At 28.3% G+C, this 229481-nt stretch overlaps 11 protein-coding genes, 9 long non-coding RNA genes and 2 pseudogenes across 56 annotated transcripts; 12 read left to right on the top strand and 10 right to left on the bottom strand.

The window, feature by feature from the left end:
* Nucleotides 1-7784: 7784 nt before the first annotated feature.
* On the top strand, nt 7785-122091 carry LOC146872031 (fatty acyl-CoA reductase wat-like). 2 transcript variants are annotated; one of them, XM_085664530.1, is made up of 9 exons: nt 7785-8003; nt 119582-119913; nt 120147-120395; nt 120488-120633; nt 120744-120853; nt 120924-121119; nt 121221-121460; nt 121553-121810; nt 121897-122091. In XM_085664530.1, the coding sequence occupies exons 2-9, from the start codon at nt 119602-119604 to the stop codon at nt 122000-122002; spliced, it is 1617 nt and encodes a 538-aa protein (XP_085520656.1). In that variant the 5' UTR covers nt 7785-8003; nt 119582-119601; the 3' UTR covers nt 122003-122091. The 2 variants fall into 2 exon arrangements, with proteins under 2 accessions (XP_085520656.1, XP_085520655.1); XM_085664529.1 differs by lacking the exon at nt 7785-8003 and adding an exon at nt 118250-118383.
* On the bottom strand, nt 17560-19385 carry LOC146872038 (fatty acyl-CoA reductase 1-like). The gene is made up of 5 exons (XM_085664525.1): nt 19260-19385; nt 18251-18598; nt 18041-18153; nt 17836-17937; nt 17560-17692 (listed from the first exon to the last, which is right to left on the bottom strand). The coding sequence occupies exons 1-5, from the start codon at nt 19383-19385 to the stop codon at nt 17560-17562; spliced, it is 822 nt and encodes a 273-aa protein (XP_085520651.1).
* On the top strand, nt 23813-29367 carry LOC146872037 (fatty acyl-CoA reductase wat-like). 7 transcript variants are annotated; one of them, XR_014983769.1, is made up of 7 exons: nt 23813-25216; nt 25280-25691; nt 26895-27701; nt 27794-27939; nt 28054-28163; nt 28234-28419; nt 28512-28650. XR_014983769.1 is itself a non-coding variant. In XM_085664548.1 (7 exons), the coding sequence occupies exons 4-7, from the start codon at nt 28265-28267 to the stop codon at nt 29205-29207; spliced, it is 627 nt and encodes a 208-aa protein (XP_085520674.1). In that variant the 5' UTR covers nt 27284-27701; nt 27794-27939; nt 28054-28163; nt 28234-28264; the 3' UTR covers nt 29208-29336. The 7 variants fall into 7 exon arrangements, 6 of the variants coding, with proteins under 6 accessions (XP_085520674.1, XP_085520675.1, XP_085520671.1 ...); XM_085664548.1 differs by lacking the exons at nt 23813-25216; nt 25280-25691 and adding exons at nt 28832-29043; nt 29197-29336 and having other exon boundaries at nt 27284-27701; nt 28512-28760; XM_085664549.1 differs by lacking the exons at nt 23813-25216; nt 25280-25691 and adding an exon at nt 29197-29367 and having other exon boundaries at nt 27284-27701; nt 28512-28760.
* Nucleotides 31092-33555, top strand: LOC146872036 (uncharacterized). Of its 3 annotated transcripts, none has more exons than XR_014983771.1 (6): nt 31092-31284; nt 31414-31617; nt 31825-31984; nt 32628-32785; nt 32877-32958; nt 33185-33555. It is a non-coding gene; the product is annotated as an uncharacterized LOC146872036 (long non-coding RNA). The 3 variants fall into 3 exon arrangements; XR_014983770.1 differs by having other exon boundaries at nt 32510-32785; XR_014983772.1 differs by lacking the exon at nt 32628-32785.
* Nucleotides 39807-40292, top strand: LOC146872035 (uncharacterized). Its single transcript, XR_014983750.1, has 2 exons — nt 39807-39925; nt 40105-40292. It is a non-coding gene; the product is annotated as an uncharacterized LOC146872035 (long non-coding RNA).
* LOC118450138 (uncharacterized) lies at nt 53265-55753 on the bottom strand. Of its 2 annotated transcripts, none has more exons than XR_004840603.2 (6): nt 55546-55753; nt 55213-55416; nt 54527-55003; nt 54036-54218; nt 53863-53944; nt 53265-53636 (listed from the first exon to the last, which is right to left on the bottom strand). It is a non-coding gene; the product is annotated as an uncharacterized LOC118450138 (long non-coding RNA). The 2 variants fall into 2 exon arrangements; XR_014983768.1 differs by having other exon boundaries at nt 53267-53636; nt 54919-55003.
* Nucleotides 57507-61306, bottom strand: LOC118450115 (fatty acyl-CoA reductase wat-like). 2 transcript variants are annotated; one of them, XM_085664533.1, is made up of 9 exons: nt 61227-61306; nt 59719-60050; nt 59237-59485; nt 58998-59143; nt 58778-58887; nt 58515-58707; nt 58174-58413; nt 57824-58081; nt 57507-57737 (listed from the first exon to the last, which is right to left on the bottom strand). In XM_085664533.1, the coding sequence occupies exons 2-9, from the start codon at nt 60028-60030 to the stop codon at nt 57632-57634; spliced, it is 1614 nt and encodes a 537-aa protein (XP_085520659.1). In that variant the 5' UTR covers nt 60031-60050; nt 61227-61306; the 3' UTR covers nt 57507-57631. The 2 variants fall into 2 exon arrangements, with proteins under 2 accessions (XP_085520659.1, XP_085520658.1); XM_085664532.1 differs by having other exon boundaries at nt 61180-61302.
* LOC146872034 (uncharacterized) lies at nt 65128-75050 on the bottom strand. Of its 5 annotated transcripts, none has more exons than XR_014983762.1 (6): nt 74787-75050; nt 74257-74550; nt 73651-73799; nt 66961-67279; nt 66424-66465; nt 65128-66355 (listed from the first exon to the last, which is right to left on the bottom strand). It is a non-coding gene; the product is annotated as an uncharacterized LOC146872034 (long non-coding RNA). The 5 variants fall into 5 exon arrangements; XR_014983761.1 differs by having other exon boundaries at nt 73651-73780; XR_014983759.1 differs by having other exon boundaries at nt 73651-73748.
* Nucleotides 77429-79431, top strand: LOC118450132 (uncharacterized). Of its 2 annotated transcripts, none has more exons than XR_004840584.2 (3): nt 77429-77596; nt 77985-78200; nt 78271-79431. It is a non-coding gene; the product is annotated as an uncharacterized LOC118450132 (long non-coding RNA). The 2 variants fall into 2 exon arrangements; XR_004840585.2 differs by having other exon boundaries at nt 77979-78200.
* Nucleotides 82561-83469, bottom strand: LOC146872033 (histone-lysine N-methyltransferase SETMAR pseudogene; annotated as a pseudogene).
* Nucleotides 98469-99510, bottom strand: LOC146872032 (fatty acyl-CoA reductase wat-like). Its single transcript, XM_085664524.1, has 4 exons — nt 99443-99510; nt 99246-99341; nt 98759-99079; nt 98469-98652 (listed from the first exon to the last, which is right to left on the bottom strand). Exons 1-4 carry the CDS (start codon nt 99508-99510, stop codon nt 98469-98471), a joined length of 669 nt encoding a protein of 222 aa, XP_085520650.1.
* Nucleotides 98538-184618, bottom strand: LOC118450121 (fatty acyl-CoA reductase wat-like). 8 transcript variants are annotated; one of them, XM_085664543.1, is made up of 9 exons: nt 107809-107925; nt 102041-102174; nt 100645-100976; nt 100172-100411; nt 99933-100078; nt 99709-99818; nt 99443-99638; nt 98759-99341; nt 98538-98672 (listed from the first exon to the last, which is right to left on the bottom strand). In XM_085664543.1, the coding sequence occupies exons 2-4, from the start codon at nt 102057-102059 to the stop codon at nt 100262-100264; spliced, it is 501 nt and encodes a 166-aa protein (XP_085520669.1). In that variant the 5' UTR covers nt 102060-102174; nt 107809-107925; the 3' UTR covers nt 98538-98672; nt 98759-99341; nt 99443-99638; nt 99709-99818; nt 99933-100078; nt 100172-100261. The 8 variants fall into 8 exon arrangements, with proteins under 8 accessions (XP_085520669.1, XP_085520668.1, XP_085520666.1 ...); XM_085664542.1 differs by having other exon boundaries at nt 98759-99638; XM_085664540.1 differs by lacking the exons at nt 98538-98672; nt 98759-99341; nt 99443-99638; ... (3 more) ...; nt 100645-100976; nt 102041-102174 and adding exons at nt 106656-107019; nt 107106-107363; nt 107457-107690; ... (1 more) ...; nt 108327-108472; nt 108572-108765 and having other exon boundaries at nt 107809-108004.
* LOC146872030 (uncharacterized) lies at nt 123704-126361 on the top strand. Of its 4 annotated transcripts, none has more exons than XR_014983752.1 (6): nt 123834-124072; nt 124202-124405; nt 124583-125012; nt 125268-125543; nt 125635-125716; nt 125945-126358. It is a non-coding gene; the product is annotated as an uncharacterized LOC146872030 (long non-coding RNA). The 4 variants fall into 4 exon arrangements; XR_014983753.1 differs by having other exon boundaries at nt 124583-124667; nt 125945-126356; XR_014983754.1 differs by lacking the exon at nt 123834-124072 and adding an exon at nt 123704-123827 and having other exon boundaries at nt 124583-125543; nt 125945-126361.
* On the top strand, nt 134964-163762 carry LOC146872028 (fatty acyl-CoA reductase wat-like). The gene is given in 9 exon segments (XM_085664534.1): nt 134964-135284; nt 160495-160802; nt 161599-161847; nt 161947-162092; nt 162217-162326; nt 162414-162609; nt 162728-162961; nt 163055-163312; nt 163399-163762. Coding segments are annotated over 7 exon segments (1386 nt in total). The 5' UTR covers nt 134964-135284; nt 160495-160514; the 3' UTR covers nt 163218-163312; nt 163399-163762.
* On the bottom strand, nt 144050-146710 carry LOC146872029 (uncharacterized). 4 transcript variants are annotated; one of them, XR_014983756.1, is made up of 6 exons: nt 146342-146580; nt 146009-146212; nt 145402-145831; nt 144871-145146; nt 144698-144779; nt 144053-144469 (listed from the first exon to the last, which is right to left on the bottom strand). It is a non-coding gene; the product is annotated as an uncharacterized LOC146872029 (long non-coding RNA). The 4 variants fall into 4 exon arrangements; XR_014983757.1 differs by having other exon boundaries at nt 144055-144469; nt 145747-145831; XR_014983758.1 differs by lacking the exon at nt 146342-146580 and adding an exon at nt 146587-146710 and having other exon boundaries at nt 144050-144469; nt 144871-145831.
* Nucleotides 148321-185310, bottom strand: LOC118450619 (fatty acyl-CoA reductase wat-like). 2 transcript variants are annotated; one of them, XM_085664527.1, is made up of 10 exons: nt 184990-185310; nt 152031-152164; nt 150501-150832; nt 150019-150267; nt 149781-149926; nt 149561-149670; nt 149295-149490; nt 148954-149193; nt 148604-148861; nt 148321-148517 (listed from the first exon to the last, which is right to left on the bottom strand). In XM_085664527.1, the coding sequence occupies exons 2-10, from the start codon at nt 152047-152049 to the stop codon at nt 148412-148414; spliced, it is 1656 nt and encodes a 551-aa protein (XP_085520653.1). In that variant the 5' UTR covers nt 152050-152164; nt 184990-185310; the 3' UTR covers nt 148321-148411. The 2 variants fall into 2 exon arrangements, with proteins under 2 accessions (XP_085520653.1, XP_085520654.1); XM_085664528.1 differs by lacking the exon at nt 152031-152164.
* On the top strand, nt 168004-171863 carry LOC146872027 (fatty acyl-CoA reductase wat-like). The gene is made up of 12 exons (XM_085664523.1): nt 168004-168147; nt 168245-168331; nt 168396-168471; nt 169443-169774; nt 170008-170256; nt 170349-170494; nt 170605-170714; nt 170785-170980; nt 171082-171201; nt 171307-171321; nt 171414-171671; nt 171758-171863. The coding sequence occupies exons 1-12, from the start codon at nt 168004-168006 to the stop codon at nt 171861-171863; spliced, it is 1839 nt and encodes a 612-aa protein (XP_085520649.1).
* On the top strand, nt 173565-176222 carry LOC146872026 (uncharacterized). 4 transcript variants are annotated; one of them, XR_014983774.1, is made up of 6 exons: nt 173695-173933; nt 174063-174266; nt 174444-174873; nt 175129-175404; nt 175496-175577; nt 175806-176219. It is a non-coding gene; the product is annotated as an uncharacterized LOC146872026 (long non-coding RNA). The 4 variants fall into 4 exon arrangements; XR_014983775.1 differs by having other exon boundaries at nt 174444-174528; nt 175806-176217; XR_014983776.1 differs by lacking the exon at nt 173695-173933 and adding an exon at nt 173565-173688 and having other exon boundaries at nt 174444-175404; nt 175806-176222.
* A 9477-nt stretch (nt 185311-194787) lies between the features above and the next one.
* On the top strand, nt 194788-197272 carry LOC118450116 (fatty acyl-CoA reductase wat-like; the record flags this gene model as incomplete). Its single annotated transcript, XM_085664535.1, has 8 exons — nt 194788-195018; nt 195252-195500; nt 195593-195738; nt 195849-195958; nt 196029-196224; nt 196319-196558; nt 196651-196908; nt 196995-197272. Coding segments are annotated over 8 exons (1536 nt in total), but the record flags the coding sequence as incomplete, so codon positions are not given.
* An 18026-nt stretch (nt 197273-215298) lies between these two features.
* LOC146872025 (fatty acyl-CoA reductase wat-like) lies at nt 215299-219524 on the bottom strand (annotated as a pseudogene).
* Nucleotides 219525-222317: 2793 nt separating this feature from the next.
* LOC146872024 (uncharacterized) lies at nt 222318-224702 on the top strand. The gene is made up of 3 exons (XR_014983767.1): nt 222318-223000; nt 223068-223455; nt 224631-224702. It is a non-coding gene; the product is annotated as an uncharacterized LOC146872024 (long non-coding RNA).
* Nucleotides 224703-224942: 240 nt separating this feature from the next.
* Nucleotides 224943-226380, top strand: LOC146872023 (fatty acyl-CoA reductase wat-like). 4 transcript variants are annotated; one of them, XR_014983765.1, is made up of 6 exons: nt 224943-224964; nt 225197-225437; nt 225530-225675; nt 225791-225900; nt 225971-226156; nt 226258-226380. XR_014983765.1 is itself a non-coding variant. In XM_085664526.1 (5 exons), exons 2-5 carry the CDS (start codon nt 225423-225425, stop codon nt 226027-226029), a joined length of 330 nt encoding a protein of 109 aa, XP_085520652.1. In that variant the 5' UTR covers nt 224943-224964; nt 225197-225422; the 3' UTR covers nt 226030-226373. The 4 variants fall into 4 exon arrangements, 1 of the variants encoding a protein (XP_085520652.1); XR_014983764.1 differs by having other exon boundaries at nt 225971-226188; nt 226258-226379; XR_014983766.1 differs by having other exon boundaries at nt 226232-226339.
* The last annotated feature ends 3101 nt before the right edge of the window (nt 226381-229481 follow it).

The raw sequence follows: 229481 nt of genomic DNA, 5'->3' as shown, positions 1-229481 counted from the left end.
TCGATCATGATTATAATTTGCATACTACATGTTTCTTCATGTTATTAAAACAACGATAAATCAAGATGAGGAGGAAAGATTGTAAGTCAATTATTTTCCTTTCGAACTATATAATACTATATATATTTCCAAGCTACAAATACAAGAATTAGCGGATTTTTTTTTCTCAATTCCACTTTCCACATTTTTGTGACAAAGACAATTATTCTGTAATACAGTTTCCATTATAAATAACCATTTTAATTACTAATGTCAATAGGAAATTTTTATGCTTAACGTCGAAAAATAAACAAAGTAAAAAAAATTACATAGGTTAGGCATCACCGTGCGCTACATAGCGAGTTGAATGTACTCATTATTTTTTAATCGTTTTGTGTATAAATCTATTTAAACACACAACATTATTTCATATTCATCCTGCTCCTTTACAAATGAGTGTAAAATAAGGTATATTTATATCATATTATAAATAGATTTTATCGAACGAAACTAATCAAGTACACCATCGACTTTCACTCGCCTCATTAAAACAAATCACATGACACTTAATTTTACGATTAATTAAACGATGAACGCTTGCCATTGAAAATCATTGTTCTTATCCCGTAACAGATAAAAAAAAAATATAATTATTCAATGCAAATTTTTTCATTAATCTTCTAAATAATCTAAACTTCTCTTTTGTTCCCCTAACTCATCACTATTCTTTTATAACTAAAAACATCTGACTGTTTAATTAAGTCGATTTGTTATTTACCGATTCTAATTATTATCTGAATAATCCTATAGTTCATGATTTTCTTTTCTACATGAAGATAAGATAAAAGATAAAGTAAAAAGAAATTATAAGATATGCCAAAAAAGAATAATAAAAAAATAATAAACGTACATGATATTTTTGACCTTTTTTTCTATGACCATTCATTTTGGAAGGTGACTTCTCATTAAGACATTAACGTATAAATGTTAATATCGACTGGTTATTATAGAAAAGTAGGACTATATGGTTTATTAACAAGAAGTTATAAATTCTGATTTTCTTAACAAAACATAATTACGTATTCTAGAATGCGATATGACATCAAAGTAAAGGAAAGGGCCTGAACCATAAGCCAAAAAGTTACGCTCCTTTTTACATTCGGTAACGAAACTGATCTACAAATATAATTTGAAATGTACATTTATGCATATACGTGTACAGCTTTCGAATTGAATAATTACATTTTCACAATATGAACAACAAAGGGGAAAATTAAAAGCAACGGAAAAGTGGAAGAGTGAACGTTTAGGTAAATGAATGACTTTGTTATCAAACGACGTAACTAGTAGATCGACTCAAATTCGTCCACTTATGCTCAACTAGTTATATTACATAAGCTTTCCTTCCCCTTCCGTTGTTCTTTTTCTGAATAACCATTGAAAATATTCGACTGCTTTTATTTAAATCGAAATGAAATTTATCGTATCTGATTATTGTTATGGCATAAACTCACGTGCTATCTCATATTTCGTGATTGAATTAAAATAACCTTAGTAATGTATGCGTCATTTTTTTTTTAGATAATCATCAATTCTCAAAGATTAATAATATTATTAATATTAATTTATTATGGTACATACATAAGATTACAATAAATCAGGTTATACGATATATTAGCAAGAACTTATAGAATATCATTTTCTTAATGAAACATATTTATTTAATTGGATGTTGGGAGAAGCTGAGATAGAAAAAGACAAACTATAAGAATTTATAGATGCATCTGTTTTGTTTGAGGCCCCTAATTCCAGAAATGTAAAAATGGGTCCTACATTGCAAGCTAAATGGTTTCTTATTCTAAATGATATTTATATGTCTTGTCGTAGGGTTTGTCAATGATAAATATTCATTCTAAAAGCGATATTTATATACCGTAGGATAATGAAGGCTTTAGGCCAAAAAAACAACAAATTCTTTTATTTAAATAAAAGATATAAATAGATTCTCTATTCTCTTGGATACTCGATACTAAACTTAACTATTTTTGTTCTCCTTTGCTCTTTTCTTCTTTATACTTTTCAGTGTATATTACTCATTCTCATATTTTGATCTACTCTGTACCTATTCTAATCTCTCCGCACTAATGCACCTAATTCTTTATACTAATTATCGTTTCTTTCTTTCGTTCGCCCATTATTGTTTTTCTTCTCATTATCGTAATATCTCTTTAGGATACGGATCTATGAACTATGTGTTTAGACAAAGTCCTAAACGTCACTTAATCTTCACACGTCACCACTCCATCACCGCTTGCTTCCAGCAGGTATACTTTCGCTTATAAATCGTTCGTAACACTCATATTCTACATGTCTATCTTTTTTACCATATCTACATCACTTCTGTGAAGGGTCTCACATCTCTATCTTACTAACATCATTCCCAGCACTTTCGACACCTTCCGTACATATATACATGAATATTTTTCTTAATTCTACAATACCTACAACTAAACCTATTGTATACATCTATATCGCACAAAGTTACATAAGCTTGTTTTTCTACTCGTACGAATTTTATCAATAACTTCAACTTGAAAATGCGAAGTCTACAGTTTACGTACAGTTATGTACAGAATGTACAGTTTACGAATGAACATGAATATTTTGCGATTTCAAGAGTAAAGAGAAAAATAAAAACAAAGAGATGTAGAAGAGCAAATGTTACATACAAAATTGGGGAGCATTATTCGATAGAGATCAAAACTGAAAATTTATCAAATTTAATAGGATTTAATTTCTTCTTCCACACATTTAAAAGAAAACAAACTATTGGTAATATTTACTATAGGTGATTTCAGTTATGATTTTCAAAATCATAACAATCTGCAATGAGAAAACGATTATTATGTACGAATGAAAGAGATATAACCAACACAAGTTTAAGAGGAAAGGATGATGAACTAATTTTTTTGGATCCGAAGTTACAACGATTTTATGTTTAATTCATCACTCGCCGTCTCATTTGGTATACGATCTGTCGTATTCATGATCTACGTCACTATCGTCACACGATCTAATTAGCATTTTATCGAACGGCAGATTACTTAATCAGTTTTTGTCCTCAACACTTACCAAAGTGAATAATATAGTAAGAAAAAATTTGGTTTAACATTCCATGAATAAGAAATAGCATAATTAAGTATTCAGGCGCCACAATCTAAATCGAAGTCTGTTTTGATTTTGATAGAGAAGTATTTATGATCGAAATGAACGTATGTAGGACATTCAACCGCTAACAGTAGATAAAGTACGTGTGACTGCTTTTGCGAAATAGAATTAAGAGGCAGTGTTTTCTTCTATTTTTATCAACTAAACTCGGTTTCCTTCCCTAAAAGTATATTCCAATTCTGCACGTACTGACTCTATCGAATTTTTTAAATAGTCGAAAAATAAACAAATATAGTGAACTCAATCGTAACATTTCATTTTTAAACTTTATATGAAAATATTTCAAATTGACGGAAAAATTAAAAGATAATTATAACAAATAACAAACTGTAGGTATCATTATCCATCGTTGTATATTAACTTACGGTGTAACGAATAATTTTTCTTTCACATTTTAAGATCATATATGACTTTTAAGCATTAAGAAGCAATATATTTTTACTACAATTTTTTTCTTTGACAAATCTGTATAATGATACAAATATAACTAAATTTAGTTATATTTTGGTGGAGGGAAGCTGGAAGTTTGAGGAGTATACAAAATGACTGAGTTAACATTTATCAATTCCAAACAATTTATTTATCAATTTAAAACAAATATTTTGAACAAATGATAGAATCGAAATTTGAAACAAGTGTTTAATTATTGATAAAATCAGTGGAAGCCAAAATTTTATTGTGGTGAAATAAATTTTTTTCAGTTGCATACTGCCAGTGGAATGTTATAAATTTTTAATAAGGAAACTAATTAACCTTTAAACTATAACATTACTATTAGAATGATATTTTAAAGCAAAATTCATTATTTTAATAGTTACAGTAGCTGACGCGTTATGTCTGTACTGTATGTGTATGACTGTAACAACATGTGACAAGTTTCCTGAATATATTGAGTTATTCGAAAAGTAATTTCGTTTTGTCCCGACAGAAGATTTTTATTTTCAAAGTGACCTAACTCCATTTATCTTCAAATCGAGATATTTAAGGGTTTGCGTTTCAATGAATTAAAAAATATACGTATAGGATACTAATGAGTCATACTACTTAAGTATATCTAAGGGTGTTAAATTTATAGTTCCTATTAAAATAGTGGCAATTATTAAGTGAATAATATCCGTTTTCTTATCAAGAGTGAAATTAGACAACTTTCAAAATTAACAATCAGATTCATTATAAAATTTAAAAGTGCCCAAATCCATTCAACATAATTTAAGATGCTTCGAATTGAAAACAACAATACTTAATTTATTTTACATATCTTTAAAACACTTTGAAAACAAAATTTATGCGATTCAAAACATTTTTTAACTACATAACGTACAAAATTACAAATATAAATTTATTACAGAACAATTTACTACTCATCTAGATTTTGTGTGTGTGAAAGGGATTTGAAGAAATCATGATGTTCCGGTAATATACATCGTAATAGGTCAATCATGTCCTTGAATTTTGCTGTTGTAATTTGTCTGATATTTTTATACAGTGGTGTCAATACAATATTTTCGAACTTTCTTGGTCTACCCCGACGTGGTAACAAATTCAGGACTTTAAAATTTTCATTTTCATTCATTGATGTCTTATAGAAAATTTTATACGGTTTATTTCTGACAAAACGCATCCAACATATTTTTAACCAGTTTATTGATTCTCCATCAGAATTCTTTACTCTTTTAAAAATTGCGTCTTCTAATAATTTTGTTCATACAAAATCTTCTTTTTTCATTTCATTTACAATAAAGTTATTACCTTTCCGACACTTTTTAATAACCTTGTAATAATCTTCGGGAACGAACAGTAAATTATTTTTTTTTAATGACATTTCTATCACGCCAAAATCTTTATCATTTGGTAAAAACGAATGTCCTGATATTAAAAATTTGTGGTCTATGATTTCCACATTATTTTTCAAAGTTTTTACCACATTAAAGCTACTTTAATGTTCCTTTTGCCCGGCGCACATGTCACTGTACGCTATAATTTGTCTTTCATTTCTTAAATTTTTAATATGTTTTAGGATGCATGAAACAATTTCTTGAGCACCTCTGGATGCAATAGTTTCATCCCAAACGTACATGTAAACATTATCGTTATGAAAATTGTTAATAATCCAAATTTAGAACATACATATTGCGTTTGTAATATGCTACTGTGGTAGTCAACTTGGAATACGGTAATGCTTTTTGCAAGTCGAACGAGAAAGCGAAATAATAATCTGAATTACGTGATACTTGCCCTTGATCTTGTTTTAGTGAATTCCTAGCTGATTCTGCTAGTTTTAAATGGACTTCGTGTTCTTCTGTAAGTTTATTCTTTTCTTCATCATCATTTGATGCTTTAATTTTGATGTTTAATAAGTCGCATTTTTGACATGTATCTTTGCACGATTGGTGGAAATGTAAATCAAAATCTTTTATAAATATTTTTCTGTAAGTTCGCTCATTAACGGCATTTATTTTATTTTCCTCGCAATGAAGCTTGTATAAATCGAACATTTTCCTGAGAGTTAGATCAGGATGTAGATATCTTCTATTAGGATTATGAGATCTGGTATAATGGGATTCAAATTTATCATACTACTACCAGAAAGATGGCAAAGATATTGGATCAGAATGGCCAATATATAATTTAATAAAATATTTGTTCATTATACGAAAATTGTCTTTTATTTTCACAAAAAAAACGAAATTACTTTCCGAACAACACATTAGTAGATAATACAATTAATATAACGTTGATAGTGTCACGTCTTCGTGCGTTAGTCAACCAGAAACTATAAAAGACACCTCAAAGAAGAGAAACTCTTATAGGCACGAATACGTGTGCATATGGAGAGATATCATTTTTTCAATTGTTTCTCCTCTATCTTTCCCATAAGAATAACCATCGGCAGCTTGTAGTTGATAAGTAATTTAGAACTATCTATAAGACACGTAGTAAAGAAATACGAGAAGACAAAGAAGGACAAAAAGTATGTGCAGGAATGCAGATGCGTCATACCTCTTCCACCCTTGACAGCGGAGCGCTCCCAAGAGCCACGCGTGCAGAAATAAAGCTGATCAAGAAAGTATTAGGTGTCCCAAAAGTTTCTTATTAGCCGTCTATGTCATCGGTTTGAGTCGTCCCAAAGCTATTTTACAGTACGCTTCGTTTGCACCACAGTCTCTATTAAAACTTTCATCTACAGCGTTAAACATAGAAAGAGGTGACATTTACGGCATCTTATGCTTCATTGTTTCAATAAAGGTGATAGTATAAAGAATACTGTCGACGAGATTTGTATCATATACGGGGATGGTGCTATAACTATTACAACCGTTTCTAATTGGTTTAAAAAATTTAGAGGGGGAAATTTTTAAAGATGAAGACCGCAACGGCCGCCCAAAGATGACGGATACGGGCTTTATCAAGGTCATGCTTGATGAAAATCCGCGATATAGTATGCGCGAGATAGTGAATGCCACTAGGATTCTCAAAACAACAGTACATAATCACCTAACCAAGATAGAATATGTTAATCGCTGCGAAACTTGGGTTCCGCACTTACTGACGGAAACTAGTCTTATGAATCGCATCTCTACATGCGACTTGATTCTCCAGCGATATGAAGAAGATCCGTTTCTAAAGAGGCTTGTCGCTGGAGACAAAACTTGGATTTTATATGAAAATGTCCATAGAAAACGCACTTGGTGTAAGGACAATAGTACTTCAACTGTCGCAAAGCCGGGATTACACCACAAAAAAGTTCTTTTATCCATTTGGTGAGATTGGAAAGGTGTAATTTTCTACGAGCTCCTTCCTCAAGGTGAAACAATAAATTCTACGATCAACTGAATCAATTGAAAGCTGCTATAACAAGAAATAGCCATAATAAATGAACCGACGAGGCATTATTTTTCATTATGACAACGTGAGACCACATATTGCATTAGCGGTAAGAGAAAAGCTCTTACAATTTGATTGGGATGTTTTACCGCATCTGCATACTCTCAATAATTTCGCTCCATCTGATTATTACTTCTTTCTGTCCTCAAAAATTCTCTTCGCGATAAGCATTTTAAATCCAGTCAGCGAAAAAGTGCACCACCGGGATTATCTCTTGTCCAAAACACAACAATTTCGGAAAGAAGGCATAATGAGGCTTCCTGAGAGATGGAAAAAGGTAATAGAGCAAAAGGGTTCTTATATAACAAAATAAATAATAACTTAAACAGTAAACATTGTATATTCATTTCATATTAGAAAAAAGAAACAAACTTATGGGATACCCTAATATATGCAGAAACAGTGTAACGAAATGGCTTATCGCTTGGAAATTGACGATAGTAAAATGCGCGAGAATGATTCTTGCAAGTATGTGTGTGTAGGAGAGGTATGTGCAGGCGAGGACGCAGTAGAAAAAACTTAATCGTCAACACTTCATCGTCAGGACATCATCATCCACAGTCGTCTAGATAAATTCATCACAGTTAGCCGTTAAGATAATTTTGTTGGAGTCAGTCGCTAAGCACAGTTCTTTACAATTAGCAGTTACAATACTTAAGACTTATATTATATTAAGACTTATATTATTATTCATTGTAAATTTCCATCACCGATTTTATACTAAATAAATCAATTCGTAAAAGAGAAGAAAAGTGTGCGGAATACCAAGCATCGCTTAGCCCTATTATTCCTCAGCTATCGTTAGCAAGAGAAAACCAATTCAAGGATCAGTACCAGAGTCAGGAACACACGAAAGAAGTATAGACGCGAGGAACGATATTCGGAGCCTCTATCATCGTTTCATCGAATAAGTAAGTTAAAGTAAATCTTTCCTGGCGTAGTTCGATTGCCCTATTGTGAAGAAAAAAGAGGAAAAAAGAGCCTCGCTCCCGTGTAAGATTTCGAAACGATTGACCGAAAAAGAGGCGTGTGATTAGGTTGGTGTAATTGAAAGGCTGCAGGCACTTCGGTTACTCTACAGCCATTCAAGACACAACATCAAGTTGATGTCACAATAGCGAGACGAAGTTGAACTATCTTTTGAAAAGATTAAAATCTCTCGAAGTCGTTTTCCGTAACGACTACTTCTTGTCCATCCTCTTCTAAGAGTAATTCCATCATTTCTACTGTTCCAGATCAATCTGCGAACGTGTTCGTATAGATAAACTTGTAAGTCTTTTTTACTTCTTCATCGTACGAGAAAGGTTCTTTCACTTTTCTTTTGCTCGATTTTTTTCATCCGTATTATGCAGTTGTGGAGAATTCTGCGCGAAGAGAGATTGACCTATGTTTCATTTAGGTAATGTCCGTGTGACATAAATATAAATACAAATATAGATATCTCTCTCAACCTGGCAAATAACTGGAAAGCACTCATTCAAAGATATTCTAAACCTTTTCTGCACCATGGACATATATATTATAATTACATATTAATTCAAGAAATTAATACATAGCTTTTATATATTAGTTCAAAACATTATTTATCAATTTCTTTTTTTCTTTTATGTCTACAAAATACTAAATATTTAATTATAGAGAAACTCTAGATAAGATGGCCATGATGATCAGTCGACTATCTTATATTTTATATAACATATTTCTGATATCATTAGCAGAAGGGATGAAAATTTTTAACAAGACTCATGAACAATACTATTTATTTGCTTTCAATTAAGAAATTAGGTGCTTTGTTTGCCATATAGAGGTTAAATTCAATAAAAAAAAAACGCTCGTTCTTCGTTTTATAGTTTAATAATTAACCCTTAACTAACGGAAGTATTTAAAGAAAAGATAAAAGATAACGGAACATAGATAATTCACAAAAATGACATATAGGCATCACAAAAATGGCAGAATATTTAACGCATTACTAGTACATATAACAACAATCACAGCAATAGAAATAATAAATCGGTCCTTGCCGCCATATGTGCGGCATTGGATCCAGTAAGTAAAGTACAATGCCTTTATTGTACTTTATTGTATATTTTTGATTAATTATACATTTTTGATTAATGAATAGTATCGTAGAAGAACTTGTTAAATTGAATAAGTTCTCATCTGTGATGGAATATCGAATATTTCTTATGAATTATATAATATTCGCTATTCCGGATAGTTTTGCTTTTTTTGTCTCCTTTGACATTGATTTTGAAAAACATAAATATTCATTAACAACTTGTACATATGTAGATTAAATATATTCCAAGCTGTAGTTGTTGCTGTACTTCGTGCAAGTAAATAAACAAGCCAATATATCGTCTGCGCGAGATAAATATAGATATATGTTTAGTTCTAGGAATATGTATAGGTATATGAATGTAAATGTTTCCATTGAAATGATTATTTTTCATTGCCGACGGACTATAAAATGGATTTATGGGAATATTATTCAAATAAGAGATCACTCAGCTTTCAATGCAGAGATTTTTGCGAGCAAAAACATGAATTATAATTCACACGTAAAGCATATGACTCGGTCGTGATGTATTAATTATTTTTTTTTTTTAGAATTTACAATCCTTCCTACTCTTCTTGATTTATTTTTGTTCAATATGATCAAACGGCACGAGATTCTGCAAATAATAGTCTGCTTCAGTAAATTTCAAATCGACTTAAGTAAACATTCAGACATTTTGATAAATAATTTACAGAAGAACAATAGTGAAATGGACTATCAGAGGTAAATAAAGTTTAGGTGATAAATTTAATTGAAAATGAGTGGGCGAATTTTGTCGAGTTATTTGATTTAGGTACAAACCAATTTCATTCGCTAGATCGATTAACTACATGAAACAAATTGTAAAGAAAATTGGTATAGTAACCTTATTTATTATTCAGAGGCAATGAAATTGTAGATCATTTAGTGGCGTTAAGCTTAATTATTTATTTTTAATTTAAAATTTATCTTTAATATAAAAAAATAAATTTTAATCAAGTCCATTGTCATGAAAATTTAAAAAGAATTCTATAGTAGAGTTAATCATATTGGCCTGTGAACAGATCACACAAGTTCATTGATACACTCATGCTATCGAAAGCAAATAATTTAATATTTTCCAATCTTGATTATTTATTCCATGTCCAGTCCTAACTGTTTTGTAATATAGAATATTTTGAAAAAAACTGTTTCCCGTAATATTGTACTTACTTCCATTTCACTTCTGTGAAATAATGATAATTTTTAAAAATAAATATCCATATAAATTTTACTTACTTTTTGAAAATATATTCCATTTTGCACAATTAAAATTGATGCACTTTTATCGAAATCATAAACATTTGAAACAGCATTCTTTCCTTGTGCTCACGTAGTGTAGATGTTGCTCGACTGAAGGTTTCGATTTAACTGTAAAGTAGTTAACATTACAACCTCTTACATTTCAAAGCTTAAACTAACGGAAATCAAAATGATAAAAGATTCTACATTCACAGATTAATTTTTGACGTTTTGGTCAAATTCTTGAAATATACTACGATGATGGCAGATATCATGGGTTGTTCGGAAAATAATTTCGTTTTTTTTTTTTTTGTGAAAATGATAGACAATTTTCGTATAATGAACAAATATTTTATTAAATTATATATTGGGCATTCTGGTCCAATACCTTTTGCCATCTTTCTGGTAATAGTATGATTCCACGCTGATAAAATTTTTGGTCTTTGCTGACAAAAAACTGATCGAGGTGATTATTGATTTCCTCATTTGAAATTAAGGTTTTACCGTTTAAAAAATTTTGCAGTGACCGAAATAAATAATAATCCGAAGGTGCCAAATCTGAAGATTGTGGTGGGTGTGGCATTATATCCCATTCAAGCTGTAAAAGCTTTTGGCGAGTGAGCAAATGAGGTATGAGGTCTCGCATTATCTTGGTGGAACACTACACCTTTTCTGTTGTCAATCATTCAGTTCGTTCAGCTGATGACAGTAGACTTCCGAATTAATTGTTGTGTTATCCGGTAAAATCACAAAAAAATGATTCCTTTATAATCCCACCAAACAGACAGCATCACCTTTTATTGATGGATATTGGCTTTGGAAATGCTTTGAGCGGTTTTGCTCCATAATCTTTTGCGTTTGACATTGTTATATACAACTCATTTTTCGTCGCCAGTAATGGTATGCTTTAAAAATGGATCATTTTCGTGACGTTTGAGAAGCAAATCACGGATGTCAACGCGACGACACAAATTTCTCTCCGTGAGAACATGGGGAATCCATATATCAAGCTTCGGGGTTAAACCCAGGCCTTTCAAGTGGACCTATACAGTTGAATTTGATAAATTTAACCGCTTACCGACGTGTTGTTATTCGCCGTTTTGCATCAACTAATGCCTTTATCGTGTCTTTATTAGTTAAAAACGGCCTTCCAGAACGTGGTGCATCTTCGACATCAAAATTGCCGGATCGAAATTTTGCAAACCAGTTCTGGCACTAGCGTACTGTCAACACATCTTTTCCATACACATCGGTTAATTTCTTTCTAGCTTGAACAGCATTTTTACCTTTTCTATAGTAAAAAAGTAAAATATGACGAAAATGCTGCTTATTTCTCTCTATATTTAAAATGGCACCAACCAAAAACTACTGCGTAGAATAAATTAGACTTTTTCACACACAAGCCCTGTTATATCAGCCCTCAAAACATATGATTACGCGGCTTAAGTGTAAAGTTGGTTGCAAAAAATACAATTAAATGTTCTGTCGGGAAGAAACGAAATTACTTTCCGAACAACCCAATAAATTTATAAATATGTACATTCTATAAAGCAGTAGTTATTTTTAAATATGGTTACAATTTTTTCTTTCTCTCTCTCTCTCTCTTTTTTTTTAGATCAATGCAATGTAATTTTGGGAATTTTTTTCTATTTTGAAATTAACTGTCTCTATAAATAGGTAAGATCGGGCCTAAATGTCTTAATGTTGAGAAAACATACAAAAGACAATAAAATATATTATAGTTCATACCATACATCATTTTGTGATAACATTGGAAATAACAAAAATAATTAATCTAAAGAAAATTAACAACTTCAACTATGTTAAAATATAGGATTGGTAGGAAGTAGAAGAAAGGGAGATAATAGGCGTGGCCAAATGGCGGTGTATAGACGAATGCTGGCTTATGTTCTTCGCCCAAAGTAATCTTACTGGTCCTGCTGTGTCACCATAGCGTAACATTAGCGCCATTTTTACGCGTTACTGCCATCAAATCCGAGAAGCACGAAGACATTTGCTATGAAGGACATATACAAATACGCCCTCGGAAAATGAATGTTGTAATACGAAGAATGTACAATACAATAGCTCACGAAAGTATTCGAATGCTCACTATTGAAACTTTACATGTATAATGAAAATGTTACACTTAAGCTCGGGAAGTAATATTGCAGTTATTATAGAGCATAATTATCCAGATTATGTATACTAAATTTGAAGCGAATCGAATAATATTAGTAAAAGTTATGAAACATTCATTGTAATGATCACAAAAGTATTTGAATGCTTAGATAACAAGTGGTCGAAAAATGTTTTCGTAGAGAAAACATGTGGAAAATCCAATTAATGAGTAATTTCATTAAAGTGCATATAATTAATACCGTTAAAATACTTTTATGACCCTGTTTCAATACATCTTTGCAATGAATGTTTTATATGTACTATAAATATTATACGATTCATTTCAAAGTTTGTACATATAATTTCGATAGTTATGCTTTATAGTGGTTGCATTACTTTCAAAATTTAAGTCTAACATGTACGATTTTATTATTTTAAGATTTAATACCGAGCGTTCGAATACTTTTATTAGTCATTATGTATGTATATATATGACTTCGGAAAATAAAAACGTTATTTATAAAAGACATAAAATAATTTCAAGTGAGATAAGTAATAACGCATAAGAAAATTCGATCTAATATTTTCTAAATACAGTCCAATTTTCGAATATTTGTTGGATGATAGGATTGACCATTATTAACAATTTTCAGGAACAATACACTTTGTTTATTTTCAATAAAAGAATTTATTTATAATATAAAAATTAAATTAAATCTAAAAAATTTTTCTCTTGATCGTTAAATCATAATTTATTAACGATTTATCAAAAAATGATGTCTTTTTCTGAATAGGGTGCATTAACATAGTATCTAAAAATTATATTTGCATTTATTATAAAATATTGACGTGGGATTTGTGAAAAAACAAATACAGATTACTCCCTGACTTTCCAATTAAATGGTTGGGATTTTTTCGAGGATTTTTTCGAAGTACACTCGGCTGCTTACGGAGATGAAAAGATTTTTATTCTTTGTCTTAATCATTTTTAATGACAAAAATCTATTATGATCTTTTTTTAAATGCAGAACAATAAACAGAACGATATGTCTCATGTATTTAGAGAAGATACAAAAAATCAGAAGTAAAGAAGCAGAACCTATCTGACCTGGTTGTTATGTAAGAAACACAAGAAACGAGTACAAAAGCAATCGGCAAGTGACAATGTAATAGAAAACGTAGATAATAATGTTAATGCCTAAGTTACTGATAGTTTCATATTACCCTACTTTTCGTACAGACGTGAATGATTTAATACAATAAGACAATGTAATAGCACGTTAATAACCTTCGTAATAATTTGATCTATAAAGTTGATCGAATGAATTGAGATTAGATGAGGGTGAAAAGATTAAGGGGATTGGTTACTCTAGAAGATTAAAAAAATTGTATTTTCTTTTTTTTACATTTTCATTGACTTTGAAATTTTGTGAAGAATTTAAGCCAAGGTCAATAAATTCGAAAAATTGACGAAGTTATAGGTGTTCATAGCTTGAGCCACTGCAAGTAGTGTATCGCGCGGTACGATCCGTACATACTCGTCGTGTATGACTGTTCCATTGTGTCCTTTCGTATGCGTACAGTGAAGAAAAAGTGACAAAAAAGAATGCACTAATCACGTGCAGAAAAGAGTGGCCAAACGACTTTGCAACGCAAAAGAGCAAGCAAAATTATCGATGGAAGAAGAAAACTATCTGATAAGCTAATTAACTAGTTAAGAGCATACTACAGTTTTACTATTCGAAGGTCTTCTTATTCCAAAGACGAAATGAAGCCACGACATGAAAAGCCGCAAGATGAAAATTGTTCTTCTGGAGAAAACACGTGATCTTCTTGGCAAAAATCGAAAGCAATCGGCACTTTGGATGAATATGAGTACGAAAATTTTCTACCTTCAATCGTTCACGGTGCCATTTGACCAATTTTTAAGGATCTCATTTGGGATGAATTGTTGGTGCGGTGTGAAGGAGGTTTCATTAAAAATAATCAGAGCCTCTGTTGTTTGGTCGATGACTTCTAAAAGCAATTCATCAACGATGGCTACAAAAACATCCTATAGATGATGAATTTGATGCATCTGCAAATCGGGCATCGCTACTATAAATTATGAATGTTGACAAGCAATGTTGCGAAACCGCTGAGATCCAAATACAAGAAAATACGAAAGACGCTCACCAAGCTCGAAGATCATCCGAGAGAAAATTTCAAGATACCCTATCTGCTGCTGAAGGAACATCATATGGACCAGGAATCTCTGAGTAAATATGAGCAAAAAAAAATCACTGTATCAACCAAATAACCGGGCACATTTTCTTTTGCGTTTTTCTCGAATCTACATTTTTCGATATAACCGAAAAGAAATTTCGAAAACTACAGGACTAATCGACTTGAAATTTGGACACAATACTCCCAGATACATTATCTATAAAGTAACGTATGATTTTTGCGATATGTTAATTAGTTTTTTTAATATTAATTTTTTTGTTGTCAAATATTCGTGCAAAAACAATATTTCATTTACTTATTACCCATTTCTCAAGACAGGAAAAAATCTGTATGCTAATTTATACCCATAATATTCACGAATAAGAAAATAATTTTTTTTCTTCAAATGCGCCATTACGGAGATCCACTTCCGGTCAGCAACGAGCGTTCCAGCGTAAGATTTCTACGGCATCAGCTGCAATGCGGCTATTTTTAAATACTTTAAAATAATTTTTGTATGACAAATTGTTTAAGCTACAAATCACCATGTAGCAAAAAATAATAAATGTTCGTTTGATACTTTTGAGTTTGATTTTTAAAAATAAACCCATTTTTCGAGCGCTCTGGATGGCCTGACCCATTAATATAAGCTAGTTGTCAAGCGAGAAACAGTATGCTGATATTTGTACAAAATAAAAATCAAAGAAAAATTTATTATAGTGCTTGAATATGTATATATAAAAAAGAAATATATAAAAAGGAAATAATTAAATAGGGAAGTATTGATTATCACCTTGTATATAGTGACGTTTGTGACATCAGTCTAATGAGAGTTAATTAAACTTTGTTCTTTCTTTGAGAATAAAATAAATACTCAAATGGTCGTTTCAAAACATACAATTATTTTCTAGTACAAAAATATCTTATTTTGAGAACAAAAAAAATACTCATTAATTCCATCAATCTCCATTATTTTCAGTATTTTTTTTTTCATTCATTTAATTGAAATTACCATACATACAATCTCTTATCTCTACAAAGAGCTATAAAAAAAAGAAATTACAGTAAAAAAATAATAAAATGTTTACTCGTGACCGATTAACTGAACAATGAATAACTCAAAGTGATGCTTATGGCAAATTGGGCGTCTATATGAGGGACATTCAATCTTAGTTTTCCCGTCTTTCGAACGTGGACAAATCATAAGGGTGTTGCTTTTCATATACTATAATTCGAGAGAATTCATTTGCCCAATACCAAGTTCGAGTATGCTCTTAATTCCTAATTTAAAATCAAATCAAAGAAATAGCATATAGAAACGCTCTAATATAAAGTTCTATCAGACAAGATTGAGAATTTGAACATATTAATATTTCTATTTATTATAGAATTTTGGCATTTCTATCAGCATTTTTACTTTTCAGTAATATTCTGGCATTTATAGCAACTGTATCCAACATCCCGATGAAAATTCTTATAGGCCAACGATTAATGTTACTATTAACAGTGACTGAATGACTTAACTGATCAAAAGATTCGATTTCTCCTTTATTTTCATCATATCATTCATTAATGTATAATAACTTGTTTTTCCTTCTCATTGATTGCATTTGATTCTGAAATATAACGAGACATAAGGTTAGAAAATAACTTTTACCATACTTATATATATAGGATCACGCATGACGGTAAAAAGCATGAATGGACTAAAAATCTTTAATAATAGAAAATCAAAAATTAACGCAAAACAAATTTACTGTACTCAGGAGGAATAGTACACCCAAGATTTTGCGAACTTCAATATTACTCCACCAAAATACAGCGACTGTCACAATGCGCACTGTTCTGGCAATATAAAGATACATATCTCATCTACTGACAAATGGCGGCGCTAGTCCTATTTACAAACATTTATTTGTTTTAAATTGTGTTTATAGTTGGTCTGTGATGTCCTGCACCCCAAACAGGTACAACAAAAAGGATAAAAAAAACGAGTAAAACTGCCAAAAAAGAAATAAAAATTAGCTATTGAAAAACGAATTCGAAATTTCAAGAGGACTCAGTTCTCGGAGCTGGAATTTTATATCAATTGTAAATATATTAAATATACTTAATAAAAATTTACCATAGAAGCTTACATTTCAAGTTTTAACAATATATTTCTCAAATCTAATCGCAAAAATTACAAAAAGAAAAATTACTGAATCAATTGATTTAAAACCAATGTACGTTTAAAGTATATTGAACATTTATTAATTTGTTGAAATAATTAAATTACATTTTTTTATCTCAAAGATTTGTTATTTGGAAAGTCAGCAAACTATTGAAATAATTGATATTTGATTTTCCAGAGAACAATAGAATATTTTAAATCCACGTCTCGTACATTTGTTATTTTGTGCATTTTGTACAACGTACATTTCAATAGCAACATTCGAACAGATTGAGAATTCGTTTGAAATTTATATCATTTTCTTTTTTTTTTTCAATTTGCGACCAGCGACAGATGGTCGCCATCAAGAGGGGTAGAAGAGTATCAGAATCTTAAAACTTCCATACCAGAGTTTATTGACAAAAAAACCAAAACATCTTAAAGAATGACATTTATACACTAAAAACTCGTTCGGTAAAATATATCCAAGCAAGTGAAGCCTATTTAAATTAAATAAACATTTAAAAAATATAATGTTTTTAATATTCATTAAAAATCCGTCACTTCATAAAGACCAAACTATTATATTCGAATAAGGATGAATTAATTTAATTTGTTCTAAAATCATTATTTTATTCAATCGTGAACGATATCATTTAACGCTACCTTAGATTATTAGCAATGCCCAGGCACTAGGAATTAATCCATTAATCGTCAGATCTCCGGGAACAAGTTCACTTTCATCGATACATCGCAATGATGAATTCGCATTATTCCCATTAAAACACTTGCTGTAATTCCTATAGGTCCGTACATATTATCTACTCATCCTTGAATAGGTTCTCGATACGTGGATATCACTGGATATCAGGAATATTAAATTGATTAACATACACCATTTATTGTTTTATTTTATAATTTATTACATATATTACATTACTACCAATTAATTCCAGGACAAAATATTCCAATCGGTATAGAGTCAGCATGCTTTTTTACCACATTCTCAGCAAGTGATTTCGTATACACATAACAATTTGGCCATCTTCCAAGTAAAGTAAAATAAAAAAATTGTACGAGTGTATTATCAATCAACGTGCACCACCTATTTCTTTAATATCTTCGTTATAAAAAAATATGAAACGTACTGCGGTGTAATATCGTTAAGTAATTTGTCAACATCTATCGGTGGATCATAAATCTTTTCCTCGATTTGATTGTAAAGGCAGTTGGCATAAGCCGTGGATACGTGGACGAAACTCTGACATATTAAAAATAACAAACATTTATTATAATCAGAGCTTTCATTAAAAGATCTTGATAGTTATCAGTAAGTATCTATAGGATAAAGATGATACCTTCAAATTCGGCATTTCTTTGGACAAATTTATCAAATCCCTTAGACTTTGGACGTTAATAGCTACCGCCGCTTTCATTGCTTCATTGAATCTCACGGTCGCGGCGACATTGAAAACAATTGATACTTCGCGTATGAGTGTAGCTCTATCAATTTTGGAAATACCGAGATTTGGCAAGCTATAATCTCCCTTGATCGCGACTATTCGTTTTCGGAAATTTGGTTCTACATCCTCAACTTGGAAAATAACTAGAAAACGCACAGAGTTGTAAATTTTGTCTACTTCGTTTAAATAAATGTCATAAAAAAATAAATAGCATTCGAAGACTTTGTACATGTTCAAAGTACACTAAACCAATAATTTATTTATTAATTTCTTGTTTCTTATATCTAGCAAGTATATACAAGGTATTCAATTTATCTCAAATAATTAAAACTTGAGAGACTGAAGAAAGCAAAAAAATTTTTGAAGAGATTTGTTTGATATGATCGGAAACATTAGATGATGCCAAATTTATTTATTGTAATTCGAACGATATGGAAAATTCTACTGTTAAGTTCATTTTTTTAATAGAAATATATATTCTTTTTTCACGGTGAAATGATTTTTTGAGACGAATTCGACGACTTTCTATATGAAGTCATTTATTATTATAAAATACTACAAATTACATTATAAATTCGTAAGATCTTAAATAGTAAGGAATACAAACATATATCACTAGTTCCTGACTGTTATACTCCATACAATTCAACATGAACATGATTTAAAAAAATGAATTTGACTTTGAAATTCTCCTAACGTTTAACACATTTAAAAAGAAATTGAAACATGATGTATCCCTTCACATTAAACAAATCCATAGAAAAACTTTCTTTTTTAAGTTCGACCTCTCATAAGATATTCTCATTTTTCAAAATAAATAAGACACACTGTATACATTATTTAATAAATACAGAATCTCATAGATAAAGAATCAAAGAAAATATAGAAATAATAAACAACTAACCGAATCTTCCATAAATTCATCCAAGCGTTCAAGAACATTTTTCCCTTTTTTCGAACGTATCAAAATATAAATGCATCTGATGCCAGGACATCCTCTTAACAATTTCTCGATTAATAATTTTCCCATGAATCAAGTTCCGCCAGTTAAAAATACACTTTCATCGTCGTAAAACTTTTGAATAGGTGTAAGATTGTCGATTATTTCGACGGACGATTCTATAGTTGATGTTCCAACTGTTGAATCAAGGGCCACTTCTTGATCATACTCTTCTAACAGCGGTTTCATCATTTCTACTCTTCCAAATTGATCTATAAAAGTAAGCGCGAATTAGAAATTTTTTTAAATTCTATATCATAATTTTCTCTTTCGGACGAGTTTTTTTAATCTTCTTCTGAAAAGAAAACTGATAATTTTATAATCTTAACGTCAGAGTATATATGCTAACGCGACGAAGCTGAAATGTCTTCTGAAAAAATTATAAATTGTACTCTCGATTATTATTGACGCATTTTTTTATTCTAACGCATTTTATTCTAACTGCGTCTTTTTTTTTATCTTCATATTCATCTGACGATCACTTTCAATTATAAAATATATATTCATGGTAAGCACGTTTGTGTATATATACCTACATACTACTTTTCTGAGATGCGAACGTACAAAAAGTAATAATGCGAAATAAAGAATGTTAAATACGGTTGACAAAATATTCTCGAAAAAATCTACATTTTACTTGATTATTACAATATATTTTCTTCTATAATCTGTTACGATTATGATCAAAGAAACAATTTTTCGTGGGAAGAATTTCATCTTTTTGGCTTGTCTTGAAATTATTCGAAAAAAATCAATTAACACAATGCGTTATGAGGGCAGTGAGGAGTCGAAGACATTGGTTCGTCGAAATTTATCCACAATAAGTATGTAGCCAATATAAAATACATATCTATATCTATAATAAATAGATATCTTATTTTCAACCTACCGTTTTGAGACATTGTTCGACAAAAAAAAAAACAACCGCTAAGGTTATGCATTCATTATCTTTTTTTTTTAAATCTTACGCCGAACTTTACGATAGTTTTCTCTCCATTCTTGATTTATCGTCACACAATTCAATTAAGAAATATAACGTTTAGATAACAATCAGGGTTCGATAAATTCCAAATCGATGTAATTAAACAGTCGAACTGTCGATTTAATAGAGAAATAAAAAAAAAAAGCAACAGTGGCATATAATGGGAAAAAAGAAAAGTTTATGTAACTCATTTAATTGAGAAAACGATCTTTCTACAATAATGTCGTTTATATATTATAATATACAATATTGAATACATAATCTTGAATAGAACATAATATTGAATATTCGTTTCGAAAATGCGATTCTATGCTTGTTTTTTATACTGTATTCCCTGTCAAATGTTAAATATATAGTTTATATTTGTATTATAATTAATGCTACTTGCAAATTAATATAATAAAATTATATGATATAATATTTTATAATAATGTATAATTTCAGAAAAGAAATGTTCATAAAAGTATAATATATTATGAAATAATATAATAAAAAAGATACGAAACATATAAACGAAGTATCGTGATTGTTTCTCTCACACTGACTATTATTTTCGCGTAATATCACGCATAATTGTAAATATAATCTTTAATAATTAAAATATTTTTCTTTTTTCATAAATACACAAATTTTACTCTCTTTCACACATATTTTCCAATTATGGATTGAAATGGCGTATGTGCTTAAAAGAAATTATTAACGTAATTAATAACTTTATCACTAATGTACTTTCCTTCCGCACTCACGATAAGAGTATATATTCAAACAGAGTTCACTTTCACACTAAACTATAAAATCAGATAGAAGCAGCTTAAAATTATTCCCCTTTACTATTTATTCAGCATATCCAACACGATCTGAAGGTGTAACAATTCTAAAGGTCAAAACTTCATTTTTAAGTTTTTGCTCGAATTATTGAAATCTAATATAACTGTAAACAAAAAATGCAAATCAATTTATCATGATGAAAATGATAAGGAATATTCGAAATCAAAACTCGCCAATAATAACCTCAATATACTTATGTATTTATTGACCTGACGCATAATTATTGCATTATTAATTTCATGCTAATTTTCATTGCTTTCCAATAAATATCGAAGAACAAATCATCTAACAGTAATATATTGTTTTCAAAAAATATTTGCTTTTATGTGATTTACGATTTAAATTTATGCAGGAAATATTTTTATATAAGTACATAAAAATATTTAATTACTTTATACAAGTTTTTAAAATTATAGCGGGATATCTTTTTATAAGTAATAAATAAGTTAATTAATAAGAAAAAAAATATCCGACCAAATTTTTATGAATAAAAATATCCAAATAATTATAATTTCTGGCTTCCTTCCGTGCCATCCGAAAAGAAGGCTAAAGTTATAATTTTTCATAAAATTTACATTTTAGAATCCCTTAAATATGAGAACTCATTGATCCGCATTTTGACAAGAACGTGAATTAAAATTATTCTTTCCTCTTCATCTTCATTGACAATCTTGTTTCTTTTACGAAAAATCTGAACATTACGATAAGATGTGAAATCATGTAATTATAAAGAAGATACAGGCAATAACGAATTTCAATATTTGATGCTTCCATTAAAGCATTGAAAATTCGAAAAATAAATATTATTAGAAAGCGATAGTGAACGTAAAATGCAAGAAAGAAGTTATCTCTGTTGTTTTACACAAACATGTAGATGCATTTCAATGAAATTCTTTAAGAGTTTGAAAATAAATATCCTTCAAAAATAAAGTCCTTCATAAAAGGAAAAAGAAGTATTTACGATCTTTGGATGCTAATTTATGCGATATATCAACCACTAATGACTAGCGGTTTGAACATCAGAACTCCGGACATTAAGTTCACTTTTACCAATCCATCCTGATGATTAGTTTCTATTAATCCCATTCCAGCACCTGCTGTAATTCCTATTGGCCCGTATATATTATAAATCCATCCTTAAATAGATTCTTAATATATGAATGTTATTAAGAATATTATATTAATTTTTTCGCTATCATGGGTGACTATAGTTAATCACTATAAAATTTTCCTAATACATTATGATCGACTAAAGTGGTTTACGTTCAAAATCCTTCATATATACCAGAGACGACTAAAGTCACGAATAATTAAGTTCACGAAAATCAGTGAAAAAAATCAAATCAAGTAAAAGAAATTTAGATAGCCTATATATATAATTTTATAATATATATAATTATATAATACTAAATGGTAATAACTATATATATATATATAAAGTATACTTTCTTCAGGTAGATTTGCCGCGCTTCTCATAGCCCGCCCTTGCATTGTCTTCTGTTATTTACAAATTCTTTTGTTACCTACAAATCGAGCCGTTAAGATTTGAAAGAGAAACGTGCAGTAGGAAATAGAACTTAGAAGAGAGAAGTAGTATAAGAGTTTACAAAAAAATTTATAAAAGATAATATATTAAATAAAATTTAAGTAGTGTGAATAATAAACGTAAATTATCGTTTCTTTGTTCACAGGTAAGACTGTAAATAACAAATAAGTATTATTTAACAAATAAAGATTTATTCCTTTGTTCACAGAGAAACATATTTTCGTTTATCACCTCACATAATCAATTCGAGATATTATAAAACGACAATTTTTGGTTTATAATCGAAAAAAAACTACAATTCGCATTTAAATGTGTGGCATCACCAAGCGACAGAAAGACAAACGTGATTGCCATAACCTCTACCACAACTGAGGACAATGAAAAATATATGTTGCCAGAAAATGAAAAATTTGCAAGTAACCACAGCGAACTAATAAAAACAGAAAGTTATAAGAGAATAAAAAAAGCTTCAATCAAAGAGGCCAAGAAAAAAAATATGGATTAAATGCACACAGGAAATGGACAGTACGTATTTGGATGAAAATGGCAATTTAATGTTTAATGATCTATACCTAGAAGAAATAGTAGAAACAAACATAGTAGAACCCGTACAGAAGAAAGAATAGATTAAAAGTAATACCAAATAGATTTAAAGTGTATATCGGAAAAATTCATGATTGAAAAATTTGGATGTAAACACTCAAATGTAGAACAATAGTTGGAGATATTTGAAAAAGATTGTCAAAGAATCGAAATTAAAGAAGATAAAACAAAAATTGAAATTTTAAGATTATTCCTTGACAGGGCATGTTTAGACTGGCACTCAGCAACACTAACAGCGTTGACAATAGAGGCTGGTTGGAACGAATGGAAACAGAGATTCTTGAAATCATTTGCTGACAGGGGATGGAATACAAGTATATACGCTATATCTTACAGATATAAATAAGGTCCACTAATGCAATACGCTATGAGAAAAAAAAACCTACTATATATACCAGAATTCATAAGAGATAAAATAGACAGCGAAAATTGTCAAAACTCAACAGAACTATTACAGGAGATAAAGCAATGTGAAAATCTAGTAAGTAAGAACAATTTAAAAAAAAGAAAGAGGAAAGACAAGATAATAAGAAGAAATTTGAAGAAAAGAAACCATGTAAGAATTGTGAAAAACTAAACAAAGGCATTAGATATCATTCAGAGGACTCCTGTTGGTTTAAAAAGGAAAATAGAAAGGAAACCAGAATAAATTGAAGCAATTCAATGATAGAAGTGGACCTATGTAAGGAATAAAAAACCACACTTTTTGATCAAAGTGAAGTTAATATTAGAAGAGAAGTTAGAGGTAAACGGAACATATGACCCAGGTTCCCAAATCTCTCTAATAAATTCGAGACTAGTCAAAATCAAAAAAAAAAAGAGACGAAAGATAAAAATAAAATATTTTTAAAGACGGTCGATGGTGTGACATAAACAAAAGGTTTAGTAACCATTAATGTAAAAATTTTCGATAAAGAGGAATAAGTTGATGTATTTATTTTAGAAAGAAATAACTTCGACGATTTCATTATTGGGTTAGATATGATAAAGAAATTTAAACTAATTCAAGATGAAAACTTACAGATATCTCAAAAGAAAGAAACACAAACAAAACAAAAATATAAATACATTGGATAGAAATGAAGAAATAAAAGAAGTTACAGTAAATTTTAACAAACATGTGAATGAAGACAAATTTAGATTGGATCTGAATCAGACCCTAGTAAACAAAATAAGATGCAGGATAAATGAGAAAGAAAAAAAAAGAGCTTGGACAACGATCGCTAAAGAATGTTTGGATAAATATAATGAAACAGAACATACAGTAACCGGCTTTACGCCTAAGTATTTGTTAGATGGCACAAACACTAGCACTTTACCCGAAGAAATAAAAAGAAGAAACAGTAAAGAAAATTGGATAAGAGATAAAGAACTAGCTCTAGAAAGAACAAAAAAATCACACAAATATAATAAAAAGATATTTAATAGGTTGAATAGAATAGGTTGAATAGAAATAAATTAGACGAATTGAGAATTGGTCCTTTCCAAATAGTAAAAAAAATATCAGAATCAATATACAAAATAAAAACAGGAAAACGAAAACAAGAAACTGGATTCTTCCACATAACAAAATTACTTCCAATATCAGAAGATGGAGACGAGGACTAAAAATTGTAGGAATTTTATCCTAGGGGGGAGATTTAAAGAAAGTATATTTTCTTCAGGTAGATTTTGCCACGGTTCTCATGGCCCGCCCTTCCATTGTCTTTTGTTATCTACAAATTCTTTTGTTATCTACAAATCGAGCCGTTAAGATTCGGAAGAGAAGCGGGCAGTAAGAAATAGAACTTAGACGAGAGAAGGAGCACGAGAGTGTATAAAGAAATTCATAAAAGATAATATATTAAATAAAATTTAAGTAGTGTGAATAATAAACGTAAATTGGCGTTTCTTTGTTAACAGGTAAGACTATAAATAACAAATAAGTATTAATTAACAAATAAAGATTTATTCCTTTGTTCACAGAGAAACATATTTTCGTTTATAACCACACATAATCAATTCGATATATATATATATATATATATATATATATATATATATAATACATTATTATACAAACAATAACCTGTGTGTGCTGATCGCTTCTTTTGGAACACATGTGTTTTCCAGGATATATGTTTTCCACGAAATATATTCGCATATGAGGAAAAAAAGCAAGAGTGTCGAAGAAGATCAAAAATTGATCAGTGAAACGTGGTAGGAGAAAAAGGTTAAATACTTTTGGTCGTTTTTATATTTCAGTGCAAAAGTGAGCATCGTTCAATTAACACCTACTACTGTCCTAAGGAATAGAAAAAATCTCTACTACGAATGTTCATAACTTTACTGTAAGCCCGTTTATTTTAATTCTGCAATATGGAAAATAATTCTGAAAGTAAGTAAATTTTATAGAAGTATACACTTAAAAAGAATCAGAATCATAAGGTGTGTTATAAAAATTAAGTAACATTTTTTACGAAAATTCAAATAAATAATTACGTAAAAATTTTAAGAAGCATAAAAAGGTTTGTGAGTTACATGAAATTACGGAAAAATAAGAAATTAAGGTATTCGGTTAATATTACAATTCAACAAAATATAGAAGAATTAGTTAGCAACTACCATAATTAATACGATAAATAGAACGCGAAAATTTTTTTTTTAATTTTCGAAATATTCCTTAGTGTAAACTCGGAATGTGATCAGCTTTGATTATTCTTTTGTTAATGGACCGATCACAAATATTTTTATTTGACATAAACATTGTTGAGACGAAATATGTAATGTAATTATCTACAGTAAATTTCCTGACACTTTTTTGTCGGTTTTTATATGGTCCCCTTTAGTTTTACATAGACCAATATTTAACTTTTATTGCACTTATCTTTTATCAAATATTGAAAAGATTTCTCTAAGAATCGTAATAAATATTTTTTTCCTGTCTGAACGAAGTGAAGATTAAAAAATTTGTCTAGTTGAAAGAATTTCGTATCATTTTATTAACGAGGAATATCACACGTTGTTCTGTTTGCGTAGTACGGGAAAAATTATACGTAGAGAAAAATAGTATAGAAAAACAGCATAGAAAAATAGTATAGAATAATGATCGCATTCGAAGACTCAATTAATTTTTCTTCTATAACTTGTTTTATGATGTTCACTAATTACATATTATTATGAGGCAGGTTGAAAGATACATTTGCAATTGAAACGTTTTCCTTTACCTTATACTAGATAAAAAGCAATATCATGAAGCAATTAATATTAATACATGTACATGTTACGTGATATTTTTCCCTTTCGAATTATCGAGGACACCAATCATCGATCATTTTCTATCATAATGAAATTGTCTATTTTAAATTATAGATATATATTAGGACGAGTAATAGATGCCATGAATGCTTTTTAATAATCGATATTAAGATAGAAAGAGCAAACCCATCGGAATAAAGATTGTGTTAATCAAACGTTCGATTATAATATTTTCAACCGACACTTCAACTTACTTGCAATATCGTTTAAACGATTAAAATAAATAAATACGATAGAGAAACAGAGAAGATTTCTACATTTATGTTTATGTTTATGTTTACAGATCGATTTAGAAAAGCAAATATGATAGACGTACTGCCAGAAAGAGGTGAACAAGAAATAGCCCTATCGGAAAGTTCTTTGAGAGTTGCTACGAAAACTAAATATGCACGTGTATATATTCAACCCATCGAGAATAATGACGAACTTACACCCATTCAAAAATTTTACAGTGGTCAAAGTATTTTTATAACTGGTGGAACAGGATTCATTGGAAAGTTATTGATCGAGAAATTATTAAGAGAATGTCCCGGTATCACTTGCATTTATCTTTTGATACGTACAAAAAAAGGAAAAAGTGTGCATCAACGCATGGAAGAATTAATCGAAAATTCTATGAGTTATTACATCTATTACAGGGATTAGTAAATTATTATTTCACCTTTGACCCAACTTTGAAATTATCTCTTTTTATTAAATAATATAATAGATATATAAAATAAAGAAAATTGAGAGACAAAGTAGTGGTCTATCATAACCAGTGGAAAAAATCGCAAAACGTCGTTTTCCTGTTATTTATCATAACGAACGTGAGAGAGAAAATATTTACAACTCTATCATTTTTCCAGTTATTTTCCACTTTGAGAGAGAAACAACCAACATTCCAGAATCGTATAGTCCCAATCAAGGGCGATTGTACCTTGCAGAATCTCGATATCTCAATGGCCGATAGAGCTACGTGAGGTCTCAATTATTTTTCATGTCGCCGCAACCCTTAAGTTCAACGAGAGAATAAAATTGGCGACAGAAATCAACGTTCGAATTGTAAAGGATATAATAAATTTGTTCAAAGAAATGTCAAAAACTGAAGGTACCACCTTTGTCCTCTGTATACCTATTAATAACAATTAGAGTCTTTCAAAATCTGCCTGTAACAAATCTTTGTTATCCTTAACATTTCAGAGTGCTGTGCAGGTATCAGCGGTTTATTCCAATTGTTTTCATATTACACTTGAGGAGAAATTTTATGATCCACCGATAGATTCCGATAAGTTGATAAATTTGGTGAACAATATAAATGAAAAATTGCTCGACGATATTACCCCACAGTATGTTTATATCTCGGAGTATCGATTGCTTAGTTTATAATATATTTAGTTATAAAAAATATAAAATAAATAGATAGTGCACTTAATTACACTCAGACAATTGTTTGATTGTAGATTACTCGGAATATGGCCAAATACTTATGTTTATAAGAAAACAGCCGCAGAGAATTTTATAAAAAAGCATGCTGACTCTATACCGATTGGAATATTTTGTCCAGGAATTGGTTGGTAGTAATGTAATCCTTACAAAATAAAACAATAAATGGTGTATGATAATCAATTTAATATTGCTAGTGATATCCACTTATCGAGAACCTATTCAAGGATGGATCGACAACGTGTACGGATCATAAAAAATGTTTTTATGGGATTAATGCGAATTCACTACTGTGGTAAATCGAAAAATGCGGACATGGTACCTGGTGATTTGACCGCCAATGGAGTAATCGCTAGCGCATGGAAAATTGCAAATAATCGAAAGTAACGACAAATACTTCAAACAATATTTTTAGGTTCAAATTAAATAATGATATTAGATAATATTGAATTAATTCGTCTGTATGAATACATAGTCTTTTTAGATCCAATGAAGATATTCCCATTTACAATTACGTATCAAAGGACAATCCATTGACTTACGGCAGATTTATAGAAATGATAGTTTCGTATGGAGAATTGATATCATCTGAAAAGGCAATTTGGTGCCCCACCTTTAAAATAACAAAATATCGGTCGATTTATGTTTTCTACATATATTTTGTACATTTACTACCAGCTCTTATAATCGATACACTCTCTTTGTGCAGAGGTAAAAACCTAAGGTAAATTTCTCTTATCTTATTTTCTAAAGGGAGCATATTAGAACGATAAAGAAGCGAAAAATTTCATCTAGCGATGATCCTTTTCGTTCAAGGTTACTCAGAATGTATAATAAAATTCACGAAATGTCAGATCTACTTAATTATTTTTGTATAAACGAAAAAAAATTTACGAATGAAAGATGGAACGAATTGTTGAGGAAGTTGACGCCGGAAAATCGTGAATTATTCTTTTGTGGTATGAAGGTTCTCGTTTGGAATATTTATTTTGAAACATACTTCTCAGGTATAAGAAAATATATCTTAAAGGATCCTATTGAGACACTTCCACAAGCTCGTATAAAATGGCGAAGATATCTCTCTTATTGCATTTTTACTTCATTTTCCCTCTGTTATTGATAATCACTTTCAAATAATATTGATTTTTCAAATTTTCAAGGTTTTATTTGATGCATCAAGCATTGAAATTTCTTATCGCCTGTGTTCTATTTATCATCACATGTGCTGTGATTTCCTGGCTGCTTGTAACGTTTGGATCTCCGTAAAAGAAGCAAAAGAATGAAGAATAAAAATAATCATAATTTAGACTATCGCCTATGTACGAATCAATAATTTCTTGAATAAAATATATCAAAGTTAAACTAAAAAGTTTTAAAAAAGTTTTTATTCGTGAAATCAAGGACAGATATTTGGGTTAGAACAAGTTTCATTCCTAAACTTCACTGAAATCATGTATCACTTTTTCTGCGTTTTCTCTTTCTTACTAAAAATTAAAGTAAAATGAATAAGACAATAATTCAAAATCCGTTCGATAAATACATATTTCGGAATCATAACTGGTGAGATTTGTTCTTGAAATACATATTAATTTCGTATCATTTTTATTGGTAAATTTATTATTTTGGATTTTTTTGTGAAGTGCATTTATCATACTGATCCCAAATCCCATAAATTTAACCAAAACGTCGAAAATTAATTTCTAAATATAGTTTTTGATCGTTATGAGTTGCGTACACTGATAGTTTAAGCCTTTTATGGTTAAAGGGAAAGGCTACTTATTTCTACTAAACTTTATAGTTCAATGCAACAGTTGAATACATTCGATAACAACACCTGTACGTGACATAAGCATAAGGAAATAATGCTTGCTTCAAACATTTATAATTGCGATGAAAATTCGTCGATTTTATTTATGCAAAACGGGAAAAACTTCTGCAGTAAGTAAAATATACATTGATTTTAGTCCCATCCCATATTTCTCACATATTAACACATTTATGAACGGTGTTTTTCGATCGTAATGATCGTGATGATCGAGATGAGGATGCCTCATGTAATTTAAGAAAATCTATATGTAAGTATTGAAAGACAGAAATATATAAAATGTATATCAATATAATAAAAATATTCTCTTCTGATATCATGTTTAAAATTAATTGTCGTTTAAAAAAGAACTGACACGATCAAAAGAAAACATTCTTATGCCAAATAAATAAGAGTATTTATAAATAAAAACAAATTGAAAGAAGTCGAAATGGATTTCTAACAGATATAAGGATAAATATTGGATTGAATTGATTTAAAAAAAATCCATGATTTTACTTTACCATTTAACAATTTTCTTTATCCTGGAGTTCATATTGATATCTAGTAGTTACATTTTTATAAAAAGATGTATGAACAAGATTAATAGAAAAATAGAGATCAAATAAAAACAAAAATTATTCTATAAAATGCGCGTTAAACAGGATCAACGAAAACGTGCATCAACAGAAATAGATTAAAAAATTGTTAGAATAATATGAAATCAATTAATGCGACATAGTTGCATTGCATTTTGATTCGAATATGTAAATGCAAAAATATAATAAAAATGAATGATGTAATATTTGAGATTATCAAGAATTCAGAAAAACACGAACAGAAATAAGGCGTTTCAAAGTTAATAAACGTAAATAATAAGATGCTATGGAGAATTTGAAAAGATAGTTAATTGTAGCACTATATCTTATACCTAAAAAGTATTTCATACCAAATCATTTTACAAATAGTGTTTTATTTTTCACAAAATCTACCCTATTTCTGGTAATTCTTCTCCAGGTATGCTCTCGGCATCATTATCGAGCTTAGTATATCGTTCAGCGATTCTATTTTTAAACATGGCTGATACCATAGTGTCGATAAATAAGGAAGCAATATTTCGAGGTAACTTATGGTTTGATAGTCCAGTAAAAACTACAAACTCGAACGCCACCATAATAAGCTTACACATTACTACCGCAAGATGTCGCCTAAGTTATTGTTTTGATTCTTCCACTCTTCCACTAACCAAAATAAAAATTTTTTAACAAATATGCACGTTCAACTTAATATAAGTTCTAGCTGTAATAAAAACCATTATTATCAATTAATTAATAAAGTTGATGGTGAAATATTATTAAAATTAGAATCATTAAACGCAGTTTTGAAATATTATATTAAAATGGAGAACAGATCAACACGTCATAAATGGAAAGATACATTTCAGGTTATATTATATTATTAATAATGTAATAATTTTTGAGAAAATTAAACGTTATTTAATAATATACCCTAATGTTATAATTTAAATCGTTCTTTTGAAAAAGTACATGACACAAGTATTTTCTTTGTGTAGCTTGCAAAAGGGAAGAAAACGACGAGGAAGTGGAAATGTATTTTTATGAAGCGACACATAAATGGAATCTCATGAAATTAACATATGATTATTGCAGTTCTAAAATATAAATGAGAAAAATTATTATACTTTCGTAATCGCTCGATAAGGAACAATTAATCATCGAACGTTCCTAAAATATATATAGTTAAAAATTAAAGAAGAGTAAGTATTACAATTTCTTTTTAGAAAAAATTGCAAGATAATAAACATTAACTTACTCGCATTTAAAAGTTAATGTCTGAAGATTTAATAGACTATATCGATATTATTTCTTTCTAAAACAGACATTATAACCTTATTCCAATAAAAAAATTAATTCTTAAATCAAAATTTTATTTATACCAATTAAAAAGAAATATTCAATTTCAGCTACAAATTATTCAGGAAAACTCGGAATTATCAGCAAATGAAAATAAGCTTATCTCTAAAAACAATGAAAAAGAAAACGAAGATGGTAATGACGATAATGAAAACGTGATGATAAAAATAATACTTTAGTTGACCAAGACAAAGAAGAAAGAATGGAATGGTATGAAATTAAATAATGAAAATATTGTATATATTTAGAAGATAAAGATGAAACGACAGATGCACATTTGTTTGACATACGAAGACATATTGAATTTTCGTATATTTATTCATATATTATTTTCATAATCTAGACCAAACTATAATTCGATAGATATGCAACATTGGAGAATTATGGTTATGCTAATCTGATTGCTACTTTCAAGATTTTAACTTGGATTGTAATCGAGCGATTACAAATAGATTTTCATTCATAAAATTCATAAAATTAGTGAATATATTTTTCAAAAATTTAATTTTCTTCGCATAGATTTCGAAATAAGTTAAAAGTCATATTGTTTACTCAGATAACGATTATTGATTATATAAAAAGAGTAATACTTTACCTCTTACTTCACTGATGAAATGATAAAGAAAAACTGTAGCTATAGAAATAATTGAGGCACTTAATTTGTTCTCAGTGGTATCATTCCATTTAATATTAATTAGGATCTCTATTCTAAGTATACAAATTTATTATGTTCAGAGAAATACAATATTCAAATGGGCCACTGATATAATGGGTACTATAAAAATGCGAAGATTAAATGAAATACTTTTTAATGTAAAGTCTCTTCTGATACAAGAAACGTCCACGATTATAGAATCATCTACTTTTGAAAAAATTGACAAAGGAGGTAACTTCTGTGACAAAGAAATAAATGCGTAAGGAAGAAAATAGCAAATTCTATAGTAAAAGACAACAAAACTACAACAAGAGATATATAAGCTGCATGTAAAGTGTCATAATTAGTTCTACAAAGTATGTCATCCATATATATGGTTCTTTTTATTTGTAATACGATTACCAACATTTATATTTCCTTATACATATAATAAATTTATAATTGTAGTTTGTGGGAGAATTGAAATTACCAATAGAGAAAGAAACCTAAAATTATGCAACAAAGGAAAAAAGTAAAAAAGAAGAAAAACGTGAGTAGTGAAATGTCTATAAGAAAGAGAATGTCAAAAGAAAGATCGAATTTGAAATTCTCCAATTATGCGTTTTATGTATATATGTATATATCATTACTTTTTAATTTAATGATATAGCACTGTCGGTATTAAAATTAATAATATCACTTATTAAAAGACTTTAAAAAATTAATATACTTAAAACTATTAAATACAATTTTATATAATAATATTTCTGTTGTAGGCTTAGTAAACATCTTCAGTTATATGCACCTGCACCTCTGCTGACACGCTTTTCCAAATTACAGTAAATACATGGTACTGATGTGATATTGCCGCATCGTGATATATCTCACACTTTTCCTCTGTGTTTCTACCATGCAATTGCTTCTTTTAAAGGAATAGTGTTTTATCGCTAAGGAAGAAGAAGAAGGAAAAAGCAGTCAGTTTTAATTCAGTAGTCAAAAATCTTAATTAGAGAATGTCTGAAATGAATCTTTCCAATCGGTTCATAACCCTGTAAATCTATTAATATATACATATTTGTGTCATATTTAATCAATTTTTACTCCTTAAATTATATTAATTTCTAACGATTGATCTATATTATTTCTTATAAATATGTAGGAAGAGAAATAAACTATGAGAATGTTTGGATTGTCAGAAAACAAGTGTAAATAATTTTTTATTTCAGACCTACAGGTAATTTCTTAATAAGCCCCTTTCTTCGCCGTCTTTTTCGATTATAGAATAGAAAGCCTTTGGTTGGATCTTTTCGAGATTGGGCAAGAGTGTAAATTAGTCAAAGCAAAGTTTTCGATTTGTTCGAGACGCGAATTTTTCTATCCATATTGTGTGGATGAATCTTCGTATCTAACTGAAACAGGGCTTTTTAGCGAGTAAACTTTATTCTTTTGCAATTATTTCCTTCTCCTTTTCGTGTTTTTTTATTTCTATAAATGGATTCTTAAATGCATTAAATAAAAACTGTTTAATAACTTATAAAATTAACTTAATGATTGTTAGCTCTATGTTAAATAGAAAACATTTTGTAATTTCTAGCTGCTGCAATAGAAATTATTTCAAATTTCTTAGATAGAATATTTTATTAGAAATGATAGATAATTCGCACATATTTTAATTTTTATTTAAGTTAATTAATTTATTTAATTTTACTGTTAAATTTGATTTCGTATAAAAATGAAACTTTATAATTCAATTAATTGATATAAATGTAATTTATATAAAATCTTAATAATAATATATATTTTGACTCGAATTAGTTTTATAAAAGAAAAATTTAATGTAATTTAATATTAATTAAATATCAAAAATAGCATACATAAATTAAAATTTTGTTAATTTCATCTTATCGTGGATTATTACTTATTATACCGATTCCCCTAACAAGAAAGAGCACCTCCAAATTTTTTAAATTTAATAATTTATCATTTAATTTCATATTATAATAGAGTATATAATCCAAATTTCAATATCGTGTAGGGAGAAGCCTACTTTCAGGGGCAATGTGTAATATTTGTACTGGGTTTATGTAGAAAAATATCTCAATATTATTTCTATTAATATTATTACAATATAGGAATCATAATCTATATTTAAAAAACAATAAATATTTCGGATACGAAGCAATAATTAAGATTTTGTGACGATAAAATGAAAAAATTTTTATATATACATATTAAATATATAAAAGGGTTAAACTTTGAAAATCTCGTACTTAATATTTTCAAACCTACGTCATTATATTGAATTACATTCTATTAATTGTAAATAACAATCTAAATAGTTACTGAAGAATTGTTAATGTTGTCGAATGTCAATAATCTTTTAACATTAATACTGAACGGTTTGCAAAATTATCACATATGCAGTTGTAACATTTCAGTTTTACATGTTAAAAAAGCTTAACAATTGATCATTTAAAACAATATATTATTTGTGTTTTCAAACGTAATTAACATAAACTTCAATCTAATCGTTTCATAGTGTTGCAATTCATTCACAAAAAAAATATAAATTTATAACAAATAATATTGAATAACCGGAATAATAAAAATACATATATCATAAAATTCATTCATTTATAAAAATAACAAGCTGCAATAATATATTTACATCAAGGTAAGAAAATTAAAAAAGGAAAAAAAAAGTTGTATCGCCGTTCGATTGAAAAAAATCTCACTTTTGCAATGACTAAACTCAATTTCCTTTCTTTTTGTAAATTTTTAATTGGAATGTTAGCAAACTGTAGAAAAATTCTAATAAAATCAATATTGAATCATCTATGGAGCGTTTGATTTTTTTCGATTTAAATTTCGCCGATCTTTTATTTTAGTGATTTTAATAGTAGCTAGTAACTCTGACAGATTAAGAATTGAAATATTTTTTTTAGTATCAATCTAAAATCTATAATTTCAGTTGCTCTCGATAAGTATTAGATCACCAAAAAGTCTACTAGTTTAAAAATAGGCATAAATTTTCAGAATACTGATTGCATCTTTAACAGCATGGAAAATAAGTGGAAAGCGGACATTGTTAAATTTATAAATTTTTCCGTACGTATATGCATCTTTTTTTCCGTATTACATGATTTTTAAACTCATGATTATTCATTTTCCATTTCTAATTTATAAAAATAAATTACAAGTGAAAACTTATACGCAGTTTCTATTGTGTCTTAAAGGTAATTATAAACATCGACGTGTTTCTAAATCAATTCTCTCGCCAGCGAATGAGGGTTGTATCCTAACGCATTAGAAATCAGTACATTTTTCATTAAATATTTTCATCCTGTGAAATTATTCCATATTATGTTTAGATTATAAGTAATGGGAGATACAGAAAATCGCCGTCTTATAAATGGAGAACAATTACGGTAGTATCAATGAGAAAAAAGAAAGTGTAATTCAAGAAATCTGATACAGTGCCTGAAATAACTTTAATGCACGTATCCAATAATAAACGCTGAGGAAAACAGTATATATTTATTTGGCTTATGATAAGAAAATTAATAAATATTATCATACTCAATTGCTTAAATATTTTTGTTTTCAAATATGCCTACGTTCTTTTACATAATCAAAGTCTGATTTATTTATTCATAAAAAATGCATTTCTATTAGGCAGTTTTTATGATTCGAGTTCGATAGCTTAATCTTATGTCATGATTGTGAGCAAAAAATTGGATACGCAATGACGCAACTTTTATTTGGAGATTTTGTAGAGAATCATAAATGTAAAAATAAATATTTTATCGAATAGCATGTAAATGAACATTACAATTAAAATATTAAACTTCTATTGATAATTTGTTCGTTCAATTTCGTTTAATTTGATTTAATTTTGTTATAAAACATATACAAAATTTGTAATTATTATTTGATACAACGTAAAATTATTATATAAAACAAATCTGTAAATAGGTTATTTAGTTTTACGTGAGTTAATACCGTAAATTCATTATATTCATTTTCAAGAAATATATTTAATCAGTTTAAGTAATTCTTTCTAAATTTAATATTTCCAGTAATATTTTGTTCTCAATTATATTTGATACTTCTTGTTTAAATTTTAAACAAAAAATTATTGTAAAAATTATATCAAGAAACAATATTTCCAATATTCATACATATTGAAATAACAGAACATTGAGGTATTCAAGTATAGTCTTTTGGAAATTAGACGTAGTATCCAACTATTCGTCTCGCTTTACACATTTAGGCATGAATGTTTTAATATACGAGAAGCTGTGTATCCGACTTTGGAACACTTTTCCTAAACCATTCTTTTGATTATTCTTCGTAAATTTGAAAATTTATTTCACTGAAATTTTTTACAACACTTCCATCAAGGCGAATTATTAGATAACTAAATAGAGAATATGTGTTCAATATTAATTTTAATGTTACCATTAACAAAAAGATAGACAGAAAAAAACCCATTGAAGATTTCAAAATTGAAACTTGACAAATTTCATATGATCTAATACGTTGAGCACGATATATACCCGATGAATAAATGGAGTTTTAATGCGAGAATACAAAAAAAAAACAATTATCATAGTTTAATATGCAAAACAAATACGGATCTATTTCGCGTATATTATTTTTTTATTTATCATTACGTCATTATATTTTCATTCTACCTTGTTTTATTATTACCATATGTTAGTCTGAACGATCATATATACTTAACTGAAAAGAAATGCAACCAGATATTGGATAAATTTTTTTTACAACGTTTTGTCGATGAGGTTATTCAATGCAAATGAAATGATACCAATAAAAACACTAGCGTACAAATAATAGGAAAGATTTATAAACGCTGAACCGTTATGTTTACATTCTAGGCAAAAATTATCTTTCTACAATGTATATATATATATATATATATATATATATATATATATATATATATATATATATATGTATGGATATATGTACATACACACTAATTAGAAGTTTAACATTTACCAATTTAAATAATATTGATAAAAAGTCGACTTAAGTAATTGAATAAAATTGTCTCAAAAATATTTACCATAAATAGTATACATTAATTATTGTAATATTCCTAGAGATATTCATGTTTCAAATACTTATTAAAGATTGATAACAAAAATATGAACATATGAACAGGAAGGAATTACATTTGCTACTCTAAAAAAATAATAATCATGATTTCCTCTATCTACGAATCAATGTTTTCTCTTATTCAAGGTATCTAAATCGAAACATGGTATGAAAGAGGAATTAAAATACGATTCTGGAGAACTTTATTCGTAAAATCTCTGACAAATATGGATATATTGTTTGTTATTTATTAAGTTACTTATTAGATATAGAAAATATACTTATATTACCATTACTGTTTTTGTTATTGAGTACGAATGATTCGTTGCAAGTTTAAGTTCATAAACCTTAAAAATGTATACTTTTCGAAGCAAATTTATAGCTATTATATGATTTGTTCTTCGATATATATTGCAAAGCAATTTGAAAGGAATGATACAATAATTCACCGTTGTAACGACACACATACATTGAAGTCATAAACAACTAGTTTCGCAGATAAAGTACTTATCATAAGTTCCGTATCTTTTTTCTGATAAATTCGTCTTACATTTATCTGTTATGTGGGTTATTCGGAAAGTAATTTCGTTTTTTCCCGACAAAGGATTTAATTGTATTTTTTTTGCACTCTACTTAAGCCGTATAATCATTAAAAATCAGAAAGCTGATATGGCAAGGTTTGTGTGTGAAAAAGTCCAATTGATTCTACGCAGTAGTTTTTGGTTGGTGCCCTTTTAAATATGGAGAGCAATAAGCAGCATTTTCGTCATATTTTACTTTTTTACTATAGAAAAGGTAAAAATACTGTTCGAGATAAAAAGAAATTAACCAATGTGTATGGAGAAGATGTGTCGACAGTACGCCAGTGCCAGAGCAGGTTTGCAAAATTTCGATCCGTCAATTTTGATGTCGAAGGTGCACTACGTTCTGGAAGGCCGGTTATAGCTGATAAAGACACGATAAAGGCATTAGTTGATGCAAATCGGCGAATAACAACACGTGAAATTGGTAAGAGATTAAATTTATTAAATTCAACTGTTTATGATCACTTGAAAGGCCTGAGTTTAACCTCGAAGCTCGATATAGTGGTTCCCCATGTTCTCACGGAGAGAAATTTGTGTCGTCGCTTTGATGTCTGTGATTCGCTTCTAACACGTCACGAAAATAATTGCAATTTTTGAAGCGCATCATTACCGGGAACGAAAAATGGGTTGTATATAACAATGTCAAACGCAAGAGATCATGGAGCAAAAAAGATGAACCGGGTCAAAGCATTTCCAAAGCCAATATCCATTAAAAAAAAGGTGATGCTGTCTGTTTGGTGGGATTTTAAAGGAATCATCTTTTTTGTGATTTTAACGGATAACACAACAATTAATTCGGAAGTCTACTGTCATCAGCTGGACAAACTGAATGATGCACTTCAACAGAAAAGACTAGAATTAATCAAAAGAAAAGTTGTAGTGTTTCACCAAGATAATGTGAGACCTCATACAAGTTTGGTCACTCACCAAAACCTTTTACAGCTTGAATGGGGTACAATGCCACATCCACCATATTCTCCAGATCTGGCACCTTCGGATTATTATTTGTCCCGATCACTGCAAAATTTTTTAGACGATAAAACCTTCACTTCGAATGAGAAAATCAATAATCACCTCGATCAGCTTTTTACCAGCAAAGACCAATAATGTTATGTGCGTGGAATCATACTATTATCAGAAAGATGGCAAAAGATATTGGATCAGAATGACCAATATATAATTTAATAAAATATTTGTTCATTATACAATAAAATTGTCTTTTATTTTCACAAAAAAAAAACGAAATTACTTTCCGAACAACCCATTAGTAGATAATACTATTAATATAACGTTGATAGTGTCATGTCTTCGTGCATTAGTCGACCAGAAACTATAAAAGACACCTAAAAGAAGAGAAACCCTTATAGGCACGAATACGTGTGCATATGGAGCGATATCATTTTTTAATTGTTTCTCCTCTATCTTTCCCATAAGAATAATCATCGGCAGCTAGCCATAGTTGAAATGTAATTTAGAACTATCTATAAGACACGTAGTAAAGAAATACGAGAAGACAAAGAAGGACAAAAAGTACGTGCAGGAATGCATATGCGTCATACCTCTTTCACCCTTGGCAGCGGAGCACTCCCAAGAGCCACGCGTGCAGAGATAAAGCTGATCGAGGAAGTATTAAGTGTCCCAAAAGTTTTTTATTATCCGTCTATGTCATCGGTTTCAGTCGTCCCAAAACTATTTTACAGTACGTTTCGTTTGCGCCACAGTCTCTTTTCAAACTTTCATCCACAGTGTTAAACATGGATAGAGAGAGGCGACATTTACGTCATCTTATGTTTCATTGTTTCAAAAAAGGTGATAGTATAAAGAATACTGTCGACGAGATTTGTATCATATACGGAGATGGTGCTATAATTATTACAACCGTTCAATTTTAACAAAACGTTCAATTTTAATCTATTTGAAAGACGATTCCGCTTCGTCGCGTAACCTAACGTTTGGTTAAACAATTGTTAATTTCATCTCATTTTCAGGAATGAATGAAAAAAACAGTTTACAGTTACGCTTATGTTTACAAATCGATTTGGAAAAAGTAGAATTGATAGAAGCTCTTAGGAGGAGGTGGAACAAAAGTAGTTGTTGGGGAAAGTACTTTGACAGGTGGTATGACGACGAAATATACGCCTGCAAAAATGCAATCATCCAAGGCAACTGTCTTTAGGCTTACCCCACATTCAAAAGTTCTACGACGGTCAAAGTATATTTTTAACCAGTAGAACAGGAATATTATAAATTGTTTTCCATGCACAAGTCTTGGAATTTGTGGGTTTCATGACCTAATGAATAATTTAAATCGTGAAATATTTTATTAACACATAATGGACCAATGCCGCCATATGAAAGGCCTTGTACTTTACTTATTGGATCCAATCCCGCGCATATGGTGGCAAGAACGGATTTATTATTTTTATTGCTGTGATTGTTGTTATATGTACTAGTAATGCGTTCAATATCGTGCCATGTCATTTTTGTGAATTATCTATGTTCCGTTATCTTTTATCTTCTCCTGAAATACTTCCGGACCGTTAAAGGTTAATTATTAAACTATAAAACAAAGAACAAGCAGAAAGTTTTTTTTTTATTGAATTTAACCTCTATATTGCAAACAAAGCACCTAATTTCTTAATTGAAAACAAATAAATAGTATTGTTCATGAGTCTTGTTAAAAATTTTCATCCCTTCTGCTAATGATATCAGAAATATGTTATATAAAATATAAGATAGTCGACTAACCATCATGGCCATCTTATCTAGAGTTTCTCTATAATTAAATATTTAGTATTTTGTAGACATAAAAGAAAAAAAGAAATTGATAAATAATGTTTTGAACTAATATATAAAAGCTATGTATTAATTTCTTGAATTAATATGTAATTATAATATATATGTCCATGGTGCAGAAAAGGTTTAGAATATCTTTGAATGAGTGCTTTCCAGTTATTTGCCAGGTTGAGAGAGATATCTATATTTGTATTTATATTTATGTCACACGGACATTACCTAAATGAAACATAGGTCAATCTCTCCTCGCGCAGAATTCTCCACAACTGCATAATACGGATGAAAAAAATCGAGCAAAAGAAAAGTGAAAGAACCTTTCTCGTACGATGAAGAAGTAAAAAAGACTTACAAGTTTATCTATACGAACACGTTCGCAGATTGATCTGGAACAGTAGAAATGATGGAATTACTCTTAGAAGAGGATGGACAAGAAGTAGTCGTTACGGAAAACGACTTCGAGAGATTTTAATCTTTTCAAAAGATAGTTCAACTTCGTCTCGCTATTGTGACATCAACTTGATGTTGTGTCTTGAATGGCTGTAGAGTAACCGAAGTGCCTGCAGCCTTTCAATTACACCAACCTAATCACACGCCTCTTTTTCGGTCAATCGTTTCGAAATCTTACACGGGAGCGAGGCTCTTTTTTCCTCTTTTTTCTTCACAATAGGGCAATCGAACTACGCCAGGAAAGATTTACTTTAACTTACTTATTCGATGAAACGATGATAGAGGCTCCGAATATCGTTCCTCGCGTCTATACTTCTTTCGTGTGTTCCTGACTCTGGTACTGATCCTTGAATTGGTTTTCTCTTGCTAACGATAGCTGAGGAATAATAGGGCTAAGCGATGCTTGGTATTCCGCACACTTTTCTTCTCTTTTACGAATTGATTTATTTAGTATAAAATCGGTGATGGAAATTTACAATGAATAATAATATAAGTCTTAATATAATATAAGTCTTAAGTATTGTAACTGCTAATTGTAAAGAACTGTGCTTAGCGACTGACTCCAACAAAATTATCTTAACGGCTAACTGTGATGAATTTATCTAGACGACTGTGGATGATGATGTCCTGACGATGAAGTGTTGACGATTAAGTTTTTTCTACTGCGTCCTCGCCTGCACATACCTCTCCTACACACACATACTTGCAAGAATCATTCTCGCGCATTTTACTATCGTCAATTTCCAAGCGATAAGCCATTTCGTTACACTGTTTCTGCATATATTAGGGTATCCCATAAGTTTGTTTCTTTTTTCTAATATGAAATGAATATACAATGTTTACTGTTTAAGTTATTATTTATTTTGTTATATAAGAACCCTTTTGCTCTATTACCTTTTTCCATCTCTCAGGAAGCCTCATTATGCCTTCTTTCCGAAATTGTTGTGTTTTGGACAAGAGATAATCCCGGTGGTGCACTTTTTCGCTGACTGGATTTAAAATGCTTATCGCGAAGAGAATTTTTTGAGGACAGAAAGAAGTAATAATCAGATGGAGCGAAATTATTGAGAGTATGCAGATGCGGTAAAACATCCCAATCAAATTGTAAGAGCTTTTCTCTTACCGCTAATGCAATATGTGGTCTCACGTTGTCATAATGAAAAATAATGCCTCGTCGGTTCATTTATTATGGCTATTTCTTGTTATAGCAGCTTTCAATTGATTCAGTTGATCGTAGAATTTATTGTTTCACCTTGAGGAAGGAGCTCGTAGAAAATTACACCTTTCCAATCTCACCAAATGGATAAAAGAACTTTTTTGTGGTGTAATCCCGGCTTTGCGACAGTTGAAAGTCTATTGTCCTTACACCAAGTGCGCTTTCTATGCACATTTTCATATAAAATCCCACTTTTGTCTCCAGCGACAAGCCTCTTTAGAAACGGATATTTTACATATCACTGGAGAAGCAAGTCGCATGTAGAGATGCGACTATATATGCGATTCATAAGACTAGCCTCCGTAAGTAAGTGCGGAACCCAAACTTCGCAGCGATTAACATATATCATCTTGGTTAGGTGATTATGTACTGTAGTTTTGAGAATCCTGTGGCATTCATTATCTCGCGCATACTATATCGCGGATTTTCATCAAGCATGGCCTTGATAAGGCCCGTTTCCATCGTCTTTGGGCGGCCGTTGCGGTCTTCATCTTTCAGATTAAAATACCCTCCTCTAAATTTTTTAAACCAATTGCAAACGGTTGTAATAGATATAGCACCATCCCCGTACACGATACAAATCTCGTCGACAGTATCCTTTACACTATCACCTTTTTTGAAACAATGAAGCATAAGATGCCGTAAATATCGCCTCTCTCTAACTATGTTTAACGCTGCAGATGAAAGTTTTAATAGAGACTGTGGCACAAACGAAACGTACTGTAAAAGAGATTTGGAACAACTGAAACCAATAACATAGACGGTTAATAAGAAATTTTTGGGACACCTAATACTTCCTTGATCAGCTTTATCTGTGCACGCGTGGCTCTTGGGCACTCTCCGCTGCCAAGGGTGGAAGAGACATGACACATCTGCATACCTGCACGTACTTTTTGTCCTCCTTTGTCTTCTCGTATTTCTTTACTACGTGTCTTATAGATAGTTCTAAATTACATATCAACTACAAGCTGCCGATGGTTATTCTTATGGGAAAGATAGAGGAAAAACAATTGAATAAATGGTATCGCTCTACATGCACACGTACTCGTGCCTATAAGAGTTTCTCTTCTTTGAGGTGCCTTTTATAGTTTCTGATTGACTAACGCACGAAGACGTGACACTATCAACATTATATTAATTGTATTATCTACTAATGGGTTGTTCGGAAAGTAATTTCTTTTTTGTGAAAATGATAGACACTTTTTGTATAATGAACAAATATTTTATTAAATTATGTATTGGTCATTCTGGTCCAATACCTTTTGTCATCTTTCTGGTAGTAGCATGATTCCATGCTCATCAACTTTTTGGTCTTTGCTGGCAAAAACTGATCAAGGTGTTTTTTGACCTCCTCATTCGAAGTGAAGGTTTCACCGTCTAAAAAATTTTGTAGCGGCCGGAACAAATAATAATCCGAAGGTGCCAGATCTTGAGAATATGGTAGGTGTGGCATTGTATCCCATTCAAGCTGTAAAAGCTTTTGGCGAGTGACCAATCTTGTATGAGATCTCGCATTATCTTGGTGAAACACTACAACTTTTCTGTTGATTAATTCTGGCCTTTTCTGTTGAAGTGCATCATTCAGTTTGTCCAGCTGATGACAGTAGACTTGCGAATTAATTGTTGTGTTATCCGGTAAAGTCTCAAAAAAAAGATTCCTTTAAAATCTCACCAAAGGGATATAATCTCCATTTTTTAATGGATATTGGCTTTGGAAATGCTTTGACCTGGTTCATCTTTTTTGCTCTACGATCATTTGCGTTTGACATTGTTATATACAACTCATTTTTCGTTCCCAGTAATGATGCGCTTCAAAAATTGTAGTTATTTTCGTGACGTTTTAGAAGCGAATCACAGACATCAAAGCGACGACACAGATTTTCTCTCCGTGAGAACATGGGGAACCAATATATCGAGCTTCGAGGTTAAACTCAGGTCTTTCAAGTGATCATAAACAATTGAATTTGATAAATTTAATCTCTTACGAATTTCACGTGTTGTTATTCGCCGGTTTGCATCAACTAATGCCTTTATCGTGTCTTTATCAGCTATAACCGGCCTTCCAGAACGTAGTGCACCTTCGACATCAAAATTGACGGATCGAAATTTTGAAAACCAGCTCTTGCACTGGCGTACTGTCGACACATCTTCTCCATACATATCGGTTAATTTCTTTCTGGCTTGAATAGCATTTTTATCTTCCCTATAGTAAAAAAGTAAAATATGACGAAAATGCTGCTTATTGCTCTGCATATTTAAAAGGGCACCAACCAAAAACTACTGCGTAGAATCAATTGGACTTTTTCACACACAAGCCTTGTTATATCAGCTTTCAAAACATATAATGATTACGCGGCTTAAGTGTGAAGTTGGTTGCAAAAAAAAACACAATTAAATGTTCTATCGGGAAGAAACAAAATTACCTTCCGAACAACCCAATATATTCAGGAAACTTGTCACATGTTGTTACAGTTGAGACATCAGCTACTGTAACTATTAAAATAATGAATTTTGCTTTAAAATATCATTCTAATAGTAATCTTATAGTTAAATTAGTTTTTTTATTAAAAATTTATAACTTTCCACTGGCAGTATGCAACTCAAAAAATATATTTCACCACAATAAAATTTTGGCCTCCACTGATTTTATCAATGATTTTTCAAAAGCAACTTGTTTCAAACTTCGAATCTATCATTTGTTCAAAATATTCGTTTTAAATTGATAAATAAATTGTTTAGACTTGATAAATGTTAACTCAGTCATTTTGTACTCCTCAAACTTCCAGCTTCCCTCCTCCGAAATATAACTAAATTTAGTTATATTTGTATAATTATACAGATTTGTCAAAGAAAAAAATATAGTAAAAACATATTGCTTTATAATGCTTAAAAGTCATATATGATCTTAAAATGTGAAAGAATAATTATTCGTTTGTATGTACACCGTAAGTTAATAGACAAAGATATGAAATGATACATAGAGTTTGTTATTTGTTATAATTATCTTTTAATTTTTCCGTCAATTTAAAATATTTTCATATAAAATTTAGAAATGAAATGTTTTGATAGAGTTCACTATATTTGATTATTTTTCGACTATTTAAAAATTTCGATAGGGTCAGTACGTGCAGAATTGGAAAGTACTTTCGGGGAAGGAAACTGAGTTTAGTTGATAAAAATAGAAGAAAACATTACCTCTCAATTCTATTTTGCAAAGCAGTCACACGTACTTTATCTACTGTTAGCGGTTGAATGTCCTACATAAGTTCATTTCGATCGTAAATACTTCTCTCTCAAAATCAAAACAGACTTCGGTTTAGACTGTAGCACGCGAATACTTAATTATGCTTTTTCTTATGTCTATAGGAATGTTAAACCAAACTTTTTCTTACTATATTATTCATTTTGGTAAACGTTGGGGACAAAAACTGATTAATAAGCTACCGTTCAATAAAATGTTAATTAGATCACGTGAAGATAGTGACGTAGTTCATGAATACAACAGATCGAAAACAAATGAGACGGCGAGTTGTGAATTAAACATAAAATCGTTGTAACCTCGGATCCAAAAAAATTAGTTTATCATCTTTTCCTCTTAAACTTGTGTTGGTTATATCTCTCTCACTCGTATATAATAATCACTTTCTCGTTGCAGATTGTAATGATTTTGAAAATCATAACTGAAATTACCTATAGTAAATATTACCTATAGTTTTTTTTCTTTTAAATGTTGAAGAAGAAATTAAAACCTATTAAATTTGATAAATTTTCATCTCTATCGAATATTGCTCCCCAATTTTGTATGTAACATTTGCTCTTCCACATCTTTTTGTTTTTATTTTTCTCTTTACTCTTAAAATTGCAAAATATTCATGTTCATTCGTAAGCTGTACATATGTAGACTTCGCATTTTTAAGTTGCAGTTGTTGATAAAATTCGTACGAGTAGAAAAACAAGTTTATGTAACTTTGTGATATAAATGTATACAATAAATATAGTTGTAGAATTTTGAAAATATTCCTAATTGTAGAATTAGGAAAATATTCATGTATATATGTATGAGTAATCGAAAAAGTGCTGGGAATGATGTTAGTAAGATAGAGATGTAGAGCTGATATAGATATGGTATAAGATAGACATGTAGATATTAGTGATACAAACGATATATAAGCGAGAGTATATGAGCGATGGAGTTAAGTGACGTGTGAAGACTAAGTGACGTTTAGGACTTTGTCTAAACACATGGTTTGTAGGTCCGTATCATAAAAGATGTACATAGATGGAAGAAAACAATAATGAGCGAGCGGAAGAAAGAAACGGTAATTAGTATAAGGAATTAGGCATTGTGCGGAGAGATTAGAATAGTACAGAATAGATCAAAATAGAAAATAGAGTAATATACACTGAAAAGTATAAAAGAACAGAGCAAATCAGAACAAAATAGTTAAGTTTCATCGAGTATCGAAGAGAATAGAGGATCTATTTATATCTTTTTTTTTAAATAAATGATTGTTTTTTTTGGCTGAAGCTCATTATCCTACGGTATATAAATATCGGTTTTAGAATGAATATTTATCGTTGACAAACTACGGCAAGACATAGAAATATCATTTAGACAAGAAACCATTTAGCTTGCAATGTAGAGCCCATTTTTACATTTCAAATTACGGAACTCGAACAAAACAGAGGCACTATAAATTCTTATTTCGTCTTTACTATCTCCATTCTCTCAAGGTTCAATTAAATAAATATGTTTCATTAAGAAAATGATATTCAACAAGTTCTTGCTAATATATCGTATAACCTGATTCATAGTAATCTTGTGTATATTATAATAAATTAATCTTTGAGTATTGATGAATATAAAAAAAAAAATGCTTCGGAATGAATATTTTCCACTATCAACCGACTATGAAAACGGGCATATGGGAATTTTACTCAAGAAAGAGTAAAGAGTCAGTTAGTTAACAATGCAGAATGCGTTTTAGGGCAAAAGATATGAATTATAATTCGAAAGGGAAATAAATGACTTACAATCTTTCCTCCTCATCTTGATTTATCGTTGTTTAATAATATGACGAAACATGAGAGTATGCAAATTATAATCCTGATCGATAAATTACAAGTCGACTTAAATGAGCAATCGGACATTTCGAATTTTCATTTTGAAAAATACTATGATAGATCATAAGATAAAAGAAAGCTCATGTAATATAAGCGTTGAAGAAAAGCTTATGTAAAAATTCTGAAGAGAAGTTAATCGCATTTTTTTCTACTTTTTACAATGTATACCAATTAAATTTGTATAACATATTATACAATTATGATATTATTATATGTAAATCTATATATATTTTACTTATTTGTAGAAGTAGTTTCCATTCTGCATAATTAAAATTGATGTACTTTCATCGCAATTATAAACATTTGAAACAAACATTCTTCCCTTATGCTCATGTCTCATACAGATATTGTTATCGAATGTACTCATTGTAGCACCGAACTATAAAGTTTAGTAGAAGTAGGTAGCATTTTCCCCGCAATCACGGAAGGCTTAAACTGTCAGTGTACGCAATATATAACCATCAAAAACTATACATTTAGAAATTAATTTTCAACGTTTTGGTTAAATTTTTGGGATTTGAGGTCAGTATGGCGAATACATTTCACAAAAAGTAATGAATTTACCAGTAAAAATGATACGAAATTAATAAGTATTTCGGCAACAAATCTCACCTGTTATGATTCCGAAATACCTATTTGTCGAAAGAACTTTGAATTATTGTCTAATTCATTTTATGTTAATTTTTACTAAGAAAGAGAAAATGCAGAAAAATACATGGTTTCAGTGAAGTTTGGGAATGAAACTTGTAGTTAAATATTCGGCCATAATAAAAATTAAATATAAAAAAATAAGTATATATTATATGCAATAAATAGCGTAGTATATAAGGAGAAAATTCTAACCCAAATTTCTGTTCGAGATTTCACGAATAAAAACCGTTTAATTTTGATTTATTTTATTCAAGAAATTATTGACATAGGCTAAATTATAATTATTTTTATCCTTCATTCTCTTGCTTATCTTTTCTTCTTTTACGGAGATCCAAAGGTTACAAGAAGTCTGGAAATGATAGCCCATGTGATGATAAATAAAACACATACAACATATTCTTTTTAAGTGTATACTTAATAAAATTTACTTACTGTCAGAATTATTTTCCATATGGCAGAATTAAAATAGACAGGTTTACAGTAAAGTTATGAACATTCGGAGTAGAGATTTTTTTCTATTCCTTAGGACAGTAGTAGGTGTTGATTGAACGAATCTCACTTTTGCACTGAAATATAAAAACGACCAAAAGTATTTAACCTTTTTCTCCTACCACATTTCATTGATCAATTTTTGATCTTTTTCGACACTCTTGCTATTTTTCCTTATATTCGAATATAATTCGTATCCTGAATAATTCCATTTGCTCATCTACAAAACGATGGAAGAAAAATTCATCCAATATATGCTTGCATTTCTTTTCAGCTAAGTAAGGATGATCATTCAAACCAACATATGGTAATAATAAAACAAGGTAGAATGCAAATATAATGATGTAATGATAAATAAAAAAATAATATAAGCGAAATAGATCCCTATTTGTTTTGTATATTAAACTATGATAATTTTTTTTTTTGTATTCACGCATTAAAACTGCAATTATTCAACGTGTACCTATCGTGGACAAAGTATTAGATCATATGAAATTTGTCAAGTTTTCAATTTTTAAATCTTCAATTGGTTTGTTTGTCTATCTTTTTGTTAATGTTAACATTAAAATTAATATTTAGACGGCATATGTTCTCTATTTAGTTATCTAATAATTTGCCTTAATGGAAGTGTTGTAAAAAATTACAATGGAATACATTTTCGAATTTATGAAGAATGATCAAAAGAATAGAAAAAGTGTTCCAAAGCAGGATACATGGCTACTCGTATATTAAAACATTCATGAAATGTGTAAAGCGAGGCGAATAGTTGGATATTACGTCTAATTTCCAAAAGTCTATACTTGAATACCTCAATGTTCTGTTATTTCAATATGTATGAATATTGGAAATATTGTTTCTTGATATTATTTTTACAATCATTTTTTGTCTAAAATTTAAACAAAAAGTATCAAATATAATTGAACAAAATATTACTGGAAATATTAAATTTAGTAAGAATTACTTAAACTGATTAAATATATTTCTTGAAAACGAATATAACGAATTTACGGTATTAACTCACGTAAAACTAAATAACATATTTACAGATTTGTTTTATGTAATAATTTTACGTGGATCAAATAATAATTACAAATTTGGCATATGTTTTATAACAAAATTAAATCAAATTAAACGAAATTGAACGTACAAATTATCAATAGAAGTTTAATATTTTAATAGTAATGTTCTTTTACATGCTATTCGATAAAATATTTATTTTTACATTTATGATTCTCTAAAAAATCTTCAAATAAAAGTTGTGTCATTGCGTATCGAATTTTTTGCTCATACTCATGACATAAGAATAAATAAGCGGACTCGAATTATAAAAACTGCCTAATAGAAATGCATTATTTATGAATAAATAAAACAGACTTTGATTATGCAAAAGAACGTAGGCATATTTGAAAACAAAAATATTTAAGCAATTGAGTATGATAAGGCTACATTTCAAAGATTTATTAATTTTCTTTTCATAAGCCAAATAAATATATATTTTTTTTCTCAGCGTTTATTATTGGATACATGCATTAAAGTTATTTTAGGCACTGTATCAGATTTCTTGAATTACACTTTCTTTTTTCTCACTGATTCCACCGTAATTGTTCTCGATTCATAAGACTTCGATTTTCTGTATCTCCCATTACTTATAATCTGAACATAATATGGAATAATTTCACAGGATAAAAATATTTAATAAAAAATGTCCTGATTTCTAATACGTTAGGATACAACCCTCATTCGCTGGCGGGAGAATTGATTTAGAAACACGTCGATGTTTATAATTACCTTTAAGATACAATAGAAACTGCATATAAGTTTTCACTTGTAATTTATTTTTATAAATTAGAAATGGAAAATAAATAATCACGAGTTTAAAAATCAAGTAATACGGAAGAAAAGACGCATGTACGTAAGGAAAGATTTATAAATTTAACAATGCCTGCTTTCCACTTATTTTCCATGCTGATAAAGAAGCAACCAGAATTCTGAAAATTTATGCCTATTTCTAAAGTAGTAGATAATTTTGTAGATCTAATGCTTATCGAGAGCAGCTGAAATTATAGAAAAAAGAATATAGAAAAAAAATCTGCGAAACATACTTCGAAAAAAATCAAACGCTCTATAGAAGATTCAATATCGATTTTAATAGAATTTTTCTACCGTTTACTGATATTCGAATTAAAAATTTACAAGAAGAAAGAAAACTGAATATAATTATTTCAAAAGGAGTAAATAATAGATTTTAAATAAAGTAGAATATTTTTTTGAATGGCGATACTACTTTTTTTTTCCTTTTATAATTTTCTTATCTTGATGTAAATATATTTTTGCTGCTTGTTATTTTTATAAATGAATGAATTTTATGATATATGTATTTTTATTATTCCGGTTATTCAATATTATTTGTTATGAATTTATATCTTTTCTGAATGAATTGTAATACTATGAAACGATTAGATTGAAATTTATGTTAATTATTTTTAAAAACAAAAATGATATATTTTTTCAGACGATTAATTGTTAAGCTTTTTTAATATGTAAAACTGAAATGTTACAACTGCGTATGTGATAATTTTGCAAATCGTTTAGTATTAATGTTAAAAGATTATTGCCATTCAACAATATTAACAATTCTTTAGTAACTTCTAGAGTGTTATTTACAATTAATAGAATGTTCAGCAATTTCCTGACTTTTATGAAGATTCCATTCGTCAAGTTCAGTATAATCACGTAGGCTTGAAAATAATAAATACGAAGAATTTCAAAGTTTAACCCTTTTATATATTTAATTAATGTATATAAAAGTTCGTAATTTTATCGAAACAAAATCTTAATTGTTGCTTCGTATCCGAAATATTTATTGTTTTTTAAATATAGGTTATGATTCCTATATTGTAATAATATTAATACAAATAATATTGAGATATTTTTTCTACATAAAGCCAGTACAAATATTACACATTGCCCCTGAAAGTAGGCTTTTCCCTATACAATATTGAAATTAGGGTTATATACTCTATTATAATAAGAGATTAAATGATAAATTATTAAATTTAAAAGATTTGGAGGTGTCCTTTTTTGTTAGGGGAATCAGTATAGTAACTAATAATCCACAATAAGATGAAATTAACAAAATTTTAATTTATGTATGCTATTTTTGATATTTAATTAATATTAAATTAAATTAAATTTTATTTTTATAAAACTAATTCGAGTCAAAATATATAGTATTATTAAGATTTTATATAAATTACATTTATATAAATTACATTTATATCAATTAATTGAAATGTAAAGTTTCATTTTTATATGAAATCAAATTTGACAGTAAAATTAAATAAATTAATGAACTTAAATATAAATTAAAATATGTGCAAATTATCTGTCATTTTTAATAAAATATTCTAAGAAATTTTAAATAATATCTATTGCAGTTAGGTATTACAAAATATTTTCTATTCAACATCGAGCTAACAATCATTAATTTAATTTATTAAATTAATTAAACAGTTTTTATTTAATGCATTTAAGAATCCATTTATAAAAATAAAAAAACACTTAAAGGAGAAGGAAATAATTGCAAAAGAAGAACTTTCCTCGCTGAAGCCCTGTTCAGTTAGATACGAAAGATTCATCCAAACAAGATGAATAGAAATCCGCGTCTCGAACACATCAAAAACTTTGCTTTGACCAATACACTCTCGCCCAATCTCGAAAAGATCAGCCAAATGCTTTCTATTCTATAATCGAGAAAAACGACGAAGAAAAAGGCTTATATAAACAGCTAAGTTACGGCGCCACACTCTGTTGAAGGTCAACGGACTTTCCTCAGAGCAAGTTGAAAAATATTTACATGACCGAACACTGCTAGTGGCTTCGAAGTGACACACGAAGAAACTTTGGTAATTTCAATCTTGGAAGTTTGTTATATAGGACTGGCAGACCATCTGAGCACTTGTGAGAAACGTAACAGTGACTCTCAATTCCTACCTAACTTTGCATTTTATTCGAACAACCATAAAATATAAATTTTAATTTAATACAAAATGATTTATAATTTTAATATATTTCATTACTTATGACTGACTTTATAATATATATATATATTTTGTAAAATTTTACCTAACTATTTACAAATGACAAAACCGCTATTTTTTCTATATTCAAATACAAAATTAAAAATATTTCAAAGAACTTAATAAACAAGTGTACGAGAAAATAAAGTAATATATTAATATTTATTGAAATACTTTTGAAATAACTTACATCGAAATATATATGCACAGAAAAAATACAATTCGAATGTAATTAGTATGAAATACTATAAAATAAAAGATATTACCTGTAGGTTTGAAATAAAAAATTATTTACACTTTTTTTCTGACAATCCAATATTCTCAAAGTTTATTTCTCTTCCTACATATTTGTAAGAAATAGTGTAGGTCAATCATTAGAAATTAATATAATTTAAGGAGTAAAAACTGATTAAATATGACACAAATATGTATATATTAATAGATTTACAGGGTTATGAACCGATTAGAAAGATTCATTTCAGACATTCTCTAATTAAGATTGCTGACAACTGAATTAAAACTGACTGCTGTTCCTTCTTCTTCTCTTTATCTTCGATAAAATACTATTCCTTTAAAATAAGAAATTGAGCAGTGGATACACAGAGGAAAAGTGTGAGATATATCAAGATGCGGCAATATTACATCAGTACCATGTATTTATTATGAAAAGCGTGTCAGCAGAGGTGCAGGTGCATATAACTGAAGATGTTTACTAAGCCTACAACAGAAATATTATTATATAAAATTGTATTTAATAGTTTTAAGTATATTAATTTTTTAAAGTCTTTTAATAAGTGATATTATTAATTTTAATACCGACAGTGCTATATCATTAAATTAAAAAGTAATGATATATACATATATACATAAAACGCATAATTGGAGAATTTCAAATTCGATCTTTCTTTTGACATTCTCTTTCTTATAGACATTTCACTACTCACGTTTTTTTTCTTGTTTACTTTCTTCCTTTGTTGCATAATTTTAGGTTTCTTCCATTATTGATAATTTCAATTCTCCCACAAACTACAATTACAAATTCATGAAATGTATAAAGAAATATAAATGTTGGTAATCATATTAAAAATAAAAAGAACCATATATATGGTTGACATACTTTGTAGCAGAACTAATTACGATACATTATCTGCAACTTATATATCTTTTCTTGTTGCAGTTTTGTTGTCTCATACTATAGAATTTCGTATTTTCTTCCTTACGCATTTATTTCTTTGTCACAGAAGTTACCTCCTTTGTCAATTTTTCCAAAAGTAGATGATTCTATAATCGTGGACGTTTCCTTTAAAAAAAAGAGACTTTACGTTAAAAAGTATTTCATTTAATCTTCGCATTTATATAGTACCCATTATATCAGTGGCCCATTTGAATATTGTATTTCTCTGAACATAATAAATTTGTGTACTTAGAATAGAGATCCTAATTAATATTAAATGGAATGATACCACTGAGAACAAATTAAGTGTCTCAATTATTTCTATAGCTACAGTTTTTTTTAATCATTTCATCAGTGAAGCAGGAGGTAAAGTATAACTCTTTTTATATAATCAATAATCGTTATCTGAGTAAACAATATGACTTTTAACTTACTTCGAGATCTATGCGAAGAAAATTAAATTTTGGACAAATATATTCACTAATTTTATGAATTTTATGAATGAAAATCTATTTGTAATCACTCGATTACAATCCATGTTAAAATCTTTTAAGTATCAATCAGATTAGCATAACCATAATTCTTCAATGTTGCATATCTATCGAATTATAGTTTGGTCTATATCATGAAAATAACATATTAATAAATATACGAAAATTCAATATGTTTTCGTATGACAAACAAATGTGCATCTGTCGTTTCAGCTTTATCTTCTAAATATATAAAATATTTTCATTATTTAATTTCATATCATTCCATTCTTTCTTCTTTGTCTTGCTCAACTAAAGTATTATTTTCATCATCACGTTTTCATTATCGTCATTACCATCTTCGTTTTCTTTTTCACTGTTTTTAGAGATAAGCTTACTTTCATTTGCAGATAATTCCGAATTTTCCTGGATAATTTGTTGCTGAAATTGAATATTTCTTTTTAATTGGTATAAATAAGATTTTGATTTATGAATTCATTTTTTTATTGGAATAAAGTTATAATGTCTGTTTTAGAAAGAAATAAAATCGGTATAGTCTATCACATCTTCAGACATTAACTTTTTAAAGCTTTTTAAAGTTAATGTTTATTATCTTGCAATTTCTTCTAAAAAGAAAATGTAATACTTACTCTCATTTAATTTTTAACTATATATATTTTAGGAACGTTCAATGATGTATTGTTCCTTATCGAGCGATTACTAAATTCTAATAATTTTTCTCATTTATATTTTAGAACTACAATAGTCATATGTTAATTTCATGAGATTCCATTTTTGTGTCGCTTCATAAAAATACATTTCCACTTCCTCGTCGTTTTCTTCCCTTTTGCATGCTACACAAAGAAAATACTTGTGTCATGTACATTTTCAAAAGAACGATTTAAATTATAGCAATAGGGAATATTATTAAATAATATGTAATTTTATCAAAAATTATTACATTATTAATAATATAATATAACCTGAAATATATCTTTCCATTTATGACGTGTTGATCTGTTCTTCATTTTAATATAATATTTCAAAACTGCATTTAATGATTCTAATTTTAATAATATTTTACGTCATCAACTTTACTAATTAATTGATAACAATGGTTTTCTTTACAACCAGAACTTATATTAAGTTGAACGTACATCTTAGTTAAAAAACTTTTATTTTGGTTAGTAGAAGAGTGGAAGAATCAAAACAATAACTTAGGCGACACCTTGCGGTAGTAATGTGTAAGCTTATTGTGGCGGCGTTCGAGTTTGTAGTTTTTACTGGACTATCAAACCATAAGTTATCTCGAAATATTGCTTCCTTATTTATCGACACTATGGTATCAGCCATGTTTAAAAATAGAATCGCTGAACGATATACTAAGCTCGATAATGATGCCGAGAGCGTGCCTGGAGAAGAATTACCAGAAATAGGGTAGATTTTGTGAAAAATAAAACACTATTCGGAAAATGATTTTGTATGAAATACTTTTTAGATATAAGGTATAGTGCTACAATTAACTACAATAACTAATGTTTTCAAATTCTCCATAGCATCTTATTATTTACGTTTATTAACTTTAAAACGTCTTATTTCTGTTTGTGTTTTTCTGAATTCTTGATAAACTCAAATATTACATCATTCATTCTTATTATATTTTTGCATTTACATATTCGTATCATCAGGCAATGCAATTATGTCGCATTAATTGATTTCATATCATTCTAACAATTTTTTAATCTATTTCTGTCGATGCACATATACTTTTCGCTGATCCTATTTAACACGCATTTTTTAGAATAATTTTTGTTTTTATTTGGTCTCTATTTTTCTATTAATCTTGTTCATACATCTTTATATAAAAATGTAACTATTAGATATCAATATAAACTCCAGGATAAAGGAAATCATTTCCTACTTTGGTAAAGAAAAATCATCGATTTTCTTTAAACCAATTCAACCCAACATTTATCCTTACATCTGTTAGAAATCCATTTCGACTTCTTTTAATTTATTTTTATTTATAAATACTCTTATTTATTTGGCATAAGAACGTTTTCTTTTGATCGTATCATTTCTTTTTTAAACGACAAATAATTATAAACATGATATCAGGAGACAATATTTTTATTATATTGGTATACATTTGTATATTTGTATCTTTCAATATTTAGCTATAGATTTTTTAAAATTATATGAGATATCCAGCTAAGCATCTCGATTGAAAAAGACCGTTCATAAATGTTTTTATTATGTGAAAAATATGGCACGGGAATAAAATTAATATATATTTTAGTTATTTCCGGAAGTATTTCTCGTTTTGCATAAATAAATTGACGCACTTTCATCACAATTATAAATGTTTGAAACAAGCATTATTTACTTATGCTCTTGTCACGTACAGATGTTGTTATCGAATGTACTGACTGTTGCATTGAACTATAAAGTTTAGTAGAAATAGGTAGCCTTTCCCTTCAACCATAGAAGGCTAAAACTATCAATGTACGCAACTCATAAGGATCAAAAACTTTACATTTAGAAATTAATTTTCAATGTTTTGGTTAAATTTATGGGATTTAAGATCAGTATGATGAATGCACTTCACAAAAAAATCCAAAATAATGAATTTACCAGTAAAAATGATACGGAATTAATAAGTATTTCGGCAACAAATCTCAGTAGTTATGATTCCGAATTACGTATTTATCGAACGGATTTTGAATTATTGTCTTATTCGTTTTATCTTAATTTTTACTAAGAAAGAGAAAATCCAGTAAAAGTGATACATTTTTTCAAAGAAGTTTAGGAATGAAACTCATGGCTAAGGATTGGCCACAATTTAACATTTAATAAAAATTAAATATAAAAAATAAGTATATATTATATGCAATAAATAGCGTAGTATATAAGGAGAAAGTTCCAACCCAAATATCTGTCCGAGATATCACGAATAAAAACCGTTTAACTTTGATATATTTTATTCAAGAAATTATTGATTCGTACATAGGCGATAGTTTAAATTATGATTATTTTTATTCTTCATTCTTTTGCTTATCTTTGCTTCTTTTACGGAGATCCAAACGTTACAAGCAGCCAGGAAATCACAGCACATGTGATGATAAATAGAACACAGGCGATAAGAAGTTTCAACGTTTGATGCATCAAATAAAACCTTAAAAATTTGAAAAATCAATATTATTTGAAAGTGATTGCCAATAACAGAGGGATAATGAAGTAAAAATGCAATAAAAAAGATACCTTCGCCGCTTTATACGTGCTTGTGGGAGTGTCTCAATAGGATCCTTTAAGATATATTTTCTTATACCTGAGAAGTATGTTTCAAAATAAGTATTCCAAACGAGATCCTTCATATCACAAAAGAATAATTCACGATCTTCGGGCGTCAACTTCCTCAACAATTTGTTCCATCTTTCATTCGTAAATTTTTTTTCGTTTATACAAAAATAACTAAGTAGATCTGACATTTCGTGAATTTTATTATACATTCTGAGTAACCTTGAACAAAAAGGATTATCGCCAGATGAAATTTTTCTCTTCTCTATCGTTCTAATATGCTCCCTCCAAAAAATAAGATAAGAGAAATTTACCTAGGGTTTTTCCCCCTGCACAAAGAGAGTGTATCGATTATAAGAGCTGGTAGGAAATGAACAAAATATATGTAGAAAAGATAGATCGGCCGATATTTTGTTATTTCAAAGATGGGGCACCAAATTGCCTTTTCAGATGGTACCAGTTCTACATACTTAAGTATCTTATTCAAAAATCTGCCGAAAGTGAATGGATTGTCCTTTGATACATAATTGTAAATTGGAATATCTTCATTGGATCTAAAAAGATTATGTATTCATACAGACGAATTAATTCAATATTTTCTAATATCATTATTTAATTTGATCCTAAAAATATTGTTACGAGTATTTGCCGTTACTTTCGATTATTTGCAATCTCCCATGCGCTAGCGATTATTCCATTGGCGGTCAAATCTCCAGGTACCAAGTCCATATTTATCGATCCATCGCAATGGAGAATTCGCATTAATCCCAATAGAATATTTGTAATTCCTGTTGGTCCGTACAAGTTGTCGATCCATCCTTGTATAGGTTCTCGATACGTGGATGTCACTAGGAATATTAAATTGATTAACATACACCATTTATTGTTTTATTCTGTAATGATTATATTACTACCAACCAATTCCTGGACGAAATATTCCAATCGGTATAGAGTCAGCATGCTTTTTTATAAAATTCTCTGCGGCTGTTTTCGTATAAACATAAGTATTTGGCCATATTCCGAGTAATCTACAATCAAACAATTGTGTGAGTGTAATTAAGTGCACTATCTATTCATTTTATATTTTTTATAAATAAATATAAAACTAAGCAATCGATATTCCGAGGTATAAACGTACTGTGGGGTAATATCGTCGAGCAATTTTTCATTTAAACAGTTCACTAAATTTATTAACTTATCGGGATCTATCGGTGGGTCATAAAATTTCTCCTCAAGTGGAATATGAAAACAATTGGTGTAAGCCGTAGATATATGCACAACACTCTGAAATTTTAAGGATAACAAAGATTCGTTAAAGTCAGATTTTGAAAAACCCTGATTGATATTAATACGTAGGACAGAGGACAAAGGTGGCACCTTCAGTTTTGACATTTCTTTGGACAAATTTATTATATCCTTTACACTTCGAATGTTGATTTCTGTCGCCAATTTTATTTTCTCGTTGAATTTAACGGTTGCGGCGACATGAAAAATAATTGAGACCTCGCGTATTAATGTAACTCTATCGACCATTGAGATATCGAGATTCGGCAAGGTACAATCGCCCTTGATTGGTACTATACGATTCTGGAATGTTGGTTGTTTCTCTCTCAAAGTGGAAAATAACTGGAAAATTGATAAAGTTGTAAATATTTTCTCTCTTACGTTCGTTATGATAAATGACAGGAAAACTACTTTTTGCGATTTTTTCCACTGGTTATGATAGACTACTACTTTGTTTCTCAAATTTCTTTATTTTATATACCAATTATAATATTTAATAGAAAGAGATAATTTCAAAGTTGTGTCAAAGGTGAAATAATAATTTACTAATCCCTGTAATAGATATAATAACTCACAGAATTTTCAGTTAGTTCTTTCATGCGTTGATGCACACTTTTTCCTTTTTTTGTACGTATCAAAAGATAAATGCAAGTGATACCGGGACATTCTCTTAACAATTTCTCGATTAATAACTTTCCTATGAATCCTGTTCCACCGGTTATAAAAATACTTTGACCACTGTAAAATTTTTGAATAGGTGTAAGTTCGTCATTATCCTCGATGGGTTGAATATATACAGGAGCATATTTAATTTCCGTAGCATCTCTCAAAGAACTTTCCGATAGGGCTGTTTCTTGTTCACCTCTTTCTGGCAGTACGTCTATCATACTTGCTTTTCTAAATTGATCTGAAAACATAAACATAAACATAAATGTAGAAATCTTCTCTGTTTCTCTATCGTATTTATTTATTTTAATCGTTTAAACAATAATGTAAATAAGTACAAGTGTCCGTTGAAAATATTATAATCGAACGTTTGATTATCATTAAAAGGCATTCATGGCATCTATTACTCGTTCTAATATATATCTATAATTTAAAATAGACAATTTCGTTATGATAGAAAATGATCGATAATTGGTGTCCTAAATTCGAAAGGGAAAAATACCACGTAACATATAAGAAAGAAACATGTACATATATTAATATTAATTGCTTCATGATATTGTTTTTTATCTACTATAAGGTAAAAAAAAGCATTTCAATTGCAAATGTATCGTTCAACCTACCCTATAATAATGTGTAATTAATGAACATCATAAAACAAGTTATACAAAAAAAATCAATTGAGTCTTCAAATCATTAATCTATACTATACGTATAATTTTTCGCGTACTACGCAAACAGAACAACGTGTGATATTCCTCGTTAATAAAATGATACGTAATTCTTTCTACTAGACAAATTTTTTAATCTTCACTTCATTCAGACAGGAAAAAAATATTTATTACGATTCTTGGAGAAATCTTTTCAATATTTGATAAAAGATAAGTGCAAAGAAGTTAAAAATTGGTCATAATAAAACTAAAAGGGGATCATATAAAAACTGACAAAAAAGAATGTCAGGAAATTTACTGTAAATAATTACATTACATATTCCTTCTCAACAATGTTTATGTCAGATAAAAATATTTTTGATCAGTCCATTAACAAAAGACTAATCAAAACTGATCACATTCCGTGTTTAGACTTCTGAATATTTCGAAAATTAAAAAAAAATTTTTCGCGTTCTATTTATGGTTTTAATTATGGTAATTGCAGCTAATTCTTCTATATTTTGTTGAATTGTAATATTAACCGAATACCTTAATTTCTTATTTTTCCGTAATTTCATGTAACTCACAACTATTTATGCTTTTTAAAATTTTCACGTAATTATTTACTTGAAGCTTCGTAAAATAATGTTACTAAATTTTTATAACACACCTTTTTATTCTGATTCTTTTTAAGTGTATACTTCTATAAAATTTACTTACTTTCAGAATTATTTTCCATATTGCAGAATTAAAATAAACGGGCTTACAGTAAAGTTATGAACATTCGGAGTAGAGATTTCTTTCTATTTCTTAGGACAGTTGTAGATGTTGATTGAACGAAGCTCACTTCTGTACTGAAATATAGAAACAAAACAAAAGCATTTAACCTTTTTCTCCTACCAAGTTTCAATGATCAATTCTTGATTGTCCTCGAAACATTTGCTTTTTTTCCTTATATTCTAACATAATTCGTATCCCGGAAAGCACGTGTGCTCCAAAAAAACAATTAACACACACAGATTATAGTTTGTTTTAATGCTTGATGTAACCAATAAAGCATTAAATATTTAGAAAGTGGGCATTATTTTAAATTTTAATGACAAACGAACAATGAAAGGAAAAGGCAAGAAAGAAGATATTTTTGTTATTTTATATATACTTGTAGAAGCGTTTCAATGGCATATTTAAGATATGTATATTCTTATCGTTAAGAGATATGATCAGTAGTATGTAGTTAAACATTACGAACGATGCTTAAACGAAAATTAATATTATCAGTCTTTTTGGAAATGGATGAAACATTCATGCGAAGGAGAAATGAAGGGGCGATTTAATGTGTATTTAATTTGTATTTAATATGTACGATAGAAAAACAGAAAAAATTTCTACATTCTAATTTACATGTCGCTTTCTAGATAAGTTTGAAAATGATGCAATAAATAATGTAAATGTTGGTAAAAACAGTCAGATAACAATTTTCATAATCAAAAGAGACAAGTTGTTTCTTTTAAAATGGATCTTTTAAAAGATAAATGTATCATTTAAAGTGATATCCTCTTAACATATTCCTTGGTCGATAATTACCTCGTTGACATTATTCCCCTATTTACATATATTTATTTACGTGTTTATTTTTATACTCAGAAGGTCGAAAGATCATTATCTAATTAAATGTTTAGAACGCTGTTAAGTAAAATTTTCGTTACTACAAAATCTCTTATCATTGCGAATAATCTGATATCATCACATATGAATATGTCAGTGTTTTTTCCGAAATGCAAATGTGCAAAAATAATCCGTAATACGAAGTGAAAAATGAATGGAACTTCCCTGTCAGCTTTCTTTTTATTTTCTAATTTTATATTTCTACCAATACATAAATATTTTTTCTTAAGAAAATGACACTTTGTAATATCTTGATAATACATTTTTTATATTTCTGTATAAATCATTATGAAAGGACAAATAACAAAGAATTTTTAATGATAGAAAATAGTAAGACATTATGGGAACTAAGAAAATACTACATTATATATTTAGTTGAGTCAAAAATTTTGTTAATTCGTTTATATCTATGTCCATAGACACTAACAATGCGCTTGCAGTGAATAACTGAATAATTGTCAACCTTAAATATTAGTTGCACGCTCCATCCTTACTTTGAGCAATATAAGAATATTTTCGGAAAAGCAATTTTTTTATTTTTTACACGTGATCCCAAAATGTCAAATGTAACTCTATAGACGGTATTTGTATTGTATTTAATGTTAGTTGCACTATTAAATAATATAAGTAAATATAAAATATGGGAAAAATACAATGTAACGTAAATGAAGAGTCATTCCTATTGTACTTGCCATTATTCGTTTATTCCTGCTAAATTATAGAAACAGAGTACGAGTAACAACGTATACGTCTTTTCAAGTGTCTCTTCAAGCTAATAACATACAACGATACGTTTTCGAAGTAATTTTCTTTCCAAAAGTTGGATCCTAACACATTGCAAAATCAAAATATTTTCCACTGAGTACTTTAACGGAATCGAACTATTTTCAGAAATGATTAAATTACAACTGAAATAATAAGAGAAAGAAAAGATAGTGAGTGAATCGAATAATAATATAATCAATCAGAATAAAGAAAATTGGATGCAAGCTGTTAACAGTTCTGACATTTTCGATATGTATACGCAAAAACTATACAAACATTATTTGCATCCTATTTATCACGCATGGATTTAAATGTGTTTGAGACAATTAATTTTTAACGATATTACTAAATTATAGTATCAATCGAAGCCTATACTTAACTTATTTTAGTCCAACTCTATGTAATTCATAAAATTTAACTTTTCATAAAATAATGTTACTAAATTTTCATAATCCAACGAACGTATAATTACGATTTTCTAAATGCATACGTATATAAATTTTACCTACTTTCAGAATTATTTTCTATATGGCAGAATTGATGCACTTTCAAGAAAATTATGAAGATTTAAAACAAGTGTTCCTTCCTTCTTCTTACTTCAGATGCAAGTGTTGTTGGAACGAAGTTTATCTTCATAGCACTAAACTATTATACAAGTGAAAGAAGTATCCTTCTACTTTCAACTGTATAACTCACCATCTTTCTTTAATGTTGCTTTTTTTATGCATAATCGAAGGTCTGACGAAAGTAGTTCATGAATCATAACAAGGTAATAACTGACTTCAATTCTTAATACATTCAACGAAGGCATAAAAATTCGAAAAACGAGTGTCATTAGAAAGTGATTGTCAACGATAGAGAAATGGAGAAAGGAGCAAAACAACAAAGTTATATTTATTATTTTATATAAGATTGTAGAAGCGTTTAAATGTGATCGTTTAAGACATATACTCTTATGCTTAGGGGATACGAAAAATAAAGATTACAAACGAGATCATATCAGATAAAAACAATTCCCGACCATTGCTTGTTAACCTTCTGAAATGATTGATATTTCTTCCACCATAATTATTTATCATGCTATACTTTCTTTTTTATTCATTGCGAAGTGACAAAAATGCTTTTCAATTACCGTTTAATCGGATTTTAAATTATTTGTAAAATAAATCGACACGATCCCTCTTAGTGAGACGAGTGAAAGAGATTAGTGTACTTGAATCGTTTCGTTTGTCAAAATTTATTTGTAATAGATACAGATACATTTCATTTTATACTTATTTATAAAGAAACAATATTGATATGTAATAATTTATTTTATTTAATTAAAAGATGAGTAAGTATATTTAATTCTAGTGCAAGCTGATAACCTAACCACATATTTTTTATTACTTTGTTTATTTTTCGACGTTTAGCATAAAAATCTCTGTTAACAAAAAAAATGGCGATTATTTATAAACAACACTGTATTAGAGAATAATTGTCCTTGTCAAAAATGTGGACAGTTTAGTCGAGAAAAATAGATATGCGAATTTTTCCGGTTTTATGCGCGCCTGGAATTACTTATAGTAAATTTCTTCCGTATTTTTATATTAATTTTCGTGTACGTATCATAAAAAATCTTGAATAATATTAAATTCGTCAAGGTTTTAGCTTTGATCGAATGTAGAATATTGTTTCCAAATTTAATAATATTCTCTCTTCCGCATTTGCTTGCTTTTATTTTCTTCTTTGATCTTTATATTAAAAATATAAATAGTCATTAGTAAAAATATAAATATTTTATATCAAAGTATTACATTAATATTTAAAAAATTTTTTTATTACCAAATTATAATTGTAATAATTGTGATTTATAAATTTAATTGTTGTTTAAATTGTAATATATTAATTTAAATTTTTCATATTTATTTAAATTTTGATTATACAAAAATATTTAATATTTCAAAAATTATGAAAAATTTGTTACTATTTTAATTACCACGGACCATTTAAATTATCGGTTTAGCATTATCTCATTACAATTAGAGTGCAATCTTTTGCATCTATTTTTTTTTTATTTTGTTAAATTATGATAATAACTAAATAACTGAAAAATTATTTTGCATAACTGCATGTAACTTAAAAAGTTTTTTTATACTTTTTCCAATGTAAATTTGGAATTTGTTGAATTATCATACAGGAATATGACTAAATCTTTATAACATATTTTGTAATTATGAATTTTTAATGCAAATTTACATAAACTTAACTTAGTTTTGGAAGTATTTTCCGTTATGTACAATTAAAATTGACGAGCATTCATCAAAGTTATAAACGTTTTTGTCTTGTGCTCATGCAATTTTTAGATGTTACACGAAAGAAGGGCATTCTTGCACTGAATTATAAAGTCTAGTAGAAATTGGTAGCCCTTTCCCTCTACCTTTCAAAACTTTAATTATCATTGTACACAAGAAATAACGAACGAAAACTCTACATTTCAAAATTAAATTTCGACGTATTGGTTAAATGTTTGGAATTTGTCTATAATCGATAAGAATGTTAAAAATCAAAGTACTCGAAGAAAAATAAAGTGAAGTGATGAAAATTTTCTATTCCATCATTTCGCTATAAATTCATATTTTGTCGCTTCTGTCCCACGTCCACCACTACTCTATTAAATAAACATGTTACGTTAAGGAAATCAAATTTTACAAATTCTTATTTATGTGAACCTGACGCATTTATTTTATCTACGTTAATCTTGTGCATGTTATGACTAATGAACTTTCGCTGATGAATTTTTGCTCGAAAAAAAGGAACGACGTTATGCATTATTTAGTCTTTGTTATATCTTGCATGCTTTTTTTTGTTCTATTTTTTACTTATCGTCGTTAAATTCAATCACAAGGCATGGTATAGTATGAATAATAATCAGGTTCGATAAATTTCAAATCGACTCAAATATATAGGCAGATATTACCAATAAATATTTAGAAAAGAACAATGACGGATGATCGGCAGAAATTAAAGCTTATGTAATATATCTAATTTAGAATGACTTATTTCTTATATAGGTTGACTTTACACAGAAAACAAAGTAGTAAAATTACATAAATATATATATAGTAAATTATAAAGGTATATTTACATACATCGCATATTACTTATTGTTCAACGGTCATAAATGTCATTTAGTAATATTAAGCCTAACGGTATAGGTAATTTGTAATGAAAAACTGTGATTTATTCCTGCCTCCTTATCATATCGTTTCATCAAGATCTATCAAATACGATAAATAATTGGTTCGTATATAGAGGAAAGCGTCAATTATTATTTAATTATTTTATTTCCCTTTGCTTTCTTTCACAACTATACTTCTGTTACGATGATCCGAACGTTACAAATAGTTTCGAAACAATAGTCCATCAGATGATAGAAGCACACGAACGATAATAAGTCTCATTGCTTGATGCATTCAATGAAATTCTGAAAATTTTTAAACTATCAATAATATACGGTCAATGAAGTAAAAATCCAAGATAAAAAGTGCTTACCGTTGATCTCAATGGAATAGTAGAATATATATTTTCTTATAGCTAGAAAATGTGTTGGAAAATTAGTGTCCTAAATCTTTCATAGAAATAAAGATCTTTCATAACAGAAAAGAATAATTCACGATCTTTAGATATTTACTTGTAGCGACATTAAAAAGAATGGAGATTTCGTGTATAAATGTAGCTTTATGGATCATTGAGATATCGAGATTCAGCAAGCTACAATCGTACTTGATTGCGATTAGGTGATTTTTGAATGTTGATTGTTTTTTTCACAAAAAAAAAGAGGAAAATAACTAAAAAGTTGACAGAGTTGTAAATATTTTCTCTTTAACGTTCGTTATCATAAATAAGAGGAAAACAATTTTTTGCGACTTTTTGCACGTTAAACATATGTTAGATCAAAACTATATTTCTCAAGTTTCTTTATCTTATATATCAATTATGCTATTTAGTAGAAACAGATAATATGAAAGTTTTTTAAATGAAAAATGAAATAATAATTTATTAATCTCTTTAATAGATATAATAACTCACCGAATGTTCGATTAATTCTTTCGTACGTTATAGCATACGTTTCTCTTTCCTTGTACATATCAGAAGATAAATCCAAATGATGCCGGAACATTTTCTTAACAATATCTCTCCCAATAATTTCCCTATAAATTCTGTTTCGTCAAACATAAAAATATTTTGACATTCGTAGAATTTTTGAATTGGCGTGAACTTGTTAGAATTCCGACAGATTCCATATCTGAAGGAGCATACTCAGTTTTCGTAACATCTCTCAAAGAACTTTTCTCTATGGCTATTTTTTGTTCATCTTCTCTTATCATATTTACTTTTCCAAATCGATCTGCAAACATAAACATAAACGTAAACGTAAAAAATCTTCTCTATTTCTCTATCGTATTCATTGATTTTAATCATCTAAACGATAACGGAAAGAAGCTTCAAGTGTCTCTTGAAAAGAAGGCAATCGAACGATTATCATTCACATTTTTTATTCTAATGTGTTTGCTTTTTTTATTATAATATTCATGCGACGATACGATCATTATTGATTCCGATTATTAAAACATATTCATAGCATCAATTACGCTTCTTAATTACTCATCGAAAATATTTTAAAACAGTGTTTCATTATGATTGAAAATGATTGATGATCGGAGCTTTTAATTCGAGAGGAAAAAATAAGAAACAAAACCATATATACAAAGGTGCAACATCTTCGAATACATCTATTTCGAGTACATCTATTTATATATCACTATTTATATACCACTTATTTTAATTGCTTCATTACGGCATATATTTAATTAGTTTTTATCTGTTACAAGATAAGAAAAGTAATTTATTATTGTAAATTCACCGTTCACCTTACTTCATAATAATTCGATATAAATTGACACGATATGTCTTAACGAAGCGAATAAAAGTCAATGATGAGCTTTGTTTCGTTCGTCGAAATCTATATTAGGTGCATATGTTATTTTACACTTAATTATAAACTAATAAAACGATTGTTTTAGAGGGATGTGATCAATGTCGGACTCTTACCCCTATGTTGAATCACCAATTTATTTTCTTCAATATATAAATATACTGGGTTGTTCGGAAAGTAATTTCGTTTTTCCCCGACAAAGGATTTAAATGTGCTTTTTATTGCACCCTACTTCACACTTAAGCCGTATAATCATTAAAAATCAGAAAGCTGATATGGCAAGGCTTGTGTGTGAAAAAGTCCAATTGATTCTACGCAGTAGTTTTTGGTTGGTGCCCTTTTAAATATGGAGAGCAATAAGCAGTATTTTCGTCATATTTCACTTTTTTATTATAGAAAAGTTAAAAATGCTGTTCAAGCCAGAAAGAAATTAACCGATGTGTATGGAGAAGATGTGTCGACAGTACGCCAGTGCCAGAACTGGTTTGCAAAATTTCGATGTCGAAGATGCACTACGTTCTGGAAGGTCGGTTGAAGCAGATAAAGACACGATAAAGGCATTAGTTGATGCAAACCAGCGAATAACAATACGTGAGATTGGTAAGAGATTAAATTTATCAAATTCAACTGTTTATGATCACTTGAAAGACCTGAGTTTAACCTTGAAGCTCGATATATGGGTTCCCCATGTTCTCACGAAGAGAAATTTGTGTCGTCGTGTTAACGTCTGTGATTCGCTTCTAAAACGTCACGAAAATAATAACAATTTTTGAAGCGCATCATTACTGGAAACGAAAAATGGGTTGTATATAACAATGTCAAATGCAAGAGATCATGGAGCAAAAAAGATGAACCGGCTCAAAGCATTTCCAAAGCCAATATCCATAAAAAAATGGTGATACTGTCTGTTTGGTGGGATTTTAAAGGAATCATCTTTTTTGTGATTTTAACGGATAACACAACAATTAATTCGGAAGTCTACTGTTATCAGCTGAATGATGGACAACAGAAAAGGTGTAGCGTTTCACCAAGATAATGCGAGACCTCGTACAAGTTTGATCACTCACCAAAACCTTTTACAGCTTGAATGGGATACAATGCCACACCTATCATATTCTTCAGATCTGGCACTATTGGATTATTATTTGTTTCGCTCACTGCAAAATTTTTTACACGGTGAAACCTTCACTTCAAATGAGGAGGTCAAAAGCCAGCTCGATCAGTTTTTCTCATTATGCTACTACCAGAAAGATGGCAAAAGGTATTGGACTAGAATGGCCAATATATAATTTAATAAAATATTTGTTCATTATACGAAAATTGTCTTTTATCTTCACAAAAAAAAAAAACGAAATTTCTTTCCGAATAACCCATTATTCATAAGTGTAACAATTAATTCACAACAACATTCACAAATGAAACTACGAAATCACGGTCACTTATTTCTTATTAGTGAATTATACGTTGATTTCTAAACTGGCAATTATTCGTCTTTTACTTGTTATTTGTAAAAATAATAATAGAAGTAAAAAATCTATATGCTTTTTTAACTCTTTCTTAAAGGTAATAATAAAGAGCGATATGTTTCTTAAAGAATTCTCTTTCGTCGAACCGAATTTCTAGGCGTCACAAAATTGGAACGTTTTTCACCGATTATTTTGATACGGTCAAACTATTTCCTTTAATTTTAATATTATAGACGATAGACAACAATAAGAAGAATCGGAAATTCGTGGTCTGATGAATCGATGGTAAGGAAAATAGAAACATTGAAAAAAATAAAAATTATATGGATGAAAGATGCTAAAACATTTAAATTAGCTAATTTGTGTTAACCCAATAAAAAATACAGAGGAAAATAAATATATATGTGACATTTACAAACAAAACTAATGAAGTTTTGAAATTTAACTTTATTATATTTAATTTTCTAACTATTTTTATGTTTCAAAATAAATCATTCTACTACATAACCAAAGTGTATTTCAATTTTCTACATATCAAAAAAAGGAAAAATACATAAATGAATTAATTAGTCAGTCTTAATCTGTAAGAATTAGAATATCCTCATATTGACAACTTTTTCTAAAATATCTTCCTTGACATTTCTTCCTAAATTCAAAATTGCTTTCCTTCGTAATTTTTTACACGAATTTTGTTCTGCTGGTTTTTAGATAAATAATTAGAGAATCCTTTGCAATTAACAACTTAATATTAACATTAACATCGAGAAAGTTATTAAAAAGAAACTCGTTAATAATATCCTAAATTCTTTCAACTAGAATATTTCTTTAATTTTCTTTCGGTTCAAATGGGAAAAAAATATTTATTACAATAACTCCGGAATAAGCGTTAATTAATTGGTTTTCGTCTCGTACCTTCGTATAATTCATTAATCTTTTTAAGTATTTAAAATTTTCATATAATACTTTGTTTAAATTTTCGTAAAAGAATTTTATTAAATTTTTATAACGTATCTTATAATAATTTTTTTTTTAATGTATACCTATATAAATTTTTCATACGTTCAGAATTATTTTCCGTATTGCGAGAATTAAAACAGACCGATATAGCTATCAGTAAAATGTTGAATGTTAGAAGTAAAATTCTTTCCTTATTTTTATGTTAGTTACAAGAAATTGATCGAATGAAGCTCACTTTCGAACTGAAACATAAAATCAACCAAAAGCAATTAATCTTTTTCCCCGGCACAATTCAATACTCAAATCTTTCATTTCTTCGACAATTTTGCATTTTTGCGCATATTAACAGGCGATAAGAGGTTTCAATGCTTAATGCATCCTATAAAACCTTGAAAATTCGAAAAATAAGTATAATTTAAAAGTGTCTGTCAATGATAAATGAATAACGAAGGAAGAAGATCAGAAAAAAAGATATCTTTGTCATTTTTATACATGTTTGTAGAAACGTTTCAATGGCATCCTTTATGACATGTATTATATTCTTATCATTAGAAGATAGGAAGTACTTATGTATTACGAATGAGATTGTTTACATCGCGTATGAATTTCTTATGACTTAGAATCGTTAACTTTCTTGTCAGTTTGTTTTTCATTTTTTATTCGTCTTATTTACCATTTATTACCTATTATTTATAAAATTTCATTCAACTACAGAAAAATTACCACATAGGTCCGACATTTTGTGAATTTTCAATAAGCACGAAAGAAAGGGAATAAAAGAGATTGAATGTCAATGATGGCGAATAAAAATTGATTCTCATTTATTTTATTAAATAAAATATAGAGAAAACATAGACGATTATGACATGCGTACAGTGTACCATTTTGTATTCGTTTCTCTACCGTTCAATTCGTTTGAACCTCTAGCTTTTCGATATTTTGACGATAGTGCTTATCACATAGGTGAAATCAAATAGATTATATGTTAGTAGGATCGAATCTAACTGCATAATTTCGATTGTTCCACAAATATTTCAATAATAAAAAATAATACTTTTAAATCGTGAACTTTCAGAAACCGAGGAACTTATCGATTATAATAAATGTTAATAAACATAGAAAGTAAGCGCAGAAAAAAGTTTAACTGGCCGATATTTCGTCGTCCTAACGCTACAATATCAAATAGGTTTTTTTTTCTCGGCATCAATATCTTTCAATTTGTCTTATGATGAAATGTAATTGCAAATGGAAATATTTTCATTGGATCTAAAAGATAATCTAATTCGAGTAAGCACGTAATGATTTAATTTTTTCTATAAATCTTTATTTGAGAGCAAAATTTGACGCTATCTTCGATTATTAATGCATTATGAATGCATTGTTAGGCGTATCTGGAAGTATTATGTTCACTTATCGATTCATTGCAATGACAAGTTCGTATTATTTCGTAACAAGGAACATTTATTATTTTATTCTACAAAGATTACGTTATATTACAACAAGCACCAAAATTAATATTCTAATTCGAATGAAGGTCCGCTGTCACCTATTTTTATGATATTTTCATTAACTGATTTTGTATTCGGTCATATTATCGCAAGTATTCTAAAATGTATTTTTAATTAAAAATTATTTTTCATTTTAATAAATTTTTAATCAATATATCTGTAAAGTTGGTATAAACGTGCAAACGACACTTCAAGATAAACGTATTGCGGTATAATCTCGAATAATTCGTCAAGTTATTTCTCGTTCATATAATTCATCAAATCTATCAACTTATCTGCATCCATTGGTGCATCCATCATGAAATTTCTCATCGATCGGATTGTTGAGATTGATTGATGGCTGAGATTGAAGCTGTGGATTGAAAAACAAAATTCTGAAATATTATTAGAAAATTCTGAAATATTATTGAGAACATTTGGTAGGTTTAAATGTTATATTGAAAAATTATGATTGTGATATATATATGATATATATGCAAAGTATCCGAATGAATCTGTTAGAAAGTAATAATCTCTTTTACTTTTAATGATAAAAGAATATGTCGAATAAACGAATCGTTTGATTCGAAGGGCATACATTGCAATTTGAGAATGTATTTTTCTCAAGATCGTTCTAAAATCAAGAGATTTTATAATGTTCGACGTTTTTTTTGCATAGCACATATTCCGCCACCGCAACATAATAGCTAAGGTAAATCGGACGAGTTATGATACTATGACCTATAGATGAATTTGAGTGAAAACAAAATTACATAATTTGAGCAATTTATGGAAGTAATGAAATCACAATGATGTAAAAATTAATGTTAAAAATTTATAACAAAAGTAAAATATTATTTATCGATTATTTTTCGAAATGTTCGATATGTTACGAAAACAGATTGATAACATCCAGGATGATTCGATGAAGGAATCTTCGTTGATATTCCCGTACAATAGTTAGAGCAGTTTCATTAATAAAATCATAAATAAAATATGTATTGGCATATTAATGATTTAAAAACTTACGCGGTATATTGATATACCATATACATTATGATTACTGATTTCAACAGAATTAATTTCTATTAATCTCTAATTAATTACATTAATCTCTTCAATGATCTCAAGTAATAAACATAGCATTTGTAAAGAGATTAGATAACTACCGTCAATCTATTAATATAATATAAATTATATAAAACGAAAACTAGTTCGTTGTTGTTTCCCGTTATTGTTATATGTTTATAAAGAAGCATTTTTGAGCCTATATTTACGTGACATTTTTCTTTTATTTGAATTCGTAGAATAAACTGGCATCGTCATGTGGAAAAAAGTGAGGACATTATATACACGAACATATTGTTTTTGTTTATTTCTGTTCATTTCGTTCTCTGGAATGAAATGGACCAATCACTTTCTAATAACGAAATCTTCTATTATACAGTATTCATACAGTAATCGGTGATCGTAATAACCATCATAAATATCTTTCTATAATTGTAATTAATCGTTACTATGTGGTCATATGAATATAAAACTAAAAAAGCAAAGAAATCTGACTGAAAAGTATATAGAAGATAATCCGATTTTTGATATTGATCCTTTTAAAAGGCAATGGAAATTTAACGCGTTAGCGGACGAATAAAAATCGTAGAAAAGTAAAGATAAAGAAAGGATCAAAATCAATGTGTATGATGAAAACGTTTTTAAAATTGCTCGAAATTCCCTGGATTCGATAATTTTCTTTTTCACGTAATCAAATAGCCATTGATTTAAAGACTCCTGGTAATCAATCATCATAATTTTTCTGGATTTCTTGTCCAGCATTTGTCTGAACAACAATATGGACATAAGTTTTCGATTCGAATACCTTTATATGTCATTGTATTCTGGGTTTCTCTTTTGGCCAGGCATCGTGCGGTGTCATTTTCTCAGGATCATCGTATTCCATTTGGTTAAGCGAGTAAACTGCAATGTATACCGGTTCCGGATATAATATCCTGGGCAGATTTTATTGTTCTGTTTGATGCCACTAATCATTATTTCTCCGTTTCGTAAAATTTAAACAAAATTTTCTTCGAAATTAACTAAGAAACATTTCGATTACCAATTGAAAATACCAATTGAATATTAGATTTTGTTTAATTTCGTACTAAGAGTTATATTATTTACTCGTACATTGTCCCATATTTATTATTAATGAACTTTTTAATTCTAATTATCGAAAACCAGCAAACTTGTGTGATAGCACGAATTCTTACCAAAAGATAATTAGTCTTAATTCAAAAAATCATTCAAGGCTGTGCAAAATTTACCGAGACCCAATATTATTGATAACTCTAGTATCTATCTATGATTGATACCGTCAGTGATAACAAAAGCGTTAATCGATTCGTCATCTATCAGTTTATAATCCTTTTTTCTTATTATTTCCCGAAATTATTTGATTATTTGCACATAAAGAATTTATTTTTACCTGTTCGTATCATAACTTTCTTCTTTGCCTTCCATTTTCAGTTTTTGTTTTCTTCCGTCATTTCACTTGTCGTTGTCGCTGACAAGGTACATGTCTCTTTCATTTCTTACACCATCCGATCCTTTTATGAATTTATCTTGGAATCTTTTGATCGTTTGATCACCTACTGGAATGCTATCACCTGTTATTTGTGTTATATCGTTGGCAAATTGTCTTCAAAATCATAACAAGATCTACAAGTTCAATAATTTTCTTCCTCAGATCTCTCTCGTTTGATGTGACCTCTCTTTGACCCTTAACACGTGAAACATAACAGAATGAAACTTCTTCATTAGCGTCAACTTATATGAGTTTATTTTCATTTCATAAATAAAACAATTATTTTTTTTTTCCATAATTCACATACATTTAAGTTCCTAATCAAATATTCTAATGTGCGTTAGACGATTGAAGACAAAATAAGACACACGATACGCACGTTTTTTTGTATCCATTACCTCACCTTTTGATTTTCCGGATCGTTAGCTTACCTTTGAATTTCAACCATCAGATCTTCAATTCCATATTCAGAAATAGTTTTCTGATGAAATTTCCAAAATAGAAAATCATTCCTGTTAAATTGATCCCGTTCTTCGCGAGATATCATCTTTGACTATTTTGTAAATGATTCCTGCACGTGTCTTTTCTTTCTGCTGATTTAACTCGCGAAATTAATGTGTATTTTGTTACTTATGTGACAAAAATATTGATCCAATAATCTGTCACGAATATTGAAGAAGGAAATGATAACTTTATATACATCGATTAAAAAAATAAATCATATAATTAAAAAGATAAGAAAACAATATTTATAAGAACGCAGAAATACGTGGTTGAATATATTCGTACGATTACTCACGCCTAATATCATTACACTCACAGATGTCACTCGCATACGGCGCGTTAATAAAAAGATATTTAAATAATAGCCAAGTTTTTAACGCTTCCAGTTTTGTTAGCACGAATTTTTGTTTTATCAATAACTAGTGGTCACGATAATTGGTTTCAATGACCACTAATGGCTTAATGTGCGCTTTCTAATTACCGAAAGGCTTACAAGAGGAGCAATTAGAATTCCGAAATCATATAGTCACAATCAAGAATGGTTGTATATCGTCGATTTTCGATATCTCAATAAAATAATTTAAATTTGAAAAAGAAATCGACAAAAGCTATCAATTGTTCGAGGTCTCAAGAATGCAATAAACTTATCAAAGGAAACGCGTAAATTGAAGGTACCATCTTTATCCTATATCTGTTTTAATGACTTGTCAAGATATTTTAATGAAATGTCTGATTTTATTAAACGTTCATTATTTTTGAGGTAGAAAAGTTTTGTCCTTGCTTCAACAGCTTATTGTTTTCATATTTTGATCGAGAAATTTTATGATTTATCGATAAGTTGATTAATTTGATGGAGTACATAATCGAAAAACACTTCTACGATATTAAACTGCGGTACGTTTATTTTTCCGAGTATCGAACGTCTATATTAGTTTCACATTCATTTATAAAGAATATTAATTGAATAGATTTTATGTATCGGTTGATAAGATATAGAATTTTTGGATTTTAGATTACTTTGAATATATTTACTTATTTACGAAATCAATTGCTGAAAATCTTGTAAATATGCATGTTGACTCAATAACATAATAACAAATATTTCAATATTTCGTCCAGAAATAGGTCGTTTAAGATAATAACGTAAGCCTTGTAGAACAAGACAACAAATATTCTACATTTAATTAGTGTAATATTTCTAGTAATATCAACGGATCGAGAATTTATTTGAGAATGAGTATGGACTAATAGGAATTACAGTTGTTCTAATGAGATTAATGCGAATTCAATATTGTTATGTATATCGTAATGTATAAAATATTCTCTTAAAGGAGACTCATTTACATATGTGCAATAAATAGAACGATTTGCCGAAAACTGGATTCTCTCTTCCATTCTTAGTCACGAATAAGATGTAACTCATTTCTTAAAAATTAAACATGATTCGATAGATTTATTGGAAAATTTTTCATTTAATACTTAAGAAAATATATACGTATTAAGGAAACGCAACGAAATATTAATTTGAAAATAATAAATAAAATTGAATATTGCTGAATTATAATATAAATATATCTAATCCCGATACATACTGTTAATAATTTCTCGGTCAATAGTTTTCCTATAAATCCTCTTTCACTGTGAGTATTTCAAAAATACTCTGACATAGAACTTTCGAATTGGCGAGGGCGTGTGAACGTTCTCGACAAATAATTCCAAGTCCATAACGTAATATTTCGTTTACTTGACATCTCTCGAAACATTTTTACCTTTCCAATCGATTTGTAAATCTAAACGTAAATATGAACTTAAAGATCCTTATTATTTCTCTATCGTACTAGTTCTTTTTACTTTTCGAGTTCTTTCAACCATTCTTAAGAATTAGATTAATATTTCAAACAGATTTAGAATTATAAAACTTCAGATATTTGAAAAATAATTATAAACTACTACTTTTTATTTGCTAAACTTTACATATAGGCAAAGCATTCTTTCTTTATTTTGTACTATTCTTATTCTTATTTAAGAAAGATGTACTACTACGTTAACCGCTCTCAGATTTGTATTTTTAAAAAGATATCGATATCAAAGATTACTTAATAAAACGTACTTTGAAGATAAAATTGATAATTATTTTTAAAAATCAAGATCAATGAAGAGAGCGTCTATAGATTATAAAGCCTATAAGTTACCAAATTGGACTGAAAAAAGTTTTTTGTCCAAATAAAAATATAAGATATAAACCCAAAATATAAAAATATATATAATCATAAATATCACAAATATAAAAATTATAGAAATAACAACATAAAATTATTTTTTTAATTTATTTATTTATTTTTTATATATATCATTCAACTACGATCTCGAAAATATCCCTTTATATTGTGCGTAAGTACGACAGAAATTATCGATCGGGTACATAAATGTGATTAATACAAAGTGTCAATAAATCAGGAAGTTCTACTTCTAAAGATTGTAAAAAATTATAAAATCGGATTATGAAAAGCAAATATGAATCGAACATCCCGCGAAAATTAGAATAATACAAGAGCGCCACCATGGTAAGAGTACGAGTTACTACAGCAATATCGCTTAAGTCAGTTGTTTTATTTTTTCTGCTAAGTAGAAAGGCTTAAACAGAATGAAGAAAATAATCTAAAAGGCAGCAATATATTATCACATTATTATAAATGTTGTAAGGATTCAAGCAAATAATAATCATAAATTTATCCAGGTTTATATTTTTCTAACCTCTTAAGTTTTATATCTATTGATTATTATAGAATCTATGCATGAACTATAATATATATTAATTAATAAGTAAAGTAGTTTGTGTTATAAAATATAAATTGAAATTAGAATCACTAAATACAATTTTTAAATACTTTTTCAAAATGAAGAACAAGTCAACACGTCATAAAGACAGAGATACATTTCAGATATTATTCAAAAATAAATGTGATTTTCCATAATATTATATGTTATTTAATATTGTTTTCTATTTTTTAATTATATTTTTATTTATAATATTTTTTAATTTTATATTTTATATTATAATTCAAATGATTTTCTAAAAGAGTCAACAGAATAGATATTAATGTCTTTCATTGTATAAGTTACAGACGTCAGGTCAAGGATGAAATCAAAACCTATTTTCATGAAATGAAAAATGGCTTCAAAAATGAGATCTCCTGAATCTAAGAGAGAGTTATTGGAATTTAAAAAGACAAATAAAAGAATTTGTTATATCAATTGTTTAGTAAGAAGTGTTATGTCATTGATTCATTTTTAGAATATTTAGACAAGCGAGATATTCTATTTCTACAGCTAATATTGGAGTAAGTATTTTAAATGACATACTAAATATATCTATTTTAATTATATTTGCACAACAATTTTATGTTTTAGATAAATAGCGACAAATCTATGAAAGGATTTTTATCAATTTTTACAAGGTATAATGGATATTTTGATTAAAAAATATAAAAGAAATAGAATACACATTCATGACTTGCCAACTAATTCAAATATCTGTGGCGATATTAATTCTAAAATGTAAAAACTCTTCTTTTACTCGATCCAATCATTTTATATTAATAGTATTGGTACAGAAAGTTCTGTCTTCATTGTCAAAATTAATTAAGAGTTACTCCGATACTTTCTACGTCTATTGACAAGGTCACCATAAATGCGGTAAAGTGGTACGACAATAAGGCCGTTCATTTGATGAGCACGTTTTGCGAAGTTGAACCAGTAGACATAGTGAAAAGGTGGGACAAAAAAATAAACAGAACGATCGATGTATAACGATCAAATATAGTGAAAACATACAACTAACACGTGGGTGGAGTAGATTTGGTTGATTCGTTGATAGCGTTGTATCGAATTTAAGAATATATAAGAATAAAAATTCGATCAAAAAAGTGGTACCATTGCATTATGTTTTACCTCTTAGATTTTACGGTGGTCAATGCTTGGCTCTTATATAAGCGAGATTGCTCATCGCATTCTGTAGGCCCCGGTCGTCAGTATAGTTTATTGAAATTTAAAACTGACATTGCATCTTGTTTATATCAGGAACACAAAGGAACCCAGTAAAAATGGGGGAGTCCTACTTCAAATGAGGTATATAAAAAATTGCAAAATAAACGAAGAAAAAGACCAAATATAACGCTACCTGTAGAAGACGTGCGAAAAGATGAAGTGGTACATTGGCCAATTTTTTCGGATAACAGAGGACGTTGCAGTATGTAAGACCGGATGTAAAGGAGTTCCGAAAATTAAATGTTCCAAATGTAATATTTATTTATGTTTAACGCCAAGTGCCAACTGTTGTGTGGAATTCCACGCTTAAGCTTTCAAACACAAAATTGCGAACATTATAGGCCGTTGTGACCTGAAAGTCACATAGTGAATATACTGCAATAAAATTGTTTAAACAGAAATTTTTTTTTTCATTTGCATATATAGGTTTATAATTGCTGATTTTTCTTTCCCCCAATTTTTTTGGATTTATAACAAAAATTCGGCCCACCGAGGGTTAATTCACTGAAATTTTTTTATTTTATATCAAGTTAATGACTTTTTATAATATATATTGTTCTAATTTGTTTTTCGACTCGCAATTACTTTTATAACCGATTGCTTATAATAAATTCCTTATCTTAATATAATTATATCGTTTCAATTCGTCATTTTTATAAATATTTAAAAATTGTATATACGTTTTTATATTATAGTATTTTATATTTTTTTTTCTATATCATTTGATCATATATATATTTTACATTATTAGTATTTTAGACTTATAATAAATTGTTCGATATATTAATTTCTATATTCAAGTTAAAGCATTGGAATCGAATAAATGTTTAATGATAAACGATAAATAATAATGAAAGTGTTGTATCTTTGTAGATATGTGCCAGATAATTTCTTTTGAATTAGCTTATTGCTAATCATAAATAAACATCCTTTCTGTATTCTTTATTTTTCACGTAACATTGCCATTATTTTCTTAATATAATTTTAAGTAAAATATACGGTTCTTACAGCTTGTTTTGTAGCTATAATAAATATGATGAAAGTATTGGTAGAAAATGAAATAGTTTACAACGATCAAACCAGAATATGCTAATTACATAAGAACGATTTTAGTAAATTATTTTTATTTTACGATAATTTATTTTTTAAGTTAATAGATTCTTACGGTTTTTGATTTATTATTTTATAAGATTAGTTAATTTCTATAATCGTTATTGTATATAAAATAGAAAATTCATATTTATTTATATTCGTTATGAATTATAATATTTACATAATTAGTTTGAAAAACTAATAACAAATCTTAATTATTTAATTTTTTTTAACATTTTCAATTACTTAATATTCTTAATAAGGAAACTGTATATTATGTTTTTTATATTAATTTAAAGCAAATAATGTGTTTTACATAGCAAGTGTACTTTGTACATTATTACACGTAATTATATGTCATTATAGATTAATAATATTTTATTTAGGTTTACTATTATAGGATAAAAGTTTTTTTTAATATTTTTAAGTAATTTTAAATCAAATCTGATCTCAGGAAAAGACTGTGTCAAGTTTGCATCAGCATTGTATAATATGAAAGTTGATTAATCCCTGATATACTTACATATGAGACCTGACACGACACTAACGCATGTTTACTCAACATCATAATGTTTTATGGCAAACTATTGTAAAGATTCGATGTTAAACTCTGAATTTTAATTTAAAAGTAAATAGAAATAAACTTTTTAAACTTTTATGTATTCGTATCAAATGTTAAAACATTTAATACGTGAAATAGCAATTATGACTTATATATTTTTTAATATTTCTAGTATATATATATATATATATATATATATATATATATATATATATAATTTTAATACATAAATAATTAATATTGACCGTTTAGTATATATATATATTTTATACATATATATTAATAATTATTATTTTATATATTATATAATATTCTGCTTATTCAATATTCTTCATTATTATCTGATATCCTTCTTTTGAAAAGTTCTAATACTGCAAAACAATTAGATTGAAAATTATCTTAATTATGATTGAAGACGTAAATAATATATTGTCTTAGAACATCAATGGTCAATCTTTTTTAGTAAGTAAAAGTGAAATGTTATACTAACTTATGCGATAATTTTGTCAGATTCTTAATATAAATATTAAAAGACTATCCTCAGTTATTAACGAACGTTCAATTTGTTAATTTCAATATAATCACATAGGTTTGAAGGGAATAAATACAAAGAATTCTGAAAAATTAACTCTTCACAATATCACGTAATTTTTAAATTTCATTTTTATATATCTACTTTTTAACAAATTTGATTTTATCTTTATATCCAAAATTGTTATTGTGTCTTAAATATACATTATGATTGGTATAGTATGATATGTAATTATATGTAATTATATTAACTAAATTATGATATGTAATTATATTAACATAAATAAGATTAAGATTTTTTTTTATATAATTTTTATATAAATAGTAAATATTGCGCCTGAAAGAAGGCTTCACTTTGTACTTTTGTAAGACCTGTACTTTCAAGAGGAATCGATCAGTAAAAAATGTTAATTGTTTTATAAGCCAGTAAGCATATTATAGCAGCATAAGAATGTTTCTTATTCAACTTCGAGCTAATAATTACATTAATGTAAAAAATTAATTTCAAAATTTTTATGATATTTAATGTAGAATTTATTTATAAAATATAAAAAGGCAAAAAAGAATGCAACAAATAATGTCAAAAGGAAAAAGAAGATGAAACTTTCAATCTTACTGAAAGTTCTATTGAGTTAGATAATATCACTCTAAATAAAATTGATAATTCGTCTCGAACATATTCTCTAGGTTTACTTTGACTAATACACATTCGCTCAATCTCGGAAGATCAACTAAAACTTCCCCATCTTAGATTGAGAAAGATGGGGGACAGAAAGTGTTATTTTTATGACTAAAATAACGTCACTCTTCTACCAAAAGTCCAGGTATTTTTCTCAGAGCAAGTTCAGGATTACTGACTAACTTTCACAAGTAATCGGATAAACTCTTTATTTTATGAACTTTTTATATACATTTATAAATATAACAAAAAAAATATATATATTGAATTTATTATTATTATTTATTATTTGTATTTCTTATTTTACGCATAAAAGTTTTGAAAAGTTTTGAAAAAACTTAATATTATATATCTCTTATTAAATTAACGAGTCTTTTTGCATTTAGTTACAATTCTATTTCCTCCTATTAATTACTTTTTATACGTTTAGAGATCGATATGATGGTAGTACCGATAAAAGTAGACGAAGAAATAAGAAATGACTGCTGCAAAAATCGTCTCGAGAATTGGTACATCAATCGAATAAGTGCTAATTGATACGCAATTCCGACTTCTTTCAATTTATTTATATTCATAAATACTTTTCTTTAATTGACATAAGAACTTTTTATTTTTATCATGTCATCCCTTTTTTAAATGCCAAATAATTATAAGTATGATATTAGCAATATAATCAATAATTTTTGTTATATTCATACACCTTAAAATAGATGGATCTTTCAGTACTTAGTTATAGACTTCGGAAAATTATATGAGGTATATAGTTAAGTATTCCACGGACTAACACCGCTTATAAATGTGTTAGTATTTTGCCACTAAGAATATGTTGTAGCGATCGGAATGAAAGGAAATGCGAGGATGTGATATCGGGCGAGTATGGTGGGTGAGGCACTACCTCCCACCCCAATACATTAATTTTTACCAAGGTTCGTCTTGCACAGTGTGGTCTTGCATTGTCGTGTTGCAGAATAACGCTTTTTCTGTTGACAATCGTCGGATACTTTTTGATTAAAGATTGGTTCACTCGATCCAATTGTTCACAATAAAGATCTGCAATAACAGTTTGTCCAGGTTTTGGCACTTCAAAATGAACACTTCCGCGTATACTCCACCAAACACACAGAAGCGCCTTTTTGGTATGTAAACTCGGCTTCGCAATACTTCGTGGTGATTCATTTGAAGAGAGCCACTGCCTTTTGCGTTTTGAATTATCATATAGGACCCATTTTTCGTCTCCAGTGATCAAGCGATCAAAAAACGGTTCTGTATGCTGCCGTTGAAGCAATATGTTGCATGTGATGAATCAGTTGGCTTTGTTCTTTTCGGATAGATTATGGGGGATCCAAACACCTACTCTGCTTATTTTTCCAATTTGCTGCAAATGTTCTTAGATGGTCGACCAAGGTTGATTAAGGGTGTTTGAGAGTTCTTCGATTATCTGACATGGATTTGCTCCCACTTCTGCCCTTAGCATATCGTCTAATGTTGATGATCTTCCTGATCGATAGGAGTCAGAGAGATTAAAATTATCGGATCTGAACTTAGATAACCATCTTTGGCATTTACGAACGTCTAATGCACTTGGATAAACATCGCAAATGTTTTTGGTCGCAACTGTTGCGTTACTCAACAAGCATTACTTGCGAAACTCAAAAAGCATACAATGCCGGATATGCTCTTCTGGTATCTGGCTGGCCATTTCACCCCAAATTGCAAAAAAAAGTCTAATATTTAATTATTTATTAGAAGTGAACAAGTCACAATAACCTTAAAATGTCTTTGACACGACTTCAAAGTACACAATGAGCTGACAAATGACAATCAAATATCGATATGCACAGAAACGACATTACTTTCCGGTCCATCTAATATATATATATATATATATATATATATATATATATATATATAATATCTCGAATGGATTATGGGAGGTGATAAACGAAAATATGTTTCTCTGTGAACAAAGTGATAAATCTTTATTTGTTAATTAATGCTTAGTTCTGATTAGCCTTACCTGTGAACAAAGAAATGACGATTAACGTTTATTATTCACACTATTAAATTTTATTTCTATTATCTTATGTATCTTCTTCTAGCTCTCATGTTACTTTTCTCTTCTATGTTACATTTCATATTGCCCGTTTCTCTTTCAAATCTTAACGACTCGATTTGTTGGTCACAAAAGAAATTGTAAATAATAAAGGACAATGGAAGGGCGGGCTATGAGACGCGTGGCAAATCTACCTGAAGAAAGTATACTTTCTTTACATTTATATATATATTATTGTCTACTCCTACAATTTTAATTGTTCCCATGAAATAGTAACTGAAAGAAATATTAATTTTTTTTTTCTTTTTTTTATCGTGTAACTTAAAGAAATAAGAAAAATGACGAAGAAGTGAAAATATATTTTTATGAAACAATTCAAAAATGGAATCATAACATATTATTGCAATTCTAAAATATGAATAAGAAAAATTGTTATATTTCTTTAATTGCTCATTGATTATTTTTAAAATATATAAAGAAGCAAAATATTTTTATATTGGAGCATAAGACACGTAAGTTATATCTATTTATTGGATTTTTTTAAAAGAGTTCTTAAAGGTATTTTTGTCAACAAAACATTTCAGATAATATGTCAGAGAAAATATAATATGCATCCATGGGCCTTTGTTAAATAATTCTAATAACTGTAGCGATATTAATTCTAAAATGTAAAAATAGTTTTAGATTTGTTAAACTTAGATGTCACTTTTACCTGACATCTAATCATGTTATATTAACAATTTTGCTATCGAAAGTTTTTTTTAATCATTTACAAAATTAACAAGTACTGTCATTTTACAGTACTGTTATTTTACATGATACTGTTATTTAATATAAATATTATCAATCATTATATTCGATATACAAATTTATTGTTTTCAGAGAAATATAATAGTTTTTAAATGTATCATCAATACAGAAATAATTATTAAATGGAACAATGAAATAAAATATTTTTTTAATATAATATCTCATCGTCAGTTGATAAAAAAAATATCCATGATTGAAGAATCATCTGCGTTTTTGCGTCAATTGGTAAAGAAAATAATTTCTGTGACAAAGAAAACAAATGTGTAATGAAATTTCTTGATAAAAGATAACAAAAGCGTTATAAAAAAGTAAGAAAGCAAATAAAAATAAAAGATCAGACAACGTGAGAGATAAAAACAAAATTATAAGGAAGCGTTCTAAGAAAGATCGATTATATAAAATTTTATAAAATATATATAAATTATAATGTTAATCATAAGTAAGAAAATATATTAAAATTATAAATCATTCTGTATTAGATTAAAATTTATATTTTATGGTTGTTCGAATAAAATGCAAAATTAGGTAAGAATTGAGAGTCACTGTTCCGTTTCTCGCAAGTACTCGGTTGATCTGCTATTCCTATATAATAAATTTCCAAAAATACAAGTATCGAAGTTCCCTGGTGCGTTACTCCGGAGCCACAAGCAGAGAATTTGTTTCAGTAAATCTCAAATTTGCTCTGAGTTTTGTAAGTTCCCCTAGAGACCTTTTTAGGCAGAAAATGCCCCATAGCTTTTTTAATTGCTATAAATATAAACATTCTTGCTATCTTTCTCGATTCCTAAGATGGGATGCCTTCGTCGGCTGACCTTTTCCGAGATTGGGCGAGAATGTTATATTATTGGGTCCAAAGTAAAGTTTTTCAATGTGTTCGAGTCGAATTTTAAACTCATCTTGTGGGTGAAATTCGTATCTGACTCAATAGGGATTTCAACGAAGAAACTTCTTTTGTCGATTATTTGTTTCTCTTATTCGTGTTTTTTTTTTTTTATTTTTATAAATAAATTCTTGCATATATTAAATATCATAAAAACTTTTTAATTAATTTATTAAATTAACTTCATGATTGTCAGCTCGATTTTGAATAAAAAACATTTTGTAATATTTATTTGCATTAGAAATTATTTAAAGTTACTTACCGATAGAATATTTTATTGGAATATCTAGGATGAATATATCTGTAAACGTTGTCAATGAAGATAGTATTCTAAATTCATATATTGTCAATAGTGATAATCGTAAAATGAAATGAAAAAATAAGGAAACTATTGAAAAAGAAAAGAAAATTATTAGAAATTTTTCTAATAAATGTAGAACACTCAATGAAATTTTTAGAATAGTAAATAAAATCATTGACAGATATTGAGACCGAAAAACTTTAAAAAGTAATCCATGAAACGAACGTAAACGTAAAATAAATGAGTACACTGGTCAATAAATAATTCAAGAAATAAAACAAAATCGGAAGATATGTGCGGTAAACATCACTACTAAACTTAAAAATAATCTTAATAATTAATGTGTGCAATAGTACAGTGTGTAATTTTTTACGAACTGCAAGATACCATGGCAGAGTAGTCCGTAGAAAATATTTCGTAAATGAAGTTAATAGAAAGAAATGATTAGAATTTGCGAAAGAGTATGTCAATGTTCCTATGGAGTATGAGAATCGTGTTATATTTATTAACCCTTAATGCTCCGTTAGTTCCGCTATGGAAACATTTGTTCCCTAACTCCAAAGGCTCCGCTGCTGAGCCAAATGTTTTTAGCATGTGATTACGCTTAAGATGCTACGTTAGCTGAAGGATTAAGAAAAATGAAGTGCCACTTGACCTGTACCATAAAAGCAAACAGAAAAGGTATTCCAACAACTCTGAAGAAACCAAAATTATATGAAAAAAGGACTGTCGTATATAAACAAGAAAATACAATGATCTTAGCTTGGAGGGATAAGAGGATAATATCGTTATTGAGCAACTGGCATAATGCTGAAATGATAACTACTAGAAGATTTCTACGAGGTGGTACAATTGAAAAGTGGAAGTAATTGAAAAGCCAAGCGTAATTGTCGGGTACACAAAGTCGATGAGTGGAGTTGATCGGGCTGATCAATATGCCTTTATTATTACTTTTTGAAGAAATCGCTTAAACGGTGGCGGAAATTGTTTTTCTGGGGAATGGAGATATCAATAATTAATTTATACATTCTCTATAAAACTGTACAGCACAATAAAAATGAGAAAGCATTGACGGAGTTATAGTATAGAAAAATTTTAATCGATCAACTTGTAGGAGATTTTTGTCACGATAGAACAAGAGTTTCTACATCAATTTCTGAAATCAGACTAAACGAAAAATAATTCATATAATGAGAAAAGGTGCAAAGAGGGATTGCGTTGTATGCTCTAAAAGGAAACAAATGAATGGCAGACGTCAAGCAAGTGATTACTGTGACACTTGCTTAAGTAAACCCAGAATGCACATCGGAGATTGTTTCCAAAGATATTACACCATGGTGAATTACAGAATTTTAAATTTATCTTTTATTTACAATAGGAAAATGCATATTTATAAAATAAATAAAATCAAATGCATTCACAAGGACGTATAATCTTTTGCGCTCAAAATAAGACTTTCTTTATCTCAGGCGTTCCGCTCCAAAAATGTGCCGGAGTTGTTGGTAGGCAGTACTAGAGAAACGCGCGGAGCGTTAAGGGTTAATGAAAGTAAATTTAACATATTTGGGTTGAATGAATGATATACTGTGTAGAGAAAAAAAAACACCGAATATGAGAAAAACAATTTATAGGCATTCATAAAATATTTGTTGTTCTTAAAGCAGGACTTGGATATCTCCATTTTATCAATGATATCATGGACCATAAATTATGTATTGATAATTTAAAACAATATTTTTAAGTTAGTACAAATAAAATTGGATTATAGGACAATTATGTGTTTTTACGAGATAATGATCCAAAGCAGAATACATGATAATGGATCCTGTATAATGTACTAAATCAATTAAAAATCTTCCTACAGTCTTTAAACTTGGATGTTATAAAATATTTATGGGGTTATCTCGAAGAAAAAATTCGTGATTATCATATTTCTTTAAAGAAAAATTAAAAAAATGGACTCTTAGAAGTGGAATAAAATTTTTAGTATTAAAACCAAAAATTTAATAAATTCGATGGCACAAAGGCTTAAAACGATTATACAATCTAAAGGAAATCTCACTAGATACTAAAATTATAAATAAATTGCTATTTATTTATTACTATTAATTTATTACTATTAAGCATTAATTAAATTGCTATTTGTTTATTACGTTTATGTATTAAATTGTATAGTTTTTCTAGTTGCAAACGTAGAAATGTACGAATATTTATTACGCGTACATTTTCTGCTAATTTCTGAACATTTATAATCATAACAAATATAAATAAATAATTATTTTTTAATAACATTCGTTTTAGAGATTTCTAAGAATATGTATACATATATATATATATATTTTGTTAACAATTTTTTTGTAATAAATAAAGTTCTACGAAGTTTTTCTTCAAATTCACTGTTGTACGAATACTTTTCACGTTCACTGTGTATCGCCTGTATCATTTTTATTATCTAATTACTTTTTTTTTATAAAGGATAAAACGGAACAAGGTTATCAAAGAATGTTAATAGAGAAAGATAATCATAATTTATGCTATTACTGTAGTAAGAATAAATGATTAACATTATTTTATAAATCTAGATCAAGTTGAGTGAAATAGAGAAAGAGGTGAAGGTACAATTTTGACTTTTATTCGTGAAATATTTTTGTTTTCATTTATTAAGCTATATATTACTTCCAAAGAAAATATATTTTTATTTTTGTTTTCTTATTGCGAACGAACAAACATTCTCACAATTTTTAATCCTAAAGATTTATTAACTCATATTATTGGAAGACAATTTATTATAATTATAAGATTTATTTTTCGATATTTACTGTAAAACAGTGAGAACTAGGATAAAATTATTAATGGAATAGCGTCGGGTCAATACATACATACGAAATCATGACGGACATCACTGTCGAAGTAGTTTTAAATTCTTTATCATTTTTACTGATAAATCGTTTAATTTTGCATTTTTTATGATGGCGAGCACGATAAAATTTCAAAAACCTAGCCTAACTCACTGAAATGAAATTTAAAATTTTAATCTATGGATCATTGCATCATTATCATTCGGTATATACTGATCGCAATTAAACATAAGTGGTAGAGGAGAAAGAAGCCAAATACTTTTAATCTTATAGTTTAGTAAAAGCTAAATTACAGTGTATTGAATAAAGAATAAATAAATAATTATTGGAAAAATTTGGTAAATAAAACGTAATTAAATTCGCCAGTTTCAACAAATACAAAATTTTACAAAACAAAAGATAAAACAGTTCGATTGTCCAATTAAAACGAATTATCTCTCGTCAAATAATTCTTGGAATAATAATAATAATATCTTATTATAATTAATAAATATGATAAATATAAATGCCTTACTATAATAATAAGACTTATTAACATTTCATATTGATAATATTTTTCAAAATAAAAATATTATTATTGCGATTATCTTTACTATTACGTTTGATATCAAATATATCAAGTTACGAGAAGACAATACTAGTTGCGAGAGAAATTATATTTCAATAATTTCAGGCTTCTCGATAATTGAACGATAATAAATTAAGGATAAAATGAAAAATTGTAAAATTTAGTAAAAAACAATTAACTCATATCGCTTGCGTTGTTTGTTTTTTTCTTGTTTTTTTCTTTTTTTTTTTTTTTAGATAACATTTCAAGACAGTAGGCTGATTGTTATTGACATATATATTAGAATAATGTAAGTTCATCCTATTCATAGTTTTATATTCGTATGGAATCCTACAAAGATCTAGACGAATGGATTTATTCACTTAAAAAATAATAGATCGAATTGTCTCTTCGTCAAATAATTACTACTACTAATAATAATAATAATCCTTACTATAATTAATAAATATAACGAAAATAGTGTCTTATAATAATAATAATAAGGCTTATTATTATTGCGTTCTGATAATATTTTTGAAAATAGTAATATTATTATTTACGATTATCTTTGCGATTAAAACTTGATATCAATTAAAAAAAATTTATTCTATGACGATAGCAAGCGTATCTTGAATTTCATTTCATTATTTAATGTTAAAAGTATCATTAACACATAATACAAATGTAAATTATAGATTCTCCTTTGAAATGTGAATAAAAAAAGCATCAGTTATACCAAAGAAAAAGCCAAAAATCATTCTTTTGAAAAAATGTTTTACACTGAACGTCGAACGAATAATCAAAAATTGAGAAATGTCTATGTATGCAAAACCTAAACGATATTATTCGACAAAATTTGCGTATTGAATTAAATAAATTGTGTAGGTTCTCATCTGTCTCTTTTCCGTTTTCTTTTTTTTTTTTCTTTGGAATATATCATTAAAAATGTCTGACTGTTTAATTATGTCAATTTGAAATTTATCTGCTTATTATTTAAATAATCTCATGCTACGCGATTAAATTCGACGTCAATAAATCAATGATAGTAAGAAACATTATAAGAGGAAGAAAATATTCGCGATATAATTAATGCATCACGCGCGTATATTTTTATTATTAGAAAATTTTTCAAGATGATAGTCTTAACTATTAAGAATTCAAAAGATTAACATATTCAAAAGATTAATGCAGATTTATTCTATACAACAGGTTATACGATATGTTAATAGGAAATTGTACATTGTGATTTTTTTATGCATTACACATAAATTTCAAAATAATGAAAAGTAGCCGAGTTATAAACGTAAGTTCAAGGTGAGATAGTAGGGACGGGGAGGGGGGGAAGGGCGGGGAGAGTAAGTAGTAATAGAAGAACGAGAAAATAGTTTGAGTTTTTTAACGAAGTGACGAAATAGATTCTTTTTTGTTCGAGTGCTCTAAATATTCGCATTAACGTCGATTTTTAGATCTTTCATAATTTTGACGATCGAAGTGCAGATTAGGATTCGAACCTTTTTTTATCGTCACCATATTTTATTAAAGTTACAGCGTCTATGTGAAGCGCGATCAGGACTGAGAAGTATAGTAAGATCGGAAAAATTATTATGTATTTAGAAATAAATGCATATATTTTTCACTCTACACTTTAAATAGTCAAATGTTCGCGGGCAGATAAAATGAAATTTGTGAGTTGAAAAGAAAAATTTTGTAATTTTCTTAAAGGTATCTTTTAAACTGAAATGAAATTTATACCGTATTAGATCTTTAGATTTTAATCTTTTAAAACCGGCAATCACATCTTGACTTCCTTACAATATCTTAACAGAAAGTTTACCATTTTACGTTTAATTTCGAAAATAATGAAGGGAAAACTTTTTATAGCAAAATTGTTAACTGTTAAGTCTAAGGTAAGACGGCAAATGGTTAATCGGTAAGGTATATTGATATTTTGGAAATAATATCGATATAGAAATTTGAATTAGTTGACAAAAGCCATGAACTCATATTATAATTTTTCCATATATTTTGTTGATAATAAATATAACAACTGAGGAAAATACATTTAAAAAATCATTTTGTAAACCTATTATCATTTATCTATGCCATAAAGTAGTTATGTAAATATCATTAAAATACATGTATTTTACTTGTCTCATGCTCTAGAATAAATCGCAGAAAAAACATCTTGCTTCTTTATATATTTCAGGAATGATAGCAATTGAGAAAATGTAACGATTTCTCTTAGTCATATTTACGAATTACAATAACTATAGATTGATTAGAATCAGGGAATTCCATTTTTGAATTGTTTCAAGAAAATACATTTCCATATCCTTCTCGTTCGCTTCACTTTTGTAAGATACACAAAGAAAAATATTAATATCTACCTCTCTTACCCTTTCAAAAAATTATTTAAATTGTAACAATAGATAACAGCATTGAATAACATATAACATTGTAAAAAACAGCATTCATTTATAATAATATCTGAAGTTCATCTTTCCATTTATGGCGTTTCTGCCAATTCTTCATTTTGATACAATATTTTAAAATTGCATTTATTGTATCTAATTTCAATTATATTGTGTGATACCAACGACGTTAATGATAAAATTATATTGGCTATTGTATAACAAGAATTTATAAATCACATATATTTTTGGAAGAATCAAAACGATAATTGATTCGGGTGACATCATGCGGCAGTAACTCTTTCACCGCGGCGTTCTAGCGCTATTGTTATTTAAGTACGTTTATTTCATAATTGCTCTTTCGGACCAAAGCTTCCTGACATATAGACATTTGTGTGCAGGCCACATTTGGATGTCTAACAATCCTGTTGAACGGGTGACTCGATCGAGACCAGGAGATGGGCAACTTTATAAGGATTATTATGGAAAATTAGCTATTTTTAAAATTCTGGTTTAGTATACACATGTAGGGATACATTATTCTAACAATTTTTCAATCTATGCTAATGCATATATTTTCTCTATTATGTTTGATTAACCTGAATTCCTAGAGGAGTTTTAGTTTTTATTCGGTATGTTTTTTTTTACTATGCTTCTTCATATATTTTTCTCTAAAATACTGACTATTGTATATATATATATTGTATATATATATATATATATCAGTATGTAACATATTAGATATCAATAAGAAGTAGGAAAATTATTTCCTATCTTGTTCATGAAAAATTATATAACTTTTTTAGATCAACTCTATTCTCTTGTGATCTATATGTTTGTTAAAAATCTACTTCAACGTCTTTTACTTTATTTTTATACATTAATTCCCTCCTTTAATAGGCATAAAAAAATTTTCTTTTAATCGTGTCAGCTCTTAAAAAAAAATAATTATAAGTATGCTATCAAGAAGCATATTTTTTTATATTCGTTCGAACTTAAATAGTTGCATTTTGCAGTATTTAACTATAAACTTTTGAAAATTATATGAGGTATTTATTTGAATCTCTCGACAGACAAACGACACTCATAGTTGTGTTACTATATGAGAAATATGACTTTGAAAGAATTCTATTAAACCATAATTTTTAACATTAAATTTGTTGGCGTAATTTCAGTCAAAGTGTTCAATTTCAATTAACTTGTTGCAACAGCTTTCTCCTGTTCGTCCGCATTTATCGTCATTCCCATCATTTCTGCTCTTCCAAATCTATCTGCAAACGTATAGATGAACATAAACCTGAAGATATTAAAAAATTCTTATCTCATTAATTTGATTGATTCATTTTGACTGTTTTTTTTTCTATTTTTTAGAACGAATTTTTCCATTCACCTCACATTAGTGTGATTGATGATTGATTAATGATTCTATTAGAAAAAACAATTAAAAAAAAAATATTGTAATCGAATATTACTTACGCATTTTACAATGTTATGACGTTATTTTTCTTCGTATAATCGAGCGACCACAAGATCGTTATTAACTCCGATTGGATAAAAAGTAATCAGTTCTTACATTTATGTCTCTATAATATGGTGCTCGTCAGTTCATTTATTATAGCTATTTCTGTTATAGCAGCTTTCAATTGATTCAGTTGACGTAGAATTTATTGTTTCACCTTGAGGAAGGAGCTCGTAGAAAATTACACCTTTCGAATCTCACCAAATGGATAAAAGAACTTTTTTGGGGTGTAATCCCGGTTTTGCGACAGTTGAAGTTCTATTACTCTACGTACTCGTGCCTATAAGGGTTTCTCTTCTTTGAGGTGTCTTTTATAGTTTCTGGTTGACTAATGCACGAATACGTGACACTATCAACGTTATATTAATTGTATTATCTACTAATGGGTTGTTCGGAAAGTAATAATGTTTTTTTTTGTGAAAATGAAAGACAATTTTTGTATAATGAACAAATATTTTATTAAATTATATATTGGCCATTCTGGTACAATACCTTTTGCCGTCTTTCTGGTAGTAGCATGATTCCACGCTCATCAAATTTTTGGTCTTTGCTGGCAAAAAACTGATCGAGGTGGTTTTTGACCTCCTCATTCGAAGTGAAGGTTTTACCGTCTAAAAAATTTTACAGTGGTCGGAACAAATAATAATCCGAAGGTGCCGGATCTGGAAAATATAGTGGCTGTAGCATTGTATCTCATTCAAGCTGTAAAAGCTTTTGGCGAGTGATCAAACTTGTATGAGGTCTCGCATTATCTTGATGAAACACAACATCTTCTCTGTTAATTAATTTTGGCCATTTCTGTTGGAGTGCATCATTCAGTTTGTCCAGCTGATGACAGTAGACTTGCGAATTAATTGTTGTGTTATCCGGTAGTCTCAAAAAAAAACGATTTCTAAAAAATCTCACCAAACAGATAGAATGGCCATTTTTTAATGGATATTGGCTTTGGAAATGCTTTGAGCCGGTTCATCTTTTTTACTCCACGATCTTTTGCGTTTGACATTGTTATATACAACTCATTTTTCGTCCCTAGTAATGGTATGCTTCAAAAATGGATCATTTTCGTGACGTTTCAGAAGCGAATCACAGACGACTCAAATTTCTCTCCGTGAGAACATGGGGAACCCATATATAGAGCTTCGATGTTAAACCCAAGCCTTTCAAGTGGTCATGAGCAGTTGAATTTGATAAATTTAACCACTCACCAATCTCACGTGTTGTTATTCGCCGGTTTACATCAACTAATGCCTTTATCGTGTCTTTATCAGCTTCAACCGGCTTTCCAGAACGTGATACATCTTCGACATCAAAATTACCCGATCGAAATTTTCCAAACCATTTGTGGCACTGGTGTACTGTCAACACATCTTCTCCATACGCATCAGTTAATTTCTTTCTACAAAGAACAGCATTTTCAACGTTCAACATTCTCTTGAACAGCATTTTTACCTTTTCTATAGTAAAAAAGTAAAATATGACGAAAATGCTGCTTATTGCTCTCTATATTTAAAATGGCACCAACCAAAAACTACTGCGTAGAATAAATTGGACTTTTTCACACACAAGCCTTGCTATATCAGCCCTCAAAACATATAATGATTACGCGGCTTAAGTGTGAAGTTGGTTGCAAAAAAAATACAATTAAATGTTCTGTCGGGAAGAAACGAAATTACCTTCCGAACAACCCAATATATTCAGGAAACTTGTCACACGTTGTTACAGTTGAGACATAACGCGTCAACTACTGTAACTATTAAAATAATGTATTTTGCTTTAAAATATCATTCTAATAGTAATCTTATAGTTAAATGGTTAATTAGTTTTTTTCTTAAAAATTTATAACTTTCCAATGGCAATATGCAACTCAAAAAATTTATTTCACAACAATAAAATTTTGGCTTCCACTGATTTTATCAATGATTAAACACTTGTTTCATACTTCGTATCTATCATTTGTTCAAAATATTCGTTTTACATTGATAAAAAAATTGTTTGGACTTGATAAATGTTAACTCAGTCATTTTGTATACTCCTCAAACTTCCAGCTTCCCTCCACCAAAATATAACTAAATTTAGTTATATTTGTATAATTATACAGATTTGTCAAAGGAAAAAAATATAGTAAAAACATATTGCTTTTTAATGCTTAAAAGTCTTATATGATCTTAAAATGTGAAAGAAGAATTATTCGTTTGTATGTACACCGTAAATTAATATACTACGATGGATAATGATACCTACAGTTTGTTATTTGTTATAATTATCTTTTAATTTTTCCGTCAATTTGAAATATTTTCATATAAAGTTTAGAAATGAAATGTTTTGATAGAGTTCACTATATCTGATTATTTTTCGACTATTTAAAAATTTCGATAGGGTCAGTACGTGCAGAATTGGAAAGTACTTTCGGGGAAGGAAACTGAGTTTAGTTGATAAAAATAGAAGAAAACATTACCTCTTAATTCTATTTTGCAAAGCGGTCACACGTACTTTATCTACTGTTAGCGGTTGAATGTCCTACATAAGTTCATTTCGATCGTAAATACTTCTCTGTCAAAATCAAAACAGACTTCGGTTTAGACTGTAGCACGCGAATACTTAATTATGCTTTTTCTTATGTCTATAGGAATGTTAAACCAAACTTTTTCTTACTATATTATTCATTTTGGTAAACGTTGGGGACAAAAACTGGTTAATAAGCTACCGTTCGATAAAATGCTAATTAGATCGCGTGACGACATTGACGTAGTTCATGAATACAACAGATCGAAAACAAATGAGACGGCGAGTTGTGAATTAAACATAAAATCGTTGTAACCTCGGATCCAAAAAAATTAGTTTATCATCTTTTACTCTTAAACTTGTGTTGGTCATATCTCTCTCACTCGTACATAATAATCACTTTCTAGTTGCAGATTGTTATGATTTTGGAAATCATAACTGAAATTACCTATAGTAAATATTACCTATAGTTTTTTTTCTTTTAAATGTATGGAAGAAGAAATTAGATCCTATTAAATTTGATAAATTTTCATCTCTATCGAATATTGCTCCCCAATTTTGCATGTAACATTTCCTCTTCCAACATCTTTTTGTTTTTATTTTTCTCTTTACTCTTGAAATTGCAAAATATTCATGTTCATTCGTAAGCTGTACATATGTAGACTTCGCATTTTCAAGTTGCAGTTGTTGATAAAATTCGTACAAGTAGAAAAACAAGCTTATGTAACTTAGTGCGATATTGATGTATACAATATGTATAGTTGTAGGTATTGTAGAATTAGGAAAATATTCATGTATATATGTATGAGTGTCGAAAAAGTGCTGGAAATTATGATAGAGATGTAGACCTGATATAGATATGGTATAAGATAGACATGTAGATATGTTACGAACGATATATAAGCGAGAGTATATGAGCGATGGAGTTAAGTGACGTGTGAAGACTAAGTGACGTTTAGGACTTTGTCTAAACACATGGTTTGTAGGTCCGTATCATAAAAGATGTACATAGATGGAAGAAAACAATAATGAGCGAGCGGAAGAAAGAAACGGTAATTAGTATAAGGAATTAGGCATTGTGCGGAGAGATTAGAATAGTACAGAATAGATCAAAATAGAAAATGGAGTAATATACACAGAAAAGTATAAAAGAACAGAGCAAATCAGAACAAAATAGTTAAGTTTTATCGAGTATCGAAGAGAATAGAGGATCTATTTATATCTTTTTTTTTAAATAAATGATTGTTTTTTTTGGCTGAAGTTCATTATCCTACGGTATATAAGTATCGGTTTTAGAATGAATATTTATCGTTGACAAACTACGGCAAGACATAGAAATATCATTTAGACATTTAGCTTGCAATGTAGAGCCCATTTTTAAATTTCAAATTAGGGAACTCGAACAAAACAGAGGCACTATAAATTCTTATTTCGTCTTTACTATCTCCATTCTCCCAACGTCCAATTAAATAAATATGTTTCATTAAGAAAATGATATTCAACAAGTTCCTGCTAATATATCGTATAACTTGATTTATTGTAATCTTGTGTATATTATAATAAATTAATCTTTGAGTATTGATGATTATCAAAAAAAAAAATGCTTCGGAATGAATATTTTCCACTGTCAACCGACTATGAAAACGGACATATGGGAATTTTACCCAAGAAAGAGGTCAGTTAGTTAACAATGCAGAATGCGTTTTAGGGCAAAAGATATGAATTATATTTCGAAAGGGAAATAAATGACTTACAATCTTTCCTCCTCATCTTGATTTATCGTTGTTTAATAATATGACGAAACATGAGAGTATGTAAATTATAATCCTGATCGATAAATTACAAGTCGACTTAAGTGAGCAATCGGACATTTCGAATTGTCATTTTGAAAAATACTATGATAGATCATAAGATAAAAGAAAGCTCATGTAATATAAGCGTTGAAGAAAAGCTTATGTAAAAATTCTGAAGAGAAGTTAATCGCATTTTCTTTATACTTTTTACAATGTATACACAATGTATAGATAATTATATTATCATAGAGGAATATGACTAAATTTGTATAACACATTTATTATACAATTATGATTATTGTATTACATATAATATTTATTATAAATTATGATTATTGTATTACATACAATAATGTAAATCTATATTTATTTTACTTATTGCAAAAGTGTTTCCCATTTTGCATAATTAAAATTGACGCACTTTCATCGCAATTATAAACGTTAGAAGCAAACATTCTTCCCTTATGCTCATGTCACATACAGATATTGTTATCGAATGTACTCACTGTAGCACCGAACTATAAAGTTTAGTAGAAGTAGGTAGGCTCTTCCCCGCAATCACGGAGGGCTTAAACTGTCAGTGTACGCAATGCATAACCATCAAAAACTATACATTTAGAAATTAATTTTCAACGTTTCGGTTAAATTTTTGGGATTTGAGATCAGTATGGCGAATACATTTCACAAAAAAGTAATGAATTTACCAGTAAAAATGATACGGAATTAATAAGTATTTCGGCAACAAATCTCACCAGTTATGATTCCGAAATACGTATTTATCGAACGAACTTTAAATTATTGTCTTATTCATTTTACTTTAATTTTTACTAAGAAAGAGAAAATGCAGAAAAAGTGATTCATGGTTTCAGTGAAGTTCAGAAATGAAAATTGTAGCTAAATATTCGACCATAATAAAAATTAAATATAAAAAAAAAAGTATATATTATATCCAATAAGTAGCATAGTGTATAAGGAGAAAATTCTAACCCAAATATCTGTCCGAGATTTCACGAATAAAAACCGTTTAATTTTGATTTATTTTATTCAAGAAATTATTGATTCGTACATAGGCTAAATTATAATTATTTTTATCCTTCATTCTCTTGCTTATCTTTGCTTCTTTTACGGAGATCCAAACTTTACAAGCAGTCTGGAAATCATAGCCCATGTGATGATAAATAGAACACACGCGATAAGAAGTTTCAACGCTTGATGCATCAAATAAAACCTTGAAAATTTGAAAAATCAATATTATTTGAAAGTGATTATCAATAACAGAGGGAAAATGAAGTAAAAATGCAATAAGAGAGATACCTTCGCCATTTTATACGAGCTTGTGGAAGTGTCTCAATAGGATCCTTTAAGATATATTTTCTTATACCTGAGAAGTATGTTTCAAAATAAATATGCCAAACGAGAATCTTCATATCACAAAAGAATAATTCACGATCTTCGGGCGTCAACTTCCTCAACAATTCGTTCCATCTTTCATTCGTAAATTTTTTTTCGTTTATACAAAAATAACTAACTAGATCTGACATTTCGTGAATTTTATTATACATTCTGAGTAATCTTGAACGAAAAGGATTATCGCCAGATGAAAGTTTTCGCTTCTTTATCGTTCTAATACGCTCCCTTCAGAAAATTAGATAAGAGAAATTTATCTTGGGTTTTTACTCCTGCACAAATAGAGTGTATCGATTATAAGAGCTGGTAATGAATGGACAAAATATACGTAGAAAATATAGATCGGCCGATATTTTGTTATTTCAAAGAATTTGATCAAATTGTCTTTTCAGACAGTACCAATTCTCCATACGTAAGTATCTCGTTCAAAAATTTGCCGAATGAATTGTCCTTTGATACGTAATTATAAATGGGAATATCTTCGTTGGATCTAAAAAGATTATGTACTCATACAGACGAATTAATTCAATATTTTCTAATATCATTATTTAATTTGATCCAAAAAATATTGTTTGGAGTATTTGTCGTTACTTTCGATTATTTACAATCTCCCATGCACAAGCGATTATTCCATTGGCGGTCAAATTTCCAGGAACCATGTCCACATTTATCGATCTATCGCACTAGTGAATTCGCATTAATCCAATTAGAACATTAGTTGTAATTTCTGTTGGTTCGTACACGTTGTCGATCCATCCTTGAATAGGTTCTCGATACGTAGATATCACTAGGAATATTAAACTGATTAACATACACCATTTATTGTTTTATTCTGTAAGGATTACATTACTACCAACCAATTCCTGGACGAAATATTCCAATTGGTATAGAGTCAGCATGCTTTTTTATAAAATTCTATGCGGCTGTTTTCGTATAAACATAAGTATTTGACCATATTCCGAGTAATCTATAATCAAACAATTGTCTGAGTGTAATTAAGTGCACTATCTATTCATTTTATATTTTTTATAACTAAATATATTATAAACTAAGCAATCGATACTCCGAGATATAAACATACTGTGAGGTAATATCGTCGAGCAATTTTTCATTTATACTGTTCAACAAATTTATCAACTTATCGGGATCTATCGGTGGGTCATAAAATTTCTCTTCAAGTGGAATATGAAAACAATTGGAATAAGCCGCTGATACCTGCACAGCACTCTGAAATGTTAAGGATAACAAAGATTTGTTAAAGTCAGATTTTGAAAGACCCTGACTGATATTAATACGTAGGACAGAGGACAAAGGTGGCACCTTCGGTTTGACATTTCTTTGGACAAATTTATTATATCCTTTACACTTCGAACGTTGATTTCTGTCGCCAATTTTATTCTCTCGTTGAACTTAACGGTTGTGGCGACATGAAAAATAATTGAGACCTCGCGTAGCTCTGTCGACCATTGAGATATCGATATTCGGCAAGGTACAATCGCCCCTGATTGGGACTATACGATTCTGGAATGTTGGTTGTTTCTCTCTCAAAGTGGAAAACAACTGGAAAGTTGAAAGAGTTATAAATATTTTCTCTCTCACGTTCGTTATTATAAATGACAAGAAAACAACTTTTTGCGATTTTTTCCACTGGTTATAATAGATCACTACTTTGTCTCTCAATTTTCTTTATTTTATATACCAATTATATTATTTAATAGAAAGAGATAATTTCAAAGTTGGGTCAAAGGTGAAATAATAATTTACTAATCCCTGTAATAGATATAATAACTCACAGAATTTTCAATTAGTTCTTTCATGCGTTGATGCACAATTTTTCCTTTTTTTGTACGTATCAAAAGATAAATGCAAGTGATACCGGGACATTCTCTTAACAATTTCTCGATCAATAACTTTCCTATGAATCCTGTTCCACCAGTTATAAAAATACTTTGACCACTGTAAAATTTTTGAATGGGTGTAAGTTCGTCATTATCCTCGATGGGTTGAATATATACAGGAGCATATTTAATTTCCGTAGCATCTCTCAAAGAACTTTCCGATAGGGCTGTTTCTTGTTCATCTCTTTCTGGCAGTACGTCTATCATAATTGCTTCTCTAAATCTATCTGAAAACATAAACATAAACGTACGTGTAGAAATCTTCTCTGTTTTTCTATCGTATTTATTTATTTTAATCGTTTAAACGATAATGCAAGTAAGTTCAAGTGTCCGCTGAAAATATTATAATCGAACGTTTGATTAACACAATCTTTATTCCGATGAGTTTGCTCTTTCTATCTTAATATCGATTATTAAAAAGCATTCATGGCATCTATTACTCGTCCTAATATATATCTATAATTTAAAATAGACAATTTCGTTATGACAGAAAATGATCGATAATTGGTGTCCTCGATAATTCGAAAGGGAAAAATATCACATGTACATATATTAATATTAATTGCTTCATGATATTGTTTTTTATCTACTATAAGGTAAAAAAAACATTTCAATTGCAAATGTAATCTAAGTATAATTTTTCGCGTACTACGCAAATGGAACAACGTGTAATATTCCTCGTTAATAAAATGATACGTAATTCTTTCTACTAGACAAATTTTTTAATCTTCACTTCATTCAGACAGGAAAAAAATATTTATTACGATTCTTGGAGAAATCTTTTCAATATTTGATAAAAGATAAGTGCAAAAAAGTTAAAAATTGGTCATAATAAAACTAAAAGGGGATCATATAAAAACTGACAAAAAAGAATGTCAGGAAATTTACTGTAAATAATTACATTACATATTCCTTCTCAACAATGTTTATGTCAGATAAAAATATTTTTGATCAGTCCATTAACAAAAGACTAATCAAAACTGATCACATTCCGTGTTTAGACTTCTGAATATTTCGAAAATTAAAAAAAAATTTTTCGCGTTCTATTTATGGTTTTAATTATGGTAATTGCAGCTAATTCTTCTATATTTTGTTGAATTGTAATATTAACCGAATACCTTAATTTCTTATTTTTCCGTAATTTCGTGTAACTCACAAACCTATTTATGCTTTTTAAAATGTTCACGTAATTATTCACTTGAAGCTTCGTAAAAGAATGTTACTAAATTTTTATAACACACCTTTTGATTTTGATTCTTTTTAAGTGTATACTTCTATAAAATTTACTTACTTTCAGAATTATTTTCCATATTGCAGAATTAAAATAAACGGGCTTACAGTAAAGTTATGAACATTCGGAGTAGAGATTTCTTTCCATTTCTTAGGACAGTTGTAGATGTTGATTGAACGAATCTCACTTTTGCACTGAAATGTAAAAACAACCAAAAGTATTTAATCTTTTTCTCCCAAAAGTATTTAATCTTTTCATTGATCAATTCTTGATCTTTTTCGACACTCTTGCTTTTTTTCTTTATATTCGAATATAATTCGTATCCTGGAAAACACATGTGGTTCAAAAGAAGCTATTAACACATAGAGGTTATAGCTTGTTTTAATGCTTGATGTATCTAATAGAGTTTTAAAAATTCGGAAAGAGAGAATCATTTTAAATTTTAATGACAAACGAACAATGAAAGGAAAAGGCAAGAAAGATGTCTTTGTTATTTTATATATGCTATGTAGAAATGTTTAAATGGCATATTTAAGACCTGTATATTCTTATCGTTAGGAGATATGATCAATAGTATTTATTTAAAAATTACGAACGAGATTTAAACAAAAATTAATATTATCAGTCTTATTTTAGTAATGGATGTAACATTCATGCGAAAGAGAAAAGAAGGAACGATGAAAAATAATGTGTAAGGTAGAAAACAGAAAAAAATTCTACATTCGAATTTACATGTCGCTTTCTAGATGAGTTTGGGAATGATGCAAGAAATGATGTAAATGTTGGCAAAAATAGTCAGATAACGATTTTCATAATCAAAAGAGACATCAAGTTCTTTCTTTTTTTGTAGAACCTGTTAAAAGATAAATTTATCTTTTAAAGTGATATCCTCATAACAATTCCTTAGTCAATAATTACCTCGTTGATTTTATCCCCTTGTTAACAAATATTTATTTACGTGTTCATTTTTATACTCAGAAGATCGAAAGATCATTATCTAATTAAATTTTTAGAACGCTGTTAAGTAAAATTTTCGTTACTACAAAATCTCTTATCATTGCGAATAATCTGATATCATCACATATGAATATGTCAGTGTTTTCTTCCGAAATGCAAATGTGCAAAAATAATCCGTAATACGAAGTGAAAGATGAGTGGAACTTTCCTGTCATTTTACTTTTTATTTTGTAATTTTATATTTCTTCCAATACATAAATATTTTTTGTTAAGAAAATGACACTTTGTAATATCTTAATAATAAATCTTTTATATTTCTGTATAAATCATTATGAAAGATACATAGATATGATCTATATCATTTATTACGACTTTTTTAAGTTTCAATCAAATTTTTGTTAAACTGAAACAATTAAGTTGAAGATGAACCTCTTTTTGAACTAGTTATTAGTCAACGATCAGTTTTACTTTAATACTCTACATAGTCTCAAATTATTAATTCTATAAAAAGAAAAATAGTACAATCTCAACGGATCGTCTAATATACAAATTTTAAAATATTCCCTCAATATTTATTTTACTATAAATTATATAGAACATGAAAATACAATGTATTAAAAGAAAAAATACACACTTACTTTATTATACATTTGTCGATCGTTCAACAAATTCTTGTAACTCAGAAATAACGTACGGTCGCGGCATCGAAAATAATTAAATAACTTGAATTCTACGATAAAACATTCCGCAATAGAGCGTACCTCGATATAAATTTATTAACAATTAATAAAACTAACCGTGTAGACAAACAGTCACGGTGCTTCTCCATTTCCGCCATCTTCCACGATTAAATAGAATTTATTGCGAAGTATGATCGACTCTTTCGTGGTACATTTATCAGAAAAATAAAATGAACCTTCGGAAAAATGAAATAGAAAGAAATATAAAAGTAAGATAAAGAGCATGATTTTTATATTCTCATTGTATAACAATTCTCATCTAATTTTTTGTGATCGTATTCAATTAAAATTTTAAAGTCACTTTTATCAATCAATCGTAATGATAAATTCATGATTGATTTAATTATATCTGCTGCAATTTCTGTGAAATTAATTTTTGGAACATATTCATATGATACATTATCTTTAACTTACTTCTCGATACAATATTTAACATATATTATATGTTAATTGTTTTATTCTGTAATACAATCTGAATGATTATAAGTGCATATAAATCTACTTTTAGCTGAAATGTCTAGCTCAGCTGCTTGCTTCTATTATTATTTTTTTTATCTTTCAATTATATAGTCCATTCTTTTAATCGGATTAAAATCGATATATATATATATATATATATTATATAATATATATTTATATAATGATGATGACATTACGATATAAATTTATAAGTTATCGTAGCTAGATTTTTTTTAATTATTTAGGTCTATCGTCAAGTGTTAATGAACGACTAATACTATAGGTATTAACTTCTTAACGTATATGTTTAGGACATAAATCACTTAATACACTTATCTAAGGAATAAAAAAAAATGCATCAATTGGTGCAGACAAAAATATAGATCTCTTTTAAAAGAAAAGTCCAGTTGCATTATTCTGATATATCGATGCATAAAAATGTATAAAATCATTTGCGTATCATGTACTATCTAACACCATTCAACTTTGACTTATAAGTTTTTTTTTTATTTTCAACCATTACTCGGTTTCAATTCAGCGTATTCCAGTTATGTGAGACACCCTGTATATATATCACCTCAATTTTGATTTCATTTCTCACGTATCTCAAATATATTTGGGAGTAACATTTATGTTTCTCAAAAACTCACAAAGAGTTCAAATCTATTTCTTCTATACATCGAATGTACTTGAAATTATTGCTTCCCTTTTCGACAGTACTAATAAATCATTCAAAACTGACTTTTATCCCCGTTTTTTTTCTATATATATTTTCGCAACAATAACGAAATCGTCTAGGATCAATTATCTATCTATAGCTCTTCCATCTAGGAACAATAATCTAGCAATACAAGAGCGAATATCGAACGTTACATGCCGTGAGTCACCTGATCGCATTCAATTATAATTTTCATCCACTCTTTATCGTATTTTAAAAAATTAAATGAAAATCAATCTCTATTCGACATCATTGATACTCAACGTTCCTTTTCTTTCCAGATTACTCAAAATTTATAATAAAAATTACAATATATTGTCGATCATTTCTGTACGATCGAATAAAAGGGTATGAATGATAAATAGAACGAACCAAAAAGAAAATTAACTTCTACAGTATTGTATAAAATAATAAATATATCTTCTTTCTTTTCTACTTCTTTCATTATTCGTCTCTTTTTGACAATCACTTTCAAATGACGCTTATTTTTTGAATTTTTAGTACTTCGATGAATGCATTAAATATCGAAACTTGTTATAACCAGTTATAAAATTGAGCTACTTTCTTCAGATTACTGACGTTCGAATATTTGTATAAGAAACAACGTTGTCAAAAAATGAAAACAAAGATGAAATCATTTGAAAGTAGCGAGGATACTCTTTGAATTCACTTTAATAATTCAATGTAAATGTAAACTTTGTTCGAGTAACGCCTACATCTGAAGTAAAAAGGAAGAAACGCCTGCTTTAAACTTTCGTAACTATCTTGAAGGCGCATCAATTTAATTCTGCAATATGGAAAATAATTTTGAAAGTAAAGAATAATTATATAGATATGAATTTTAAAAAATCCTATCAGAGCATGTTATAAAAACTTATTAAAAGTATTTTATGAAAATTCAAGAATAGAATTAAGTAGAAATTTTAAAAAATAAAAAAATATTAATGAATTACGCAGAATTCCGCAAAAAGAGTAATTCAAGTATTTGAATAATAACGTAATTTACCAAAATCAACAAAAATTATGTACGACTGACGGTAAATATGATATAAACAAGTTTTTCAGCAATTTTTGAAATAATAACACATTGACGTCCTTTGAAGCTGGAGATAATCTAGATATGTGATGATTTTGTGTCATTACTTTCCAACGCGTTACGTTCGAAGAACTAATGCTATAATTTGTTAACAAATTAATATTTTTCAAAGAAATTTTGAAGAAAGCGGTAAATTATTCAACTACGAGCTTACTAATTAGAAACATATGCGACTGTTGGAAAAGTAAAGAAAGTACAAAAAGATTTTATTTCCGAGCAGTCTATGCACATTCATGATATAAAATGTTGTGGGATAACTAATTGCATTGTAGACAAAGTTATTTTTATTGCTTGAAAATATACATTGTTCCAGCATCACGATATAGAAGGACAAGTTGAAAGCATATACTGTTTCTTTAATTCATGAAAAATATTTTATTCATGATAAATATTATATGAAGAGAAACAGAACGATCTATAGCATTTTATAGATTTATTTTAAAACAGATTTGCAATAATCACAATAATATATATATTAATATATATATATATATATTATATATATATAATATATATATATATATTATATATATATATATTATATATATATATATATATATATATATATATATATATAATATCTCGAATTGATAAGATGACGTGATAAACGAAAATAAGTTTCTCTGTGAACAAAGAAACGACAATTTACTTTTTTATTATTTATTTATTATTCACACTGTTAAATTTTAATTAATATATATAAATTTTCTTATAGCTGTCGTGTTACTTTTCTCTTCTACGTTATATTTAGTAGTTATATTTAGTAGTAGAGTAAATGCAAAAAAGAAAACCCAAATATCTGTTGAAATATCACAAATAAAAACTAGTAATTTACTCCTGCCTCTTCGCCATACCGTTTAATTAAAATCTATCAAATATGAGAAATAATTGATTTGTATATATATGAAAATTTAAATTATGATTATTATTTTATCTTCATTTTCATTCACTATTATGCTTCTTTTACGATGATCTGAACGTTGCAAGTAGTCCGGAAACGATAGCCCATGCGACCATAAGAAAGAAATAGGCGATAACAAATTTCAATATTTGATGCATCCAATAGAGTCTTGAAAATTCGAAAAATAAGTATCATTTAGAAATTAATATTAATGACAGATAAATAATAATGTAAAAATGAAAGAAAGAAGATACCTTTGCGATTTTATACGAGCTTGCGGAAGCGTATCAATGGGATCCTTTAAAATGTACGTTCTTATCCCTAGGAAATAAGTTTGTAAGTAACTATCCTAATCGAGCTTTTTTATATTACAAAAGAACAATTCGTCATCCGCAGGCGTTAAATTCCTCATCAATTCGTTCCATCTTTCATTTGTTAAGTTCCATTCATTCATAGAAAAATAACCAAGATTGTCCGATATTTTGTGTATTTTATTATACATTCTGAGTAATCTTGAACGAATAATATTATTATCAGTATAAAATTTTTCTCCTTTTTTTCGTTCTAATGCTTTTCCTCCAGAGAATAAGATCAGAAAAATTTACCTTGGCCGTTTATATAAACACAATGCGATCGTACCAATTATAAAAGCTGGTAGTAAATATAGAAAATACACGTAGAATAAATAGACCGGCCGGTATTTCGTTATGTTTAAAGAACAGTACCAAATTGCTTCCTTAAACGGCATTAATTGCCCGTATTTAAATAATATTTTCTTCAGTCTGTTGTAAGTGATTACATTATCTTCAGATATGTAATTGTAAATGGGAATATCATCGCTGAATATGAAACATTATCGATTCGAATAAAAAAGATATAATTTTTTTTTTCTAAAATCATTATTTAATTTGATCGTGAAAATACTATTTCCGTGTAAACGAAATCATTTGAACCTACCGATGTTTATTTGAAATATCCCAGGCACTCGCAATTAGATCATTTATAGTTAGATCTCCGGGTACCAAGTATATTTTTAACGACCCATCACAATAATGAGTTCTCATTAATCCCATAAAAACGGATGCAGTAATTCCTACTGGTCCGTTTATATTGTCGATCCATCCCGGAAAAGGTTCTCGATAAGTTGATGTTACTAAAAATATTACATTAATTAATATACATTATTTATATTAATTATTTTTTTTTTTGTATTATTCTACACAAACTATATTACTGCCAACCAATTGCAGGACGAAAGATTCCAATCGATATCGATTTAGCATGCTTCTGTATCATATCTTCAGCGACTGATTTCGCGTACACATATGTATTCGGGCATATTCCAAGTAATCTAAAAAAAAGGAACGATGTAAATGTATTATTAATTAATGCATAATACAAATTCTTAAATTCTTTTTTTTGTAAATAAATGTGAAATAAGTAAAAAGAATTATTATTTGGAAATTTAAATGTACCGCGGTGTAATGGCGTTGAGCAATTTTTCATCCAAAGAATTTATCAGATCAATCAACTTGTTTCCATCCATAGGTGGATCATAAAATATCTCTTTAATCGAATTATGAAGACAATTAGCATAATCCGTTGATATGTGTACAAAACTCTAAATTATCAAAGATAACGAACATTTACAAAAGTCAATGTATTCCTCGAAATATTCCTTGATAGTTATTAGTAAGTATATATAGGGTAAAGATGGTACCATCAGATTCGGCATTTCTTCGGATAAATTTATCAAATCCCTTAGACTTTGGACGTTAATAGCTACCGCCGCTTTCATTGCTTCATTGAATCTCACGGTCGCGGCGACATTGAAAACAATTGATACTTCGCGTATGAGTGTAGCTCTATCAATTTTGGAAATACCGAGATTTAGCAAGCTACAATCTCCCTTGATCGCGACTATTCGTTTTCAGAATTTTGGTTCTACTTCCTTCAACTTGGAAAATAACTAGAAAACGCACAGAGTTGTAAATTTTGTCTATTTCGTTTAAATAAATGTCATAAAAAAATAAATAGCATTCGAAGACTTCGTACATGTTTAAAGTACATTAAACCAATAATTTATTTATTAATTTCTTGTTTCGTATATCTAGCATATATACAAGGTATTCAATTTATCTCAAATAATTAAAATTTGAGAGACTGAAGAGAGCAAAAAAATTTTTGAAGAGGTTTGTTTGATATGATCGGAAACATTGAATGGTGCCAAATTTATTTATATAATTCGAACGATATGGAAAATTCTACAGTTAAGTTCATTTTTTTAATAGAAATATATATTCTTTTTTCATGGTTCAATGATTTTTTGAGACGAATTCGACGACTTTCTATATGAGGTCATTTATTATTATAAAATACTATAAATTACATTATAAATTCGTGAGATCTCAAATAATAAGGAATACAAATATATATCACTAGTTCATGACTGTTATACTGCATAGAATTCAACATGAATGTAAATCAATCCAATTATCAAAAAGCAGTTATATAGTTCGATTTAAAAAAATGAATTTGACTTTGAAATTCTCCCAACGTTTAACACGCTTAAAAAGAAATTGAAACATGATGGATCCCTTCACATTAAACAAATTCGTACAAAAACTTTCTTTTTTAAGTTCGACCTCTCACAAGATATTCCCATTTTTTCAAAATAAATAAGACACGCTGTATACATTATTTAATAAATACAGAATATCATAGATAAGGAATCAAAGAAAATATAGAAATAATAAACAAATTACCAAATCTTCCATAAATTCATCCAAGCGTTCAAGAACATTTTTCCCTTTTTTCGAACGTTTCAAAATATAAATGCATCTGATGCCAGGACATCCTCTTAACAATTTCTCGATTAATAATTTTCCCATGAATCCAGTTCCGCCAGTTAAAAATACACTTTCATCGTCGTAAAACTTTTGAATAGGTGTAAGCTTATCGATTATTTCGACGGACGATTCTATAGTTGATGTTCCAACTGTTGAATCAAAGGCCACTTCTTGACCATACTCTTCTAACAGCGGTTTCATCATTTCTACTCTTCCAAATTGATCTATAAAAGTAAGCGCGAATTAGAAATTTTTTTAAATTCTATATCATAATTTTCTCTTTCGAACGAGTTTTTTAATCTGCTTCTGAAAAGAAAACTGATAATTTTATAACCTTAACGTCAGAGTATATATGCTAACGCGACGAAGCTGAAATGTCTTCTGAAAAAATTATAAATTGTACTCTCGATTATTATTGACGCATTTTTTTATTCTAACGCATTTTATTCTAACTGCGTCTTTTCTTTTATCTTCATATTCATCTGACTATCACTTTCAATTATAAAATATATATTCATAGTAAGCACGTTTGTGTATATATACCTACATACTACTTTTCTGAGATGCGAACGTACGAAAAGTAATAATGGGAAATAAAGAATGTTAAATACGGTTGACAATCGAATAAATCTACATTTTAATTGATTATTACAATATATTTTCTTCTATAATCTATTATGATTATGATCAAAGAAGCAATTTTTCGTGGAAAGTATTTTTCACCTTTCTAACTTGTCTTGAAATTATTCGCAAAAAAATCAATTGACACAGTGCGTTATGAGGGGAGTGAGATTGTGACATTGGTTTGTCGAAATTTATCCACAATAAGTACGTATGCAATATAAGATACATATCTATATCTATATCTATAATAAATAGGTATCTTATTTTCAGCCTACCGTTATGAGAAATTGTTCGATAAAACAAAAACAAAAAAAAACCACTCACGTTATGGATTCATTATCATTATTGTTTTCAAATCTTACGCCAAATTTTACGATAGTTTTCTCTCTATTCTTGATTTATCATCTCCCAATTCAATTAAGAAACATAACATTTAAATAATAATCAGGCTTCGATGAATTACAAATCGATGTAATTGAACAATCGAACTGTCGATTTAATAGAGAAATAAAAAAAAAGCAACAGCAGCATATAATAGGAAAAAAGAAAAGTTTATGTAATTCATTTAATTGAGAAAACGATCTTTCTACAATAATGTCGTTTATATATTATAATATACAATATTGAATACATAATCTTGAATAGAACATAATTTTGAATATTCGTTTCGAAAATGCGATTCTATGCTTGTTTTTTTATACTGAATTCCCCGTCAAATGTTAAATATATAGTTTATATTTGCATTATATTTAATGCTACTTGCAAATTAATATAATAAAATTATATAATATAATATTTTATAATAATATAAAATTTTAGAAAATAAATATTCATAAAAGTATAATATGTTATGAAATAATATAATAAAAAAGATATGAAACATATAAACGAAGTATCGTGATTGTTTCTCTCACACTGACTATTATTTTCACGTAATATCACGCATAATCGTAAATATATACTTTAATAATTGTAAAATTTTTTTTTCCATATATATACAGATTTTACTCTCTTTCACAGGTATTTTCCAATTATGAATTAAAATTGCGTATATGCTTTAAAAAAAATTATTAACGTACTTAATAACTTAATCACAAACGTACTTTCCTTCCGTACTCACGATAGGTGTATATACTCGAACAGAGTTCACTTTTACACTAAACTATAAAATCAGATAGAAGCAGCTTAATATTATTCCCCTTTACTATTTATTCAGCATATCCAACACGATCTAAAGGTGTAACAATTCTAAAGGTCAAAACTTCATTTTTAAGTTTTTGCTCGAATTATTGAAATCTAAGATAACTGTAAACAAAAAATGCAAATCAATTTATCATGATGAAAATGATAAGGAATATACGAAATAAAAACTCGTCAATAATAACCTCAATGTACTTATGTATTTATTGACCTGACGCATAATTATTGCATTATTAATTTCATGCTAATTTTCATTGCTTTCCAATAAATATCGAAGAACAAATCATCTAACAGTAATATATTGTTTTCAAAAAATATTTGCTTTTATGTGATTTACGATTTAAATTTATGTAGGAAATATTTTTATATAAGTATATAAAAATATTTAATTACTTTATACAAGTTTTTAAAAATATAGCGGTATATCTTTTTATAAGTAATAAATAAGTTAATGAATAAGAAAAAAAATATCCGACCAAATTTTTATGAATAAAAATATCCAAATAATTATAATTTCAGCCTTCCTTCCGTGCCACCCGAAAGCAGGCTAAAGTTATAATTTTTCATAAAATTTACATTTTAAACAAAATCCCTTAAATAAAAAAACTCATTGATCCGCATTTTGACAAGAACGTGAATTAAAATTATTCTTTCCTCTTCATCTTCATTGACAATCTTGTTTCTTTCACGAAAATCTGAACATTACGATGAGACGCGAAATCATGTAATTATAAAGAAGATACAGGCAATAACGAATTTCAATATTTGATGCTTCCATTAAAGCATTGAAAATTCGAAAAATAAATATCATTAGAAAGCGATAGTGAACGTAAAATGCAAGAAAGAAGATATCTCTGTTGTTTTACACAAACATGTAGATGCATTTCAATGAGATTCTTTAAGAGATATGTTTGAAAATAAATATCCTTCAAAAGCCATATATAAGCCATATATAGCCAAAATATCCAAAAAGTCCTTCATAAAAGGAAAAAGAAGTATTCACGATCTTTGGTTGCTAATTTATACGATATATCAACCATTAATGATTAGCGGTTTGATCATCAGAATTACGGACATTAAATTCACTTTTACCAATCCATCTTGATGATTAGTTTCTATTAATCCCATTCCAGCACCTGTTGTAATTCCTATTGGCCCTTACATATATTATAAATCCATCCTTAAATAGATTCTTAATTCATGAATATTATTAAGAATATTATATTAATTTTTTCGCTACCATGGATGACTATAGTTGCTCACTATAAAATTTTCCTAATATATTATGATCGACTAAAGTGGTTTACGTTCAAAATCCTTCATATATACCAGAGACGACTAAAGTCACGAACAATTAAGTTCAGGAAATAAATGAAAAAAAATCGAATCAAGTAAAAGAAATTTAGATAGCCTATATATATATATATATATATATATATATATATATATATATATATTTATAATTATATATTTTTATTTATATATTATTATTATTTTATTATATTATTATAATATTATATTATTATATTATTATTTATAATTATTATATTTATAATTATATATATATATATATATATATATATAATTATTATCATTAAGTATTTAACCAAAGTGCGGTAGCAATAAAAAAATCACCGTTATATAATTTGATCTAGAACGATTATTCGAGTGTTAACATCTTACAAACGAATCGAATAATTGAAAACATTAGGACAAATTTTGTGAAGGTATTCAATAAGAATAAAAAAAAATGAAAGAAAAAGAAAGGAAAATATAAGGAAATTATAAGGAAAATAAAAGTAACATATTTTCTCATGACCGACAAAAAATATGATGAATGATTAACATATCAAATGAATCTTTCAATCTTCTGCATATATTATTAACAGTCAGTCTATCCTAATCTTGAAATCTAATAAAAAAAGAAATAACGCACGCTTAATTTATTAATTAGTTTTTTGTAATATTTCTCTATCGTTCATTAATCGTTATTGAATTATATTGACATTATTTGAATAATAATGAATTTCGATAACTTTTAAATCGATTCGATTACAAACGGTTGGACATTTTTAATAGTTATTTAAAAAAAGATAAGTGTGACAGATGATGAGAAGAAAAAGGTTGCATAATCTGTGCGATTGAGTTCATATAATTTATAAAATAAAGTAGCTTAGATTTATGAACATAGATATTTATCAATTTTTAATATTCGTACCACGTACAGTTATAATGACATATAATGTGGAAATACTTTCGAAAGAGTCATTTTTTGCTTTCATTTTTTTTTCTAATTTTGCACTTGACCCCAATTAACATGAAACTCTATAATTGGCATTTGTGTTGTATTTCAATGATACTTGTACCATTAAACAATATTACAAAAAGCAAAAATACAGAAAAAATATGAAATAAATGTGATTACGATCATTTCTCTCACGCTTGCCATTTCCATAAATTTGCATACTCAATATCAGGTAAAGCGTAAAGATAATCGTTAATAATAATATTTCCATTTTATAAAATGCAATGATCAATTCGCTTAGTAAACGTTATTGCCATTCTAAGACTTTATAATTATTATATTTATAAATTATACTAATTATTATCGTGAGAATTATTTAACGAGAGACAATTCGATTTTAATTTGACATTAAACTATTTTGTAAAATGTTATACTTATTCATATTGAGAATTTACCTATGTTTTATTTATCAAAATATTTTAACAATTATTTGTTTATTTGTAATTTTTTATTGTATTTTTGCGTTGAAAATGACTCAAAGTTAGGTTCATAAGGTTCGTTCAATTCGACTATATTAATTAATTAAAAAATCCTATTATTATATTAATCAAATTAATATTACATTAAAATATATTAATATTTGATAATGAAAAAAATTTTTTTCTCGTAATTATAGCGCATGGGCATAAATGAATGTCGTATAACGTATGACGAGTACGAGGGAAAAATCACAATCATTCATTCATTTTCTTCGTATTTTGCATTCTATTATGTTTTTTACTATATATTATTCCTATTATATTATATACTATATTTAATATTTATATTTTATATTTCATTATTTACTATCATATTATTATATTGTACTATTAAATATGTACCGTTAAATACAATACAAATGCCAATTATAGATTTGGATCTGAAATGGTATCAAATTCTAAAAAGAATAAAAACCCAAAAGTATTTCTACATTATACAAAAGTTTACACTACCCGTTGAAAAACAAATTCGAAAATATTAAATTATTTGATGCAAACGACTCGTTCGAGTTTATATATGTACATAGATCTATATAATAGTTTATTTAGTGTATTCGGTTAAATAGATCATTTTATCTTTCCTCTTGCTTACATTTCTCACTCTTTTTTTAATTTATCAGCAAAAATCCTTGACCGTTTAATTAAATCGATTGGAAATATATCAAACCTGATTAATATGTCGCATTCATATAAGGCGTCAATTAGAAAAACATATGTATTTTCTTTTACATGCGAACTATATAACCCGTATGAAAATATTATTCTAAAATGATTTGTAACCAATATCTTCATATAGTCATAGTTATAGCCATAGTCTCGTTTTAATTTTTATTCGACGATGTTTATTATAAGTTAAGTTTTCGGGCGCACCTACAAGAATAGATTACTAATATTTTTTGTTAACCGGTTACGTTTTTGCATTTTTCTTGCATTTAATTTGCAATCGACCTCTTTTAATATTGTCGATAAATTTGTATAATAGTGCTTGCGTGTAGTAAAAAAATGAAGTAGCATACAAATGATATTTTCTCCTAGTACAATATTAATCGAATAATTTAATGCAAATTAAAATGATATAAAATTTTTGACTTCAAACATTAATAGCTGAAGTCGATTTCATTTTCTCATTACATCTCACAGTCGAAGCAACATAGAAAACAACCAGGACCTCGCATATAAGTATAGTTCTATCGACCATTAAGATACCAAGATTCGGCAAATTACAGTCGCCTTTGATTGGGATTATGCGTTGTGGAATGTCTATTCTTCAGCGTGAAAAATAACTGTAGAAATCACACATTGAAAGATTTGTGAATCTATCCGTTTTTCGGATCATAAATAAGTATTATTTCATGAAAAACAACCATTTGCAACTTCTAGCATGTTCAACGAGTATCATATTACAAAATATATTTATCAACTTTTTCTTTTTACATGTACTAAATATTAAATTTTAAATACCGTTTCTAGTGGTAACAAGGAATCTCAGAATTTAATCAGAGTGATATATAGAAAATTTAATTATATTATTAGATATTAGTAAGAAATAACAATCGATCACATTTAAACAACTCATTATTCGAATCTTCCATGAGTTTCTTCATGCATGGAAGCACGTTCTTTACTAATTTTCGAAAATATCAAGAGTTAAATGAATCTGATGACATGCTAATTTCTCAACAATTTTTCGTTGAATAATTTCATCTCGTTACCGTTGATAATTATTCATGGAGTTAATAGAATTATCGGATTAGTTTTAGAAATAAATGAAAAATAAAAAGAAAAGGTTGTACTAAAAATCGATGAGTACAATGAAGAAATACAGAAAATAGGAAAATAAATCATTCTAAATTAGATATATTACATAAACATTATAATAAACATTTAATCAATATGTCGAAATTTAATTTTGAAATGTAGTGCTTTCGTTCGTTATTTGTTGTGTACAATGATAGTTAAAGTTTTGAAAGGTAGAAGGAAAGGCTACCAACTTCTACTAGAATTTATAATTCAGTGCAAGAATGCCCTTCTTTCGTGTAGCATCTAAAAATTACATGAGCACAAGAGAAAAACGTTTAGAACTTCGATGAATGTGCGTCAATTTTAATTATGCAAAATGGAAAATACTTCTAAAACTAAGTTAAGTTTACGTAAATTTGCATTAAAAATTCATAAGTATAAAATATGTTATAAAGATTTAATCATATTCCTTTATGATAATTCAACAAATTCCAAGTCTACATTGGAAAAAGTATAAAAAAACTTTTTGAGTTACACGCAGTTATGCGAAATATTTTTTCAGTTATTTAGATATTATCATAATTTAACAAAATAAAAAAAAACTAGCTGCAAAATATTGCAGTCTAATTGTAATGAGATAATGCTAAACCGATAATTTAAATGGCCTGTGGTAATTAAAATACTAACAAATTTTTCATAATTTTTGAAATATTATATATTTTTGTATAATCAAAATTTAAATAAATATGAAGAATTTAAATTAATATACTATAATTTAAACAATTAAATTAATAAATTACAACTATTACGATTACAATTTGGCAATACAAAAATTTTTTAAATATTAATGTAATACTTAAATACAGAAAATTTTTATTTTTACTAATATTTATATTTATATCTTTAATATAAAGATCAAAGGAGAAAATAAAAGCAAGCAAATGAGGAAGAGAGGATGTAATTATATTCGGAGACAATATTCTACATTCGATCATAGCTAAAAACTTGACGAATTTAAAAGGATTAAAGATTTTTTATGACACTTACACGACAATTAACATAAAAATAGAGAAGAAATTTATTATAAGTAAGTCCTCTTTCACTCGTCTCACTAAGACGCATCGTATCGATTTATTTTACAAATAAAATCCGGTTAAACCTGATTAAAATTAGAAATCATATTTCTCTATTCTCCATGAATAAAAGAGAAAGTATAGCGTAATAATTATGGTGAAAGGTCATAACAATGAATGATATTCATTTCAAAGATACTTTGAGAGACGTAACAAACATTTTTCACTACGTATTACGTATTATTTTGGTACTTTTTCATTTCGAAAAAACACTGATATATTCATATGTGATGATATCAGATCATTCAAAATAATCATGGATTTTCCAATTACGAAACTTTTTGTTTAACAGCGTTCTAAACATTTAATTGGATAATGATCCTTCAACCATTTGAATAAAAAAAATAAATAAATATTTGTAAACAGGGAAATAAAATCAACGAGGTAATTATTGACCAAAGAATTGTGAAGAGGATATCACTTAACTAAAAAAATAGATATATCTTTTGACACGTTCCGTTAAAAAGAAATTAATTGACCATGAAAATTGTTATCTGACTGCCTGTACCGATAATTACATAAATTCTTGCATCATTTCCAAACTCATCTAGAAAGCAACATGTAAATTCGAATATAGAAATTCTTTCTGTTATTCTACCTTACACATTAATTTTGATCTTCCTTTCTTTTCTTCTTCTTATGAATGTTTCATCCATTTCTAAAATAAGGCTGATAATTTTAATTTTCGTTTAAGTACATATTATTGATCATGTCTCCTAACGATAAAAATATACATGTCTTAAATATACCATTGAAACGCTTCTACAAGCATATATAAAATAACAAAGACTTCTTTTTTCTTGCCTTTTTTTTATTGTTCCTTTGTCATTAGAATTTAAAATAATACCCACTTTCCAAATTTATGCTTTATTGGATACATCAAGCATTAAAACAAGCAATAACCTGTGTGTGGTGATATCTTCTTTTGGACCACATGTATTTTCCAGGATACGAATTATGTTCGAATATAAGAAAAAAAAGCAAAAGTGTCGAAGAAGATCAAAAATTGATCAATGAAACATGGTGGAAGAAAAAGGTTAAATGTTTTTGGTTGTTTCTATATTTCAGTTCAAAAGTGAGCTTCGTTAGATCAACAGCTACAACTGTCCTAAAGAATAGAAAAAAATCTCTATTCCAAATGTTCATAACATTACTATAAACCCGCCTACTTTAATTGTGCAATATGGAAAATAATTCAGAAAGTAAGTAAATTTTATAGAAGTATACACTTAAAAAGAATCAGAATCAAAAGATGTGTTCTAAAAATTTAGTAACATTCTTTTACGAAAATTCAAGTAAATGATTACGTGAAAATTTTAAAAACCATAAAAAGGTTTGTGAATTACACGAAATTACGGAAAAATAAGAAATTAAGGTATTCGGTTAATATTACAATTCAACAAAATCTAGAAAAATTAGCTGCAACTACCATAATTAATACAATAAATAGAAAGCGAAAATTTCTTTTTTAATTTTCGAAATATTCAGAAGTGTAAACTCGGAATGTGATCAGCTTTGATTATTCTTTTGTTAGTGGACCGATCAAAAATATTTTTATTTGACATAACCATTGTTGAGACGAAATATGTAATGTAATTATCTACAGTAAATTTCCTGACACTCTTTTTTGTGGGTTTTTATATGGTCCCCTTTAGTTTTATATAGACTAACTTTAACTTTTTTGCACTTACCTTTTATCAAATATTGAAAAGGTTTCTCCAAGAATCGTAATAAATATTTTTTTCCTGTCTGAAACGAAGGAAGATTAAAAAATTTGTCTAGTTGAAAGAATTTCGTATCATTTTATTAACGAGGAATATCACACGTTGTTCTGTTTGCGTAGTACGGGAAAAATTATACGTAGAGAAAAATAGTATAGAAAAACAGTATAGAAAAATAGTATAGAATAATGATCGCATTCGAAGACTCAATTAATTTTTCTTCTATAACTTGTTCTATGATGTTCACTAATTACATATTATTATGAGGCAGGTTGGAAGATACATTTGCAATTGAAACGTTTTCCTTTACCTTATACTAGATAAAAAACAATATCATGAAGCAATTAATATTAATATATGTACATGTGATATTTTTCCCTTTCGAATTATCGAGGACACCAATTATCGATCATTTTCTGTCATAACGAAATTGTCTATTTTAAATTATAGATATATATTAGGACGAGTAATAGATGCCATGAATGCTTTTTAATAATCGATATTAAGATAGAAAGAGCAAACTCATCGGAATAAAGATTGTGTTAATCAAACGTTCGATTATAATATTTTCAGCGGACACTTGAACTTACTTGCATTATCGTTTAAACGATTAAAATAAATAAATACGATAGAAAAACAGAGAAGATTTCTACACGTACGTTTATGTTTATGTTTTCAGATAGATTTAGAGAAGCAATTATGATAGACGTACTGCCAGAAAGAGATGAACAAGAAACAGCCCTATCGGAAAGTTCTTTGAGAGATGCTACGGAAATTAAATATGCTCCTGTATATATTCAACCCATCGAGGATAATGACGAACTTACACCCATTCAAAAATTTTACAGTGGTCAAAGTATTTTTATAACTGGTGGAACAGGATTCATAGGAAAGTTATTGATCGAGAAATTGTTAAGAGAATGTCCCGGTATCACTTGCATTTATCTTTTGATACGTACAAAAAAAGGAAAAAGTGTGCATCAACGCATGGAAGAATTAATCGAAAATTCTGTGAGTTATTACATCTATTACAGGGATTGGTAAATTATTATTTCACCTTTGATTCAACTTTGAAAATATCTCTTTCTATTAAATAATATAATTGGTATATAAAATAAAGAGAATTGAAAAACAAAGTACTGATCTATCATAACCAGTGGAAAAAATCGCAAAAAGTCGTTTTCCTGTCATTTATCATAACGAACGTGAGAGAGAAAATAATTACAACTCTGTCAACTTTCCAGTTATTTTCGACTTTGAGAGAGAAACAACCAACATTCCAGAATCGTATAGTCCCAATCAAGGGCGATTGTACTTTGCCGAATCTCGATATCTCAATGGTTGATAGAGCTACATTAATACGCGAGGTCTCAATTATTTTTCATGTCGCCGCAACCGTTAAATTCAATGAGAAAATAAAATTGGCGACAGAAATCAACGTTCGGAGTGTAAAGGATATAATAAATTTGTCCAAAGAAATGTCAAAACTGAAGGTGCCAACTTTGTCCTTTGTATACGTATTAATAACAATCAGGGTTTTTCAAAATCTGACTGTAACAAATCTTTGTTATTCTTAAAATTTCAGAGTGTTGTGCAGGTATCAACGGCTTATTCCAATTGTTTTCATATTCCACTTGAGGAGAAATTTTATGACCCACCGATAGATCCCGATAAGTTGATAAATTTGGTGAACAGTATAAATGAAAAATTGCTCGACGATATTACCCCACAGTACGTTTATATCTCGGAGTATCGATTGCTTAGTTTCATATTTAGTCACAGAAAATATGAATTGAATAGATAGAGCACTTAATTACACTCACACAATTGTTTGATTGTAGATTAATCGGAATATGGCCAAATACTTATGTTTATACGAAAACAGTCGCAGAGAATTTTATAAAAAAGCATGCTGACTCTATACCGATTGGAATATTTCGTCCAGGAATGGGTTGGTAGTAATGTAATCCTTACAGTATAAAACGATAAATGGTGTATGTTAATCAATTTAATATTTCTAGTGATATCTACGTATCGAGAACCTATTCAAGGATGGATCGACAACTTGTACGGACCAACAGGAATTACAACAAGTGTTCTAATGGGATTAACGCGAATTCTCCATTGCGATGGATCGATAAATATGGACTTGGTACCTGGAGATTTGACCGCCAATGGAATAATCGCTAGCGCATGGGAGATTGCAAATAAACGAAAGTAACGACAAATACTCGAAACAATATTTTTAGGATCAAATTAAATAATAATATTAGAAAATATTGAATTAATTCGTTTGTATGAATACATAATCTTTTTAGAACCAACGAAGATATTCCCATTTACAATTACGTATCAAAGGACAATGCATTCACTTTCGGCAGATTTTTGAATAAGATACTTAAGTATGTAGAACTGGTACCATCTGAAAAGGCAATTTGGTGCCCCATCTTTGAAATAACAAAATATCGGCCGATCTATCTTTTCTACATATATTTTGTCCATTTCCTACCAGCTCTTATAATCGATACACTCTCTTTGTGCAGGGGTAAAAATCCTAGGTAAATTTCTCTTATCTTATTTTTTGGAGGGAGCATATTAGAACGATAAAAAAGCGAAAAATTTCATCTGACGATAATCCTTTTTGTTCAAGGTTACTTAGAATGTATAATAAAATTCACGAAATGTCAGATCTAGTTAGTTATTTTTGTATAAACGAAAAAAGATTTACGAATGAAAGATGGAACGAATTGTTGAGGAAGTTGACGCCCGAAGATCGTGAATTATTCTTTTGTGATATAAAGGATCTCGTTTGGAGTACTTATTTTGAAACATACTTCTCAGGTATAAGAAAATATATCTTAAAGGATCCTATTGAGACACTTCCACAAGCTCATATAAAAAAGCGGAGGTATCTTTTTTATTGCATTTTTACTTCGTTGTCCCTTTATTATTAACAATCACTTTCAAATAATATTGATTTTTGAAATTTTCAAGGTTTTATTTGATGCATCAAGCATTGAAACTTCTTATCGTCTGTGTCCTATTTATCATCACATGGGCTATGATTTCCAGGCTGCTTGTAACATTTGAATCCCCGTAAATGAAGCAAAGATAAGCAAAAGAATGAAGAATAAAAATAATCATAATTTAGACTATCACCTATGTACGAATCAATAATTTCTTGAATAAAATATATCAAAGTTAAACGGTTTTTATTCGTGAAATCTCGGACAGTTATTTGGGTTAGAACTTTCTCCTTATATACTACGCTATTTATTGTATATAATATATACTTATTTTTTTATTTTTAATTTTTATTAAATGTTAAATTGTGGCCAAATGCTTAGCCATGAGTTTCATTTCTAATCTCCTTTGAAACAATGTATTATTTTTACTGGATTTTCTCTTTCTTAGTAAAAATTAAGATAAATCGAGTAAGACAATAATTCAAAGTTTGTTCGACAAATATGTATTTCGAAATCATAACTGCTGTGATTTGTTCCCGAAATACATATTAATACCGTATCATTTTTACTAGTAAATTTATTATTTTGGATTTTTTTGTGAAGTGCATTCATCATACTGATCCCAAATCCCATAAATTTAACCAAAACGTCGAAAATTAATTTCTAAATATAAAGTTTTTGATCGTTATGAGTTGCGTACACTGATAGTTTAAGCCTTCTATGGTTGAAGGGAAAGGCTACTTATTTCTACTAAACTTTATAGTTCAATGCAACAGTTGAGTACATTCGATAACAACACCTGTACGTGACATGAGCATAAGGAAATAATGCTTGCTTCAAACATTTATAATTGCGATGAAAATTCGTCAATTTTATTTATGCAAAACGAGAAATACTTCTGGAAATAAGTAAAATATATATTAATTTTATTACCACGCCATATCTCTCACATATTAACACATTTATAAACGGTGTTTTTCGATCGAGATACTTAGCTGGATATTTCATATAATTTTAAAAAATCTATAGCTAAATATTGAAAGATACAAATATATAAATATATATCAATATAATAAAAATATTGTTTCCTGATATCATGTTTATAATTATTTGTCGTTTAAAAAAGAACTGATACGATCAAAAGAAAACGTTTTTATGCCAAATAAATAAGAGTATTTATAAATAAAAATAAATTGAAAAAAGTCGGAATGGATTTCTAAGAGATGTAAGGATAAATGGTGGATTGAATTGATTTAAAGGAAATTCATGATTTTTCTTTACTAAAGTAGGGAACAATTTTCTTTATCCTCGAGTTTATACTGATATCTAGTAGTTACATTTTTATAAAAAGATGTATGAACAAGATTAATAGAAAAATAGAGATCAAATGAAAACAAAAATTATTCTATAAAATGCGCGTTAAACAGGATCAACGAAAACGTGCATCAACAGAAATGGATCGAAAAATTGTTAGAATATAAAATCAAATAATGCGACGTAGTTGCATTGCCTGTTGATTCGAATATGTAAATGCAAAAATATAATAAAAATGAATGGTGTAATATTTGAGATTATCAAGAATTCAGAAAAACACAAACAGAAATAAGACGTTTTATAGTTAATAAACGTAAATAATAAGATGCTATGGAGAATTTGAAAAAATAGTTAATTGTAGCACTATACCTTATACTTAACAAGTATTTCATACAAAATCATTTTTCAAAAACTGTTTTATTCTTCACAAAATCTACTGTATTTCTGGTAATCTTTCTCCAGGCACGCTCTCAGCATCATTATCGAGCCTAGTATTTCGTTCATCGATTCTATTTTTAAACATGGTTGATACCATAGTGTCGATAAATAAGGATGCTATATTTCCAGGAAACTTAAGATTTGATCGTCCAACAAAATCTATAAACACGAACATAATAAGCTTACACTGGAACCTACTACCGCAAGGTGTCGCCTAAGTTATTGTTTTGATTCTTCCACTCTTCTACTAACCGAAATAAAAATCTTTTAACAAAGATGTACGTTCAATTTAATATAAGTTCTGGCTGTAAAGAAAACCATTGTTATCAATTAATTAGTAAAGTTGAAGACGTAAAATATTATTAAAATTAGAATCATTAAATGCAGTTTTGAAATATTATATTAAAATGAAGAACAGATCAACACGTCATAAATGGAAAGATACATTTCAGGTTATATTATATTATTAATAATGTAATAATTTTTAAAAAAATTACATATTATTTAATAATATTCCCTATTGTTATAATTTAAATCGTTCTTTTGAAAAAGTACATGACACAAGTATTTTCTTTGTGTAGCTTGCAAAAGGGAAGAAAACGACGAGGAAGTGGAAATGTATTTTTATGAAGCAACACAAAACTGGAATCTCATGAAATTAACATATGACTATTGTAGTTCTAAAATATAAATGAGAAAAATTATTATACTTTCGTAATCGCTCGATAAGGAACAATTAATCATCGAACGTTCCTAAAATATATATAGTTAAAAATTAAAGAAGAGTAAGTATTACAATTTCTTTTTAGAAAAAATTGCAAGATAGTAAACATTAACTTACTCGCATTAAAAAAACTCGCATTTCTTTGTAAAACAGACATTATAACTTTATTCCAATAAAAAAATGAATTCTTAAATCAAAATTTTATTTATACCAATTAAAAAGAAATATTCAATTTCAGCTACAAATTATCCAGGAAAACTCGGAATTATCAGCAAATGAAAATAAGCTTATCTCTAAAAACAATGAAAAAGAAAATGAAGATGGTAATGACGATAATGAAAACGTGATGATAAAAATAATACTTTAGTTGACCAAGACAATGAAGAAAGAATGGAATGATATAAAATTAAATAATGAAAATATTGTATATATTTAGAAGATAAAGATGAAACGACAGATGCACATTTGTTTGACATATGAAGACATATTGAATTTTCGTATATTTATTCATATATTATTTTCATAATCTAGACCAAACTATAATTCGATAGATACGCAACATTGGAGAATAATGGTTATGCTAATCTGATTGCTACTTTCAAGATTTTAACTTGGATTGTAATCGAGCGATTACAAATAGATTTTCATTCATAAAATTCATAAAATTAGTAAATATATTTGTCAAAAATTTAATTTTCTTCGCATAAATCTCGAAATAAGTTAAAAGTCATATTGTTTACTCAGATAACGATTATTGATTATATAAAAAGAGTAATACTTTACCTCTTACTTCACTGATGAAATGATAAAGAAAAACTGTAGCTATAGAAATAATTGAGGCACTTAATTTGTTCTCATTGGTATCATTCCATTTAATATTAATTAGGATCTGTATTCTAAGTATACAAATTTATTATGTTCAGAGAAATACAATATTCAAATGGGCCACTGATATAATGGGTACTATATAAATGCGAAGATTAAATGAAATACTTTTTAATGTAAAGTCTCTTCTGATACAAGAAATGTCCACGATTATAGAATCATCTACTTTTGAAAAAACTGACAAAGGAGGTAACTTCTGTGACAAAGAAATAAATGCGTAAGGAAGAAAATACGAAATTCTATAGTAAAAGACAACAAAACTACAACAAGAGATATATAAGCTGTATGTAAAGTGTCGTAATTAGTTCTACAAAGTATGTCATCCATATATATGGTTCTTTTTATTTGTAATATGATTACCAACATTTATATTTCCTTATACATTTAATAAATTTATAATTGTAGTTTGTGGGAGAATTGAAATTAGCAATAGAGGAAGAAACCTAAAATTATGCAATAAAGGAAGAAAGTAAAAAAGAAGAAAAACGTAAGTAGTGAAATGTCTATAAGAAAGAGAGTGTCAAACGAAAGATCGACTTTGAAATTCTCTAATTATGCGTTTTATATATATATACATATATCATTACTTTTTAATTTAATGGTATAGCACTGTCGGTATTAAAAGTAATAATATCTCACTCATTAAAAGACTTTAAAAAATTAATATACTTAACACTATTAAATACAATTTTATACGATAATATTTCCGTTGTAGGCTTACTAAACATCTTCAGTTACATGCACCTGCACCTCTGCTGACACGCTTTTCCAAATTACAATAAATACATGGTACTGATGTGATATTGCCGCATCTTGATATATCTCACACTTTTCCTCTGTGTTTCTATTGTGCAATTGCTTCTTTTAAAGGAATAGTGTTTTATCGCTGAAGAAGAAGAAGAAGGAAAAGGCAGTCAGTTTTAATTCAGTTGTCAGCAATCTTAATTAGAAAATGTCTGAAATGAATCTTTCCAATCGGTTCATAACCCTGTAAATCTATTAATATATACATATTTGTATCATATTTAATCAATTTTTACTCCTTAAATTATATTAATTGCTAACGATTGACCTATTCTATTTCTTACAAATATGTAGGAAGAGAAATAAACTATGAGAATGTTTAGATTATCAGAAAAGAAGCGTAAATAATTTTTTATTTCAAACCTTCAGGTAATTTCTTTTATTTTATAGTATTTCATACTAATTATATTCGAATTGTATTTTTTCTGTGCAGATATATTTCGATGTAAGTCATTTGAAAAGTATCTTAATGATTATTAATGTATTACTTTATTTTCTCGTACATTTGTTGATTAAGTTCTTTGAAATATTTCTAATTTTGTATCTGAATATAGAAAAAATAGGGGTTTTGTGATTTGTAAATAGTTATTTAAAATTTTACAAAGTATATATATATATTATAAAGTCAGTCATAAGTAATGAAATATATTAAAATTATAAATCATTTTGTATTAAATTAAAATTTATATTTTATGGTTGTTCGAATAAAATGCAAAGTTAGGTAGGAATCGAGAGTCACTGTTATGTTTCTCGCAAGTGCTTAGATGGCCTGCTATTCCTATATAATAAACTTCCAAGGTTAACAGTAATAAAATTTCTTTGTGCGTCACTTCGGAGCCACTAGCGGAGTTCGTCAGTAACTCTCAACTTGTTTTGAGGAAAGTCCCACCTGTGGACCACAGCAGAGTGAGTGTGTTGTGTAACTTTTTTAGCTGTGTTTTTATAAGCTTTTCTTCGCCGTCTTTCTCGATTATAGAATAGAGGAAGCCTTTATGACTGATCTTTTTCGAGATTGGGCGAGAGTCTATTGGTCAAAGCTAAGTTTTTTCGATGTGTTCGAGACGCGAATTTTTCTATCCATCTTGTATGGATAAATCTTTGTATCTAACTGAAACAGGGCTTTCAGCGAGCAAACTTCTTCTTTTGCAATTATTTCTTTCTCCTTTTCGTGTTTTTTTATTTTTATGAATGGATTCTTAAATGCATTAAATAAAAACTGTTTAATTAATTTAATAAATTAACTTAATGATTGTTAGCTCGATGTTGAATTAGAAAACATTTTGTAATACCTACCTGCAATAGAAATTATTTAAAATTTCTTAGATAGAATATTTTATTAAAATTGACAGGTAATTCGCACATATTTTAATTTTTATTTAAGTTAATTAATTTATTTAATTTTACTGTCTAATTTGGTTTTATCTAAAAATGAAACTTTATAATCCAATTAATTAATATAAATGTAATTTGTATAAAATCTTAACAATACTATATATTTTGACTTGAATTAGTTTTATGAAAAAAAATTTAATTTAATTTAATATTAATTAAATATCAAAAATAGCATACATAAATTAAAATTTTGTTAATTTCATCTTATTGTGAATTATCAGTTATTATACCGATTTCCCTAACAAAAAAAAGCACCTCCAAATCTTTTAAATTTAATAATTTTTTATTTAATCTCATATTATAATAGAGTATATAATCCTAATTTCAATATTGTGTAGGGAGAAGCCTACTTTCAGGGGCAATGTGTAATATTTGTACTGGGTTTATATAGAAAAATATCTCATTATTATTTGTATTAATATTATTACAATATAAGAATCATAATCTATATTTAAAAAACAATAAATATTTCTGATACGAAGCAATAATTAAGATTTTGTGTCGATAAAATGAAAAAATTTTTATATATACATATTAAATATACAAAAAGATTAAACTTTGAAAATCTTCGTACTTAATATTTTCAAAACTACGTGATTATATTGAACTTGACGAATGGAATCTTCATAAAAGTCAGGAAATTGCTGAACATTCTATTAATTGTAAATAACAATCTAAGTAGTTACTGAAGAATTGTTAATGTTGTCGAATGGCAATAATCTTTTAACATTAATACTAAACGGTTTGCAAAATTATCACATACGCAGTTGTAACATTTCAATTTTACATATTAAAAAAGCTTAACAATTGATCGTCTGAAAAAATATATCATTTGTGTTTTCAAACGTAATTAACATAAATTTCAATCTAATCGTTTCATAGTATTGCAATTCATTCACAAAAAAAATATAAACTCATAACATATAATATAAGAATAACCGGAATAATAAAAATACATCTATTATAGAATCACATTAATAAAAATAACAAGCTGCAATAACATATTTTCATCAAGATAAGGAAATGGAAAAAGGAAAGAAAAATAAGTTGTATCGCCGTTCGATTTAAAAATTATTCTACTTTATTTAAAATCTATTATTTATTCCTTTTGAATTGATTAGACTCAGTTTTCTTTCTTCTTGTAAATTCTTAATTCGAACATCAGCAAACTGTAGAAAAATTCTATTAAAATCGATATTGAATCATCTATGGAGCGTTTGATTTTTTTCGATTTAAATTTCGCCAATTTTTTATTTTAGTGATTTTAATAGTGGCTAGTAACTCTGACAGATTAAGAATCCGTTTGAAACTTTTTTTAGTATCAATCTAAAATCTATAATTTCAGTTGCTCTCGATAAGTATTAGATCACCAAAAAGTCTACTAGTTTAGAAATAGGCGTAAATTTTCAGAATTCTGATTGCATCTTTAACAGCATGGAAAATAAGTAGAAAGCGGACATTGTTAAATTTATAAATTTTCCCGTACGTACATGCGTCTTTTTTCCGTATTACTTGATTTTTAAACTCATGATTATTCATTTTCCATTTCTAATTTATAAAAATAAATTACAAGTGAAAACTTATACGCAGTTTCTATTGTGTCTTAAAGGTAATTATAAACATCGACGTGTTTCTAAATCAATTCTCTCGCCAGCGAATGAGGGTTGTATCCTAACGCATTAGAAATCAGGACATTTTTCATTAAATATTTTTATCCTGTGAAATTATTCCATATTATGTTCAGATTATAAGTAATGAGAGATACAGAAAATCGCCATCTTATAAATCGAGAACAATTACGGTAGAATCAATGAGAAAAAAGGAAGTGTAATTCAAGAAATCTGATACAGTGCCTGAAATAACTTTAATGCATGTATCCAATAATAAACGCTGAGGAAAACAGTATATATTTATTTGGCTTATGATAAGAAAATTAATAAATATTATCATACTCAATTGCTTAAATATTTTTGTTTTCAAATATGCCTACGTTCTTTTACATAATCAAAGTCTGATTTATTTATTCATAAAAAATGCATTTCTATTAGGCAGTTTTTATGATTCGAGTTCGATAGCTTAATCTTATGTCATGATTGTGAGCAAAAAATTGGATACGCAATGACGCAACTTTTATTTGGAGATTTTGTAGAGAACCATAAATGTAAAAATAAATATTTTATCGAATAGCATGTAAATGAACATTACAATTAAAATATTAAACTTCTATTGATAATTTGTTCGTTTAATTTCGTTTAATTTGATTTAATTTTGTTATAAAAAAATACAAAATTTGTAATTATTATTTGATACAACGTAAAATTATTACATAAAACAAATCTGTAAATATGTTATTTAGTTTTACGTGAGTTAATACCGTAAATTCGTTATATTCGTTTTCAAGAAATATATTTAATGAGTTTAAGTGATTCTTTCTAAATTTAATATTTCCAGTAATATTTTGTTCTCAATTATATTTGATACTTCTTGTTTAAATTTTAAACAAAATATTATTGTAAAAATAATATGAAGAAACAATATTTCCAATATTCATACATATTGAAATAACAGAACATTGAGGTATTCATGTATAGTCTTTTGGAAATTAGACGTAGTATCCAACTTTTCGTCTCGCTTTACACATTTGGTCATGAATGTTATAATATACGAGAAGCCGTGTATCCGACTTTGGAACACTTTTTCTAAACCATTCTTTTGATTATTCTTCGTAAATTTGAAAATGTATTTCACTGAAATTTTTTACAACACTTCCATCAAAACGAATTATTAGATAACTAAATAGAGAATATGTGTTAAATATTAATTTTAATGTTACCATTAACAAAAAGATAGACAGAAAAAACCCATTGAAGATTTAAAAATTGAAACTTGACAAATTTCATATGATCTAATATGTTGAGCACGATATGTATCCGATGAATAAATGGAGTTTTAATGCGAGAATACAAAAAAAAATTATCATAGTTTAATATGCAAAACAAATACAGATCTATTTCGCGTATATTATTTTTTTATTTATCATTACATCATTATATTTGCATTCTACCTTGTTTTATTATTACCATATGTTAATCTGAACGAACATATATACTTAACTGAAAAGAAACGCAAGCAGATATTGGATGAATTTTTCTTCCATCGTTTTGTAGATGAGCAAATGGAATTATTCAGGATACGAATTATATTCGAATATAAGGAAAAATAGCAAGAGTGTCGAAAAGATCAAGAATTGATCAATGAAACGTGGTCAAGAATATTTTGTTCTGATTTGCTCTGTTCTTTTATACTTTTCAATGTATATTACTCTATTATCTATTTTGATCTACTCTGTACTATTCTAATCTCTCCGCACTAATGCCTAATTCTTTATACTAATTATCGTTTCTTTCTTTCGTTCGCCCATTATTGTTTTCTTCTCATTATCGTATATCTTTTAGGATACGGATCTATGAACTATGTGTTTAGACAAAGTCCTAAACGTCACTTAATCTTCACACGTCACTTCACTCCATCGCTTATATACTCTCGCTTATAAATTGTTCGTAACACTCATATCTATATGTCTATCTTTTACCATATCTACATCAGGTCTACATCTCTATCTTACTAACATCATTCCTAGCAGTTTTTACATTATATATTTATTACATATTTATATATACATGAATATTTTCCTAATTCTACAATACCTACAACTAAACCTATTGTATACATTTATATCGCAAAAAGTTACATAAGCTTGTTTTTCTACTCGTACGAATTTTATCAATAACTTCAACTTGAAAATGCGAAGTCTACAGTTTACGTACAGTTATGTACAGAATGTACAGTTTACGAATGAACATGAATATTTTCCAATTTCAAGACTAAAGAGAAAAATAAAAACAAAGAGATGTGGAAGAGCAAATGTTACATACAAAATTGAGGAGCATTATTCGATAGAGATCAAAACTGAAAATATATCAAATTTAATAGGATTTAATTTCTTCTTCCACACATTCAAAAGAAAACAAACTATTGGTAATATTTACTATAGGTGATTTCAGTTATGATTTTCAAAATCATAACAATCTGCAATGAGAAAACGATTATTATGTACGAATGAAAGAGATATAACCAACACAAGTTTAAGAGGAAAGGATGATGAACTAATTTTTTTGGATCCGAGGTTACAACGATTTTATGTTTAATTCATCACTCGCCGTCTCATTTGTATACGATCTGTCGTATTCATGACCTACGTCACTATCGTCACACGATCTAATTAGCATTTTATCGAACGACAGATTACTTAATCAGTTTTTTGTCCTCAACACTTACCAAAGTGAATAATATAGTAAGAAAAAATTTGGTTTAACACTCCATGAATAAGAAATAGCATAATTAAGTATTCAGGCGCCACAATCTAAATCGAAGTCTGTTTTGATTTTGATAGAGAAGTATTTATGATCGAAATGAACGTATGTAGGACATTCAACCGCTAACAGTAGATAAAGTACGTGTGACTGCTTTGCGAAATAGAATTAAGAGGCAGTGTTTTCTTCTATTTTTATCAACTAAACTCGGATTCCTTCCCTAAAAGTATATTCCAATTCTGCACGTACTGACTCTATCGAATTTTTTAAATAGACGAAAAATAATCAAATATAGTGAACTCTATCAAAACATTTCATTTCTAAAATTTATAGGAAAATATTTCAAATTAACGGAAAAATTAAAAGCTAATTATAACAAAATAACAAACTGTAGGTATCATTATCCATCGTTGTATATTAACTTACGGTGTACATACAAACGAATAATTTTTCTTTCACATTTTAAGATCATATATGACTTTTAAGCATTAAGAAGCAATATGTTTTTACTACATTTTTCTTCTTTGATATACCTGTATAATTATACAAATATAACTAAATTTAGTTATATTTTGATGGAGGGAAGCTGGAAATTTGAGGAGTATACAAAATGACTGAGTTAACATTTATCAATTTCAAACAATTTATTTATCAATTTAAAACAAATATTTTGAACAAATGATAGAATCGAAATTTGAAACAAGTGTTTAATTATTGATAAAATCAGTGGAAGCCAAAATTTTATTGTGGTGAAATAAATTTTTTCAGTTGCATACTGCCAATGGAATGTTATAAATTTTTAATAAGGAAACTAATTAACCTTTAAACTATAACATTACTATTAGAATGATATTTTACAGCAAAATTCATTATTTTAATAGTTACAGTAGCTGACGCGTTATGTCTGTACTGTATGTGTATGACTGTAACAACATGTGATAAGTTTCCTGAATATATTGGGTTGTTCGGAAGGTAATTTCGTTTCTTCCCGACAGAACATTTAATTGTATTTTTTTGCAACCTAATTCACACTTAAGCCGCGTAATCATTATATGTTTTGAGGGCTGATATAGCAAGGCTTGTGTGTGAAAAAGTCCAATTTATTCTACGCAGTAGTTTTTGGTTGGTGCCATTTTAAATATAGAGAGCAATAAGCAGCATTTTCGTCATATTTTACTTTTTTACTATAGAAAAGGTAAAAATGCTGTTCAAGCTAGAAAGAAATTAACCGATGTGTATGGAAAAGATGTGTTGACAGTACGCTAGTGCCAGAACTGGTTTGCAAAATTTCGATCCGGCAATTTTGATGTCGAAGATGCATCACGTTCTGGAAGGCCGTTTTTAACTAATAAAGACACGATAAAGGCATTAGTTGATGCAAAACGGCGAATAACAACACGTCGGTAAGCGGTTAAATTTATCAAATTCAACTGTATAGGTCCACTTGAAAGGCCTGGGTTTAACCCCGAAGCTTGATATATGGATTCCCCATGTTCTCACGGAGAGAAATTTGTGTCGTCGCGTTGACATCCGTGATTTGCTTCTCAAACGTCACGAAAATGATCCATTTTTAAAGCATACCATTACTGGCGACGAAAAATGAGTTGTATATAACAATGTCAAACGCAAGAGATCGTGTAGCAAAAAAGATGAACCGGCTCAAAGCATTTCCAAAGCCAATATCCATTAAAAAATGGAGATTCTATCTTTTTGGTGAGATTTTAAAGGAATCGTTCTTCTTCGAGACTTTACCGGATAATACAACAATTAATTCGCAAGTCTACTGTCATCAGCTGGACAATCTGAATGATGCACTTCAACAGAAAAGGCCAGAATTAATCAACAGAAAAGTAGTAGTGTTTCACCAAGATAATGCGAGACCTCATACCTCATTTGCTCACTCGCCAAATGCTTTTATAGCTTGAATGGGATACAATGCCATACCCACCATATTCTCAAGATCTGGCACCTTCGGATTATTATTTGCCCGATCACTGCAAAATTTTTTAGACGATAAAACCTTCACTTCGAATGAGGAAGTCAAAAACCACCTCGATCAGTTTTTTGCCAGCAAAGACCAAAAATTTTATGTGCCGATGGATACAGGCCTTATCAAGGCCATGCTTGATGAAAATCCACGATATAGTATGCGGGAGATAGTGAACGCCACTAGGATTCTCAAAACAACAGTACATAATCACCTAACTAAGATGGGATATGTTAATCTCTGCGAAGTTTGAGTTCCGCACTTACTAACGAAAACTAGTCTTATGAATCGCAACTCTACATGCGACTTGCTTCTCCAGCGACATGAAGAAGATCCGTTTCTAAAGAGGCTTGTCGCTTGAGACAAAACTTCGATTTTATATGAAAATGTCCATAGAAAACGCACTTGGTATAAGGACAATACAACTTCAACTGTCGCAAAGCAGGGATTACAGCCCAAAAAAGTTCTTTTATCCATTTGGTGAGATTGGAAAGGTGTAATTTTCTACGAGCTCCTTCCTCAAGGTGAAACAATAAATTCTACGATTAACTGAATCAATTGAAAGCTGCTATAACAAGAAATAGCCATAATAAATGAACCGACGAGGCATTATTTTTCATTATGACAACGTGAGACCACATATTGCATTAGCGGTAAGAGAAAAGCTCTTACAATTTGATTGGGATGTTTTACCGCATCTGCATACTCTCAATAATTTCGCTCCATCTGATTATTACTTCTTTCTGTCCTCAAAAAATTCTCTTCGCGATAAGCATTTTAAATCCATTCAGCGAAAAAGTGCACCACCGGGATTATTTCTTGTCCAAAACACAACAATTTTGGAAAGAAGGCATAATGAGGCTTCCTGAGAGATGGAAAAAGGTAATAGAGCAAAAGGGTTCTTATATAACAAAATAAATAATAACTTAAACAGTAAACATTGTATATTCATTTCATATTAGAAAAAAGAAACAAACTTATGGGATACCCTAATATATGCAGAAACAGTGTAACGAAATGGCTTATCGCTTGGAAATTGACGATAGTAAAATGCGCGAGAATGATTCTTGCAAGTATGTGTGTGTAGGAGAGGTATGTGCAGGCGAGGACGCAGTAGAAAAAACTTAATCGTCAACACTTCATCGTCAGGACATCATCATCCACAGTCGTCTAGATAAATTCATCACAGTTAGCCGTTAAGATCATTTTGTTGGAGTCAGTCGCTAAGCACAGTTCTTTACAATTAGCAGTTACAATACTTAAGACTTATATTATTATTCATTGTAAATTTCCATCACCGATTTTATACTAAATAAATCAATTCGTAAAAGAGAAGAAAAGTGTGCGGAATACCAAGCATCGCTTAACCCTATTATTCCTCAGCTATCGTTAGCAAGAGAAAACCAATTCAAGGATCAGTACCAGAGTCAGGAACACACGAAAGAAGTATAGACGCGAGGAACGATATTCGGAGCCTCTATCATCGTTTCATCGAATAAGTAAGTTAAAGTAAATCTTTCCTGGCGTAGTTCGATTGCCCTATTGTGAAGAAAAAAGAGGAAAAAAGAGCCTCGCTCCCGTGTAAGATTTCGAAACGATTGACCGAAAAAGAGGCGTGTGATTAGGTTGGTGTAATTGGAAGGCTGCAGGCACTTCGGTTACTCTACAGCCATTCAAGACACAACATCAAGTTGATGTCACAATAGCGAGACGAAGTTGAACTATCTTTTGAAAAGATTAAAATCTCTCGAAGTCGTTTTTCGTAACGACTACTTCTTGTCCATCCTCTTCTAAGAGTAATTCCATCATTTCTACTGTTCCAGATCAATCTGCGAACGTGTTCGTATAGATAAACTTGTAAGTCTTTTTTACTTCTTCATCGTACGAGAAAGGTTCTTTCACTTTTCTTTTGTTCGATTTTTTTCATCCGTATTATGCAGTTGTGGAGAATTCTGCGCGAGGAGAGATTGACCTATGTTTCATTTAGGTAATGTCCGTGTGACATAAATATAAATACAAATATAGATATCTCTCTCAATCTGGAAAATAACTGGAAAGCACTCATTCAAAGATATTCTAAACCTTTTCTGTACCATGGACGTATATATTATAATTACATATTAATTCAAGAAATTAATACATAGCTTTTATATATTAGTTCAAAACATTATTTATCAATTTCTTTTTTTCTTTTATGTCTACAAAATACTAAATTTTTAATATTATAATAAACTAATAAATAATATATTTTACAATAAAATAATTACATTATATATAATTCATTATTACAAATAATTTCATATATTTTATACTATATTTAAACTAAATTATTAATTTTTAATATTCCTTTTTTTTTTAATTCTAAAAATACTTCATATTTTTATTTCTCACTACCTCCAAAATTAATTTAAAAGAATTAATTTAAAAGAATTAATTTAAAAAAAAAAGACTAATTTAAAAGAATAGAATCGTAGAAGAACCTGTTAAATTGGATAAGTTCTCATCTGTGATGGAATATCGAATATTTCTTATGAATTATATAATATTCGCTATTCCGGATAGTTTTGCTTTTTTTGTCTCCTTTGACATTGATTTTGAAAAACATAATTATTCATTAACAACTTGTACATATGTAGATTAAATATATTCCAAGCTGTAGTTGTTGCTGTACTTCGTGCAAGTAAATAAACAAGCCAATATATCGTCTGCGCGAGATAAATATAGATATATGTTTAGTTCTAGGAATATGTATAGGTATACGAATGTAAATGTTTCCATTGAAATGATTATTTTCCATTGCCGACGGACTATAAAATGGATTTATGGGAATATTATTCAAATAAGAGATCACTCAGCTTTCAATGCAGAGACTTTTGCGAGCAAAAACATGAATTATAATCCACACGTAAAGCATATGACTCGGTCGTGATGTATTAATTATTTTTTTTTTTTAGAATTTATAATCCTTCCTACTTTTCTTGATTTATTTTTATTCAATATGATCAAACGGCATGAGATTCTGCAAATAATAGTCTGCTTCAGTAAATTTCAAATCGACTTAAGTAAACATTCAGACATTTTGATAAATAATTTACAGAAAAACAATAGTGAAATGGACTATCAGAGGTAAATAAAGTTTAGGTGATAAATTTAATTGAAAATGAGTGGGCGAATTTTGTCGAGTTATTTGATTTAGGTACAAACCAATTTCATTCGCTAGATCGATTAACTACATGAAACAAATCGTAAAGAAAATTGGTATAGTAACATTATTTATTATTCAGAGGCAATAAAATTGTTGATCATTTAGTGGTGTTAAGCTTAATTATTTATTTTTAATTTAAAATTTATTTTTAATATAAAAAAATAAATTTTAATCAAGTCCATTGTCATGAAAATTTAAAAAGAATTCTATAGTAGAGTTAATCATATTGGCCTGTGAACAGATCACACAAGTTCATTGATACACTCATGCTATCGAAAGCAAATAATTTAATATTTTCCAATCTTGATTATTTATTCCATGTCCAGTCCTAACTGTTTTGTAATATAGAATATTTTGAAAAAAAACTGTTTCCCGTAATATTGTACTTACTTCCATTTCACTTCTGTGAAATAATGATAATTTTTAAAAATAAATATCCATATAAATTTTACTTACTTTTTGAAAATATATTCCATTTTGCACAATTAAAATTGATGCACTTTTATCGAAATCATAAACATTTGAAACAGCATTCTTTCCTTGTGCTCACGTAGTGTAGATGTTGCTCGACTGAAGGTTTCGATTTAACTGTAAAGTAGTTAACATTACAACCTCTTACATTTCAAAGCTTAAACTAACGGAAATCAAAATGATAAAAGATTCTACATTCACAGATTAATTTTTGACGTTTTGGTCAAATTCTTAAAATATACTACGATGATGGCAGATATCATGGGTTGTTCGGAAAGTAATTTCGTATTTTTTTTTTTGTGAAAATGATAGACAATTTTCGTATAATGAACAAATATTTTATTAAATTATTTATTCTGGTCCAATACCTTTTGCCATCTTTCTGGTAATAGTATGATTCCATGCTGATAAAATTTTTGGTCTTCGCTGACAAAAAACTGATCGAGGTGATTATTGATTTCCTCATTTGAAATTAAGGTTTTACCGTTTAAAAAATTTTGCAGTGACCGAAATAAATAATAATCCGAAGGTGCCAAATCTGAAGATTGTGGTGGGTGTGGCATTGTACCTCATTCAAGCTGTAAAAGGTTTTGGTGAGTGACCAAACTTGTATGAGGTCTCACATTATCTTGGTGAAACACTACAACTTTTCTGTTGATTAATTCTGGCCTTTTCTGTTGAAGTGTTATCCGTTAAAATCTCAAAAAAAAAAAACGATTCCTTTAAAATCCCACCAAACAAACAGCATCATCTTTCTTTTTAATGGATATTGGCTTTGGAAATGCTTTGACCCGGTTCATCTTTTTTGTTCCATGATCTCTTGCGTTTGATATTGTTGTATACAACTCATTTTTCGTCCTCAGTAATGATGCGCTTCAAAAATTGTAATTATTTTCGTGACGTTTTAGAAGCGAATCACAGACATCAAAGCGACGACACAAAGTTTCTCTCCGTGAGAACATGGGGAACCAATATATCGAGCTTCGAGGTTAAACTCAGGTCTTTCAAGTGATCATAAACAATTGAATTTGATAAATTTAATCTCTTACGAATTTCACGTGTTGTTATTCGCCGGTTTGCATCAACTAATGCCTTTATCGTGTCTTTATTAGTTAAAAACGGCCTTCCAGAACGTGGTGCATCTTCGACATCAAAATTGCCGGATCGAAATTTTGCAAACCAGCTCTTGCACTGGCGTACTGTCGACACATCTTCTCCATACACATTGGTTAATTTCTTTTTATCTTGAACAGTATTTTTACCTTTTCTATAGTAAAAAAATAAAATATGACGAAAATGGTGCTTATTGTTCTCCATATTTAAAAGGGCACCAACCAAAAACTACTGCGTAGAATCAATTGGACTTTTTCACTTACAATCCTTGCCATATCAGCTTTCTGATTTTTAATGATTATACGGCTTAAGTAGGTTGCAAAAAAATACAATTAAATCCCTTGTCGGGAAAAAACGAAATTACTTTCCGAATAACCCACATAACAGATAAATGTAAAACGAATTTATCAGAAAAAAGATACGGAATTTATGATAAGTACTTTATCTGCGAAACTAGTTGTTTATGACTTCAATGTATGTATGTGTCGTTACAACGGTGAATTATTGTATCATACCTTTCAAATTGCTTTGCAATAACTATCGAAGAACAAATCATATAATAGCGATAAATTTGCTTCGAAAAATATACATTTTTAAGGTTTATGAACTTAAACTTGCAATGAATCATTCGTACTCAATAACAAAAACAGTAATGGTAATATAAGTATATTTTCTATATCTAATAACAAACAATATATCCATATTTGTCAGAGATTTTACGAATAAAGTTCTCCAGAATCGTATTTTAATTCCTCTTTCACACCATGTTTCGATTTAGATACCTTGAATAAGAGAAAACATTGATTCGTAGATAGAGGAAATCATGATTATTATTTTTTTAGATTAGCAAATGTAATTCCTTCCTGTTCATATGTTCATATTTTTGTTATCAATCTTTAATAAGTATTTGAAACATGAATATCTCTAGGAATATTACAATAATTAATATATACTATTTATTGTAAATATTTTTGAGACAATTTTATTCAATTATTTAAGTCGACCTTATCAATATTATTTAAATTGGTAAATGTTAAACTTCTAATTAGTGTGTATGTACATATATCCATACATATATATATATATATATATATATATATATATATATATATATATACATTGTAGAAAGATAATTTTTGCCTAGAATGTAAACATAACGGTTCAGCGTTTATAAATCTTTCCTATTATTTGTACGCTAGTGTTTTTATTGGTATCATTTCATTTGCATTGAATAACCTCATCGACAAAACGTTGTAAAAAAAATTTATCCAATATCTGGTTGCATTTCTTTTCAGTTAAGTATATATGATCGTTCAGACTAACATATGGTAATAATAAAACAAGGTAGAATGAAAATATAATGACGTAATGATAAATAAAAAAATAATATACGCGAAATAGATCCGTATTTGTTTTGCATATTAAACTATGATAATTGTTTTTTTTGTATTCTCGCATTAAAACTCCATTTATTCATCGGGTATATATCGTGCTCAACGTATTAGATCATATGAAATTTGTCAAGTTTCAATTTTGAAATCTTCAATGGGTTTTTATCTGTCTATCTTTTTGTTAATGATAACATTAAAATTAATATTGAATACATATTCTCTATTTAGTTATCTAATAATTCGCCTTGATGGAAGTGTTGTAAAAAATTTCAGTGAAATACATTTTCAAATTTACGAAGAATAATCAAAAGAATGGTTTAGGAAAAGTGTTCCAAAGTCGGATACACAGCTTCTCGTATATTAAAACATTCATGCCTAAATGTGTAAAGCGAGACGAATAGTTGGATACTACGTCTAATTTCCAAAAGACTATACTTGAATACCTCAATGTTCTGTTATTTCAATATGTATGAATATTGGAAATATTGTTTCTTCATATTATTTTTACAATAATATTTTGTTTAAAATTTAAACAAGAAGTATCAAATATAATTGAGAACAAAATATTACTGGAAATATTAAATTTAGAAAGAATCACTTAAACTCATTAAATATATTTCTTGAAAACGAATATAACGAATTTACGGTATTAACTCACGTAAAACTAAATAACATATTTACAGATTTGTTTTATGTAATAATTTTACGTTGTATCAAATAATAATTACAAATTTTGTATTTTTTTATAACAAAATTAAATCAAATTAAACGAAATTAAACGAACAAATTATCAATAGAAGTTTAATATTTTAATTGTAATGTTCATTTACATGCTATTCGATAAAATATTTATTTTTACATTTATGGTTCTCTACAAAATCTCCAAATAAAAGTTGCGTCATTGCGTATCCAATTTTTTGCTCACAATCATGACATAAGATTAAGCTATCGAACTCGAATCATAAAAACTGCCTAATAGAAATGCATTTTTTATGAATAAATAAATCAGACTTTGATTATGTAAAAGAACGTAGGCATATTTGAAAACAAAAATATTTAAGCAATTGAGTATGATAATATTTATTAATTTTCTTATCATAAGCCAAATAAATATATACTGTTTTCCTCAGCGTTTATTATTGGATACATGCATTAAAGTTATTTCAGGCACTGTATCAGATTTCTTGAATTACACTTCCTTTTTTCTCATTGATTCTACCGTAATTGTTCTCGATTTATAAGATGGCGATTTTCTGTATCTCTCATTACTTATAATCTGAACATAATATGGAATAATTTCACAGGATAAAAATATTTAATGAAAAATGTCCTGATTTCTAATGCGTTAGGATACAACCCTCATTCGCTGGCGAGAGAATTGATTTAGAAACACGTCGATGTTTATAATTACCTTTAAGACACAATAGAAACTGCGTATAAGTTTTCACTTGTAATTTATTTTTATAAATTAGAAATGGAAAATGAATAATCATGAGTTTAAAAATCAAGTAATACGGAAAAAAGACGCATGTACGTACGGGAAAATTTATAAATTTAACAATGTCCGCTTTCTACTTATTTTCCATGCTGTTAAAGATGCAATCAGAATTCTGAAAATTTACGCCTATTTCTAAACTAGTAGACTTTTTGGTGATCTAATACTTATCGAGAGCAACTGAAATTATAGATTTTAGATTGATACTAAAAAAAAGTTTCAAACGGATTCTTAATCTGTCAGAGTTACTAGCCACTATTAAAATCACTAAAATAAAAAATTGGCGAAATTTAAATCGAAAAAAATCAAACGCTCCATAGATGATTCAATATCGATTTTAATAGAATTTTTCTACAGTTTGCTGATGTTCGAATTAAGAATTTACAAGAAGAAAGAAAACTGAGTCTAATCAATTCAAAAGGAATAAATAATAGATTTTAAATAAAGTAGAATAATTTTTAAATCGAACGGCGATACAACTTATTTTTCTTTCCTTTTTCCATTTCCTTATCTTGATGAAAATATGTTATTGCAGCTTGTTATTTTTATTAATGTGATTCTATAATAGATGTATTTTTATTATTCCGGTTATTCTTATATTATATGTTATGAGTTTATATTTTTTTTGTGAATGAATTGCAATACTATGAAACGATTAGATTGAAATTTATGTTAATTACGTTTGAAAACACAAATGATATATTTTTTCAGACGATCAATTGTTAAGCTTTTTTAATATGTAAAATTGAAATGTTACAACTGCGTATGTGATAATTTTGCAAACCGTTTAGTATTAATGTTAAAAGATTATTGCCATTCGACAACATTAACAATTCTTCAGTAACTACTTAGATTGTTATTTACAATTAATAGAATGTTCAGCAATTTCCTGACTTTTATGAAGATTCCATTCGTCAAGTTCAATATAATCACGTAGTTTTGAAAATATTAAGTACGAAGATTTTCAAAGTTTAATCTTTTTGTATATTTAATATGTATATATAAAAATTTTTTCATTTTATCGACACAAAATCTTAATTATTGCTTCGTATCAGAAATATTTATTGTTTTTTAAATATAGATTATGATTCTTATATTGTAATAATATTAATACAAATAATAATGAGATATTTTTCTATATAAACCCAGTACAAATATTACACATTGCCCCTGAAAGTAGGCTTCTCCCTACACAATATTGAAATTAGGATTATATACTCTATTATAATATGAGATTAAATAAAAAATTATTAAATTTAAAAGATTTGGAGGTGCTTTTTTTTGTTAGGGGAATCGGTATAATAACTGATAATTCACAATAAGATGAAATTAACAAAATTTTAATTTATGTATGCTATTTTTGATATTTAATTAATATTAAATTAAATTAAATTTTTTTTCATAAAACTAATTCAAGTCAAAATATATAGTATTGTTAAGATTTTATACAAATTACATTTATATTAATTAATTGGATTATAAAGTTTCATTTTTAGATAAAACCAAATTAGACAGTAAAATTAAATAAATTAATTAACTTAAATAAAAATTAAAATATGTGCGAATTACCTGTCAATTTTAATAAAATATTCTATCTAAGAAATTTTAAATAATTTCTATTGCAGGTAGGTATTACAAAATGTTTTCTAATTCAACATCGAGCTAACAATCATTAAGTTAATTTATTAAATTAATTAAACAGTTTTTATTTAATGCATTTAAGAATCCATTCATAAAAATAAAAAAACACGAAAAGGAGAAAGAAATAATTGCAAAAGAAGAAGTTTGCTCGCTGAAAGCCCTGTTTCAGTTAGATACAAAGATTTATCCATACAAGATGGATAGAAAAATTCGCGTCTCGAACACATCGAAAAAACTTAGCTTTGACCAATAGACTCTCGCCCAATCTCGAAAAAGATCAGTCATAAAGGCTTCCTCTATTCTATAATCGAGAAAGACGGCGAAGAAAAGCTTATAAAAACACAGCTAAAAAAGTTACACAACACACTCACTCTCTGCTGTGGTCCACAGGTGGGACTTTCCTCAAAACAAGTTGAGAGTTACTGACGAACTCCGCTAGTGGCTCCGAAGTGACGCACAAAGAAATTTTATTACTGTTAACCTTGGAAGTTTATTATATAGGAATAGCAGGCCATCTAAGCACTTGCGAGAAACATAACAGTGACTCTCGATTCCTACCTAACTTTGCATTTTATTCGAACAACCATAAAATATAAATTTTAATTTAATACAAAATGATTTATAATTTTAATATATTTCATTACTTATGACTGACTTTATAATATATATATATACTTTGTAAAATTTTAAATAACTATTTACAAATCACAAAACCCCTATTTTTTCTATATTCAGATACAAAATTAGAAATATTTCAAAGAACTTAATCAACAAATGTACGAGAAAATAAAGTAATACATTAATAATCATTAAGATACTTTTCAAATGACTTACATCGAAATATATCTGCACAGAAAAAATACAATTCGAATATAATTAGTATGAAATACTATAAAATAAAAGAAATTACCTGAAGGTTTGAAATAAAAAATTATTTACGCTTCTTTTCTGATAATCTAAACATTCTCATAGTTTATTTCTCTTCCTACATATTTGTAAGAAATAGAATAGGTCAATCGTTAGCAATTAATATAATTTAAGGAGTAAAAATTGATTAAATATGATACAAATATGTATATATTAATAGATTTACAGGGTTATGAACCGATTGGAAAGATTCATTTCAGACATTTTCTAATTAAGATTGCTGACAACTGAATTAAAACTGACTGCCTTTTCCTTCTTCTTCTTCTTCAGCGATAAAACACTATTCCTTTAAAAGAAGCAATTGCACAATAGAAACACAGAGGAAAAGTGTGAGATATATCAAGATGCGGCAATATCACATCAGTACCATGTATTTATTGTAATTTGGAAAAGCGTGTCAGCAGAGGTGCAGGTGCATGTAACTGAAGATGTTTAGTAAGCCTACAACGGAAATATTATCGTATAAAATTGTATTTAATAGTGTTAAGTATATTAATTTTTTAAAGTCTTTTAATGAGTGAGATATTATTACTTTTAATACCGACAGTGCTATACCATTAAATTAAAAAGTAATGATATATGTATATATATATAAAACGCATAATTAGAGAATTTCAAAGTCGATCTTTCGTTTGACACTCTCTTTCTTATAGACATTTCACTACTTACGTTTTTCTTCTTTTTTACTTTCTTCCTTTATTGCATAATTTTAGGTTTCTTCCTCTATTGCTAATTTCAATTCTCCCACAAACTACAATTATAAATTTATTAAATGTATAAGGAAATATAAATGTTGGTAATCATATTACAAATAAAAAGAACCATATATATGGATGACATACTTTGTAGAACTAATTACGACACTTTACATACAGCTTATATATCTCTTGTTGTAGTTTTGTTGTCTTTTACTATAGAATTTCGTATTTTCTTCCTTACGCATTTATTTCTTTGTCACAGAAGTTACCTCCTTTGTCAGTTTTTTCAAAAGTAGATGATTCTATAATCGTGGACATTTCTTGTATCAGAAGAGACTTTACATTAAAAAGTATTTCATTTAATCTTCGCATTTATATAGTACCCATTATATCAGTGGCCCATTTGAATATTGTATTTCTCTGAACATAATAAATTTGTATACTTAGAATACAGATCCTAATTAATATTAAATGGAATGATACCAATGAGAACAAATTAAGTGCCTCAATTATTTCTATAGCTACAGTTTTTCTTTATCATTTCATCAGTGAAGTAAGAGGTAAAGTATTACTCTTTTTATATAATCAATAATCGTTATCTGAGTAAACAATATGACTTTTAACTTATTTCGAGATTTATGCGAAGAAAATTAAATTTTTGACAAATATATTTACTAATTTTATGAATTTTATGAATGAAAATCTATTTGTAATCGCTCGATTACAATCCAAGTTAAAATCTTGAAAGTAGCAATCAGATTAGCATAACCATTATTCTCCAATGTTGCGTATCTATCGAATTATAGTTTGGTCTAGATTATGAAAATAATATATGAATAAATATACGAAAATTCAATATGTCTTCATATGTCAAACAAATGTGCATCTGTCGTTTCATCTTTATCTTCTAAATATATACAATATTTTCATTATTTAATTTTATATCATTCCATTCTTTCTTCATTGTCTTGGTCAACTAAAGTATTATTTTTATCATCACGTTTTCATTATCGTCATTACCATCTTCATTTTCTTTTTCATTGTTTTTAGAGATAAGCTTATTTTCATTTGCTGATAATTCCGAGTTTTCCTGGATAATTTGTAGCTGAAATTGAATATTTCTTTTTAATTGGTATAAATAAAATTTTGATTTAAGAATTCATTTTTTTATTGGAATAAAGTTATAATGTCTGTTTTACAAAGAAATGCGAGTTTTTTTAATGCGAGTAAGTTAATGTTTACTATCTTGCAATTTTTTCTAAAAAGAAATTGTAATACTTACTCTTCTTTAATTTTTAACTATATATATTTTAGGAACGTTCGATGATTAATTGTTCCTTATCGAGCGATTACGAAAGTATAATAATTTTTCTCATTTATATTTTAGAACTACAATAGTCATATGTTAATTTCATGAGATTCCAGTTTTGTGTTGCTTCATAAAAATACATTTCCACTTCCTCGTCGTTTTCTTCCCTTTTGCAAGCTACACAAAGAAAATACTTGTGTCATGTACTTTTTCAAAAGAACGATTTAAATTATAACAATAGGGAATATTATTAAATAATATGTAATTTTTTTAAAAATTATTACATTATTAATAATATAATATAACCTGAAATGTATCTTTCCATTTATGACGTGTTGATCTGTTCTTCATTTTAATATAATATTTCAAAACTGCATTTAATGATTCTAATTTTAATAATATTTTACGTCTTCAACTTTACTAATTAATTGATAACAATGGTTTTCTTTACAGCCAGAACTTATATTAAATTGAACGTACATCTTTGTTAAAAGATTTTTATTTCGGTTAGTAGAAGAGTGGAAGAATCAAAACAATAACTTAGGCGACACCTTGCGGTAGTAGGTTCCAGTGTAAGCTTATTATGTTCGTGTTTATAGATTTTGTTGGACGATCAAATCTTAAGTTTCCTGGAAATATAGCATCCTTATTTATCGACACTATGGTATCAACCATGTTTAAAAATAGAATCGATGAACGAAATACTAGGCTCGATAATGATGCTGAGAGCGTGCCTGGAGAAAGATTACCAGAAATACAGTAGATTTTGTGAAGAATAAAACAGTTTTTGAAAAATGATTTTGTATGAAATACTTGTTAAGTATAAGGTATAGTGCTACAATTAACTATTTTTTCAAATTCTCCATAGCATCTTATTATTTACGTTTATTAACTATAAAACGTCTTATTTCTGTTTGTGTTTTTCTGAATTCTTGATAATCTCAAATATTACACCATTCATTTTTATTATATTTTTGCATTTACATATTCGAATCAACAGGCAATGCAACTACGTCGCATTATTTGATTTTATATTCTAACAATTTTTCGATCCATTTCTGTTGATGCACGTTTTCGTTGATCCTGTTTAACGCGCATTTTATAGAATAATTTTTGTTTTCATTTGATCTCTATTTTTCTATTAATCTTGTTCATACATCTTTTTATAAAAATGTAACTACTAGATATCAGTATAAACTCGAGGATAAAGAAAATTGTTCCCTACTTTAGTAAAGAAAAATCATGAATTTCCTTTAAATCAATTCAATCCACCATTTATCCTTACATCTCTTAGAAATCCATTCCGACTTTTTTCAATTTATTTTTATTTATAAATACTCTTATTTATTTGGCATAAAAACGTTTTCTTTTGATCGTATCAGTTCTTTTTTAAACGACAAATAATTATAAACATGATATCAGGAAACAATATTTTTATTATATTGATATATATTTATATATTTGTATCTTTCAATATTTAGCTATAGATTTTTTAAAATTATATGAAATATCCAGCTAAGTATCTCGATCGAAAAACACCGTTTATAAATGTGTTAATATGTGAGAGATATGGCGTGGTAATAAAATTAATATATATTTTACTTATTTCCAGAAGTATTTCTCGTTTTGCATAAATAAAATTGACGAATTTTCATCGCAATTATAAATGTTTGAAGCAAGCATTATTTCCTTATGCTCATGTCACGTACAGGTGTTGTTATCGAATGTACTCAACTGTTGCATTGAACTATAAAGTTTAGTAGAAATAAGTAGCCTTTCCCTTCAACCATAGAAGGCTTAAACTATCAGTGTACGCAACTCATAACGATCAAAAACTTTATATTTAGAAATTAATTTTCGACGTTTTGGTTAAATTTATGGGATTTGGGATCAGTATGATGAATGCACTTCACAAAAAAATCCAAAATAATAAATTTACTAGTAAAAATGATACGGTATTAATATGTATTTCGGGAACAAATCACAGCAGTTATGATTTCGAAATACATATTTGTCGAACAAACTTTGAATTATTGTCTTACTCGATTTATCTTAATTTTTACTAAGAAAGAGAAAATCCAGTAAAAATAATACATTGTTTCAAAGGAGATTAGAAATGAAACTCATGGCTAAGCATTTGGCCACAATTTAACATTTAATAAAAATTAAAAATAAAAAAATAAGTATATATTATATACAATAAATAGCGTAGTATATAAGGAGAAAGTTCTAACCCAAATAACTGTCCGAGATTTCACGAATAAAAACCGTTTAACTTTGATATATTTTATTCAAGAAATTATTGATTCGTACATAGGTGATAGTCTAAATTATGATTATTTTTATTCTTCATTCTTTTGCTTATCTTTGCTTCATTTACGGGGATTCAAATGTTACAAGCAGCCTGGAAATCATAGCCCATGTGATGATAAATAGGACACAGACGATAAGAAGTTTCAATGCTTGATGCATCAAATAAAACCTTGAAAATTTCAAAAATCAATATTATTTGAAAGTGATTGTTAATAATAAAGGGACAACGAAGTAAAAATGCAATAAAAAAGATACCTCCGCTTTTTTATATGAGCTTGTGGAAGTGTCTCAATAGGATCCTTTAAGATATATTTTCTTATACCTGAGAAGTATGTTTCAAAATAAGTACTCCAAACGAGATCCTTTATATCACAAAAGAATAATTCACGATCTTCGGGCGTCAACTTCCTCAACAATTCGTTCCATCTTTCATTCGTAAATCTTTTTTCGTTTATACAAAAATAACTAACTAGATCTGACATTTCGTGAATTTTATTATACATTCTAAGTAACCTTGAACAAAAAGGATTATCGTCAGATGAAATTTTTCGCTTTTTTATCGTTCTAATATGCTCCCTCCAAAAAATAAGATAAGAGAAATTTACCTAGGATTTTTACCCCTGCACAAAGAGAGTGTATCGATTATAAGAGCTGGTAGGAAATGGACAAAATATATGTAGAAAAGATAGATCGGCCGATATTTTGTTATTTCAAAGATGGGGCACCAAATTGCCTTTTCAGATGGTACCAGTTCTACATACTTAAGTATCTTATTCAAAAATCTGCCGAAAGTGAATGCATTGTCCTTTGATACGTAATTGTAAATGGGAATATCTTCGTTGGTTCTAAAAAGATTATGTATTCATACAAACGAATTAATTCAATATTTTCTAATATTATTATTTAATTTGATCCTAAAAATATTGTTTCGAGTATTTGTCGTTACTTTCGTTTATTTGCAATCTCCCATGCGCTAGCGATTATTCCATTGGCGGTCAAATCTCCAGGTACCAAGTCCATATTTATCGATCCATCGCAATGGAGAATTCGCGTTAATCCCATTAGAACACTTGTTGTAATTCCTGTTGGTCCGTACAAGTTGTCGATCCATCCTTGAATAGGTTCTCGATACGTAGATATCACTAGAAATATTAAATTGATTAACATACACCATTTATCGTTTTATACTGTAAGGATTACATTACTACCAACCCATTCCTGGACGAAATATTCCAATCGGTATAGAGTCAGCATGCTTTTTTATAAAATTCTCTGCGACTGTTTTCGTATAAACATAAGTATTTGGCCATATTCCGATTAATCTACAATCAAACAATTGTGTGAGTGTAATTAAGTGCTCTATCTATTCAATTCATATTTTCTGTGACTAAATATGAAACTAAGCAATCGATACTCCGAGATATAAACGTACTGTGGGGTAATATCGTCGAGCAATTTTTCATTTATACTGTTCACCAAATTTATCAACTTATCGGGATCTATCGGTGGGTCATAAAATTTCTCCTCAAGTGGAATATGAAAACAATTGGAATAAGCCGTTGATACCTGCACAACACTCTGAAATTTTAAGAATAACAAAGATTTGTTACAGTCAGATTTTGAAAAACCCTGATTGTTATTAATACGTATACAAAGGACAAAGTTGGCACCTTCAGTTTTGACATTTCTTTGGACAAATTTATTATATCCTTTACACTCCGAACGTTGATTTCTGTCGCCAATTTTATTTTCTCATTGAATTTAACGGTTGCGGCGACATGAAAAATAATTGAGACCTCGCGTATTAATGTAGCTCTATCAACCATTGAGATATCGAGATTCGGCAAAGTACAATCGCCCTTGATTGGGACTATACGATTCTGGAATGTTGGTTGTTTCTCTCTCAAAGTCGAAAATAACTGGAAAGTTGACAGAGTTGTAATTATTTTCTCTCTCACGTTCGTTATGATAAATGACAGGAAAACGACTTTTTGCGATTTTTTCCACTGGTTATGATAGATCAGTACTTTGTTTTTCAATTCTCTTTATTTTATATACCAATTATATTATTTAATAGAAAGAGATATTTTCAAAGTTGAATCAAAGGTGAAATAATAATTTACCAATCCCTGTAATAGATGTAATAACTCACAGAATTTTCGATTAATTCTTCCATGCGTTGATGCACACTTTTTCCTTTTTTTGTACGTATCAAAAGATAAATGCAAGTGATACCGGGACATTCTCTTAACAATTTCTCGATCAATAACTTTCCTATGAATCCTGTTCCACCAGTTATAAAAATACTTTGACCACTGTAAAATTTTTGAATGGGTGTAAGTTCGTCATTATCCTCGATGGGTTGAATATATACAGGAGCATATTTAATTTCCGTAGCATCTCTCAAAGAACTTTCCGATAGGGCTGTTTCTTGTTCATCTCTTTCTGGCAGTACGTCTATCATAATTGCTTCTCTAAATCTATCTGAAAACATAAACATAAACGTACGTGTAGAAATCTTCTCTGTTTTTCTATCGTATTTATTTATTTTAATCGTTTAAACGATAATGCAAGTAAGTTCAAGTGTCCGCTGAAAATATTATAATCGAACGTTTGATTAACACAATCTTTATTCCGATGAGTTTGCTCTTTCTATCTTAATATCGATTATTAAAAAGCATTCATGGCATCTATTACTCGTCCTAATATATATCTATAATTTAAAATAGACAATTTCGTTATGACAGAAAATGATCGATAATTGGTGTCCTCGATAATTCGAAAGGGAAAAATATCACATGTACATATATTAATATTAATTGCTTCATGATATTGTTTTTTATCTAGTATAAGGTAAAGGAAAACGTTTCAATTGCAAATGTATCTTCCAACCTGCCTCATAATAATATGTAATTAGTGAACATCATAGAACAAGTTATAGAAGAAAAATTAATTGAGTCTTCGAATGCGATCATTATTCTATACTATTTTTCTATACTGTTTTTCTATACTATTTTTCTCTACGTATAATTTTTCCCGTACTACGCAAACAGAACAACGTGTGATATTCCTCGTTAATAAAATGATACGAAATTCTTTCAACTAGACAAATTTTTTAATCTTCCTTCGTTTCAGACAGGAAAAAAATATTTATTACGATTCTTGGAGAAACCTTTTCAATATTTGATAAAAGGTAAGTGCAAAAAAGTTAAAGTTAGTCTATATAAAACTAAAGGGGACCATATAAAAACCCACAAAAAAGAGTGTCAGGAAATTTACTGTAGATAATTACATTACATATTTCGTCTCAACAATGGTTATGTCAAATAAAAATATTTTTGATCGGTCCACTAACAAAAGAATAATCAAAGCTGATCACATTCCGAGTTTACACTTCTGAATATTTCGAAAATTAAAAAAGAAATTTTCGCTTTCTATTTATTGTATTAATTATGGTAGTTGCAGCTAATTTTTCTAGATTTTGTTGAATTGTAATATTAACCGAATACCTTAATTTCTTATTTTTCCGTAATTTCGTGTAATTCACAAACCTTTTTATGGTTTTTAAAATTTTCACGTAATCATTTACTTGAATTTTCGTAAAAGAATGTTACTAAATTTTTAGAACACATCTTTTGATTCTGATTCTTTTTAAGTGTATACTTCTATAAAATTTACTTACTTTCTGAATTATTTTCCATATTGCACAATTAAAGTAGGCGGGTTTATAGTAATGTTATGAACATTTGGAATAGAGATTTTTTTCTATTCTTTAGGACAGTTGTAGCTGTTGATCTAACGAAGCTCACTTTTGAACTGAAATATAGAAACAACCAAAAACATTTAACCTTTTTCTTCCACCATGTTTCATTGATCAATTTTTGATCTTCTTCGACACTTTTGCTTTTTTTTCTTATATTCGAACATAATTCGTATCCTGGAAAATACATGTGGTCCAAAAGAAGATATCACCACACACAGGTTATTGCTTGTTTTAATGCTTGATGTATCCAATAAAGCATAAATTTGGAAAGTGGGTATTATTTTAAATTCTAATGACAAAGGAACAATAAAAAAAAGGCAAGAAAAAAGAAGTCTTTGTTATTTTATATATGCTTGTAGAAGCGTTTCAATGGTATATTTAAGACATGTATATTTTTATCGTTAGGAGACATGATCAATAATATGTACTTAAACGAAAATTAAAATTATCAGCCTTATTTTAGAAATGGATGAAACATTCATAAGAAGAAGAAAAGAAAGGAAGATCAAAATTAATGTGTAAGGTAGAATAACAGAAAGAATTTCTATATTCGAATTTACATGTTGCTTTCTAGATGAGTTTGGAAATGATGCAAGAATTTATGTAATTATCGGTACAGGCAGTCAGATAACAATTTTCATGGTCAATTAATTTCTTTTTAACGGAACGTGTCAAAAGATATATCTATTTTTTTAGTTAAGTGATATCCTCTTCACAATTCTTTGGTCAATAATTACCTCGTTGATTTTATTTCCCTGTTTACAAATATTTATTTATTTTTTTTATTCAAATGGTTGAAGGATCATTATCCAATTAAATGTTTAGAACGCTGTTAAACAAAAAGTTTCGTAATTGGAAAATCCATGATTATTTTGAATGATCTGATATCATCACATATGAATATATCAGTGTTTTTTCGAAATGAAAAAGTACCAAAATAATACGTAATACGTAGTGAAAAATGTTTGTTACGTCTCTCAAAGTATCTTTGAAATGAATATCATTCATTGTTATGACCTTTCACCATAATTATTACGCTATACTTTCTCTTTTATTCATGGAGAATAGAGAAATATGATTTCTAATTTTAATCAGGTTTAACCGGATTTTATTTGTAAAATAAATCGATACGATGCGTCTTAGTGAGACGAGTGAAAGAGGACTTACTTATAATAAATTTCTTCTCTATTTTTATGTTAATTGTCGTGTAAGTGTCATAAAAAATCTTTAATCCTTTTAAATTCGTCAAGTTTTTAGCTATGATCGAATGTAGAATATTGTCTCCGAATATAATTACATCCTCTCTTCCTCATTTGCTTGCTTTTATTTTCTCCTTTGATCTTTATATTAAAGATATAAATATAAATATTAGTAAAAATAAAAATTTTCTGTATTTAAGTATTACATTAATATTTAAAAAATTTTTGTATTGCCAAATTGTAATCGTAATAGTTGTAATTTATTAATTTAATTGTTTAAATTATAGTATATTAATTTAAATTCTTCATATTTATTTAAATTTTGATTATACAAAAATATATAATATTTCAAAAATTATGAAAAATTTGTTAGTATTTTAATTACCACAGGCCATTTAAATTATCGGTTTAGCATTATCTCATTACAATTAGACTGCAATATTTTGCAGCTAGTTTTTTTTTATTTTGTTAAATTATGATAATATCTAAATAACTGAAAAAATATTTCGCATAACTGCGTGTAACTCAAAAAGTTTTTTTATACTTTTTCCAATGTAGACTTGGAATTTGTTGAATTATCATAAAGGAATATGATTAAATCTTTATAACATATTTTATACTTATGAATTTTTAATGCAAATTTACGTAAACTTAACTTAGTTTTAGAAGTATTTTCCATTTTGCATAATTAAAATTGACGCACATTCATCGAAGTTCTAAACGTTTTTCTCTTGTGCTCATGTAATTTTTAGATGCTACACGAAAGAAGGGCATTCTTGCACTGAATTATAAATTCTAGTAGAAGTTGGTAGCCTTTCCTTCTACCTTTCAAAACTTTAACTATCATTGTACACAACAAATAACGAACGAAAGCACTACATTTCAAAATTAAATTTCGACATATTGATTAAATGTTTATTATAATGTTTATGTAATATATCTAATTTAGAATGATTTATTTTCCTATTTTCTGTATTTCTTCATTGTACTCATCGATTTTTAGTACAACCTTTTCTTTTTATTTTTCATTTATTTCTAAAACTAATCCGATAATTCTATTAACTCCATGAATAATTATCAACGGTAACGAGATGAAATTATTCAACGAAAAATTGTTGAGAAATTAGCATGTCATCAGATTCATTTAACTCTTGATATTTTCGAAAATTAGTAAAGAACGTGCTTCCATGCATGAAGAAACTCATGGAAGATTCGAATAATGAGTTGTTTAAATGTGATCGATTGTTATTTCTTACTAATATCTAATAATATAATTAAATTTTCTATATATCACTCTGATTAAATTCTGAGATTCCTTGTTACCACTAGAAACGGTATTTAAAATTTAATATTTAGTACATGTAAAAAGAAAAAAGTTGATAAATATATTTTGTAATATGATACTCGTTGAACATGCTAGAAGTTGCAAATGGTTGTTTTTCATGAAATAATACTTATTTATGATCCGAAAAACGGATAGATTCACAAATCTTTCAATGTGTGATTTCTACAGTTATTTTTCACGCTGAAGAATAGACATTCCACAACGCATAATCCCAATCAAAGGCGACTGTAATTTGCCGAATCTTGGTATCTTAATGGTCGATAGAACTATACTTATATGCGAGGTCCTGGTTGTTTTCTATGTTGCTTCGACTGTGAGATGTAATGAGAAAATGAAATCGACTTCAGCTATTAATGTTTGAAGTCAAAAATTTTATATCATTTTAATTTGCATTAAATTATTCGATTAATATTGTACTAGGAGAAAATATCATTTGTATGCTACTTCATTTTTTTTTTACTACACGCAAGCACTATTATACAAATTTATCGACAATATTAAAAGAGGTCGATTGCAAATTAAATGCAAGAAAAATGCAAAAACGTAACCGGTTAACAAAAAATATTAGTAATCTATTCTTGTAGGTGCGCCCGAAAACTTAACTTATAATAAACATCGTCGAATAAAAATTAAAACGAGACTATGGCTATAACTATGACTATATGAAGATATTGGTTACAAATCATTTTAGAATAATATTTTCATACGGGTTATATAGTTCGCATGTAAAAGAAAATACATATGTTTTTCTAATTGACGCCTTATATGAATGCGACATATTAATCAGGTTTGATATATTTCCAATCGATTTAATTAAACGGTCAAGGATTTTTGCTGATAAATTAAAAAAAGAGTGAGAAATGTAAGCAAGAGGAAAGATAAAATGATCTATTTAACCGAATACACTAAATAAACTATTATATAGATCTATGTACATATATAAACTCGAACGAGTCGTTTGCATCAAATAATTTAATATTTTCGAATTTGTTTTTCAACGGGTAGTGTAAACTTTTGTATAATGTAGAAATACTTTTGGGTTTTTATTCTTTTTAGAATTTGATACCATTTCAGATCCAAATCTATAATTGGCATTTGTATTGTATTTAACGGTACATATTTAATAGTACAATATAATAATATGATAGTAAATAATGAAATATAAAATATAAATATTAAATATAGTATATAATATAATAGGAATAATATATAGTAAAAAACATAATAGAATGCAAAATACGAAGAAAATGAATGAATGATTGTGATTTTTCCCTCGTACTCGTCATACGTTATACGACATTCATTTATGCCCATGCGCTATAATTACGAGAAAAAAATTTTTTTCATTATCAAATATTAATATATTTTAATGTAATATTAATTTGATTAATATAATAATAGGATTTTTTAATTAATTAATATAGTCGAATTGAACGAACCTTATGAACCTAACTTTGAGTCATTTTCAACGCAAAAATACAATAAAAAATTACAAATAAACAAATAATTGTTAAAATATTTTGATAAATAAAACATAGGTAAATTCTCAATATGAATAAGTATAACATTTTACAAAATAGTTTAATGTCAAATTAAAATCGAATTGTCTCTCGTTAAATAATTCTCACGATAATAATTAGTATAATTTATAAATATAATAATTATAAAGTCTTAGAATGGCAATAACGTTTACTAAGCGAATTGATCATTGCATTTTATAAAATGGAAATATTATTATTAACGATTATCTTTACGCTTTACCTGATATTGAGTATGCAAATTTATGGAAATGGCAAGCGTGAGAGAAATGATCGTAATCACATTTATTTCATATTTTTTCTGTATTTTTGCTTTTTGTAATATTGTTTAATGGTACAAGTATCATTGAAATACAACACAAATGCCAATTATAGAGTTTCATGTTAATTGGGGTCAAGTGCAAAATTAGAAAAAAAAAATGAAAGCAAAAAATGACTCTTTCGAAAGTATTTCCACATTATATGTCATTATAACTGTACGTGGTACGAATATTAAAAATTGATAAATATCTATGTTCATAAATCTAAGCTACTTTATTTTATAAATTATATGAACTCAATCGCACAGATTATGCAACCTTTTTCTTCTCATCATCTGTCACACTTATCTTTTTTTTTAAATAACTATTAAAAATGTCCAACCGTTTGTAATCGAATCGATTTAAAAGTTATCGAAATTCATTATTATTCAAATAATGTCAATATAATTCAATAACGATTAATGAACGATAGAGAAATATTACAAAAAACTAATTAATAAATTAAGCGTGCGTTATTTCTTTTTTTATTAGATTTCAAGATTAGGATAGACTGACTGTTAATAATATATGCAGAAGATTGAAAGATTCATTTGATATGTTAATCATTCATCATATTTTTTGTCGGTCATGAGAAAATATGTTACTTTTATTTTCCTTATAATTTCCTTATATTTTCCTTTCTTTTTCTTTCATTTTTTTTTATTCTTATTGAATACCTTCACAAAATTTGTCCTAATGTTTTCAATTATTCGATTCGTTTGTAAGATGTTAACACTCGAATAATCGTTCTAGATCAAATTATATAACGGTGATTTTTTTATTGCTACCGCACTTTGGTTAAATACTTAATGATAATAATTATATATATATATATATATATATATATAATTATAAATATAATAATTATAAATAATAATATAATAATATAATATTATAATAATATAATAAAATAATAATAATATATAAATAAAAATATATAATTATAAATATATATATATATATATATATATATATATATATATATATATATAGGCTATCTAAATTTCTTTTACTTGATTCGATTTTTTTTCATTTATTTCCTGAACTTAATTGTTCGTGACTTTAGTCGTCTCTGGTATATATGAAGGATTTTGAACGTAAACCACTTTAGTCGATCATAATATATTAGGAAAATTTTATAGTGAGCAACTATAGTCATCCATGGTAGCGAAAAAATTAATATAATATTCTTAATAATATTCATGAATTAAGAATCTATTTAAGGATGGATTTATAATATATGTAAGGGCCAATAGGAATTACAACAGGTGCTGGAATGGGATTAATAGAAACTAATCATCAAGATGGATTGGTAAAAGTGAATTTAATGTCCGTAATTCTGATGATCAAACCGCTAATCATTAATGGTTGATATATCGTATAAATTAGCAACCAAAGATCGTGAATACTTCTTTTTCCTTTTATGAAGGACTTTTTGGATATTTTGGCTATATATGGCTTATATATGGCTTTTGAAGGATATTTATTTTCAAACATATCTCTTAAAGAATCTCATTGAAATGCATCTACATGTTTGTGTAAAACAACAGAGATATCTTCTTTCTTGCATTTTACGTTCACTATCGCTTTCTAATGATATTTATTTTTCGAATTTTCAATGCTTTAATGGAAGCATCAAATATTGAAATTCGTTATTGCCTGTATCTTCTTTATAATTACATGATTTCGCGTCTCATCGTAATGTTCAGATTTTCGTGAAAGAAACAAGATTGTCAATGAAGATGAAGAGGAAAGAATAATTTTAATTCACGTTCTTGTCAAAATGCGGATCAATGAGTTTTTTTATTTAAGGGATTTTGTTTAAAATGTAAATTTTATGAAAAATTATAACTTTAGCCTGCTTTCGGGTGGCACGGAAGGAAGGCTGAAATTATAATTATTTGGATATTTTTATTCATAAAAATTTGGTCGGATATTTTTTCTTATTCATTAACTTATTTATTACTTATAAAAAGATATACCGCTATATTTTTAAAAACTTGTATAAAGTAATTAAATATTTTTATATACTTATATAAAAATATTTCCTACATAAATTTAAATCGTAAATCACATAAAAGCAAATATTTTTGAAAACAATATATTACTGTTAGATGATTTGTTCTTCGATATTTATTGGAAAGCAATGAAAATTAGCATGAAATTAATAATGCAATAATTATGCGTCAGGTCAATAAATACATAAGTACATTGAGGTTATTATTGACGAGTTTTTATTTCGTATATTCCTTATCATTTTCATCATGATAAATTGATTTGCATTTTTTGTTTACAGTTATCTTAGATTTCAATAATTCGAGCAAAAACTTAAAAATGAAGTTTTGACCTTTAGAATTGTTACACCTTTAGATCGTGTTGGATATGCTGAATAAATAGTAAAGGGGAATAATATTAAGCTGCTTCTATCTGATTTTATAGTTTAGTGTAAAAGTGAACTCTGTTCGAGTATATACACCTATCGTGAGTACGGAAGGAAAGTACGTTTGTGATTAAGTTATTAAGTACGTTAATAATTTTTTTTAAAGCATATACGCAATTTTAATTCATAATTGGAAAATACCTGTGAAAGAGAGTAAAATCTGTATATATATGGAAAAAAAATTTTACAATTATTAAAGTATATATTTACGATTATGCGTGATATTACGTGAAAATAATAGTCAGTGTGAGAGAAACAATCACGATACTTCGTTTATATGTTTCATATCTTTTTTATTATATTATTTCATAACATATTATACTTTTATGAATATTTATTTTCTAAAATTTTATATTATTATAAAATATTATATTATATAATTTTATTATATTAATTTGCAAGTAGCATTAAATATAATGCAAATATAAACTATATATTTAACATTTGACGGGGAATTCAGTATAAAAAAACAAGCATAGAATCGCATTTTCGAAACGAATATTCAAAATTATGTTCTATTCAAGATTATGTATTCAATATTGTATATTATAATATATAAACGACATTATTGTAGAAAGATCGTTTTCTCAATTAAATGAATTACATAAACTTTTCTTTTTTCCTATTATATGCTGCTGTTGCTTTTTTTTTTATTTCTCTATTAAATCGACAGTTCGATTGTTCAATTACATCGATTTGTAATTCATCGAAGCCTGATTATTATTTAAATGTTATGTTTCTTAATTGAATTGGGAGATGATAAATCAAGAATAGAGAGAAAACTATCGTAAAATTTGGCGTAAGATTTGAAAACAATAATGATAATGAATCCATAACGTGAGTGGTTTTTTTTTGTTTTTGTTTTATCGAACAATTTCTCATAACGGTAGGCTGAAAATAAGATACCTATTTATTATAGATATAGATATAGATATGTATCTTATATTGCATACGTACTTATTGTGGATAAATTTCGACAAACCAATGTCACAATCTCACTCCCCTCATAACGCACTGTGTCAATTGATTTTTTTGCGAATAATTTCAAGACAAGTTAGAAAGGTGAAAAATACTTTCCACGAAAAATTGCTTCTTTGATCATAATCATAATAGATTATAGAAGAAAATATATTGTAATAATCAATTAAAATGTAGATTTATTCGATTGTCAACCGTATTTAACATTCTTTATTTCCCATTATTACTTTTCGTACGTTCGCATCTCAGAAAAGTAGTATGTAGGTATATATACACAAACGTGCTTACTATGAATATATATTTTATAATTGAAAGTGATAGTCAGATGAATATGAAGATAAAAGAAAAGACGCAGTTAGAATAAAATGCGTTAGAATAAAAAAATGCGTCAATAATAATCGAGAGTACAATTTATAATTTTTTCAGAAGACATTTCAGCTTCGTCGCGTTAGCATATATACTCTGACGTTAAGGTTATAAAATTATCAGTTTTCTTTTCAGAAGCAGATTAAAAAAACTCGTTCGAAAGAGAAAATTATGATATAGAATTTAAAAAAATTTCTAATTCGCGCTTACTTTTATAGATCAATTTGGAAGAGTAGAAATGATGAAACCGCTGTTAGAAGAGTATGGTCAAGAAGTGGCCTTTGATTCAACAGTTGGAACATCAACTATAGAATCGTCCGTCGAAATAATCGATAAGCTTACACCTATTCAAAAGTTTTACGACGATGAAAGTGTATTTTTAACTGGCGGAACTGGATTCATGGGAAAATTATTAATCGAGAAATTGTTAAGAGGATGTCCTGGCATCAGATGCATTTATATTTTGAAACGTTCGAAAAAAGGGAAAAATGTTCTTGAACGCTTGGATGAATTTATGGAAGATTTGGTAATTTGTTTATTATTTCTATATTTTCTTTGATTCCTTATCTATGATATTCTGTATTTATTAAATAATGTATACAGCGTGTCTTATTTATTTTGAAAAAATGGGAATATCTTGTGAGAGGTCGAACTTAAAAAAGAAAGTTTTTGTACGAATTTGTTTAATGTGAAGGGATCCATCATGTTTCAATTTCTTTTTAAGCGTGTTAAACGTTGGGAGAATTTCAAAGTCAAATTCATTTTTTTAAATCGAACTATATAACTGCTTTTTGATAATTGGATTGATTTACATTCATGTTGAATTCTATGCAGTATAACAGTCATGAACTAGTGATATATATTTGTATTCCTTATTATTTGAGATCTCACGAATTTATAATGTAATTTATAGTATTTTATAATAATAAATGACCTCATATAGAAAGTCGTCGAATTCGTCTCAAAAAATCATTGAACCATGAAAAAAGAATATATATTTCTATTAAAAAAATGAACTTAACTGTAGAATTTTCCATATCGTTCGAATTATATAAATAAATTTGGCACCATTCAATGTTTCCGATCATATCAAACAAACCTCTTCAAAAATTTTTTTGCTCTCTTCAGTCTCTCAAATTTTAATTATTTGAGATAAATTGAATACCTTGTATATATGCTAGATATACGAAACAAGAAATTAATAAATAAATTATTGGTTTAATGTACTTTAAACATGTACGAAGTCTTCGAATGCTATTTATTTTTTTATGACATTTATTTAAACGAAATAGACAAAATTTACAACTCTGTGCGTTTTCTAGTTATTTTCCAAGTTGAAGGAAGTAGAACCAAAATTCTGAAAACGAATAGTCGCGATCAAGGGAGATTGTAGCTTGCTAAATCTCGGTATTTCCAAAATTGATAGAGCTACACTCATACGCGAAGTATCAATTGTTTTCAATGTCGCCGCGACCGTGAGATTCAATGAAGCAATGAAAGCGGCGGTAGCTATTAACGTCCAAAGTCTAAGGGATTTGATAAATTTATCCGAAGAAATGCCGAATCTGATGGTACCATCTTTACCCTATATATACTTACTAATAACTATCAAGGAATATTTCGAGGAATACATTGACTTTTGTAAATGTTCGTTATCTTTGATAATTTAGAGTTTTGTACACATATCAACGGATTATGCTAATTGTCTTCATAATTCGATTAAAGAGATATTTTATGATCCACCTATGGATGGAAACAAGTTGATTGATCTGATAAATTCTTTGGATGAAAAATTGCTCAACGCCATTACACCGCGGTACATTTAAATTTCCAAATAATAATTCTTTTTACTTATTTCACATTTATTTACAAAAAAAAGAATTTAAGAATTTGTATTATGCATTAATTAATAATACATTTACATCGTTCCTTTTTTTTAGATTACTTGGAATATGCCCGAATACATATGTGTACGCGAAATCAGTCGCTGAAGATATGATACAGAAGCATGCTAAATCGATATCGATTGGAATCTTTCGTCCTGCAATTGGTTGGCAGTAATATAGTTTGTGTAGAATAATACAAAAAAAAAATAATTAATATAAATAATGTATATTAATTAATGTAATATTTTTAGTAACATCAACTTATCGAGAACCTTTTCCGGGATGGATCGACAATATAAACGGACCAGTAGGAATTACTGCATCCGTTTTTATGGGATTAATGAGAACTCATTATTGTGATGGGTCGTTAAAAATATACTTGGTACCCGGAGATCTAACTATAAATGATCTAATTGCGAGTGCCTGGGATATTTCAAATAAACATCGGTAGGTTCAAATGATTTCGTTTACACGGAAATAGTATTTTCACGATCAAATTAAATAATGATTTTAGAAAAAAAAAATTATATCTTTTTTATTCGAATCGATAATGTTTCATATTCAGCGATGATATTCCCATTTACAATTACATATCTGAAGATAATGTAATCACTTACAACAGACTGAAGAAAATATTATTTAAATACGGGCAATTAATGCCGTTTAAGGAAGCAATTTGGTACTGTTCTTTAAACATAACGAAATACCGGCCGGTCTATTTATTCTACGTGTATTTTCTATATTTACTACCAGCTTTTATAATTGGTACGATCGCATTGTGTTTATATAAACGGCCAAGGTAAATTTTTCTGATCTTATTCTCTGGAGGAAAAGCATTAGAACGAAAAAAAGGAGAAAAATTTTATACTGATAATAATATTATTCGTTCAAGATTACTCAGAATGTATAATAAAATACACAAAATATCGGACAATCTTGGTTATTTTTCTATGAATGAATGGAACTTAACAAATGAAAGATGGAACGAATTGATGAGGAATTTAACGCCTGCGGATGACGAATTGTTCTTTTGTAATATAAAAAAGCTCGATTAGGATAGTTACTTACAAACTTATTTCCTAGGGATAAGAACGTACATTTTAAAGGATCCCATTGATACGCTTCCGCAAGCTCGTATAAAATCGCAAAGGTATCTTCTTTCTTTCATTTTTACATTATTATTTATCTGTCATTAATATTAATTTCTAAATGATACTTATTTTTCGAATTTTCAAGACTCTATTGGATGCATCAAATATTGAAATTTGTTATCGCCTATTTCTTTCTTATGGTCGCATGGGCTATCGTTTCCGGACTACTTGCAACGTTCAGATCATCGTAAAAGAAGCATAATAGTGAATGAAAATGAAGATAAAATAATAATCATAATTTAAATTTTCATATATATACAAATCAATTATTTCTCATATTTGATAGATTTTAATTAAACGGTATGGCGAAGAGGCAGGAGTAAATTACTAGTTTTTATTTGTGATATTTCAACAGATATTTGGGTTTTCTTTTTTGCATTTACTCTACTACTAAATATAACTACTAAATATAACGTAGAAGAGAAAAGTAACACGACAGCTATAAGAAAATTTATATATATTAATTAAAATTTAACAGTGTGAATAATAAATAAATAATAAAAAAGTAAATTGTCGTTTCTTTGTTCACAGAGAAACTTATTTTCGTTTATCACGTCATCTTATCAATTCGAGATATTATATATATATATATATATATATATATATATATATATAATATATATATATATAATATATATATATATATTATATATATATAATATATATATATATATATTAATATATATATTATTGTGATTATTGCAAATCTGTTTTAAAATAAATCTATAAAATGCTATAGATCGTTCTGTTTCTCTTCATATAATATTTATCATGAATAAAATATTTTTCATGAATTAAAGAAACAGTATATGCTTTCAACTTGTCCTTCTATATCGTGATGCTGGAACAATGTATATTTTCAAGCAATAAAAATAACTTTGTCTACAATGCAATTAGTTATCCCACAACATTTTATATCATGAATGTGCATAGACTGCTCGGAAATAAAATCTTTTTGTACTTTCTTTACTTTTCCAACAGTCGCATATGTTTCTAATTAGTAAGCTCGTAGTTGAATAATTTACCGCTTTCTTCAAAATTTCTTTGAAAAATATTAATTTGTTAACAAATTATAGCATTAGTTCTTCGAACGTAACGCGTTGGAAAGTAATGACACAAAATCATCACATATCTAGATTATCTCCAGCTTCAAAGGACGTCAATGTGTTATTATTTCAAAAATTGCTGAAAAACTTGTTTATATCATATTTACCGTCAGTCGTACATAATTTTTGTTGATTTTGGTAAATTACGTTATTATTCAAATACTTGAATTACTCTTTTTGCGGAATTCTGCGTAATTCATTAATATTTTTTTATTTTTTAAAATTTCTACTTAATTCTATTCTTGAATTTTCATAAAATACTTTTAATAAGTTTTTATAACATGCTCTGATAGGATTTTTTAAAATTCATATCTATATAATTATTCTTTACTTTCAAAATTATTTTCCATATTGCAGAATTAAATTGATGCGCCTTCAAGATAGTTACGAAAGTTTAAAGCAGGCGTTTCTTCCTTTTTACTTCAGATGTAGGCGTTACTCGAACAAAGTTTACATTTACATTGAATTATTAAAGTGAATTCAAAGAGTATCCTCGCTACTTTCAAATGATTTCATCTTTGTTTTCATTTTTTGACAACGTTGTTTCTTATACAAATATTCGAACGTCAGTAATCTGAAGAAAGTAGCTCAATTTTATAACTGGTTATAACAAGTTTCGATATTTAATGCATTCATCGAAGTACTAAAAATTCAAAAAATAAGCGTCATTTGAAAGTGATTGTCAAAAAGAGACGAATAATGAAAGAAGTAGAAAAGAAAGAAGATATATTTATTATTTTATACAATACTGTAGAAGTTAATTTTCTTTTTGGTTCGTTCTATTTATCATTCATACCCTTTTATTCGATCGTACAGAAATGATCGACAATATATTGTAATTTTTATTATAAATTTTGAGTAATCTGGAAAGAAAAGGAACGTTGAGTATCAATGATGTCGAATAGAGATTGATTTTCATTTAATTTTTTAAAATACGATAAAGAGTGGATGAAAATTATAATTGAATGCGATCAGGTGACTCACGGCATGTAACGTTCGATATTCGCTCTTGTATTGCTAGATTATTGTTCCTAGATGGAAGAGCTATAGATAGATAATTGATCCTAGACGATTTCGTTATTGTTGCGAAAATATATATAGAAAAAAAACGGGGATAAAAGTCAGTTTTGAATGATTTATTAGTACTGTCGAAAAGGGAAGCAATAATTTCAAGTACATTCGATGTATAGAAGAAATAGATTTGAACTCTTTGTGAGTTTTTGAGAAACATAAATGTTACTCCCAAATATATTTGAGATACGTGAGAAATGAAATCAAAATTGAGGTGATATATATACAGGGTGTCTCACATAACTGGAATACGCTGAATTGAAACCGAGTAATGGTTGAAAATAAAAAAAAAACTTATAAGTCAAAGTTGAATGGTGTTAGATAGTACATGATACGCAAATGATTTTATACATTTTTATGCATCGATATATCAGAATAATGCAACTGGACTTTTCTTTTAAAAGAGATCTATATTTTTGTCTGCACCAATTGATGCATTTTTTTTTATTCCTTAGATAAGTGTATTAAGTGATTTATGTCCTAAACATATACGTTAAGAAGTTAATACCTATAGTATTAGTCGTTCATTAACACTTGACGATAGACCTAAATAATTAAAAAAAATCTAGCTACGATAACTTATAAATTTATATCGTAATGTCATCATCATTATATAAATATATATTATATAATATATATATATATATATATATCGATTTTAATCCGATTAAAAGAATGGACTATATAATTGAAAGATAAAAAAAATAATAATAGAAGCAAGCAGCTGAGCTAGACATTTCAGCTAAAAGTAGATTTATATGCACTTATAATCATTCAGATTGTATTACAGAATAAAACAATTAACATATAATATATGTTAAATATTGTATCGAGAAGTAAGTTAAAGATAATGTATCATATGAATATGTTCCAAAAATTAATTTCACAGAAATTGCAGCAGATATAATTAAATCAATCATGAATTTATCATTACGATTGATTGATAAAAGTGACTTTAAAATTTTAATTGAATACGATCACAAAAAATTAGATGAGAATTGTTATACAATGAGAATATAAAAATCATGCTCTTTATCTTACTTTTATATTTCTTTCTATTTCATTTTTCCGAAGGTTCATTTTATTTTTCTGATAAATGTACCACGAAAGAGTCGATCATACTTCGCAATAAATTCTATTTAATCGTGGAAGATGGCGGAAATGGAGAAGCACCGTGACTGTTTGTCTACACGGTTAGTTTTATTAATTGTTAATAAATTTATATCGAGGTACGCTCTATTGCGGAATGTTTTATCGTAGAATTCAAGTTATTTAATTATTTTCGATGCCGCGACCGTACGTTATTTCTGAGTTACAAGAATTTGTTGAACGATCGACAAATGTATAATAAAGTAAGTGTGTATTTTTTCTTTTAATACATTGTATTTTCATGTTCTATATAATTTATAGTAAAATAAATATTGAGGGAATATTTTAAAATTTGTATATTAGACGATCCGTTGAGATTGTACTATTTTTCTTTTTATAGAATTAATAATTTGAGACTATGTAGAGTATTAAAGTAAAACTGATCGTTGACTAATAACTAGTTCAAAAAGAGGTTCATCTTCAACTTAATTGTTTCAGTTTAACAAAAATTTGATTGAAACTTAAAAAAGTCGTAATAAATGATATAGATCATATCTATGTATCTTTCATAATGATTTATACAGAAATATAAAAGATTTATTATTAAGATATTACAAAGTGTCATTTTCTTAACAAAAAATATTTATGTATTGGAAGAAATATAAAATTACAAAATAAAAAGTAAAATGACAGGAAAGTTCCACTCATCTTTCACTTCGTATTACGGATTATTTTTGCACATTTGCATTTCGGAAGAAAACACTGACATATTCATATGTGATGATATCAGATTATTCGCAATGATAAGAGATTTTGTAGTAACGAAAATTTTACTTAACAGCGTTCTAAAAATTTAATTAGATAATGATCTTTCGATCTTCTGAGTATAAAAATGAACACGTAAATAAATATTTGTTAACAAGGGGATAAAATCAACGAGGTAATTATTGACTAAGGAATTGTTATGAGGATATCACTTTAAAAGATAAATTTATCTTTTAACAGGTTCTACAAAAAAAGAAAGAACTTGATGTCTCTTTTGATTATGAAAATCGTTATCTGACTATTTTTGCCAACATTTACATCATTTCTTGCATCATTCCCAAACTCATCTAGAAAGCGACATGTAAATTCGAATGTAGAATTTTTTTCTGTTTTCTACCTTACACATTATTTTTCATCGTTCCTTCTTTTCTCTTTCGCATGAATGTTACATCCATTACTAAAATAAGACTGATAATATTAATTTTTGTTTAAATCTCGTTCGTAATTTTTAAATAAATACTATTGATCATATCTCCTAACGATAAGAATATACAGGTCTTAAATATGCCATTTAAACATTTCTACATAGCATATATAAAATAACAAAGACATCTTTCTTGCCTTTTCCTTTCATTGTTCGTTTGTCATTAAAATTTAAAATGATTCTCTCTTTCCGAATTTTTAAAACTCTATTAGATACATCAAGCATTAAAACAAGCTATAACCTCTATGTGTTAATAGCTTCTTTTGAACCACATGTGTTTTCCAGGATACGAATTATATTCGAATATAAAGAAAAAAAAGCAAGAGTGTCGAAAAAGATCAAGAATTGATCAATGAAAAGATTAAATACTTTTGGGAGAAAAAGATTAAATACTTTTGGTTGTTTTTACATTTCAGTGCAAAAGTGAGATTCGTTCAATCAACATCTACAACTGTCCTAAGAAATGGAAAGAAATCTCTACTCCGAATGTTCATAACTTTACTGTAAGCCCGTTTATTTTAATTCTGCAATATGGAAAATAATTCTGAAAGTAAGTAAATTTTATAGAAGTATACACTTAAAAAGAATCAAAATCAAAAGGTGTGTTATAAAAATTTAGTAACATTCTTTTACGAAGCTTCAAGTGAATAATTACGTGAACATTTTAAAAAGCATAAATAGGTTTGTGAGTTACACGAAATTACGGAAAAATAAGAAATTAAGGTATTCGGTTAATATTACAATTCAACAAAATATAGAAGAATTAGCTGCAATTACCATAATTAAAACCATAAATAGAACGCGAAAAATTTTTTTTTAATTTTCGAAATATTCAGAAGTCTAAACACGGAATGTGATCAGTTTTGATTAGTCTTTTGTTAATGGACTGATCAAAAATATTTTTATCTGACATAAACATTGTTGAGAAGGAATATGTAATGTAATTATTTACAGTAAATTTCCTGACATTCTTTTTTGTCAGTTTTTATATGATCCCCTTTTAGTTTTATTATGACCAATTTTTAACTTTTTTGCACTTATCTTTTATCAAATATTGAAAAGATTTCTCCAAGAATCGTAATAAATATTTTTTTCCTGTCTGAATGAAGTGAAGATTAAAAAATTTGTCTAGTAGAAAGAATTACGTATCATTTTATTAACGAGGAATATTACACGTTGTTCCATTTGCGTAGTACGCGAAAAATTATACTTAGATTACATTTGCAATTGAAATGTTTTTTTTACCTTATAGTAGATAAAAAACAATATCATGAAGCAATTAATATTAATATATGTACATGTGATATTTTTCCCTTTCGAATTATCGAGGACACCAATTATCGATCATTTTCTATCATAACGAAATTGTCTATTTTAAATTATAGATATATATTAGGACAAGTAATAGATGCCATGAATGCTTTTTAATAATCGATATTAAGATGGAAAGAGCAAACCCATCGGAATAAAGATTGTGTTAATCAAACGTTCGATTATAATATTTTCAACGGACACTTGAACTTACTTGCAATATCGTTTAAACGATTACAATAAATAAATACGATAGAGAAACAGAGAAGATATCTACATTTATGTTTATGTTTATGTTTACAGATCGATTTAAAAAAGCAAATATGATAGACGTACTGCCAGAAAGAGGTGTACAAGAAATAGCCCTATCGGAAAGTTCTTTGAGAGTTGCTACGAAAACTAAATATGCACGTGTATATATTCAACCCATCGAGAATAATGACGAACTTACACCCATTCAAAAATTTTACAGTGGTCAAAGTATTTTTATAACTGGTGGAACAGGATTCATAGGAAAGTTATTGATCGAGAAATTGTTAAGAGAATGTCCCGGTATCACTTGCATTTATCTTTTGATACGTACAAAAAAAGGAAAAAGTGTGCATCAACGCATGGAAGAATTAATCGAAAATTCTGTGAGTTATTACATCTATTACAGGGATTGGTAAATTATTATTTCACCTTTGATTCAACTTTGAAAATATCTCTTTCTATTAAATAATATAATTGGTATATAAAATAAAGAGAATTGAAAAACAAAGTACTGATCTATCATAACCAGTGGAAAAAATCGCAAAAAGTCGTTTTCCTGTCATTTATCATAACGAACGTGAGAGAGAAAATAATTACAACTCTGTCAACTTTCCAGTTATTTTCGACTTTGAGAGAGAAACAACCAACATTCCAGAATCGTATAGTCCCAATCAAGGGCGATTGTACTTTGCCGAATCTCGATATCTCAATGGTTGATAGAGCTACATTAATACGCGAGGTCTCAATTATTTTTCATGTCGCCGCAACCGTTAAATTCAATGAGAAAATAAAATTGGCGACAGAAATCAACGTTCGGAGTGTAAAGGATATAATAAATTTGTCCAAAGAAATGTCAAAACTGAAGGTGCCAACTTTGTCCTTTGTATACGTATTAATAACAATCAGGGTTTTTCAAAATCTGACTGTAACAAATCTTTGTTATTCTTAAAATTTCAGAGTGTTGTGCAGGTATCAACGGCTTATTCCAATTGTTTTCATATTCCACTTGAGGAGAAATTTTATGACCCACCGATAGATCCCGATAAGTTGATAAATTTGGTGAACAGTATAAATGAAAAATTGCTCGACGATATTACCCCACAGTACGTTTATATCTCGGAGTATCGATTGCTTAGTTTCATATTTAGTCACAGAAAATATGAATTGAATAGATAGAGCACTTAATTACACTCACACAATTGTTTGATTGTAGATTAATCGGAATATGGCCAAATACTTATGTTTATACGAAAACAGTCGCAGAGAATTTTATAAAAAAGCATGCTGACTCTATACCGATTGGAATATTTCGTCCAGGAATGGGTTGGTAGTAATGTAATCCTTACAGTATAAAACGATAAATGGTGTATGTTAATCAATTTAATATTTCTAGTGATATCTACGTATCGAGAACCTATTCAAGGATGGATCGACAACTTGTACGGACCAACAGGAATTACAACAAGTGTTCTAATGGGATTAACGCGAATTCTCCATTGCGATGGATCGATAAATATGGACTTGGTACCTGGAGATTTGACCGCCAATGGAATAATCGCTAGCGCATGGGAGATTGCAAATAAACGAAAGTAACGACAAATACTCGAAACAATATTTTTAGGATCAAATTAAATAATAATATTAGAAAATATTGAATTAATTCGTTTGTATGAATACATAATCTTTTTAGAACCAACGAAGATATTCCCATTTACAATTACGTATCAAAGGACAATGCATTCACTTTCGGCAGATTTTTGAATAAGATACTTAAGTATGTAGAACTGGTACCATCTGAAAAGGCAATTTGGTGCCCCATCTTTGAAATAACAAAATATCGGCCGATCTATCTTTTCTACATATATTTTGTCCATTTCCTACCAGCTCTTATAATCGATACACTCTCTTTGTGCAGGGGTAAAAATCCTAGGTAAATTTCTCTTATCTTATTTTTTGGAGGGAGCATATTAGAACGATAAAAAAGCGAAAAATTTCATCTGACGATAATCCTTTTTGTTCAAGGTTACTTAGAATGTATAATAAAATTCACGAAATGTCAGATCTAGTTAGTTATTTTTGTATAAACGAAAAAAGATTTACGAATGAAAGATGGAACGAATTGTTGAGGAAGTTGACGCCCGAAGATCGTGAATTATTCTTTTGTGATATAAAGGATCTCGTTTGGAGTACTTATTTTGAAACATACTTCTCAGGTATAAGAAAATATATCTTAAAGGATCCTATTGAGACACTTCCACAAGCTCATATAAAAAAGCGGAGGTATCTTTTTTATTGCATTTTTACTTCGTTGTCCCTTTATTATTAACAATCACTTTCAAATAATATTGATTTTTGAAATTTTCAAGGTTTTATTTGATGCATCAAGCATTGAAACTTCTTATCGTCTGTGTCCTATTTATCATCACATGGGCTATGATTTCCAGGCTGCTTGTAACATTTGAATCCCCGTAAATGAAGCAAAGATAAGCAAAAGAATGAAGAATAAAAATAATCATAATTTAGACTATCACCTATGTACGAATCAATAATTTCTTGAATAAAATATATCAAAGTTAAACGGTTTTTATTCGTGAAATCTCGGACAGTTATTTGGGTTAGAACTTTCTCCTTATATACTACGCTATTTATTGTATATAATATATACTTATTTTTTTATTTTTAATTTTTATTAAATGTTAAATTGTGGCCAAATGCTTAGCCATGAGTTTCATTTCTAATCTCCTTTGAAACAATGTATTATTTTTACTGGATTTTCTCTTTCTTAGTAAAAATTAAGATAAATCGAGTAAGACAATAATTCAAAGTTTGTTCGACAAATATGTATTTCGAAATCATAACTGCTGTGATTTGTTCCCGAAATACATATTAATACCGTATCATTTTTACTAGTAAATTTATTATTTTGGATTTTTTTGTGAAGTGCATTCATCATACTGATCCCAAATCCCATAAATTTAACCAAAACGTCGAAAATTAATTTCTAAATATAAAGTTTTTGATCGTTATGAGTTGCGTACACTGATAGTTTAAGCCTTCTATGGTTGAAGGGAAAGGCTACTTATTTCTACTAAACTTTATAGTTCAATGCAACAGTTGAGTACATTCGATAACAACACCTGTACGTGACATGAGCATAAGGAAATAATGCTTGCTTCAAACATTTATAATTGCGATGAAAATTCGTCAATTTTATTTATGCAAAACGAGAAATACTTCTGGAAATAAGTAAAATATATATTAATTTTATTACCACGCCATATCTCTCACATATTAACACATTTATAAACGGTGTTTTTCGATCGAGATACTTAGCTGGATATTTCATATAATTTTAAAAAATCTATAGCTAAATATTGAAAGATACAAATATATAAATATATATCAATATAATAAAAATATTGTTTCCTGATATCATGTTTATAATTATTTGTCGTTTAAAAAAGAACTGATACGATCAAAAGAAAACGTTTTTATGCCAAATAAATAAGAGTATTTATAAATAAAAATAAATTGAAAAAAGTCGGAATGGATTTCTAAGAGATGTAAGGATAAATGGTGGATTGAATTGATTTAAAGGAAATTCATGATTTTTCTTTACTAAAGTAGGGAACAATTTTCTTTATCCTCGAGTTTATACTGATATCTAGTAGTTACATTTTTATAAAAAGATGTATGAACAAGATTAATAGAAAAATAGAGATCAAATGAAAACAAAAATTATTCTATAAAATGCGCGTTAAACAGGATCAACGAAAACGTGCATCAACAGAAATGGATCGAAAAATTGTTAGAATATAAAATCAAATAATGCGACGTAGTTGCATTGCCTGTTGATTCGAATATGTAAATGCAAAAATATAATAAAAATGAATGGTGTAATATTTGAGATTATCAAGAATTCAGAAAAACACAAACAGAAATAAGACGTTTTATAGTTAATAAACGTAAATAATAAGATGCTATGGAGAATTTGAAAAAATAGTTAATTGTAGCACTATACCTTATACTTAACAAGTATTTCATACAAAATCATTTTTCAAAAACTGTTTTATTCTTCACAAAATCTACTGTATTTCTGGTAATCTTTCTCCAGGCACGCTCTCAGCATCATTATCGAGCCTAGTATTTCGTTCATCGATTCTATTTTTAAACATGGTTGATACCATAGTGTCGATAAATAAGGATGCTATATTTCCAGGAAACTTAAGATTTGATCGTCCAACAAAATCTATAAACACGAACATAATAAGCTTACACTGGAACCTACTACCGCAAGGTGTCGCCTAAGTTATTGTTTTGATTCTTCCACTCTTCTACTAACCGAAATAAAAATCTTTTAACAAAGATGTACGTTCAATTTAATATAAGTTCTGGCTGTAAAGAAAACCATTGTTATCAATTAATTAGTAAAGTTGAAGACGTAAAATATTATTAAAATTAGAATCATTAAATGCAGTTTTGAAATATTATATTAAAATGAAGAACAGATCAACACGTCATAAATGGAAAGATACATTTCAGGTTATATTATATTATTAATAATGTAATAATTTTTAAAAAAATTACATATTATTTAATAATATTCCCTATTGTTATAATTTAAATCGTTCTTTTGAAAAAGTACATGACACAAGTATTTTCTTTGTGTAGCTTGCAAAAGGGAAGAAAACGACGAGGAAGTGGAAATGTATTTTTATGAAGCAACACAAAACTGGAATCTCATGAAATTAACATATGACTATTGTAGTTCTAAAATATAAATGAGAAAAATTATTATACTTTCGTAATCGCTCGATAAGGAACAATTAATCATCGAACGTTCCTAAAATATATATAGTTAAAAATTAAAGAAGAGTAAGTATTACAATTTCTTTTTAGAAAAAATTGCAAGATAGTAAACATTAACTTACTCGCATTAAAAAAACTCGCATTTCTTTGTAAAACAGACATTATAACTTTATTCCAATAAAAAAATGAATTCTTAAATCAAAATTTTATTTATACCAATTAAAAAGAAATATTCAATTTCAGCTACAAATTATCCAGGAAAACTCGGAATTATCAGCAAATGAAAATAAGCTTATCTCTAAAAACAATGAAAAAGAAAATGAAGATGGTAATGACGATAATGAAAACGTGATGATAAAAATAATACTTTAGTTGACCAAGACAATGAAGAAAGAATGGAATGATATAAAATTAAATAATGAAAATATTGTATATATTTAGAAGATAAAGATGAAACGACAGATGCACATTTGTTTGACATATGAAGACATATTGAATTTTCGTATATTTATTCATATATTATTTTCATAATCTAGACCAAACTATAATTCGATAGATACGCAACATTGGAGAATAATGGTTATGCTAATCTGATTGCTACTTTCAAGATTTTAACTTGGATTGTAATCGAGCGATTACAAATAGATTTTCATTCATAAAATTCATAAAATTAGTAAATATATTTGTCAAAAATTTAATTTTCTTCGCATAAATCTCGAAATAAGTTAAAAGTCATATTGTTTACTCAGATAACGATTATTGATTATATAAAAAGAGTAATACTTTACCTCTTACTTCACTGATGAAATGATAAAGAAAAACTGTAGCTATAGAAATAATTGAGGCACTTAATTTGTTCTCATTGGTATCATTCCATTTAATATTAATTAGGATCTGTATTCTAAGTATACAAATTTATTATGTTCAGAGAAATACAATATTCAAATGGGCCACTGATATAATGGGTACTATATAAATGCGAAGATTAAATGAAATACTTTTTAATGTAAAGTCTCTTCTGATACAAGAAATGTCCACGATTATAGAATCATCTACTTTTGAAAAAACTGACAAAGGAGGTAACTTCTGTGACAAAGAAATAAATGCGTAAGGAAGAAAATACGAAATTCTATAGTAAAAGACAACAAAACTACAACAAGAGATATATAAGCTGTATGTAAAGTGTCGTAATTAGTTCTACAAAGTATGTCATCCATATATATGGTTCTTTTTATTTGTAATATGATTACCAACATTTATATTTCCTTATACATTTAATAAATTTATAATTGTAGTTTGTGGGAGAATTGAAATTAGCAATAGAGGAAGAAACCTAAAATTATGCAATAAAGGAAGAAAGTAAAAAAGAAGAAAAACGTAAGTAGTGAAATGTCTATAAGAAAGAGAGTGTCAAACGAAAGATCGACTTTGAAATTCTCTAATTATGCGTTTTATATATATATACATATATCATTACTTTTTAATTTAATGGTATAGCACTGTCGGTATTAAAAGTAATAATATCTCACTCATTAAAAGACTTTAAAAAATTAATATACTTAACACTATTAAATACAATTTTATACGATAATATTTCCGTTGTAGGCTTACTAAACATCTTCAGTTACATGCACCTGCACCTCTGCTGACACGCTTTTCCAAATTACAATAAATACATGGTACTGATGTGATATTGCCGCATCTTGATATATCTCACACTTTTCCTCTGTGTTTCTATTGTGCAATTGCTTCTTTTAAAGGAATAGTGTTTTATCGCTGAAGAAGAAGAAGAAGGAAAAGGCAGTCAGTTTTAATTCAGTTGTCAGCAATCTTAATTAGAAAATGTCTGAAATGAATCTTTCCAATCGGTTCATAACCCTGTAAATCTATTAATATATACATATTTGTATCATATTTAATCAATTTTTACTCCTTAAATTATATTAATTGCTAACGATTGACCTATTCTATTTCTTACAAATATGTAGGAAGAGAAATAAACTATGAGAATGTTTAGATTATCAGAAAAGAAGCGTAAATAATTTTTTATTTCAAACCTTCAGGTAATTTCTTTTATTTTATAGTATTTCATACTAATTATATTCGAATTGTATTTTTTCTGTGCAGATATATTTCGATGTAAGTCATTTGAAAAGTATCTTAATGATTATTAATGTATTACTTTATTTTCTCGTACATTTGTTGATTAAGTTCTTTGAAATATTTCTAATTTTGTATCTGAATATAGAAAAAATAGGGGTTTTGTGATTTGTAAATAGTTATTTAAAATTTTACAAAGTATATATATATATTATAAAGTCAGTCATAAGTAATGAAATATATTAAAATTATAAATCATTTTGTATTAAATTAAAATTTATATTTTATGGTTGTTCGAATAAAATGCAAAGTTAGGTAGGAATCGAGAGTCACTGTTATGTTTCTCGCAAGTGCTTAGATGGCCTGCTATTCCTATATAATAAACTTCCAAGGTTAACAGTAATAAAATTTCTTTGTGCGTCACTTCGGAGCCACTAGCGGAGTTCGTCAGTAACTCTCAACTTGTTTTGAGGAAAGTCCCACCTGTGGACCACAGCAGAGAGTGAGTGTGTTGTGTAACTTTTTTAGCTGTGTTTTTATAAGCTTTTCTTCGCCGTCTTTCTCGATTATAGAATAGAGGAAGCCTTTATGACTGATCTTTTTCGAGATTGGGCGAGAGTCTATTGGTCAAAGCTAAGTTTTTTCGATGTGTTCGAGACGCGAATTTTTCTATCCATCTTGTATGGATAAATCTTTGTATCTAACTGAAACAGGGCTTTCAGCGAGCAAACTTCTTCTTTTGCAATTATTTCTTTCTCCTTTTCGTGTTTTTTTATTTTTATGAATGGATTCTTAAATGCATTAAATAAAAACTGTTTAATTAATTTAATAAATTAACTTAATGATTGTTAGCTCGATGTTGAATTAGAAAACATTTTGTAATACCTACCTGCAATAGAAATTATTTAAAATTTCTTAGATAGAATATTTTATTAAAATTGACAGGTAATTCGCACATATTTTAATTTTTATTTAAGTTAATTAATTTATTTAATTTTACTGTCTAATTTGGTTTTATCTAAAAATGAAACTTTATAATCCAATTAATTAATATAAATGTAATTTGTATAAAATCTTAACAATACTATATATTTTGACTTGAATTAGTTTTATGAAAAAAAATTTAATTTAATTTAATATTAATTAAATATCAAAAATAGCATACATAAATTAAAATTTTGTTAATTTCATCTTATTGTGAATTATCAGTTATTATACCGATTCCCCTAACAAAAAAAAGCACCTCCAAATCTTTTAAATTTAATAATTTTTTATTTAATCTCATATTATAATAGAGTATATAATCCTAATTTCAATATTGTGTAGGGAGAAGCCTACTTTCAGGGGCAATGTGTAATATTTGTACTGGGTTTATATAGAAAAATATCTCATTATTATTTGTATTAATATTATTACAATATAAGAATCATAATCTATATTTAAAAAACAATAAATATTTCTGATACGAAGCAATAATTAAGATTTTGTGTCGATAAAATGAAAAAATTTTTATATATACATATTAAATATACAAAAAGATTAAACTTTGAAAATCTTCGTACTTAATATTTTCAAAACTACGTGATTATATTGAACTTGACGAATGGAATCTTCATAAAAGTCAGGAAATTGCTGAACATTCTATTAATTGTAAATAACAATCTAAGTAGTTACTGAAGAATTGTTAATGTTGTCGAATGGCAATAATCTTTTAACATTAATACTAAACGGTTTGCAAAATTATCACATACGCAGTTGTAACATTTCAATTTTACATATTAAAAAAGCTTAACAATTGATCGTCTGAAAAAATATATCATTTGTGTTTTCAAACGTAATTAACATAAATTTCAATCTAATCGTTTCATAGTATTGCAATTCATTCACAAAAAAAATATAAACTCATAACATATAATATAAGAATAACCGGAATAATAAAAATACATCTATTATAGAATCACATTAATAAAAATAACAAGCTGCAATAACATATTTTCATCAAGATAAGGAAATGGAAAAAGGAAAGAAAAATAAGTTGTATCGCCGTTCGATTTAAAAATTATTCTACTTTATTTAAAATCTATTATTTATTCCTTTTGAATTGATTAGACTCAGTTTTCTTTCTTCTTGTAAATTCTTAATTCGAACATCAGCAAACTGTAGAAAAATTCTATTAAAATCGATATTGAATCATCTATGGAGCGTTTGATTTTTTTCGATTTAAATTTCGCCAATTTTTTATTTTAGTGATTTTAATAGTGGCTAGTAACTCTGACAGATTAAGAATCCGTTTGAAACTTTTTTTAGTATCAATCTAAAATCTATAATTTCAGTTGCTCTCGATAAGTATTAGATCACCAAAAAGTCTACTAGTTTAGAAATAGGCGTAAATTTTCAGAATTCTGATTGCATCTTTAACAGCATGGAAAATAAGTAGAAAGCGGACATTGTTAAATTTATAAATTTTCCCGTACGTACATGCGTCTTTTTTCCGTATTACTTGATTTTTAAACTCATGATTATTCATTTTCCATTTCTAATTTATAAAAATAAATTACAAGTGAAAACTTATACGCAGTTTCTATTGTGTCTTAAAGGTAATTATAAACATCGACGTGTTTCTAAATCAATTCTCTCGCCAGCGAATGAGGGTTGTATCCTAACGCATTAGAAATCAGGACATTTTTCATTAAATATTTTTATCCTGTGAAATTATTCCATATTATGTTCAGATTATAAGTAATGAGAGATACAGAAAATCGCCATCTTATAAATCGAGAACAATTACGGTAGAATCAATGAGAAAAAAGGAAGTGTAATTCAAGAAATCTGATACAGTGCCTGAAATAACTTTAATGCATGTATCCAATAATAAACGCTGAGGAAAACAGTATATATTTATTTGGCTTATGATAAGAAAATTAATAAATATTATCATACTCAATTGCTTAAATATTTTTGTTTTCAAATATGCCTACGTTCTTTTACATAATCAAAGTCTGATTTATTTATTCATAAAAAATGCATTTCTATTAGGCAGTTTTTATGATTCGAGTTCGATAGCTTAATCTTATGTCATGATTGTGAGCAAAAAATTGGATACGCAATGACGCAACTTTTATTTGGAGATTTTGTAGAGAACCATAAATGTAAAAATAAATATTTTATCGAATAGCATGTAAATGAACATTACAATTAAAATATTAAACTTCTATTGATAATTTGTTCGTTTAATTTCGTTTAATTTGATTTAATTTTGTTATAAAAAAATACAAAATTTGTAATTATTATTTGATACAACGTAAAATTATTACATAAAACAAATCTGTAAATATGTTATTTAGTTTTACGTGAGTTAATACCGTAAATTCGTTATATTCGTTTTCAAGAAATATATTTAATGAGTTTAAGTGATTCTTTCTAAATTTAATATTTCCAGTAATATTTTGTTCTCAATTATATTTGATACTTCTTGTTTAAATTTTAAACAAAATATTATTGTAAAAATAATATGAAGAAACAATATTTCCAATATTCATACATATTGAAATAACAGAACATTGAGGTATTCAAGTATAGTCTTTTGGAAATTAGACGTAGTATCCAACTATTCGTCTCGCTTTACACATTTAGGCATGAATGTTTTAATATACGAGAAGCTGTGTATCCGACTTTGGAACACTTTTCCTAAACCATTCTTTTGATTATTCTTCGTAAATTTGAAAATGTATTTCACTGAAATTTTTTACAACACTTCCATCAAGGCGAATTATTAGATAACTAAATAGAGAATATGTATTCAATATTAATTTTAATGTTATCATTAACAAAAAGATAGACAGATAAAAACCCATTGAAGATTTCAAAATTGAAACTTGACAAATTTCATATGATCTAATACGTTGAGCACGATATATACCCGATGAATAAATGGAGTTTTAATGCGAGAATACAAAAAAAACAATTATCATAGTTTAATATGCAAAACAAATACGGATCTATTTCGCGTATATTATTTTTTTATTTATCATTACGTCATTATATTTTCATTCTACCTTGTTTTATTATTACCATATGTTAGTCTGAACGATCATATATACTTAACTGAAAAGAAATGCAACCAGATATTGGATAAATTTTTTTTACAACGTTTTGTCGATGAGGTTATTCAATGCAAATGAAATGATACCAATAAAAACACTAGCGTACAAATAATAGGAAAGATTTATAAACGCTGAACCGTTATGTTTACATTCTAGGCAAAAATTATCTTTCTACAATGTATATATATATATATATATATATATATATATATATATATATATATGTATGGATATATGTACATACACACTAATTAGAAGTTTAACATTTACCAATTTAAATAATATTGATAAGGTCGACTTAAATAATTGAATAAAATTGTCTCAAAAATATTTACAATAAATAGTATATATTAATTATTGTAATATTCCTAGAGATATTCATGTTTCAAATACTTATTAAAGATTGATAACAAAAATATGAACATATGAACAGGAAGGAATTACATTTGCTAATCTAAAAAAATAATAATCATGATTTCCTCTATCTACGAATCAATGTTTTCTCTTATTCAAGGTATCTAAATCGAAACATGGTGTGAAAGAGGAATTAAAATACGATTCTGGAGAACTTTATTCGTAAAATCTCTGACAAATATGGATATATTGTTTGTTATTAGATATAGAAAATATACTTATATTACCATTACTGTTTTTGTTATTGAGTACGAATGATTCATTGCAAGTTTAAGTTCATAAACCTTAAAAATGTATATTTTTCGAAGCAAATTTATCGCTATTATATGATTTGTTCTTCGATAGTTATTGCAAAGCAATTTGAAAGGTATGATACAATAATTCACCGTTGTAACGACACATACATACATTGAAGTCATAAACAACTAGTTTCGCAGATAAAGTACTTATCATAAATTCCGTATCTTTTTTCTGATAAATTCGTTTTACATTTATCTGTTATGTGGGTTATTCGGAAAGTAATTTCGTTTTTTCCCGACAAGGGATTTAATTGTATTTTTTTGCAACCTACTTAAGCCGTATAATCATTAAAAATCAGAAAGCTGATATGGCAAGGATTGTAAGTGAAAAAGTCCAATTGATTCTACGCAGTAGTTTTTGGTTGGTGCCCTTTTAAATATGGAGAACAATAAGCACCATTTTCGTCATATTTTATTTTTTTACTATAGAAAAGGTAAAAATACTGTTCAAGATAAAAAGAAATTAACCAATGTGTATGGAGAAGATGTGTCGACAGTACGCCAGTGCAAGAGCTGGTTTGCAAAATTTCGATCCGGCAATTTTGATGTCGAAGATGCACCACGTTCTGGAAGGCCGTTTTTAACTAATAAAGACACGATAAAGGCATTAGTTGATGCAAACCGGCGAATAACAACACGTGAAATTCGTAAGAGATTAAATTTATCAAATTCAATTGTTTATGATCACTTGAAAGACCTGAGTTTAACCTCGAAGCTCGATATATTGGTTCCCCATGTTCTCACGGAGAGAAACTTTGTGTCGTCGCTTTGATGTCTGTGATTCGCTTCTAAAACGTCACGAAAATAATTACAATTTTTGAAGCGCATCATTACTGAGGACGAAAAATGAGTTGTATACAACAATATCAAACGCAAGAGATCATGGAACAAAAAAGATGAACCGGGTCAAAGCATTTCCAAAGCCAATATCCATTAAAAAGAAAGATGATGCTGTTTGTTTGGTGGGATTTTAAAGGAATCGTTTTTTTTTTTTTGAGATTTTAACGGATAACACTTCAACAGAAAAGGCCAGAATTAATCAACAGAAAAGTTGTAGTGTTTCACCAAGATAATGTGAGACCTCATACAAGTTTGGTCACTCACCAAAACCTTTTACAGCTTGAATGAGGTACAATGCCACACCCACCACAATCTTCAGATTTGGCACCTTCGGATTATTATTTATTTCGGTCACTGCAAAATTTTTTAAACGGTAAAACCTTAATTTCAAATGAGGAAATCAATAATCACCTCGATCAGTTTTTTGTCAGCGAAGACCAAAAATTTTATCAGCATGGAATCATACTATTACCAGAAAGATGGCAAAAGGTATTGGACCAGAATAAATAATTTAATAAAATATTTGTTCATTATACGAAAATTGTCTATCATTTTCACAAAAAAAAAAAAACGAAATTACTTTCCGAACAACCCATGATATCTGCCATCATCGTAGTATATTTTAAGAATTTGACCAAAACGTCAAAAATTAATCTGTGAATGTAGAATCTTTTATCATTTTGATTTCCGTTAGTTTAAGCTTTGAAATGTAAGAGGTTGTAATGTTAACTACTTTACAGTTAAATCGAAACCTTCAGTCGAGCAACATCTACACTACGTGAGCACAAGGAAAGAATGCTGTTTCAAATGTTTATGATTTCGATAAAAGTGCATCAATTTTAATTGTGCAAAATGGAATATATTTTCAAAAAGTAAGTAAAATTTATATGGATATTTATTTTTAAAAATTATCATTATTTCACAGAAGTGAAATGGAAGTAAGTACAATATTACGGGAAACAGTTTTTTTTCAAAATATTCTATATTACAAAACAGTTAGGACTGGACATGGAATAAATAATCAAGATTGGAAAATATTAAATTATTTGCTTTCGATAGCATGAGTGTATCAATGAACTTGTGTGATCTGTTCACAGGCCAATATGATTAACTCTACTATAGAATTCTTTTTAAATTTTCATGACAATGGACTTGATTAAAATTTATTTTTTTATATTAAAAATAAATTTTAAATTAAAAATAAATAATTAAGCTTAACACCACTAAATGATCAACAATTTTATTGCCTCTGAATAATAAATAATGTTACTATACCAATTTTCTTTACGATTTGTTTCATGTAGTTAATCGATCTAGCGAATGAAATTGGTTTGTACCTAAATCAAATAACTCGACAAAATTCGCCCACTCATTTTCAATTAAATTTATCACCTAAACTTTATTTACCTCTGATAGTCCATTTCACTATTGTTTTTCTGTAAATTATTTATCAAAATGTCTGAATGTTTACTTAAGTCGATTTGAAATTTACTGAAGCAGACTATTATTTGCAGAATCTCATGCCGTTTGATCATATTGAATAAAAATAAATCAAGAAAAGTAGGAAGGATTATAAATTCTAAAAAAAAAAAATAATTAATACATCACGACCGAGTCATATGCTTTACGTGTGGATTATAATTCATGTTTTTGCTCGCAAAAGTCTCTGCATTGAAAGCTGAGTGATCTCTTATTTGAATAATATTCCCATAAATCCATTTTATAGTCCGTCGGCAATGGAAAATAATCATTTCAATGGAAACATTTACATTCGTATACCTATACATATTCCTAGAACTAAACATATATCTATATTTATCTCGCGCAGACGATATATTGGCTTGTTTATTTACTTGCACGAAGTACAGCAACAACTACAGCTTGGAATATATTTAATCTACATATGTACAAGTTGTTAATGAATAATTATGTTTTTCAAAATCAATGTCAAAGGAGACAAAAAAAGCAAAACTATCCGGAATAGCGAATATTATATAATTCATAAGAAATATTCGATATTCCATCACAGATGAGAACTTATCCAATTTAACAGGTTCTTCTACGATTCTATTCTTTTAAATTAGTCTTTTTTTTTAAATTAATTCTTTTAAATTAATTCTTTTAAATTAATTTTGGAGGTAGTGAGAAATAAAAATATGAAGTATTTTTAGAATTAAAAAAAAAAGGAATATTAAAAATTAATAATTTAGTTTAAATATAGTATAAAATATATGAAATTATTTGTAATAATGAATTATATATAATGTAATTATTTTATTGTAAAATATATTATTTATTAGTTTATTATAATATTAAAAATTTAGTATTTTGTAGACATAAAAGAAAAAAAGAAATTGATAAATAATGTTTTGAACTAATATATAAAAGCTATGTATTAATTTCTTGAATTAATATGTAATTATAATATATACGTCCATGGTACAGAAAAGGTTTAGAATATCTTTGAATGAGTGCTTTCCAGTTATTTTCCAGATTGAGAGAGATATCTATATTTGTATTTATATTTATGTCACACGGACATTACCTAAATGAAACATAGGTCAATCTCTCCTCGCGCAGAATTCTCCACAACTGCATAATACGGATGAAAAAAATCGAACAAAAGAAAAGTGAAAGAACCTTTCTCGTACGATGAAGAAGTAAAAAAGACTTACAAGTTTATCTATACGAACACGTTCGCAGATTGATCTGGAACAGTAGAAATGATGGAATTACTCTTAGAAGAGGATGGACAAGAAGTAGTCGTTACGAAAAACGACTTCGAGAGATTTTAATCTTTTCAAAAGATAGTTCAACTTCGTCTCGCTATTGTGACATCAACTTGATGTTGTGTCTTGAATGGCTGTAGAGTAACCGAAGTGCCTGCAGCCTTCCAATTACACCAACCTAATCACACGCCTCTTTTTCGGTCAATCGTTTCGAAATCTTACACGGGAGCGAGGCTCTTTTTTCCTCTTTTTTCTTCACAATAGGGCAATCGAACTACGCCAGGAAAGATTTACTTTAACTTACTTATTCGATGAAACGATGATAGAGGCTCCGAATATCGTTCCTCGCGTCTATACTTCTTTCGTGTGTTCCTGACTCTGGTACTGATCCTTGAATTGGTTTTCTCTTGCTAACGATAGCTGAGGAATAATAGGGTTAAGCGATGCTTGGTATTCCGCACACTTTTCTTCTCTTTTACGAATTGATTTATTTAGTATAAAATCGGTGATGGAAATTTACAATGAATAATAATATAAGTCTTAAGTATTGTAACTGCTAATTGTAAAGAACTGTGCTTAGCGACTGACTCCAACAAAATGATCTTAACGGCTAACTGTGATGAATTTATCTAGACGACTGTGGATGATGATGTCCTGACGATGAAGTGTTGACGATTAAGTTTTTTCTACTGCGTCCTCGCCTGCACATACCTCTCCTACACACACATACTTGCAAGAATCATTCTCGCGCATTTTACTATCGTCAATTTCCAAGCGATAAGCCATTTCGTTACACTGTTTCTGCATATATTAGGGTATCCCATAAGTTTGTTTCTTTTTTCTAATATGAAATGAATATACAATGTTTACTGTTTAAGTTATTATTTATTTTGTTATATAAGAACCCTTTTGCTCTATTACCTTTTTCCATCTCTCAGGAAGCCTCATTATGCCTTCTTTCCAAAATTGTTGTGTTTTGGACAAGAAATAATCCCGGTGGTGCACTTTTTCGCTGAATGGATTTAAAATGCTTATCGCGAAGAGAATTTTTTGAGGACAGAAAGAAGTAATAATCAGATGGAGCGAAATTATTGAGAGTATGCAGATGCGGTAAAACATCCCAATCAAATTGTAAGAGCTTTTCTCTTACCGCTAATGCAATATGTGGTCTCACGTTGTCATAATGAAAAATAATGCCTCGTCGGTTCATTTATTATGGCTATTTCTTGTTATAGCAGCTTTCAATTGATTCAGTTAATCGTAGAATTTATTGTTTCACCTTGAGGAAGGAGCTCGTAGAAAATTACACCTTTCCAATCTCACCAAATGGATAAAAGAACTTTTTTGGGCTGTAATCCCTGCTTTGCGACAGTTGAAGTTGTATTGTCCTTATACCAAGTGCGTTTTCTATGGACATTTTCATATAAAATCGAAGTTTTGTCTCAAGCGACAAGCCTCTTTAGAAACGGATCTTCTTCATGTCGCTGGAGAAGCAAGTCGCATGTAGAGTTGCGATTCATAAGACTAGTTTTCGTTAGTAAGTGCGGAACTCAAACTTCGCAGAGATTAACATATCCCATCTTAGTTAGGTGATTATGTACTGTTGTTTTGAGAATCCTAGTGGCGTTCACTATCTCCCGCATACTATATCGTGGATTTTCATCAAGCATGGCCTTGATAAGGCCTGTATCCATCGGCACATAAAATTTTTGGTCTTTGCTGGCAAAAAACTGATCGAGGTGGTTTTTGACTTCCTCATTCGAAGTGAAGGTTTTATCGTCTAAAAAATTTTGCAGTGATCGGGCAAATAATAATCCGAAGGTGCCAGATCTTGAGAATATGGTGGGTATGGCATTGTATCCCATTCAAGCTATAAAAGCATTTGGCGAGTGAGCAAATGAGGTATGAGGTCTCGCATTATCTTGGTGAAACACTACTACTTTTCTGTTGATTAATTCTGGCCTTTTCTGTTGAAGTGCATCATTCAGATTGTCCAGCTGATGACAGTAGACTTGCGAATTAATTGTTGTATTATCCGGTAAAGTCTCGAAGAAGAACGATTCCTTTAAAATCTCACCAAAAAGATAGAATCTCCATTTTTTAATGGATATTGGCTTTGGAAATGCTTTGAGCCGGTTCATCTTTTTTGCTACACGATCTCTTGCGTTTGACATTGTTATATACAACTCATTTTTCGTCGCCAGTAATGGTATGCTTTAAAAATGGATCATTTTCGTGACGTTTGAGAAGCAAATCACGGATGTCAACGCGACGACACAAATTTCTCTCCGTGAGAACATGGGGAATCCATATATCAAGCTTCGGGGTTAAACCCAGGCCTTTCAAGTGGACCTATACAGTTGAATTTGATAAATTTAACCGCTTACCGACGTGTTGTTATTCGCCGTTTTGCATCAACTAATGCCTTTATCGTGTCTTTATTAGTTAAAAACGGCCTTCCAGAACGTGATGCATCTTCGACATCAAAATTGCCGGATCGAAATTTTGCAAACCAGTTCTGGCACTAGCGTACTGTCAACACATCTTTTCCATACACATCGGTTAATTTCTTTCTAGCTTGAACAGCATTTTTACCTTTTCTATAGTAAAAAAGTAAAATATGACGAAAATGCTGCTTATTGCTCTCTATATTTAAAATGGCACCAACCAAAAACTACTGCGTAGAATAAATTGGACTTTTTCACACACAAGCCTTGCTATATCAGCCCTCAAAACATATAATGATTACGCGGCTTAAGTGTGAATTAGGTTGCAAAAAAAATACAATTAAATGTTCTGTCGGGAAGAAACGAAATTACCTTCCGAACAACCCAATATATTCAGGAAACTTATCACATGTTGTTACAGTCATACACATACAGTACAGACATAACGCGTCAGCTACTGTAACTATTAAAATAATGAATTTTGCTGTAAAATATCATTCTAATAGTAATGTTATAGTTTAAAGGTTAATTAGTTTCCTTATTAAAAATTTATAACATTCCATTGGCAGTATGCAACTGAAAAAATTTATTTCACCACAATAAAATTTTGGCTTCCACTGATTTTATCAATAATTAAACACTTGTTTCAAATTTCGATTCTATCATTTGTTCAAAATATTTGTTTTAAATTGATAAATAAATTGTTTGAAATTGATAAATGTTAACTCAGTCATTTTGTATACTCCTCAAATTTCCAGCTTCCCTCCATCAAAATATAACTAAATTTAGTTATATTTGTATAATTATACAGGTATATCAAAGAAGAAAAATGTAGTAAAAACATATTGCTTCTTAATGCTTAAAAGTCATATATGATCTTAAAATGTGAAAGAAAAATTATTCGTTTGTATGTACACCGTAAGTTAATATACAACGATGGATAATGATACCTACAGTTTGTTATTTTGTTATAATTAGCTTTTAATTTTTCCGTTAATTTGAAATATTTTCCTATAAATTTTAGAAATGAAATGTTTTGATAGAGTTCACTATATTTGATTATTTTTCGTCTATTTAAAAAATTCGATAGAGTCAGTACGTGCAGAATTGGAATATACTTTTAGGGAAGGAATCCGAGTTTAGTTGATAAAAATAGAAGAAAACACTGCCTCTTAATTCTATTTCGCAAAGCAGTCACACGTACTTTATCTACTGTTAGCGGTTGAATGTCCTACATACGTTCATTTCGATCATAAATACTTCTCTATCAAAATCAAAACAGACTTCGATTTAGATTGTGGCGCCTGAATACTTAATTATGCTATTTCTTATTCATGGAGTGTTAAACCAAATTTTTTCTTACTATATTATTCACTTTGGTAAGTGTTGAGGACAAAAAACTGATTAAGTAATCTGTCGTTCGATAAAATGCTAATTAGATCGTGTGACGATAGTGACGTAGGTCATGAATACGACAGATCGTATACAAATGAGACGGCGAGTGATGAATTAAACATAAAATCGTTGTAACCTCGGATCCAAAAAAATTAGTTCATCATCCTTTCCTCTTAAACTTGTGTTGGTTATATCTCTTTCATTCGTACATAATAATCGTTTTCTCATTGCAGATTGTTATGATTTTGAAAATCATAACTGAAATCACCTATAGTAAATATTACCAATAGTTTGTTTTCTTTTGAATGTGTGGAAGAAGAAATTAAATCCTATTAAATTTGATATATTTTCAGTTTTGATCTCTATCGAATAATGCTCCTCAATTTTGTATGTAACATTTGCTCTTCCACATCTCTTTGTTTTTATTTTTCTCTTTAGTCTTGAAATTGGAAAATATTCATGTTCATTCGTAAACTGTACATTCTGTACATAACTGTACGTAAACTGTAGACTTCGCATTTTCAAGTTGAAGTTATTGATAAAATTCGTACGAGTAGAAAAACAAGCTTATGTAACTTTTTGCGATATAAATGTATACAATAGGTTTAGTTGTAGGTATTGTAGAATTAGGAAAATATTCATGTATATATAAATATGTAATAAATATATAATGTAAAAACTGCTAGGAATGATGTTAGTAAGATAGAGATGTAGACCTGATGTAGATATGGTAAAAGATAGACATATAGATATGAGTGTTACGAACAATTTATAAGCGAGAGTATATAAGCGATGGAGTGAAGTGACGTGTGAAGATTAAGTGACGTTTAGGACTTTGTCTAAACACATAGTTCATAGATCCGTATCCTAAAAGATATACGATAATGAGAAGAAAACAATAATGGGCGAACGAAAGAAAGAAACGATAATTAGTATAAAGAATTAGGCATTAGTGCGGAGAGATTAGAATAGTACAGAGTAGATCAAAATAGATAATAGAGTAATATACATTGAAAAGTATAAAAGAACAGAGCAAATCAGAACAAAATATTCTTGACCACGTTTCATTGATCAATTCTTGATCTTTTCGACACTCTTGCTATTTTTCCTTATATTCGAATATAATTCGTATCCTGAATAATTCCATTTGCTCATCTACAAAACGATGGAAGAAAAATTCATCCAATATCTGCTTGCGTTTCTTTTCAGTTAAGTATATATGTTCGTTCAGATTAACATATGGTAATAATAAAACAAGGTAGAATGCAAATATAATGATGTAATGATAAATAAAAAAATAATATACGCGAAATAGATCTGTATTTGTTTTGCATATTAAACTATGATAATTTTTTTTTGTATTCTCGCATTAAAACTCCATTTATTCATCGGATACATATCGTGCTCAACATATTAGATCATATGAAATTTGTCAAGTTTCAATTTTTAAATCTTCAATGGGTTTTTTCTGTCTATCTTTTTGTTAATGGTAACATTAAAATTAATATTTAACACATATTCTCTATTTAGTTATCTAATAATTCGTTTTGATGGAAGTGTTGTAAAAAATTTCAGTGAAATACATTTTCAAATTTACGAAGAATAATCAAAAGAATGGTTTAGAAAAAGTGTTCCAAAGTCGGATACACGGCTTCTCGTATATTATAACATTCATGACCAAATGTGTAAAGCGAGACGAAAAGTTGGATACTACGTCTAATTTCCAAAAGACTATACATGAATACCTCAATGTTCTGTTATTTCAATATGTATGAATATTGGAAATATTGTTTCTTCATATTATTTTTACAATAATATTTTGTTTAAAATTTAAACAAGAAGTATCAAATATAATTGAGAACAAAATATTACTGGAAATATTAAATTTAGAAAGAATCACTTAAACTCATTAAATATATTTCTTGAAAACGAATATAACGAATTTACGGTATTAACTCACGTAAAACTAAATAACATATTTACAGATTTGTTTTATGTAATAATTTTACGTTGTATCAAATAATAATTACAAATTTTGTATTTTTTTATAACAAAATTAAATCAAATTAAACGAAATTAAACGAACAAATTATCAATAGAAGTTTAATATTTTAATTGTAATGTTCATTTACATGCTATTCGATAAAATATTTATTTTTACATTTATGGTTCTCTACAAAATCTCCAAATAAAAGTTGCGTCATTGCGTATCCAATTTTTTGCTCACAATCATGACATAAGATTAAGCTATCGAACTCGAATCATAAAAACTGCCTAATAGAAATGCATTTTTTATGAATAAATAAATCAGACTTTGATTATGTAAAAGAACGTAGGCATATTTGAAAACAAAAATATTTAAGCAATTGAGTATGATAATATTTATTAATTTTCTTATCATAAGCCAAATAAATATATACTGTTTTCCTCAGCGTTTATTATTGGATACATGCATTAAAGTTATTTCAGGCACTGTATCAGATTTCTTGAATTACACTTCCTTTTTTCTCATTGATTCTACCGTAATTGTTCTCGATTTATAAGATGGCGATTTTCTGTATCTCTCATTACTTATAATCTGAACATAATATGGAATAATTTCACAGGATAAAAATATTTAATGAAAAATGTCCTGATTTCTAATGCGTTAGGATACAACCCTCATTCGCTGGCGAGAGAATTGATTTAGAAACACGTCGATGTTTATAATTACCTTTAAGACACAATAGAAACTGCGTATAAGTTTTCACTTGTAATTTATTTTTATAAATTAGAAATGGAAAATGAATAATCATGAGTTTAAAAATCAAGTAATACGGAAAAAAGACGCATGTACGTACGGGAAAATTTATAAATTTAACAATGTCCGCTTTCTACTTATTTTCCATGCTGTTAAAGATGCAATCAGAATTCTGAAAATTTACGCCTATTTCTAAACTAGTAGACTTTTTGGTGATCTAATACTTATCGAGAGCAACTGAAATTATAGATTTTAGATTGATACTAAAAAAGTTTCAAACGGATTCTTAATCTGTCAGAGTTACTAGCCACTATTAAAATCACTAAAATAAAAAATTGGCGAAATTTAAATCGAAAAAAATCAAACGCTCCATAGATGATTCAATATCGATTTTAATAGAATTTTTCTACAGTTTGCTGATGTTCGAATTAAGAATTTACAAGAAGAAAGAAAACTGAGTCTAATCAATTCAAAAGGAATAAATAATAGATTTTAAATAAAGTAGAATAATTTTTAAATCGAACGGCGATACAACTTATTTTTCTTTCCTTTTTCCATTTCCTTATCTTGATGAAAATATGTTATTGCAGCTTGTTATTTTTATTAATGTGATTCTATAATAGATGTATTTTTATTATTCCGGTTATTCTTATATTATATGTTATGAGTTTATATTTTTTTTGTGAATGAATTGCAATACTATGAAACGATTAGATTGAAATTTATGTTAATTACGTTTGAAAACACAAATGATATATTTTTTCAGACGATCAATTGTTAAGCTTTTTTAATATGTAAAATTGAAATGTTACAACTGCGTATGTGATAATTTTGCAAACCGTTTAGTATTAATGTTAAAAGATTATTGCCATTCGACAACATTAACAATTCTTCAGTAACTACTTAGATTGTTATTTACAATTAATAGAATGTTCAGCAATTTCCTGACTTTTATGAAGATTCCATTCGTCAAGTTCAATATAATCACGTAGTTTTGAAAATATTAAGTACGAAGATTTTCAAAGTTTAATCTTTTTGTATATTTAATATGTATATATAAAAATTTTTTCATTTTATCGACACAAAATCTTAATTATTGCTTCGTATCAGAAATATTTATTGTTTTTTAAATATAGATTATGATTCCTATATTGTAATAATATTAATACAAATAATATTGAGATATTTTTCTACATAAACCCAGTACAAATATTACACATTGCCCCTGAAAGTAGGCTTCTCCCTACACAATATTGAAATTAGGATTATATACTCTATTATAATATGAGATTAAATAAAAAATTATTAAATTTAAAAGATTTGGAGGTGCTTTTTTTTGTTAGGGGAATCGGTATAATAACTGATAATTCACAATAAGATGAAATTAACAAAATTTTAATTTATGTATGCTATTTTTGATATTTAATTAATATTAAATTAAATTAAATTTTTTTTCATAAAACTAATTCAAGTCAAAATATATAGTATTGTTAAGATTTTATACAAATTACATTTATATTAATTAATTGGATTATAAAGTTTCATTTTTAGATAAAACCAAATTAGACAGTAAAATTAAATAAATTAATTAACTTAAATAAAAATTAAAATATGTGCGAATTACCTGTCAATTTTAATAAAATATTCTATCTAAGAAATTTTAAATAATTTCTATTGCAGGTAGGTATTACAAAATGTTTTCTAATTCAACATCGAGCTAACAATCATTAAGTTAATTTATTAAATTAATTAAACAGTTTTTATTTAATGCATTTAAGAATCCATTCATAAAAATAAAAAAACACGAAAAGGAGAAAGAAATAATTGCAAAAGAAGAAGTTTGCTCGCTGAAAGCCCTGTTTCAGTTAGATACAAAGATTTATCCATACAAGATGGATAGAAAAATTCGCGTCTCGAACACATCGAAAAAACTTAGCTTTGACCAATAGACTCTCGCCCAATCTCGAAAAAGATCAGTCATAAAGGCTTCCTCTATTCTATAATCGAGAAAGACGGCGAAGAAAAGCTTATAAAAACACAGCTAAAAAAGTTACACAACACACTCACTCTGCTGTGGTCCACAGGTGGGACTTTCCTCAAAACAAGTTGAGAGTTACTGACGAACTCCGCTAGTGGCTCCGAAGTGACGCACAAAGAAATTTTATTACTGTTAACCTTGGAAGTTTATTATATAGGAATAGCAGGCCATCTAAGCACTTGCGAGAAACATAACAGTGACTCTCGATTCCTACCTAACTTTGCATTTTATTCGAACAACCATAAAATATAAATTTTAATTTAATACAAAATGATTTATAATTTTAATATATTTCATTACTTATGACTGACTTTATAATATATATATATACTTTGTAAAATTTTAAATAACTATTTACAAATCACAAAACCCCTATTTTTTCTATATTCAGATACAAAATTAGAAATATTTCAAAGAACTTAATCAACAAATGTACGAGAAAATAAAGTAATACATTAATAATCATTAAGATACTTTTCAAATGACTTACATCGAAATATATCTGCACAGAAAAAATACAATTCGAATATAATTAGTATGAAATACTATAAAATAAAAGAAATTACCTGAAGGTTTGAAATAAAAAATTATTTACGCTTCTTTTCTGATAATCTAAACATTCTCATAGTTTATTTCTCTTCCTACATATTTGTAAGAAATAGAATAGGTCAATCGTTAGCAATTAATATAATTTAAGGAGTAAAAATTGATTAAATATGATACAAATATGTATATATTAATAGATTTACAGGGTTATGAACCGATTGGAAAGATTCATTTCAGACATTTTCTAATTAAGATTGCTGACAACTGAATTAAAACTGACTGCCTTTTCCTTCTTCTTCTTCTTCAGCGATAAAACACTATTCCTTTAAAAGAAGCAATTGCACAATAGAAACACAGAGGAAAAGTGTGAGATATATCAAGATGCGGCAATATCACATCAGTACCAAGAATTTATCGTAATATGGAAGAGCGTGTCAGCAGAGGTATAGATGCATATAACTGAAGATATTTACTAAGACTACAACGGAAATACTATCATATAATATTGTATTTAATAGTTTTCGAATTAACGAGGATACCAATTATCGAGCACTTTCTATCATAACGAAATTGTCTATTTTAAATTATAGAAATGTATTAGGATGAATAATAGGTGCCATGAATGCTTTTTAATAATCGATATTAAGATAGAAAGAGCAAACTCATCGGAATAAAAATTGTGTTAATGATAATCAAACGTTTGATTATAATATCTTCGACTGACTCATGAACTTGTTTACATTATCCTTTAAACGATTAAAATAAATAAATACGATAGAGAAACAGAAAAGATTTCTACATTTACGTTTATGTTTATGTTTTCAGATCAATTGAGAGAAGCAAATATGATAGACGTACTGCCAGAAATAGACGAACAAGAAACAGCCCTACCGGAAAGTTCTTTGAGAGATGCTAAATCTCTCTAAATAAACTAAATATGCACCTGTATATATTCAACCCATCGAGGATAATGACAAACTTACACCCATTCAAAAATTTTACAGTGGTCAAAGTATTTTTATAACTGGTGGAACAGGATTCATAGGAAAGTTATTGATCGAAAAATTGTTAAGAGAATGTCCCGATATCACTTGCATTTATCTTTTGATACGTACAAAAAAAGGAAAAAGTGTGCATCAACGCATGGAAGAACTAATCGAAAATTCTGTGAGTTATTACATCTATTACAGGGATTGGTAAATTATTATTTCACCTTTGACCCAACTTTAAAATTATCTCTTTCTATTAAATAATATAATTAGTATATAAAATAAAGAAAATTGAGAAACAAAGTACTGATCTATCATAACCAGTGGAAAAAATCGCAAAAAGTCGTTTTCCTGTCATTTATCATAATGAACGTGAGAGAGAAAATAATTACAACTCTGTCAACTTTCCAGTTATTTTCGACTTTGAGAGAGAAACAACCAACATTCCAGAATCGTATAGTCCCAATCAAGGGCGATTGTACTTTGCCGAATCTCGATATCTCAATGGTCGATAGAGCTACATTAATACGCGAGGTCTCAATTATTTTTCATGTCGCCGCAACCGTTAAGTTCAATGAGAAAATAAAATTGGCGACAGAAATCAACGTTCGAAGTGTAAAGGATATAATAAATTTGTCCAAAGAAATGTCAAAACTAAAGGTGCCAACTTTGTCCTTTGTATACGTATTAATAACAATCAGGGTTTTTCAAAATCTGACTGTAACAAATCTTTGTTATCCTTAAATTTTCAGAGTGTTGTGCATGTATCTACGGCTTATGCCAATTGTTTTCATATTCCACTCGAGGAGAAATTTTATGACCCACCGATAGATTCCGATAAGTTGATAAATTTAGTGAACTGTTTAAATGAAAAATTGCTCGACGATATTACCCCAGAGTACGTTTATATCTCGGAGTATCGATTGCTTAGTTTCATATTTAGTCACAGAAAATATGAAATGAATAGTTAGAGCACTTAGTTACACTTACACAATTGTTTAATTGTAGATTAATCGGAATATGTCCAAATACTTATGTTTATACGAAAACAGTCGCAGAGAATTTTATAAAAAAGCATGCTGACTCTATACCGATTGGAATATTTCGTCCAGGAATTGGTCGGTAGTAATGTAATCCTTACAGAATAAAACAATAAATGGTGTATGATAATCAATTTAATATTCCTAGTTACATCCACTTATCGAGAACCTATTCAAGGATGGATCGACAATGTGTACGGACCAACAGGAATTACAACAAGTATTCTAATGGGATTAATGCGAATTCTCTATTGCGATGGGTCGATAAATATGTACTTGGTACCTGGTGATTTAACCGCCAATGGAATAATCGCTAGCGCATGGGAGATTGCAAATAAACGAAAGTAACGACAAATACTCGAAACAATATTTTTAGGATCAAATTAAATAATGATATTAGAAAATATTGAATTAATTCGTCTGTATGAATCTTTTTAGATTCAACGAAGATATTCCCATTTACAATTACGTATCAAATGGCAATCCATTAACTTACGGCAGATATATAGAAATGATACTTACATATGGAGAATTGGTACCGTCTGAAAAGGCAATTTGGTGCCACATCTTTGAAGTAACAAAATATCGGCCGATCTATCTTTTCTACGTATATTTTTTACATTTACTACCAGCTCTTATAATTGATACACTCTCTTTTTGCAGAGGTAAAAACCCAAGGTAAATTTTTCTTATCTAATTTTCTGAAGGGAGCGTATTAGAACGATAAAGAAGCGGAAACTTTCATCTGGCGATAATCCTTTTCGTTCAAGGTTACTCAGAATGTATAATAAAATTCACGAAATGTCAGATCTACTTAGTTATTTTTGTATGAACGAAAAAAAATTTACGAATGAAAGATGGAACGAATTGTTGAGGAAGTTGACACCCGAAGATCGTGAATTATTCTTTTGTGATATGAAGGATCTCGTTTGGAATACTTATTTTGAAACATATTTCACAGGTATAAGAAAATATATCTTAAAGGATCCTATTGAGACACTTCCACAAGCTCGTATAAAATGGCGAAGGTATCTTTCTTATTGCATTTTTACTTCATTTTCCCTCTGTTATTGATAATCACTTTCAAATAATATTGATTTTTCAAATTTTCAAGGTTTTATTTGATGCATCAAACGTTGAAACTTCTTATCGCATGTGTTCTATTTATCATCACATGGGCTATGATTTCCAGACTGCTTGTAAAGTTTGGATCTCCGTAAAAGAAGCAAAAATAAGCAAAAGAATGAAGGATGTAAGAATCAATAATTTCTTGAATGAAAATAAATCGATATTAAACGGTTTTTATTCGTGAAATCTCGGACAGATGTTGGGGTTAGAACTTTTTCCTTATATACTATACCATCTTTTTCATATAATATATAATTATTTTTTTATATTTAATTTTTATTAAATGTTAAATTGTGGCCAAATGCTTAGCCATGAGTTTCATTGTTAATCTCCTTTGAAACAATGTATCACTTTTACTGGATACTCTCTTTCTTAGTGAAAATTAAGATAAGACGAATAAGACAATAATTCAAAGTTTGTTCGACAAATACGTATTTTGAAATCGTAACTACTGAGATTTGTTGCCGAAATACTTACTAATTCCGTATCATTTTTACTGGTATATTCATTACTTTTTTGTGAAATGTATTCGCCATACTGACCTCAAATCCCAAAAATTTAACCGAAACATTGAAAATTAATTTCTAAATGTATAGTTTTTGATGGTTATGGATTGCGTACACTGATAGTTTAAACCTTCCGTGATTGAGGGGAAAAGGCTATCTACTTCTACTAAACATTATAGTTCGGTGTTACAGTGAGTACATTCGATAACAATATCTGTATGTGACATGAGCATAAGGGAAGAATGTTTGCTTCAAACGTTTATAATTGCGATGAAAGTACATCAATTTGAATTATGCAAAATGGAAAATACTTCTACAAATAAGTAAAATATATATTGATTTACATACAGTAATATCATAATTGTATAATAAATATGTTATACAAATTTAGTCATATTCCTCTATGATAATATAAGTTACGAATTGTGTATACATTGTAAAAAGTATAAAAAAAATGCAATTAACTTCTCTTCAGAATTTTTACATAAGCTTTTCTTCAACGCTTATATTACATGAGCTTTCTTTTATCTTATTATCTATCATAGTATTTTTCAAAATGACAATTCGAAATGTCCGATTGCTCACTTAAGTCGACTTGTAATTTATCGATCATGATTATAATTTGCATACTCTCATGTTTCGTCATATTATTAAACAACGATAAATCAAGATGAGGAGGAAAGATTGTAAGTCAATTATTTCCCTTTCGAATTATATAATACTATATATATTTCCAAGCTACAAATACAAGAATTCGCGGATTTTTTTTTCTCAATTCCACTTTCCACATTTTTGACAAAGACAATTATTCTGTAATACAGTTTCGATTATAAATAACCATTTTAATTTCTATTGTCATTAGAAATTTTTATGCTTAACGTCGAAAAATAAACAAAGTAAAAAAAATTAAGGATAGGTTAGGCATCACCGTGCGCTACATAGCGAGTTGAATGTACTCATTTTTTTAATCGTTTTGTGTATAAATCTATTTAAACACAATAAATTATTTCATATTCATCCTGTTCCTTTACAAATGAGTGTAAAATAAGGTATATTTATATCTATTATAAATAGATTTTATCGAACGAAACTAATCAAGTACACCATCGACTTTCACTCGCCTCATTAAAACAAATCATGACAATTAATTTTACGATTAATTAAACGATGAACGCTTGCCATTGAAAATCATTGTTCTTATCCCGTAACAGATAAAAAAAATATAATTATTCAATGCAAATTTTTTCATTAATCTTCTAAATAATCTAAACTTCTCTTTGTTCCCCTAACTCATCACTATTCTTTATAACTAAAAATATCTGACTGTTTAATTAAGTCGATTTGTTATTTACCGATTCTAATTATTATTCGAATAATCCCACAGTTCATGATTTTCTTACACGAAGATAAGATAAAAGATAAAGTAAAAAGAAATTATAAGATATGCCAAAAAAGAATAATAAAAAAATAATAAACGCACATGATATTTTTGACCTTTTTTTCATGACCATTCATTTCGGAAGGCGACTTCATTATGACATTAATGCATAATGTTAATATCGACTTATTATTATATATGCGTTAGACTATATGGTTTATTAACAAGAAGTTATAAATTTGATTTTCTTAACAAAACATAATTACGTATTCTAGAATGGATATGACTTTAAAGTAAAGGAAAGGGCCTGAACCATAAGCCAAAAAGTTACGCTCCTTTTTACATTCGCACGAAACTGATCGACAAATATAATTTGAAATGTACATTTATGCATATACGTACAGCTTTCGAATGAATAATTATATTTTCACAATATGAACAACAAAGGGAAAAATAAAAGCAACGGAAAAGTGGAAGAGTGAATGTTTAGGTAAATGAATGACTGTTATCTAAACGACGTAACTAGACTAAATTCGTCCACTTATGCTCAACTAGTTATATTACATAAGCTTTCCTTCCTTCGTTGTTCTTTTCTGAATAACCATTGAAAATATTCGACTGCTTATTTAAATCGAAATGAAATTTATCGTATCTGATTATATGTAAATCACGTTATCTCATATTTCGTGATTGAATTAAATAACCTTAGTAATGTATGCGTCATTTTTTTTTTAGATAATCATCAATTCTCAAAGATTAATTTATTATGGTATACATAAGATTACAATAAATCAGGTTATACGATATATTAGCAAGAACTTATAGAATATCATTTTCTTAATGAAACATATTTATTTAATTGGATGTTGGGAGAAGTGAGATAGAAAAGACGAAATAAGAATTTATAGTGCATCTGTTTTGTTTGAGACCCCTAATTCGAAATGTAAAAATGGGTCCTACATTGCAAGCTAAATGGTTTCTTATCTAAATGATATTTATATGTCTTGTCGTAGTTTGTCAATGATAAATATTCATTCTAAAAGCGATATTTATATACCGTAGGATAATGAGCTTTAGCCAAAAAAACAACAAATTCTTTTATTTAAATAAAAGATATAAATAGATTCTCTATTCTCTTGGATACTCGATAAAACTTAACTATTTTGTTCTCCTTTGCTCTTTTCTTTTATACTTTTCAGTGTATATTACTCTATTCTCTATTTTGATCTACTCTGTACTATTCTAATCTCTCCGCACTAATGCCTTATTCTTTATACTAATTATCGTTTCTTTCTTTCGTTCGCCCATTATTGTTTTCTTCTCATTATCGTATATCTTTTAGGATACGGATCTATGAACTATGTGTTTAGACAAAGTCCTAAACGTCACTTAATCTTCACACGTCACCACTCCATCGCTTATATACTCTCGCTTATAAATCGTTCGTAACACTCATATCTACATGTCTATCTTTTACCATATCTACATCAGGTCTACATCTCTATCTTACTAACATCATTCCCAGCACTTTTTCGACACTCGTACATATATACATGAATATTTTCTTAATTCTACAATACCTACAACTAAACCTATTGTATACATCTATATCGCACAAAGTTACATAAGCTTGTTTTTCTACTCGTATGAATTTTATCAATAACTTCAACTTGAAAATGCGAAGTCTACAGTTTACGTACAGTTATGTACAGAATGTACAGTTTACGAATGAACATGAATATTTTGCGATTTCAAGAGTAAAGAGAAAAATAAAAACAAAGAGATGTAGAAGAGCAAATGTTACATACAAAATTGGGGAGCATTATTCGATAGAGATCAAAACTGAAAATTTATCAAATTTAATAGGATTTAATTTCTTCTTCCACACATTTAAAAGAAAACAAACTATTGGTAATATTTACTATAGGTGATTTCAGTTATGATTTTCAAAATCATAACAATCTGCAACGAGAAAACGATTATTATGTACGAATGAAAGAGATATAACCAACACAAGTTTAAGAGGAAAGGATGATGAACTAATTTTTTTGGATCCGAGGTTACAACGATTTTATGTTTAATTCATCACTCGCCGTCTCATTTGTATACGATCTGTCGTATTCATGATCTACGTCACTATCGTCACACGATCTAATTAGCATTTTATCGAACGGCAGCTTAATTAATCAGTTTTTTGTCCTCAACACTTACCAAAGTGAATAATATAGTAAGAAAAAATTTGGTTTAACATTCCATGAATAAGAAATAGCATAATTAAGTATTCAGGCGCCACAATCTAAATCGAAGTCTGTTTTGATTTTGATAGAGAAGTATTTATGATCGAAATGAACGTATGTAGGACATTCAACCGCTAACAGTAGATAAAGTACGTGTGACTGCTTTGCGAAATAGAATTAAGAGGCAGTGTTTTCTTCTATTTTTATCAACTAAACTCGGTTTCCTTCCCTAAAAGTATATTCCAATTCTGCACGTACTGACTCTATCGAATTTTTTAAATAGTCGAAAAATAAACAAATATAGTGAACTCAATCGTAACATTTCATTTTTAAACTTTATATGAAAATATTTCAAATTGACGGAAAAATTAAAAGATAATTATAACAAATAACAAACTGTAGGTATCATTATCCATCGTTGTATATTAACTTACGGTGTAACGAATAATTTTTCTTTCACATTTTAAGATCATATATGACTTTTAAGCATTAAGAAGCAATATATTTTTACTACAATTTTTTTCTTTGACAAATCTGTATAATTATACAAATATAACTAAATTTAGTTATATTTTGGTGGAGGGAAGCTGGAAGTTTGAGGAGTATACAAAATGACTGAGTTAACATTTATCAATTCCAAACAATTTATTTATCAATTTAAAACAAATATTTTGAGCAAATGATAGAATCGAAATTTGAAACAAGTGTTTAATTATTGATAAAATCAGTGGAAGCCAAAATTTTATTGTGGTGAAATAAATTTTTTCAGTTGCATACTGCCAGTGGAATGTTATAAATTTTTAATAAGAAAACTAATTAACCTTTAAACTATAACATTACTATTAGAATGATATTTTAAAGCAAAATTCATTATTTTAATAGTTACAGTAGCTGACGCGTTATGTCTGTACTGTATGTGTATGAGTGTAACAACATGTGACAAGTTTCCTGAATATATTGGGTTATTCGAAATGTAATTTCGTTTTGTCCCGACAGAAGATTTTTATTTTCAAAGTGACCTAACTCCATTTATCTTCAAATTGAGATATTTAAGGGTTTGCGTTTCAATGAATTAAAAAATATACGTATAGGATACTAATGAGTCATACTACTTAAGTATATCTAAGGGTGTTAAATTTATAGTTCCTATTAAAATAGTGGCAATTATTAAGTGAATAATATCCGTTTTCTTATCAAGAGTGAAATTAGACAACTTTCAAAATTAACAATCAGATTCATTATAAAATTTAAAAGTGCCCAAGTCCATTCAACATAATTTAAGATGCTTCAAATTGAAAACAACAATACTTAATTTATTTTACATATCTTTAGAACACTTTGAAAACAAAATTTATGCGATTCAAAACATTTTTTAACTACATAACGTACAAAATTACAAATATAAATTTATTACAGAACAATTTACTACTCATCTAGATTTTGTGTGTGTGAAAGGGATTTGAAGAAATCATGATGTTCCGGTAATATACATCGTAATAGGTCAATCATGTCCTTGAATTTTGCTGTTGTAATTTGTCTGATATTTTTATACAGTGGTGTCAATACAATATTTTCGAACTTTCTTGGTCTACCCCGACGTGGTAACAAATTCAGGACTTTAAAATTTTCATTTTCATTCATTAATATCTTATAGAAAATTTTATACGGTTTATTTCTGACAAAACGCATCCAACATATTTTTAACCAGTTTATTGATTCTCCATCAGAATTCTTTACTCTTTTAAAAATTGCGTCTTCTAATAATTTTGTTCATACAAAATCTTCTTTTCTCATTTCATTTACAATAAAGTTATTACCTTTCCGACACTTTTTAATAACCTTGTAATAATCTTCGGGAACGAACAGTAAATTATTTTTTTTTAATGACATTTCTATCACGCCAAAATCTTTATCATTTGGTAAAAACGAATGTCCTGATATTAAAAATTTGTGGTCTATGATTTCCACATTATTTTTCAAAGTTTTTACCACATTAAAGCTACTTTAATGTTCCTTTTGCCCGGTGCACATGTCACTGTACGCTATAATTTGTCTTTCATTTCTTAAATTTTTAATATGTTTTAGGATGCATGAAACAATTTCTTGAGCACCTCTGGATGCAATAGTTTCATCCCAAACGTACATGTAAACATTATCGTTATGAAAATTGTTAATAATCCAAATTTAGAACATTCATATTGCGTTTGTAATATGCTACTGTGGTAGTCAACTTGGAATACGGTAATGCTTTTTGCAAGTCGAACGAGAAAGCGAAATAATAATCTGAATTACGTGATACTTGCCCTTGATCTTGTTTTAGTGAATTCCTAGCTGATTCTGCTAGTTTTAAATGGACTTCGTGTTCTTCTGTAAGTTTATTCTTTTCTTCATCATCATTTGATGCTTTAATTTTGATGTTTAATAAGTCGCATTTTTGACATGTATCTTTGCGCGATTGGTGGAAATGTAAATCAAAATCTTTTATAAATATTTTTCTGTAAGTTCGCTCATTAACGGCATTTATTTTATTTTCCTCGCAATGAAGCTTGTATAAATCGAACATTTTCCTGAGAGTTAGATCAGGATGTAGATATCTTCTATTAGGATTATGAGATCTGGTATAATGGGATTCAAATTTATCATACTACTACCAGAAAGATGGCAAAGATATTGGATCAGAATGGCCAATATATAATTTAATAAAATATTTGTTCATTATACGAAAATTGTCTTTTATTTTCACAAAAAAAAACGAAATTACTTTCCGAACAACACATTAGTAGATAATACAATTAATATAACGTTGATAGTGTCACGTCTTCGTGCGTTAGTCAACCAGAAACTATAAAAGACACCTCAAAGAAGAGAAACTCTTATAGGCACGAATACGTGTGCATATGGAGAGATATCATTTTTTCAATTGTTTCTCCTCTATCTTTCCCATAAGAATAACCATCGGCAGCTTGTAGTTGATAAGTAATTTAGATCTATAAGACACGTAGTAAAGAAATACGAGAAGACAAAGAAGGACAAAAAGTATGTGCAGGAATGCAGATGCGTCATACCTCTTTCACCTTTGGCAACGGAGCACTCCCAAGAGCCACGCGTGCAGAGATAAAGCTGACCAAGGAAGTATTAGGTGTCCCAAAAGTTTCTCATTATCCGTCTATGTCATCGGTTTCAGTCGTCCCAAAGCTATTTTATAGTACGTTTCGTTTGCGCCACAGTCTCTTTTCAAACTTTCATCCACAGTGTTAAACATGGATAGAGAGAGACGACATTTACGTCATCTTATGTTTCATTGTTTCAAAAAAGGTGATAGTATAAAGAATACTGTCGAAGAGATTTATATCATATACGGAGATGGTGCTATAATTATTACAAACGTTTGTAATTGGTTTAAAAAATTTAAAGGGGGAAATTTTAATCTGGAAGATGAAGACCGCAACGGCCGCCCAAAGACGATGGATACGGGCCTTATCAAGGGCATGCTTGATGAAAATCCGCGATATAGTATGCGCGAGATAGTGAACGCCACTAGGATTCTCAAAACAACAGTACATAATCACCTAACTAAGATGGGATATGTTAATCTCTGCGAATTTTGAGTTCCGCACTTACTAATGAAAACTAGTCTTATGAATCGCAACTCTACATGCGACTTGCTTCTCCAGCGACATGAAGAAGATCCGTTTCTAAAGAGGCTTGTCGCTGGAGACAAAACTTGGATTTTATATGAAAATGTCCATAGAAAACGCACTTGGTATAAGGACAATACAACTTCAACTGTTGCAAAGCAGGGATTACAGCCCAAAAAAGTTCTTTTATCCATTTGGTGAGATTGGAAAGGTGTAATTTTCTACGAGCTCCTTCCTCAAGGTGAAACAATAAATTCTACGATCAACTGAATCAATTGAAAGCTGCTATAACAAGAAATAGCCATAATAAATGAACCGACGAGGCATTATTTTTCATTATGACAACGTGAGACCACATATTGCATTAGCGGTAAGAGAAAAGCTCTTACAATTTGATTGGGATGTTTTACCGCATCTGCATACTCTCAATGATCTCGCTCCATCTGATTATTACTTCTTTCTGTCCTCAAAAAATTCTCTTCGCGATAAGCATTTTAAATCCAGTCAGCGAAAAAGTGCACCACCGGGATTATTTTTTGTCCAAAACACAACAATTTCGGAATGAAGGCATAATGAGGCTTCCTGAGAGATGGAAGAAGATAATAGAGCAAAAGGGTTCTTATATAACAAAATAAATAATAACTTAAACAGTAAACATTGTATATTCCTTTCACATTAGAAAAAAGAAACAAACTTATGGGATACCCTAATATATGCAGCAACAGTGTAACGAAATGGCTTATCGCTTGGAAATTGACGATAGTAAAATGCGCGAGAATGATTCTTGCAAGTATGTATGTGTAGGAGAGGCATGTGCAGGCGAGGACGCAGCAGAAAAAACTTAATCGTCAACACTTCATCGTCAGGACATCATCATCCACAGTCGTCTAGATAAATTCATCACAGTTAGCCGTTAAGATCATTTTGTTGGAGTCAGTCGCTAAGCACAGTTCTTTACAATTAGCAGTTACAATACTTAAGACTTATATTATATTAAGACTTATATTATTATTCATTGTAAATTTCCATCATCGATTTTATACTAAATAAATCAATTCGTAAAAGAGAAGAAAAGTGTGCGGAATACCAAGCATCGCTTAGCCCTATTATTCCTCAGCTATCGTTAGCAAGAGAAAACCAATTCAAGGATCAGTACCAGAGTCAGGAACACACGAAAGAAGTATAGACGCGAGGAACGATATTCGGAGCCTCTATCATCGTTTCATCGAATAAGTAAGTTAAAGTAAATCTTTCCTGGCGTAGTTCGATTGCCCTATTGTGAAGAAAAAAGAGGAAAGAAGAGCCTCGCTCCCGTGTAAGATTTCGAAACGATTGACCGAAAAAGAGGCGTGTGATTAGGTTGGTGTAATTGGAAGGCTGCAGGCACTTCGGTTACTCTACAGCCATTCAAGACACAACATCAAGTTGATGTCACAATAGCGAGACGAAGTTGAACTATCTTTTGAAAAGATTAAAATCTCTCGAAGTCGTTTTCCGTAACGACTACTTCTTGTCCATCCTCTTCTAAGAGTAATTCCATCATTTCTACTGTTCCAGATCAATCTGCGAACGTGTTCGTATAGATAAACTTGTAAGTCTTTTTTACTTCTTCATCGTACGAGAAAGGTTCTTTCACTTTTCTTTTGCTCGATTTTTTTCATCCGTATTATGCAGTTGTGGAGAATTCTGCGCGAGGAGAGATTGACCTATGTTTCATTTAGGTAATGTCCGTGTGACATAAATATAAATACAAATATAGATATCTCTCTCAACCTGGCAAATAACTGGAAAGCACTCATTCAAAGATATTCTAAACCTTTTCTGCACCATGGACATATATATTATAATTACATATTAATTCAAGAAATTAATACATAGCTTTTATATATTAGTTCAAAACATTATTTATCAATTTCTTTTTTTCTTTTATGTCTACAAAATACTAAATATTTAATATTATAATAAACTAATAAATAATATATTTTACAATAAAATAATTACATTATATATAATTCATTATTACAAATAATTTCATATACTTTATACTATATTTAAACTAAATTATTAATTTTTAATATTCCTTTTTTTTTTAATTCTAAAAATACTTCATATTTTTATTTCTCACTACCTTCAAAATTAATTTAAAAGAATTAATTTAAAAGAATTAATTTAAAAAAAAAAGACTAATTTAAAAGAATAGAATCGTAGAAGAACCTGTTAAATTGGATAAGTTCTCATCTGTGATGGAATATCGAATATTTCTTATGAATTATATAATATTCGCTATTCCGGATAGTTTTGCTTTTTTTGTCTCCTTTGACATTGATTTTGAAAAACATAAATATTCATTAACAATTTGTACATATGTAGATTAAATATATTCCAAGCTGTAGTTGTTGCTGTACTTCGTGCAAGTAAATAAACAAGCCAATATATCGTCTGCGCGAGATAAATATAGATATATGTTTAGTTCTAGGAATATGTATAGGTATACGAATGTAAATGTTTCCATTAAAATGATTATTTTTCATTGCCGACGGACTATAAAATGGATTTATGGGAATATTATTCAAATAAGAGATCACTCAGCTTTCAATGCAGAGATTTTTGCGAGCAAAAACATGAATTATAATTCACACGTAAAGCATATGACTCGGTCGTGATGTATTAATTATTTTTTTTTTAGAATTTATAATCCTTCCTACTTTTCTTGATTTATTTTTGTTCAATATGATCAAACGGCACGAGATTCTGCAAATAATAGTCTGCTTCAGTAAATTTCAAATCGACTTAAGTAAACATTCAGACATTTTGATAAATAATTTACAGAAGAACAATAGTGAAATGGACTATCAGAGGTAAATAAAGTTTAGGTGATAAATTTAATTGAAAATGAGTGGGCGAATTTTGTCGAGTTATTTGATTTAGGTACAAACCAATTTCATTCGCTAGATCGATTAACTACATGAAACAAATCGTAAAGAAAATTGGTATAGTAACATTATTTATTATTCAGAGGCAATAAAATTGTTGATCATTTAGTGGTGTTAAGCTTAATTATTTATTTTTAATTTAAAATTTATTTTTAATATAAAAAAATAAATTTTAATCAAGTCCATTGTCATGAAAATTTAAAAAGAATTCTATAGTAGAGTTAATCATATTGGCCTGTGAACAGATCACACAAGTTCGTTGATATACTCATGCTATCGAAAGCAAATAATTTAATATTTTCCAATCTTGATTATTTATTCCATGTCCAGTCCTAACTGTTTTGTAATATAGAATATTTTGAAAAAAACTGTTTCCCGTAATATTGTACTTACTTCCATTTCACTTCCGCGAAATAATGATAATTTTTAAAAATGAATATCCATATAATTTTATTTACTTTTAAAAATATTTTCCATTTTGCACAATTAAAATTGATGCACTTTTATCGAAATCATAAACATTTGAAACAGCATTTTTTCCTTGTACTCACGTAGTGTAGATGTTGCTCGACCGAAGGTTTCGAATTAACTGTAAAGTAGTTAACATTACAACCTCTTACATTTCAAAGCTTAAACTAACGGAAATCAAAATGATAAAAGATTCTACATTCACAGATTAATTTTTGACGTTTTCAAATTCTTAAAATATACTACGATGATGGCAGATATCATGGGTTGTTCGGAAAGTAATTTCGTTTTTTTTTTGTGAAAATGATAGACAATTTTCGTATAATGAACAAATATTTTATTAAATTCTATACTGGCCATTCTGGTCCAATACCTTTTGCCATCTTTCTGGTAATAGTATGATTCCATGCACATAAAATTATTGGTCTTTGCTGACAAAAATAGATCGAGGTGATTTTTGACTTCCTCATTCGAAGTGAAGGTTTTACCGTCTAAAAAATTTTGCAGTGACCGAAATAAATAATAATCCGAAGGTGCCAAATCTGAAGATTATGGTGGGTGTGGCATTATATCCCATTCAAGCTGTAAAAGCTTTTAGCGAGAGACCAAACTTGTATGAGGTCTCGCATTATCTTAGTGGAACACTATACCTTTTCTGTTGTCAATCATTCAGTTCGTTCAGCTGATGACAGTAGACTTCCGAATTAATTGTTGTGTTATCCGGTAAAATCACAAAAAAAAATGATTCCTTTATAATCCCACCAAACAGACAGCATCACCTTTTATTGATGGATATTGGCTTTGGAAATGCTTTGAGCCGTTTTGCTCCATAATCTCTTGCGTTTGACGTTGTTATATACAACCCTTTTGTCGTCCCCAGTAATGACGCGCTTCAAAAATGGATCATTTTCGTGACATTTGAGAAGCGAATCTCAGACGTCAACGCGACGACACAAATTTCTCTCCGTGAGAACATGGAGATTCCATATATCAACCTTCGGGGTTAAACCCAGGCCTTTCAAGTGGTCCTAAACAGTTGAATTTGATAAATTTAACCTCTCACCGACGTGTTGTTACTCGCCGGTTTGCATCAACTAATGCCTTTATCGTGTCTTTATCAGCTACAAACGGCCTTCCAGAACGTGATGCAACTTCGACATCAAAATTGCCGGATCGAAATTTTGCAAACCTCTGGCACTAGCGTACTGTCAACACATCTTTTCCATACACATCGGTTAATTTCTTTCTAGCTTGAACAGCATTTTTACCTTTTCTATAGTAAAAAAGTAAAATATGACGAAAATGCTGCTTATTGCTCCCTATATTTAATATGGCACCAACCAAAAACTACTGCGTAGAATAAATTAGACTTTTTCACACACAAGCCTTGTTATATCAGCCCTCAAAACATATGATTACGCGGCTTAAATGTAAAGTTGGTTGCAAAAAAAATACAATTAAATGTTCTGTCGGGAAGAAACGAAATTACTTTCCGAACAACCCAATAAATTTATAAATATGTACATTCTATAAAGCAGTAGTTATTTTTAAATATGGTTACAATTTTTTCTTTCTCTCTCTCTCTCTTTTTTTTAGATCAATGCAATGTAATTTTGGGAATATTTTCTATTTTGAAATTAACTGTCTCTATAGATAGGTAAGATAGGGACTAAATGTCTTAATGTTGAGAAAACATACAAAAGACAATAAAATATATTATAGTTCATACCATACATCATTTTGTGATAACATTGGAAGTAACAAAAATAACTAATCTAAAGAAAATTAACAACTTCAACTATGTTAAAATATAGGATTGGTAGGAAATAGAAGAAAGGGAGATAATAGGCGTGGCCAAATGGCGGTGTATAGACGAATGTTGGCTTATGTTCTTCGCCCAAAGTAATCTTACTGGTCCTGCTGTGTCACCATAGCGTAACATTAGCGTCATTTTTACGCGTTACTGCCATCAAATCCGAGAAGCACGAAGACATTTGCTATGAAGAACATATACAAATACGCCCTCGGAAAATGAATGTTGTAATACGAAGAATGTACAATACAATGGCTCACGAAAGTATTCGAATGCTCACTATTGAAACTTTACATGTATAATGAAAATGTTACACTTAAGCTCGGGAAGTAATATTGCAGTTATTATAGAGCATAACTATCCAGATTATGTATACTAAATTTGAAGCGAATCGAATAATATTAGTAAAAGTTATGAAACATTCATTGTAATGATCACAAAAGTATTTGAATGCTTAGATAACAAGTGGTCGAAAAATGTTTTCGTAGAGAAAACATGTGGAAAATCCAATTAATGAGTAATTTCATTAAAGTGCATATAATTAATACCGTTGAAATACTTTTGTGACCCTGTTTCAATACATCTTTGCAATGAATGTTTTATATGTACTATAAATATTATACGATTCATTTCAAAGTTTGTACATATAATTTCGATAGTTATGCTTTATAGTGGTTGCATTACTTCCAAAATTTAAGTCTAACATGTACGATTTTATTATTTTAAGATTTAATACCGAGCGTTCGAATACTTTTGTTAGTCATTATGTATGTATATATATGACTTCGGAAAATAAAAACGTTATTTATAAAAGACATAAAATAATTTCAAGTGAGATAAGTAATAACGCATGAGAAAATTCGATCTAATATTTTCTAAATACAGTCCAATTTTCGAATATTTGTTGGATGATAGGATTGACCATTATTAATAATTTTCAGGAACAATACACTTTGTTTATTTTCAATAAAAGAATTTATTTATAATATAAAAATTAAATTAAATCTAAAAATTTTTCTCTTGATCGTTAAATCATAATTTATTAACGATTTATCAAAAAATGATGTCTTTTTCTGAATAGGGTGCATTAACATAGTATCTAAAAATTATATTTGCATTTATTATAAAATATTGACGTGGGATTTGTGAAAAAACAAATACAGATTACTCCCTGACTTTCCAATTAAATGGTTGGGATTTTTTCGAGGATTTTTTCGAAGTACACTCGGCTGCTTACAGAGATGAAAAGATTTTTATTCTTTGTCTTAATCATTTTTAATGACAAAAATCTATTATGATCTTTTTTAAATGCAGAACAATAAACAGAACGATATGTCTCATGTATTTAGAGAAGATACAAAAAATCAGAAGTAAAGAAGCAGAACCTATCTGACCTGGTTGTTATGTAAGAAACACAAGAAACGAGTACAAAAGCAATCGGCAAGTGACAATGTAATAGAAAACGTAGATAATAATGTTAATGCCTAAGTTACTGATAGTTTCATATTACCCTACTTTTCGTACAGACGTGAATGATTTAATACAATAAGACAATGTAATAGCACGTTAATAACCTTCGTAATAATTTGATCTATAAAGTTGATCGAATGAATTGAGATTAGATGAGGGTGAAAAGATTAAGGGGACTGGTTACTCTAGAAGATTAAAAAAATTGTATTTTTTTTTTTTTTTACATTTTCATTGACTTTGAAATTTTGTGAGGAATTTAAGCCAAGATCAATAAATTCGAAAAATTGACGAAGTTATAGGTGTTCATAGCTTGAGCCACTGCAAGTAGTGTATCGCGCGGTACGGTCCGTACATACTCGTCGTGTATGACTGTTCCATTGTGTCCTTTCGTATGCGTACAGTGAAGAAAAAGTGACAAAAAAGAATGCACTAATCACGTGCAGAAAAGAGTGGCCAAACGACTTTGCAACGCAAAAGAGCAAGCAAAATTTTCGATGGAAGAAGAAAACTATCTGATAAGCTAATCAACTAGTTAAGAGCATACTACAGTTTTACTATTCGAAGGTCTTCTTATTCCAAAGACGAAATGAAGCCACGACATGAAAAGCCGCAAGATGAAAATTGTTCTTCTGGAGAAAACACGTGATCTTCTTGGCAAAAATCGAAAGCAATCGGCACTTTGGATGAATATGAGTACGAAAATTTTCTACCTTCAATCGTTCACGGTGCCATTTGACCAATTTTTAAGGATCTCATTTGGGATGAATTGTTGGTGCGGTGTGAAGGAGGTTTCATTAAAAATAATCAGAGCCTCTGTTGTTTGGTCGATGACTTCTAAAAGCAATTCATCAACGATGGCTACAAAAACATCCTATAGATGATGAATTTGATGCATCTGCAAATCGGGCATCGCTACTATAAATTATGAATGTTGACAAGCAATGTTGCGAAACCGCTGAGATCCAAATACAAGAAAATACGAAAGACGCTCACCAAGCTCGAAGATCATCCGAGAGAAAATTTCAAGATACCCTATCTGCTGCTGAAGGAACATCATATGGACCAGGAATCTCTGAGTAAATATGAGCAAAAAAAAATCACTGTATCAACCAAATAACCGGGCACATTTTCTTTTGCGTTTTTCTCGAATCTACATTTTTCGATATAACCGAAAAGAAATTTCGAAAACTACAGGACTAATCGACTTGAAATTTGGACACAATACTCCCAGATACATTATCTATAAAGTAACGTATGATTTTTGCGATATGTTAATTAGTTTTTTTAATATTAATTTTTTTGTTGTCAAATATTCGTGCAAAAACAATATTTCATTTACTTATTACCCATTTCTCAAGACAGGAAAAAATCTGTATGCTAATTTATACCCATAATATTCACGAATAAGAAAATAATTTTTTTTCTTCAAATGCGCCATTACGGAGATCCACTTCCGGTCAGCAACGAGCGTTCCAGCGTTCCAAATTTCTACGGCATCACCTGCAATGCCGCTATTTTTAAATACTTTAAAATAATTTTTGTATGACAAATTGTTTAAGCTACAAATCACCATGTAGCAAAAAATAATAAATGTTCGTTTGATACTTTTGAGTTTGATTTTTAAAAATAAACCCATTTTTCGAGCGCTCTGGATGGCCTGACCCATTAATATAAGCTAGTTGTCAAGCGAGAAACAGTATGCTGATATTTGTACAAAATAAAAATCAAAGAAAAATTTATTATAGTGCTTGAATATGTATATATAAAAAAGAAATATATAAAAAGGAAATAATTAAATAGGGAAGTATTGATTATCACCTTGTATATAGTGACGTTTGTGACATCAGTCTAATGAGAGTTAATTAAACTTTGTTCTTTCTTTGAGAATAAAATAAATACTCAAATGGTCGTTTCAAAACATACAATTATTTTCTAGTACAAAAATATCTTATTTTGAGAACAAAAAAAATACTCATTAATTCCATCAATCTCCATTATTTTCAGTATTTTTTTTTTCATTCATTTAATTGAAATTACCATACATACAATCTCTTATCTCTACAAAGAGCTATAAAAAAAAGAAATTACAGTAAAAAAATAATAAAATGTTTACTCGTGACCGATTAACTGAACAATGAATAACTCAAAGTGATGCTTATGGCAAATTGGGCGTCTATATGAGGGACATTCAATCTTAGTTTTCCCGTCTTTCGAACGTGGACAAATCATAAGGGTGTTGCTTTTCATATACTATAATTCGAGAGAATTCATTTGCCCAATACCAAGTTCGAGTATGCTCTTAATTCCTAATTTAAAATCAAATCAAAGAAATAGCATATAGAAACGCTCTAATATAAAGTTCTATCAGACAAGATTGAGAATTTGAACATATTAATATTTCTATTTATTATAGAATTTTGACATTTCTATCAGCATTTTTACTTTTCAGTAATATTCTGGCATTTATAGCAACTGTATCCAACATCCCGATGAAAATTCTTATAGGCCAACGATTAATGTTACTATTAACAGTGACTGAATGACTTAACTGATCAAAAGATTCGATTTCTCCTTTATTTTCATCATATCATTCATTAATGTATAATAACTTGTTTTTCCTTCTCATTGATTGCATTTGATTCTGAAATATAACGAGACATAAGGTTAGAAAATAACTTTTACCATACTTATATATATAGGATCACGCATGACGGTAAAAAGCATGAATGGACTAAAAATCTTTAATAATAGAAAATCAAAAATTAACGCAAAACAAATTTACTGTACTCAGGAGGAATAGTACACCCAAGATTTTGCGAACTTCAATATTACTCCACCAAAATACAGCGACTGTCACAATGCGCACTGTTCTGGCAATATAAAGATACATATCTCATCTACTGACAAATGGCGGCGCTAGTCCTATTTACAAACATTTATTTGTTTTAAATTGTGTTTATAGTTGGTCTGTGATGTCCTGCACCCCAAACAGGTACAACAAAAAGGATAAAAAAACGAGTAAAACTGCCAAAAAAGAAATAAAAATTAGCTATTGAAAAACGAATTCGAAATTTCAAGAGGACTCAGTTCTCGGAGCTGGAATTTTATATCAATTGTAAATATATTAAATATACTTAATAAAAATTTACCATAGAAGCTTACATTTCAAGTTTTAACAATATATTTCTCAAATCTAATCGCAAAAATTACAAAAAGAAAAATTACTGAATCAATTGATTTAAAACCAATGTACGTTTAAAGTATATTGAACATTTATTAATTTGTTGAAATAATTAAATTACATTTTTTTATCTCAAAGATTTGTCATTTGGAAAGTCAGCAAACTATTGAAATAATTGATATTTGATTTTCCAGAGAATAATAGAATATTTTAAATCCACGTCTCGTACATTTGTTATTTTGTGCATTTTGTACAACGTACATTTCAATAGCAACATTCGAACAGATTGAGAATTCGTTTGAAATTTATATCATTTTCTTTTTTTTTTTTCAATTTGCGACCAGCGACAGATGGTCGCCATCAAGAGGGGTAGAAGAGTATCAGAATCTTAAAACTTCCATACCAGAGTTTATTGACAAAAAAACCAAAACATCTTAAAGAATGACATTTATACACTAAAAACTCGTTCGGTAAAATATATCCAAGCAAGTGAAGCCTATTTAAATTAAATAAACATTTAAAAAAAAATATAATGTTTTTAATATTCATTAAAAATCCGTCACTTCATAAAGACCAAACTATTATATTCGAATAAGGATGAATTAATTTAATTTGTTCTAAAATCATTATTTTATTCAATCGTGAACGATATCATTTAACGCTACCTTAGATTATTAGCAATGCCCAGGCACTAGGAATTAATCCATTAATCGTCAGATCTCCGGGAACAAGTTCACTTTCATCGATACATCGCAATGATGAATTCGCATTATTCCCATTAAAACACTTGCTGTAATTCCTATAGGTCCGTACATATTATCTACTCATCCTTGAATAGGTTCTCGATACGTGGATATCACTGGATATCAGGAATATTAAATTGATTAACATACACCATTTATTGTTTTATTTTATAATTTATTACATATATTACATTACTACCAATTAATTCCAGGACAAAATATTCCAATCGGTATAGAGTCAGCATGCTTTTTTACCACATTCTCAGCAAGTGATTTCGTATACACATAACAATTTGGCCATCTTCCAAGTAAAGTAAAATAAAAAAATTGTACGAGTGTATTATCAATCAACGTGCACCACCTATTTCTTTAATATCTTCGTTATAAAAAAATATGAAACGTACTGCGGTGTAATATCGTTAAGTAATTTGTCAGCATCTATCGGTGGATCATAAATCTTTTCCTCGATTTGATTGTAAAGGCAGTTGGCATAAGCCGTGGATACGTGGACGAAACTCTGACATATTAAAAATAACAAACATTTATTATAATCAGAGCTTTCATTAAAAGATCTTGATAGTTATCAGTAAGTATCTATAGGATAAAGATGATACCTTCAAATTCGGCATTTCTTTGGACAAATTTATCAAATCCCTTAGACTTTGGACGTTAATAGCTACCGCCGCTTTCATTGCTTCATTGAATCTCACGGTCGCGGCGACATTGAAAACAATTGATACTTCGCGTATGAGTGTAGCTCTATCAATTTTGGAAATACCGAGATTTGGCAAGCTACAATCTCCCTTGATCGCGACTATTCGTTTTCGGAAATTTGGTTCTACCTTCCTCAACTTGGAAAATAACTAGAAAACGCACAGAGTTGTAAATTTTGTCTACTTCGTTTAAATAAATGTCATAAAAAAATAAATAGCATTCGAAGACTTTGTACATGTTCAAAGTACACTAAACCAATAATTTATTTATTAATTTCTTGTTTCTTATATCTAGCAAGTATATACAAGGTATTCAATTTATCTCAAATAATTAAAACTTGAGAGACTGAAGAAAGCAAAAAAATTTTTGAAGAGATTTGTTTGATATGATCGGAAACATTAGATGATGCCAAATTTATTTATTGTAATTCGAACGATATGGAAAATTCTACTGTTAAGTTCATTTTTTAATAGAAATATATATTCTTTTTTCACGGTGAAATGATTTTTTGAGACGAATTCGACGACTTTCTATATGAAGTCATTTATTATTATAAAATACTACAAATTACATTATAAATTCGTAAGATCTTAAATAGTAAGGAATACAAACATATATCACTAGTTCCTGACTGTTATACTCCATACAATTCAACATGAACATGATTTAAAAAAATGAATTTGACTTTGAAATTCTCCTAACGTTTAACACATTTAAAAAGAAATTGAAACATTATGTATCCCTTCACATTAAACAAATCCATAGAAAAACTTTCTTTTTTAAGTTCGACCTCTCATAAGATATTCTCATTTTTCAAAATAAATAAGACACGCTGTATACATTATTTAATAAATACAGAATCTCATAGATAAAGAATCAAAGAAAATATAGAAATAATAAACAACTAACCGAATCTTCCATAAATTCATCCAAGCGTTCAAGAACATTTTTCCCTTTTTTCGAACGTATCAAAATATAAATGCATCTGATGCCAGGACATCCTCTTAACAATTTCTCGATTAATAATTTTCCCATGAATCAAGTTCCGCCAGTTAAAAATACACTTTCATCGTCGTAAAACTTTTGAATAGGTGTAAGATTGTCGATTATTTCGACGGATGATTCTATAGTTGATGTTCCAACTGTTGAATCAAGGGCCACTTCTTGACCATACTCTTCTAACAGCGGTTTCATCATTTCTACTCTTCCAAATTGATCTATAAAAGTAAGCGCGAATTAGAAATTTTTTTAAATTCTATATCATAATTTTCTCTTTCGAACGAGTTTTTTTAATCTGCTTCTGAAAAGAAAACTGATAATTTTATAACCTTAACGTCAGAGTATATATGCTAACGCGACGAAGCTGAAATGTCTTCTGAAAAAATTATAAATTGTACTGTCGATTATTATTGACGCATTTTTTTATTCTAACGCATTTTATTCTAACTGCGTCTTTTCTTTTATCTTCATATTCATCTGACTATCACTTTCAATTATAAAATATATATTCATGGTAAGCACGTTTGTGTATATATACCTACATACTACTTTTCTGAGATGCGAACGTACAAAAAGTAATAATGCGAAATAAAGAATGTTAAATACGGTTGACAAAATATTCTCGAAAAAATCTACTTTTTAATTGATTATTACAATATATTTTCTTCTATAATCTGTTACGATTATGATCAAAGAAACAATTTTTCGTGGGAAGAATTTCATCTTTTTGGCTTGTCTTGAAATTATTCGAAAAAAATCAATTAACACAATGCGTTATGAGGGCAGTGAGGAGTCGATTGTGACATTGGTTCGTCGAAATTTATCCACAATAAGTATGTAGCCAATATAAAATACATATCTATATCTATAATAAATAGGTATCTTATTTTCAGCCTACCGTTTTGAGACATTGTTCGACAAAAAAAAAAAACAACCGCTAAGGTTATGCATTCATTATCTTTTTTTTTTAAATCTTACGCCGAATTTTACGATAGTTTTCTCTCTATTCTTGATTTATCATTACACAATTCAATTAAGAAATATAACGTTTAGATAACAATCAGGGTTCGATAAATTCCAAATCGATGTAATTAAACAGTCGAACTGTCGATTTAATAGAGAAATAAAAAAAAAAAGCAATAGTGGCATATAATGGGAAAAAAGAAAAGTTTATGTAACTCATTTAATTGAGAAAACTATCTTTCTACAATAATGTCGTTTATATATTATAATATACAATATTGAATACATAATCTTGAATAGAACATAATATTGAATATTCGTTTCGAAAATGCGATTCTATGCTTGTTTTTTATACTGTATTCCCTGTCAAATGTTAAATATATAGTTTATATTTGTATTATATTTAATGCTACTTGCAAATTAATATAATAAAATTATATGATATAATATTTTATAATAATGTATAATTTCAGAAAAGAAATGTTCATAAAAGTATAATATGTTATGAAATAATATAATAAAAAAAGATACGAAACATATAAACGAAGTATCGTGATTGTTTCTCTCACACTGACTATTATTTTCGCGTAATATCACGCATAATTGTAAATATAATCTTTAATAATTAAAATATTTTTCTTTTTTCATAAATACACAAATTTTACTCTCTTTCACACATATTTTCCAATTATGGATTGAAATGGCGTATGTGCTTAAAAAAATTATTAACGTAATTAATAACTTTATCACTAATGTACTTTCCTTCCGCACTCACTATAAGAGTATATATTCAAACAGAGTTCACTTTCACACTAAACTATAAAATCAGATAGAAGCAGCTTAATATTATTCCCCTTTACTATTTATTCAGCATATCCAACACGATCTGAAGGTGTAACAATTCTAAAGGTCAAAACTTCATTTTTAAGTTTTTGCTCGAATTATTGAAATCTAAAATAACTGTAAACAAAAAATGCAAATCAATTTATCATGATGAAAATGATAAGGAATATTCGAAATCAAAACTCGCCAATAATAACCTCAATATACTTATGTATTTATTGACCTGACGCATAATTATTGCATTATTAATTTCATGCTAATTTTCATTGCTTTCCAATAAATATCGAAGAACAAATTATCTAACAGTAATATATTGTTTTCAAAAAATATTTGCTTTTATGTGATTTACGATTTAAATTTATGCAGGAAATATTTTTATATAAGTACATAAAAATATTTAATTACTTTATACAAGTTTTTAAAATTATAGCGGGATATCTTTTTATCAGTAATAAATAAGTTAATTAATAAGAAAAAAAATATCCGACCAAATTTTTATGAATAAAAATATCCAAATAATTATAATTTCTGGCTTCCTTCCGTGCCATCCGAAAAGAAGGCTAAAGTTATAATTTTTCATAAAATTTACATTTTAGAATCCCTTAAATATGAGAACTCATTGATCCGCATTTTGACAAGAACGTGAATTAAAATTATTCTTTCCTCTTCATCTTCATTGACAATCTTGTTTCTTTTACGAAAAATCTGAACATTACGATAAGACGTGAAATCATGTAATTATAAAGAAGATACAGGCAATAACGAATTTCAATATTTGATGCTTCCATTAAAGCATTGAAAATTCGAAAAATAAATATTATTAGAAAGCGATAGTGAACGTAAAATGCAAGAAAGAAGATATCTCTGTTGTTTTACACAAACATGTAGATGCATTTCAATGAAATTCTTTAAGAGTTTGAAAATAAATATCCTTCAAAAAATAAAGTCCTTCATAAAAGGAAAAAGAAGTATTTACGATCTTTGGATGCTAATTTATGCGATATATCAACCACTAATGACTAGCGGTTTGAACATCAGAACTCCGGACATTAAGTTCACTTTTACCAATCCATCCTGATGATTAGTTTCTATTAATCCCATTCCAGCACCTGCTGTAATTCCTATTGGCCCGTATATATTATAAATCCATCCTTAAATAGATTCTTAATATATGAATGTTATTAAGAATATTATATTAATTTTTTCGCTATCATGGGTGACTATAGTTAATCACTATAAAATTTTCCTAATACATTATGATCGACTAAAGTGGTTTACGTTCAAAATCCTTCATATATACCAGAGACGACTAAAGTCACGAATAATTAAGTTCACGAAAATCAGTGAAAAAAATCAAATCAAGTAAAAGAAATTTAGATAGCCTATATATATATATATATATTATATATACTATATATATATATATATATATATATATAATTTTATAATATATATAATTATATAATACTAAATGGTAATAACTATATATATATATATAAAGTATACTTTCTTCAGGTAGATTTGCCGCGCTTCTCATAGCCCGCCCTTGCATTGTCTTCTGTTATTTACAAATTCTTTTGTTACCTACAAATCGAGCCGTTAAGATTTGGAAGAAAAACGTGCAGTAAGAAATAGAACTTAGAAGAGAGAAGTAGTATAAGAGTTTACAAAGAAATTTATAAAAGATAATATATTAAATAAAATTTAAGTAGTGTGAATAATAAACGTAAATTATCGTTTCTTTGTTCACAGGTAAGACTGTAAATAACAAATAAGTATTATTTAACAAATAAAGATTTATTCCTTTGTTCACAGAGAAACATATTTTCGTTTATCACCTCACATAATCAATTCGAGATATTATAAAACGACAATTTTTGGTTTATAATCGAAAAAAACTACAATTCGCATTTAAATGTGTGGCATCACCGAGCGACAGAAAGACAAACGTGATTGCCATAACCTCTATCACAACTGAGGACAATGAAAAATATATGTTGCCAGAAAATGAAAAATTTGCAAGTAACCACAGCGAACTAATAAAAACAGAAAGTTATAAGAGAATAAAAAAAGCTTCAATCAAAGAGGCCAAGAAAAAAAATATGGATTAAATGCACACAGGAAATGGACAGTACGTATTTGGATGAAAATGGCAATTTAATGTTTAATGATCTATACCTAGAAGAAATAGTAGAAACAAACATAGTAGAACCCGTACAGAAGAAAGAATAGATTAAAAGTAATACCAAATAGATTTAAAGTGTATATCGGAAAAATTCATGATTGAAAAATTTGGATGTAAACACTCAAATGTAGAACAATGGTTGGAGATATTTGAAAAAGATTGTCAAAGAATCGAAATTAAAGAAGATAAAACAAAAATTGAAATTCTAAGATTATTCCTTGACAGGGCATGTTTAGACTGGCACTCAGCAACACTAACAGCGTTGACAATAGAGGCTGGTTGGAACGAATGGAAACAGAGATTCTTGAAATCATTTGTTGATAGGGGATGGAATACAAGTATATACGCTATATCTTACAGATATAAATAAGGTTCACTAATGCAATACGCTATGAGAAAAAAAACCTACTATATATACCAGAATTCATAAGAGATAAAATAGACAGCGAAAATTGTCAAAACTCAACAGAACTATTACAGGAGATAAAGCAATGTGAAAATCTAGTAAGTAAGAACAATTTAAAAAAAAAGAAAGAGGAAAGACAAGATAATAAGAAGAAATTTGAAGAAAAAGAAACCATGTAAGAATTGTGAAAAACTAAACAAAGGCATTAGATATCATTCAGAGGACTCCCTGTTGGTTTAAAAAGGAAAATAGAAAGGAAACCAGAATAAATTGAAGCAATTCAATGATAGAAGTGGACCTATGTAAGGAATAAAAAACCACACTTTTTGATCAAAGTGAAGTTAATATTAGAAGAGAAGTTAGAGGTAAACGGAACATATGACCCAGGTTCCCAAATCTCTCTAATAAATTCGAGACTAGTCAAAATCAAAAAAAGAGACAGAAGATAAAAATAAAATATTTTTAAAGATGGTCAATGGTGTGACACAAACAAAAGGTTTAGTAACCATTAAAGTAAAAATTTTCGGTAAAGAGGAATACGTTGATGTATTTATTGTAGAAAGAAATAACTTGGATGATTTCATTATTGGGTTAGATATGGTAAAGAAATTCAAACTAATTCAGGATGAAAACTTACAGATATCTCAAAAGAAAGAAACACAAACAAAACAAAAATATAAATACATTGGATAGAAATGAAGAAATAAAAGAAGTTAAAGTAAATTTTAACAAACATGTGAATGAAAACAAATTTAGATTGATCTGAATCAGACCCTAGTAAACAAAATAAGATGCAGGATAAATGAGAAAGAAAAAAGAGCTTGGACAACGATCGCTAAAGAATGTTTGGATAAATATAATGAAACAGAACATACAGTAACCGGCTTTACGCCTAAGTATTTGTTAGATGGCACAAACACTAGCATTTTACCCGAAGAAATAAAAAGAAGAAACAGTAAAGAAAATTGGATAAGAGATAAAGAACTAGCTCTAGAAAGAACAAAAAAATCACACAAATATAATAAAAAGATATTTAATAGGTTGAATAGAATAGGTTGAATAGAAATAAATTAGACGAATTGAGAATTGGTCCTTTCCAAATAGTAAAAAAATATCAGAATCAATATACAAAATAAAAACAGGAAAACGAAAACAAGAAACTGGATTCTTCCACATAACAAAATTACTTCCAATATCAGAAGATGGAGACGAGGACTAAAAATTGTAGGAATTTTATCCTAGAGGGGGGAGATTTAAAGAAAGTATATTTTCTTCAGGTAGATTTTGCCACGGTTCTCATGGCCCGCCCTTCCATTGTCTTTTGTTATCTACAAATTCTTTTGTTATCTACAAATCGAGCCGTTAAGATTCGGAAGAGAAGCGGGCAGTAAGAAATAGAACTTAGACGAGAGAAGGAGCACGAGAGTGTATAAAGAAATTCATAAAAGATAATATATTAAATAAAATTTAAGTAGTGTGAATAATAAACGTAAATTGGCGTTTCTTTGTTCACAGGTAAGTAAGACTATAAATAACAAATAAGTATTAATTAACAAATAAAGATTTATTCCTTTGTTCACAGAGAAACATATTTTCGTTTATAACCACACATAATCAATTCGATGTATATATATATAATACATTATTATACAAACAATAACCTGTGTGTGCTGATCGCTTCTTTTGGAACACATGTGTTTTCCAGGATATATGTTTTCCACGAAATATATTCGAATATGAGGAAAAAAAGCAAGAGTGTCGAAGAAGATCAAAAATTGATCAGTGAAACGTGGTAGGAGAAAATGGTTAAATACTTTTGATCGTTTTTATATTTCAGTGCAAAAGTGAGCATCGTTCAATTAACATCTACTACTGTCCTAAGGAATAGAAAAAATCTCTACTACGAATGATCATAACTTTACTGTAAGCCCGTTTATTTTAATTCTGCAATATGGAAAATAATTCTGAAAGTAAGTAAATTTTATAGAAGTATACACTTAAAAAGAATCAGAATCATAAGGTGTGTTATAAAAATTAAGTAACATTTTTTACGAAAATTCAAATAAATAATTACGTAAAAATTTTAAGAAGCATAAAAAGGTTTGTGAGTTACATGAAATTACGGAAAAATAAGAAATTAAGGTATTCGGTTAATATTACAATTCAACAAAATATAGAAGAATTAGTTAGCAACTACCATAATTAATACGATAAATAGAACGCGAAAATTTTTTTTTTAATTTTCGAAATATTCCTTAGTGTAAACTCGGAATGTGATCAGCTTTGATTATTCTTTTGTTAATGGACCGATCAAAAATATTTTTATTTGACATAAACATTGTTGAGACGAAATATGTAATGTAATTATCTACAGTAAATTTCCTGACACTCTTTTTGTCGGTTTTTATATAGTCCCCTTTAGTTTTACATAGACCAATATTTAACTTTTATTGCACTTATCTTTTAACAAATATTGAAAAGATTTCTCTAAGAACCGTAATAAATATTTTTTTCCTGTCTGAACGAAGTGAAGATTAAAAAATTTGTCTAGTAGAAAGAATTTCGTATCATTTTATTAACGAGGAATATCACACGTTGTTCTGTTTGCGTAGTACCCGAAAAATTATAGGTAGACTAGTACAGAAAAATGATCGCATTCGAAGACTCAATTAATTTTTCTTCTATAACTTGTTCTATGATGTTAACTAATTACATATTATTCTGAGATAGGTTGAACGATACATTTGCAAGTGAAAAGTTTTTCATACTTTTTTATACGAGGTCATTTCATTCTTATAGTAGACAAAACCAATATGAAACAATTATTATTACGTGTTTATTAATATTATTACATACGTACATGTTTCTTTCTTACTTCTTTGTTATTTATCCCTTTCCAATTCAGGACACCAATTATCGATCATTTTCTATTATAACGAGATTGTCTATTTTAAATTATAAATATCTATTAGGACGAGTAATAGATGCCATGAATGCCTTTTAATGATAATCCAAACGTTCGATTATAATATTTTCAACGGACACTTGAACTTACTTGCATTATCGTTTAAACGATTAATATAAATAAATACGATAGAGAAACAGAAAAGATTTCTACATTTACGTTTATGTTTTATGTTTTCAGATCAATTTAGAAAAGCAAATATGATAGACGTACTGCCAGAAAGAGGTGAACAAGAAAGAGCCCTACCAGAAAAGTTCTTTGAGAAATGCTACGGAAACTAAATATGCTCCTGTATATATTCAACCCATCGAGGATAATGACGAACTTACACCCATTCAAAAATTTTACAGTGGTCAAAGTATTTTTATAACTGGTGGAACAGGATTCGTAGGAAAGTTATTGATCGAGAAATTGTTAAGAGAATGTCCCGGTATCACTTGCATTTATCTTTTGATACGTACAAAAAAAGGAAAAAGTGTGCATCAACGCATGGAAAGACCTAATTGAAAATTCTGTGAGTTATTATATCTATTACAGGGATTAGTAAATTATTATTTCACCTTTGACCCAACTTTGAAATTATCTCTTTTTATTAAATAATATAATAGATATATAAAATAAAGAAAATTGAGAGACAAAGTAGTGGTCTATCATAACCAGTGGAAAAATCGCAAAAAGTCGTTTTCCTGTTATTTATCATAACGAACGTGAGAGAGAAAATATTTACAACTCTATCAATTTTCCAGTTATTTTCCACTTTGAGAGAGAAACAACCAACATTCCAGAATCGTATAGTCCCAATCAAGGGCGATTGTACCTTGCAGAATCTCGATATCTCAATGGCCGATAGAGCTACGCGAGGTCTCAATTATTTTTCATGTCGCCGCAACCGTTAAGTTCAACGAGAGAATAAAATTGGCGACAGAAATCAACGTTCGAATTGTAAAGGATATAATAAATTTGTCGAAAGAAATGTCAAAACTGAAGGTGCCACCTTTGTCCTCTGTATACCTATTAATAACAATTAGAGTCTTTCAAAATCTGCCTTTAACAAATCTTTGTTATCCTTAACATTTCAGAGTGCTGTGCAGGTATCAGCGATTTATTCCAATTGTTTTCATATTACACTTGAGGAGAAATTTTATGATCCACCGATATATCCCGATAAGTTGATAAATTTGGTGAACAATATAAATGAAAAATTGCTCGACGATATTACCCCACAGTATGTTTATATCTCGGAGTATCGATTGCTTAGTTTATAATATATTTAGTTATAAAAAAATATAAAATAAATAGATAGTGCATTTAATTACACTCAGACAATTGCTTGATTGTAGATTACTCGGAATATGGCCAAATACTTATGTTTATAAGAAAACAGCCGCAGAGAATTTTATAAAAAAGCATGCTGACTCTATACCGATTGGAATATTTTGTCCAGGAATTGGTTGGTAGTAATATAATCCTTACAGAATAAAACAATAAATGGTGTATGATAATCAATTTAATATTCCTAGTAATATCCACTTATCGAGAACCTATTCAAGGATGGATCGACAACGTGTACGGATCATAAAAAATGTTTTTATGGGATTAATGCGAATTCACTACTGTGGTAAATCGAAAAATGCGGACATCGTACCTGGTGATTTGACCGCCAATGGAGTAATCGCTAGCGCATGGGAAATTGCAAATAATCGGAAGTAACGACAAATACTTCAAACAATATTTTTAGGTTCAAATTAAATAATGACATTAGATAATATTGAATTAATTAGTCTGTATGAATACATAATCTTTTTAGATCCAATGAAGATATTTCCATTTACAATTACGTATCAAAGGATAATCCATTGACTTACGGCAGATTTATAGAAATGATAGTTTCGTATGGAGAATTGATATCATCTGAAAAGGCAATTTGGTGCTCCCACCTTTAAAATAACAAAATATCGGTCGATTTATGTTTTCTACATATATTTTGTACATTTACTACCAGCTCTTATAATTGATACACTCTATTTGTGCAGAGGTAAAAAACCTAAGGTAAATTTCTCTTATCTTATTTTCTAAAGGGAGCATATTAGAACGATAAAGAATGAAAAATTTCATCTAGCGATGATCCTTTTCGTTCAAGGTTATCAGAATGTATAATAAAATTCACGAAATGTCAGATCTACTTAATTATTTTTGTATAAACGAAAAAAATTTACGAATGAAAGATGGAACGAATTGTTGAGGAAGTTGACGCCGGAAGATCGTGAATTATTCTTTTGTGGTATGAAGGTTCTCGTTTGGAATATTTATTTTGAAACATACTTCTCAGGTATAAGAAAATATATCTTAAAGGATCCTATTGAGACACTTCCACAAGCTCGTATAAAATGGCGAAGGTATCTCTCTTATTGCATTTTTACTTCATTTTCCCTCTGTTATTGATAATCACTTTCAAATAATATTGATTTTTCAAATTTTCAAGGTTTTATTTGATGCATCAAGCATTGGAATTTCTTATCGCCTGTGTTCTATTTATCATCACATGTGCTGTGATTTCCTGGCTGCTTGTAACGTTTGTATCTCCGTAAAAGAAGCAAAGATAAGCAAAAGAATGAAGAATAAAAATAATCATAATTTAGACTATCGCCTATGTACGAATCAATAATTTCTTGAATAAAATATATCAAAGTTAAACGGTTTTTATTCGTGAAATCAAGGACAAATATTTGGGTTAGAACAAGTTTCATTCCTAAACTTCACTGAAATCATGTATCACTTTTTCTGCATTTTCTCTTTTCTTACTAAAAATTAAAGTAAAATGAATAAGACAATAATTCAAAAATCCGTTCGATAAGTACATATTTCGGAATCATAACTGGTGAGATTTGTTCTTGAAATACATATTAATGTCGTATCATTTTTATTGGTAAATTTATTATTTTGGATTTTTTTGTGAAGTGCATTTATTATACTGATCCCAAATCCCATAAATTTAACCAAAACGTCGAAAATTAATTTCTAAATATAAAGTTTCTGATCGTTGAGTTGCGTATCATTATCGAGCTTAGTATATCGTTCAGCGATTCTATTTTTAAACATGGCTGATACCATAGTGTCGATAAATAAGGAAGCAATATTTCGAGATAACTTATGGTTTGATAGTCCAGTAAAAACTACAAACGCGAACGCCGCCAAAATAAGCTTACACATTACTACCGCAAGGTGTCGCCTAAGCTATTCTTTGATTCTTCCACTCTTCTTACTAACTAAAATAAAAGTTTTTTAACTAAGATGTACGTTCAACTTAATATAAGTTCTGGTTGTAAAAAAATCCATTGTTACCAATTAATCTAGTAAAGTTGATGACGTAAAATATTATTAAAAATTGTAAAATCATTGAATGCAGTTTTGGAAATATTATATTAAAATGAAGAACAGATCAACACGTCATAAATGGAAAGATACATTTTTAGGTTATATTATATTATTAATAATGTAATACTTTTGAGAAAATTAAACGTTATTTAAATAATATAATTCCTAATGTTATAATTTAAATCGTTCTTTTGAAAAAGTACATGACACAAGTATTTTCTTTGTGTAGCTTGCAAAAGGGAAGAAAACGACGAGGAAGTGGAAATGTATTTTTATGAAGCGACACAAAAAAATGGAATCTCATGAAATTAACATATGACTATTGCAGTTCTAAAAATATAAATGAGAAAAATTATTATACTTTCGTAATCGCTCGATAAGGAACAATTAATCATCGAACGTTCCTAAAATATATATATAGTTAAAAATTAAAGAAGAGTAAGTATTACAATTTCTTTTTAGAAAAAAATTGCAAGATAATAAACATTAACTTACTCGCATTTAAAAGTTAATGTCTGAAGATTTAATAGACTATATCGATATTATTTCTTTCTAAAACAGACATTATAACCTTATTCCAATAAAAAAATTAATTCTTAAATCAAAAATTTTATTTATACCAATTAAAAAGAAATATTCAATTTCAGCTACAAATTATCCAGGAAAACTCGGAATTATCAGCAAAATGAAAATAAGCTTATCTCTAAAAAACAATGAAAAAAGAAAAACGAAGATGGTAATGACGATAATGAAAACGTGATGATAAAAATAATACTTTGAGTTGAGCAAGACAAAGAAGAAAGAATGGAATGGTATGAAATTAAATAAATGAAATATTGTATTATATTTAGAAGATAAAGATGAAACGACAGATGCACATTTGTTTGACATACGAAGACATATTGAATTTTCGTATATTTATTCATATATTATTTTCATAATCTAGACCAAACTATAATTCGATAGATATGCAACATTGGAGAATTATGGTTATGCTAATCTGATTGCTACTTTCAAGATTTTAACTTGGATTGTCAAATCGAGCGATTACAAATTAGCGATTTAAAAAATTTTCATTCATAAAATTCATAAAATTAGTAAATATATTTTTCAAAAAATTTAATTTTCTTCGCATGGATTTCTGAACAAGTTAAAAGTCATGTATTGTTGGTACTCTAGATAACGATTATTGATTATATAAAAAGAGTAATACTTTACCTCTTACTTCACTGATGAAATGATAAAGAAAAAACTGTAGCTATAGAAATAATTGAGGCACTTAATTTGTTCTCAGTGGTATCATTCCATTTAATATTAATTAGGATCTCTATTCTAAGTATACAAATTTATTATGTTCAGAGAAATACAATATTCAAATGGGCCACTGATATAATGGGTACTATATAAATGCGAAGATTAAATAAAAATACTTTAAATGTAAAGTCTCTTCTGATACAAGAAACGTCCACGATTATAGTAAATCATCTACTTTTGAAAAAAAATTGACAAAGGAGGTAACTCTGTGACAAAGAAATAAATGCGTAAGGAAGAAAATACCAAAAAATTCTATGTAAAAGACAACAAAATCACTACAACAAGAGATATATAAGCTGCATGTAAAGTGTCGTAATTAGTTCTACAAAGTATGTCATCCAT

This window comes from Vespa mandarinia, unplaced genomic scaffold (assembly GCF_050613455.1).
Source record: "Vespa mandarinia isolate Hongniang unplaced genomic scaffold, ASM5061345v1 scaffold_62, whole genome shotgun sequence".
Classification (NCBI taxonomy): Eukaryota; Metazoa; Arthropoda; class Insecta; order Hymenoptera; family Vespidae; genus Vespa; species Vespa mandarinia.
This window is presented reverse-complemented; position numbering and strand designations above follow the sequence as displayed.

What these genes read in the sequence shown, in the direction of transcription:
- LOC118450121 (XM_085664536.1), bottom strand. Translation starts at nt 108,397, where the DNA reads ATGGATGGAAACAAGTTGATTGATCTGATAAATTCTTTGGATGAAAAA. An exon ending in CTCAACGCCATTACACCGCG is followed by an intron (nt 108,203 to 108,326) that starts GTACATTTAAAT and finishes CCTTTTTTTTAG; the next exon opens with ATTACTTGGAATATGCCCGA. An exon ending in TGTTTATATAAACGGCCAAG is followed by an intron (nt 107,364 to 107,456) that starts GTAAATTTTTCT and finishes TATTCGTTCAAG; the next exon opens with ATTACTCAGAATGTATAATA.
- LOC118450115 (XM_085664532.1), bottom strand. An exon ending in AAGAAATGTCAAAACTGAAG is followed by an intron (nt 59,144 to 59,236) that starts GTGCCACCTTTG and finishes TTAAAATTTCAG; the next exon opens with AGTGTTGTGCATATATCTAC. An exon ending in TGCAGGGGGAAAAACCCTAG is followed by an intron (nt 58,082 to 58,173) that starts GTAAATTTCTCT and finishes TTTTTGTTCAAG; the next exon opens with GTTACTCAGAATGTATAATA.
- LOC118450619 (XM_085664527.1), bottom strand. An exon ending in AAGAATTAATCGAAAATTCT is followed by an intron (nt 150,268 to 150,500) that starts GTGAGTTATTAC and finishes TCAACTTTCCAG; the next exon opens with TTATTTTCGACTTTGAGAGA. An exon ending in GCTCATATAAAAAAGCGGAG is followed by an intron (nt 148,518 to 148,603) that starts GTATCTTTTTTA and finishes GAAATTTTCAAG; the next exon opens with GTTTTATTTGATGCATCAAG.
- LOC146872037 (XM_085664544.1), top strand. Translation starts at nt 28,265, where the DNA reads ATGGATCGACAACGTGTACGGATCATAAAAAATGTTTTTATGGGATTA. An exon ending in AAAATTGCAAATAATCGAAA is followed by an intron (nt 28,420 to 28,511) that starts GTAACGACAAAT and finishes ATGAATACATAG; the next exon opens with TCTTTTTAGATCCAATGAAG. An exon ending in TGCAGAGGTAAAAACCTAAG is followed by an intron (nt 28,761 to 28,831) that starts GTAAATTTCTCT and finishes AATTTCATCTAG; the next exon opens with CGATGATCCTTTTCGTTCAA.
- LOC146872031 (XM_085664529.1), top strand. An exon ending in AAGAAATGTCAAAACTGAAG is followed by an intron (nt 120,396 to 120,487) that starts GTGCCAACTTTG and finishes TTAAAATTTCAG; the next exon opens with AGTGTTGTGCAGGTATCAAC. An exon ending in GCTCATATAAAAAAGCGGAG is followed by an intron (nt 121,811 to 121,896) that starts GTATCTTTTTTA and finishes GAAATTTTCAAG; the next exon opens with GTTTTATTTGATGCATCAAG.
- LOC146872032 (XM_085664524.1), bottom strand. Translation starts at nt 99,510, where the DNA reads ATGGTTCCTGGAAATTTGACCGCCAATGGAATAATCGCTTGTGCATGG. An exon ending in ACGTATGGAGAATTGGTACT is followed by an intron (nt 99,080 to 99,245) that starts GTCTGAAAAGAC and finishes AATTTTCTGAAG; the next exon opens with GGAGCGTATTAGAACGATAA. An exon ending in GCTCGTATAAAATGGCGAAG is followed by an intron (nt 98,653 to 98,758) that starts GTATCTCTCTTA and finishes TGATGCATCAAG; the next exon opens with CGTTGAAACTTCTTATCGCG.
- LOC146872023 (XM_085664526.1), top strand. An exon ending in CTCGACGATATTACCCCACA is followed by an intron (nt 225,676 to 225,790) that starts GTATGTTTATAT and finishes GCTTGATTGTAG; the next exon opens with ATTACTCGGAATATGGCCAA. An exon ending in AATATTTTGTCCAGGAATTG is followed by an intron (nt 225,901 to 225,970) that starts GTTGGTAGTAAT and finishes TAATATTCCTAG; the next exon opens with TAATATCCACTTATCGAGAA.
- LOC146872038 (XM_085664525.1), bottom strand. Translation starts at nt 19,385, where the DNA reads ATGGGAAAATTATTAATCGAGAAATTGTTAAGAGGATGTCCTGGCATC. An exon ending in AAGAAATGCCGAATTTGAAG is followed by an intron (nt 18,154 to 18,250) that starts GTATCATCTTTA and finishes TTAATATGTCAG; the next exon opens with AGTTTCGTCCACGTATCCAC. An exon ending in CTTAACGATATTACACCGCA is followed by an intron (nt 17,938 to 18,040) that starts GTACGTTTCATA and finishes TTTACTTGGAAG; the next exon opens with ATGGCCAAATTGTTATGTGT.
- LOC146872027 (XM_085664523.1), top strand. Translation starts at nt 168,004, where the DNA reads ATGATTCTCTCTTTCCGAATTTTTAAAACTCTATTAGATACATCAAGC. An exon ending in AAGAATTAATCGAAAATTCT is followed by an intron (nt 169,775 to 170,007) that starts GTGAGTTATTAC and finishes TCAACTTTCCAG; the next exon opens with TTATTTTCGACTTTGAGAGA. An exon ending in AATATTTCGTCCAGGAATGG is followed by an intron (nt 170,715 to 170,784) that starts GTTGGTAGTAAT and finishes TAATATTTCTAG; the next exon opens with TGATATCTACGTATCGAGAA.